Genomic DNA, 232900 nt, shown 5'->3' on the forward strand with positions numbered 1-232900 from the left:
TGATTTATGCTTCATATTGTTATCCAATGATGTGTTGCCATCTTATGATGTCTGAGTAGATTTTTGTTGTCCTATCGGTAATTGGTGAATTGCTATGATTGGTTTAATTTGCTTGTGGTTATGTTGCTGTCCTTTGGTGCCCATCATATGAGCGCGTGTGTGGATCACATCATAGGGTTAGTTGTATGTTTATAGGACTATGTATTGGAGGGAAAGAGTGATAGAAGCTTCAACCTAGCATAGAAATTGATGCATATGGGATTGAAGGGGGACCAATATATCTTAATGCTATGGTTGGGTTTTACCTTAATGAACGTTAGTAGTTGCGGATGCTTGCTAATAGTTCCAATCATAAGTGCATAGAATTCCAAGTCAGGGATGACATGCTAGCAATGGCCTCTCCCACATAAAACTTGCTATCAGTCTAGTAACGTAGTCAATTGCTTAGGGATAATTACACAACTCCTACCACCACTTTTCCACACTCGCTATACTAACTTTATTGCTTCTTTACCTCAGACAGCCCCTAGTTTTTATTTACGTGCTCTTTATATTCTTTCAAACCTATCCAAAAACACCTACAAAGTACTTCTAGTTTCATACTTGTTCTAGGTAAAGCGAACGTCAAGCGTGCGTAGAGTTGTATCGGTGGTCGATAGAACTTGAGGGAATATTTGTTCTTCCTTTAGCTCCTCGTTGGATTCGACACTCTTACTTATCGAAAGAGGCTACAATTGATCCCCTATACTTGTGGGTTATCTAAACTCAACACAAATGATGGTAATAAAATAAAATTGTAAATATTTTTGCTTACGCACTTCATATTGTTTTTCAGAGTAGCCCCGCTCACAGGTCGAGTGGCGGATGAACTCGCAAACGTAGTATCCACAAAAATCATTCCCGCATTCCTGCCACAAGCACTTTACGAGAAATAGAGTTCAATCAAAATGATAATCAAGCATGATAGATGGTGGTATTGATGAAACTAGCTAGAGTCAATGGGAGATGCGCGAAACTAGCTATTAGTACTTACTCTCGGGTGTGTAAATCGCAGCTCCCCCGACAGTCCCTGAGCTATTGCGGTGAGCTCTTTCCAAACCCTACCAGACAAACAAAATAATTACTTGATATCAGTAAATGAACAAAGTTGCTGATATGGTGCGATTATGATCGATTGAACTTACTTCTGGAGCATTTCAGTCATGTCTGCATAGTCCTCGGGATCTTTTCGTCTCGAGTCTAAGACGGTTACTACTCCCCGCTCAAGCTTAATCTCTAGGAGAATAAAGTGGAAGCTGCGCACGCATGCATAACTCATCAATCACATTACTACAACCTCGAGTAATAAGCGAAACCGAATATGCACAAGACAGTAACACTCACTTGAAGTTGTAAGGAAAGAGTATTTTATCTTTGTTTTGATTTTTGAGCAACGATTGTAGCAAGTTGTCCTCGGTTTATGTGACATTCTTTTTAACCGCCCATTCATGTATGACATTTGGGTTAATGAACCCAATGTCATAGATTTGTGGTTTTCTGCATTCGACGATCTTCAATCTGCATAATATAGTGAGGATAATTATATATATACATGCAATGAAAGAGCTGAGCTATATACAGAGACTTAATTACAGAAGTAGTACTTACAGACAGTAGCAAGTCACGAGTGATTTGTCGAGGGCCTTTTGATTGTATAGATGGAATAACTTGTCAAATTCAACAGACAACACATCAATTCCAACAAGGTCGTGCTCCTATTTAATTCTCAGTGACAAAGTATCCTTCCCAGACTCCCTGCAGGTTTTCATGTACCATTCATGGAATCTTCGCATCATCATTTTTAGAGGAGGATGACCAGGTTTGACGAGAGGCTTCCCGTACTGGTATCTGAATTCGTCCACCTCCATTGTATCAAACTCTACATCATCGCCCAGGTAATCACCAGGATTGGTACCGGGCACCATCCCCGGCAGATTAGCCATGATATCGCTAGACACCTTGAGCGGGGGGCACGATTGGTACGCCTGTTCGCCGAGCTGGGGAGTTTTTCCCACTTCTTTGTTCTGCTAAGCTTTTATCACTGGAAGTAGTTCTCGACCGCCGCACGTCTTCATATGTTCTTTTAAGAGTGCGGAAATAGTTGGAATCCGGCGGATGCGGTGGTGGTCGCTTCAGGGCATCGATAGTGTGCTTCGCTTTCACCGGATCTATCGTCTCCTTTGGAGGTGGAGGTTTCTTTGCAAAAAATTCCCTCACTTGGGCTTCACAGATCTCCGCATTATCCTTCCCGGTCCTCTCGTATGGTAACTTTTCCGGAGTCTTGAGAGATGGACCGTATCTGAATTGCTGCCTCCCGCCTCTACTTGTACTACTAGCTACCGGAGCGGCGGTGTCTCTCTTCCGTTGTTGCTTACGAGGCAGAGAAGGAGGCGGAGTGCTCCGACGCGCTGGAGGAGCCGGAGCGGCGGCGTCTATCTTCCGCCGTTGCTGATGAGGTGGAGAAGGAGGTGGAGTGCTCGGACGCGCCGGAGCAGGCGAAGGAGGAGGCGGAGTGGCCTCACGCGCCGGAGGAGGTGGAGAAGGAGGCGGAGTGACCTGATCACTCGCCGGAGGGGGAGGAGGAGGCGAGGCGTCCAGTTTGGAAACTTGATGTACTCCTTCCGCCATAGACATGTAGTCCTCAGAGCATGAACCAGCTAATTCTCCCCTTCAACTGTAGGGTGGTCAAGCTCGATCTCCTCAAATCCCTCCATTACTTCATCCACCATCACAACATCATAGCCATGTGGAATCAAACGGCAGTGAAAAGTTCTGTCGGGTTGAGGAGGTGCAACAGAGCCGACAGCCGGCTTCACAGTGAGTTTCTGCCATTTCGTCATAAGCTAGCAATGTTGAGCCTCCGTGATAATATCCACGGGGTAGCTAGGAGCCGTGAAGTCAGGCTGAACGAGCTCTGTGGAAGCCACGCTGCTTCTCCGATGAGATGGTGGGGTAGCTTCCGGGGTAGCTTCGTGCCGCTGAGATGGTTGGCCGGTAGCTCGCTAGCTCTCAACTTGTTCCTCTAGCTTTAGTACTCTTGCATTGAGCTTCTGCATTTCGCTCAGCTCCACTTTCCTCCTTCTCTCCCGGCTTTTGTAACCGCCTGCGCCGGGAAACCCAACCACCCACAGAACAGAGCCTGGTGTGCCTCGTGTTCGTCCAGGGTGCTCAGGATTCCCAAGGGCCTCAGTCCGCTCGTCCTTCTCTCTGTTGGGAATGAACGCCCCTTCCTACGCTGTGGTGATATACTTCTGAAGCTTCTTGACGGGTATTGCAAGTAGCTCATCCGTCCAATGGCACTCCCCTGTTTCAGGGTCCAAAGTTCCCCCAACCCTGAAGAACCAAGTCCTTGAACGGTCTGGCCAGTTCAATGTCTCTGGTTCGACCCCTTTAGCAAGCAGGTCCTTCTCAGCTTTGTCCGATAACAGCCGGGCTTTGAGGTAGCCACCTGACCCCGTGCGATGGTGAAACTTCTTCTTTGCAGCATTGTTCTTGTTTGTCTCTGATATTTTCTTACTCTTCTCCGATGTCTTGTAGGCCACAAATGCGGGCCAGTGATCTCTCATCTTCTCAAATCGGTCGGTGAATTCTGGAGTCTTCCTTTTGTCGACAAACTTAAATTTCAACTCATTCTTCCACCTCCTGAATAGATCTGCCATCTTCTTAAGAGCACATGCCTTGACCAGTGGCTCTATAACTGGCTTATTCGGATCCTCCTCTGGTGGTAGGGTGAAATTTGCCTTCAGCAAGGTCCAAAGATCATCTTTCTGTCTATCGGTGACATAAAAAACTTCAGGGTCGTCGTTCTTAGGCTTATTCCATAACTAGATGCTGATCGGGATGCTGTCCCTAACAATAGCTCTGCACTTAGCAGCAAATGATTCCTTGGTCTGCTTGGGTTCAATCGGTAGGCTATCGTCCTGGAGTGCTGTGATCGTGAACCTTTCATCCTGGCACAACCTTTTCTTCGGGCCTCGTCTCGTTACCGAAGTTTGGCTTGATCCGGAGGGCTATAAAAGAAGAAAGAAGAGTTAATATACATATAGAAAACAATTAATGCATTAATTAGTCAGCACAGGCTTAATTAATATATATACCTCGCCGGACTTTGCAATAGCTCCCTCCTCCGTTCGGTCACCGGAGCCATCATCATGGTCTCCTTCTTCCTCCGCCATTCGGTTACCGGAGCCGTCATGATCATGTACTTCCTCCTCCATTGTTCGATCAACGAAGCCTTCATCCTCTCCTTCCTGACATCGGCGTCGTTGGGAAACGACAAGACATCACCTCCGCCGAAGATTATATCCCCCAACAACTGTTCTTTTTCCAAGTCTCTTTGTTGATCCATAGTTTCTGCAAATATTACAACATGGCAATTAATATACAAACATGAGAGATGGATATATTAGTCGCAAACATAGAGCTAGCTAGCTAAACATAGACCAGGAATCATATTAGTGGCCCCGACGCTTCTACGGTTTGGGGTGGCCTCGACAACGCTTCTAGGGTTTGGGGTGGCCTCGACAACGCTCTTTTAACTTGGTAAATTTGGGTGGCCTCGACGCTTCTAGGGTTTGGGGTGGCCTCGGCAACGCTTCTAGGGTTTGGGGTGGCCTCGACACTTCTAGGGTTTGGTCGGGCGAGAGGGGGTTGATCGATGTCCCCCAGAGTTTTCTATGAACAAAAAAAATACTACCTTTCACATGACATGTCCGGCGACCGGACCGGACCACCTCTCTCATGAATGTTCGACGTCTGGACCGCCTCTCGCATGAATGTCAAACAAGGGATTCTCTTAACCTTTAAGGGATTTAACAAAATGGCGGCATTCTGGATGTGCAGAAAATGGTCCATATTTTTCCTAATCTCATCTACCCTTCTATATTTCACGTTGTCTAGTGTCAAAGGATTCAAGAAAACCATGGCTTCATCATTAGCCGGAAGTAACAGGCGCATAATGGTACGTAGCTCTCCAAAATTATTTTGGAACAGAGTCCCGGATAGGATAATTAGCTTTTTGGTACGAAGTTCAGCAAGAGCCTTCCGAATATCGCTATTTGGAAGGCCTTTGCTGAAATCCGTACCAAAAAGCGAATTATTCTATCTGGAACTCCGTTCCAAAACAACTTTGAAGAGCTTCGTAGCATCATACACCGGTTACTTCCGGCTAATGATGAAGCCATGGATTTCTTCAATACTTTGACAACTTTGACAGACAACGTGACATATAGAAGAATATATATATATATATATATATATATATATATGAGATCAGAAAAAATTTGGATCAACTTGTGCACATCCATAATGGGGGCATTCTTGATAAATCTATGTCAAAAGTCAAACTTTGACATATGATCAAATATTGTTGCATATGGCAAAATTCAAACTTTAACATATGATCAAACTTTGACATGTGATCAAATGTTGCATATGTCAAAATTCAAACTTTGACATATGATCAAACTTTGATATATGAACAAATGTTGCATATGTCAAAAATTCAAACTTTGACATATGATCAAACTTTGATATATGTCCACCGCGATATAAAATGATACATAGACTTGTTCGGGCGAGAGGTGCCCGGGTTGATCGACGTCCCCCCTCATGTCAAAGTTACCAGAGTTTTCTTCTAGTGGTTTGGGTGGCCTCGAGAGTTTGTCGGGTAGGGGCGGGAGGGGGTAGGAGATCGACAATGTTTTTTTAGGGTTTGTGGGGCCTCGAGAGTTGGTCGCCTGGTATATCGAGAGGGGGGTGAACATTTTACCTTAGTAATTTAGAAAAAAATGTTATCAGGGAGGGGGTATATCGACCCCCTCATGTCGAAGTTATCGGGGAGGGGGTATATCGACAACGACATACATACATATATGAATGTCCGACGTCCCCGCCGATCTCATAGGTGGCATTTTTTTTATTTTTTCAGTTTTTTGTTTTGTTTTTCCTTTATTTATTTTCTTTTGTTTCTACTTACTGTTTTTCAGTGATTCTTTTTTGCTTTTAGGTCACAAAAATTATAAACTTTTTGTTAGTGCCATTTGCTTTCAAATTTGAATAGTTTAGATCTGAATTCTTTTAAATTTGTGTGAATCACTAGTTTCTGAATAACTTTACTATAAAAATAGATTTTTTAGTGATTATTTTTCCTGCTATTTAATATTACGGTGTTTTATCATTATATTCAATTTGCTAATTTTTAGGTTATTTTAAATGTCTGTTTTAATCAAAAATAGATTTGGTTATTTTATTTGCTATTAAAGTTTCTAACAAAAAAATTCTTTATGAAAATTCTTTTTGCTATTAATGTTTTGAACAAAAAATACTTGGATAATTTTAGTTGCATAAATTTTATATAATTTTAGTTTCAAAAATACTAGAGGTTTATAAAAGCTTTTTAGTTAATTCCTTTTGCTATTAGAGTTTTATAAAAGCTTTTTAGTTGATTCTTTTTGCTATTGAAGAATATTATAGTTTTGTTTTAGTTGATCATAACAGAATATTTTAATTGATTATTTTTAGTTCATTCTTTTTGCCATTAGTGCATTCTTTGCACTTCAAATGAACTCTGAAAAGGTTGAAAGTTGGCATGGTATCATCATTTCACCCACATAGCATGTGCTAAAAAGTCGAGAGGGTTATGGTAAAACTGGATGCACTTCGTGTACAAAATGGACAATCTCTTTCGATCTTTCGAAGTATCAGGGCTTCGGACGAAAACTCATCTGTTACAAAGGGATTTCATTTTTTGAACTTATTTGAACTCTAGACTTTTTGTGTGTTCAAAATGCACCATTCAAAGCCACATCATCAATTCTCAACCCTTTCTGACTTCATTTGGTATTTTTCATGCATTTACTGATTTTTTTGAGCTAAATGACCCTGAAATTGAAAAGCACTACAAATGAACTATGAAAAGGTTGAAAGTTGGCATGGTATCGTCATTTCACCCACATAGCATGTTATGAAAAGTTGAGAGGGTTACGGCAAAAATTGGATGCACTTTGTGTACAAAACGGACAATCTCTTTCAAAGTATCAGGGTTTCATACGAAAACTCATCTGTTACAAAAGGCATTTCATTTCTTCACATGTAATTGCAGTGATATTCTAGATCAAAGGCATCATCATAATAGTTGTGGAGAGAAAGTCTTCACTTTTTCTTGGCTTGTGTCCTTTGCTTATTGCGCCGTAACCATGGATAATCTTCATCGTTTAACAGGGTGCTTGGGTCAGCCTTGACTTTGAAGGGTGGAATTTCATGAAACTTTTCATAATCTTCAAACACGTCTATCTTGCCCTCCAATCCCACGATGTCTCTTTCTCCTGAAAGAACTATGTGGCGCTTTGGCTCATCGTATGATGTATTCGCTTCCTTATCTTTTCTTTTTCTCGGTTTGGTAGACATGTCCTTCACATAGAAAACCTATGCCACATCATTGGCTAGGACGAATGGTTCGTCTGTGTACCCAAGATTGTTCCGATCCACTTTTGTCATTCCGTACTGTGGGTCTACCTGCACCCCGCCTCCTGACCGATTGACCCATTTGCACTAAAATAAAGGGACCTTAAAATCATGTCCATAGTCAAGTTCCCATATGTCCACTATGTAACCATAATATGTGTCCTTTCCCCTCTTGGTTGCCTCATCAAAGCGGACACCGATGTTTTGTTTGGTGCTCTTTTGATCTTTGGCGATCATGTAAAATGTATTCCCATTTATCTCGTACCCTTTGTAAGTCAATACAGTCGAAGATGGTCCCCTGGCCAACAAGTATAGCTCATCAGAAATAGTGTTGTCACCCATGAGATGTGTTTGCAACCAACTGCCGAAAGTCCTGATGGGTTCACATGTAATCCAGTCGTCACACAACTCCGGGTGTTCGGAGCATAGAATATTCTTGTGTTCATCGACATATGGGGTCACCAAGGTAGAATTATGTAGAACTGTGTAGTGTGCTTGAGACCAAGAATGCCTGTCCCTACATATTATTGAGTCCGCTCCTAGCGTGCCTTTTCCAACCAGTCTCCCCTCATACCGCGATTGAGGGAGACCAATCTTCTTATGGTCAAGAATGACGTCAACACAAAACCCAATGACTTGCTCTGTTTGATGGCCCATGGAGATGCTTCCTTCTGGCCTAGTGCGGTTACGAACATATTTCTTTAAGACTCCCATGAACCTCTCAAAGGGGAACATATTGTGTAGAAATACAGGGCCCAGAACGACAATCTCGTCGACTAGATGAACTAGGATGTGCGTCATGATAGTGAGGAAGGATGGTGGGGACACCAGCTCGAAACTAACAAGACATTGCGCCACATCACTCCTTAACCTTGGTAGGATTTCTGGATCGATCACCTTCTGAGAGATTGCATTGAGGAATGCACATAGCTTCACAATGGCTAATTGAACGTTTTCTAGTAGAAGCCCCCTTAATGCAACCAAAAGCAGTTGCATCATAATCACGTGGCAGTCATGAGACTTTAGGTTCTGGAACTTTTTCTCTGGGATACTTATTATTCCCTTTATATTGGCCGAGAAGCCAGACGGGACCTTCATACTGAGCAGGGATTCAAAGAAGATTTCCTTCTTTTCTTTGGTAAGAGCGTAGCTGGCAAGACCTTCATACTGCTTTGGAGGCATGCCGTCTTTTTCGTGCACACGTTGCTGGTCCTCTCGTGCCTCCGGTGTATCTTTTGTCTTCCCATACACGCCCGAGAAGCCTAGCAGGTTCACGCAAAGATTCTTCCTCACGTGCATCACGTCGATTGCAGAGCTGACCTCTAGGTCTTTCCAGTAGGGTAGGTCCCAAAATATAGATTTCTTCTTCCACATGGGTGCGCGCCCTCAGCGTCATTCGGAACAGATAGTCCGCTGGCACCCTTTCCAAAGATTACTTGTAAATCATTAACCATAGCAAGTATGTGATCACCGGTACGGACGGAGGGCTTCTTCCGGTGATCTGCCTCGCCTTTGAAATGCTTTCCTTTCTTTCGACATTGATGGTTGGTCGGAAGAAATTGACGATGCCCCAAGTACACATTCTTCCTGCATTTGTCCAAATATATACTTTCGGTGTCATCTAAACGGTGCGTGCATGCATGGTATCCCGTGTTTGTCTGCCCTGAAAGGTTACTGAGAGCAGGCCAATCATTGATGGTTTCAAACAGCAATGCATGTAGGTCAAATTCCTGCTGTTTGTGCTCATCCCACACACGTACACCGTTTCCATTCTGCAGCTGTAAAAGTTCTTCAACTAATGGCCTTAGGTACACATCAATGTCGTTGCCGGGTTGCTTAGGGCCTTGGATGAGAACTGGCATCATAATGAACTTCTGCTTCATTCACAGCCAAGGAGGAAGGTTATAGATACATAGAGTCACGGGCCAGGTGATGTGATTGCTGCTCTGCTCCCCAAAAGGATTAATGTCATCCGCGCTTAAACCAAACCATACGTTCCTTACGTCACCTGCAAAGGCCCCCCACTTTCTCTCGATTTTTCTCCACTGCGGCCCCTCAGCGGATGCTCTCAACTTCCCGTCTTTCTTACGGTCCTCTCTGTGCCATCACATCAACTTGGCATGCTCTTTATTTCTGAACAGACGTTTCAACCATGGTATTATAGGAGCATACCACATCACCTTGGCAGGAACCCTCTTCCTGGGGCGCTCGCCGTCAACATCACCAGGGTCATCTCGTCTGATCTTATACCGCAATGCACCGCATACCGGTCATGCGTTCAAATCCTCGTACGCACCACGGTAGAGGATGCAGTCATTAGGGCATGCATGTATCTTCTGCACCTCCAATCCTAGAGGGCATACAACCTTCTTTGCTGCGTATGTACTGTCGAGCAATTCGTTATCCTTTGGAAGCTTCTTCAATATTTTCAGTAGCTTCTCAAATCCTTTGTCAGGTACAACATTCGATGCCTTCCACTGCAGCAATTCCAGTGTGGTACCGAGCTTTGTGTTGCCATCTTCGCAATTGGGATACAACCCTTTTTTGTGATCCTCTAACATGCAATCAAACTTCAACTTCTCCTTTTCACTTTCGCATTGTCTCTTTGCATCAACAATGATCCGGCGAAGATCATCATCGGGCACATCATCTGGTTCCTCTTGATTTTCAGCTTCCCCCGTTGCAGCATCACCATATTCAGGGGGCACATAGTTGTCATCATCCTCTTCTTCTTCATTGTCTTCCATCATAACCCCTCTTTCTCCATGCTTGGTCCAAATATTATAGTGTGGCATGAAACCCTTATAAAGCAGGAGGGTGTGAAGGATTTTTCGGTCAGAGTAAGACTTCGTATTCCCACATATAAGGCATGGACAACACATAAAACCATCTGCTTGTTTGCCTCAGCCACTTCGAGAAAATTATGCACGCCCTTAATGTACTTGGAGGTGCGTCTGTCACCGTACATCCATTGCCGGTTCATCTGCATGCATTATATATAATTAAGTGTGTCAAAAACCATTACAGAACATCATGAATACAGAAGTGACCAAATTAATAGAAGTTCATCATCATATTAAAACCAAAGTACATACATGGTTCTCATTGAACAACATGTAGCTCTCCAGAGCATCTAATTAAACCATACATTGAAACTATCTAAAACATTTCAATGCAACAACAAATGCGATCATAATCGTAACTAAGGTAACAATTGGCCCAACGGCATAATGATACCAAGCCTCAGTATGAATGGCATATTTTCTGATCTTTCTAATCTTCAAGCGCATTGTATCCATCTTGATCTTGTGATCATCGACGACATCCGCAACATGCAACTCCAATATGATCTTCTCCTCCTCAATTTTTTTAAATTTTTCCGTCAAGTAATTGTTTTCTTCTTCAACTAAATTTAATCTCTCGAAAATAGGGTCGGTTGGAATTTCCGGTTCACATACCTCCTAGATAAAAAAATCTATGTCACGTTGGTCTGCATAATTGTCATAAACACTCAATGAAACAAATAGTTATAAAAGATAATATATATACCACATCCGAATCATAAACAGGACGAGGGCCGACGGAGGCGGGTACCAAAACCATCACACTATAAAATAACAAAGAATAATAAAAGTAAGAGAATTACACAAGTATATATCTAAATCATACAAGTAAAAACTTTTTTCTTTTAGAAAGAAGATAAGATCAAGAGGCTCACCACGATGGTGCCAGCGCGGGCGATCAACGGCAGTGAGGACGGGGACGGGACAGGACGGACCGCCAAACCTATATAAATCTTGAGGAAAATGGAGCTTGGACAAGGAGCTTCGAGAGGAGAAAGCATAAGTGTGGGTCGGGCATTTCATCGAACACCTCATGCGCATAGGAGGTGAGATAGAGCACCACAAAGCTCTCCCACGGCCGTCCAAAAAATTAGAGGTGGTGACCTCACAAAGTAAGAGAATTACACAAGTATATATCTAAATCATACAAGTAAAAACTTTTTTCTTTTAGAAAGAAGATAAGATCAAGAGGCTCACCACGATGGTGCCAGCGCGGGCGATCAACGGCAGTGAGGACGGGGACGGGACAGGACGGACCGCCAAACCTATATAAATCTTGAGGAAAATGGAGCTTGGACAAGGAGCTTCGAGAGGAGAAAGCATAAGTGTGGGTCGGGCATTTCATCGAACACCTCATGCGCATAGGAGGTGAGATAGAGCACCACAAAGCTCTCCCATGGCCGGCCAAAAAATTAGAGCACTCCACTGCTCTGCTCGCGGGCAAGGGGTATATATAGGCATCTCTTTGGTCCCAGTTCGTGGCTAGAACCGGGACTAAAGGACCCCATTTGGTCCCGGTTCCATCCACCAACCGGGACCAATGGTTGTGGGCCAGGAGCGACGCCCATTGGTCCCTGTTTGTGTCAGGAACTGGGACCGATGCCCCCATAGGCCCTGTTTTCTACTTGTGACCTCACTTGGTTGATGTCTCTTGGTTACTTCTTTCTTCCAAAATCCATGTGAATCTAAAGCCGTTAGTTTGTCACCATATCTGTGGTTCTAGTTTTGTTAGCCCTCCATTTCTCCCAAAGAGGGAATAAGCAAGACAGGTCCTGTACGTCCAGAAAGATTCATGTGTCGTCCATGACCGTGGACACAGCTATTCGAATAGTTTTACACTCTGCAGAGGTTGTACACTTTACCCACACGACACAATCTCGTCTTGATGCCACCCGTGGCCGCTGGTATAGTACACCATTTGGTATACCGGTAGGGAGATTGTGACGAGGTCTTTGGACTAGATCCCCCAAAGATGTGACATGCCCTTCGGGTCTGGCACACGGAACTAAGAGTACGTCCTCAAACCAGTGCCCCCATCTGTGCCGAGGATACTCCTCGTAGGGCATCTATCCCATCTACGGTATGGTGACATCGACACCTAAGGCTGACTAAATTACTTGACCAAGCTAGTGCCCATATAGCATGCGGCTGTACTGTTATCACAATCTTCAAATCCAAGACTTATTAGGCCTTATGCGGCATGGACGACCGATTGCCCCCTTCGACTCGTGAAGGTCAGCCAATCGCTCCTTCAATCCTTGATTCAGCTGTCGCCCGCACCAATATTCAGATGGTAAGTTTCACCCAGAGTAGAAGAGGATAGAGAAGGTCAACAAGGCCAACTGGCCTAACTCAGCGTTAAGTTTCAATTGTCAATGACTCAGAGATCATTCAACAAAGCACCTATAGGGTGATAAGCATGGCTAAGCATTTCTACTCTACCGGAAGTATATACTTCTACTCAGGTGTCAAATGAATAGGCGACAAGCAGATCAAGGTAATGTGTCCATCGACGCGCTAACTACGAGAATTAAAATAGCATGCATATAGTAACCATAAAACACCTTGCAATTTTGTAAACATAGGATAAGTATGATCAAGAAGGAGGCATGCCTTCGTTGTTGAGTCCTTCAGTAACCTGGTTCTGTCCATGTCCAACATCGTCATCACTCCCTACTCGTCGCAGCGATAGCAAATGAAAATTAAATAAATACCAAAGCAAAAGTAAATCCAAATAACCTCCAAAACAAATCAAGATTATACGGATGGCAAGATATTGATCAAGATGAGATTCTGAAATGAAGTAGCACGGTAGCAAGGTGAGATATGATTCAGTGAAGTGACAGGTTGGGTTGACACGGCTAAGGAAGGCTTGCCAGTGGGACTAAAGTTTCTATACGAATTATGCTACTAGACCCTAGTAGTGCCCACTACACATCGCGACTAACAATGTAGGAAACTACCATATAGCAAACACAATGACATCATAGCACACGGAATGGAACCATCTTATGCATTTAACCACACAATTACAACATGACATGATGAAGGTAAAAGTTAACCACAAATAAATATTTAGATGGAATCAAAAGACAATAGTTCCATAAGACAAACAAACAAGCATCACAAACATACTAGTTAAGCAATCAAACATCATTTAAGAACATGAATTGAATTGACCTAGGTCTAGACCTAAATCATTATTAAAAGAAACAGGACCAAGTACATAACATCCGATAAATTCATTTGTCAAACGATTAGCAAGAAACTATACAACACATGGAACAAAAGGATGAACAACTATCCTAGACATGATATGATTAAGAGTGATAATCAACCACAAATAAATATTTAGATAACTCTAAATATTTATAATGGTCAAACATTAACTAAAGGACATGAATCCACCCAGCATCTAATAGTAAGCATTCCACAACAAAAGCCAAACTAACACTAAGGTAAAGGTAATCAAACCATTAATAGTAAGATGCACATCATACAAGGCATGTGAATGGAGAATAACTAGAGGTCTTAACAAATAACACAAGCATCAGACATATGAGTGACCGTGAGGAGATACTAAACTAGGACATGGTCTTAACAATAGCTAATACTAATGACCACTAGCAATTATAATATAACCACATGCTTAAAATATCAAAGCATGATGCACACACTAAGGGTATGATCAAGCACAACTCTACTAACATGAAAGGTACACTATCCTATGCATGTGATGAACTGTGGCGACAAGTATGAATCAGTCATAATAATACCTTGATACAAGTTAAGCAAATATAAGCAACACACAAATAACTATAACACACGGAGTATAATAAGCGAGCATGACTTGCTGTCTAGTCTTAGGCATACCACAAACACAGTTAAGTTAAACTAAATATAACGAACGCTAGGCATACAATAATGCATTACCATGATAAACTAATATTAAGTCTAAACATGGATGATCATCACACGAGATACCACAAAAGGATACCAATACAATACAATACAAGTCGTAACTATAACAAAACTTAATTTATAGAGGTAAATACACCGTTGGTGCTTGAACTTGTCACGGATGTTCACTTTAGTGCCTAAACTTGAAAAATACATTGAACTAGTTCCATAACTTGGCATGAGCGTGCAAATACAGTTCAAATCTCTTCAGCATACGCACACGATGCTGACAAGGCATTCCGGCATGGCATGGGGCCCGCTGTCAGCTACGGAATGGCAGGGCGTGCGGCCTATTTTTTGGAAAACCCCTTAAAACTATTTTCTTAGAAATAGGACCTCACAGATAAAGGGCTGAAATAAAACTGAAAGCTAGACTGGTAGGGAATCGAACTAGTGAACTACTGTTAGCTCGCGGCTAACTAGTCGACCGCAGCACAGTTGTATAGTCAAAACTGGATTCATGACCATTATGTACACTAGGCGAAACAACATAAATTAAAGGAATTTAATAATCCAGCAAAAAATAGTGTCGGGTCTGTGATCCAAACATCCGACAAAATGTTATGTATCAGCCTTGGATACCACTTCTACCAAAAAGGTCTCATGTTTCTAAAGTATAATTAATATTTATGACTATATAACAAACTATAGGAGATATTCCCTAGAGGCAGTAATAACAGTTATTTTGTATCTCCAATGTTTGGAATGAATGTTTAGCTTCCATGCTATAACTGCAATGATTCCCGAGTCTGCAATATCCACGAGGCTCGGAGGGAAACTCATGTGCACGTGTGGTATACTAAACGGTAAAATGTATTCCTAGTCTTGCCTCTAAGACTGGCTCATGTATTGCATGATGATCCTATTTTCTTGATCATGGGCATGTCTATGCTGGCAATTCTGAGGGCGCGATGTTGGTAGAACACTTGTGTTGAATCGACCCAAATTGATGTTATGCTATGAGATTCTTTTCGTCACAAGTTTATGGTTAATAACACAGAGATAGTTAATGTTTGCATAATTCCTTAGACCATGAGAGTATCGAGTTCCTTCGTACTTGCTTTGTGAACTTTGGGGTTTGTTAAACGTCATCCGTAACTGGGTGGCTATTACGGCGGCTTACGGGTTCACGGAAAAGTATGGCAAGTAATGAGATAGCTCAAGATTGGGATTTTCTCCTCCGACGATGGAGAGATATTCTCAGGCCCTCTCGCTGTTACGGTATCCATAATCGTCTGGCCAGACACCTTGTGATTTGATCACTAGGATGCCGGAACACGGAAACGAGAAAAGAGAACAAAACCGGTAACGAGGTAACTTGCATGGTGGACAAATTGTTCGTCCACGGGAATGCAATAAATCTCACCTCGGGTGTTTGTGACATATCGTGAAGCAATAGGAATAGCTCACTACAACTGGAGGTTCACTCGAATATTCATTCGTGTGGGTATAGGGGTCAATATGGGTGTCCACGGCTCCGATGTTGATCATTGATCGGAAGGGGTTCCGGGTCATGTCTATACTTCAGCGAACCTATAGGGTCACACGCTTAAGGGTCATCTATCTGCTGAATACTAGATAGGGAGTATGAGAGAAAATCACCGAAAAAGTTTCGGACACCGGAAAGGTTTCGGACAGCGGAATCATACCGCAGAGAGAGGTCATCGGATAAGTTTCGATGGTACCGAAAAGTTGTTTCGGGATATACCATTAAGTCAGATTGGTTTCGGCAAATGCCTGATAATTCTTGGAGGGTGCCAGAATCATTCTGGAAGCTTTTTGGAATTTTCTGAGATAAAAACCGGAAATGTTCCGGAGCTGCCGGAACCACTTCAGATGCGTTTCGCAGATGAAAATCACTAAAACCGGAATTGTTTCGGAACGTGTTGAGGATATAGACCTTAGATTCACCCGCCAGGAGGGGCCGGGTTACTCTTAATGGTCATCACCAGAAGCCCGGTGCCAAGCTTGAAGACGGTGGGCCAAGGATGGGCTTAAGACCCGGATATGGCTTAAGGCCCGTAGTTACAATCATTATTATGGTAGAACTTGTAGTGTAAGGCAAGAATAGTTGAGAGTCCGAGCCGGACACTCTTATGAGCCGGCCGGGACTCTGAGAGCTGCTGGGCGTCGGCCTCCCTATATAAAGGGACGACCCAGCAGCGGTTTAGGGACGAGAAAGATCTCATCGAGAGCCAGGCATAGCAGTCAAGCTCCCTGGTCATCGAAACCCTAATCAATACCACCTCAACTGGACGTAGGCTTTTACCTTCACCGTAAGGGGCCGAACCAGTATAAAACCCGCGTGTTCCTTGTCCCATTAACCCCTTCAAGCTTCCTAGCGGCGATGGCTCCACGACTAAGTCCTAGCTTGAGGACATCTGCCGTGACAATTCCACGACAGTTGGTGCCCACCGTGGGGCCAGCGCACGATGGATTTGAGTTCTTGAAGGGCAGCTTCGAAGGGCTCAAGGGATACGCTGTGGGCCGGATGACCAAGAGTCATCGCGGCAAGCTCTACATCGACGATGCAAACTGGGGCCCCGACGCCGGCTCAATTGAGTACGGGTACCGGGTCCCCTTCGGCGGAATTCATGTTTTCATTGGCAAGATTGGTGAGCCGGGCCCTGAGCCGGATCTCTGCGCTGATCTCATCGAGACGGCTCAGCGTGCACGACCCGCCCGGGCCCGGCCTGCCTTAAGGCATGCTTTTGTGGGATGTATCCATGGAGGGCTCTCTAATCGATCTGGATCTGGTGAAGAGACGGCCGCCGGCTCGGACGGCGAGTCGTCCACCGATGATTCAAACTCGTTGTATCAACTTCAAGATGGCAGGCTCATGGGTTGTTCCGATGGTGACAGTATTCCGGACCCGTTTGAGCCGCCAAGCCGGGTTGGAATCTTCATGGCCGGTGCGCAGCCTGTTCAGAACCCTGCTGCTAGAGCGGGAAACTCGGTGCCCTCTCCGGCTCAGGTGCTAATGGATCTCACGGACAAGATGACGGCCCTGTTAACCGCCACGGTTGACCCGGCAGATCAAGCTCAGCATGATGCGGAGGTGGCACAGTTAAAGTTGGATCTAGTGAAAGCTAAGGAGGATCTGGCAGCAGAAGGGATCAGGATGGCGGCGGAGAGGGCGGCTCTCGATGCCCAAACCCAGTTGATTCAAGCGCAGTCCTTCCGGCTCACGATGGATCAAAACGCGTCCAATGAAGTCCTGAGAAGGAGGCATCAAAAGGCCCAATCTCGACTCCCTCCAGTTTACGATCCACCAAACCTCTTCAACACGCCAGGTGCAGGGTCTAGTAACCCGCCAGGGGTCATAGTGCCTGGGTCTGGGACCCCTATTCAGCCGCAAGTAATGGGGCCTCCCCAGGTGCACCCTGCCCCGCCTCAGTACGTGCCAATACCACCGGGTCATTATAATAACCCGCTGGAGAACATGGTCGCCGCGGCAGCACGGCTGGCGGCTCTCCCAGTTGACGGCGACTCTGCGACAGCTATTGAAACCCGCCGGGTCAGGGAACTCCTCCAGACAGCACTGGCGCAGCAAGAGGCGTACTCCTACAGCCGGGACAGGATCCACTCGACCCCTCGTCCAGGCCGGAGCCCGAGTTACAGCAGACACATGGTCTCAGCGACCGGCTCAAGTAACGTCCGACGCCATGACCCGCCCCCTGGCCATGGCCCGGCTCATAATGGAGCCTTTCACGCAGCAGACCAAGACAGAGCGCGGCAACAGGCGGAGCAGGTGCCTCAGTTGACGGCTTACCAGACTCCCCCGACTTATCCGACGACATCCGTCGATGTGGGTATCCCTACCAGAACTGGGGGTGTCCCTTGCTTAGTGCCAGCTATCCGCAATGAACGTCTACCCAAGGACTTCAAAGGCCCTAGGAAGGTGCCCAATTACACGGCTGACTTACAACCCGCAGCCTGGATCGAGAGTTACGAGATGGCCATGGAACTGCTGGAGGTCAATGAGGCGGCAATGGCCAAGTACTTCACCATGATGTTGGATGGGACTGCCCGCACTTGGTTGAAAGGGCTACCACCGAATTCCATCGGGTCTTGGGCTGAGCTGAAAGCCCGGTTCATCCAAAACTTCAAGGATACCTGTAGGCAGTCTATGTCAATTGTGGATTTGACTAACTGTAAGCAGCAGGAGGGTGAATCCACGACGCATTGGGTTCGCCGGGTCAAAGAGATCATACATTCATCAGATAAGATGGATGCCGGTTCTGCAGTCTTAATGTTGGAGCAGAATTGTCGTTTCATGCCCCTGAAAATGAAACTCGGGCGGCTTAAGCACGACTGCAATGATATGGGTACACTAATGGCGGCTCTTGTCAAGTACGCCGATTCTGATGGTACCAAGGACCCCCCTTCAGATGATGAAAGGGCAGGGAAGGGAAAGAAGAATGGCAATGGCAAGGGTCCTCAGCACAACCCGGGGAACCAAGGAGGCGGCAAGCGCAAGGCCGATGGCAGCCTAGAGTTTGTAGCCAATGCCAGCTCACAAGGTACTAACCAGCGACGCAAGGGGAGGCCCCCTCCCCGAGCCAGCAGGTCAGGCCCGACGCTGGAGCAGCTGTTGAATGAGCCTTGTCCAAGGCATGGCTCTAGAGAGAAGCCAGCTACCCATCTATGGAAGGATTGTGCAATCTTGAAGGCCTTTAAAAATTACAACGGCCCGGGCGGCGGCTCAGGCGCCGGCGGCTTTCATGGCCCGGGCGGCGGCTCAAATTCTAATCCTCAGAACGGTCAAGGGGGCTTTAATCAGCAGTCTGGCCAGGGTCATCAACAGCAGCAGGGGGGTTATCAGACCAATCCCAAGCAGCTTAGCGGTGGACAGTATCATGTGTTTACCACCAGTCTGTGTAAGCGAGATCAGAAGCTTCATAAGAGGGCTGTGAATGCTGTTGAACCGGCGGTTCCACGCTACTTACGGTGGTCTGAGCAGCCTATAGTGTGGAGTAGGGAGGATCACCCTCCCCGGGTGGATAATCCGGGTCACTTGGCCTTGGTGGTGGCTCCTCAGGTGGGAGGATATAAGTTCACTAAGGTACTCATGGATGGAGGCAGCAGCATCAACATCCTTTATTATGAGACGTTCCGTCGTATGGGGTTGATTGATAAGAACCTCAGCCAGTCAAACACTATTTTCCACGGTGTGGTACCTGGTAAGTCGGCTTATCCAGTCGGCAAGATCGAATTGGAAGTGGCCTTTGGAGATGAGCACAACTACAAGGTGGAAAAATTGACCTTTGAGGTGGTCAAGAAAAGAAGTCCGTACCATGCCATATTTGGGCGGCCGGCTTACGCCAAGTTCATGGCACGGCCGTGTTACATGTATTTACAGCTCAAGATGCCGGGTCATAATGGGACCATTACGGTTCATGGAAGCCGGAAGGTGGCCCTGGAGTGTGAGGAAGGCGATGCAGCTTATGCAGAATCTGTTTGTGCAACAGAAGAGTTAAAATTTTACAAAGACAACGTTGACCCAACAGATATGACCTCTCTGAAAAAGCCGACTACGGAGCATGAGCCGGCAATGAAATTCAAGTCGGCTGATGAGACTAAACTTGTTGATTTCGTTCCAGGAGATTCATCTCAGCAATTTAGCATCAGTGCCAATCTGGATCCAAAATAGGAAAGCGCGCTCATCGAGTTCATCCGTGAGAATAGGGACATCTTCGCATGGAAACCTTCTGACATGCCAGGTGTACCTAGAGAACTCGCTGAGCACACTCTCAATGTTGATCCGAAATTTAAGCCGGTCAAGCAGTTCCTTCGGCGGTTCAATGAGGAGAGGCGGAAAGCTATTGGCGAAGAGGTGGCCCGGCTCTTGGCGGCCGGGTTTGTTGTTGAAGTCTTTCACCCATAATGGTTAGCTAACCCGGTCCTCGTACTCAAGAAGAACGGCACTTGGCGGATGTGTGTGGACTACACGGACTTAAATAAGGCGTGTCCGGCTGATCCTTTTGCCCTTCCCCGTATTGATCAAATTATTGATGCTACGGCAGGTTGTGCGCGCTTAAGTTTCTTGGATGCTTATTCCAGATACCATCAGATTAAAATGGTAGTTAAGGACCAGGAGAAGACGACATTCATCACTACCTTTGGAGCCTTCTGCTATGTGTCTATGCCCTTTGGACTCAAGTGTGCACAGGCGACTTATCAGCGTTGTGTGCAGAACTGTCTTCATAACCAGATTGGGCGCAATGTTCATGCTTATGTGGACGATATTGTGGTTAAGTCCATAAAGGAGGAAACCCTGATAGATGATTTAAGGGCAACCTTTGATAATCTCCGGGTTTACAAGATGATGCTTAACCCGGCCAAGTGTGTTTTTGGTATTCCTGCAGGCAAACTCTTGGGTTTCTTGGTTTCTGACAGAGGCATTGAAGCTAACCCGGAGAAGATCAAGGCCATCACCTCCCTGGCTAAGCCGGCGTGTGTAAATGACGTTCAGCGCTTGGCGGGTCGCGTCGCTGCTTTGAGCCGGTTTATAAGATGTTTGGGTGAGAAGGCTATGCCATTATACCAGTTGATGAAGAAAACGGATAACTTTGTCTGGAATGATGCAACAATACTGCTTTTGAGGATTTGAAGAAGCAGCTGGCCGAGCCCCCAGTCCTTGCTGCTCCAGTTGACAAGGAGCCTCTATTGCTGTATGTGGCTGCTAACACACGAGCCGTCAGTGTGGCTGTGGTGGTGGAGCACAAGTAAGAGGGTAAGGAGCATCCGGTTCAGCGGCCGGTTTATTATGTCAGCGAAGTGCTCATCGAGTCCAAGCAGCGGTATCCGCATTGGCAGAAGCTTGTTTATGGTGTGTTCATGGCAAGCCGGAAGCTTAAGCATTATTTCCAGGGTCATCCTATCACTGTGGTCAGTTCTGCCCCTCCTGGTGATATCATTCAAAACAGAGAGGCCACAGGGAGAGTGGCTAAGTGGGCTATAGAGCTCGGACCCCATGGTCTGAAATACGTGCCACGCACTGTTGTTAAATCTCAGGCCTTGGTGGATTTCATCAATGATTGGACGGAGTCACAAGTGCCCGAGCAAAAGCCGGACAACACATATTGGACTATTCACTTTGATGGGTCCAGGCAATTGGAGGGCTCGGGGGCTGGAGTCGTATTGGCTTCCCCTAAGGGTGATAAGTTCCATTATGTGCTACAATTGATGTTTCCTTGTACCAACAACGCAGCTGAGTACGAGGCCTTGCTCCATGGTCTTCGGATGGCTAAGGAGATGAGCTTGAGCCGGGTAAGGTGTTTCGGCGACTCAGACTTGGTGGCTCAACAAGTATCAGGCAAGTGGGACTCTAAGGACCCTCTCATGGTGGCTTATCGCCGCGAAGTTGATGCCATTGCTGGGCACTTTCAGGGTTACCAAGTAGAGCACATCGATCGCAGGAAAAACGAGGCGGCTGATGCTTTAAGCCCGCTGGGCTCTCAGCGAAAACCGGTGCCGCCTAATACTTTCCTGGACGTCCTGTATAACCCTTCTGTTAAGTTGCCTATAGAGGAAGACTTGGTTGTCCCTGACCCGGAGGCAAGACTGGTGGCAGCTCTCCACATCATACCGGACTGGACAGTACCTTATTTGGCTTACATGACCCGGGGAGAGTTGCCTGAGGATGAAACTTTGGCCAGACAAATAACCCGGCGGGCTAAGTCAATGATTGTTATCAATGGCGAGTTGCATCACTGCAGTGTTACAGGAGCGTTTCAGCGTTGTGTCTCCCTTGAGGAAGGTCAAGAGATCTTGCATGAGATTCATGAAGGGGATTGTGGCCATCACGCCGGCTCAAAGTCTCTTGTGGCCAAGGCTTTTCGCCATGGTTTTTATTGGCTGACAGCTCATGCTGATGCGGAGGACTTGGTCAGTAAATGTGATGGTTGCCAAAGGTTCTCTCGACGGGCTCATGTGCCGGCTCAGGAGCTGAGGATGATCCCAATTACTTGGCCCTTTGCGGTCTGGGGGCTTGATATGGTTGGGCCTTTTAAAAGGTCCAAGGATAAGAAGACCCACCTCTTGGTGGCAGTTGAAAATTCACAAAGTGGGTGGAAGCTGAACTAGTTAGCAAGTGTGATGCAGCCACGGCGGTTCAATTTATGAAAAAGGTGATTTTTCGCTTTGGCTTTCCGCACAGCATTATAACTGACAATGGCACCAATCTATCCAAAGGCGCCATGGAAGAGTTTTGTCAACGGGAGCATATCCGACTTGATGTTTCTTCAGTGGCTCATCCTCAATCCAATGGTCAAGCTGAGAGAGCTAATCAGGAGATTCTGAAGGGCATCAAGCCCCGGCTTTTGGTCCCTTTGCAACGGACGCCGGGTTGTTGGGTGGAGGAGTTGCCCTCCGTGTTATGGAGCATCAACACTACTCCTAACAGGTCTACAGGTTTTACGCCTTTCTTCATGGTTTATGGGGCAGAAGTAGTCCTCCCCAGTGACATCCGTCATGACTCGCCTCGAGTGGCGGCTTATGTTGAGGCGGATAATGAGCAAGCGCGCCAAGATGCTCTTGACTTGTTGGACGAACAGTGTGATGTGGCAGCAGCTCGCTCAGTGATTTACCAACAAGACCTGCGCCGTTATCATAGTCGCCGGGTTAAATCCCGGGTCTTCCAGGAAGGTGATCTTGTGCTCCGGCTCATCCAAGATCAAACAGATGCGCACAAGCTGTCCCCGCCTTGGGAAGGGCCCTTTGTGGTCAGCAAGAATTTGCACAACGGGTCATATTACCTCATTGACATTCGGGAGCACAAAGATTCACGTAAGTCGGAGGAAGAGACCCATCGGCCGTGGAACATAGCTCAGCTTCGGCCATACTACACTTGAGCCACCGGCTCTCATAATGTACATATTTCTCTCAGCCATGTATATATTATGATAAGAAATAAAGCAGGACCTCTGTCCTTTTTTCTCCTCCAAACGTGCACGTGTTGTTTTCATTGCAAGATTAACATGATAACTTGAAGGAGGATCCGGCTTATGATCGTATTCGAATCTAGCCGTAAGTAATAAGGTCACTTGGGGGCTTCCTGTTCAAACATGGGTCGTATTCGAACTAAAGAGAACATAGCTGTCGATACCCATTTGATTGGCAAAGTGCCGAGCTCATTGGGGAGTTTTCTTTGATCATATTTGAATCATAGTTTAAACCTCTTTGGGAGCCGACGTGGATCGTATTCGAATCAGCGTCGTTAAACAATTCTTAAAATCACTTGGGGGCTTCCTGCTCAAACATGGGTCGTATTCGAACCAAAGAGAACATAGCTGTCGATACCCTTTTGATTGGCATCGCCACACCCACTGGGGGCTATATGATCGTATTCGAATCCTAGCATAACCCCTTTGGGACGGGTCTCTGGTCGTATTCGAACTGGAAGCCCCTGAGTTTTTCTGATTTATAGCGAGTTTCGTCTGATTATTTCAAAGTGTGTACAGCTGGGTTTCACTTTGCCGGTTTAACTTTGCTTTACAGGGTTAATCGAATACACCAGCGTCATTAAGACTGGTAAACCGGAGTTCAGGTACCAATCTTATTACCCGGGTTATCTAAGCCGGAAGTGTGCTTGCAGGCTGGTAAGTGTGTTGTTACGGTTATATCAAGGACATAACTGAGGACCAGTCCTTTTTGATTCATATTCCGGGTTATATGTTTAAAACTATGCTTCTCAGTGCGGTAAGCCGCCTAGAGACTTGTGATTTGTCCTTTTATGTAGGATAGTTAAGGGCAATTATTTTGAGCTTAAGGAAAATGAATAATCGATTATGACCCAGAGAAATATAGAGGAGACAACTTCAATGGACTTCAGCATTCAACGTGTGCACGATTGCACGGCACATTTAAAGTATTGATCCTACTCTATTACAAGACTCATCGAGTCCAAAAGGGTGGAGCATTGTTTTATAAGCCGCCTGCGGAGTTAAGAGGCTTGCTGGGTTGACGTTTCCGGCTCATCCCTCTCTTCTCCCCCGGCTGTTCCCAAGACCTGGAAAGTTGATGACTTCCAGTCGATGCCGCTTAGAGCTTCGAATTGAGCTTCCTCGTCAATTAACCCGGCCGGGTCAATCTCCGGGGCGAAGGTGTGCTGACGTGCCGGCGGGATTAAGCTGAGGGCTTCATAGCGTGGGGTCGGGATCCTCTGATTTTCCGCATTGTAACCCGGCTGGTACTTGGTCAGATCTGTGTCGTTTCCAATGAGGGTGGCCACCGGGCGCACGATCTTCACGCAGGCGGCAAAGTCCCTTTGGTCGAAGGTTGTGCCGTCTTCCTTCAAACTTGGATAGCCGAGGGCGATGTCCGCCGGGTATAACTCTGGAAGGAAAGCTTTGGCCCGGCTCAGCGCGGCGATACCTCCGGCTCTTGCAGAGGCTCGTCGCAGCTCTTGGATACGTTGAGGCAGAACGGCGAGCCGGCGCAGCACTTCCGCCAGGTGAGTCGGCACCTCGTTGGATAGGGCCACCACAGCCAAGGCGCGCTGTGACCCGGTGTAGAGTTGCTCCACCAGGGTGTACACGGCTTTCAGCTTGGTTACCACACTCTGGTTGAGGTTGGCGCTTCTGGGACCTGTTTAACAGAATAAGATAAGCCGTTGACAAGGAGGAGTTATGAGATATAAAGATTCTAAACTTGATAAAAGCCGGTGAAATGACTTACCGAAGATTGCGGCAACCATCTGGGACACTTGGCGCTTTAAGCCGGAGAGTTCGGCGGCCTTCTCTGAGAGAGCCTTCTCCGCCTATTCGGCCCGGTTCACCAGAGTGGCCTTCTCTTCGGCCCAGGCTCTCCGTTCAGCATCAAAGTCTGTCTTCAACTTTTCTTGCGCAGCAATGCTGGACACAAATTTGGCGTTTGCTTGCCGGGTCTCCGTCTCTTGCGTCTTCAGACGGGTCTTGAGATCAGAGATGTCAGCTTCAAATTTCTTGCCAGCAGCCTGCATAATTTCCGGGTCATAAGATGAACAGTTACTATACAATCTTAAAAGTCCCAAGCACTTTCCAAGCAAAGGTACTTGGCACTTGGGGGCTAATGCATATTGAACGTTTCTATCTACAAATTGCCGGTTCAATTGAGTAAGCCGGAACTTAAGTCTACAGCATATTCCATCATAATTCGTAGACTTGGGGGCTAGAGCATGGTAAAGGTAAATATGCAGTAAGTAAGAAGACAGAAGAATAATACCTCAGACTTCTGCTGAATCTGGTTCACCATGGCAATCTCAGCATCCCGGCTCTTGTGCACTTAGCTGATGTAGCCGGAGACGAGCTCTCCAATGCTCAGGTTGGTGTAGTCGGTGAGGTCCAGACTAACCCGGCGGGGCTGAAGCAGCTCCCCCTTGGCAGAACACTTGGCCAGTGCAGTAGGTCTCCCCGGCTCAACAAATTCCGTCCGGGTGATTACCGCATCCGGGTCATCTGCTGGTTGAGCCGAGCTGGAGGCCTCCGGGTTAACAGAAGCTTCTGCTATGGGCTTGTTGGTTGGAGCAGCAGCCTCAGGAGCAGAGGCAGCTGGCGGTTCTTGTGCGGCTACCTCCGGCTCAGGCAGGTCCGGCTCATCGGCCGGCTTGTTCTTCTTCGCCCTTTTGCTGAGTTTTGCTTGGGCACTGAAAAGACAGAAAGGTTAAGCATAAAAGTGTAAGTAAAGACAAAGTACAACATAAAGATGATCATTATTACCCGGGCACAGTCTCGAAAGCCGGCAGGTTCGACTGCATAGAGTCGCTTGAAGAGGGGGAAGTCTCCTGATAATTTGAGTCAGAAGAATTGAGCGGCTAACGTATAACACCTGCCAAATGATGAAAACGGTACAAGTTGGAGATAACCTCAGTTCGGCGCTTCTTCGATGCGTCAGGTAACCCGGAGGAGAGGTCGGCGTCCTTGTTGGTCCGGGTGTGACGCCGGCTCTCATGAACCTGACGCTTCAAAATAAATTGAGGATATTGATAAGCTAAAGGATGTGAAAAGCTTACTTTCCGGGTTACCCTTCGGACTTTCAGCCTTGGCAAGGGCTCCGAGTCGGAGGAAAGTGACATTACCTCTTCAACTACCGGGTTACTTGCGTCGGTGTCATCCTGTTGATAAATAGTATTGATAAGGTGGACAGAAATAGATAACAGATATAACAAGAGTTTACAGGTTCAGGGGTTACCTCTGACTCGGAGCTATCGCTTAATTGCATTAGCTCTGAAGCAGTAGGCCTACTTCCCTTCTTACGGGGAGCGGCTTTCTTGGCGGCTTTCTTCGCCTTTCTGGCCTTCTTGGCCGCCTCATGGTCATATTTGACCATCCAAAACTTGTCATCAGCCTGAAAAGTACAAGGATGATTTCTTGAAGATTCAGATGACGGTTATCTACACAAGAAGATAAAATGTTCGGATCAGCGGCTTACCGCTGGGGCTAGGTTGGTCTTGCAGAAGGGGGCTAACCCGGTCCTCCCGCAGTCTGCCAGGCTCTCGTTCAAAAGAGCCTTGGTCATATCCTCAGCAACATCTTCAGGGAGATCGTTGCCGCTGTGTCTCTGGGGGTCATCCTTTCGGCCGTGTATTCGCACATTAAGCCGGGGCGGCGGCTCAATGGGATTACCCGCCACAAGATCCAGACCCGGACCAGATCGATTCCGTTGAGACCATTGCCCAAGAGAAACTTGATCTTGTTGATGGTGGGGAGCAGAGGTTGGCGCTCTGCCTGAGTTAACTTGTCAGACAGAGGGTGAGTCGGCTCCAGACGTGAGGGGCGAAAGCCAGGCAACGGACTCTCATCAGCCGGCGACGTGTCTTGGCAATAGAACCACGTCAGGTTCCAGTCCTTTGGGTGACTCGGTGGCTCGGCGTAAGGGAAAAGACAGTCTCTCAGTCTCTGAATGGAGATGCCGCCTAGCTCCAAACTTGGCCCATTGGCGCACTCATTCTGACGGTTCAGGTAGAAGAGCTCTCTGAAGAGCAGCAGGCTGGGCTCCTCTCCAAGGTAGACCTCGCAGAACACTTGGAAGTTGCAGATGTTGGACACCGAGTTGGGTCCTATATCTTGTGGCCGCAGGTCAAAGAAGTTCAGCACGCCTCTAAAAAACTTTGAGCCGGGCGGTGCGAAGCCCCGGCTCATGTGATCCGCAAAAATGACCACCTCCCCGTCCTTGGGCTGTGGTCTCTCCTCTGACGGGTCAGGGGCACGGTAGGACATGGCATCCTTCTTGGGCAGGTAGCCTGATTTGACAAAATCTGCTAATGTCTCGTTGGTGACATTGGACCTCATCCAATTGCAAGTGATGGAGGCTTTAGGAGCTTTGGGAGGCATGGTGAAAGTCGGCAGCCTATGATAAAAGGAAACGTCCGGTTTAACTATAAGCCGGAGGAAATTTACAGTTCAATGTTAAAGTGGCGGCTTATGAAGGGGACTAATGACATATATCTAAGTGCACCGGGCTATTTAAGCCGCCTGAAGTATTGAGAGTAATTCGATTGTCTACGGCCCTATCACAGATGAGCCGGAAAATTCTATGGCGCATGGCCTCCTTTGAGTCAGAAGATTCTACGGCGCGTGGTTTCTTTAAACCGGAAATGTAACCCGCCATGACTCAACGAGTGCAGTTTTCACTAAGTGTGGTGAAAACAAGTTTCACACATTGCGGTAAATAATTTGGATCAAGTGGTCGGCAGAAAAAGAAAATTTCTAGACCTAAAAACAGACGCAAGGGAAGTTCTTGAGCTCGAATGGGGCCCTTATGCAGTAAAAAGAGGCATACTTGCATTTGAAATGAGTACTAAAATAGCCGCCGCACTAGTTCTATACTATACTAAGATCAAAAAGAGGCAGTAAAAATCAAATCTACTGAGGGCCGCGATGAACTATGAAGAACAAAGGAAGAACTACAGAGCCCTAGTGCAGATCTGCCCTATGGAGTAGCGAGGACTCACCGGTGCTGAAGAGATGCGGAGGTTGCCGCCGTTTGTCTGGACCGAGTCAGGGTGATGCAGCGGCCAAGGTTGACGAAGACCGGGGGCACGGCGGCGGCGGCGGAGTTCGAGCTCGAGCGGAGGAACAGTGGCGCGAGGAGGAAGAAGAGTGGCTGAAGGCCCGTCGGGCCGGGCTATTTATAAGGGCGAGCTCATAAGTGGGCGCGAGAAACGAGGAGACCGCGGCGTGGTTATCTCCCCATGAAACGCCTCGATTTTCGGGATGACAGTAAAGATAAGATCCGTTGCGGATCTGGTGGAGTAAAAAACGATCTTAATGGAAGATGACGTCACGGCGGATTACCCGGAGTCCGGAGGATGACGTCACGCCGGGTTATGGCCTTCACAAAATTATAAGCCGGAGATTTTCTGTCGAAAGGATTGAAGATTGACATGAGCCGGCTCAAATCAATCTGGGGCCTAATGTCGAGGATATAGACCATAGAGTCACCCGCCAGGAGGGGCCGGGTTACTCTTAATGGTCATCACCAGAAGCCCGGTGCCAAGCTTGAAGACGGTGGGCCAAGGATGGGCTTAAGACCCGGATATGGCTTAAGGCCCATAGTTACAATCATTATTATGGTAGAACTTGTAGTGTAAGGCAAGAATAGTTGAGAGTCCGAGCCGGACACTCTTATGAGCCGGCCGGGACTCTGAGAGCTGCTGGGCGTCGGCCTCCCTATATAAAGGGACGACCCATCAGCGTTTTAGGGACGAGAAAGATCCCATCGAGAGCCAGGCATAGCAGTCAAGCTCCCTGGTCATCGAAACCCTAATCAATACCACCTCAACTGGACGTAGGCTTTTACCTTCACCGTAAGGGGCCGAACCAGTATAAAACCCTCGTGTTCCTTGTCCCATTAACTCCTTCAAGCTTCCTAGCGGCGATGGCTCCACGACTAGGTCCTAGCTTGAGGACATCTACCATGACAATTCCACGACAAAACGCGTTGAAAATTATTATGGTGGGTACTGGAAATGTTCTAAGCCCACATAAATATTTTCAGTTCGAACGAACGCTGAAAAATGTCGTCGTGAATAGTGAAAGTGCTTTTTGGATATTTTATGGTGAGTCACCTTTTGGGATATTTCCAAAAGGCTTCTAGAAGGGCTTGGGGGCCAAGCATGCTCCTCATGGGGGCCCCCCAAGGGGGTTGGCCGGCCACATGTGTGGGGCTCCATGGAGCTCCACTTCCTCCCCATTATGCCCTTCATGTGTGACATTTGCATGGGCATTTTGGGTTTTTGTGAGCCATCCCTACCCCTTGGCTTTCCTATAAATAGAGGAGTGGGCAGCCCAAAGCTCATCCCTTGCTCTCATACACATGCCATGCATTATCTGGCTTCTTCTCTCCCTCCCACGAAAAGAGTTTCGTAGAGCCGTAAGGCTGTCTGGGTTCCGGCAGGAACTAGTTCTGGACGGCGAAGCCCTGCCGGATAGCTGACACCGTATGTGTGCAACCCCGTAGAGAGATTGTAGTTTCGATCTTTTGCCCGAGGGGCTGTTCGAGTGTCCTCCCGAAGGGCTGTCCGAGTCTCCGTCTGAGTTTCGAGGGTCCTCCCGAAGGGCTGTCCGCGACATTGTCCGGGGGACTGTCCGACCGCCTCCCGAAGGGCTGTCCGGAGAGGGAGTACATCCTCGCGGTTGGGAGGTTGTAAATCCTAGCTGCGGGGATCTGCACCAACGATCTACACCGACTCTTCTTCCGTTGCGCTTCGAGTCGGTACGGATCAGATCAAACCTTGTATGCAGTCTCCATAGTGGTCCTGGGCGTGCTCGCTATACCGAAAATTTTCGTTTTCTGTCGCGTTCCCCTACACAAACATGATTTCAAAAAAAAAATTACATGTCATTTTAAAAATAATTCATGTGTTATTTTAAAACAGATACATACAATTTAAATATTTACAAATTATAAAAATGTCTATTTTATTCAAATATTATTCATGTGAGGATCTGAGGGCGCACTAGGTTCGCTTTTTTTTAAACACACAAACTTTTATATATTATATAAACATTTTAAAACAACACTGTTTTTTCTTAAAGTATGAACACTTTAATGTACTACATAAATATTTTATTTATAACGTGGAAATGTTTAGAATTATATGGGTATCTATTTAAATATACAAAACTTTCTTAAATTACTTTAATATTTCATTAAAAATTTGAGCACTTTTAAAAATTGTAAAATTAATTTCATTTAATATTTAATTTTTTTATTTTTAAAATTATTTGTGGAGATATTTTATTAAATCATATGAATTTTTAATGTACTTTAATTTAATTATATATATATCATTTATAACACACAATTATAATTTACATAGTTTTACAAAAACTAGAAAAAACTGAAATGTTGAAAATGGTCCATTTTACCCACACGAGCGCATTATGTTATATAAAGAGAAATTTATCCTTTGTAAAATTACATGTTCTTGGTTGGAGTGGTATTTGTGGCCGCTATATAGTATTAGGGTGCAGGTTCAAATAATTGACCCGGCAATATTTTTGATTGAATAAATTAATTTGTTTACATTGTTCAACCTGTTGTATAAAAAGCGTGTGAATATATATATGACAACAAATTTCACCTTGTCTACTGGTTAGCCACTCCCACATGAAGGTACAGGTAACAGGTTCGATCCCTCACCACAAGCGTGTGAATATATATTTGTTTCTCACCGAGGTCTTTATGTAAGGAGAAAACAATTCCAGGGGTTTTTCCACATAAACCAGGACACTTGGGGTGCCTCGTCAGGGCCGTGGAAGTATACATATAAGATGTGAACCGTATTTGCACGTCCATGCCAAGTTATGGAACCAGTTCAATGTATTTTTCAAGTTCAGGCACTAAAGTGCATATTCGTGGCAAGTTCAAGCACCAGTGGTGTAATTACCTCTAATTTATACGAGTTAATCGAATGTCAAACATGGCATTAACACACAACTCTAGAATTTTAGTTATGACACGTAAGCACGTTGAGTAAGCATACTAGCATGTAAGCAAGTAATAATAGATCATGGCATCAAACAATGAACATGTATTCTACCAGAACAATAGCAAGATGATATGCATTTCTATCTAGTATAACTTACTATTGCAATGACAAATGATAAACAACTATAAATGATCTATAACATGAACTGATACAACACACTATGTAATCTAGTTATACAACCATTACAACATGGCATATTGATTAATCAACAACCTACTACGATATATCTACCAAGTAAAGTCTAATCACATGTATGAACATAAGGTACAAACTACCAATGATACAACACATGGTAGGCATACAACCAAATATGTATTTTACTTTGAGTAAGTACTACATGGCTCGTCAATCAACTAAGCATGCACCATCCTAGGTAAATAAAACAACTTGGATAAATAACAAGAAGCAATAGAGTAAGTTATATGCAACAAGCATGACCTATATGTAGTAATTCAAATCTACAACATGACATACAGAAACCAACACCATGTAATCTTGGAATACAAACATCTACAAAATAAGATGGACTATGCAATAATATGTTGTGCGACAAAGAACTACAATGGATTTGTTCTCAAAAAACAAAACGTTCCATTTGACCTCAATCATAAAGAGAATATACAACAACATATACTAAAATATATATATAAATACCTATAGTAGACATGGCATAATTTCAAGCAAAACAAACATGCGACATGGATGAAAATGAATATGTAAACAATACCTAAGATACAGCCATGCTAAACAAAATTTAAAATAATCTAAGACGTTAAGTATTTCTCAATTAAAGAAATGAAGCAAAAAACAATAGTTCTACAAGGTTCTAAGCACAGAGAATATCACCAGAAATCTATACACATTCTCAATACAGAACAACAAACAGTACCAAATATTACTTCTACTAATAATAATAATATTACACTAACAATGATCCAAATCTAATTAAAATAATAACACCCGCCAAGCATGTAAAAACAATAATAACGCGGTACACCAATCAACTCCTACACATGGCAATAAATCGCATAAACTTGTAAATAGGCATGACATACGACTATGTACCACACGAAAGAAAGATGTCACACGAAAAAAAACATGTTCAACAATTATAAAAAAACTATAATTGGTAAACAAATAAATCAAGCAAGTCACATCACACGCCAAAATTATGTGGTGAACACCATGCACTCCTAGGCATAACACGAACATAACAAATATTAGACAAAATAGAAAAGTTATCTAACTCATAACCCTAGCGTACTTTAGGCATTAACGACTATTTAAATCTACACTAAAACCAGATTGACCAAATAAGTACTCTAGTAAATCATATGTAACTCCTAGGATTATGAAATAATTAGGAGCGAATCCTAGGTACACATCACACAAGTGAAAAATAAATAGGGTAAGAAACATGCACGTAGTGCAATTCCATTGTGAACTAAACGAACTCCTAATGATATGTACGCAAAATCTAAAACCACGAACGGGTTCCTCTAACCACTTACAACGTTTCATCTATTGGGATCAAGATCAAACGAAGAACCAAAATGATGGAAATATGTTTGTAATATTTGGTCCTTGCGATGGATAGCATCAACGCGCCCAATGAAAAAAATAGGAGGAACTATGATGTCTAGGAGATACCGCGAGTGATGTTGAGAAGGCGTGCAAGTGGAATTTGATAGAGGCTGACCGAGTTTGATGGAAAGCTGTGATGAACTCGACAAACAGTGTAGACGAACATGTGAAATTGTTCGCGTGTGGTCGAGGGATCGCGGTCTTTCTTCTCTGAATGGAGCTGCGGCATGGAGCAGAATATTTTGGCGCAAGGACTCGAACAGGGATCGCCTAAATCACCGGGATAGAGCACCGGCGTCCATGGAGCTGCTGTAGTTTGAGGAGAGTTCTTCAAAGAATTAGGAACAAAGAGGGAGGGGTTGCTAGGGGATTGGAAGAGGAGTTGGAGGCGTACATGTAGATACTCACAAATTTGGAAACGGTGAAGAACTAAACGATTTAGAGGAGGGGCTGTTTCTCCTGTAGGTTTCCTTTTCCTCTTGTTTGTGTACCTGTAGGTGTGCGTGGGTGGACAAAGAGATGAAGCGCTTGAGGCATGGCGCTGGGAGATGAAGTAGAGAGAAACAGGCACAAGGAGGAGTCAAGGAGATAGAATTAAAGGAGAAGGGCAGGAGGCAGCGTTCATGCGTGGACGTTTCACTTCCTGTAACGTGAGAACGTACACATGAAGGATAGCAGAGGCGTCGCCTTGTGTGGGTGTTGGGCCAGATCAGCCAGACCATTAGGAAGGAAAGTAAGAAAAAAAAACATTGGCCCATTCGGTGGAAAAAAATAGAGAGCAAAGATACACGCACATTGAGTCTAGGGAATTCTCTCCATAATGTGACAGAGAAAAAGAAATTATTTACTTTCTAGGGAAGTCTCGAAATTGAATAAAGACTCAAATAAAATCAAACGAACTTCAAACATCCAAAGAAGGAGAACACACATAATTAATATGCTAAAGACAAGAACATAAAATCCAACTAAAAGAATAGAAGGCATCTAAATTTTAATTTAGGTTCACATTAGATGAAATTAAATCAACTAAATTTAAAAAAAATCAATTTAAGCTTTGTTAGCAAATAAAACAAACAAAATTTTCTCGCCCTGAATTTCGAAAAACTTTTTCTTAAACATTCCGAGAATCGGGATGTTACAATTTGGTTTATGATGTTCTATGCCTCCTGCATGTGCTCAATTTGTGTGAAGCCTGTTAACACGTGACTTTTGATGATGGTACAGGTAGGTTTGCACATGTTGTTATTTAAGATATGGCGTATTGTACCATGGGCAACTTGAGTTACTGGCACTTCTCCATTCTAAACAGATACACCTTGCCTAGAATTTTAGAATGGGTTATTGCCTGATAGTCCGGCAATTGGATTTACTAGTGTTGTGGAACAACAATGGACCACTGAAATCATTGTGTGTTTGCGCATCAAACAGATTCGCATGTTGTACTATTTTTTAATCTTTGTACTGCTTGATATGTTGCTCATGGTGGTACATGTGCATGCACCTATAGCCAGTTAGTATGTGGCTTGATGTATAGAAGCCATGCTTTAGTATTTGCTGATCACCCATGTTAGTACTATGCCTAAACCTTTATGTCTGTCTGCCTTATAGTCTTGAAAATTATTGTTTTCCCCCATAATGCTATGTGATCCAATAATAAATTACTAGATTGGAATATTTGTTGTTCTGATTGCTCTTGTGCAAATGTCACAACCTTCTTCAAATCTATCTATCTATCTATCTATCTATCTATACCTCTATACCTATACCTATACCTATACCTACCTATACTAATTAGGCACTTCCAAGAATTTCCCACATTAATTAGAATTTACGGACCGTTAATCTGGTGAGACCAAATTATAACGGTGTAGATCAACCCATATAATTCAGAATTTTTTTAGATCCCACGTTAATACTCATGATTAAAAAAATATCTTAACTGTTTGATTTATCCTATGGTTTAAATTACTCTTACGATGGAAAAGAGAGCTAACCTGACCCAACCTTCGCGTACCAAACAACTTTTCAAGCGTCTTAAAAAAAGAACTTTTCAAGTCTCCACGTCTCTCTCCAAAAAAAAAAAAAAAAAAAGCTCCAAGTCTCCACGTTAGTCCAATGTAGGAAGCTAGATCTGAGCGCTCCTCCTTCCTAGCGTCGTTCTGTTGAAAAAAAGGACTCCCTCATCGATCCACTCCATGCCGCCACCGATATCCTTTTGCCAGCGTGACACCCCTGACCTACTCAACGCCCTGCTCTACCCCATGTGCCATCTCCTCCGCGCGCCGCCAGTGCCAGTTAAGCTTACTGTCACTAACCCCACGTCTCCTCGATCTTCCTTGGCACTGAAACACTCTTTTCTCGAAGAGATTCCTGCATCAATTCCGCGTGTAGAGATGAGTTGAGCAAATTTGATCTGTCTCCAGCTATGCTACACGATCCATAGTTGACTCGTGTGTCTCTGTGCTCTCAATGTTCGTGTCCTCTCTAGAAATTGATTCGTCCATCGCTAGAGTATGCAGGTAGTAAGGTAATATCCAATCCAGTCAGAAGCTCTTGCCCCATCTCGATTTTCTTGATCGCGGCAGAGCATTAGTCTGTCCCCAATGGCCATCACATCAAACAGATAAACAGGTTAAACTTCTGCGCATCCATTAGCTTTCCAACTAATTTGCATGCTCTAGATTTGCAATTCCATATGATGTCCACAAAACACATCTTGGTCTGAGGTTTTTTTCTGCTTTAGTTCCTTTCTACAGGTTGCTTTTCCTGCCGATATATTGGTTTCTACAGGTTCTATTGCTCGATGCCTTCATGTGATATAGTGGACGGCTGTTTGGGACACCTAGGTGCCCAGGCTCCTTGCTTCTCTATCTTCGGATTACTTTAAGATGTGTGCCATTGTGTTGGGTATAGACACTAACGGGTATACCGTTTGCAGTATTAAAGGCGGAGAGTTATTGCAATTTACTAATTAATTTCAATTGTTAATTAGCGGCCACTTACTCTAATTTGGACGGAGGTATTAATTAGCATGCACACACCAAATACTTGCTTAGAAAACAAGAAACTGCCTAATTTATTCATGAATGTACGTGTGAAACAAGAAAAAATTTCTGTAGTAATTAATGCATAGAAGGAAATTATTAAAAATTGCCTAATGTTTTTTGTGCATAATAGTAGTATTACTAACATGCCTTTTATACAGATTTAGGTGTGCGTATAGTGGATATTGTGATTTTCTGCCTCCGCTATGGTATAAGAAAAAACTTGTTTCTCCTTGTACTCTACCTAGTTGTTTTTAGGGTATATACCCAGAAATTATGTGAGGATAATATGTATTTTTTTGTACCATTCATCAGTATCATCACATTTGATACATCTCTATCGTGGTATGTTGTATAGGTATTCATTTATATGAACATAGCATATCATTTGTCGAGGTATTTAGTTTACGTATTTGTATCCACTTATAAAATGGTAATGACATTTACGGGTATGTACCAATAAATTTCACGTTGAGGTATTCACACAAAAATCTTGAGATGCACTGTTATTTAAAAAAAACTTAAGTATCCACTTACAAATATATCGAACTACGTATGTAGGTTTCTAATACCTAGAATAAATTATAGGGTATATACGTGCATGCAAATTATTTGGAATAAATTATAGGGTATATATGTCTGCATGTATCTAATACCTAGAATAAATCATAGGATATATACGTGCATGCAAATTATTTGGAATAAATTGTAGGGTATATAAAAATACCTTCAATGAATCGTAGGGTATGTACATGTGTAGGTATATGTTCCAATATGTAGAATAAATCATGCAGGAATCATCTACAATTAATGATCGTGGAGGATACAAGTGCATACACATAGAAAAGGAAAGCAAATTATTTGGAAGGGTAGTAGTGATTATTTCTAAGCAGGAAATGCATTAGCGGGTTGGACCCGAACAAGGTATATATATATATATATATATATATATATATATATATATATATATATATATATATATATATATATATATATATATATATATATATATATAGTGTTACTATTCATCATCCAGGGTGCAAAATAAGTTATTCTTCACCCGAGGTAATCTTACGATCGCTTAAATTACGTTTAGAATATAAATAGTTACATGCATATTGATTCAATATGTAAAATTTGGTATAAAAAAACAAAAATATAGGTTATAAGACCAGAAAAATCACATTTTATGTATGTTTTACACTATCTTTTTACATTCGTAATTTTATGTAACATAAATTATTTTTTCGGCAAGTACACTTTTTCTTACGCTCTCTTTTTATGTATGAAATAAGACAAAATTTATGTCTCTTTTTATTCCAATATCTCGCTTTACTACCTTTTTATGATGCATTCATGAGTGGTACAATGACTTTTCTAGAGTGCGGATTTCGTCTGATTCACTTTGCCGGCTGTCTCATCTGTTACCCGAACAACACCGGAACCCTAGAATTCGTGGCAGCGAGAGCACGGAATACAAGCACAAAAAACTATCTCCACCAAGACGAGAAGATACAAGTCCTTACAGCCAAGTGATAATTAAACAACGTGGAGTAATGCTGGCCATAGTATGCCATTCCTTTTCACGGGCTAATTGAGAGCACAAGAAGAAACAACAATTTCTGGACATGAAAAGTTGTTCCCAATCTCTCTTTGTTCTTCACCAGGGCCCCTATGCCCGTCCATTGTTCACATTCAAAGTGAATAGACCATGTCTATATATAGCATGACCTGCTATATTGAGTAGTACGCATGCATGGGGATGGGATCGTCAACGCCGGAGACTGTCATCCTGTTGTGCTGCGGTATCAAGGTGAGGTTCAAAGGAATCAATGCAAGAAGGCCAAGACCGTATGCATGTGATACTGCACTAATTTCTCCTATATACAATCTGTATATTTTCATCTAATACCTGCTTTTTCTTAACTAAAGGAGGGACCATGCAGATTGATTTTTTAGATCGTTGCCGAGACATATTACGTAGAAATTTGTGATAGACCACTCCACAGAGCTCCCTCGCGGAGCCACGATCATGGTCTTTGATCATTCTCCTCAGTCGATCTATGGTTCCCGACTTGCAGACAATGGAGAGAAGGAGAAAATTTCAACGCCAAAGGATACAGCAACACGAGCAACCACGTCACTGGGATCATGAATGTTGAGATGTATCGGATGGGCTCCTGCAGTCCAGCGTAGTACCAGGTGAAGCAATTTTCCGAAGTGCCCCGAGCAAAGATGTAGTTAGCACTTTATTAACTGACGATTGTTGCTTTGTTCACCGTTATGCTTAATCATTACCCTTGCACATAATTCTCAATCCACTGCGATCCATTGACAAGTTTATATAATGCATAACATATATGTTCTACGCTCAGTGCCCCAACAGGAGTTCTATTTTTTGTACCCTTGCAAATGTTGACCCACCCAGAGTGTTGCTCTTAAATAATGTTGCCTATGCAAGCATGGTATGTGTGGTCTACTGCTATTTCGCACATGAAATTTGCAACCCATTTAAAAGCATATATGTTAGCCTACTAATCGGTATGTTTTGTATGCTCAGTATATTAATTTATTATTTGGGAACGATCTGTGGGCACATGAGTATGTATCAAGTTAGTCCGATAAAACTAAGTTGTGAACAAAAATTAGTTGCAAAGCCAGGCCTGACTTCAAATAAGCTTTAGGGCCTTTTTTAGACTCCGGGGCCTTTTTTCTCTACTAAAGTTGTAGAAGTATCTCTACATACCACTGACACAAGTTACAACACCTTGGGTTATATGTAAAAAAAATAGTTAGCTTATCTGTGTCTAAATCATCTGTAATTAACCTGTGTTATAATGTGAAAAAATAATGAATAGAGAAGTGAAAACTACTATGAATTCATATTACGTCTGTTTTATCTTTATATTTTGCAAGTAGTAATTTGATATTTAATTAGTAGTACTCTGGCGGTTTAGTGTTTCATGTTATACAGTGGAGTAAATATTGGAGCGTATTGCTCTCCCAACAAAAAAATAATCTTTGATGGAGTTCTATATTTTTTAGACTACATTAGATGTAGTACGTAGTAATAGATATGGACTCACATATATAAAAAAAAAAGATATGGACTCCTTATCTCTAACAACTCTTCTCCTTCCTCTATGTCGGCAAGGAAAGAAATCTACAAAAATAAAACTCTCCCGAAACCGCTGCACTTCGGCATGTCATCAGCGTACCTTCGGGTGAACCATACAGGAAGCCATCTGCCTTGGCGCGTGCTCAAGCGGTTCTCAATTTCAATCTTTAAACCATGGTGTAATTAAGATTATGAAAAGGTACGATCCATACAAGGATGTGCAGCTTACACAGATCTCATTTTCTCTATGAGCGTTGAATTATGTGAAAATCTAGAATAAAATTTTGGTCCCATAGATGATGAGTACCAATGCCAGTTGATTTGTATCAAATAATAAGGACACCTCCACCAGTTAGCTATGAAGCGAACCTACTGCAGCAAATGCGGCTGTTCGCCGTGCTGCAGAGTGCAGACCATCATATCTCCATAACTGTCCTTTGATTATCTACTTTGTTGTTTTAGGTTGATAGTAACATTGGGATCGTCACTCACAAGGTTTGATGCGTGTACGTACATTGCAGGTTCAGGTGAGAAAGTAGACACAGATGTCCAGATGTCCTTTTGGTTAGCTTCGGTTCCTCCCACTTCTTAGTGATTAGCTCCCTTTTGTCCAAATTTATCTATGTCTGCTAAGGTGTTAGTTAATTGATAACCCTTGATGTGTTTCCATCTATGATGGTTTTAAAATCTGCACATAATAAAGAATCGCCTGTATCGGAACTTGCTGTTATGGTCGATGACTGTTCTAATGGAAGCGCAGAAAGAAGCCTCTTGATGCAAGATATGAAGAATATGATGGCCATGAAAGGGAGAAAAGCAGGGAAGTAAAACGTCCTCGGTTTCCGGTAGTTAATGGTGAAAGCATATTTACTTTCAGCAAAGCGCAGGAGCTATGGCACGGTCCATGAAGCGGTTGTTGGGACATTATTTTTACAACATACAGGCACATACGCAAGTAGCAGTTAACGTGAGACTGAGAAAAGAGTTCATCCTCAGCCCCCGAGGGCTGCGCCTCCTCCGCCGCCCCTGCCTACGGCTGCGCCTCCGCCGCCACCTAGGGCCGAGCCGCCGCCGCCCCAACGGCCGTGGCCGAGGCAGATGGCAGGTAGTCGCGGTGGGTCAGGCCAAGGCATGAACGGTCGCGGGGCGGGTGCTTCTGCGGGGGACGATCGCAATCCTCCGCGTGGTCAGTGGGGCGATGATGGATTTGATGCTTATGGTTCTGGTCTGCATCGGGGTTCTTCGTCTACCGGAGGTGGCCGTGGCTATGCTTGGGTGGACAACGGCAATGCCAATAGGGGTTTCCAAGGACCGCCCGACGATTTTGTGGAGGGTGCGGTTGGCCCTTATAACCGTTCTTTCCGGGGTCGTTTCCGCGGAGGCCGTGGCGGGAACCGGCGTCATCCTCCGCCGAAGCAGCCGACTACTGCTGCTGAGCAGCATGCGATCTCGCTGGAGGTGGCTGCCGGTGGATCGGCTCTACCGCAGGTGGCGGTGGAGACGATTCAAGCCCTGGCTGCAGTCACGTTGCCGGAGCCCATGCAGACTGGAGATTCTGCTTCTGAGCAAGGTACGGAGAAGTCCGAGGTTGAAAAGGTGTCCAAGTGGGCGGCTAAAAAGAAGAAGCTAATCTGTTTCCGTTGCGGTGAACCGGGACAATTTTTGGTTGAATGCACTGCGGAGTTATGTGACTTGTGCCGGAAACCTAAACATACAGCTGCTGAGTGTCCTCTTATGTTGGGGCCTAAACCTTCTTCAGATATACGGGGTTTGCTGCTTAGAGTTGATGTTCTTCGAGTCTCCCAGTGTGGAACCCTTGGCACCCGCGGTGGAGACCTCCTTCCCCGGTGTGGTGAAGGTGGTTCATGGACCTTTGACCGAGGCACAGATCATTCAGCAGTTGCGGGAGCTGGCTCCGGGTAATTTTCAGTGGTCGTTGCTCGAGCTCACAGATACATCTTACAAAGTAGATTTCCCGTCTAAGGAGGATCAGCTGAGAATCCTCAAGTTCGGTATGAGCAGGGTCACGGGTACTAGTTTTGTGCTGAAGTTTGATAGTGGAAAAAGAAGGAGCTGCAGGGAACGCCGTTAACTCAGATTTGGGTTTGTTTCTCTGGGGCGCCATCTGAGCCCCTGGACAGCTTTTTGGTTACGTGGAGCCTAGTTTCTTTGATTGGCAAGACTGAGCAGGTGGATATGCAGTTCACACGTGCTCACGGGGTGGTGCGTTTACTTGTCAGTGTTGCTAACATTGAGTTCCTGCCGGATGTGGTGCCTTGGACGCATGAAGGCGTTCTGTATCATTTGTATGTTGAGTATGAGGATCCTAACCTTTTCAGTGAGTTTGAGGATGATAATCCTATGGACACCTCCGAGGGAGGAGGTGCTTCGGGGAACCAGGATGATAGTGCTAAGAGTAATGATGATAAGGCCAAGGGGCCTTCGGGTCCGTCTGATTCTGGTGACACTACTCCTGATAGGTCAACTGGCACGGTCCCGACGAGTACTTTGCAGCTTGGTTCCTTGGGGGCTTTCTCGGCTCCGCCTAGGCTTTGGTGTGACTGAGTTGATCCAGTGAGCCCCGTGGTAAGTCCGTGTGTGTTGAAGCCTGTTGAGGTGGGAGGTGCCGAGTGGCAGGAGGCCCCTCCCTCTTCTCCCACTCCTTCTCCGATTATGGAGGAGGTGGCTGCGACGGTGGTCTCGGCTGGAGGTGGCGGGCAGGTGGCCCTGCGATCCGCGTCGCCATCATCGTCGGCGCCGAGGACAAGCTCGGGGGTTTCGCTCCATCCCATGAGGCCGGCTGTGTGCGGAGGGGTGTGTGTGTAGGAGGCCACCGCACCCCTTCCTGCCAGGACGCTTCCTGCCACGGAGGGCGGGTCGGGTGGCGTGGCCGTTATGACGCCCCAATCCCCGGATCGCTCCCCTAGGCTGGCCTCGCCGGTCTCGGGTCCGTCTGCCGTTCCGGCTTTCGGCGGGACTCCCGTGGACAGGCCGCGGGAGATGTCGTCGTCTTTTGGTGCTGCGCCGGAGGTCCCAGCACGGGTCACCGCTGTTGGGGGACGGGCAGGAGGCCCTTCCCCTAGCAGAGCTTCGCGCGAGGAGGTCATCGCCTTTGGTGGGATTCCGGATCCTGTCTCCGAGGGGAGGCGGATCAGCGGGAGGCTGCAGGAGCAGCCGGACGTTGATGATATGTAGCTAAGGTGTGCTATGAGGGCGGCCAAGCTGCGTGACGTCGAGATCTCCACCGATATGTCTGTTAATAAATCAAATTCAATTTTGCATTTTATCAATGATGAGATTGTTCATAATGCAAATCAACTAGGAGTTTCACTTGGTAGTAATGATATGGAGATCTCTAGGTCAGTTAATGACATTCTTGATTTAGAAGCAGAGAGGGCGTTGGAAATGATTCGTAACATAGCTGCCGTTAAACCTATGAATGAGTCGGACATTGTTGCGCTTGGGGTCAGGATGCTTGATGGTTTGTGTGCCGATCTTGACCCTGCGTTACCGGAGACGGAGGAGGAGGAGGGTTTTGCTTATCCTGAGACCCCTAACCATGTAGATGAGTCGTTGGTGATTGCGGCTGAGCCCGAATGTGGTGACCGAACTGAAGATCGCGTTAAGCCTAAATGAACTTGGAAACGGAAGGTTTATCCAGTGTCGGCTGTGCGTAGAAGTGCTAGGATCCGTACCTCTAAAAAATTTCATGATGAAATATGAGAGGCATTTTCTGGAATAGCAGAGGTCTTAAAGACTTGGCTAAAAGAAGGTTTCTAGCGGATGCTTCTCTTGAACATCATTTGGATTTTATTGCTTTGTCAGAGACTGGAAGAGACAACTTCACTTCCCAATTTCTTAGCACTTTATCGGGGGGGGGGGGGGATTAGATTTTGACTGGCATTGCCTCCCTCTGTGAGGAAGATCCGGTGGGGTTTTACTTGGGGTTAAGTGTGATACTTTAGAAGTTCGGAGTGTAGTTCTGGGAGAGTTCGCGGTAAAGTTTCGGGTCAGAACTAAGGCCGATGGTTTTGATTGGGCTTTGCTGGCGGTTTACGGCGCCGCGCAACCAGACCTCAAACCAGACTTCTTGGCCAATCTGGTCTATGTGTGTGGTAACGAGCAGCTCCCTATCCTAGTGGGGGGTGATTTCAACATAATTCGAAGAAGGGAGGAAAAGAATAATGAGAATTTTGACTGCAGATGGTCGTTTATGTTCAATACCATCATTGAGAGCTTGGATCTCAGAGAGATAGAACTCTCGGGTAGGAAATTCACTTGGGCTAACTCGTTAGCAATCCCGACTTTTCAGAAGCTAGACCGTGTCTTAGCCAGCGTCGAATGGGAACAGAAGTTTCCCCTGGTAACAGTGCAGGCGCTGACACGAGGTCTCTCGGATCACACGCCGTTACTAGTTGACTCGGGGGCTCAAACCCATGCGGGTAACAAGAATATTTTCTCGTTTGAACTTGCATGGTTTGAAAGAGAAGGGTTCCTCGAGCTGTTAGCTAGAGAGTGGGCTAAAGACTCAGGAGGAAGGTCACCTATTGAAAGATGGGAATGCAAGATTCGTCATCTACGAAGGTTCCTTCGTGCATGGGCTAAGCATACGCATGGGATTTATAAGGCTGAGAAGGAACAACTCCTTCTAGTTATTTAGACCCTTGAAGTAAAAGCTGAAACTTCTATTTTAGATACCAGCGAGCTGGAAACTAAGATGGAGGCTGACCTGCAGCTGAAAGATCTCCTCCGCGAGGAGGAATTGAAGTGGGCGCTGCGAGCTAAGGTTCGCAAAATCGTCCAAGGAGAGGATAACACTCAATTCTTTCATATGATTGCTAATGGAAAGCATCGTAAGAAGAGGATTTTCCAATTAGAACAAGATGAAGGGACGATAGTTGGTCAAGAAAATCTGAAAGTTTACATTACCAACTATTATAAGCAGTTGTTTGGACCTCCGGAAGAGAATTTTGTATCCTTAGATGAGTCAAGGGTTGAGGATGTTCCTCAACTTGAGACTGACGAGAATGAGATTTTGACTGCTCCCTTTACGGAGAAAGAGGTGTTTGAGGCCATCGCACAAATGAAAAATAATAAGGCTCCAGGACCGGATGGGTTTCCGGCGGAGTTTTATAAAAAATGTTGGCACTTTATTAAGGGGGCCTATTCCGATGTTCCATGAGCTTTTTGCTGGACAGCTTCAATTGTTTAAGCTGAATTTTGGAACGATAACTCTACTTCCTAAGAAGACAGAGGCAGTTCGCATTGAGCAGTTCAGGCCTATATGTCTTCTTAATGTTAGTTTCAAAATCTTCACCAAGGTTGGGACGAACAGACTTAAGAAGATTGCGCATTCTGTGGTGCAACCGTCCGAGACTGCTTTCATGCCAAATAGAAATATCCTTGAAGGGGTTGTCATCTTGCATGAAACGCTCCATGAGATTCACTCAAAAAAACTAGATGGCGTTGTTTTTAAAGTGGATTTTGAAAAGGCATACGATAAAGTTAAATGGCCATTCCTTCAACAGGCCCTCCGTATGAAAGGATTTGATCCGGCCTGGAGAAACCAGATTGAATCCTTTACGCAAAAAGGGAGTGTAGGGATAGGTCACTACTTCCAGACACACAAAGGGTTAAGGCAAGGAGATCCAATGTTACCGATCCTATTCAACATAGTGGTAGATATGCTGACCATTTTAATAGGACGGGCTAAGGATGCGGGGCAGGTAGGTGGCCTTGTTCCGCATTTAGTTGATGGCGGTATCTCCATCCTTCAGTATGCTGATGATACTATCTTCATGGAGCACGACTTGGCGAAAGCGAGAAACATGAAGCTCGTGTTATGCTTATTTGAACAATTGACCGGGTTAAAAATTAACTTCCACAAGAGCGAATTGTTCTGTTTTGGAAGAGCTAATGATGACCAGGAGGCTTATAAACAATTGTTCGGATGTGAATTGGGAACGTTACCGTTCACGTATTTAGGTATACCCATTCATCATCGTAAGCTGACTAACAAAGAGTGGAAATGCATTGAGGATCGTTTTGAGAAGAAACTGAGCTGTTGGAAATGGAAGCTCATGTCATATGGAGGGCGATTAATTTTGATTAATTCGGTCCTCACAAGTATGCCTATGTTTCTCCTCTCCTTTTTCGAGGTCCCGGTGGGAGTCAGGAAGAGGCTAGATTTCTATCGATCACGATTCTTTTGGCAGAGTGATGAGCTTAAACGAAAGTATAGGCTGGCTAAATGGGATATATTCTGTAGGCCGAAGGATCAAGGGGGTCTAGGTATTGAAAATCTGGAAGTCTAAAACAGATGTATCCTTAGCAAGTGGCTGTTCAAACTTTCGTCCGAGACGGAGGCTACTTGGGCTCAGATTTTGCGAAATAAGTATCTTCACTCTAAAACCTTGTCCCAGGTGACAGTGAGGCCGACTGACTCACCATTTTGGAAAGGCTTGATGAGAGTCAAACCACTCTTTTTCAACAGGACAAGGTTCTTAGTCGAAAATGGAGCTACTACGAGGTTCTGGGAGGATACGTGGCTTGGGGAGACTCCCCTTGCGCTTCAATATCCTACTTTGTATAACGTTGTTCAACGTAGAGAAGCCTACATTGCAACCGTTCTACAATCCACTCCCCTCAATATTAGCTTTCGGAGGACGCTAGTGGGAAATCGTTGGGAGGCCTGGCTTCATCTTGTAAGACGATTGATGGATGTCCAGTTGTCTCAGCAGCCAGATCAGTTGTATTGGAAACTAACTAAGAACGGCGTGTTCTCGGTCAAATCCATGTATCTGGATGTTATTAACTCTAGCGTGATTCCTTCCTCAAAGAACGTTTGGAAAGTGAAGGTACCTTTGAGAATCAAAGTGTTTATGTGGTTTGTGCATAAACAAGTTATTTTTACTAAGGATAATCTGGCAAAACGCAACTGGGTGGGTTCTGCAAGATGTAGTTTTTGCGACCATAACGAAACAATCAAACACCTCTTTCTTGATTGTCCGCTGGCCAAGATTCTATGGCAGTCGATTCATATTGCTTTTAATATTAATCCGCCCACTTCTATCAACACGTTATTTGGAACGTGGCTCGATGGGATTGATTCATATACTGCGAGGCACATTCGTGTAGGCGTCTATGCTTTATTATGGGCAGTCTGAAACTGCAGAAATGATTTGGTTTTTAACAGAACAACGAACATTCACTTTTTGCAGGTTATCTTCAGGGCCACTGCGTTGATCCGTATGTGGTCGCTACTCACTCTGACGGAGGCCAGGTAGCGTTTGGTTACTGCGTCTACCCAATGGGAGATGGTAGCTCGGGATATTTTCAACCGGTTTGGATGGCGGTCATGTAATAGGATAGGCATGTAGTGCTCCTATTTCTATTTGCCAGCCAGTTGTGGCTTTGTCTTTTTTGTTTAGCTCTTGTGAGCATTTGTTTACTTCTTACTTCGAGACTTGGAGACTTGTTGCTGGATATTTTTATTAATAAGATGAGCCGTATGCATCTTTCTGATGCAGAGGCTGGGGTAAACCCCCTTTTCGAAAAAAAATATGAGATGCTCAATTCAGATTTGAATCAATTTTATCTGGTAGATATGCAAAAAGATAATTCTGCCAGGCAAGTACAACTGATCGAGCAAATGCAAACGCTTACAGATAATAAAGGACAGTGTATCATGTCAGACCCAGAATAAAAGCGTGGTGTGCACTATTTATCAATTCTTCATAGTAATTTTCCACAGTCCCAAAGCTTCAAATTTCATATCTTATGTCTCGGACATTTGGTGAAGGACTGCTAAGAAGAGTCTGACCTTAATTCTGCACCGCTTTTCAGCACGGGTTATTCTGCCCTACCTTTAAGGAGTCAAGGTAGGTAAGGTTAACCAAATCAAAATCGCTTATGACCTTAATTCTGCACCACCTACAAGGTATACTAAAAGATTCCTATGTCTAAATCCTTAACAATATATCTTACATATATCCATTCTGGAATATTAAGAGAACATTATTAACACGAAACATATTTCACTAGAGTTGAAATAACATCCAGGGCCCTGTTCGATTTACCGAATGATTTACAGTTTTAATTTATTTTTAAATGGTATTATGTTTCAATAAAGCTTTTTCGGTATTTCGAGTGGCATTTTCAACCATTGTTTGGTACCATGTCTCGACCATCGTATCCAACCATGTAGGGCTGAACAGTACGTCCTTTCTGTTCTTGCCTGCCTTTTATTATTGACTATGCTCTTTGTAGATCATGCAAATATAATGGGCCCTAAGCTTACTTACAGATACTATATTACTTATTTAGGACTATCATAGCATTTTTTGCTGATCAAGCTATGAAGAGAGAGAATGTTTATTCCAATGTGTCACTTTCTTTTACAAATAAATAATTTAGAATTTTGTGTGGTTTTGAATAAATATAAAACTGTTTTTTTATCAAATCTGCAATAGTCAAGATACAAATACGCATCTGTAATAATGCCGACTTTGAGCAACCAATGTTATATATATGCTAACATTATGGTGGAGTTTTTTATAGAAAAATATTGTGGGGTCCTTTTTTGGTTGAGTCGAATATTGGTACGTCTCATTAATTTATTAGAAACATATTTTTTGTATTACTATATTTGACTCCTTTTACTGGACAGAATGCATGATTTTGAACCATCCCGCGCCTCCAGACATACCGATTTTAAATCATGGAAATTTAGTTTTAAAGATAACTCAAAGCTTAAATTGGTAAGAAGTAAAATTCCTAAGATTAATTATAACTGTAGAGAATAAAGACACAACTAAACATGCAGGGACACATGTGTTCAAGGTACTGAATTTCAGCTCTCTTAATTACAACCCTCATGAAGAAGAAATGTGAACACGATCGGTTTCAGATTTTCGGTATAAAACTAAAATATGAGGTGTTTAACTAGAATACAATTTTGTGTACAAGTATTCTATTAATAGAAATAAAAGAGTTTTGTTGGTTAACAGAACTAAAATAGAGCCGCCACTATAATGTTTATAAATACCAAAATAATTTATGGTGGTAATTTTCCAATTTGCATGTATTTTTTTACCTCTATATGATGCAAGCAATAGAACGTAAAACTATCATAAATAGACATACCATATAAAAATATATTGTATGCCAGCCCGTGCGAATGCACGGGTTGACGACTAGTATTACTAATTATATTTCACGGAAGTAATTGTTGATCTTGTGTTTAGTCAATCTACATGTGTATGCTCATCACCTGCCAGGGAAGGCTCTATCTCGACCAACTGGCTCGAAGGGAGACGACATGTACAAACATTTTGAAGTGAAAGCAAGTTTTTTTGTGTGCTAGTTTGTAAGATCGTGTGCTAGGCTAGTTTTTGTTTGCAGTTGCCTTTGAGTATTTAGCAGCCTGAAAGCTTTATGCTGGGCATATTGTAAGTTCAGGGGACCGCATATGAAATTTCTGATGATGTAAAGTTGAAACTGTACTATTTTGGTTGTAATGTGACTTTTTTAATATTGGCAACTGGATATTGCTAAATGAACTAATATAAAAATTGGCTAGGTAATATTTGTTTGGCCCATGAAAATTTGAACAAAAAATGGAAAAATGCGAAAAGGCTGTATTGTGTCTCACATAAATGGGCTGATTGTTTGGGCTTGGCCCATTTAGGCACATGACGGGGGACTAGGCCCAAAAATATTGTGACCATTTCATTTATGCCACATCAGATCCTACATGGCATCCATGTCATCAAGATTGACATGTCATCACACATGCCATGTGTATGCCGCCACATTAGCTCGCCTGGTTAGATCTTACATGGATCTGATACATGGGTTTCGACCAAAGTTTTGGTCATTAATTCAATGACCAAACGTTTTGGTCGTTGAGAGCTATTGACCAAATCATCAAGAAGGTCATGTTTATTCGTTCTTGACGATCAACTGTTGACCTTCTCAATTTGGTCATAAAAGGTCATAAAACAACAACAATGACGATACAACAACCAAAATGGTGAGCCCTAATCGACCGTATTTCTTGTAGTATGGGCAGAGCAACCACCACTGATAATAGTTTTATCAGTGGCTCACACCTGCACACGACCACCACTAGTAAAGTAGCCTACCAGAGGCGGGTTTATACGTCCGCCTCTGATGGTGTCGCCCAGGTAAATTATAAAAAATAACGCTACCGCGTCAACATTTTGCTACCATTGGCAGCGTTTTGCACACAATAAATAGATATTATATTTATACCCATAAAATATTGGAATAGCTCCAATATTACAATGATACCAATCGTTACGTGCATGCATGCATGTTGCTACCTTATCCGTTAGTTAGTACTCATTATGACTAAACAACACATAATTTAACCATTGAACATGTTCATCATGGCTAGACAACACAAAAGAAGTTCGATAGTCAAAAGGGCTTATGACTCAAAAGGTCATTGACAGCTACTAGCTAGTCCTCTCTATTCAGAATTTTTGTGAATAATAGGAAAATATCTGCATGTCCATGGTGGAGAAGATACATTAACCTAGATCCAATTTCTAGGTTGCACTCAGTATTCGCTTCCAGCAATTATCTAGGACGCATCCATCTGGTGGAGTTGCAGTTGAGTAGGTGTCACCGAAATTTGCCTTTTATCATGGAACATAGGTGTCATATCACCAAGCACATCCATCACATTAGTGACAACACATCTTTGGAGCTTCTATTGCAAGAACACAATAATAACATAGTAAGCACTATATTTAAATTATGAAGAGTATATAAAAATATGAAACTGGATATAATTCTTACCAGGTATTTGTTCTGAATGTTGGTCTTGTTCAAGGCGTGCACTAGTGGCATGTATGGTGCATCATTTGTCTGGCATTATAAGTGTCCATACGACACTCAATACCATCTACAATGGAGATGAGGTACCTTTTCTCCTCACTAGTAGAAAACAGGGCTTTGGTCCAAGCCAGATAAGAGCATTAATCCCGGTTCTATTATGAACCGGGACCAATGGGTGCATTAGTCCCGGTTTTTGAGGCCAGGGCGCCGGCCGGGCCTCGGCAGGCACAAGTTTCGGTTCGTCTGACCCCTTTAGTCCCGGTTCCAGATACCAACCGGGACTAAAGGGCCTCCCTCCTGGCGCAACCCTTTTAGTCCCGGTTCGTGGCTGCAACCGGGATTAATGGTTTCTCTTCTGTCCCGGTTCTAGCCACCAACCGGGATTAAAGAGGTCACTGGTACGCGTCGGTGCTATTGTAACGCCCACGATGCGGCTATATCTCCCACGTGTCGAGGCACGACTTAGAGGCATAACCGCATTGTGGTTTTGTCGCAAGAAGGGTCATCTTCACACAATCCCATGTAATGAACAAGAATGGGATAAAGAGTTGGCTTACAATCGCCACTTCACATAATACATGAATATAATTCATACATCATCCAAAAATACACACATAGACGGACTACGGTCAAGATCCAAATGAAAATAAGATAACCCCAAATGCTAGATCCCCGATCGTCCCAACTGGGCTCCACTACTGATCATCAGGAAAAGACACATAGTAACGACCACGTTCCTCATCGAACTCCCACTTGAGATCGATCCCATCATCTGCACTGGCATCGTCGGCACCTGCAACTGTTTTGGTAGAATATGTGAGTCACGAGGACTCAGCAATCTCACCCCGCGAGATCAAGACTGTTTAAGCTTATAGGAAAGGATGGTGTAATGAGGTGGAGCTACAGCAGGCATTAAGCATATATGGTGGCTAGCATACGCAAAAGAGAGCGAGAAGAGAAGCAACGGAACGGTCGTTATCTAGTAATGACCAAGAAGTGATCCTGAACTCCTACTTACGTCATTCATAACTCAAACCGTGTTCACTTCCTGGACTCCGCCAAGAAGAGACCATCACGGCTACACACACAGTTGATGTATTTTAATTGGGTCAAGTGACAAGTTCTCTACAACCGGACATTAACAAATTCCCATCTGCCTCATAACCGCGGGCATGGCTTTCGAAAGATAATACCCTGCAGGGGTGTCCCAACTTAGCCCATCATAAGCTCTCACGGTCAACGAAGGATAAACCTTCTCCCGGAAAGACCCGATCAGTCTCGGAATCCCGGTTTACAAGACATTTCGACAATGGTAAAACAAGACCAGCAAAGCCGCCCGATGCGCCGACAAATCCCGATAGCAGCTGCACATATCTCGTTCTCAGGGCACACCGGATAAGTCAAGCTACGAGTAAAACCAGACCTCGAGTTTCCCCGAGGTGGCCCCGCAGGCTGCTCGGTTCGGACCAACACTCGAAGGAGCACTGGCCGGGGGGGGGGGGGGTAAAATAAAGATGACCCTCGGGCTCGCGAAAACCCGGGGGAAAAGGCTTAGGTCGCAAATGGTAAAACCAAGGTTGGGCCTTGCTGGAGGAGTTTTATTCAAGGCGAACTGTCAAGGGGGTCCCATAAATCACCCAACCGCGTAAGGAACGCAAACTCAAGGAACATAATACCGGTATGACAGAAACTAGGGCGGCAAGAGTGGAACAAAACACCAGGCATAAGGCCGAGCCTTCCACCCTTTACCAAATATATATAGGTGCATTAATATAAATAAGAGATATTGTGATATCCCAACATAACCATGTTCCGACATGGAACAAACTTCAACTTCACCTGCAGCTAACAACGCTATAAGAAGGGCTGAGCAAAAGCGGTAACTTAGCCAAACAACCGTTTGCTAGGAAAGGATGGTTAGAGGCTGACATGGCAATATGGGAGGCATGATATAGCAAGTGGTAGGTAGCGCAGCATGGCAATAGAACGAACAACTAGCAAAGCAAAGATAGAAGTGATTTCGAGGGGTGGTCATCTTGCCTGCAAGGTTCTCAGAGTTGTCGAAAGCTTGATCCTAATAAGCGTACTCAATAGGTTCCTCGTTCACGAACTCGTCTCCCGGCTCTATCCAAGACAAGAAGACAAGCAACGGAACCACAATCAATCACGAGAAATGCACAAGCAACATGATGCAAGACATGTATGATATGCAATAAATGATATGCGGTGCGTATGCGTGCTCCGGGAGGAAAATGATGAACAAGGTAGTAGCTTGGCAAACCAAGCATGCCACTGGAAAGATGAGATGATTTCGGTTGAAATCGATATAAAGATCACCGGAAACGGATGCATGGTTTGCAAATGGCAATCAAAACAAGAATGACACGAATCTGCGATTAACAGCAAGATAGCACTTAGAATGCAACAAGTAACAATGCTACGGCACTCCAACATAGCAACAAATCATATGACAGTAATCTACAGGAGATGCTTGACAAAAGATGAACACTGAGCTACGGCTAGATCACAACATAACAAGCTCAAACAAGCATGGCAAAAGTGCAAAAGGTAACAGGTTCACAGACTTGGTGAAATTACTGGACATGTCTGAAACAGCATCAGGTAGCAATGTTCAGAGCATGAAATCAACATGCTACAGGAAATTAACATAGCAAATCAAGGCATGGCAGTATTCTACTAAATGCATATGACAAAAGTCCCTTACTGACCATAAGCCAAAAAGGACCAGAAGATATAATGGCAACCATGTAAACATAACAATAATATGAGGGCATCTTTGTGAGCTTGATGCACTCACCACAAAGAAATGCATGACAAAACAAGCATACCTACAGCCAGATAGCATGTTTATGAAGCTATCCATTGCAATAGAAACTACATAGCATGAATGGATCAACTACAACAAGCTTGGCAAAATTGAATAACACGTAAACAATCTGCCAGAAATATTTTATAGCAAAAGTAGAGCAAGATTGAGTCATTCTATGTCACTCCATAATTTCAAACAAGGGAAGGAATGGATCAATTACAATAATAGCTACAAAACATCCTTAGTGAACATCTCCAAAATATGCATGGATCTCTCTGTAGCATCAAGTTTTCATGGCAACAAAATAACAGCAGACAAGGACTTAGAGAAATCACCAAGTCCCTGAAATCAGAAACATTACGGAGCCTAGTTTGCATGCTTGTGCTAGTCACCACAGAGATCACAAAAATACATGGCATACACCACTGGAAAGATGGCATGGCATACAACAAAACACATGTAGAGCTCATGCCCATAAGATGCACAGATTAAATGATACAAAAATAACAAATCTCCAAGTTCTGCTAAGAACCAGCAGATAACAGCAACTAGCACTCTTGCACCAGAGATTTGGGCATCAAGATGGCCTGTAATGAACATGGTGCAATTGAACAAAATGTAGAGCATCACGAGACGAACATTTCGATATATTACACGCGCGAAACGGAGCTACATACAGAGAGTTATGATGCAATGAACATGGCAATATGCTGTAAGAATAAATGACTTAGGAATATCGGGGGAGGGGGAGAAAGTCAACGCGCGTAGACTACCAGATCGGATCGGCCTCGGGCTCGTCGTGGCTGGGCTGCCGGAGCCGGGGAAGAGGAGGAGGCGGCCGGCCAAGGGAGGAGAGGCGGAGGAGGAGCGGCCGGAGGTCGGGCGGCGCCGGCGGCCGGCGTCGAGGGCGGCGGGGCGCGGGTGCCCGCGGGCGGCGGCGGCGGTGCGGCGACGAGGGGCGCCGGCGGCCGGGTGGCGGCGCGGCGACGCGGCGAGGCGGTGGGGCAGGCGCGGGGCGGGCGCGGCGGCGCGGCGGGGCGTCGCGGGCCGGCGGGGGCGGCGTACGGGCCCGGCGGGCCGCGGGCGGCGCGGGGCCACGTGGCGCGTCCCGATTGGGCGCGGGCGGCGGCGGAGATTTGTCCGGCCGGCGGCGGACGTGTCCGTCGGCGCGGAGGGATAGGTCTAGGGTTTGATCCGCGAACGTTTTTCGGGAGAGATGCCTATTTATAGGTAGAGGGAGCTAGGAGAGTCCAAATGAGGTGCAGTTTTCGCCCACAGGATAATGATCGAACGACCTACAGCATGGAAGAGAGTTTGGTGGGTTTTGGGCTGTTTAGAGAGGGGGTTTTGCTGCAACACACAGAAGGCATCTGCGGTTACCCGGTTAACCGTTGGAGTACCAAACGACCTCCAAATGGAACGAAACTTGACCGGTGGTATACCAAGGCCACTCGACAAGCCTCGGTCCATTTCAAAAACGTTTGACACCTGCTCACGAAAGAAAACAAGAGGGGTGCGCCGGATTGCAAAACGGACAACGGGGAAAATGCTCGGATGCATGAGACGAACACGTATGCAAATGCAATGCACATGATGACATGGTATGAAATGCATGACATGAACAAAATGCAAAACGAAAGACAAAACCCGACCACGGAGGGAATATCATAACACATAGCCGAAAATGGCAAGAGTTGGAGTTACAAATATGGAATGTTACATCCGGGGTGTTACAACACTCCACCACTATGAGAGGATCTCGTCCCGAGATTTAGGACTGAAAAAACTCCGGATATTCGGAACGGAGATGGTCCTCGCGTTCCCAGGTGGCTTCCCGGTCAGAATGGTGCGACCACTTCACTTTCAGGAATTTGATTGACTTGTTGCGAGTCTTGCGCTCAGTTTCTTCAAGAATAGCAATGGGGTGCTCATGATAAGACAAAACTTCTTGGAGGTCAATCTCTTCGAAGTTGATAGTGCGCTCAGGAGTCTTGAAGCACTTGCGGAGTTGTGACACGTGGAACACATCGTGCACCTTCGCGAAGTTGGAAGGAAGCTCAAGTTGATAGGCGAGGTCGCCTCTTTTGCCAATGATCTTGAAAGGACCCACGTATCTAGGGGCAAGCTTCCCTTTGATACCGAAGCGACGAGTGCCTTTCATTGGAGAGATGCGGAGGTAGACATGGTCTCCGATCTCGAAAGCCACATGACGGTGCTTACTATCATAGTAACTCTTCTGGCGAGATTGCGCGGCTTTGAGATTATCACGGATGACTTTACACATTTCATCAGCTTCAGTGATTAAGTCATTGCCAAGAAGTTGGCGTTCACCAGTCTCTGACCAATTGAGAGGAGTACGGCACTTTCTGCCATAGAGAATGTCGAATGGGGCCTTGCCCGAACTCACTTGGAAGCTGTTGTTGTAGGAGAATTCAGCATATGGAAGACAATCTTCCCATTTCATGCCAAAGGAAATGACACAAGCCCTGAGCATATCTTCAAGAATTTGATTGACTCGCTCGACTTGGCCACTAGTTTGAGGATGGAAAGCTGTGCTGAAGCGAATGTTTGTGCCCATGGCCTTCTGGAAGGAGTCCCAGAAATTAGAGGTGAAGATGCTTCCACGATCTGAAGAAATCAATTGTGGAATGCCGTGCAAAGAGACAATTCTGGAGGTGTATAGCTCTGCCAACTGAGCTGCTGTGATGGATTCTTTGATTGGAAGGAAATGAGCCACTTTTGAAAGCTTATCAGTGACAACGAAGATAGCATCATTTCCACGCTTGGACTTTGGAAATCCAGTCACGAAGTCCATTTCGATATGATCAAACTTCCACTCTGGGATAGCAAGAGGTTGGAGGTGACCAGCTGGTCGTTGGTGTTCTGCTTTCACTCTTCGACAGACATCACATTCATTCACGAATTGAGCAATTTCTCGCTTCATTCGAGTCCACCAATACGACTGCTTGAGGTCATGGTACATCTTCGTACTTCCCGGATGAATGGAGAGAAGAGAATTGTGCGCCTCGTTCATTATGACTTTCCTTAGATCACATTTAGGAATCACAATCCGGTCCTCGAAGAATAAAGTGTCTCTGTCATCAATGCGATAGCACTTGTATTTGGAAAGACCCTTGTCGATACCACGTTTCACCTTCTTCACCATGGCATCAAGAAGTTGTGCCTCACGAATTTGATCTTCCAAAGTAGGAGAGACTATGAGGTTGGCAAGAAAGCCTTGAGGAACAACTTGGAGATTCAGCTTGCGGAAAGCTTCACAAAGATCCGGTTGGAAAGGCTTGAGGATTAAGCTGTTGCAATAAGCCTTCCTGCTTAAAGCATCTGCAATGACATTGGCTTTGCCTGGAGTATACTCAATACTCGGATTGTACTCTTGAATCATTTCGACCCATCGAGTCTGCCTGAGGTTGAGGTTGGGCTGAGTGAAGATATACTTGAGACTCTTGTGATCGGTGAAAATGTCCACTTGTCTTCCCAACAAGAGATGTCTCCATGTTATCAATGCATGGACAACTGCCGCCAACTCAAGATCATGAGTGGGGTAGTTCTTCTCATTTGGCTTCAACTTACGAGAGGTATAGGGCACGACTTTATTCTCTTGCATTAACACAGCACCGAGACCTTGGAGAGAAGCATCACAGAAAACTTCAAATGGCTTGGATTCATCAGGAGGAGTCAAGACAGGAGCTGTGACCAGTTTCTCTTTGAGAGTGTTGAAAGCAACGTCACACTCAGGAGACCAGACATACTTCACATGCTTCTGGAGGAGGTTGGAAAGAGGCTTTGCAATCTTAGAGAAATTCTCAACGAATCTTCGGCAATAGCTTGCAAGACCAAGAAAACTGCGGAGCTGCTTGACATTCTGAGGAGGTTCCCAATTCACAATTGCGGACACCTTCTCGGGGTTAACAGCGATGCCCTTGGCAGAGATGATGTGACCAAGGAAAAGAAATTCATCGAGCCAAAACTCACATTTTGAGAACTTCGCATAGAATTGATACTCTCTGAGCTTGTCGAGCACCAATCGCAAATGTTTGGCATGATCCTTCTTATTCTTGGAGAAGACCAAGATATCATCGAGATACACCAGAACAAATTTATTGGTATAGGGGTTGAAGATGAAATTCGTCATTCGAGAGAATACTGGAGGAGCATTGACAAGGCCGAAAGACACGACAGTATATTCATAAGAACCAAAGCTTGTTCTGAATGCTGTCTTGGGAATATCTTCTTCACGAATGCGAATCTGATGATAACCCATACGAAGGTCAAGCTTGGAGAATACTTTAGCACCTTTGAGTTGCTCGAATAGCTCATTGATGTTGGGAAGTGGATACTTGTTCTTGATTGTCTTCTTGTTCAATGGACGGTAGTCGACACAAAGTCGGTCCGTGCCATCCTTCTTCTTTACAAAAAGAACACCACACCCCCATGGAGATGAACTCGGTCTGATCAAACCCAGACGCTCTTGTTCATCGAGCTGTTTCTTCAATTCCTTCAGCTCGTTAGGTCCAAGCTTGTATGGATGCTTGCAAACGGGTTCAGTGTCCGGCTCAAGATCGATAATGAACTCAACTGGCCGGTGAGGAGGCATACCCGGAAGCTCTTCTGGAAAGACATCTTGATACTCACAAACGACTGGAATATGAGAGATGGCATTCAATTCGCCCTTCTCATTGAGAGAAAATAACCGCATGGTTTCATCACGAGCGGCATAAATGATAACATCCTCAGAAGAGTGTGTCAATTGAATTTCCCTGGCAGCACAATCAAGTTGAGCCTTGTGCTTAGAAAGCCAGTCCATCCCTAGTATAAGATCAATATCCGAGTCACCAAGAACCATTGGAGAAGACAGAAATTTATAGTTGCCCATCTTGATGGAAACATCCGGAACCACCAAACTAGAACTCAAATGTTTACCCGGAGAAACGACATCCATGGGTTTACTCAGATGAGAACAAGTGAATTCATGCTTGGCAAAAAACGGTCTTGACATGAAACAAAGCGATGCACCAGTATCAAATAAAACTTTTGCAGGAATATCATTAACTGGAAGATTACCCATTATCACATCAGTAGATTCCTTCGCTTGAGCTACATTCATCATGTTCACCTTTGCAGACTTTGGATTATGCTTGACCACTACATTGCTGGAAGATCTGACAGGAGGAGGAGGAGGCAGGCGCCTTTGGTTGAAGCACTTGTTAGCATAGTGACCTTTCTGCTGACACTTGTTGCAAGTCACCTCTGAGAGTGGACGATGATAAGGAGCATTGGACTTTGGAGCTTGATTCTGAGACTTGTTCTGATAGCCAGAGTTGGAAGAGTTGGAAGAACCATGGCCACCTTTGTTCTTCTGCTGGTAAGGCTGACGAAACGGAGGAGGAGGAGGCAACCAGAACTTTTGTTGCTTAGCAGCCACAAGTGAGGAAGAAGAAGATTGAACTGCATCTCTGACTCCCTTCTTAGAAGCCTCACACTTGAGCTGAGCAGCCTCTTGCTTCAGTGCCATGTTATAGAATTGATCAAACTGAGTAGGCTCAACAAGAACGAGAGCTAACTGCAGATCCTCTCTAAGGCCACCTCTAAAGTGATAGATCATGCTCTTTTCATCAGGAACATCTTGTTTAGCGAAGCGAGCAAGTTTCTGGAACTGGATGTTGAATTGATACACAGACATGTTGCCTTGCTTGAGATTGCGGAACTCCTCACGCTTGCTCTCAACAACACTTTGTGGAATGTGGTGCGCTTTGAAATCCCGACAGAAGTCAGTCCAAGTGATCACACGACCTCCTCTGGAATCTTTGTATTGCTGAAACCAATCAGCAGCTTGGTCCTTGAGCTGAAAAGAAGCGAACTTGACATAGTGCTCAGGCCTGACATTGCTACATTCAAAATGCTTGTTGATGTCCACGAGCCAATCATCGGCATCCGTGGCCTCGGCACAGTAGCTGAAAGACTTGGGCTGATTTGCGAGAAACTGGTTGTGTGGTGGAATTAACACGGCAGATGTCCTTAGTGAGGACTTAGTCGTGAGGCCAGCGCATCTATGTAGTAGCTTGAGAGGGGTTGATTGGGATGAGAGACGCAGGGCGGATCAACGCACAAGACAAGGGTTTAGACAGCTTCGGGCCCCGGGAAACATCATCCGGTAACAACCCTACATGCTGTTTGAGGCTAGGTCTCATTATGATTACGGGAGAGTCGCCGGGAACCGGCTCTCGGTGTCTAGCCCTAGAGATTGTTTCTTGTTGCTTGTCCCTCTTTGGGGTGCCCTGCCCCTCCTTATATAAGTTAGAGGGGCGGGTTACATGTGGAGTCCTAGTAGGACTAGGACTAGTCTATCTTATCTTACAAGTTAATTACAAGTTCGGGTCTTGCTTCCTTGTAAAGGAAATATTCGTCATCCCTTTCCTTTTAAGCCAGCCCATCATAAACGTGAGCCGGCCTTCTGGGCCTTGGGCCTAGTCTTCTATCTGACCCGCCGTCGGGGTCATCCGTGAGTCGTCTGGCAGTGAGTCGTCTGACAGTGAGCCGCCAGACCCGTGAGTCGCCAATTTCCGGCGGGTCACGGTGAAGCGCCAAGTCCGGCCGGGTCATACTTCCGGCCGGGTCATACCGCGGGGTATATCCCCGACATTAGCCCCCAGTTTAATTTGGATTTATCCATGTGAAACTAATCTGCAATATAAACACAAGAACAAATTTGACAGGTTGTGTTCCGGGTTAAATATTCTTTGTAAGCCGGCACTTGGTCATCCTTAAGTCCTTGTCATCTTCCTTCTTGATATGTATCCATAATCTCATAGCAAATCTCTTTAGCAGATATGTTCAAAATTTGCCAATGCAAAAAATCCAGATACTTCCTTTGAAAATCCGGGTCAACAGGCCAGCTTCAGAGTCAATTTGCTGACATTGGTCTCTTGTTGAGAAATATTGTAAGAGATAATCCACTTGAGTCGGCTTTCAATGCTCTGACATGACAAAAATATTGGTCTTCAAATATTCAACTTATATTCAGCTGGCTTAAAGATATAAAACTTGCCGGTTTTATGAGTACCAAAATTGCCGGGTTATAAAAGCTGATACTTCCGGGTCATGATTGTTGCCAACGCCGGTTCATGATTATTGACGACGCCTGGTTGTAGACACAGGGTCATAATGATTGGTGACGCTGTGTCGGGGATATACCCCGCGGTCTGACCCGGCCGGACTTGGCGCTTCATCGTAACCCAACAGAGGATTGGCGACTCATGAGCCTGGCGACTTAATGATGGCCCCGACGGCGGGTCAGACAGAAGAGTAGGCCCAAGGCCCAGAAGGCCGGCTCATGTTATGGTGGGCCGGCTTAAGGAGAAAGGGATGACGAATATTTCCTTTACGAGGGAGCAAGACCCGGACTTGTATTCAACTTGTAAGAAAAGATAGACTAGTCCTAGTCCTACTAGGACTCCGCATGTAACCCGCCCCTCTAACTTATATAAGGAGGGGCAGGGCACCCCAAGAGGGACGAGCAACAAGAAATAGTCTTTAGGGCTAAACACCGAGAGCCGGACCGGCGACTCTCCCGTGATCATAATGAGACCTAGCCCCAAACAGCACGTAGGGTTGTTACCGGATGATGTTTCCCGGGGCCCGAAGCTGTCTAAACCCGGTCTTGTGTGTTGATCCGCCCTGCGTCTCTCATCCCAACTAACCCCTCTCAAGCTACTACATAGATGCGCTGGCCTCACGACTAAGTCCTCATGCTAAGGACATCTGCCGTGACAATTCCACGACAGTTGGCGCCCACCGTGGGGCGGGGCGCACGGTGGTGTTGAGTTCTTGGAGGGATCTTTTCTAGGGTTTCGAGAAGTTCGTGAATCCTTGGATGAAGAGAACCGGTTTGGAAGACGCGCAATTTGTGAGATTTGCGTTCAAGGAAAAAATTAGGGTTACTGTGCGCACCGCCGCATCGCTTGTTCCGCCGAGTCCAAGACAAGGACTGCAGCATAGATGATTTACCTACGGCGTTGCAAGTAATCAAGACAGACAGAAGCTCTGCTGCCCTCGCGTCCTATATGCAGTACTGGAGATAGATCTCGCCGGGAAAGCACGCAAATCATCCGAGGCTACAGCCTAATCCGCTGAGCTCTACTACTGTCCCACGTCCATAAGTCTCTGGCTGCGGGAATCAACCATCCACTGCTACTTTTTTTTTCTTTTTCTTTGGCATGAAGAATAGTCAGATCCAAACAAACAACTAGTACTTGCACCAGTACGTGACCAAGACTAGTACTAATTGAGTACTAGTACATCATTACATCTACAGGCGCGAAGGCACCTGCCAGATCACGGATAAAGTCATAAAGGCAATCCATTACTAGTACCAAATCAATATGGTGCTTGATGCTCGTGCTAGTATTCAGGTTATCACAATCAGAATCACCAGCGGACGTCCGTGGCCGGTTTTTTCGGCGGCCTCCGTGTCAGACCATCTGACGGACTCTGCGCCTATGGGGTGTTTTCGTATTTTCTCCGCGGCGTCCATATTCATCGAAACCGGGTCCTGGAAGGAAAAGGGAACAACTCCATCGGAGGCTCGAGCCATCGTCCATTTCAGTTCGCCTCGAGCACCGGCAGACTCCACCATTTACACTCGCATCCTTGCCTTCGAATAACCGGTTGCTCTTTCCCCGGTGGGCTGTCGCCGCCTTGACCTCAATATGCCAAGTCCCGGACCGGCCACCGAGCCTTGCTACTATGCCTCCTGCTGGCTCGTTGCACCGCTGACTCCTGCTGCGCATATACCAGACTGCCCTGCCGCCACTTATGCGCTTCCACGCCGCGCGGCTCTGCTCGACCTGAGTCGCCACGTGAGTCGCCTGCCGCTGTCGCTCTTTGCTGGGTCGTCCGTGAGCTGCTGCGAGCAGTCGCCTCTGCTCCAAGCCGCCCATGCCTCTGTTAGGGCCGCCGCTTTATCGATTTATTTCTTCGGCAAGGGAGCTTTGACAGGATTTCACCGCCGATTTACCACTGCTTCCATGAGCATGGCCAGCTTCGCGCTGCCTTGCGCCTCCTCATCTCGCCGCTATAAGCCGCTCCGCCTCACCTCCGTTTTACTCCCTCTGTCCCATAATATAAGAGCGTTTTTTACACTACACTAGTGTCAAAAATGATCTTATATTATGGGACGGAGGGAGTAAGTTGCTACTGCGGGGTGGGCCACGAGCCGCCCTTTCCTCGGCGTCGCCGGTCCTCGTCCGCGGCCACGGCCCTGGACAGCCGCCTCCCCCTCCGGGTTGGGCTGGCCCTATCGCCACAACTCGCCATCGGATCAAGGGTGGCCCCGAATCACTTCAGCGTGAGTCACCGTTTTGCCGAGTCGCCTCAGCCCCTGTTTCAAGCGTCTGCGTATTACCTTTTGGTTCTGAGGCCGCGGTGGAGAAAGTGGTTACTGACCACGTGATGACCAAAGTCAGACAGAAAAGGACAAAAGTATTTCACGGAGAATCAAAAATAGCACGTCCATACTGCTGGTGCTGTCGTACATGATTTTGGATATGCGTACGGGTCATCTGTCTTCGTCTGAAGAAATCAGGTGATATCCGTCGAGTCTGTTTTAATAACACATATTAATTTTTATGTAAACAATTACTCTGGCCTGTAATATCTTTACGCAGGACGACTATTAAAAAAAAGGAGTGGTGTTATACCACGGATGCATGTTCGGCTGTGCTGCGCGGCCTCACGGACAGGCGTGTCGCAGTACACGGTCCGGTTTACATCAACACGCCCGCTGACTCGCCCATCCGCGCCAGCTTACAACGCCGTGGCCGACTTACTCGTCCGCACCGGCTTACAACGTCGCGGCCGACTTTCCCGCGTCCGTGCCGTTTTCAACACCACGGCCGACTCTTTCATCCGTGCAGGTTTACAATGCCGCGACCGAATCTCCCGTCGGCACCGGCTTACAAACGTCGCGGCCGACTCACCCGTCTGCACCGGTTTACCACGCCGCGGCCGGTTCACCCAGCAGTTTATCTTTGTCTTGGTCTACAATATTGTTGATGCAGGACAATTGTTCACTATATCAAAACGATGTGGTTAACTCGCTCATCCGCACTGGCTTACAACGCCACGGCCGGCTCATCTGTCTATGCCGCCTGTGATGCTACGGTTGTCTTTACCGTCCGTCTCTTGCGGCCTGGTCTACATCAACCCGCCGGGCCGTATCTGTCTGCATGAGTTGTTATTGAATATGAGCAAGTCACTGCTTGGGAAGCCCGGTTTTCTTCCAACAACTTGGAGGAAACTTATCATGTGTTATCAGCCGCCGTCTGCACTAGACGGCTCAATGGGCAGGCGCACAAGTCGCCGCCCCTACGGTTTGGTTAACTTCAAAACATCTAGTTGGAAGGGACCATTGGCCGAGTTCCTGACACGGCTCATATGGGATCCTTTATAACCTGCCGCAGTCACTTCAACCTTCTGTGGATTCACATCGCACTATCAACACCAAAGATATACACCTTATGCTATGGTCAATATGGAGAATCTCAAAGCCAACTCCTCGAGTCGTCTTGAGACTCGGGGGCTACAATGATATGACTCGGCAACATTGGTCAGTTTCAATGCATTCAAGAATTCCGGGTCATTGGAGGGAAAAATAACCCGGTCCCGGAGGTACCGCCATATGGGTGAAAAGTTTAAAGGCCGTTAGAAAATTTCCGGCTTAAAAAGAAGGATTCCGGTTTAGATCCGGCTCAAGAGACTTGACATCTCCCACAAAGCACTGAAGCTCTTAAAATATCTGGTTTAAAATCCGGTTCAAGGGAAATTTATCCGCCACAAAGTTTTGAAACTCTCAAATCCGGTTCAAAATCCGGTTCAAGGTAAATTTGTTTATCATAAAGCTTTGAAACTCTCAATATCCGGTTTTTTCCGGTTCAAAAGAATTTATCTCTCGCAAAAAGTTCGAGTTTTCAGGAAAAATTAAAGGGACCAAAGAGAGTTTGTTTCAAAGCACAACTCAAATATAGGTACCCTGCTTTAATGACCATTGGGAGCTGATCATATTCGAATTTAGCTTAACCCTTTTTGTGTGACTCTGATCATATTCGAATCAGAGTCGTTAAATATTCTCATGATCACTAGGGGGCTTCCTGTTCAAACATAGGTCGTATTCGAACCAAAGAGAACATAGCTGTCGATACCCTTTTGATCGGCACACTGCCAAGCTCATTGGGGAGTTTCTTGGTCATATTTGAACCATAGCTCAACCCCCTTTGAGAACCGACGTGGATCGTATTCGAATCAGCGTCGATAAACAACTCTCAAGGTCATTTGGGGGCTTCCTGTTCAAACATAGGTCGTATTCGAACCAAAGAGAACATAGCTGTCGGTACCCCCTTGATCGGCAACGCCAAAGCCACTGGGGGCTATATGATCGTATTCGAATCTTAGCTTAACCCCTTTGGGACGGTTTTCTGATCGTATTCGAATCAGAAGCCTCAAAATTTTTGAAGTCTCTTTTTGCAAATATTTTTTTGGGATTTTATTTGAAAGCTCCTTTGAACACATCTAAAGTGTATATGAGTGGTTTCTATTTAAACCCGGCTTGATTTTTGATGATAAGTCGCCGGCTTATGACAATCATCATCTATGTAGAAGCATTGGCTTCTAAGGATTGGGTTATCACTCTTACTGCACAGGTCATGTAAACCGGCAGTACAAATTCAATATCACAATGGTTATATGTGAGATATTATGACCCGCCCTGCGGTAAACCGTCAAGGGATTTTGTGATCTACTTGTGTGTAGGATAAGACTACATTTGGGTGGTTACCATCCTGGCTTTTGACGTTAAGTCGCCAGGGCATATGTTGTTTAATCTCTGTGCAGGATTTACAGAGCTATGACTTACATAAATGATTAAGTTCAAGACCATCATCGAAGATTGAAATTGGTGTCTCAAAAGGGTTATCAATTCTTGATTTTCTCAAAGGCTCTAAGCCGCCGGGTTGTAAAGTTCCGGCTTACAATGGAGGCGAATTAAATTGCCATCGGCCAAGAGCCGTCGGGTATTCAAACTCCGGATTTACTTATCAACAGATGAGGTATTCAAAGTCGCTTTGGCGCACTGGCTATTATTTTATCGATGGATATGATTTATTCTACAATGGAAAGAATAGTCCCAAGTCGCTGCTTACGACCCGGCACTTGGGGGCTACATTATTTAAATTGAGATCACATCAAATATGCAAGTCCCATGTCACTGCCAGCATGCACCATGGCACTTGGGGGCTAATGCAAAGTCATTTTTTGCTCAACTTATTGAAGACCCGACTCATCACATTCTAAATGAGCCGGCCCTTGGGGGCTACCAATTGCTCCTGTCAAAAATTCAAGGTACACAAGCCTCAGTCCATTACATTGAAAGATCCACTACTCAGTTGGTAGAGTACAAAGCTCTTAACCTTATGGACGTGGGTTCAAGCCCCATGGTGGAGATTACATCATATGATGTTATTATCAATGAATTATATACAAAGTCCCAGCTCAGTAATATCTTATTGAGCCGGCCCTTGGGGGCTACACGTTGTTGCTCCAGTTTACATGATCATATTTACAAAGTCCCTGCTAATTATTGCATAATGACCCGGCCCTTGGGGGCTACACTGGTTGAAATTTTTATGAGCATAAGGCAATTACAAGTCCCAGGTTGCTGCAAGCATGACAATCCGATACTTGGGGGCTACAGGTGATATGCATATAAGAGAGGAATAACTTCAAGTTCTCAGTTTTGAGCAAATCTGGTATTATTATTATCGGAGAAATCTACAAAGTTTATGACCCGGCATCAGCTACATGACCCAGCATCATTTGTTTATAACCCGACAATTTTGGCAGTCATAAATCGGCAAGATCTACATCTTTAAGCCGGCTGAATATCAGTTGAATATTTCAAGACCAATATTTTTGTCAAGTCAGAGCATTGAAGGCCGACTCAAATGGATTATTTCTTATAATATTTCTCTACAAGAGCCAATGTCAGCAAATTGGTTATGAAGCTGGCCTATTGACCTGGATTTTTTAGAAGAAGTGCCTGGATTTTTTGCATTGGCGAGGTTTGGACATATCTGTTAAAAGAGATTTGCTATAAGATCTTGAGTATGCATCCAGGAGGAAAATGACAAGGACTTAAAGATGATTAGGTGCCGGTTCAGGAAAATATTTAACCCGGAGCACAACCTACCAAGTTTGTTCTTGTGTTTATTTTACAGGATCAGTTTAACATGGATGAATCCAAATTAAACTGGGGGCTAATGTCGGGGATATACCCCGCGGTCTGACCCGGCCGGACTTGGCGCTTCATCGTAACCCAACGGAGGATTGGCGACTCATGAGCCTGGCGACTTAATGATGGCCCCGACGGCGGGTCAAACAGAAGAGTAGGCCCAAGGCCTAGAAGGCCGGCTCATGTTATGGTGGGTCGGCTTAAGGAGAAAGGGATGACGAATATTTCCTTTACGAGGGAGCAAGACCCGGACTTGTATTCAACTTGTAAGAAAAGATAAACTAGTCCTAGTCCTACTAGGACTCCGCATGTAACCCGCCCCTCTAACTTATATAAGGAGGGGCAGGGCACCCCAAGAGGGACGAGCAACAAGAAATAGTCTTTAGGGCTAAACACCGAGAGCCGGACCGGCGACTCTCCCGTGATCATAATGAGACCTAGCCCCAAACAGCACGTAGGGTTGTTACCGGATGATGTTTCCCGGGGCCCAAAGCTGTCTAAACCCTTGTCTTGTGTGATGATCCGCCCTGCGTCTCTCATCCCAACTAACCCCTCTCAAGCTACTACATAGATGCGCTGGCCTCACGACTAAGTCCTCACGCTAAGGACATCTGCCGTGACAATTCCACGACACGCCGGGTCAATCTGGTTTGCTCAAAACAAAGAATTTGAAAATATTTCTCCCTTATATCCATATTACATGTAGCCCCCAAGGGCCGGTTTAATCAGCATGAATAAGCCGGGACTTATCACCATGGCTTTAAATAAAATCCAGTTGTGTAGCCCCCATGAGTCGGCTATAGTCATAGTAGTGTAGCCGGGTCATCCTAGAATTGTCTTCAGCAGAGAGCAATATACATTAGCCCCCAAGTGTCGGGTCATTATGTAATAATGAGCAGGGTCTTTGTAAATATGATGATGTAAATTTGAGCAGTAAAGTGTAGCCCCCAAGGGCCGGCTCATTACGATGTGATGATTCGAGTCTTCAATGAAGTGAGCAAAAAACGACTTTGCATTAGCCCCCAAGTGCCATGGTGCATGCTGGTAGTGACATGGGACTTGCATATTTGATGTAATCTCAACTTGAATAATGTAGCCCCCAAGTGCCGGGTCGTAAGCCTGCAGCGACTCGGGACTATTCCTTCCATTGTAGAATAAATCATATACATTGATAAAATAATAGCCATTGCGCCACAACGACTTTGAATACCTCATCTATTGATAATTAACTCCGGAGTTTAAATACCCGGCGGCTCTTGGCCGATGGCGATTTAATACGCCTCCATTGTAAGCCGGAATTTGTACAACCCGGCGGCTTTATAGCCTTTGAGAAAATCAAGAATTGATAAACCTTTTGAGACACCAATTTCCATCTTTGATGATGGGCTTGAATTTAATCATTTATGTAAGTCATAGCTCTGTAAATCTTGCAGAGTTTAAACAACATATGCCCTGGCGACTTAACGTCAAAAACCAGGGCGGGTAACTACCCAAATGTAGTCTTATCCTGCACACAAGTAGATCACAAGAAACCTTGGCGGTTTTCCGCAGGGCGGGTCATAATACCTTACATATGACCACTGATGTGCAAAAAAGGAGTCACAGATAAGCCTGTTATGAATCATAACTTTGAAACATAACTATAATATCATACTTGTGATATTGAATTTGCATTGTCAGTTTATATGACCTGCATAATAAGGGTGATAACCCAATCTTTGATACGCGCATGATTCCAATGGTGCAATTCAAAACATACCGGCGGCTTAAAGTCCATAGCCAGGGCCAGTTTAAACATAATCATGTATAAACAATATCATACCTGTGATATTGAATTGTACTGCCGGCTTATGACACCTGTGCAGTAAGTATGATAACCCAATCCTTAGAAGCCAATGCTTCCACATAGATGATGATTGTCATAAGCCGGCGACTTATCATAAAAAATCAAGCCGGGTTTAAATAGAAACCACTCATATACACTTTAGATGTGTTCAAAAGAGCTTCAAATAAAATCCCAAAAGTTATTTGCAAAAAGAAACTTCAAAAAATCTTGAGGCTTCTGATTCGAATACGATCAGAAAACTGTCCCAAAGGGGTTAAGCTAAGATGCGAATACGATCATATAGCCCCCAGTGGCTTTGGCGTTGCCGATCAAGAGGGTACCGACAGCTATGTTCTCTTTGGTTCGAATACGACCTATGTTTGAACAGGAAGCCCCCAAATGACCTTGAGAGTTGTTTAACGACGCTGATTCGAATACGATCCACGTCGGTTCCCAAAGGGGGTTGAGCTATGGTTCAAATATGACCAAGAAACTCCCCAATGAGCTCGGCAGTGTGCCGATCAAAAGGGTATCGACAGCTATGTTCTCTTTGGTTCGAATACGACCTATGTTTGAACAGGAAGCCCCCTAGTGATCATGAGAATATTTAACGACTCTGATTCGAATACGATCAGGGTCACACCAAAAGGGTTAGGCTAAATTCAAATACGATCACCTCCCAATGGTCATGAAAGTAGGGTACCTATATTTGAATTGTGCTTTGTAACAGACTCTCTTTGGTCCCTTTAATTTTTCCTTAGAACTCGAACTTTGCGAGAGACAACCTCTTTTTGAACCAGAATTTTGTAAACCGGATATTGAGAGCTTCAGAGCTTTATAAGATATAAATTTACCTTGAGCCGGATGTTTGAACCGGATTTGAAAGCTTCAAAACTTTGCGGGAGAGAGATATCTCTTGAACCGGATTTTAAACCAGAATCTTTATTTTGAACTGGCAATTTTCTGACGGCCTTTAAATTTTCATCAATATGGTAGCAGCCTCTGGAACCGAGTTATCATTCCCTCCAACGACCCGGGGTTCCCGAGTCAAGTCACTGTAGCCCCCGAGTCTCAAGATGACTCAAGGAGTTGGCTTGAGATTCTCCATGTTTAACCGTGATATAAACCGGCATAACTTGTATATCATTGGTGTTGATAGCACGATGTGTATCCACAGAAGGTTGAGGTGACTGCAGCGTGTTATAAATGATCATGTATGAGCCGTGTCAGCAACTTGGCCAATGGTTCCTTCCAACTGGCTGTTTGAAGTTCAACCAAACTGTAGTGACGGCGACTTGTGCGCATGTCCATTGAGCCATCCGGTGCAGACGGCGGTTGATAGTATATGATAATTTGCCTCCATTTTGTTGAAAGAAAACCGGGCTTCCCAAGCAGTGACTTGCTCATATTCAATAATCCGCTCATGCAGACAGGTGCAGTCCTGGTGTGTCGATGTAGACCCGGCCGCAATAGACAGATGGAAAAGACGACCGCCGCGTCAGAGGCAGCTCAAATAGATGAGCCGGCCGTGGCGTTGTAAGCCGGTGCGGATGAGCGAGTTAACCACATCGTTTTGATGTAGTGAACAATTGTCCTGCATCAACACTATTGCAGACCAAGACAAAGATAAACTGCTCTTTGATAAAAAAATAATATGTACCAATAAAATATATTTTAGATGGATATCACCTGATGTGCCAGGCCGGAAATAATCCGCCATGATATCACCTGAGTGTAGCGAAGTGAGGCTGATTGTTGCCTTGACCTTGATTTCCTTGATTGCCTTGCCCTTGGGTGCGTTCTTGCAAGAGTTGCAGAATCATCTGAGCATTGGCGTTGGTGGCTGCCATGATAGCTTGCCATGCCTCCGGAGGCGGAGTTGGTGGCGGAGGGTTCGCTTGACTCCCTTCATTACGATCCGGATTCTGACGCGTTGGTGGAGCCATCCTAAAGAGGGTGACATCCGTTAGCATCTTGATAGACAAATAGACAAGTAGAATCAACGGATAGAAATTGCAACATATAGTCTTCACAATAAACATTCGAACGAAGATGAATGAATGAATTCCGTAGTAAATCATCACACTTCCATAAGTTGAGAAGCCACTTGAAAAAGATATGGAATCAACATATGCCTTAGAAGAACCTCGAATACCACAATTCAAGACAAAACAAAGTATTGGCTTGTAGAATAAGCCGGAACAAACATATGATAGAGATTTCGTCCGAAGTTTTCATGGTGGGGCCCACACGGGCTCGATCGTACAGCTACATCATGTACAAGGCTGTGCACATGACATACGAAGCGTCCCCGAGTCGGCATAGCCAAGGACTCTTTAAGACACTACGAGACCACTGTAAAACCAACCGTGTACAGGCGGACCACTAGACGTCGAACCCCAATCTCATATCATGCGTCTGTCGGAAAGATATCCTAAGAGCTACTTGAATTCCCACTTATAAACTCCCGAAACTTTCTGGTTATGCAATCTGGTGTTGGGGATACAGGGGACACAAAATATATCACCCAAACTAGCAATCCCTAGATCCAGCTGTATCCATCCGTCAACACATAACCAAGAAACCTTCGGAAATCGTTTACCTCAACCTTCGAAAAGCATCCGTTATACGAGTTATGGCAATACTCCCGAACTCCCGCCCCAGTAATGGGTGGCGTCGAGGTGATCTCACCAACAACTGCATAAAAGAGATTTCGATGTCGGCGAAACTCAGGTATTCCAGAACTGCAACGATAAAATTGTGACGACAACACCTCGGAGCTCAACTCCCCGGGACACTGCCACAACCCCTAAATGTCAGGAGGCACCAAGAACAATGTTCTCGTCACAAAACCATCGGAACGATTCCAAGATACCCGCGTGATCCTAAATTTTTTTAGTGAAATTTGAGGAGAGAAGAGTCAAAACTTCTATGTCAGGAGACCTCACCAGAGCGACGAAGGGACTGAGGAGTAAAAAGAATCCTACTCTCCGATATATATAATCCTAAGACACAAAACATTTTTTTTCTAGACTCAACAACGCCAGCGATTCGATCAAGCAGGGGGCTCCTAAGTCGGGGATGGCTCTGATTACCAACTTGTAACGCCCACGATGCGGCTATATCTCCCACGTGTCGAGGCACGACTTAGAGGCATAACCGCATTGTGGTTTTGTCGCAAGAAGGGTCATCTTCACACAATCCCATGTAATGAACAAGAATGGGATAAAGATTTGGCTTACAATCGCCACTTCACACAATACATGAATATAATTCATACATCATCCAAAAATACACACATAAACCGACTACGGTCAAGATCCAAATGAAAATAAGATAACCCCAAATGCTAGATCCCCGATCGTCCCAACTGGGCTCCACTACTGATCATCAGGAAAGACACATAGTAACGACCACGTTCCTCATCGAACTCCCACTTGAGATCGATCCCATCATCTGCACTGGCATCGTCGGCACCTGCAACTGTTTTGGTAGAATCTGTGAGTCACGAGGACTCAGCAATCTCACCCCGTGAGATCAAGACTATTTAAGCTTATAGGAAAGGATGGTGTAATGAGTTGGAGCTACAGCAGGCATTAAGCATATATGGTGGCTAGCATACGCAAAAGTGAGCGAGAAGAGAAGCAACGGAACGGTCGTTATCTAGTAATGACCAAGAAGTGATCCTGAACTCCTACTTACGTCATTCATAACTCAAACCGTGTTCACTTCCCGGACTCCGCCGAGAAGAGACCATCACGGCTACACACACAGTTGATGTATTTTAATTGGGTCAAGTGACAAGTTCTCTACAACCGGACATTAACAAATTCCCATCTGCCTCATAACCGCGGGCACGGCTTTCGAAAGATAATACCCTGCAGGGGTGTCCCAACTTAGCCCATCATAAGCTCTCACGGTCAACGAAGGATAAACCTTCTCCCGGAAAGACCCGATCAGTCTTGGAATCCTGGTTTACAAGACATTTCGACAATGGTAAAGAAAGACCAGCAAAGCCGCCCGATGCGCCGACAAATCCCGATAGGAGCTGCACATATCTCGTTCTCAGGGCACACCGGATAAGTCAAGCTACGAGTAAAACCAGACCTCGAGTTTCCCCGAGGTGGCCCCGCAGGCTGCTCGGTTCGGACCAACACTCGAAGGAGCACTGGCCCGGGGGGGGTAAAATAAAGATGACCCTCGGGCTCGCGAAAACCCGGGGGAAAAGGCTTAGGTCGCAAATGGTAAAACCAAGGTTGGGCCTTGCTGCAGGAGTTTTATTCAAGGCGAAGTGTCAAGGGGGTCCCATAAATCACCCAACCGCATAAGGAACACAAACTCAAGGAACATAATACCGGTATGACAGAAACTAGAGCGGCAAGAGTGGAACAAAACACCAGGCATAAGGCCGAGCCTTCCGCCCTTTACCAAATATTTATAGTTGCATTAATATAAATAAGAGATATTGTGATATCCCAACATAACCATGTTCCGACATGGAACAAACTTCAACTTCACCTGCAGCTAACAACGCTATAAGAAGGGCTGAGCAAAAGCGATAACTTAGCCAAACAACGGTTTGCTAGGAAAGGATGGTTAGAGGCTGACATGGCAATATGGGAGGCATGATATAGCAAGTGGTAGGTAGTGCAGCATGGCAATAGAACGAACAACTAGCAAAGCAAAGATAGAAGTGATTTCGAGGGGTGGTCATCTTGCCTGCAAGGTTCTCAGAGTTGTCGAAAGCTTGATCCTCGTAAGCGTACTTAACAGGTCCCTCGTTCACGAACTCGTCTCCCGGCTCTACCCAAGACAAGAACACAAGCAACGGAACCACAATCAATCACGAGAAATGCACAAGCAACATGATGGAAGACATGTATGATATGCAATAAATGATATGCGGTGCGTATGCGTGCTCCGGAAGGAAAATGATGAACAAGGCAGTAACTTGGCAAACCAAGCATGCCACTGGAAAGATGAGATGCTTTCGGTTGAAATCGATATAAAGATCACCAGAAACGGATGCACGGTTTGCAAATGGCAAGCAAAACAAGAATGACACGAATCTACGATTAACAGCAAGATAGCACTTAGAATGCAACAAGTAACAATGCTACAGCACTCCAACATAGCAACAAAGCATATGACAGTAATCTACAGGAGATTCTTGACAAAAGATGAACACTGAGCTACGGCTAGATCACAACATAACAAGCTCAAACAAGCATGGCAAAAGTGCAAAAGATAACAGGTTCACAGACATGGTGAAATTACTGGACATGTATGAAACAGCATCAGGTAGCAATGTTCAGAGCACGAAATCAACATGCTACAGGAACTGAACATAGCAAATCAAGGCATGGCAGTATTCTACTAAATGCTTATGACAAAAGTCCCTTACTGTCGGGGATATACCCCGCGGTATGACCCGGCCGGAAGTATGACCCGGCCGGACCTGGCGCTTCATCGTGACCCGCCGGAGGATTGGCGACTCATAGGTCTGGCGGTTCACTGGTGTGACGACTCACGAGCCTGGCGACTTAATGATGGCCCCGACGGCGGGTCAGACAGAAGAGTAGGCCCAAAGCCCAGAAGGCCGGCTCATGTTATGGTGGGCCGGTTTATGAAGAAAGGCATAAAGAATATTCTCCTACCAAGGAAGCGAGACTCGTACTTGTATTCAACTTGTAAGAAAAGATAGACTAGTCCTAGTCCTACTAGGACTCCACATGTAACCCGCCCCTCTAACTTATATAAGGAGGGGCAGGGCACCCCAAAGAGGGACAGGCAACAAGAAACAATATCTAGGGTTAGACACAAAGAGCCGGCCAAGCCAGCGACTCTCCCGTGATCATAATGAGACCTAGCCTCAAACAGCATGTAGGGTTGTTACCGGGTGATGTTTCCCGGGGCCCGAAGCTGTCTAAATCCTTGTCTTGTGTTGCGTCTCTCGATTCCGCTCAACCCCTCTCAAGCTACCACATAGATGTGTTGGCCTCGCGACTAAGTCCTGACACTAAGGACATCTGCCGTGACAATTCCACGACAGTTGGCGCCCACCGTGGGGCCTGCGCACGGTGGTGTTGAGTTCTTGAAGGGATTTCTCTCAGGGATCGTAAAGCTCGCGATATATCAGATGAAAAAGCTAGCACAGAAAGCCCGCAGGATAACCCGGCGTGAGACATCCTTGGACAGAGCCGGCACGTTCATCGGTCTATGTTCAGAATTATGATTAAACTTTGAGGTTGTCAGATGCAAGTTTCAAGGTTGAGAGATTCGGGCTTAGTGCGCCGCCGTTGCATCGTCTCAATCCACCGAGTCCGAGATGAGGTCTTTTACACGAGGTGATTTATCTGCCATGTTTATACTCCAAGGCCGACGGAAATTTTTCTATAGCTGCTGTATGCCGGATCGGATCAGTTAACACACGCGTGAGGAGACAAGGGTCGCATGCTAACCGTCAAGACACCGCAGAAGCTCACATGATCAATAATTCGGAGTCGGACAAATCTAGGGCAGAGCCAGCTGTCGGGTTAATTATTACACTGGTCATCGTTCGTGTTCATCTGTGCGAGCGATCAAATTGTAAAGACGCCGAGACCGGTGTTTTCTGCTGCAGTTTATTCCGCCGGCACGCCAAAGTTCCAACCTGTGACTGCTGTCAAGTCGGAACTGTCAAATCGTGCGTCCTCGGGTTGTCCAAGAAAAGGGTTCTGATTTTCCTCTATTGGATTGCCAATCCTACCAGTCACCGTATATTTCTAGTATAACATTAATCCAAGCAAGGCCAAACTGCCTATACTCAAGACTCCAGCATTGTAGCAAGTCACGAGGGTATCCTAACCTACTGGTGCTGCTACTCATTACTTGAAGAGAATCAAAGACGGTCCGGATTGGGGCTGACAAAAATAACAGAGTGGGAGTTACGAGCGGGAGAGAGACCCAGATGTGGGATTGACCAGAACCACCACGACCCGGAAGCAGAGACGGACGAGGACTACTCCACCGCCCGTGCCCCCGCTGCGCCTCCGGAACGGGCCTCCTGCCGCCGTTACGCCGCACCAGCTCGCTCCGAGTCGCCGCTGGCCGGCGGGTCGCCTGACTCTCGCTCTGCCTCGCCACCGCGTACTCCCGGCGCGTTTCCGTCGCGCTTTGGGTCCACCCCGCGCTGAACCGCCGCTACCTCGTCACTCCGCCCCCGTATCAGTTCACTGCCGCTGCTCGGCCACGCGCTGTTAAGTCCCCGCTACACCACGCCGGTGAGCCCCGCGTCCGCCTCAAGTTGCGGCCTTGCCTCTTCCAAACCGCCCGTTCCCGCCATTAGGGACGCGTTGCTCGCCGTGCCTGAACCGCCGGCGCCCCTCGGTCGGCCTGCTACTGCTGTGACCCGCCGTTGCTGAGACCCGCTGTGGCTGTGGAAAAATTGCAAACAATGTTGAAACGGAGCAAGTGTTATTTGATGAGGAAGTTGGTTCCTCGACGGGGAGGATGAGTGTAATGAGCTGTATATTTTAGTCAAGAAAGTACAAGATGAAGCAGAGAAAACAAAGGAAGTCAGGTTCAAAGACCGAAGATTTGGGCACCCAAATTTATGTATGCAGATCAAGACAAACAGGACTGGCAGCAGGCCAGCCATGATCCCACGTTCCCACAGTTAATTTTCCCAAAGGCATTGTTGATTGTGGTGCACAGTGGGATGCTCCAAGAATTCCTCACGTGGAGACCTCAATCATCCTACGCATTTGAAGACAAGAGGACCAGTATTACTACTCCTCTCAACATGGCACGATTTTTCAGATCAAATCTTTTGATAAAAGCCAAAGCAGCATTATCCAGTATCCAGCACCAGCATCTGTGTTCATCCTACAAAAACAATCAGGTGCTATTTTTCTAAAACTCTTACTTGGTATAATTAAATATCATCAAAAGATTTTTTTCAAGGTATGCTATTGTATACACAGGTCGATTAACTCATGGCCACGTTATGAACTGGCCTCGTGCGCCGGCGTCGGAGGCGATGTATGCATCTGCACCGCGCGTGCCGGGTGTTTAAGGACCGGGAGAATAACCCGGAGGGTTTCTGCTTGGATCGCCGGCACCATATTGAGTCGCCGACCTGCCTAAACCGTCTCTGTTGCGATGAACGGATCATCCGTTGTCCGAACAAAAAACATCAGGTGATATCCGTCCGGTTTGTTTTCATAGCACATATTAATTTTTGTGTGAACAATTACTTTGGCGGGTGATATTTTTTGATACAGCACGATTGTTCACTACATCAACACAACGTGGTTGACTTGCCCATCCACGCGGCTTACCGTGCCGGCGATCGATTCGCCCATCCGGACCGGCTTACAACACCACGGTCGGCTCATCTGTCTGTGCCACCTCTGATGCAACGGTCGTCTTTACCATCCGTCTCTCGCGGGTTGGTCTATATAAACACACTGGGCCGCACCTGTATGCATGAGCTGTTTATTGAATATGAGCGAGTCACTGCTTGGGAAGCCCGGTTTTCTTCCAACAAATTGGAGGCGAATTATCATGTATTATCAGCCGCTGTCTGCACTGGATGGTTCAATGGGCAGGCGCACAAGTCGATGCCACTACAGTTTGGTCAACTTCAAAACATCCAGTTGGAAGGAACCATTGGCCGAGTTGCTGACACGGCTCATACGGGATCATTCATAACCCGCGGTAGTCACTTCAACCTTCTATGGAATCACATCGCGCTATCAATACCAATGATATACACCTTATGCTATGAACACTATGGAGAATCTCAAAGCCAACTCCTCGAGTCATCTTAAGACTCGGGGGCTACAATGATATGACTCGACAGCATTGGTCGGTTTCAATGCATTCAAAAACTCCGGGTCATTGGAGGGAAAAATAACCCGGTCCCGGAGGCTACCGCCATATTGGTAAAAAGTTTAAAGGCCGTCAGAAAATTTCCGGCTTAAAAAGAAGGATTCCGGTTTATATCCGGCTCAAGAGACTTGACATCTCCCACAAAGCACAGAAGCTCTTAAAATAGCCGGTTTAAGATCCGGTTCAAGGGAAATTTATCTGCCACAAAGTTTTGAAGCTCTCAAATCCGGTTCAAAATCCGGTTCTAGGTAAATTTGTTTATCGTAAAACTTTGAAACTCTCAATATCCGGTTTTTTCCGGTTCAAAAAGAATTTATCTCTCGCAAAAGTTCGAGTTCTCAGGAAAAATTAAAGGGACCAAAGAGAGTCTGTTACAAAGCACAACTCAAATATAGGTACCCTGCTTTAATGACCATTGGGAGCTGATAGTATTCGAATTTAGCTTAACCCTTTTGGTGTGACCCTGATCGTATTCGAATCAGAGTCGTTAAATATTCTCATGATCACTAGGGGGCTTCCTGTTCAAACATAGGTCGTATTCGAACCAAAGAGAACATAGTTGTCGATACCCTTTTGATCGGCACACAGCCGAGCTCATTGGGGAGTTTCCTGGTCATATTTGAACCATAGCTCAACCCCCTTTGAGAACCGACGTGGATCGTATTCGAATCAGCGTCGATAAACAACTCTCAAGGTCATTTGGGGGCTTCCTGTTCAAACATAGGTCGTATTCGAACCAAAGGGAACATAGCTATCGGTACCCTCTTGATCGGCAACGCCAAAGCCACTGGGGGCTATATGATCGTATTCGAATCTTAGCTTAACCCCTTTGGAACGGTTTTCTGATCGTATTCGAATCAGAAGCCTCAAAAAATTTTGAAGTCTCTCTTTTGCAAACAATTTTTGGATTTTATTTAAAGCTCTTTTTCATATCTAAAGTGTATATGAGTGGTTGTTATTTAACCCGGCTTGATTTTCAATGATAAATCGCCAGCTTATGACAATCATCATCTATGTGGAAGCATTGGCTTCTAAGGATTGGGTTATCACCCTTACTGCACAGGTCATATAAACCGGCAGTAGAAATTCAATATCACAGTGGTTATATGTAAGATATTATGACCCGCCCTGCGGTAAACCGCCAAGGGATTTTGTGATCTACTTGTGTGCAGGATAAGACTACATTTGGGTGGTTACCCGTCCTGGCTTTTGACGTTAAGTCGCCAGGGCATATGTTGTTTAATCTCTGTGCAGGATTTACAGAGCTATGACTTACATAAATGATTAAGTTCAAGCCCATCATCAAAGATTGAAATTGGTGACTCAAAAGGGTTATCAATTCTTGATTTTCTCAAAGGCTATAAGCCGCCGGGTTATAAAAATTCCGGTTTACAATGGAGGCGTATTAAATTGCCATCGGCCAAGAGCCGCCGGGTATTTAAACTCCGGGTTTACTTATCAACAGATGAGGTATTCAAAGTGGCTTTGGCGCAATGGCTATTATTTTATCAATGGATATAATTTATTCTATAATGGAAGGAATAGTCCCGAGTCGCTGCAGGCTTACGACCCGGCACTTGGGGGCTACATTATTTACATTAAGATCACATCAAATATGCAAGTCCCATGTCACTGCCAGCATGCACCATGGCACTTGGGGGCTAATGTAAGGACATTTTTTGCTCAACTTATTGAAGACCCGACTCATCACATCGTAATGAGCCGGCCCTTGGGGGCTACCAATTGCTCCTGTTAAAATTCAAGATACACAAGCCTTATTACATTATATTGAAGGATCCACTACTCAGTTGGTAAAGCACAGAGCTATTAACCTTGTGGACGTGGGTTCAAGCCCCATGGTGGAGATTACATCATATACTGTTATTATCAATGATCATATTTACAAAGTCCCTGCTCATTATTGCATAATGACCCTGCCCTTGGGGGCTACAGGTATTATATTATTATCGAAGAAATATTTTCAAATTCTTTGTTTTGAGCAAACCAGATTGACCCGGCGTCACCAATCATTATGACCCTGTGACTACAACCCGGCGTCATCAATAAACATGAACCGGCGTTGGCAACAATTATGACCCGGCATCATCAGTCTTTTATAACCCGGAGATTTTGGAAATTATAACTCGGCAAGTCTATATCTTTAAGCCGGTTGAAAACCAGATGAGTATTTTAAGACCTATATTTTAAGCCGGCGCCTTGGAAGCTGACTCAAGTGGATTATTTCTTACAATATTTCTCTACAAGAGACCAATGCCAGCAAATTGACTCTGAAGCTGGCCTATTGACCCGGATTTTTCAAAAGAAGTGCTCGATTTTTTGCATTGGCAAGGTTTGGACATATCTGTTAAAAGAGATTTGCTATAAGATCTTGAGTATGCATCCAGGAGGAAATGACGAGGACTTAAAGATGATCAGGTGCCGGTTCACGAAAATATTTAACCCGGAACACAACCTATCAAGTTTGTTCTTGTGTTTATTTTACAGGATCAGTTTAACATGGACAAATCCAAATTAAACTGGGGGCTAATGTCGGGGATATACCCCGCGGTATGACCCGGCCGGAAGTATGACCCGGCCGGACCTGGCGCTTCATCGTGACCCGCCAGAGGATTGGCGACTCATAGGTCTGGCGGTTCACTGGTGTGACGACTCACGAGCCTGGCGACTTAATGATGGCCCCGACGGCGGGTCAGACAGAAGAGTAGGCCCAAAGCCCAGAAGGCCGGCTCATGTTATGGTGGGCCGGTTTATGAAGAAAGGCATAAAGAATATTCTCCTACCAAGGAAGCGACACCCGGACTTGTATTCAACTTGTAAGAAAAGATAGACTAGTCCTAGTCCTACTAGGACTCCACATGTAACCCGCCCCTCTAACTTATATAAGGAGGGGCAGGGCACCCCAAAGAGGGACAGGCAAGAAGAAACAATATCTAGGGTTAGACACAAAGAGCCGGCCAAGCCGACGACTCTCCCGTGATCATAATGAGACCTAGCCTCAAACAGCATGTAGGGTTGTTACCGGGTGATGTTTCCAGGGGCCCGAAGCTGTCTAAATCCTTGTCTTGTGTTGCGTCTCTCGATTCCGCTCAACCCCTCTCAAGCTACCACATAGATGCGTTGGCCTCGCGACTAAGTCCTGACACTAAGGACATCTGCCGTGACAATTCCACGACACTTACTGACCATAAGCCAAAAAGGACCAGAAGATATGATGGCAACCATGTAAACATAGCAAGTTTCGTTATCAGGTTTCAGACTTAGCAGAAAACAGAGCATGGCAGAAACAATAATATGAGGGCATCTTTGTGAGCTTGATGCACTCACCACAAAGCAATGCATGACAAAACAAGCATACCTACAGCCAGATAGCATGTTTATGAAGCTATCCATGGCGCAAGTACATAGCATGAATGGATCAACTACAACAAGCTTGGCAAAATTGAATAACACGTAAACAATCTGCCAGAAATATTTTATAGCAAAAGTAGAACAAGATTGAGTCATGCTATGGCACTCCATAATTGCAAACAAGGGCAGGAATGGATCAATTACAATAATAGCTACAAAACATCCTTACTGAACATCTCCAAAATATGCATGGATCTCTCTGTAGCATCAAGTTTTCATGGCAATAAAATAACAGCAGACAAGGACTTGGAGAAATCGGACTTAGAGAAATCAGCAAGTCCCTGAAATCAGAAACATTACGGAGCCTAGTTTGCATGCTTGTGCTAGTCACCACAGAGATCACAAAAATACATGGCATACACCACTGGAAAGATGGCATGGCATACAACAAAACACATGTAGAGCTCATGCCCATAAGATGCACAGATTAAATGATACAAAAATAACAAATCTCCAAGTTCTGCTAAGAACCAGCAGATAACAGCAACTAGCACTCTTGCACCAGAGATTTGGGCATCAAGATGGCCTCTAATGAACATGGTGCAATTGAACAAAATGTAGAGCATCACGAGAAGAACATTTTGATATATTACACGCGCGAAACGGAGCTACATGCAGAGAGTTACGATGCAATGAACATGGCAATATGCTGTAAGAATAAATGACGGGAATATCGGGGGAGGGGGAGAAAGTCAACGCGCGTAGACTACCAGATCGGATCGGCCTCGGGCTCGTCGTGGCTGGGCTGCCGGAGCCGGGGAAGAGGAGGAGGCGGCCGGCCGAAGGAAGGAGAGGCGGAGGAGGAGCGGCCGGAGATCGGGCGGCGCCGGCGGCCGGCGTCGAGGGCGGCGGGGCGCGGGTGCCCGCGGGCGGCGGCGGCGGTGCGGCGACGAGGGGCGCTGGCGCGGCGACGCGGCGAGGCGGCGGGGCAGGCGCGGGGCGGGCGCGGCGGCGCGGCGGGGCAGGCACGGGCGGCGCGGCGTCGCGGGCCGGCGGGGGCGGCGTACGGGCCCGGCGGGCCGCGGGCGGCGCGGGGCCACGTGGCGCGTCCCGATTGGGCGCAGGCGGCGGCAGAGATTTGTCCGGCCGGCGGCGGACGTGTCCGTCGGCGCGGAGGGATAGGTCTAGGGTTTGATCTGCGAACGTTTTTCGGGAGAGATGCCTATTTATAGGTAGAGGGAGCTAGGAGAGTGCAAATGAGGTGCGGTTTTCGCCCACACGATCGTGATCGAACGACCTACAGCATGGAAGAGATTTTGGTGGGTTTTAGGCTGTTTAGAGAGAGGGGGTTTTGCTGCAACACACAGAAGGCATCTGCGGTTACCCGGTTAACCGTTGGAGTACCAAACGACCTCCAAATGGAACGAAACTTGACCGGTGGTCTACCGGTGGTGTACCAAGGCCACTCGACAAGCCTCGGTCCATTCCGAAAACGTTTGACACCCGCTCACGAAAGAAAATAAGAGGGTTGCGCCGGATTGCAAAACGGACAACGGGGAAATGCTCGGATGCATGAGACGAACACGTATGCAAATGCAATGCACATGATGACATGGTATGAAATGCATGACATGAACAAAATGCAAAACGAAAGACAAAACCCGACCATGGAGGGAATATCATAACACATAGCCGAAAATGGCAAGAGTTGGAGTTACAAATATGGAAAGTTACATCCGGGGTGTTACAACACTGCACCACTACGAGAGGATCTCGTCCCGAGATCTAGGACTGAAAGAACTCCGGATATTCGGAACGGAGATGGTCCTCGCGTTCCCAGATGGCTTCCCGGTCGGAATGGTACGACCAATTCACTTTCAGGAATTTGATTGACTTGTTGCGAGTCTTGCGCTCAGTTTCTTCTAGAATAGCAACGGGGTGCTCATGATAAGACAAAACTTCTTGGAGGTCAATCTCTTCGAAGTTGATAGTGCGCTCAGGAGTCTTGAAGCACTTGCGGAGCTGTGACACGTGGAACACATCATGCACGTTCGCGAAGTTGGAAGGAAGCTCAAGTTGATAGGCGAGGTCGCCTCTTTTGCCAATGATCTTGAAAGGACCCATGTAGCTAGGGGCAAGCTTCCCTTTGACACCGAAGCGACGAGTGCCTTTCATTGGAGAGATGCGGAGGTAGACATGGTCTCCGATCTCGAAAGCCACAACACGGTGCTTACTATCATAGTAACTCTTCTGGCGCGATTGCGCGGCTTTGAGATTATCACGGATGACTTTACACATTTCTTCAGCTTCAGTGATTAAGTCATTGCCAAGAAGTTGGCGTTCACCAGTCTCTGACCAATTGAGAGGAGTACGACACTTTCTGCCATAGAGAATCTCGAATGGGGCCTTGCCCGAACTCGCTTGGAAGCTGTTGTTGTAGGAGAATTCAGCATATGGAAGACAATCTTCCCATTTCATGCCAAAGGAAATGACACAAGCCCTGAGCATATCTTCAAGAATTTGATTGACTCGCTCGATTTGGCCACTAATTTGAGGATGGAAAGCTGTGCTGAAGCGAATGTTCATGCCCATGGCCTTCTGGAAGGAGTCCCAGAACTTAGAGGTGAAGATGCTTCCACGATCTGAAGAAATCAATTGTGGAATGCCGTGTAAAGAGACAATTCTGGAGGTGTATAGCTCTGCCAACTGAGCTGCTGTGATGGATTCTTTGATTGGAAGGAAATGAGCCACTTTAGAAAGCTTGTCAATGACAACGAAGATAGCATCATTTCACCGCTTGGACTTTGGAAATCCAGTCATGAAGTTCATTTCGATATGATCAAACTTCCACTCTGGGATAGCAAGAGGTTGGAGGAGACCAGCTGGTCGTTGGTGTTCTGCTTTCACTCTTCGACAGACATCACATTCATTCACGAATTGAGCAATTTCTCGCTTCATTCGAGTCCACCAATACGACTGCTTGAGGTCATGGTACATCTTCGTACTTCCCGGATGAATGGAGAGAAGAGAATTGTGCGCCTCGTTCATTATGACTATCCTTAGATCACCTTTAGGAATCACAATCCGGTCCTCGAAGAATAAAGTGTCTCTGTCATCAATGCGATAGCACTTGTATTTGGAAAGACCCTTGTCGATACCACGTTTCACCTTCTTCACCATGGCATCAAGAAGTTGTGCCTCACGAATTTGATCTTCCAAAGTAGGAGAGACTATGAGGTTGGCAAGAAAGCCTTGAGGAACAACTTGGAGATTCAGCTTGCGTAAAGCTTCACAAAGATCCGGTTGGAAAGGCTTGAGGATTAAGCTGTTGCAATAAGCCTTCCTGCTTAAAGCATCTGCAATGACATTGGCTTTGCCTGGAGTATACTCAATACTCGGATTGTACTCTTGAATCATTTCGACCCATCGAGTCTACATGAGGTTGAGGTTGGGCTGAGTGAAGATATACTTGAGACTCTTGTGATCGGTGAAAATGTCCACTTGTCTTCCCAACAAGAGATGTCTCCATGTTATCAATGCATGGACAACTGCCGCCAACTCAAGATCGTGAGTGCGGTAGTTCTTCTCATTTGGCTTCAACTGATGAGAGGTATAGGCCACGACTTTCTTCTCTTGCATTAACACAGCACCGAGACCTTGGAGAGAAGCATCACAGAAAACTTCAAATGGCTTGGATTCATCAGGAGGAGTCAAGACAGGAGCTGTGACCAGTTTCTCTTTGAGAGTGTTGAAAGCAACGTCACACTCAGGAGACCAGACAAACTTCACATGCTTCTGGAGGAGGTTGGAAAGAGGCTTTGCAATCTTAGAGAAATTCTCAACGAATCTTCGGCAATAGCTTGCAAGACCAAGAAAACTGCGGAGCTGCTTGACATTCTGAGGAGGTTCCCAATTCACAATTGCGGACACCTTCTCAGGGTTAACAGCGATGCCCTTGGCAGAGATGACGTGACCAAGGAAAAGAACTTCATCGAGCCAAAACTCACATTTTGAGAACTTCGCATAGAATTGATACTCTCTGAGCTTGTCGAGCACCAATCGCAAATGTTTGGCATGATCCTTCTTATTCTTGGAGAAGACCAAGATATCATCGAGATACACCAGAACGAATTCATTGGTATAGGGGTTGAAGATGAAATTCATCATCCGAGAGAATACTGGAGGAGCATTGGCAAGGCCGAAAGACACGACAGTATATTCATAAGAACCAAAGCTTCTTCTGAATGCTGTCTTGGGAATATCTTCTTCACGAATGCGAATCTGATGATAACCCATACGAAGGTCAAGCTTGGAGAATACTTTAGAACCTTTGAGTTGCTCGAATAGCTCATTGATGTTGGGAAGTGGATACTTGTTCTTGATTGTCTTCTTGTTCAATGGACGGTAGTCGACACAAAGTCGGTCTGTGCCATCCTTCTTCTTTACAAAAAGAACACCACACCCCCATGGAGATGAACTCGGTCTGATCAAACCCAGACGCTCTTGTTCATCGAGCTGTTTCTTCAATTCCTTCAGCTCGTTAGGTCCAAGCTTGTATGGACGCTTGCAAACGGGTTCAGTGTCCGGCTCAAGATCGATAATGAACTCAACTGGCCGGTGAGGAGGCATACCCGGAAGCTCTTCTGGAAAGACATCTTGATACTCACAAACGACTGGAATATGAGAGATGGCATTCAATTCGCCCTTCTCATTGAGAGAAAATAACCGCATGGTTTCATCACGAGCGGCATAAATGATAACATCCTCAGAAGAGTGTGTCAATTGAATTTCCCTGGCAGCACAATCAAGTTGAGCCTTGTGCTTAGAAAGCCAGTCCATCCCGAGTATAAGATCAATATCCGAGTCACCAAGAACCATTGGAGAAGACAGAAATTTATAGTTGCCCATCTTGATGGAAACATCCGGAACCACCAAACTAGAACTCAAACGTTTACCCGGAGAAACGACATCCATGGGTTTACTCAGATGAGAACAAGTGAATTCATGCTTGGCAAAAAAGGGTCTTGACATGAAACAAAGCGATGCACCAGTATCAAATAAAACTTTTGCAGGAATATCACTAACTGGAAGATTACCCATTATCACATCAGTAGATTCCTCCGCTTGAGCTGCATTCATCATGTTCACCTTTGCAGACTTTGGATTATGCTTGACCACTGCATTGCTGGAAGATCTGACAGGAGGAGGAGGAGGCAGGCGCCTTTGGTTGAAGCACTTGTTAGCATAGTGACCTTTCTGCTGACACTTGTTGCAAGTCACCTCTGAGAGTGGACGATGATAAGGAGCACTGGACTTTGGAGCTTGATTCTGAGACTTGTTCCGATAGCCAGAGTTGGAAGAGTTGGAAGAACCATGGCCACCTTTGTTCTTCTGCTGGTAAGGCTGACGAAATGGAGGAGGAGGAGGCAACCAGAACTTCTGTTGCCTAGCAGCCACAAGTGAGGAAGAAGAAGATTGAACTGCGTCTCTGACTCTCTTCTTAGAAGCCTCACACTTGGGCTGAGCAGCCTCTTGCTTCAGTGCCATGTTATAGAATTGATCAAACTGAGTAGGCTCAACAAGAACGAGAGCTAACTGTAGATCTTCTCTAAGGCCACCTCTGAAGTGATAGATCATGCTCTTTTCATCAGGAACGTCTTGTTTAGCGAAGCGAGCAAGTTTCTGGAACTGGATGTTGAATTGATACACAGACATGTTGCCTTGCTTGAGATTGCGGAACTCCTCACGCTTGCTCTCAACAACACTTTGTGGAATGTGGTGCGCTTTGAAATCCCGACAGAAGCCAGTCCAAGTGATCACACGACCTCCTCTGGAATCTTTGTATTGCTGAAACCAATCAGCAACTTGGTCCTTGAGCTGAAAAGAAGCGAACTTGACATAGTCCTCAGGCCTGACATTGCTACATTCAAAATGCTTGTTGATGTCCACGAGCCAATCATCGGCATCCGTGGCCTCGGCACAGTAGCTGAAAGACTTGTGCTGATTTGCGAGAAACTGGTTGAGTGTAGCGAAGTGAGGCTGATTGTTGCCTTGACCTTGATTTCCTTGATTGCCTTGCCCTTGGGTGCGTTCTTGCAAAAGTTGCAGAATCATCTAAGCATTGGCGTTGGTGGCTGCCATGATAGCTTGCCATGCCTCCGGAGGCGGAGGTGGTGGCGGAGGGTTCGCTTGACTCCCTTCATTACAATCCGGATTCTGACGCGTTGGCGGAGCCATCCTGAAGAGGGTGACATCCGTTAGCATCTTGATAGACAAATGGACAAGTAGAATCAACGGATAGAAATTGCAACATATAGTCTTCACAATAAACATTCGAACGAAGATGAACGAATGAATTCCGTAGTAAATCATCACACTTCCATAAGTTGAGAAGCCACTTGAAAAAGATATGGAATCAACATATGCCTTAGAAGCAACTCGAATACCACAATTCAAGACAAAACAAAGTATTGGCTTGCAGAATAAGCCGGAACAAACATATGATAGAGATTTCGTCCGAAGTTTTCGTGGTGGGGCCCACACGGGCTCGATCGTACAGCAACATCATGTACAAGGCTGTGCACATGACATACGAAGCGTCCCCAAGTCGGCATAGCCAAGGACTCTTTAAGACACTACGAGACCACTGTAAAACCAACCGTGTACAGGCGGACCACTAGACGTCGAACCCCAATCTCATATCATGCGTCTGTCGGAAAGATATCCTAAGAGCTACTTGAATTCCCACTTATAAACTCCCGAAACTTTCTGGTTATGCAATCTGGTGTTGGGGATACAGGGGACACAAAATATATCACCCAAACTAGCAATCCCTAGATCCAGCTATATCAATCCGTCAACACATAACCAAGAAACCTTCGGAAATCGTTTACCTCAACCTTCGAAAAGCATCCGTTATACGAGTTATGGCAATACTCCCGAACTCCTGCCCCAGTACTGGGTGGCGTCGAGGTGATCTCACCAACAACTGCATAAAAGAGATTTCGATGTCGGCGAAACTCAGGTATTCCAGAACTGCAACGATAAAATTGTGACGACAACACCTCGGAGCTCAACTCCCCGGGACACTGCCACAACCCCTAAATGTCAGGAGGCACCAAGAACAATGTTCTCGTCACAAAACCATCGGAACGATTCCAAGATACCCGCGTGATCCTAAAAAAAATTTAGTGAAATTTGAGGAGAGAAGAGTCAAAACTTCTACGTCAGGAGACCTCACCAGAGCGACGAAGGGACTGAGGAGTAAAAAGAATCCTACTCTCCGATATATATAATCCTAAGACACAAAACATTTTTGTTCTAGACTCAACAACGCCAGCGATTCGATCAAGCATGGGGCTCCTAAGTCGGGGATGGCTCTGATTACCAACTTGTAACGCCCACGATGCGGCTATATCTCCCACGTGTCGAGGCACGACTTAGAGGCATAACCGCATTGTGGTTTTGTCGCAAGAAGGGTCATCTTCACACAATCCCATGTAATGAACAAGAATGGGATAAAGATTTGGCTTACAATCGCCACTTCACACAATACATGAATATAATTCATACATCATCCAAAAATACACACATACACCGACTACGGTCAAGATCCAAATGAAAATAAGATAACCCCAAATGCTAGATCCCCGATCGTCCCAACTGGGCTCCACTACTGATCATCAGGAAAAGACACATAGTAACGACCACGTTCCTCATCGAACTCCCACTTGAGATCGATCCCATCATCTGCACTGGCATCGTCGGCACCTGCAACTGTTTTGGTAGAATCTGTGAGTCACGAGGACTCAGCAATCTCACCCCGCGAGATCAAGACTATTTAAGCTTATAGGAAAGGATGGTGTAATGAGGTGGAGCTGCAGCAGGCATTAAGCATATATGGTGGCTAGCATACGCAAAAGAGAGCGAGAAGAGAAGCAACGGAACGGTCGTTATCTAGTAATGACCAAGAAGTGATCCTGAACTCCTACTTACGTCATTCATAACTCAAACCGTGTTCACTTCCCGGACTCCGCCGAGAAGAGACCATCACGGCTACACACACAGTTGATGTATTTTAATTGGGTCAAGTGACAAGTTCTCTACAACCGGACATTAACAAATTCCCATCTGCCTCATAACCGCGGGCACGGCTTTCGAAAGATAATACCCTGCAGGGGTGTGCCAACTTAGCCCATCATAAGCTCTCACGGTCAACGAAGGATAAACCTTCTCCCGGAAAGACCCGATCAGTCTTGGAATCCCGGTTTACAAGACATTTCGACAATGGTAAAACAAGACCAGCAAAGCCGCCCGATGCGCCGACAAATCCCGATAGCAGCTGCACATATCTCGTTCTCAGGGCACACCGGATAAGTCAAGCTACGAGTAAAACCAGACCTCGAGTTTCCCCGAGGTGGCCCCGCAGGCTGCTCGGTTCGGACCAACACTCGAAGGAGCACTGGCCCGGGGGGGGGGGGTAACATAAAGATGACCCTCGGGCTCGCGAAAACCCGGGGGAAAAGGCTTAGGTCGCAAATGGTAAAACCAAGGTTGGGCCTTGCTGCAGGAGTTTTATTCAAGGCGAACTGTCAAGGGGGTCCCATAAATCACCCAACCGCATAAGGAACGCAAACTCAAGGAACATAATACCGGTATGACAGAAACTAGAGCGGCAAGAGTGGAACAAAACACCAGGCATAAGGCCGAGCCTTCCACCCTTTACCAAATATTTATAGGTGCATTAATATAAATAAGAGATATTGTGATATCGCAACATAACCATGTTCCGACATGGAACAAACTTCAACTTCACCTGCAGCTAACAACGCTATAAGAAGGGCTGAGCAAAAGCGGTAACTTAGCCAATCCACGGTTTGCTAGGAAAGGATGGTTAGAGGCTGACATGGCAATATGGGAGGCATGATATAGCAAGTGGTAGGTAGTGCAGCATGGCAATAGAACGAACAACTAGCAAAGCAAAGATAGAAGTGATTTCGAGGGGTGGTCATCTTGCCTGCAAGGTTCTCAGAGTTGTCGAAAGCTTGATCCTCGTAAGCGTACTCAACAGGTTCCTCGTTCACGAACTCGTCTCCCGGCTCTACCCAAGACAAGAACACAAGCAACGGAACCACAATCAATCACGAGAAATGCACAAGCAACATGATGCAAGACATGTATGATATGCAATAAATGATATGCGGTGCGTATGCGTGCTCCGGAAGGAAAATGATGAACAAGGCAGTAACTTGGAAAACCAAGCATGCCACTGGACAGATGAGATGATTTCGGTTGAAATCGATATAAAGATCACCGGAAACGGATGCACGGTTTGCAAATGGCAAGCAAAACAAGAATGACACGAATCTACGATTAACAGCAAGATAGCACTTAGAATGCAACAAGTAACAATGCTACAGCACTCCAACATAGCAACAAAGCATATGACAGTAATCTACAGGAGATGCTTGACAAAAGATGAACACTGAGCTACGGCTAGATCACAACATAACAAGCTCAAACAAGCATGGCAAAAGTGCAAAAGATAACAGGTTCACAGACTTGGTGAAATTACTGGACATGTCTGAAACAGCATCAGGTAGCAATGTTCAGAGCACGAAATCAACATGCTACAGGAACTTAACATAGCAAATCAAGGCATGGCAGTATTCTACTAAATGCTTATGACAAAAGTCCCTTACTGTCGGGGATATACCCCGCGGTATGACCCGGCCGGAAGTATGACCCGGCCGGACCTGGCGCTTCATCGTGACCCGCCGGAGGATTGGCGACTCATAGGTCTGGCGGTTCACTGGTGTGACGACTCACGAGCCTGGCGACTTAATGATGGCCCCGACGGCTGGTCAGACAGAAGAGTAGGCCCAAAGCCCAGAAGGCCGGCTCATGTTATGGTGCGCCGGTTTATGAAGAAAGGCATAAAGAATATTCTCCTACCAAGGAAGCGAGACCCGGACTTGTATTCAACTTGTAAGAAAAGATAGACTAGTCCTAGTCCTACTAGGACTCCACATGTAACCCGCCCCTCTAACTTATATCAGGAGGGGCAGGGCACCCCAAAGAGGGACAGGCAACAAGAAACAATATCTAGGGTTAGACACAAAGAGCCGGCCAAGCCAGCGACTCTCCCGTGATCATAATGAGACCTAGCCACAAACAGCATGTAGGGTTGTTACCGGGTGATGTTTCCCGGGGCCCGAAGCTGTCTAAATCCTTGTCTTGTGTTGCATCTCTCGATTCCGCTCAACCCCTCTCAAGCTACCACATAGATGTGTTGGCCTCGCGACTAAGTCCTGACACTAAGGACATCTGCCGTGACAATTCCACGATAGTTGGCGCCCACCGTGGGGCCTGCGCACGGTGGTGTTGAGTTCTTGAAGGGATTTCTCTCAGGGATCGTAAAGCTCGCGATATATCAGATGAAAAAGCTAGCACAGAAAGCCCGCAGGATAACCCGGCGTGAGACATCCTTGGACAGAGCCGGCACGTTCATCGGTCTATGTTCAGAATTATGATTAAACTTTGAGGTTGTCAGATGCAAGTTTCAAGGTTGAGAGATTCGGGCTTACTGCGCCGCCGTTGCATCGTCTCAATCCACCGAGTCTGAGATGAGGTCTTTTACACGAGGTGATTTATCTGCCATGTTTATACTCCAAGGCCGACGGAAATTTTTCCATAGCTGTTGTATGCCAGATCGGATCAGTTAACACACGCATGAGGAGACAAGGGTCGCATGCTAACCGTCAAGACACCGCAGAAGCTCACATGATCAATAATTCGGAGTCGGACAAACCTAGGGCAGAGCCAGCAGTCGGGTTAATTATTACACTGGTCAACCTTTTGGGCTGGGTTTGGGTTCAAAGAAAATCAACCATCGTTCGTGTTCATCTGTGCGAGCGATCAAATTGTAAAGACGCCGAGACCGGTGTTTTCTGCTGCAGTTTATTCCGCCGGCACGCCAAAGTTCCAACCTGTGACTGCTGTCAAGTCGGAACTGTCAAATCGTGCGTCCTCGGGTTGTCCAAGAAAAGGGTTCTGATTTTCCTCTATTGGATTGCCAATCCTACCAGTCACCGTATATTTCTAGTATAACATTAATCCAAGCAAGGCCAAACTGCCTATACTCAAGACTCCAGCATTGTAGCAAGTCACGAGGGTATCCTAACCTACTGGTGCTGCTACTCATTACTTGAAGAGAATCAAAGACGGTCTGGATTGGGGCTGACAAAAATAACAGTGTGGGAGTTACGAGCGGGAGGGAGACCCAGATGTGGGATTGACCAGAACCACCACGACCCGGAAGCAGAGACGGACGAGGACTACTCCAGCGCCCATGCCCCCGCTGCGCCTCCGGAACGGGCCTCCTGCCGCCGTTACGCCGCACCAGCTCGCTCCGAGTCGCCGCTGGCCGGCGGGTCGCCTGACTCTCGCTCCGCCTCGCCACCGCATACGCCCGGCGCGTTTCCGTCGCGCTTTGGGTCCACCCCGCGCTGAACCGCCGCTACCTCGTCACTCCGCCCCCGCATCAGTTCACTGCCGCTGCTCGGCCACGCGCTGTTAAGTCGCCGCTACACCACGCCGGTGAGCCCCGCGTCCGCCTCAAGTTGCGGCCTTGCCTCTTCCAAACCGCCCGTTCCCGCCATTAGGGACGCGTTGCTCGCCGTGCCTGAACCGCCGGCGCCCCTCAGTCGGCCTGCTACTGCTGTGACCCGCCGTTGCTGAGACCCGCTGTGGCTGTGGAAAAATTGCAAACAATGTTGAAACGGAGCAAGTGTTATTTGATGAGGAAGTTGGTTCCTCGACGGGGAGGATGAGTGTAATGAGCTGTATATTTTAGTCAAGAAAGTACAAGATGAAGCAGAGAAAACAAAGGAAGTCAGGTTCAAAGACCGAAGACTTGGACACCCAAATTTATGTATGCAGATCAAAACAAACAGGACTGGCAGCAGGCCAGCCATGATCCCACGTTCCCACAGTTAATTTTCCCAAAGGCATTGTTGATTGTGGTGCACAGTGGGATGCTCCAAGAATTCCTCACGTGGAGACCTCAATCATCCTACGCATTTGAAGACAAGAGGACCAGTATTACTACTCCTCTCAACATGGCACGATTTTTCAGATCAAATCTTTTGATAAAAGCCAAAGCAGCATTATCCAGTATCCAGCACCAGCATCTGTGTTCATCCTACAAAAACAATCAGGTGCTATTTTTCTAAAACTCTTACTTGGTATAATTAAATATCATCAAAAGATTTTTTTTCAAGGTATGCTATTGTATACACAGGTCGATTAACTCATGGCCACGTTATGAACTGGCCTCGTGCGCCGGCGTCGGAGGCGATGTATGCATCTGCACCGCCTGTGCCGGGTGTTTAAGGACCGGGAGAATAACCCGGAGGGTTTCTGCTTGGATCGCCGGGACCATATTGAGTCGCCGACCTGCCTAAACCGTCTCTGTTGCGATGAACGGATCATCCGTTGTCCGAACAAAAAACATCAGGTGATATCCGTCCGGTTTGTTTTCATAGCACATATTAATTTTTGTGTGAACAATTACTTTGGCGGGTGATACTTTTTGATACAGGATGATTGTTCACTACATCAACACAACGTGGTTGACTTGCCCATCCACGCGGCTTACCGTGCCGGCGATCGATTCGCCCATCCGGACCGGCTTACAACACCACGGTCGGCTCATCTGTCTGTGCCGCCTCTGATGCAACGGTCGTCTTTACCATCCGTCTCTCGCGGGTTGGTCTATATAAACACACTGGGCCGCACCTGTATGCATGAGCTGTTTATTGAATATGAGCGAGTCACTGCTTGGGAAGCCCGGTTTTCTTCCAACAAATTGGAGGCGAATTATCATGTATTATCAGCCGTTGTCTGCACTGGATGGTTCAATGGGCAGGCGCACAAGTCGATGCCACTACAGTTTGGTTAACTTCAAAACAACCAGTTTGAAGGAACCATTGGCCGAGTTGCTGACACGGCTCATACGGGATCATTCATAACCCGCCGTAGTCACTTCAACCTTCTATGGAATCACATCGCGCTATCAATACCAATGATATACACCTTATGCTATGAACACTATGGAGAATCTCAAAGCCAACTCCTCGAGTCGTCTTAAGACTCGGGGGCTACAATGATATGACTCGGCAGCATTGGTCATTTTCAATGCATTCAAGAACTCCGGGTCATTGGAGGGAAAAATAACCCGGTCCCGGAGGCTACCGCCATATTGGTAAAAAGTTTAAAGGCCGTCAGAAAATTTCCGGCTTAAAAAGAAGGATTCCGGTTTATATCCGGCTCAAGAGACTTGACATCTCCCACAAAGCACAGAAGCTCTTAAAATAGCCGGTTTAAGATCCGGTTCAAGGGAAATTTATCTGCCACAAAGTTTTGAAGCTCTCAAATCCGGTTCAAAATCTGGTTCTAGGTAAATTTGTTTATCATAAAACTTTGAAACTCTCAATATCCGGTTTTTTCCGGTTCAAAAAGAATTTATCTCTCGCAAAAGTTCGAGTTCTCAGGAAAAATTAAAGGGACCAAAGAGAGTCTGTTACAAAGCACAACTCAAATATAGGTACCCTGCTTTAATGACCATTGGGAGCTGATCGTATTCGAATTTAGCTTAACCCTTTTGGTGTGACCCTGATCGTATTCGAATCAGAGTCGTTAAATATTCTCATGATCACTAGGGGGCTTCCTGTTCAAACATAGGTCGTATTCGAACCAAAGAGAACATAGTTGTCGATACCCTTTTGATCGGCACACAGCCGAGCTCATTGGGGAGTTTCCTGGTCATATTTGAACCATAGCTCAACCCCCTTTGAGAACCGACGTGGATCGTATTCGAATCAGCGTCGATAAACAACTCTCAAGGTCATTTGGGGGCTTCCTGTTCAAACATAGGTCGTATTCGAACCAAAGAGAACATAGCTGTCGGTACCCTCTTGATCGGCAACGCCAAAGCCACTGGGGGCTATATGATCGTATTCGAATCTTAGCTTAACCCCTTTGGAACGGTTTTCTGATCGTATTCGAATCAGAAGCCTCAAAAAAATTTGAAGTCTCTCTTTTGCAAACAATTTTTGGATTTTATTTAAAGCTCTTTTTCATATCTAAAGTGTATATGAGTGGTTATTATTTAACCCGGCTTGATTTTCAATGATAAATCGCCAGCTTATGACAATCATCATCTATGTGGAAGCATTGGCTTCTAAGGATTGGGTTATCACCCTTACTGCACAGGTCATATAAACCGGCAGTAGAAATTCAATATCACAGTGGTTATATGTAAGATATTATGACCCGCCCTGCGGTAAACCGCCAAGGGATTTTGTGATCTACTTGTGTGCAGGATAAGACTACATTTGGGTGGTTACCCGTCCTGGCTTTTGACGTTAAGTCGCCAGGGCATATGTTGTTTAATCTCTGTGCAGGATTTACAGAGCTATGACTTACATAAATGATTAAGTTCAAGCCCATCATCAAAGATTGAAATTGGTGACTCAAAAGGGTTATCAATTCTTGATTTTCTCAAAGGCTATAAGCCGCCGGGTTATAAAAATTCCGGTTTACAATGGAGGCGTATTAAATTGCCATCGGCCAAGAGCCGCCGGGTATTTAAACTCCGGGTTCACTTATCAACAGATGAGGTATTCAAAGTGGCTTTGGCGCAATGGCTATTATTTTATCAATGGATATAATTTATTCTATAATGGAAGGAATAGTCCCGAGTCGCTGCAGGCTTACGACCCGGCACTTGGGGGCTACATTATTTACATTAAGATCACATCAAATATGCAAGTCCCATGTCACTGCCAGCATGCACCATGGCACTTGGGGGCTAATGTAAGGACATTTTTTGCTCAACTTATTGAAGACCCGACTCATCACATCGTAATGAGCCGGCCCTTGGGGGCTACCAATTGCTCCTGTTAAAATTCAAGATACACAAGCCTTATTACATTATATTGAAGGATCCACTACTCAGTTGGTAAAGCACAGAGCTATTAACCTTGTGGACGTGGGTTCAAGCCCCGTGGTGGAGATTACATCATATACTGTTATTATCAATGATCATATTTACAAAGTCCCTGCTCATTATTGCATAATGACCCTGCCCTTGGGGGCTACAGGTATTATATTATTATCGAAGAAATATTTTCAAATTCTTTGTTTTGAGCAAACCAGATTGACCCGGCGTCACCAATCATTATGACCCTGTGACTACAACCCGGCGTCATCAATAAACATGAACCGGCGTTGGCAACAATTATGACCCGGCATCATCAGTCTTTTATAACCCGGAGATTTTGGAAATTATAACTCGGCAAGATCTATATCTTTAAGCCGGTTGAAAACCAGATGAGCATTTTAAGACCTATATTTTAAGCCGGCGCTTTGGAAGCTGACTCAAGTGGATTATTTCTTACAATATTTCTCTACAAGAGACCAATGCCAGCAAATTGACTCTGAAGCTGGCCTATTGACCCGGATTTTTCAAAAGAAGTGCTCAGATTTTTTGCATTGGCAAGGTTTGGACATATCTGTTAAAAGAGATTTGCTATAAGATCTTGAGTATGCATCCAGGAGGAAATGACAAGGACTTCAAGATGATCAGGTGCCGGTTCACGAAAATATTTAACCCAGAACACAACCTATCAAGTTTGTTCTTGTGTTTATTTTACAGGATCAGTTTAACATGGACAAATCCAAATTAAACTGGGGGCTAATGTCGGGGATATACCCCGCGGAATGACCCGGCCGGAAGTATGACCCGGCCGGACCTGGCGCTTCATCGTGACCCGCCACAGGATTGGCGACTCATAGGTCTGGCGGTTCACTGGTGTGACGACTCACGAGCCTGGCGACTTAATGATGGCCCCGACGGCGGGTCAGACAGAAGAGTAGGCCCAAAGCCCAGAAGGCCGGCTCATGTTATGGTGGGCCGGTTTATGAAGAAAGGCATAAAGAATATTCTCCTACCAAGGAAGCGACACCCGGACTTGTATTCAACTTGTAAGAAAAGATAGACTAGTCCTAGTCCTACTAGGACTCCACATGTAACCCGCCCCTCTAACTTATATAAGGAGGGGCAGGGCACCCCAAAGAGGGACAGGAAACAAGAAACAATATCTAGGGTTAGACACAAAGAGCCGGCCAAGCCGGCGACTCTCCCGTGATCATAATGAGACCTAGCCTCAAACAGCATGTAGGGTTATTACCGGGTGATGTTTCCCGGGGCCCGAAGCTGTCTAAATCCTTGTCTTGTGTTGCGTCTCTCGATTCCGCTCAACCCCTCTCAAGCTACCACATAGATGCGTTGGCCTCGCGACTAAGTCCTGACACTAAGGACATCTGCCGTGACAATTCCACGACACTTACTGATCATAAGCCAAAAAGGACCAGAAGATATGATGGCAACCATGTAAACATAGCAAGTTTCGTTATCAGGTTTCGGACTTAGCAGAAAACAGAGCATGACAGAAACAATAATATGAGGGCATCTTTGTGAGCTTGATGCACTCACCACAAAGCAATGCATGACAAAACAAGCATACCTACAGCAACATGGCATGTTTATGAAGCTATCCATGGCAAGAGCAAGTACATAGCATGAATGGATCAACTACAACAAGCTTGGCAAAATTGAATAACACGTAAACAATCTGCCAGAAATATTTTATAGCAAAAGTAGAACAAGATTGAGTCATGCTATGGCACTCCATAATTGCAAACAATGGCAGGAATGGATCAATTACAATAATAGCTACAAAACATCCTTACTGAACATCTCCAAAATATGCATGGATCTCTCTGTAGCATCAAGTTTTCATGGCAACAAAATATGCATGGATCTCTCTGTAGCATCAAGTTTTAGAGAAATCAGTAAGTCCCTGAAATCAGAAACATTACGGAGCCTAGTTTGCATGCTTGTTCTAGTCACCACAAAGATCACAAAAATACATGGCATACACCACTGGAAAGATGGCATGGCATACAACAAAACACATGTAGAGCTCATGCCCATAAGATGCACAGATTAAATGATACACAAATAACAAATCTCCAAGTTCTGCTAAGAACCAGCAGATAACAGCAACTAGCACTCTTGCACCAGAGATTTGGGCATCAAGATGGCCTCTAATGAACATGGTGCAATTTAACAAAATGTAGAGCATCACGAGACGAACATTTCAATATATTACACGCGCGAAACGGAGCTACATGCAAAGAGTTATGATGCAATAAACATGGCAATATGCTGTAAGAATAAATGACTTGGGAATATCGGGGGAGGGGGAGAAAGTCAACGCGCGTAGACTACCAGATCGGATCGGTCTCGGGCTCGTCGTGGCTGGGCTGCCGAAGCCGGGGAAGAGGAGGAGGCGGCCGGCCGAAGGGAGGAGAGGCGGAGGAGGAGCGGCCGGAGGTCGGGCGGCGCCGGAGGCCGGCGTCGAGGGCGGCGGGGCGCGGGTGCCCGCGGGCGGCGGCGGCGGTGCGGCGACGAGGGGTGCCGGCGGCCGGGCGGGGGCGCGGCGACGCGGCGAGGCGGCGGGGCAGGCGCGGGGCGGGCGCGGCGGCGCGGCGGGGCAGGCACGGGCGGCGGGGCGTCGCGGGCCGGCGGGGGCGGCGTACGGGCCCGGCGGGCCGTGGGCGGCGCGGGGCCACGTGGCGCATCCCGATTGGGCGCAGGCGGCGGCAGAGATTTGTCCGGCCGGCGGCGGACGTGTCCGTCGGCGCGGAGGGATAGGTCTAGGGTTTGATCTGCGAACGTTTTTCAGGAGAGATGCCTATTTATAGGTAGAGGGAGCTAGGAGAGTCCAAATGAGGTGCGGTTTTCGCCCACACGATCGTGATCGAACGACCTACAGCATGGAAGAGAGTTTGGTGGGTTTTGGGCTGTTTAGAGAGAGGGGGTTTTGCTGCAACACACAGAAGGCATCTGCGATTACCCGGTTAACCGTTGGAGTACCAAACGACCTCCAAATGGAACGAAACTTGACCGGTGGTCTACCGGTGGTATACCAAGGCCACTCGACAAGCCTCGGTCCATTCCGAAAACGTTTGACACCCGCTCACGAAAGAAAATAAGAGGGTTGCGCCGGATTGCAAAACGGACAATGGGGAAATGCTCGGATGCATGAGACGAACACGTATGCAAATGCAATGCACATGATGACATGGTATGAAATGCATGACATGAACAAAATGCAAAACGAAAGACAAAACCCGACCACGGAGGGAATATCATAACACATAGCCGAAAATGGCAAGAGTTGGAGTTACAAATATGGAAAGTTACATCCGGGGTGTTACAACACTGCACCACTACGAGAGGATCTCGTCCCGAGATCTAGGACTGAAAGAACTCCGGATATTCGGAACGGAGATGGTCCTCGCGTTCCCAGATGGCTTCCCGGTCGGAATGGTACGACCAATTCACTTTCAGGAATTTGATTGACTTGTTGCGAGTCTTGCGCTCAGTTTCTTCTAGAATAGCAACGGGGTGCTCATGATAAGACAAAACTTCTTGGAGGTCAATCTCTTCGAAGTTGATAGTGCGCTCAGGAGTCTTGAAGCACTTGCGGAGCTGTGACACGTGGAACACATCGTGCACGTTCGCGAAGTTGGAAGGAAGCTCAAGTTGATAGGCGAGGTCGCCTCTTTTGCCAATGATCTTGAAAGGACCCATGTAGCTAGGGGCAAGCTTCCCTTTGATACCGAAGCGACGAGTGCCTTTCATTGGAGATGCGGAGGTAGACATGGTCTCCAATCTCGAAAGCCACATCATGGTGCTTACTATCATAGTAACTCTTCTGGCGCAATTGCGCGGCTTTGAGATTATCACGGATGACTTTACACATTTCTTCAGCGTCAGTGATTAAGTCATTGCCAAGAAGTTGGCGTTCACCAGTCTCTGACCAATTGAGAGGAGTACGACACTTTCTGCCATAGAGAATCTCGAATGGGGCCTTGCCCGAACTCGCTTGGAAGCTGTTGTTGTAGGAGAATTCAGCATATGGAAGACAATCTTCCCATTTCATGCCAAAGGAAATGACACAAGCCCTGAGCATATCTTCAAGAATTTGATTGACTCGCTCGATTTGGCCACTAGTTTGAGGATGGAAAGCTGTGCTGAAGCGAATGTTCGTGCCCATGGCCTTCTAGAAGGAGTCCCAGAACTTAGAGGTGAAGATGCTTCCACGATCTGAAGAAATCAATTGTGGAATGCCGTGTAAAGAGACAATTCTGGAGGTGTATAGCTCTGCCAACTGAGCTGCTGTGATGGATTCTTTGATTGGAAGGAAATGAGCCACTTTAGAAAGCTTGTCAATGACAACGAAGATAGCATCATTTCCACGCTTGGACTTTGGAAATCCAGTCAAGAAGTCCATTTCGATATGATCAAACTTCCACTCTAGGATAGCAAGAGGTTGGAGGAGACCAGCTGGTCGTTGGTGTTCTGCTTTCACTCTTCGACAGACATCACATTCATTCACGAATTGAGCAATTTCTCGCTTCATTCGAGTCCACCAATACGACTGCTTGAGGTCATGGTACATCTTCGTACTTCCCGGATGAATGGAGAGAAGAGAATTGTGCGCCTCGTTCATTATGACTATCCTTAGATAACCTTTAGGAATCACAATCCGGTCCTCGAAGAATAAAGTGTCTCTGTCATCAATGCGATAGCACTTGTATTTGGAAAGACCCTTGTCGATACCACGTTTCACCTTCTTCACCATGGCATCAAGAAGTTGTGGCTCATGAATTTGATCTTCCAAAGTAGGAGAGACTATGAGGTTGGCAAGAAAGCCTTGAGGAACAACTTGGAGATTCAGCTTGCGTAAAGCTTCACAAAGATCCGGTTGGAAAGGCTTGAGGATTAAGCTGTTGCAATAAGCCTTCCTGCTTAAAGCATCTGCAATGACATTGGCTTTGCCTGGAGTATACTCAATACTCGGATTGTACTCTTGAATCATTTCGACCCATCGAGTCTACCTGAGCTTGAGGTTGGGCTGAGTGAAGATATACTTGAGACTCTTGTGATCGGTGAAAATGTCCACTTGTCTTCCCAACAAGAGATGTCTCCATGTTATCAATGCATGGACAACTGCCGCCAACTCAAGATCGTGAGTGCGGTAGTTCTTCTCATTTGGCTTCAACTGATGAGAGGTATAGGCCACGACTTTCTTCTCTTGCATTAACACAGCACCGAGACCTTGGAGAGAAGCATCACAGAAAACTTCAAATGGCTTGGATTCATCAGGAGGAGTCAAGACAGGAGCTGTGACCAGTTTCTCTTTGAGAGTGTTGAAAGCAACGTCACACTCAGGAGACCAGACATACTTCACATGCTTCTGGAGGAGGTTGGAAAGAGGCTTTGCAATCTTAGAGAAATTCTCAACGAATCTTCGGCAATAGCTTGCAAGACCAAGAAAACTGCGGAGCTGCTTGACATTCTGAGGAGGTTCCCAATTCACAATTGCGGACACCTTCTCGGGGTTAACAGCGATGCCCTTGGCAGAGATGATGTGACCAAGGAAAAGAACTTCATCGAGCCAAAACTCACATTTTGAGAACTTCGCATAGAATTGATACTCTCTGAGCTTGTCGAGCACCAATCGCAAATGTTTGGCATGATCCTTCTTATTCTTGGAGAAGACCAAGATATCATCGAGATACACCAGAACGAATTCATTGGTATAGGGGTTGAAGATGAAATTCATCATCCGAGAGAATACTGGAGGAGCATTGGCAAGGCCGAAAGACACGACAGTATATTCATAAGAACCAAAGCTTCTTCTGAATGCTGTCTTGGGAATATCTTCTTCACGAATGCGAATCTGATGATAACCCATACGAAGGTCAAGCTTGGAGAATACTTTAGAACCTTTGAGTTGCTCGAATAGCTCATTGATGTTGGGAAGTGGATACTTGTTCTTGATTGTCTTCTTGTTCAATGGACGGTAGTCGACACAAAGTCGGTCTGTGCCATCCTTCTTCTTTACAAAAAGAACACCACACCCCCATGGAGATGAACTCGGTGTGATCAAACCCAGACGCTCTTGTTCATCGAGCTGTTTCTTCAATTCCTTCAGCTCGTTAGGTCCAAGCTTGTATGGACGCTTGCAAACGGGTTCAGTGTCCGGCTCAAGATCGATAATGAACTCAACTGGCCGGTGAGGAGGCATACCCGGAAGCTCTTCTGGAAAGACATCTTGATACTCACAAACGACTGGAATATGAGAGATGGCATTCAATTCGCCCTTCTCATTGAGAGAAAATAACCGCATGGTTTCATCACGAGCGGCATAAATGATAACATCCTCAGAAGAGTGTGTCAATTGAATTTCCCTGGCAGCACAATCAAGTTGAGCCTTGTGCTTAGAAAGCCAGTCCATCCCGAGTATAAGATCAATATCCGAGTCACCAAGAACCATTGGAGAAGACAGAAATTTATAGTTGCCCATCTTGATGGAAACATCCGGAACCACCAAACTAGAACTCAAACGTTTACCCGGAGAAACGACATCCATGGGTTTACTCAGATGAGAACAAGTGAATTCATGCTTGGCAAAAAAGGGTCTTGACATGAAACAAAGCGATGCACCAGTATCAAATAAAACTTTTGCAGGAATATCACTAACTGGAAGATTACCCATTATCACATCAGTAGATTCCTCCGCTTGAGCTGCATTCATCATGTTCACCTTTGCAGACTTTGGATTATGCTTGACCACTGCATTGCTGGAAGATCTGACAGGAGGAGGAGGAGGCAGGCGCCTTTGGTTGAAGCACTTGTTAGCATAGTGACCTTTCTGCTGACACTTGTTGCAAGTCACCTCTGAGAGTGGACGATGATAAGGAGCACTGGACTTTGGAGCTTGATTCTGAGACTTGTTCCGATAGCCAGAGTTGGAAGAGTTGGAAGAACCATGGCCACCTTTGTTCTTCTGCTGGTAAGGCTGACGAAATGGAGGAGGAGGAGGCAACCAGAACTTCTGTTGCCTAGCAGCCACAAGTGAGGAAGAAGAAGATTGAACTGCGTCTCTGACTCTCTTCTTAGAAGCCTCACACTTGGGCTGAGCAGCCTCTTGCTTCAGTGCCATGTTATAGAATTGATCAAACTGAGTAGGCTCAACAAGAACGAGAGCTAACTGTAGATCTTCTCTAAGGCCACCTCTGAAGTGATAGATCATGCTCTTTTCATCAGGAACGTCTTGTTTAGCGAAGCGAGCAAGTTTCTGGAACTGGATGTTGAATTGATACACAGACATGTTGCCTTGCTTGAGATTGCGGAACTCCTCACGCTTGCTCTCAACAACACTTTGTGGAATGTGGTGCGCTTTGAAATCCCGACAGAAGTCAGTCCAAGTGATCACACGATCTCCTCTGGAATCTTTGTATTGCTGAAACCAATCAGCAGCTTGGTCCTTGAGCTGAAAAGAAGCAAACTTGACATAGTCCTCAGGCCTGACATTGCTACATTCAAAATGCTTGTTGATGTCCACGAGCCAATCATCGGCATCCATGGCCTCGGCACAGTAGCTGAAAGACCTGGGCTGATTTGCGAGAAACTGGTTGAGTGTAGCGAAGTGAGGCTGATTGTTGCCTTGACCTTGATTTCCTTGATTGCCTTGCCCTTGGGTGCGTTCTTGCAAGAGTTGCAGAATCATCTGAGCATTGGCGTTGGTGGCTGCCATGATAGCTTGCCATGCCTCCGGAGGCGGAGGTGGTGGCGGAGGGTTCGCTTGACTCCCTTCATTACGATCCGGATTCTGACGCGTTGGCGGAGCCATCCTGAAGAGGGTGACATCCGTTAGCATCTTGATAGACAAATAGACAAGTAGAATCAACGGATAGAAATTGCAACATATAGTCTTCACAATAAACATTCGAACGAAGATGAACGAATGAATTCCGTAGTAAATCATCACACTTCCATAAGTTGAGAAGCCACTTGAAAAAGATATGGAATCAACATATGCCTTAGAAGCAACTCGAATACCATAATTCAAGACAAAACATAGTATTGGCTTGCAGAATAAGCCGGAACAAACATATCATAGAGATTTCGTCCGAAGTTTTCGTGGTGGGGCCCACACGGGCTCGATCGTACAGCAACATCATGTACAAGGCTGTGCACATGACATACGAAGCGTCCCCGAGTCGGCATAGCCAAGGACTCTTTAAGACACTACGAGACCACTGTAAAACCAACCGTGTACAGGCGGACCACTAGACGTCGAACCCCAATCTCATATCATGCGTCTGTCCGAAAGATATCCTAAGAGCTACTTGAATTCCCACTTATAAACTCCCGAAACTTTCTGGTTATGCAATCTGGTGTTGGGGATACAGGGGACACAAAATATATCACCCAAACTAGCAATCCCTAGATCCAGCTGTATCCATCCGTCAACACATAACCAAGAAACCTTCGGAAATCGTTTACCTCAACCTTCGAAAAGCATCCGTTATACGAGTTATGGCAATACTCCCGAACTCCCGCCCCAGTACTGGGTGGCGTCGAGGTGATCTCACCAACAACTGCATAAAAGAGATTTCGATGTCGGCGAAACTCAGGTATTCCAAAACTGCAACGATAAAATTGTGACGACAACACCTCGGAGCTCAACTCCCCGGGACACTGCCACAACCCCTAAATGTCAGGAGGCACCAAGAACAATGTTCTCGTCACAAAACCATCGGAAATATTCCAAGATACCCGCGTGATCCTAAAAAAATTTAGTGAAATTTGAGGAGAGAAGAGTCAAAACTTCTACGTCAGGAGACCTCACCAGAGCGACGAAGGGACTGAGGAGTAAAAAGAATCCTACTCTCCGATATATATAATCCTAAGACACAAAACATTTTTGTTCTAGACTCAACAACGCCAGCGATTCGATCAAGCAGGGGGCTCCTAAGTCGGGGATGGCTCTGATTACCAACTTGTAACGCCCACGATGCAGCTATATCTCCCACGTGTCGAGGCACGACTTAGAGGCATAACCGCATTGTGGTTTTGTCGCAAGAAGGGTCATCTTCACACAATCCCATGTAATGAACAAGAATGGGATAAAGATTTGGCTTACAATCGCCACTTCACACAATACATGAATATAATTCATACATCATCCAAAAATACACACATACACCGACTACGGTCAAGATCCAAATGAAAATAAGATAACCCCAAATGCTAGATCCCCGATCGTCCCAACTGGGCTCCACTACTGATCATCAGGAAAAGACACATAGTAACGACCACGTTCCTCATCGAACTCCCACTTGAGATCGATCCCATCATCTGCACTGGCATCGTCGGCACCTGCAACTGTTTTGGTAGAATCTGTGAGTCACGAGGACTCAGCAATCTCACCCCGCGAGATAAAGACTATTTAAGCTTATAGGAAAGGATGGTGTAATGAGGTGGAGCTGCAGCAGGCATTAAGCATATATGGTGGCTAGCATACGCAAAAGAGAGCGAGAAGAGAAGCAACGGAACAGTCGTTATCTAGTAATGACCAAGAAGTGATCCTGAACTCCTACTTACGTCATTCATAACTCAAACCATGTTCGCTTCCCGGACTCCGCTGAGAAGAGACCATCAGGGCTACACACACAGTTGATGTATTTTAATTGGGTCAAGTGACAAGTTCTCTACAACCGGACATTAACCAATTCCCATCTGCCTCATAACCGCGGGCACGGCTTTCGAAAGATAATACCCTGCAGGGGTGTCCCAACTTAGCCCATCATAAGCTCTCACAGTCAACGAAGGATAAACCTTCTCCCGGAAAGACCCGATCAGTCTTGGAATCCCGGTTTACAAGACATTTCGACAATGGTAAAACAAGACCAGCAAAGCCGCCCGATGCGCCGACAAATCCCGATAGGAGCTGCACATATCTCGTTCTCAGGGCACACCGGATAAGTCAAGCTACGAGTAAACCCAGACCTCGAGTTTCCCCGAGGTGGCCCCGCAGGCTGCTCGGTTCGGACCAACACTCGAAGGAGCACTGGCCCAGGGGGGGGGGTAAAATAAAGATGACCCTCGGGCTCGCGAAAACCCGGGGGAAAAGGCTTAGGTCGCAAATGGTAAAACCAAGGTTGGGCCTTGCTGCAGGAGTTTTATTCAAGGCGAACTGTCAAGGGGGTCCCATAAATCACCCAACCGCATAAGGAACGCAAACTCAAGGAACATAATACCGGTATGACAGAAACTAGAGCGGCAAGAGTGGAACCGAGCTGGAGGCCTCCGGGTGATTACCACGTCCGGGTCGTCTGCTGGTGGAGCCGAGCTGGAGGCCTCCGGGTTAACAGAAGCTTCGGTGGTTGCCTTCGTAGTCGGGGCAGTGGCCTCAGGTGCCGTGTCCATTGGAGTGGTGGCGTCGGGGGCGGAGGCAGCTGGCGGTTCTTGAGCCGTCACCTCCGGTTCAGATAAATCCGGCACTCCGGCTGACTTGGTCTTCTTCGCTCTCTTGGTGAGCTTTGCCTGGGCGCTGAAAGGACAGAAACATTCAGCACAAAGAAAGTAAGTACAGACAAGTATAATATGAGATGGTTGTCATTACCCGGGCGCGGTCTTGAAAGTCGGAAGACTCGACTGCATAGAGTCGCCCGAAGAAGGGGAGGTCTCCTGATAATTGGAGTTAGAAGAATTGAGTGGCTGACGGATAACACCCGCCAATGGATGAAAAGGGTACAAGTGGGAAAAAACCTCAGTTCGGCGCTTCCTTGTGGCGTCGGGTAACCCGACGGAGAGGTCGGTGTCCTTGTTGGTCCGGGTGTGACGCCGGCTTTCATGAACCTGTCGCTTCAAAATAAATTGAGGGTCTTGATAAGCTAAAGGATGTGAAAAGCTTACTTTCCGGGTTACCCTTCGGACTTTCAGCTGTGGCAAGGGCTCCGAGTCGGAGGAAAGTGACGTTACCTCTTCAACCACCGGGTTACTGGCGCCAGTGTCATCCTTTCAATGAGCAAGTGTTGATAAGGCGGACAGCAACAAACAACAAATACAGCAAGGACTTAAAGGCTTAGGGGTTACCTCTGACTCGGAGCTGTCGCTTAATTGCATTAGCTCCGAAGCAGTAGGCCTGCTTCCTTTTTTGCGAGGGGCGGCTTTCTTCGCCTTCCTGGCCTTCTTGGCCGCCTCATGGTCATATTTGACCCGCCAGAACTTATCATCAGCCTGAAAAATACAATGATGAATTCTTGAAACGGTTCAGATGAAGGTTATATGCAGAAGAAGATAAAAAGTTAAAGTCAGCGGCTTACCGCTGGGGCTGGGTTGGTCTTGCAGAAGGGGGCTAACCTGGTCCTTCCGCAGTCTGCCAGGCTCTCGTTTAAAAGAGCCTTGGTCATCTCTTCTGCAACGTCTTCTGGAAGATCATTGCGGCTGTGTCTCTGAGGGTCATCCTTTCGTCCTGTGTACTCACACATTAAGCCGAGCGGCGGCTCAATGGGATCACCCGCCATGAGATCCAAACCCGGACCAGGTCGATTCCGTCCAGACCATTGCCCAGGAGAGCCTTCATCTTGCTGATAGTGGGGAGCAGAGGCTGGCGCTCCGCTTGAGTCAGCTTGTCCGACAGTGGGTGAGCCGGCTCCAGATGTGTTGGGCGAAAGCCGGGCAGCGGGCTTTCATCAGCCGGGGATGTATCTTGGCAGTAGAACCAAGTCATGTTCCAGTCCTTTGGGTCGCTCGGCGGCTCTGCGTAAGGGAAAAGGTAGTCCCTACGACGCTGGATGGAGATACCACCTAACTCCAGACTTGGCCCATTGGCGCACTCATTCTGACGGTTTAAGTAAAAAAGCTCTCTGAAGAGCAGCAGACTAGGTTCTTCTCCAAGGTAAACCTCGCAGAAGACTTGAAAATTGCATATGTTGGACACTGAGTTGGGTCCTATATCTTGAGGCCGCAAGTCGAAGAAGTTGAGCACGTCCCTAAAAAACTTTGAGCCGGGCGGTGCGAAGCCCCGGCTCATGTGATCCGCAAAAATCACTACCTCCCCATCCTTTGGCTGTGGCCTCTCTTCTGACGGGTCAGGGGCACGGTAGGACATGATGTCTTTCTTGGGCAGATATCCTAACTTAACAAAATCAGCTAGGGTCTCGTTGGTGACATTGGATCTCATCCAGTTGCAAGTAATGGGAGCTTTGGGAGGCATGGTGAAAGTCGGCAGTCTATGACAAAAAGGAAAAAACGTCCGGGTTAATTATAAGCCGGATACGATGAGTACACAGGGCAAAAGGATGACCCTCAGAGGCATAGCCGCAATGATCTTCCAGAAGACGTTGCAGAGGAGGAGACCAAGGCTCTTTTAAACAAGAGCCTGGCAGACTGCGGAAGGACCGGGTTAGCCCCCTTCTGCAAGACCAATCCAGCCCCAGCGGTAAGCCGCTGACTTTAACTTTTTATCTTCGTCTGCATATAACCTTCATCTGAACCGTTTTAATAATTCATCATTGTATTTTTCAGGCTGATGATAAGTTCTGGCGGGTCAAATATGACCATGAGGCGGCCAAGAAAGCCAGGAAGGCGAAGAAAGCCGCCAAGAAAGCCGCCCCTCGCAAAAAGGGAAGCTGGCCTACTGCTTCGGAGCTGATGCAATTAAGCGACAGCTCCAAGTCAGAGGTAACTCCTGAGCATTTAAGTCCTTACTATATTCACTGTTTGTTGCTGTCCGCCTTATCAATACTTGCTCATTGACAGGATGACACTGGCGCAAGTAACCCGGTGGTTGAAGAGGTAATGTCACTTTCCTCCGACTCGGAGCCCTTGCCACAGCTGAAAGTCCGAAGGGTAATCCGGAAAGTAAGCTTTTCACATCCTTTAGCTTACCAAGACCCTCAATTTATTTTGAAGCGACAGGTTCATGAAAGCCGGCGTCACACCCGGACCAACAAGGACACCGATCTCTCCGCCGGGTTACCCGACACAACAAGGAAGCGTCGAACTGAGGTTTTTTCTCACTTGTACCCTTTTCACCCGTTGGCGGGTGTTATCCGTCAGCCACTCAACTCTTCTGACTCCAATTATCAGGAGACCTCCCCTTCCTCGGGCAACTCCATGCAGTCGAATCTGCCGGCTTTCAAGACCGCGCCCGGGTAATAATAACCATCTCATGTTGTTCTAATATTCACTCATATTTTTTTTACTAACCTTTGTTGTTCTTTCAGTGCCCAAGCAAAGCTCACCAAGAGGGTGAAGAAAACCAAGTCAGCCGGAGTGCCGGATTTGCCTGAGCCGGCGGAGACAGTCCAAGAGCCGCCAGCTGCCTCTGCCCCCGAAGCCACCACTCCAATGGACACGGCACCTGAAGCCACTGCTCCGACTACCAAGGCGACAACCGAAGCTTCTGTTAACCCGGAGGCCTCCAGCTCAGCTCCACCAGCAGACGACCCAGATGTGGTAATCACCCGGACGGAGTTCGTTGAGCCGGGGAGACCTACCGTGCTGGCCAAGTGCTCCGCCAAGGGGGAGTTGCTGCAGCCCCACCGGGTGAACCTGGATCTCTCCGACTACACTAACTTGAGCATTGGAGAGCTCGTCTCTGGCTACATCAGCCAGGTGCACAAGAGCCGGGACACGGAGGTCGCCATGGTAAACCAGATCCAACAAAAATCTGAGGTATCCTTCTGCTGTCTTCTTACTTATTGCATAGTTACCTTTGCCATGCTAGCCCCCAAGTCGACGACTTATGATTGAATATGTTATAGACTTAGGTTCCGGCTTACTCAATTGAGCTGGCAGTATGTAGATAGATACGTTCAATATGCATTAGCCCCCAAGTGCCAAGTATCTTTGCTTGGAAAACGCTTGGGACTTATATAGTAACTGTCAATAACCCGGAAATTGATACAGGCTGTGAGCAAGAAGCTAGAGGCGGACCTTGCAGATCTCAAGAGCCGGCTGAAGATGCAGGAAATGGAGACCCGGATGGCAAACGCCAAGTTTGTATCCAGCATCGCCACTCAAGAAAAGTTGAAGACCGAGTTTGATGCTGAGCGAAAAGCCTGGGCCGAAGAGAAGGTCGCACTGGTGACCTGGGCGGAACAGGCGGAGAAGGCTCTCTCTGAGAAGACCGCCGAGCTCTCCGGCCTAAAGCGCCAGGTTTCCCAAATGGTGGCCACCATCTTCGGTAAGTCGCCTCGCCGGCTTTCATCAATGTTAGAATGTTTATATCTCATTATTCATCCTTGCCACCGGCTTATCTGATTCTGTTAAACATGCCCCAGAAGTGCCAACCTCAACCAGAGTGTGGTCACCAAGCTAAAGGCCGTGTATACCCTGGTGGAACAGCTCTACACCGGGTCACAGCGTGCCTTAGCTGTGGTGGCCCTATCCAACGAGGTGCCGACTCACCTGGCCGAAGTCCTGCGCCGGCTCGCCGTCCTAGCTCAGCGGATCCAAGAGCTGCGACGGGCCTCCGCGAGAGCCGGAGCAATCGCCGCGCTGAGCCGGGCCAAGGCATTCCTGCCGGAGCTAGACCCGGCAGACATCGCCCTGGGTTATCCAAGCCTGAAGGAAGACGGCTCAGCTTTCGATCAGAAGGATTTCGCAGCCTGCGTGAAGGCGGTACGCCCGGTGGCCACCCTTATCGGGAACGACACGGACCTGACCAAGTACCAGCCAGGTTATGATGCGGAGAATCAGGGGATTCCAACCCCTCGCTACGAAGCTCTCAACCTGATCCCTCCGGCTCGTCAGCACACCTTCGCCCCGGAGATTGACCCGGCCGGGTTAATTGACGAGGAAGCCCAATTCGAAGCTCTCAGCGGCATCGACTGGAAGTCATCAACCTTCCAGGTCTTGGGATCAGCCGGAGGAGAAGACAGGAACGAGCCGGAGACTTCAACTCAGCGGGCATCATGACTCGGTTGGCGGTTTACCAAACAATGCTCCACCCTCTTTAGACTTGATGAATTTTGTAATAGAGTAGGTGCAACAGTTCATCTCTGCCGTGCCATCGTGCACGTATTGAATGCAAAAAGTCGTCTGAAGTTGTCTTTTTGATATTTCTCCGGGTTATAATCATCCCTTTGTTTTTCTCAACCTCAAAGAGGTGCCCTTAAGTATCCTGCATAAGAAGGCAAATCACAAATCTCGAGGCGGCGGCCCGTAAGCATACTTCCGATTTAGATAACCCGGGTAACAAGGTTGGTATCTTAGCTCCGAGTTACCTGTCGTAATGACACCCATGGTGTTCAACGAACACTGTAAACCAAAGTTAAGCCGGCAAAGTGAGACCCGGCCGTACACACGTTGACATAACCAGAGTAAACTTTTGATAAAGCAGAGGAACTTAGGGGCTTCCGGTTCGAATTCGACCAGAGACCCGTGCCAAAGGGGTTAAGCTAAGATTCGGATACGATCACATAGCCCCCAGTGGGTGTGGCGATGCCAATCAAGAGGGTACCGACAGCTATGTTCTCTTTGGTTCGAATACGACCCATGTTTGAACAGGAAGCCCCCAAGTGATTTTAAGAATTGTTTAACGACGCTGATTCGAATACGATCCACGTCGGTTCCCAGAGGGGTTTAACCTATGATTCAAATATGACCAAAGGTAACCTCCCAATGAGCTCGGCACTTTGCCAATCAAATGGGTATCGACAGCTATGTTCTCTTTGGTTCGAATACGACCCATGTTTGAACAGGAAGCCCCCAAGTGACCTTACTTTTTATGGCTAGATTCGAATACGATCATAAGCCGGATCCTCCTTTAAGTCATCATGTAATCTTGTAATAAAAACAACATGCGCATATTTGGAGTAGAAAAAAGGACAGAGGTCCTGCTTTATTGCTTATCATAATATATACATGGCTGAGAGAAATATGTACACCACGAGAGCCGGTGGCTCAAGTGTAGTAAGGCCGAAGCTGAGCTATGTTCCACAGCCGACGGGTCTCCTCCTCCGACTTACGTGAATCTTTGTGCTCCCGAATGTCAATGAGGTAATATGACCCGTTGTGCAAGTTCTTGCTGACCACAAAGGGCCCTTCCCAAGGTGGGGATAACTTGTGAGCATCTGTTTGATCCTGGATGAGCCGGAGCACGAGGTCGCCTTCCTGGAAGACCCGGGATTTGACCCGGCGGCTATGATAACGGCGCAGGTCTTGTTGGTAAATCACTGAACGGGCTGCCGCCACATCACGCTGTTCATCCAACAAGTCAAGAGCATCTTGGCGCGCCTGTTCATTATCCGTCTCCACATAAGCCGCCACGCGAGGTGAGTCATGACCGATGTCACTGGGGAGGACTGCTTCTGCTCCATAAACCATGAAGAAAGGCGTGAAGCCTGTAGAGCTGTTAGGAGTAGTGTTGATGCTCCATAACACGGAGGGCAATTCCTCCACCCAACAACCCGGCGTCCGTTGCAAAGGGACCAAAAGCCGGGGCTTGATGCCCTTCAGAATCTCCTGATTAGCTCTCTCAGCTTGACCATTGGATTGAGTATGAGCCACTGAAGAAACATCAATTCGGATATGCTCTCGTTGACAAAACTCTTCCATGGCGCCTTTGGAGAGATTGGTGCCATTGTCAGTTATAATGTTGTGCGGAAAACCAAAGCGGAAAATCACCTTTTTCATAAATTGAACCGCCGTGGCTGCATCGCACTTGCTAACTGGCTCAGCTTCCACCCACTTTGTGAATTTATCAACTGCCACCAAGAGGTGGGTCTTCTTATCCTTGGACCTTTTAAAAGGCCCAACCATATCAAGCCCCCAGACCGCAAAGGGCCAAGTGATTGGGATCATCCTCAACTCCTGAGCCGGCACATGAGCCCGTCATGAAAACCTCTGGCAACCATCACATTTGCTGACCAAGTCCTCTGCATCAGCATGAGCCGTCAGCCAATAAAAACCATGACAGAAAGCCTTGGCCACAAGGGACTTTGAGCCGGCATGATGGCCACAATCCCCTTCATGGATCTCACGCAAAATCTCTTGACCCTCCTCAGGGGAGACACAACGCTGAAACGCTCCCGTGACACTGCGATGATGCAATTCGCCATCGATAACGATCATTGACTTAGCCCGCCGGGTTATTTGCCTGGCCAAAGTCTCATCCTCACGCAACTCGCCCCGGGTCATATAAGCCAAATATGGCATTGTCCAGTCTGGTATGACATGAAGAGCCGCCACCAGTCGTGCCTCCGGGTCAGGGACAGCCAAATCTTCCTCCGTAGGCAACTTAACCGAAGGGTTATACAGGACGTCCAGGAAAGTCTTAGGCGGCACCGGCTTTCGCTGAGAGCCTAGCCGGCTTAGAGCATCAGCCGCCTCGTTCTTCCTGCGATCAATGTGCTCTACTTGGTAGCCCTGAAAGTGCCCAGCAATTGCATCAACCTCGCGGCGATAAGCCGCCATCAGAGGATCTTTAGAATCCCACTTGCCTGATACTTGTTGAGCCACCAAGTCTGAGTCACCAAAGCACCTTACCCGGCTCAAGCTCATCTCCTTAGCCATCCGAAGACCGTGGAGCAAAGCCTCGTACTCAGCCGCGTTGTTAGTGCAAGGAAACATCAACTGTAGCACATAATGGAACTTGTCACCTTTAGGGGACGCCAATACAACGCCAGCCCCCGAGCCCTCCAACTGCCTGGACCCATCGAAGTGAATAGTCCAATATGTGTTATCCGGCTTTTGCTCAGGCACTTGTGACTCTGTCCAATCATTGATGAAATCCACCAAGGCCTGAGATTTAACAGCAGTGCGTGGCACATATTTGAGACCATGAGGTCCAAGTTCTATAGCCCACTTAGCAATTCTCCCTGTGGCCTCTCTGTTTTGAATGATATCACCAAGGGGGGCAGAACTGACCACAGTGATGGGATGACCCTGAAAATAATGCTTAAGTTTCCGGCTCGCCATGAACACACCATATACCAGCTTCTGCCAATGCGGGTACCGCTGCTTGGACTCAATGAGCACTTCGCTGACATAATAAACCGGCCGCTGAACCGGATGCTCCTTACCCTCCTCCTTGCGCTCCACCACAATAGCCACACTGACGGCTCGTGCGTTTGCCGCCACATACAGCAGTAAGGGCTCCTTATCAACCGGAGCAGCAAGGACTGGGGGCTCTGCCAGCTGCTTCTTCAAATCCTCAAAGGCGGTATTAGCTGCATCATTCCAGACAAAATTATCAGTTTTCTTCATCAACTGATATAAGGGCATGGCCTTCTCACCCAAACGGCTTATAAACCGGCTTAAAGCAGCGATGCGACCCGCCAAGCGCTGAACATCATTTATACACGCCGGCTTAGCCAGGGAGGTGATGACCTTGATCTTCTCCGGGTTAGCCTCAATGCCTCTGTCAAAAACCAAGAAGCCCAAGAGTTTGCCTGCAGGAACACCAAAGACACACTTGGCCGGGTTAAGCATCATCTTATAGACCCGGAGATTATCAAAGGTTTCCCTTAAATCATCTATCAGGGTTTCCTCTTTTATGGACTTAACCACAATATCGTCCACGTAAGCGTGAACATTGCGCCCAATCTGTTTATGAAGACAGTTCTGTACACAACGCTGGTAAGTCGCCTCTGCACATTTGAGTCCAAAGGGCATAGACACATAGCAGAAGGCTCCAAAGGGAGTGATAAACGCCGTCTTCTCCTGGTCCTTAACTGCCATCTTAATCTGATGATAACCGGAATAAGCATCCAAGAAACTTAAACATGCACAACCTGCCGTAGCATCAATGATTTGATCAATACGGGGGAGGGCAAAAGGGTCAGCCGGACACGCCTTGTTCAAGTCCGTGTAGTCCACACACATCCGCCAGGTGCCGTTCTTCTTGAGTACGAGCACCGGGTTAGCTAACCACTCTGGGTGAAAGACTTCAACGATAAACCCGGCCGCCAAGAGCCGGGCCACCTCTTCACCAATAGCTTTCCGCCTCTCTTCATTAAACCGCCGAAGGAACTGTCTGACCGGCTTAAATTTCGGATCAACATTGAGAGTATGCTCAGCGAGTTCTCTAGGTACACCTGGCATGTCAGAAGGTTTCCATGCGAAGATGTCCCTATTCTCACGGATGAACTCGATGAGCGCGCTTTCCTATTTTGGATCCAGATTTGCACTGATGCTAAACTGCTGGGATGAGTCACCTGGAACAAAATCAACAAGTTTAGTCTCATCCGCCGATTTAAATTTCATCGCCGGCTCATTCTCCGTAGTCGGCTTTTTCAGAGGGGTCATATCTGTTGGGTCAACATCGTCTTTGTAAAACTCCAACTCCTCTGTAGCACAAACAGACTCTGCATAAGCCGCGTCGCCTTCCTCACACTCTAGAGCCACCTTCCGGCTGCCGTGAACCGTAATGGTCCCATTATGACCCGGCATCTTGAGCTGTAAGTAGACATAACATGGCCGTGCCATGAACTTGGCGTAAGCCAGCCGTCCAAATATAGCATGGTATGGACTCCTTATCTTGACCACCTCAAAGGTCAACTTCTCCACCCTGTAGTTGTTCTCATCACCAAAAGCCACTTCCAATTCGATCTTGCCGACTGGATAAGCCGACTTACCAGGTACCACACCATGGAAGATAGTGTTTGACTGGCTGAGGTTCTTATCAACCAACCCCATACGGCGAAAAGTCTCATAATAGAGGATGTTGAAGTTGCTGCCTCCAGCCATGAGTACCTTTGTGAACTTATAACCTCCCACTTGAGGAGCCAGCACTAAGGCCAAGTGGCCCGGGTTATCCGCCCGGGGAGGGTGATCTTCCCTACTCCACACTATAGGTTGCTCAGACCACCGCAAGTAGCGTGGGACCGCCGGCTCAACAGCATTCACAGCCCTCTTGTGAAGCTTCTGATCTCGCTTGCACAAACTAGTGGTAAACACATGATACTGTCCACCGCTAAGCTGCTTTGGATTGGCCTGATAACCCCCCTGCTACTGTTGATGACCCTGGCCAGACTGTTGATTAAAGCCCCCTTGACCGTTCTGAGGACCAGAATTTGAGCCGCCCCCCGGGCCATGAAAGCCGCCGGCGCCTGAGCCGCCGGCACCTGAGCCGCCGCCCGGGCCATTGTAGTTTTTAAAGGCCTTCATGATTGCACAATCCTTCCATAGATGAGTCGCTGGCTTCTCTCTAGAGCCGTGCCTCGGACAAGGCTCATTCAACAGCTGCTCCAGTGAAGGTCCTGACCCGCCGCCTCGGGGAGGGGGCCTCCCCTTGCGTCGCTGGTTATTGCCTTGCGCGCTGGCGTTGGCCACAAACTCTAGGCTGCCATCTGCCTTGCGCTTGCCTCCTCCTTGGTTCCCCGGGTTAAACTGAGGACCCTTGCCGTTGTCGTTCTTCTTTCCCTTCCCTGTCCTTTCATCATCTGAAGGGGGATCCTTGGTACCATCAGAATCGGCGTACTTGACAAGAGCTGCCATTAGTGTACCCATATCAGTGCAGTCGCGCTTAAGCCGCCCGAGTTTCATCTTCAGGGGCACAAAACGACAATTCTGCTCCAGCATTAAAACTGCTGAGCCGGCATCCATTTTGTCTGATGAGTGTATGATCTCCTTAGCCCGGCGAACCCAATGTGTCGTGGACTCACCCTCCTGCTGCTTACAGTTAGTCAAATCAACAATTGACATAGACTGCCTACAGGTATCTTTGAAGTTTTGGATGAACCGTGCTTTCAGCTCAGCCCAAGACCCAATGGAATTCGGTGGTAGCCCTTTCAACCAAGTGCGGGCAGTCCCATCTAACATCATGGTGAAATACTTGGCCATGGCCGCCTCACTGACCTCCAGCAGCTCCATAGCCATCTCATAACTCTCAATCCAGGCTGCGGGTTGTAAGTCAGCCGTGTAGTTAGGCACCTTCCTAGGGCCCTTGAAGTCCTTAGGTAGACGTTCATTACGGATAGCTGACACTAAACAAGGGACACCCCCGGTCCTGGTAGGGATACCCACATCGACGGAAGCCGTCGGATAAGCCGGGGGGGTCTGGTAAGCCGTCAGTTGAGGCACTTGCTCCGCCTCTTGCCGTGCTTTGTCCTGCTCTGCTGCATAAAAGGCTCCAATATGAGTCGGACCATCGCCAGGGGGCGGGTCATGGCGTCGGACGTTACTTGAGCCGGTTGCTGAGGCCATGTGCCGGCTGTAACTCGGGCTCTAGCCTAGACGAGGGGTCGAGTGGATCCTGTCCCGGCTGTAGGAATACGCCTCTTGCTGCGCCAGTGCTGTCTGAAGGAGTTCCCTGACCCGGCGGGTTTCAATAGCCATCGGAGAGTCACCGTCAATTGGGAGAGCTGCCAGCCGTGCTGCCGCCGCGACCATGTTCTCCAGCGGGTTATTATAATGACCCGGGGGTATTGGCACGTACTGAGGCGGGGCAGGGGGCACCTGGGGAGGCCCCATCACTTGTGGCTGAATAAGGGGTCCAGACCCGGGCGCTATGACCCCTGGCGGGTTACTAGACCCTGCACCTGGCGTGTTGAAGAGGTTGTGTGGATCGTAAACCGGAGGGAGTCGAGATTGGGCCTTTTGATGCCTCCTTCTCATGACCTCATTGGCCGCGTTCTGATCCATCGTGAGTTGGAAGGACTGCGCCTGGATCAGCTGGGTTTGGGCATCGAGAGCCGCCCTCTCCGCAGCCAGCCTGATCCCTTCTGCTGCAAGATTCTCTTTAGCTTTCACTAGATCCAATTTTAACTGTGCCACCTCCGCATCATGCCGAGCTTGATCCGCCGGGTCAACCGTGGCGGTTAACAGGGCCGTCATCTTGTCCGTGAGATCCATTAGCACCTGAGCCGGAGAAGGCACCGGGTTTCCTGCTCCAGCGGCGGGGTTCTGAATAGGCTGCGCGCCAGCCATAAAAACTCCAACCTGACTTGGCGGCTCAAAGAGGTCCGGAATACTGTCACCATCGGAACAACCCATGAGCCTGCCATCTTCAAGTTGGTACAACGAGTTTGACTCATCGGTGGCCGACTCGCCGTCAGAGTCGGCGGCCGTCTCATCACCAGATCCAGATCGATCGAGGGTCCTCCATGGATACACCCCACAAAAGCATGCTTTAAGGCAGGCCGGGCCCGGGCGGGTCGTGCGCGCTGAGCCGTTTCGATGAGATCGGCGCAGAGATCCGGCTCAGGGCCCGGCTCACCAATCTTGCCAATGAAAACATTAATTCCGCCGAAGGGGACCCGGTACCCATACTCAATTGAGCCGGCATCGGGGCCCCAGTTTGCATCATTGATGTAGAGCTTGCCGCGACGACTCTTGGTCATCCGGCCCACAGCGTATCCCTTGAGCCCTTCGAAGCTGCCCTTCAAGAACTCAAATCCACCGTGCGCTGGCCCCACGGTGGGCGCCAACTGTCATGGAATTGTCACGGCAGATGTCCTCGAGCTAGGACTTAGTCGTGGAGCCATCGCAACTAGGAAGCTTGAAGGGGTTATGTGGGACAAGGAACACGAGGGTTTATACTGGTTCGGCCCCTTACGGTGAAGGTAAAAGCCTACGTCCAGTTGCGGTGGTATTGATTAGGGTTATGATCACCAGGGAGCTAAACTGCTATGCCCGGTTCTTGACAAGATTGTTGTTGTCCCTAAACCGCTGCCGGGTCGTCCCTTTATACAGGGAGGCTGACGCCCAGCAGCCCTTAGAGTCCCGGCCGGCTCATAAGAGTGTCTGGCTTGGACTCTCAACTATACTTGCCTTACACTACAAGTTCTACCATAATAATGATTGTAACTACGGGCCTTAAGCCATATCCGGGTCTTAGCCCATCTCTAGCCCATCGTCTTCAAGCTTGGCTCCGGGCTTCTGGCAACGACCATACGAGTAACCCGGCCCCTCCTGGCGGGTGACTCTAAGGTCTATATCCTCAACAAGTTCGTTGTTGTCTTGGATAAAGTGTAAACAAATAGTTTAATTGCCATCTTTGGACCCATTTTACTAACAATCTTTATCATCTTCCTCACTTGATGCTAGTTCATCGAGATCTTATTGCCCCATATGCAGAAAGGGTCGAAGCGCGGATCTTTACCAATGACATATGTACCTAAAAGCACCAAGTTAATATTTGAAGCTAAACAGCAATTGCACAATGATGTAGTACAACACTCTTTTATAATATCTTATAACATCCAATATACTCACATATTAGATGAATTAACATCTTATATTATGGGCCGGAAGGAGTTTATTGTTGGAAATATGCCCTAGAGGCAATAATAAATGGTTATTATTATATTTCTTTGTTCATGGTAATTGTCTATTATTCATGCTAAAATTGTATTGTCCAGAAATCGTAATACATGTGTGAATGCATAGACCACAACGTGTCCCTAGTAAGCCTCTAGTTGACTAGCTCGTTGATCAACAGATAGTCAAGGTTTCCTGACTATGGACATTGGATGTCATTGATAACGGGATCACATCATTAGGAGAATGATGTGATGGACAAGACCCAATCCTAAGCATAGCATAAAAGATCGTGTAGTTTCGTTTGCTAGAGCTTTTCCAATGTCAAGTATCTTTTCCTTAGACCATGAGATCGTGCAACTCCCAGATACCGTAGGAATACTTTGGGTGTGCCAAACGTCACAACGTAACTGGGTGACTATAAAGGTGCACTACGGGTATCTCAGAAAGTGTCTGTTGGGTTGGCACGGATCGAGACTGGGATTTGTCACTCCGTGTGACGGAGAGGTATCACTGGGCCCACTCGGTAATGCATCATCATAATGAGCTCAATGTGACTAAGGCGTTAGTCACGGGATCATGCATTGAGGTACGAGTAAAGAGACTTGCCGGTAACGAGATTGAACAAGGTATTGGGATACCGACGATCGAATCTCGGGCAAGTAACATACCGATTGACAAAGGGAATTGCATACGGGATTGATTGAATCCTCGACACCGTCGTTCATCCGATGAGATCATCGTGGAACATGTGGGAGCCAACATGGGTATCCAGATCCCGCTGTTGGTTATTGACCGGAGAGGCGTCTCGATCATGTCTGCATGTCTCCCGAACCCGTAGGGTCTACACACTTAAGGTTCGGTGACGCTAGGGTTGTAGAGATATGTGTATGCGGAAACCCGAAAGTTGTTGGAGTCCCGGATGAGATCCCGGACGTCACGAGAGGTTCCGGAATGGTCCAGAGGTGAAGAATTATATATAGGAAGTCAAGTTTCGGCCACCGGGAAAGTTTCGGGGGTTACCGGTATTGTACCGGGACCACCGGAAGGGTCCCGGGGGTCCACCGGGTGGGGCCTCCTATCCCGGAGGGCCCCGTGGGCTGAAGTGGGAAGGGAACCAGCCCCTAGTGGGCTGGGTGCCCCCCATGGGCCTTTCCCCATGCGCCTAGGGTTGGGAACCCTAGGGTGGGGGGGCTTCCCACTTGCCTTGGGGGGCAAGGCACCCCCCTTGGCCGCCGCCCCACCCTAGATGGGATCCTTGGCCGGCGCCCCCCCCTCCCAGGGGGCCTATATAAAGGGGGAGGGAGGGAAGCAACAACACAGCCTTGGGCGCCTCCCTCCTCCCCTACTACACCTCTCCGTCTCGCAGAAGCTCGGCGAAGCCCTGCCGAGACCCGCTACATCCACCACCACGCCGTCGTGCTGCTGGATCTCCATCAACCTCTCCTTCCCCCTTGCTGGATCAAGAAGGAGGAGACATCGCTGCACCATACGTGTGTTGAACGCGGAGGTGCCGTCCGTTCGGCACTCGGTCATCGGTGATTTGGATCACGGCGAGTACGACTCCGTCATCCACGTTCATTGGAACACTTCCGCTCGCGATCTACAAGGGTATGTAGATGCACTCCTTTCCCCTCGTTGCTAGTATACTCCATAGATGCATCTTGGTGAGCGTAGGAAAAATTTTAAAATTATGCTACGATTCCCAACAGTGGCATCATGAGCCAGGCCTATGCGTAGTTACTATGCACGAGTAGAACACAAAGCAGTTGTGGGCGTTGAGTTTGCCAATTCTTCTTGCCGCTACTAGTATTTTCTTGTTTCGGCGGCATTGTAGGATGAAGCGGCCCGGACCGACCTTACACGTACGCTTACGTGAGACAGGTTCCACCGATTGACATGCACTAGTTGCATAAGGTGGCTAGCGGGTGTCTGTCTCTCCTACTTTAGTCGGAACGGATTCGATGAAAAGGGTCCTTATGAAGGGTAAATAGAAATTGGCAAATCACGTTGTGGTCATACGTAGGTAAGAAAACGTTCTTGCTAGAAACCTACAAACCACGTAAAAACTTGCAACAACAATTAGAGGACGTCTAACTTGTTTTTGCAGCAAGTGCTATGTGATGTGATATGGCCAGAAGATGTGATGAATGATATATGTGATTTATGAGATTGATCATATTCTTGTAATAGGAATCACGACTTGCATGTCGATGAGTATGACAACCGGCAGGAGCCATAGGAGTTGTCTTTATTATTTTGTATGACCTGCGTGTCATTGAATAACGCCATGTAATTTACTTTACTTTGTTGCTAAACGCGTTAGCCATAGAAGTAGAAGTAATCGTTGGCATGACGACTTCATGAAGACACAATGATGGAGATCATGGTGTCATGCCGGTGACGAAGATGATCATGGTGCCCCGAAGATGGAGATCAAAGGAGCATAATGATATTGGCCATATCATGTCACTATTTGATTGCATGTGATGTTCATCATGTTTTTGCATCTTATTTGCTTAGAACGACGGTAGTAAGTAAGATGATCCCTTATAATAATTTCAAGAAAGTGTTCACCCTAACTGTGCACCGTTGCGAAGGTTCGTTGTTTCGAAGCACCATGTGATGATCGGGTGTGATAGATTCTAACGTTCGGATACAACGGGTGTTGACGAGCCTAGCATGTACAGACATGGCCTCGGAACACACGCAATACACTTAGGTTGACTTGACGAGCCTAGCATGTACAGACATGGCCTCGGAACACGGAGGACCGAAAGGTCGAGCATGAGTCGTATAGAAGATTCGATCAACATGGAGATGTTCACCGATCTTGACTAGTCCGTCTCACGTGATGATCGGACACGGCCTAGTTAAATTCGGATCATGTATCACTTAGATGACTAGAGGGATGTCTATCTGAGTGGGAGTTCATTAAATAATTTGATTAGATGAACTTAATTATCATGAACTTAGTCTAAAATCTTTACACTATGTCTTGTAGATCAAATGGCCAACGTTGTCCTCAATTTCAACGCGTTCCTAGAGAAAACCAAGCTGAAAGATGATGGCAGCAACTATACGGACTGGGTCCGGAACCTGAGGATCATCCTCATAGTAGCCAAGAAAGATTATGTCCTAGAAGCACCGCTAGGTGAAGCACCAATCCCACAAAACCAAGACGTTATGAACGCTTGGCAGCAGCGTTCTGATGATTACTCCCTCGTTCAGTGCGGCATGCTTTACAGCCTAGAACCGGGTCTCCAAAAGCGTTTTGGGAAACATGGAGCATATGAGATGTTCGAGGAGCTGAAATTGGTTTTCCAAGCTCATGCCCGGGTCGAGAGATATGATGTCTCCGACAAGTTCTTCAGCTGTAAAATGGAGGAGAACAGTTCTGTTAGTGAGCACATACTCAGAATGTCTGGGTTGCATAACCGCTTGTCTCAGCTGGGAGTCAATCTCCCGGATGACGCGGTCATTGACAGAATCCTCCAGTCGCTTCCACCAAGCTACAAGAGCTTTGTGATGAACTTCAATATGCAGGGGATGGAAAAGACCATTCCTGAGGTATATTCAATGCTGAAATCAGCTGAGATAGAGATCAGAAAAGAACATCAAGTGTTGATGGTGAATAAAACCACTAAGTTCAAGAAGGGCAAGGGTAAGAAGAACTTCAAGAAGGATGGCAAGGGAGTTGCCGCGCCCGGTAAACCAGTTACCGGGAAGAAGTCAAAGAATGGACCCAAGCCTGAAACTGAGTGCTTTTATTGCAAGGGAAGTGGTCACTGGAAGCGGAATTGCCCCAAATACTTAGCGGACAAGAAGAAGGCCGGCAACACCAAAGGTATATGTGATATACATGTAATTGATGTGTACCTTACCAGTACTCGTAGTAGCTCCTGGGTATTTGATACCGGTGCGGTTGCTCATATTTGTAACTCAAAACAGGAACTACGGAATAAACGGAGACTGGCGAAGGACGAGGTGACGATGCGCGTCGGGAATGGTTCCAAGGTCGATGTGATCGCCGTTGGCACGCTGCCTCCACATTTACCTACGGGATTAGTTTTAAACCTCAATAATTGTTATTTAGTGCCAGCTTTGAGCATGAACATTGTATCTGGATCTCGTTTAATTCGATATGGCTACTCATTTAAATTTGAGAATAATGGTTGTTCTATTTATATGAGAGATATGTTTTATGGTCATGCCCCGCTGGTCAATGGTTTATTCTTGATGAATCTCGAACGTAATGTTACACATATTCATAGTGTGAATACCAAAAGATGTAAAGTTGATAACGATAGTCCCACATACTTGTGGCACTGCCGCCTTGGTCACATTGGTGTCAAGAGCATGAAGAAGCTCCATGCAGATGGACTTTTGGAGTCTCTTGATTACGAATCATTTGACACGTGCGAACCATGCCTCATGGGTAAGATGACCAAGACTCCGTTCTCCGGAACAATGGAGCGAGCAACCAACTTATTGGAAATCATACATACCGATGTGTGTGGTCCAATGAGTGTTGAGGCTCGCGGAGGATATCGTTATGTTCTCACTCTCACTGATGATTTAAGTAGATATGGGTATGTCTACCTAATGAAACACAAGTCTGAAACCTTTGAAAAGTTCAAGGAATTTCAGAGTGAAGTTGAGAATCAACGTGACAGGAAAATAAAATTCTTACAATCAGATCGTGGTGGAGAATATTTAAGTCACGAATTTGGTACACACTTAAGGAAATGTGGAATAGTTTCACAACTCACGCCGCCTGGAACACCTCAGAGAAATGGTGTGTCCGAACGTCGTAATCGCACTCTATTGGATATGGTGCGATCTATGATGTCTCTTACCGATTTACCGCTCTCATTTTGGGGTTATGCTTTAGGGACTGCCGCATTCACTTTAAATAGGGCTCCGTCGAAATCCGTTGAGACGACACCGTATGAATTATGGTTTGGGAAGAAACCTAAGCTGTCGTTTCTAAAAGTTTGGGGATGCGATGCTTATGTCAAGAAACTTCAACCTGAAAAGCTCGAACCCAAGTCGGAAAAATGCGTCTTCATAGGATACCCCAAGGAAACTATTGGGTATACCTTCTACCTCAGATCCGAAGGCAAGATCTTCGTTGCAAAGAACGGGTCCTTTCTAGAGAAGGAGTTTCTCTCGAAAGAATTGAGTGGGAGGAAAGTGGAACTTGATGAGGTGATAGTCACCCCTTCCGAACCGGAAAGTAGCGCAGCGCGGGAAAATGTTCCTGTGGTGCCTACACCGACTGGGGAGGAAGTTAATGATGATGATCATGAAGCTTCGGATCAAGTTACCGAACGTCGTAGGTCCACAAGGACACGTTCCGCACCAGAGTGGTACGGCAACCCTGTCCTGGAAATCATGTTGTTAGACAACGGTGAACCTTCGAACTATGAAGAAGCGATGGCGGGCCCGGATTCCGACAAATGGCTAGAAGCCATGAAATCCGAGATAGAATCCATGTATGAAAACAAAGTATGGACTTTGACTGACTTGCCCGATGAGCGGCGAGCCATAGAAAACAAATGGATCTTTAAGAAGAAGACGGACGCGGATGGTAATGTGACCATCTACAAAGCTCGACTTGTCGCTAAGGGTTATCGACAAGTTCAAGGGGTTGACTACGATGAGACTTTCTCACCCGTAGCGAAGCTGAAGTCCGTCCGAATCATGTTAGCAATTGCCGCATACTATGATTATGAGATATGGCAGATGGACGTCAAAACGGCATTCCTTAACGGCTTCCTTAAGGAAGAGTTGTATATGATGCAGCCGGAAGGTTTTGTCGATCCTAAGAATGCTAACAAAGTATGCAAGCTCCAGCGCTCAATCTATGGGCTGGTGCAAGCATCTCGGAGTTGGAACATTCGCTTTGATGAGATGATCAAAGCGTTTGGGTTTACACAGACTTATGGAGAAGCCTGTGTTTACAAGAAAGTGAGTGGGAGCTCTGTAGCATTTCTCATATTATATGTGGATGACTTATTATTGATGGGAAATGATATAGAATTCTTGGAAAGTATAAAGGCCTATTTGAATAAGTGTTTTTCAATGAAGGGCCTTGGAGAAGCTGCTTATATATTAGGCATCAAGATCTATAGAGATAGATCAAGACGCCTCATTGGTCTTTCACAGAGTACATACCTTGACAAGATATTGAAGAAGTTCAATACGGATCAGTCCAAGAAGGGGTTCTTGCCTGTATTGCAAGGTGTGCAATTGAGCACGGCTCAATGCCCGACCACGGCAGAAGATATAGAAAAGATGAGTGTCATCCCCTATGCCTCGGCCATAGGGTCTATTATGTATGCCATGCTGTGTACCAGACCTGATGTAAGTTTGGTAGGAAGGTACCAAAGTAATCCCGGCATGGAACACTGGACAGCGGTCAAGAATATCCTGAAGTACCTGAAGAGGACTAAGGATATGTTTCTCGTTTATGGAGGTGACGAAGAGCTCATCGTAAAGGGTTACGTCGACGCTAGCTTCGACACAGATCTGGATGACTCGAAGTCACAGACCGGATACGTGTATATTTTGAATGGAGGAGCAGTAAGCTGGTGCAGTTGCAAGCAAAGCGTCGTGGCGGGATCTACATGTGAAGCGGAGTACATGGCAGCCTCGGAGGCAGCACAGGAAGCAGTCTGGATGAAGGAGTTCATTACCGACCTAGGGGTGATTCCCAATGCGTCGGGCCCGATGACTCTCTTCTGTGACAACACTGGAGCTATTGCCCTTGCGAAGGAGCCCAGGTTTCACAGGAAGACCAGGCATATCAAGCGTCGCTTCAACTCCATTCGTGAAAGTGTTCAAAATGGAGACATAGATATTTGTAAAGTACATACGGACCTGAATGTAGCAGATCCGTTGACTAAACCTCTCCCTAGAGCAAAACATGATCAACACCAAGACGCAATGGGTGTTCGATTCATCACAATGTAACTAGATTATTGACTCTAGTGCAAGTGGGAGACTGTTGGAAATATGCCCTAGAGGCAATAATAAATGGTTATTATTATATTTCTTTGTTCATGGTAATTGTCTATTATTCATGCTAAAATTGTATTGTCCGGAAATCGTAATACATGTGTGAATGCATAGACCACAACGTGTCCCTAGTAAGCCTCTAGTTGACTAGCTCGTTGATCAACAGATAGTCAAGGTTTCCTGACTATGGACATTGGATGTCATTGATAACGGGATCACATCATTACGAGAATGATGTGATGGACAAGACCCAATCCTAAGCATACCATAAAAGATCGTGTAGTTTCGTTTGCTAGAGCTTTTCCAATGTCAAGTATCTTTTCCTTAGACCATGAGATCGTGCAACTCCCGGATACCGTAGGAATACTTTGGGTGTGCCAAACGTCACAACGTAACTAGGTGACTATAAAGGTGCACTACGGGTATCTCCGAAAGTGTCTGTTGGGTTGGCACGGATCGAGACTGGGATTTGTCACTCCGTGTGACGGAGAGGTATCTCTGGGCCCACTCGGTAATGCATCATCATAATGAGCTCAATGTGACTAAGGCGTTAGTCACGGGATCATGCATTGAGGTACGAGTAAAGAGACTTGCCGGTAACGAGATTGAACAAGGTATTGGGATACCGACGATCGAATCTCGGGCAAGTAACATACCGATTGACAAAGGGAATTGCATACGGGATTGATTGAATCCTCGACACCGTGGTTCATCCAATGAGATCATCGTGGAACATGTGGGAGCCAACATGGGTATCCAGATCCCGCTGTTGGTTATTGACCGGAGAGGCGTCTCGGTCATGTCTGCATGTCTCCCGAACCCGTAGGGTCTACACACTTAAGGTTCGGTGACGCTAGGGTTGTAGAGATATGTGTATGCGGAAACCTGAAAGTTGTTCGGAGTCCCGGATGAGATCCCGGACGTCGCGAGAGGTTCCGGAATGGTCCGAGGTGAAGAATTATATATAGGAAGTCAAGTTTCGGCCACCGGGAAAGTTTCGGGGGTTACCGGTATTGTACCGGGACCACCGGAAGGGTCCCGGGGGTCCACCGGGTGGGGCCACCTATCCCGGAGGGCCCCGTGGGCTGAAGTGGGAAGGGAACCAGCCCCTAGTGGGCTGGGCGCCCCCCATGTGCCTTTCCCCATGCGCCTATGGTTGGGAACCCTAGGGTGGGGGGGCTTCCCACTTGCCTTGGGGGGCAAGGCACCCCCCTTGGCCGCCGCCCCACCCTAGATGGGATCCTTGGCCGGCGCCCCCCCCCCCTCCCAGGGGGCCTATATAAAGGGGGGGAGGGAGGGCAGCAACAATACAGCCTTGGGCACCTCCCTCCTCCCCTGCTACACCTCTCCGTCTCGCAGAAGCTCGGCGAAGCCCTGCCGAGACCCGCTACATCCACCACCACGCCGTCGTGCTGCTGGATCTCCATCAACCTCTCCTTCCCCCTTGCTGGATCAAGAAGGAGGAGATTTTGCTGCACCGTACGTGTGTTGAACGCAGAGGTGCCGTCCGTTCGGCACTCGGTCATCGGTGATTTGGATCACGGCGAGTACGACTCCGTCATCCACGTTCATTGGAACGCTTCCGCTCGCGATCTACAAGGGTATGTAGATGCACTCCTTTCCCCTCGTTTCTAGTATACTCCATAGATGCATCTTGGTGAGCGTAGGAAAATTTTTAAAATTATGCTACGATTCCCAACATTTATTGCATTCTTACAAATTATCGACTGATTAACTGCTGCTGTATCCATGGGTTACAGTTAGTTGGAGCTAGTTCGGGCTCAAATAGCCCTAAAGTATATCTAAACATGAGGGCTAGTTTGAGCTAGTTGCATCTATAACCCACCAAAAAAACTATCCAACCCAAGAGGTGCTAATTGGAGCTAGTTCTCCTAGTGCATTTATTGTCAATCTAACCCTGCTATCCAAACAACTCTTTGGATGGAGTTAGGTCAGGGTTAGTCATGAGTTAGAAACTAACTCTAACCTCTAGCTAAGTTGTGTATCCAAATAGGGCTGTGTTGTTGTTGTTGCTGCTGCTCTTCTACGTATATCTAGACATCATCAGAACATTAATGTAACACTCTTCCTTGTTGCTATGTAGCCTAGGATTGCATATTTAGACATTAAGTACAGTGCATGTCGCTATGTAGCCTCAGATATATTACATATGACCCTAGTTAACCTAATGATAAATGGGTTGCAGATATATTTTGTAAAAAGTCTGATTCACCGATTAGTCGCTTATCAGCCCCCGGCCTATATGGTACCAGCTACCGATATCCTGAACAATGAGCATATATAAGCCATGGGATGAAACTAACCTCAATGGAAAACATCAGTCGTTCCCAAAATTGTCCTATGTAGGTACATCGAGAAGCATGTTAAGCACAACAGGCTAAACATCAACCAAAATTATCCATGGCAGACAAAATAATCTCCAAAAGATAGCTTCAGTGTGCAGGTTTAAGCACGCTAGTAAAGCAATACAAGTGGAAAGGTGTGTTAACTGCAACAGGCCTAACATTTAACAACAAGCAAACATAGTCATTCAAACTAGTATTGTGCCGGTCTAAGTACACTGGTTATTGTTAAATAAAAACGGAAAGACGTGTTAACTACAAGATGCAGCAACCAAATGTAGTCATTCATGGTGGTATTGTTGAAACTGGTACTGATGAAATTGAACTGCACAGTTCATACTTGCACATATAAAACATCACGTTGTGAATAACTGGAATAAACAAGGCATACTACGAACAACCAAAGATAGCATTTAAAACTGGACATATGCTAACTACAAACAACTGAACAATCAAAAAACGTTAAAAGAGGCATATGCTAACTATAAAAGGCTTAACAGCAAGCAAATATATGCATTCCTATCGGTATGTTTAATACTGGATTGATGAAATGTACTGCACAGTAAATAATTGGACATATAGAGCATCACATTGTGAACAACTGAAATAAACAAGGCATACTGCAAACAACCAGATATAGCAATTAAAACTAGACATATTCTCACTACACTACAAAAGGCACTCGAGAAAACAAATCATGGGTTTCCCCTGTGAAGAGGCACGGCAAAACAAATCATGGGTTTCCTCACTTGTCACAAATGGGCTCGTTCCTGTTGGAAGAGCACGGACCCTGGATGCGCTCCATGTTGTCGCAGGTGGGCTCCTTCCCCTTGGAAGAGCACGGCTGTAGGGTGCCCTCCGTGATGTCGCCGATGGGTGCTTTCCCCTTGGAAGAGCAGATGGGCTCTTTCCCCTTGGAAGAGCCGGAGATGGTGCCCTCCTCGTGGTCGCCGTCGATGAGGTCTGACTTGGAGGCTGTGGATCCCAAGCCAGCGTCGCAGAGCATGTCCTTCAGAAATGACAAAAGGGGCTCGATGGCGATGTAGGATGGCAAATTGTTGACAGCAAGCAAGAGGAGATCAGCGGCGGGGCCATGGATGAGATCAACGGCGGTTCAACCCGAGGGGTTGGGTTGGGCCACTTAACCTGTGACATAGCCCACCTTAGGCCATCGCTGCCGATGACCTCGATGTCGTAGCCGGAGGCTGAGACATGACCACATACTCTAGCCCACTGCTTGAGTGCCTGCCGCCAGTAATGGTCGTCAGCTTCCTCGGCGACGTCGGGTGAAGAGACCGTGATACACCTCTTTTGGGCTAGTCGCTCCTCGAGATCCACGGGAAGCGTAGCCGGGCTTAGGCTGCGGCGCTCTGGAATGGGGGATGCAGATGGGGATCTGTGGGAAAGGGGGCGTTTGGAAGGCGTCATCTAAGAAACTCAGGGCGGCCTGGGTATGGCGATCGGTGGGTAGGCTGCACGGGCAAACCGGCATATGTTGACAATGGAGGCCTTGCGGCAGCGGTGGGGGGGGACCTTGCTAGGATTTCAAGCGATGGAGGGGTGTGTGTGTGCACACGCCCAGGAGATTTTGGTGTGTGTGTGTGTGTGTGTGTGTGGAGGGGGGCGGGGGTGTGTTTGAGGAAATGACGCGGGTACTGAAAATTTTACTACCCGGGAGTCAAACGCAGGAGTGAAATGTCGGGGCTATTGAAAATTTTGATGATGGTGCATCGCACACGGTCCGGAGATAACAACCGTGTGTTATGAAACAAAAAAAACCCTCGAGGCGGGCAGATATTTTTGAGGGATGCAGGCAGGACTGGGAACAAGAAACATCACACACGGTCGAAACTAAATAACCGTGTGATATCAAACAGAAAAAAGCTGCAGGCGGGTAGATATTTTTTGAGAGGGGAAGCCTCGTGGAGCCCAATGCACACGGTTAGTTCGAGTGAACCGTGTCTGTTGCGTCATCCAACTTGTCTAATGTTCATAAATTTGGTGAAAAATGACGCGGGAGCAGGTCAGAACACGAACACACTTGCATGTGGACCAAATTTATGTATGAAAAGGGTGGTTTGATTTTCAAATACCAAATGCAACTTCGATGTGGCACCTATCTCGCAAAGCGCACGATATTTCTTGCCCCCACCCCCCTCCTCGTGTCGGCACGAAGAAAATCCTAAGCTATGAATGCATGCCCCCTCCCCCCCAACCGAGGTTCACCTAGCAAAGTGCCAAGTAGCTAGCAGCCCCCCTCCCTCATGTCAGCACGAAGGGAATCCTAAGCTATGAATGCATGCCCCTCCCCCCCAACTGAGGTTCACCTAGCAAAGTGCGAAGTAGCTAGGAGCTCCCCCCCTCGTGTTGGCATGAAGGGAATCCTAAGCTATGAATGCATGCCCCCCCCCAACTGTGGTTCACCTAGCAAAGTGCGAAGTAGCAGCCCCCCCCCCCACACACACACACACACTTTTAGTCGGTGGGCCAGAGAGGCATATCTCACCAAGATGGATCATAAAACAGACCAAGAATAATCCACCTTGGTCGTACAACCTCTCTCTTGTTGTTGGTCAAAGTGATGGCCGTCCATGCGACCCCAGAGATGGGCTAGCTCGCCAATAATCACGCAAGTAGCTAGTCCCCGAAGACAGCCACTGCATGCGTGTGGCCCAAACATATGTATGGAGAGGTGTGTTTTTGAGTACACAATGGAACAAGTTTGATGTGGCACCGTGATTTCAAACTATAAATCCCCACACTGAGTGAGGGTTAGGTTGACGAAGCATATGTATGTTTCACCACACTTCAAGCCAACGACGTGGATTCATGCATGCATGAATAGTATATGCGCTCAAACTTAATTAGGCTGAATCTCACCATGACCTATACTACGATAAAACGAACCAAATGAAGAATCCGCCATGGTAACCTATCTTGTTGTCGGTCAAGGTGATCATGGATGTCCATGCGGGCCCACGAATATATAGGCTTGTCGCCGATAACCACACGAGGGAGTGTACCGTTCGAAGGCAACCACTACATGCATATGTATGGAGGTGATACGTGCATGCATGTTTGAATACCATTTCACAATATTGATGTGGCGCGTGCATAAAAAATCGTACACTCCCCACACAGAGCGAGATCGGTTCATGACGTGTCGTTGTACTAGCCACTTCGACTCGATGGGAGGGATTCAATATACACATGCATGTGTGTCTCCTCAAACTGTATCATGCATGTCATCTCAGAGCCTCCATGACCTATATATATATCTGCGCTATTCTGTTTCGCATAACAGAATATTATTCTGCTACCCTACTTGAACGGATGGTTTCACACTGTTGTACTGATGATCTTCATCTCGTTGAACTGATCGTCTTTTCGTTGGAATGGGTCGTGTAATATATCGTCGGAAAGCTCTTGACATCTACATTACAAATATATATGATTTTTTGCAAAATCATCACGGTTTAAGAGCAGTTTTGAAAAAACCGTTTTTTTTTAAACCAAAAACGTGAATTGTATTTTGGACTCAGTTTCAAACGGTTTGTCGGAATTGAGCAAATAAGATGGCATTGGAAAGCTGGTAAAAATCCGCATCTTCCATATATCTACTGTTTTTTCAAATTATATACGATTTAAAAGTAATTTGAAAAACGGTGAAACTCTGGGCGAAACGTATTTTCGTCTTTTTTGCAATCGGTTTGTCGGATTGACGCAAATGATACGGCGTTGTAAAGCTATGGAAAATGCGCAACTGTTTCGTATATGTTGGTGTGGAACGACACCTATGGGATCACAAGAATCCCTACTACGGTTGCCGGGGCGCGGGGTTGCGAGAAGAGCAGGATTAGTAACTAGCACGAGGATCGTTTACCCAGGTTCGGGCCGCGAGGATGCGTAAAACCCTAGTCCTGCTTTGGTGGGTGTATTTCAGAGAGTTCTTAAGCTCTCGAACTAGCTGTGGCGAGTGTGTGGTTCGAAAGAGCCAAATCCTTCTCCAGTATGCCATGGGCCTCCTTTTATAGTCGAAAGGGGCTGCCACAGTGGCACACAGGAGGTGGAAAGGCGCACAGTGTTATGAGCTTATCACTCGTATTACAGGACAAGATGCATTTAATGCGTAGCTTAGGTGTCCCTTGCTTTATCGGGGACGGCCCGTCCGTCGCCGCTCCTCCTTGCTTCGACACGCGCCCTGTCTAGCGACGCATGCGGCGCCACGTAGGCAGGTAGGCACCTGAAGTGGCGCGGTGGTGGAGCCTCCACGAAGATCTGCATGCCGCCACGCAGGCACTTGATGAGTTGGCCTCGGAGCTGCATGTTCCCACGCAGGTGCCTGCCCAGCTGGTTGGGCTGGCAGCTGCATGTGAACGGTGGTGGAGACTTGGTTGGTGTGGGCCTGGTAGTGGCCCTGCTGGCGTCCTCGGTGAGGGCCTTGCCGGGTGGCCCGGCAAGGGTCTTGTCGTGGCGCGCTGTCGTCCCCGGCAAGGATTTTGCCGGGGGTCTGGTGGCCTTCCTCGGCCAGGATCCTGCCGAGGATCGTCGTCTTCTAATCCTCATCTAATCTTGAGTGTTCCTTGTCTTCACAAAGATCTGCATGCCACCATGAAGGTGCCTCCCGAGCCCTGGCCCAACGTGATGTTGGAGACCGTGGGCTCAAGGGTGGCTCACTCTGTTGGTGTGGGGCGAGCTGCCCCGGCAAGACCTTGCCGGGGGAACCTGCTTCATCCCTCTGCTCTTTGTGGTCTTGGCCTTGGCGTTGCTCTGGTTATCTTGGGCTTCGGTCTTACCTTGGCTCACCTCCCCTGTTCTGCTTGGTGTGACCGTGGGCGCGGCTCCGACTGCCCGTGCACAGGTAAAGGGGTACAAAAGTGCGCCCCTCCTTTTGTACACCGACAGGAGCCCCCGGGCCTAGGCCACACATAAGCGCGACACGTTGTTGGGCCGGGCCCAAAACGGTGCGCGGGCAAGCGGGGCGGTTTTTACCGCGGTAAAACTTTTCGCGCGCTGCACTTCCCACGGCCCGCGCGCGGCGCGACGTGGCATGGAGGGGTGCGCGTGATGTGGGCGGCATGCGTGGGGTAGTTCCCGCATGCATGCGTCACATCATGGTAAAGAGGCGGCTCGCGCCTTCCCCATAAAAAGAGGGAGGCGTGGAGGCACGGCTCATTTACCGCGCGGGGCCGGGTCGCGGTCTTCAAGGCGTCCACACCCCATGATCACGGGGTCGGGAGAGGTCGCCTCACCCGTCCCCTCGATTCTGCCCGTTCGACACGCGTCCTCCATGCGCTTGGGATGGCAAGCGGTGGAGGCGGGAAACCGGGCCGTTGCTGGTTGGGGCAGCGGGTCAGTCCTGATTCCCTACGCCTCTGGTGGCCGGATTGGCCTAGCGGGGCGGCCGAGCCCCGACCCCGTCCCTTTATAAGGAGGGGGAAGGGGGATGGCGTCCCGCACTCTTCTGTCATCTATATCCTCTCGCTTCTGCTTCTTCCTTTCACTCGCCATGGAGAAAGGGAATCCTGGTCCCTCGACGGTGGCGGCGATGGTCGCCGCTCGACAGCGCGTCCCTCCTCCTCCTGAGCCCGCGGTGGTGGAGCCGGACGCGAGGGGAAGGGGGAGGGGGCGAGGCCGTGGGCGAGGCTGGGGCAGAAGTCGTGGTGCCTGGGGAAGAGGAGGACGGGGCGGCGCGCCGGCTTCGCCCCCGATGGAAGGCCATGTTGGAGACCGGCCCCGCGAGTTCTTCATTAGGCTGCGTGGGCCTCCGCATCGCCGTATTCGTCTTCCCGCCCCGTTTGCTCGGGATATGGAGCATGACCCGCCCCAATCCCTCATATTGCACATGAGGGGTTGTGGGAATGGGGGCACGCGGGTCGACGTCGACTTCCCGGCTCCTCGGGTCATGTACCTCCGTCGTGGATGGAAAACGTTCGCTCGCATCCAGAGCCTGACGGTGGGGCTCGTCCTCTACTTTAAATTAATGGAGGGCGGCCTACTCTCCGTCAAGGTCTTCGGAGACTTCGGGACTCGCCTGAAGTGCTGCGTGGAGAGCTCCTCCGACGGAGATACCGACGATGAAAGCTCTTCCTCGAGCGAAAGTGAAGAGGAGGACAGCGGGGTAGATGACGGGGACGAGTCTGACTAGGCGTCAGGCGCCCCGCGCCTGGGCGGGTGCGGCAGCAGCAGCATCTGCACCTGGCCGCTCCTCCGGCAAAGTTTTGCCCGCGGTGGGGCCAGCTCCTTGAACTTCTCGGGGTCGTCTCCTTGGGCGGCTGGCGTTGGGAGGTTGCGGAAGAGGAAGAGGGCGGGCGGCAACACCGTCAACTCGGAGTACGCGGGCACCGACGCCTTCATCGCGTATTGGCGGTCCTGCCGCCTCGTCTTCCAGCTCCTTTCCCGGCACCGTCATCACCAGCCCACCCGTGGGCGGCCACCGAGGTGTTCTCTTGGTGCTTTCTGCTGCTCGTAGCTCGCCTAGGCGCCCCTTTTGCCCTTTTGCCTCCTTGACCTGCCTCCTGCGGAGAGGGACAAGAAAGGGGATCACGGGCATCTTATCTCTTTTTTAATCTGTAAGCCTTCGGGCCTTGTTAAATTTAAAGCTTGTAATCCCCCTTGCTCATGTTTTTCATTCTGTACGGACTGTACCTGTGTGGGATGCTTTTAATGCAAAAGGGATGTTTGCCGGGTTTTTCGTTCGTGGGTAAACCTCGCGACAAGGAGCGAATCCTTGTTACAATTTAAGATAAATGTTTTCACCCGGCAACAGGCCTTGCTGTCCCCCACTTCGCTCGACCATTCTCGCGCCCTTGGCGGAGGCAGGGATGAAGCGGGCTTAGGCTCCTCGTTCTACTTCCTTGCCACCGCGACTACAACCAAATCCGGGCCCAGGAGATAATCCTTGGGTATAGAAAAGGGGAGCACGGTGGCCTAGAAATAAAACGAGGTTTCACATATCCCAGTTCCGTTCCGAAATGCATGATAGAGGATGAAAGACTTATCTGGATCTGCAGCCCCCGGCAACCTTGTCTTGCCGCGGTGGGATCCTTGTGCTTGCAGCCCCCGGCAACTCTGGTTTGCCGGGGTCGGGACGCCGGTCCGTTTCCTTTCTTCCAGTAGCTCAGCAGAAGTGCTGATGTGCCCTGCGAACCAAAGGAGGACAGAAAAGAAACAGATAGACGCACACTCGACCTCTAGGCTAGGGGTTAGTCGCCGCTAAGCACTATCAACCCTAACCAATGAAGAGACTCGACCTAGCATGCATGCTATAACTTAGGGCGCCAGCGCTTCATTTATTTATGCTCGGGGTCTGCACCTGCCTTTGTACGAAGGGTTACATGCCTTGCCGGCAAGGCTTGTACAAAAGGTGGCTTGCCGGGAGGCCCGACAAGCCGCGCCTTACGGGTAAAACTTACGAAGATGCTCAATGTTCAAGGAGTTGCTCACTGGGACAGCATCTTCGGTCTCCAGGCGGACTGCGCCGGGCCTGGTGACTCGTATTACCCGATAAGGGCCTTCCCACTTTAGCGTCAACTTGTTGGAATTCTTGGCCGACTGAACGCACCGAAGAACAAGGTCGCCTTCCTCAAAGCTTTGGGCATGAACCTTGCGGCTATGGTAGCGGCGCAAGGCTTGCTGGTAGCGTGCTGCTCTCACAGCCGCCCGAAGACGATCTTCCTCAAGGAGCGTTGCGTCATCTTGGCGCAACTGCTCTTGCTCAAGCTCATCATAAGCGAGCACTCGAGGTGACCCGTATATGAGTTCCGTGGGGAGAACTGCTTCTGCCCTGTATACCAGGGCAAAAGGTGTCTGGCTGGTGGCTCGATTTGGCGTCGTCCTGATCGACCAAAGAACCGCCGGCAATTCATCAATCCAGCGCCTTCCGCTCTTGCGCAGCTTGTCAAAAGTCTTTGTTCTTAGGCCTCGCAACACTTCAGCATTTTCCCTCTCCGCTTGGCCGTTGCTCCGTGGGTGTGCCACGGAAGCAAAACAGACCTTGCTGCCGAGGTCTTGAATGTATTGCATGAAGGTGTGGCTTGTGAACTGCGTGCCGTTGTCGGTGATGACTCTGTTTAGCACACCAAAACGGCAGACCAGTCCCTTGAAAAACTAGACAGCTGACTGAGCAGTCACCTTTCTCACTGCATCCACCTCCGGCCACTTTGTGAACTTGTCGATTGCAACGTACAAGTACTCAAAGCCCCCAACAGCGCGGGGGAAAGGGCCCAGTATATCGAGCCCCAGACCAAGAATGGCCAGGAGAGAGGGATTGTTAGAAGGGCTTGAGCTGGTTGATGAAGCTTCTTTGAATGGAACCGACACGCCTCACACTTGGTTACTAGTGCCGTCGGATCCTGGAGGGCGGTGGGCCAGAAGAAACCTTGTCGGAACGCCTTTCCGGCAAGGGCCCTTGACCCTATGTGGGAGCCACATATGCCTCCATGTATCTCTGCCAACAGCTCCAGTCCTTCCTCCGGGGGGATACACTTCAATTTCACGCCGTTTGGCCTTCTCCTGTACAGGACGTCGTCGACGAACTGGTACAGGGTGGACCGGCGGGCTACCTTTTCCGCTTCCTCCTGCTCCTCAGGAAGTTCCCCTGTTTGGAGGAATCGGACAGTATGTTGTGCCAATGCCGGAGCCTGGGTCTCGACGGCAAGGACCAAAGGCATTTCCTCAGCCATGGGCGCGGCTGTCTCCATGGCCAGGGTTTGACGCCCTACCGGAGCCAGTTGCCCTTTGGTAGGCTCAGCGTCCGCGGCAGCACCCTTGCCGGCAACCCCAGGGGGCTCGGTAGGAAAGTACTTGCCGGGACCTGACTTCCTCTGCTTGTTCTGCCCCGTTGATGGTTCGACGGATGGTTGAGTTAACCGGAGCAAAAAGGTACCTGGTTCCACAGGTAGCTTGAATGCAGCACGCTTTGACTAGTAATCGGCGATGTCGTTCTCCATTCGGGGGACGTGCTCCGCTTGGATACCGTCAAAGCGTTCCTCCAGCTTCCTCACCTCATCTACGTAGGCCTCCATCAGTGGGCTCTGGTAATCCTTGTTGACCTCCCTAACAACAAGCTGCGAGTCACCCCTGACGATGAGCTTCTTAACCCCGAGGTCTGCCGCGATCCTGAAACCGGCGAGCAATCCATCATACTCAGCAATGTTGTTGGTGGACATCTCCCTGGGGAAGTGCATCTGGATCACGTACTTGAGGTGCTCTCTGGTGGGTGCGACGAGCAGCACACTGGCACCGGCGCCTTGCAGCGAGAAAGCCCCATCAAAGTAAATGATCCAGTCGCGGTCTACTTCCTTGTCGGGGAGAATGGTCTCGTGGATTTCTTCGTCAGGCGTTGAGGTCCATTCTGCAATGAACTCCGCCAAGACTCTGCTCTGGATTGTCGAGGTACTTTCAAACTTCAAACCGAACCTCGACAACTCCAAGGCCCATTCCACAATCCTTCCGGTTGCATCTGGGTTATGCAGTATCCGTTGCAACGGGAGGCGGGTGACGACAGTGATCTCGTGGGCTTGGAAGTAATGACGCAGCTTCCTCGAGGCCATAAGGAAGCCGAAGAACAATTTCTGCACACCGGAGTACCTCGATCTAGCTCCCTGCAAGAGGGAGCTGTCCACTCCATTGGGCCTGCCTTCTTCAAGATTTTGAAGAAAGGAAGGGCGCGCTCGGCGGACTTGGAGATGAATCGGCGCATGGCGGCGACGCAGCCGGTGAGCCGACGCACATCCTTGATCCGCTTGGGCGCCTCAATCTGCTCAATAGCCTTGATGTTGTCTGGGTTTGCCTCGATCCCGCGCTGCGACACAAAGAACCCGAGAAGCTTGCCGGACGAAACGCCGAAGACACACTTCTCAGGGTTCAACTTGAGGTTGATCTGGCACAGGTTGGCAAATGTCTCTTCCAGATCTTGCACAAGAGTTGCCCCGTCTTCGGTCTTGACCACTATGTCATCCATGTATGCTTCCATATTTCTATGGAGCTGGGGTTCAAAACCAATTTGGAGTGCTCTTGCAAACGTCAAGCCAGCACTCTTCAACCCGAAAGGCATCCGCAAAAAGCAATACGTACCACATGGGGTGATGAATGTTGTCTTCTCTTCATCTTCTCTTGTCATGAAGATTTGGTGGTAGCCCGAGTAGGCGTCGAGGAATGATAACAGATCACACCCGGCCGTGGAGTCAACAATCTGGTCGATGCGCGGCAACGGGAAGGGGTCCTTAGGACAAGCCTTATTGATATCTGTGTAGTCAATACATAGCCTCCACTTCCCATTTGCCTTGTGCACCACTACCGGATTGGCCAACCACGTCGGGTGGAGCACTCCTCTCACCAAACCTGCCGCTTCCAACTTCCTGATCTCCTCTATGATGAACTCCTGCCTCTGCAGAGCCTGCTTTCTGACCTTCTGCTTGACGGGCCACGCATGACGACAGACAGCTAGGTGGTGCTCAATCACCTCCCTGGGAACACCGGGGATGTCGGATGCTTACCACGCAAACACGTCGACATTCGCCCGCAGGAAGGTGACAAGCGCGCCTTCCTATTTGCTGTCGAGGGCGGAGCCTATGGTGAAGGCCCCTCCCGTGCCATCCTCCCTGGCGGACACCTTCTTGGTCTGCAGTGGCTCGGCTCTGGATTTCTTGCTCTTGCCGGTAGAGCTCTCTGGCACGTCCTCGATGGTAGCGTAGCACTCCGAAGAGGCGTTCTTGCCGGAGTGGGTGCAAGAGGTCCTTCCGGGCTTTTTCTTCCCTTCCGGGCCTTCAGCGGCAGGAGCAGGTGCCTTGACGGCAGCTGCTGCAACTGCTTCCTGGTAGAGTTGGTCGGCGCAGATCAGCGCGTCCTTCTTGTCGGAGGGGACGGAGATGATGGTCAATGGCCTGGGCATCTTTAGCATGTTGTAGGCGTAGTGTGATGGTGCCATGAACTTGGCTAGTGCCGAGCGGCCGAGGATCCCGTTGTAGGGCAAGGGGATCTCGGCCACGTCGAAGATGATCCTCTCCGTTCTGTAGTTCAACTCCCTTCCAAACGTCACGGGCAGTATGACCTTCCCCTTCGGCTGGCTCCTCCCCGGATTGACCCCTTGAAACGTACCCGTTTCCTCGAGGTCTCCATCAGGAATTTGCAGTCTTTTGATCACGACAAGTGAGATCAAGTTCAGGTCGGCCCCGCCGTCAACCAACATCTTGTTCACCTTGAGGTTGCGTATCGTTGGTGAGACCAACAATGGCAAACACCCGACCGTGGTTGTGCGGTCAGGGTGGTCCTCGGCGTCAAAGATGAGGGGCGTGCTGGACCACTTCAGCGGCTTCTGAGCGTCGAACGACGGTTCTGCTGCTGTAATCTCACACGCCCACTACTTGAGCTGGCAGTGAGAAGTATGCAGCGAGGCGCCACCATCGACGCACATGGCCTCCGTAGCCTTCTGGAACTCTTACTCACCGGACTCGTCATCCTTGTCGTGATCATCGTCTTCTTGTTTCTTGTCACGGCCCGGGCGGGCCTCTCTTGCTGGTTGTCCTTGCCAAGGTGGCTTCCTTGGCCGCCACGCTTCTTGCCGGATCCCTCAGCACCGTCCTGACCTTTCTCCTTGTCCCGCCTTTCATACTCGGCCTTTTGCTTTTCAGCAAGCAGCTCGACTTGTCGGCAGTTTTGGAGGTCGTGGCCCTAGGTGCGGTGGATCTTGCAGTACTGCTTGCCGGAGCCCCCTGGCTTGTTAGTGGCTGCTAAGGCCCGGCAGGCGGCCCACCCGGCAATCTCCTTGCCGGGGCCATCTGCCTTGACCTTCTTAGCAGCGGTGTCGTCAGACCCCTCGACGGCAAGTACGGCCTTGCCTTTGCGTTTCCTGTTGCGATGCCGGCCCTTCTTCATCGGGGTGGCGGCGTCTTCGTCGGTAGAGTCGGTTTCCGCACCGGCGTCTTCGCCGGGGTACTTCCTTCCCTCTTCAGCCCGGGCGCACCTATCGGCCAGAACGTAGAGCTCGGCCACATCCTTAACCTTGGTCATCGCCAGCTCTTCGCGCATCTTGCGGTTGCGCATGTTCTGATGGAACGCGCTGATCGCAGCGGCGGGATGAACGTCGGGGATGTTGTACTGCACCCGACTGAATCTCTGGATGTATTTGCGCAGGGTTTCCCCTTCCTTCTGGGGAATGATATGCAGATCACTGGCCTGGCCATGAGCTTGGTGGCCTCCTGTGAAGGCGCCAACGAACTCATGGCACAGATCCGACCAAGAACAAATGGAATCCGCTGGCAAGTCCATCAACCAAGACATAACATTAGGCTTCAGTGCCAGCGGGAAATAGTTGGCAAGCACCTTGTCGTCATGAGCTCCAGCAGCCTGCATCACGATGGTGTAGATGCTGAGGAATTCGGACGGATGGGTCTTGCCAGTGTACTTCTCGCCGGCGTCGGGCTTGAACGTGCGGTGGGACGGCCACTGGAACTGCCGCAGCTCACGGGTGAAGATCGGGCAGCCCACCTCGTAAGGTAGGCCGCCGGAGCACCCCGATGCTGGGTGGTCCATAGCGGGTCCTGCCCGCTTGTCCGACTGGTGGCGCGTTTCGCGCCGGCGGTCGATGGTGGTCTGAGCGTCTTCGTGAGCTCGTTCCCGAAGAACTTGGCGCTGGTCGCGGTGGGTCCGCGGGTCGGACGACGCTATAGAGATGTTATCACAAGCGTCGTCACGACGGGCCGACGCACGCGGCGGCTGGCGAGGAGGAGGAGAGTGCACCGTGGCCGCAACTCCCCCAGTGCTCCCAGCGCCAGCATGTGGTGGCTCGGTGGAGCGCCGACCCGAGGGCCCCACCGGCCGTGGATCGTCTTTGTTGCCGATGGCAACGAGGCTCCGGATGGTGGCCCTCCACTCGTCGAGCTTCTCTGCAGCAGGAGGGAAGTCAAGGAGCAGCTGCGTGCGCCCCAAAGCTTCTGCTGGCGTGGGCGGTGGCGACAGCTGCGTGGATCGTGGCGCGCTTCGACTTCTAACCACGTTAGAAGGAGCTCCGTTACGATCCAGCGGCTGCGTGCCATTTTCGCCAGCACTTCGGCGGGCATGCTGAACTCCTTCATCCCATGGACGACGCACACTGCTCTTCTCACGGCGGTGCCCAGGGTCACCGGCGTGGTGACGCTGCTCGTCGCGCACACCATGGGAAGAGCGCGCAGTGGTCGCTGACGTGGGCGTCTTGGAGGTCGTTGCGCCGCCCGGGGGTGGCACAACGATGCTCCTGGAGGGCCCCGCGCCGCCTGCGGGGGTCCAGCTCCGTCTTTGGATCTGGCGACGTGCGGCCGGTCGTCTGGCGCGCGAACGACGCCACTCGCCAGACTCTGACTGCCAGAGCGATGCTGGTGTTCGCAGAGCGTGGCCCTGGTCCTGTCCGCGACCGGCGCACTGCTCGCCCGCGCTGGCACGGGCCGTTCGGCTCCCAACGAGCCGATGACCATGGCCGTCTTCTTCTTGGGAGCCATGGCGACGAAGAACTGCTAAGCTAGCTACTAGACCAGATTCTCACAATTGCACCCCCTACCTGGTGCGCCAAAGATGTCGGTGTGGAACGACACCTATGGGATCACAAGAATCCCTACTACGGTTGCCGGGGCGCGGGGTTGCGATAAGAGCAGGATTAGTTACCAGCACGAGGATCATTTAGCCAGGTTCGGGCCGGGAGGATGCGTAAAACCCTAGTCCTGCTTTGGTGGGTGTATTTCAGAGAGTTCTTAAGCTCTCGAACTAGCTGTGGCGAGTGTGTGGTTCGAAAGAGCCGAATCCTTCTCCAGTATGCCATGGGCCTCCTTTTATAGTCGAAAGGGGCTGCCACAGTGGCACACAGGAGGTGGAAAGGCGCACAGTGCTATGAGCTTATCGCTCATATTACATGACAAGACGCATTTAATGCGTAGCTTAGGTGTCCCCTTGCTTTATCGGGGACGGGGGCGAGGCCCGTCCCGTCCGTCGCCGCTCCTCCTTGCTTCGACACGCACCCTGGCTAGCGACGCATGCGGCGCCACGTAGGCAGGTAGGCAGCTGAAGTGGCGCGGTGGTGGAGCCTCCACGAAGATCTGCATGCCGCCACGCAGGCGCTTGATGAGTTGGCTTGGGAGCTGCATGTTGCCACGCAGGTGCCCGCCCAGCTGGTTTGGCTGGCAGTTTCATGTGAACGGTGGTGGAGACTTGGTTGGTGCGGGCCTGGTAGTGGCTCTGGTGGCGTCCTCGGTGAGGGCCTTGCCGGGTGGCCCGGCAAGGGTCTTGTCGTGGCGCGCTGTCGTCCCCGGCAAGGATCTTGCCGGGGGTCTGGTGGCCTTCCTCGGCAAGGATCCTGCCGAGGATCGTCGTCTTCTAATCCTCATCTGATCTTGAGTGTTCCTTGTCTTCACAAAGATTTGCATGCCACCATGGAGGTGCCTCCCGAGCCCTGGCCCAACCTGATGTTGGAGACCGTGGGCTCAAGGGTGGCTCGCTCTGTTGGTGTGGGGCGAGCTGCCCCGGCAAGGGTCTTGCCGGGGGAACCTGCTTCGTCCCTCTGCTCTTTGTGGTCTTGACCTTGGCGTTGCTTTGGTTATCTTGCGCTTCGGTCTTATCTTGGCTCACCTCCCCTGATCTTCTTGGTGTGACCGTGGGCGCGGCTCCGACTGCCCGTGCAGAGGTAAAGGGGTACAAAAGTGCGCCCCTCCTTTTGTACACCGACAGTATAGAAATGTTTTTCTAATTCCTTACGGTTTAAAGACGAATTCGAATATGGTCAAATTTAATTTTAAACGCGAATTTTTTAAAAAGTTTGTCGAAATGGGGCAAATAATATACCATTGGATAGCTACCGAAAATGCGAAACTTAGTCATGTTGAACATTTTCTTTACTTCGCAACCGTTTAAGAGTAATTTTCAATACGGCATGACGGATCATGTTGTTCTCTCGTCTGAAAAACAGAGTAGTCATACTGATATATGTGTATGTTTGTACTGAGCTATTTTTTTAGAGTATTTTTGCATGGTTCCGTAAAAGGGTACTTATACTGATGCTTGCATGGGTTTGTACTAAGCATGTTTTTACTAACTAGACTTTGCTCTTTTTTTGGGTAATTTTTTTCTCGTAAATTTTCAATGGTTTACTGTATCCTAGCCCCGAACTTGCATGGTTTATATTGTTGAACTGAATGTTATTGTATTGTCGCCCCTGTACTTGCATGGTTTATATCATCGAACTGAATGATATTTTTTTGAAAAAGAAAATGTTTTTCTATTCTTTTTTTTTGAACTAAATATTTTTTTACAACGATGTTCTGGAGTTCTCTCATTTTACGACTTGAACTTTTACCATTTGAATTTCCGTGGGGTTTCTTTTATTTGAGCTTTTTCCCCAAACTTATCTAGGACGTCGTGTTGAACTTAGTATTTTTCATAGAGTAATTTTGAAAGGTTCCAGAAAAAGAGTACTTGAACGGATGTCAATATGGATTTGTACTGAGCGTGTTTTCACATACTAGACTTTACTCTGTTTTTTCTGTATGGTTTTTCTCGTAACTTTTCAACGGTTCACGGTATTATCGTCCCCGAACTTGCATGGTTTATATCGTTGAACTGAATGACAATTTTTTGAAAGAAAATATTTTGTGTGTTTTTTAACTAACATTTTTTTCAACGATGTTCTGGACTTCTCTCATTTTACGAACTTTTACCATTTGGATTTCCGTGGGGTTTCTTTTATTTGAGCTTTTTTCCCAACTTATCTAGGACGTCGTGTTGAACTTAGTATTTTTCATAGAGTAATTTTGAAAGGTTCCAGAAAAAGAGTACTTAAACGGATGTCCGTATGGATTTGTACTGAGCGTGTTTTCACAGACTAGACTTTACTATGTTTTTTCGGTATGGTTTTCCTCATAACTTTGCAACGATTTATTGTATCATAGTCCCGAACTTGCATGCTTTATATCGTTGAACTGAATGATATTCTTTCAGATAGAAATTTTTCGTGTGTTTATTTCTTTTAACTCATTTTTTTGCAATTATGTTTTGGACTTCTCTCGTTTTACAACATGAACTTTTATCATTTGAATTTCCATGGGGTTTCTTTTTGTTTGAGATTATTTCCCAGACTTATCTGGGACATCGTGTTGAACTTACAACATCCTCACCACAAGAAATAGAAGCAGCAACCGTAATATATTTTTGCACATACAAGCATACATAAATTTACAACATAGTATATCCTGATACATAGTTGGACGGATGCTCTGAGTTTTTAGAACTGATGAGGAACAAACATTAAAAACCAACTGGGATTTCTAGAGAAGTTCCATGCTATAATGAGAAAGTCCAACACAGCTCTCAGATAGTCACTCTGTAGATCTCCAAAACAAAAAGCATCCTGAGCTACCAAGCGGTAACACTCGAAGGCTACAGTTTCACATGTCTCAAATGTAGAAAGTGTCATTAAATGGCCACAACTTTGAGTGGCTAGTTGCAAGTAAAGTCATCTTATCAGTTGTTAATTGGTTAGCAGAAATTTTCAAGAAAAATGGAAGCAGAGGCGCTAGTGCTTTTGCGCACCCGGCGATGAGATCCTTGGCGCTTAACCTGGAAATGGGGTCGGAAAGGCTCACGCCACGCTCGGCAGCCGTCTGGCGCCCTACCTGGTGGCGCTGCCTTGTGGTTGGCCCAGCGCCTGGCTCACCGACAAGCTCCAGGGGCTAACCAATTAACCACTTCTAACCCAAAGACCCTGCAAAATCCTAACCAAGAAATCACTTTTTCACGCACAACACAAGGCAATGAATTGCACTCACTCATTCCCCAAATAAAAAAATTCAGAGGCAAACAACCTCTGTCGGTGCGTTGTTGAACGGCCTCGGTTGGCGGTGGTGAACATACTAGGGGTGGCTGTTGTGAACGGCCTGGGCGTTGTGGTTCCTCCAAATTGTATTATGTTGAAACCATCTTTGAACCTCCTACAAGAAAATAAATCACATCTTTTTCATCAAAGCAAACTCTTGAACTTGCTCCACGACAATCTTTGAACCTCCAACAAGAACAGAATATATATATCGTACATCATTTTTTTTCTCTTGTTCAATCATGCACCCAAAAAATTAATCACAACATAATATCAGTTGTTTGGATCCCAAACCTCCTGTATGTATGTATGTGTGTACATATATATATATATATATATATATATATATATATATATATATATATATATATATATATATATATATATATAATTTTTTGAACTGGTGTTCTTTCTGTCATTGAACTGTTGTAATTCATAGTTACATGCTACATCTAGGTGATACCACTGTACATACAAAGTTACTGAAGGTGAACTAAGTACGGATTCATTAAACTTTTAACCAAAATCACACAAGCATCACAAATGGTACCAACGATGGTTCAGAACCATCGAGAACACAAGTTCAGTAACATAGTCACTTCAGTAGCACACACAAGCAAACAAGGTTGAATTATCACACAAGTTCAGTAACATAGTCACTTCATTAGCATACAGTGGAGAACAATCTCTCCTCCGAAAACAAGAAAAATAGATGGAGAAGAAGGACGGACGACGAGCCAGCAGTGGCCAGAGGAAGAAGGCCACACAGGAGGAAGAACGTCCACCGAGAGCAGTGGGCAGCGCCACGGCGGTGTCCATGACGGTGGCAACCACATGAGCCGATTGTTCAGGTGCTTCCCAAGATCCCCTGCAACAGCGAAGTCACAGTACATTAGCACTCTAGAATGCATGTAGACATGTACGTGTTCAACATATTTTCAAAATTCAACTTGTACAAATTAGAGAGCTTCCACTGAATTCAGCAGCGCCAGCTTATACTCTCTATACTACAAAAAGCTCAGCATCTAGAAGAAATACATCAGTTCAAATATACTTACCATAGTAGTTTAGAGTGTCGTGAATATATAGAGTCCGGTCTAGCAGAGATAATGTTACCTATTTGTCCTGAACTGTCGGGCATGAAAACTGTAATGGCAGAACATATCTTTTGTCTAAATTCCCGAATGCAAACTTTCCTGCTTGTGAACACAACTAAATAATGCTGCAAGTATGTAACAGCAAGACATGAACTAGCCTCCACGCTGGTGTATGATTAGCATCACCATACAACAAAAGGAAGAACAACCCATCCATCTATCATTGTACAAATAAATACAGAAACACTAAAGCTTCTACCACTAGTAGAAAAAGGGTCATCTGTCCCGGTTGGTAAGGACCTTTTGTCCTGGTTTTTGAACCGGGACTAAAGGGTCGCTACTAATGCCCTAGCCTTTTAGTCCCGGTTCTTACACAAACCGGGACAGATGGGCCTCCACGTGGCCGGTGCGGCGAGCCCGGCAGGAGGGCCTTTGGTCCCGGTTGGTGGCACTAACCGGGACCAATAGGCATCCACGCGTCAGCATTTCAGGGCAGAGGTTTTTGTTTTTGTTTTTAAAGGGGGGGGGGGGGTTGGGGGTTTTGGGGGGTTAATTTAGGTGTTTCATATATTGTGTTAGCTAGCTAATTAATAGAGAGAAGTGTCCTCTCTTATCTCCGTGCTTGGTCGACGCTACGTACTATATACGTATAGAGAGGACTAGACATGCTAGCTAGTAAGCAAATGAAGGAAACAGAAGATCGTCATGAACATATGCATACAGAGAGAAGTGATATCGACCACCTCTCCTTCTCCGAGAGATTGGTCGAACAACAAGTTCTCGTATATCTATCCGACACTACCAGCTACATATATACAATAATTATCTCTTACAATATAATCTCCTAATTATATATGAACATAAGGTCCACATAGTATTCTCCGTTTTCAGCGATCACGTGGTCAAGGAAGAATGCCGCCAATTCCTATTGAATTGCTCGCATACGATCTGGTGCTAGGACTTCATCCCGCATCCGAGAAAGATCTAATTTGAAGAAGGGGGTCAATACATATATATATGAATAAATGAAACTCAACACAAATGATGGTAATAAAATAAAATTGTGAATATTATTGCTTACGCACTTCATATTGTTCGTCAGAGTAGCCCCGCTCACAGGTCGTGTGGCGTATGGACTCGCAAACGTAGTATCCACAGAAATCATTCCCTTGTTCCTGCCACAACCACTTTACAAGAAATATAGGTCAATCAAACAGATAAGCAAGCATGCTAAATGGTATTGATGAAACTAGCGCTTGAATCACTAGGAGATGCGCGGAACATGCTACTATAGTACTTACTTTCGGGTGTCTAAATTGCAGCTTCTTCGGCAGTCCCGGAGCTTTTTTGGTGAATTTTCTCCAAACCCTGCCAGACAAAGAAAACAATTACTTGATATCAGGAAATGAACAAAGTTGCTGATATGGTGGATAATGATCGATTTAACTTACTTCTCGAGCATTTGAGTCATGTCCGCATAGTCCTGGGGATCTTTTCGTCTCGAGTCTAAGATAGTTACTAATCCCTGCTCAAGCTTAATATCTAGGAGAATATAGTGGAAGCTGCGCACGCATGCATAAGTCATCAATTACATTACTATAACCTGGACTAATAAGGGAAACCGAATATGCACAAGACAGTAACACTCACTTGAAGTTGTACGGAAAGAGTATTATATCTTTGTTTTCATTTATTACCAACGATCGTAGCAAGTTGGCCTCGGTATTTTCGGCATGATATTTAACCTCAGTTGCATCTATGAGATTTGTGTTAATGAATCCAATATCACCGATTTGTCTTTTCTTCAATTCGGCGATCTTCAATCTGCATAATATAGTGAGGATAATTATAAATACATGCAATGAAAGAGCTGACCTATATAGAGAGACTTAATGACAGAAGTAGTACTACTTACAGACAGTAGCAAGTGACCGTTGATTTATCGAGGGCCTTTTGATTGAAAAACTGGAAGAACTCCTCAAATGGAACATTCAACAGTTCAATTCCAACGAGGTCATGCTCCTCTTTAACTCTCAGCGTCGAAGTATCCCTCCCCCCAGACTCTCTGCAGGTTTTCATGTACCAATCATGTAATCTTCGCATCATCGTTGTTAGAGATCTTTCATCTTTGACGAGAGGCTTCCCGTAATAGTATTTGTGTTCGTGCACCTCCAAGAAATCATAATTTACATCGTCGGGCAGGTAATCTCCAAGATTGCTATAACCGGGCACCATCCTCGGATCATTAGCGATGATGTTGCTAGACACCTTGAGCGGGGGGCACGATTGGTTCGCTTGTTCGCCGAGCTGGGCAATTTTTTCCCAGCTCGTCGTTCTTTTAACCTTTGATCACTGACAGTACTTCCTGACCGCTCCACTTCGACAAATGTCTTTGCAATAATGCGCTCATAGTTGCCTTTCGGCGGAGACTTTGATGGTTTTGTCAGGGCAGCCAGAGTGCGCTTCGCTTTCACCGGATCTACCTTCTCCTCCGGAGGTGGATGTTTCTTTGCTTTCACCCCTTCAAAGAAGTTCGTCACTTCGGCTTGCACGATCTTCGTGGTTTCCTCCTCGGTCCTCTCGTATGGTAACTTCTCTGGAGTCTTCAGAGAAGGACCAAATCTGTATTGCCCTCCCGCCTCTGGCTGTACTGCTAGACGCCGGCAGAGCAGATGGAGCGGCGGCGGCTGTCTTCTTTCCTTGCTTACGAGGCGGAGGAGAAGGACTACGATGTGCCGGAGCAGCCGGAGCGGCGGCGGGTCTCTTCCGCCCTTGCTGATGAGGCGGAGAAGGAGGAGGCTGGCTGCTCGGGCGCGCCGGCGCAGGCGGAGAAGGAGGCGGAGTGCCGCGCGCCGGAGAAGGAGGCTGAGTGCCCTGATCACTCACCGGAGGAGGAGGCGGAGTGCCGCCACGCGCCGAAGAAGGAGGCTGAGTGCCCTGATCACTCGCCGGAGGAGGAGGCGGAGTGCCCTTACTCGCCGGAGGCGTCCAGTTTGGAAGGTTGATGAGCTCCTTCCGCCATAGGCATGGAGTCTTCAGAGCAGAACCCAGCCGAGTCTCCCCTTCACCGGTAGGGTGGTCAAGCTGGAGGTCCTCAAATCCCTCCGTTATTTCATCCACCGTTACCCTAGCATATCCTTCTGGAATCGGACGACAGTGAAAAGTTGCGCCGGGTTCAGGAGGTCGAACAGAGCCGACAGCCGCCTTGACTTTGAAGTTCTCCCATTGCGTCATAAGGTGGCAATGTTGAGACTCCGTGATAGCATCCACGGGGTAGCTAGCAGGAGCCGTCAAGACATGCTCCGGCTGAAGCAGCTCGGTGGAAGCCACGCTGCTTCTCCGCTGAGATGGCGGGGTAGCTTCGGGGGTAGTTTCGGCAGGTCGATTACTGCGAGCTACGTCTCGTTCCTCTAGCGCTTGAACCCTTTCGTGCAGCTTCTGAATTTGGGTCTGCTCCACTTTTTTCCTCCTGTCCTGGCATTTGTAACCACCTGCGTCCGGAAAACCAGCCTTCCACGGAACGGAGCCGGGCGTGCCTCGTGTTCGTCCAGGGTGCTCAGGATTCCCGAGGGCCATTGTGAGCTCGTCGTTCTCTTTGTCTGGAACGAACGTCGCTTGCTGCGCTGCATCGATATAGTGCTGAAGCCTCTTGACAGGTATTCTCATTTGCTCATCCGTCCAAACGCACTTCCCTGATACAGGGTCCAAGGTTCCGCCAGCCCCGAAGAACCAAGTCGGGCAACGGTCTGGCCAGTTCATTATCTCTGGTTCGATCCCTTTATCAAGCAGATCATTCTCAGCCTTGGCCCACTTAGGCCGGGCTTTGAGGTAGCCACCTGACCCCGTGCGATGGTGAAGCTTCTTCTTCGCAGCATTTTTCTTGTTTGTCGCTGACAACTTCTTACTCTTTTCCGATGTCTTGTGGGCCACAAATGCGGGCCAGTGATCTCTGATCTTCTCATATTTGTCGATGAATTCTGGTGTCTCTTCTTTGTCGACAAACGTTTTCAGCTCATTCTTCCACCTCCTGAATAGGTCTGCCATCTTCTTAAGAGCATGAGACTTGATTAATTGCTCTTTAACTGGCTTCTCTGGATCCTCCTCTGACGGTAGGGTGAAATTTGGCTTCAGCTCAGTCCAAAGATCATCTTTGTGCATATCATTGACATAAGACACCTCAGGGTCTTCCTTCTTAGGCTTATACCATTGGTGGATGCTGATCGGGATCTTGTCCCTAACAAGAACCCCGCACTGAGCAGCAAATGCTTCCTTTGTCCGGATGGGTTCAATCGGTTGGCCGTCGCGCGCGATTGTTGTGATCTCAAACCTTTCATCCGAGCGCAACTTTCTCTTCGGGCCTCATCTCTTTACCGAAGTTGTGCTCAATCCAGAGGGCTAGAAAAAAAAGACGAGAGTTAATTAATACGTGTACATACCAAAACAATGAATGCATCAATTAGCTAGTCAGCACAGGCTTAACTAATATATTTACCTGGCCGGACTCTGTTCGGTCACCGGAGCCGTCACCACGGGCTCCTTCTTGCACCAGCATTGGGTCACCGGAGCCATCATAATCATGTCTTTCTTCCTCCACTCTTCGATCACCGTAGCCTGCTTCTTCACCCTGTTCTTCCAGACCATCATTGTCGTTAAGATACGACAAGACATCACCTCCGGCTAAGATTATGTCCCCCAACACCTCTTCTGCGTCCTCGTCTCGTCCGTGCTCCATTGTTTCTGCAAATATTACAACATGGCAATTATTACACAAACATGACAGCAGGTGGATATATTCGTCCAAACATAGACCTAGCTTATTCCGGGTTTGGGATGGCCTCGGCAACGCTTCAAGGGTAGGGGCGCGGCGGGAGGGGGTAGGAGACCGACATCGTTTTTTCTAGGGTTTGGGTGTCCTCGAGAGTTTTGGTCGAGCGAGAGGGCCGGGGGGTGCTCCCGTGGTATAAGTTATCACGGTCGAAGTTATCCGGGAGGGGGTTATATCGACAACGATGACATACATACATGGGAAAATAATGTTATCGGGGAGGGGGTAGGTCGAACCCCCCCCCCCCTCGTGTTGAAGTTATCGGGACACGGGGTATATCGACAACGACATATCCGATAAAAAATAAGAAGACGAAGAAGAAATAAAAAGAGGAGAAGAAGATATTAATAGAGGAGAAGATTGAAGAAAAAAAGAAGAAAAAAAAGAGGAGAAGAAGAAAGGAATAGAGGAGAAGAAGGGAAAATAGAATATTATATTTTCCCTTCTTCTCCTCTTCTTTTTCTAATTTTTTCTTCTTCTTATTTATTTCTCATCTTCTTCCTCTCCTCTTCTTCTCCTTTCTTCTTCTTCTTGTTTTCCTTTTTCCTCTCATTCTTTTTCTTCTTCATCTTTTCCTAGCTAGATATATAAAACTTTTCTAAAAATGTAACTTTTGCATATATAAAACTTTTTCTTCTGCCTTCTATTCCTTCTTCCTAAATATATAAAACTTTTCTAAAAATGAAACTAACCTAAAATGTACTAAATCAGAGAACATATATAGATAAAACTTTTCTAAAAATCTAACTTTTGCATATATGTATTTTTAAAACATCATTACAATTGAAAAAATACATACATACAAAAAACATGTAATAAATCCATACATACATATATGAACATACATCAAAAAAATACATATATCTAAAAAATACATACATACATATATGAAAATCTAAAAACATGTAAAAAAAATAGCACGCCGGCGGGGCCGGCAGAGGCGCGGTGCTCACAGAGGGAGGAGCACGCGGTGGGCGGCGTCGGGGCAAGCAGGGGCGCGGGGAGTGGCGCGGAGACGGCGTCGGGGCAGGAGCGGCGCGCGGCGGGGCAGGGGCGGCGCACGTCGGCGTAGGGGCGGCGCGCATCGGGGCAGGGACGGCGCGCGGCGACGACGTCGGGCGAGGGCGCGGGCGACGGCAACGGTGATGGCGGGGCGGGTCGGGGGCGCGGCAGGGGCGGCGCGCGTCGGGGCAGGGACGGCGCGCGGCGACGATGTCGGGCGACGGCGAGGGCGCGGGCGAGCTCGGGCAGCCTGGCGGCGTCGTCGGAGGGATCGAAGGACTGACGAAATTTTCACAAGTGCTGGCTTATATAGCAAACCCATTGGTACTAGTTGGTGGCACAAACCGGTACCAATGCCACCTTTAGTCCCGGTTGGTGTCACCAACCGGAACCAAAGGCCTCTTTTCAGTAGCCCACAGGGCGGGAAGCGGCGGCCTTTGGTCCCGATTGGTGGCACCAACCAGGACTAAAGGGGGGGCATTGGTACCGGTTGGTGCCACGAACCGGTACCAATGCACCCCTTTAGTATTGGTTGGTGCCACCAACCGGGACCAAAGGCCTTGTGCTGCTGCGCCCGCGTCGAAAGTTTAGTCCCACCTCACTAGTTGAGAGGGGCGCGCAGTGGTTTATAAGCCCCACTGCTGCTCCCCTCTCGAGCTCCTCTCCATTGCAGGTTTACGGGCCTAATTGTCACTGCTATGCCTGATGGGCCTACTAGGCCTTCTGCGGGCCTGAATCCTGGCCCATCGATGGGTTTCTAGTCGTATTCAGGCCGTGGTGGCCCAGTAGGTGGCATATTTTTTATTTTTTGCCTGTTTTTTGTTTTATTTTTTGCTTTATTTATTTTGTTTTGTTTTGTTTCTACTTAGAACAAAAAACTTATTTATTTTATTTTATTTTGTTTCTAATTACTTATTTATTTTGCTTTATGATAATTCTTTTTGCTATTAAAGTTTCTAACAAAAAAAAGTTCTTTATGAAAATTCTTTTTGCTTTCAATGATTTTGAATAGAAAATACTTCGATAATTTTAGTTGCATCAATTTTATATAATTTTAGTTTCAATAATTCTAGAGGTTGCTTATAATGTTTTGAACAGAAAATACTTTGATAATTTTAGTTTCATAAATTTTATTTATGTTATTAAAGTTTATTTTATTTTGTTTCTACTTATATATTTTATTAAAGTTTATATTATTTTGTTTGTAATTACTTATTTATTTTATTTGTTATTTTTCATGCAGCATTTTCATGCATTTATTGATTATTTTGAGCTATAAGACCCTAAAATTGAAAAGCATTTCAAATGAACTCTGAAAAGGTTGAAAGTTGGCATGGTATCATCATTTCATCCACATAGCATGTGCAAGAAAGTTGAGAGGGTTACGGCAAAAATTGGATGCACTTCGTGTACAAAACGGACAATCTCTTTCGAAGTATCAGGATTTCATACGGAAACTCGTCTGATACAAAGGGATTTTATTTTTTTAAACTTATTTGAACTCCTGACTTTTTGTGTGTTCAAAATGCACCATTCAAAGCCACATCATCAATTTTCAACCCTTTGTGACTTCATTTGTTATTTTCCATGCATTTATTGATTATTTTGAGCTATAAGACCCTGAAATTGAAAAGCATTTCAAATGAACTCAGAAAAGGTTGAAAGTTGGCATGGTATCATCATTTCATCCACATAGCATGTGCAAGAAAGTTGAGAGGGTTATGGCAAAAACTGGATGCACTTCGTGTACAAAACGGACAATGGTATCATACTCGTCTGTTACAAAGTTGGCATGGTATCATCATAATATTTGCGGGAGAAAGTCTTCACTTTTTCTTCGCTTGTGTCATTTGCTTATTGCGCCGTAACCATGGATAATCTTCATCGTTTATCAGGATGCTTGGGTCAGCCTTGACTTTGAAGGGAGGAATTTCATGAAACTTTTCATAATCTTCAGACATGTCTGTCTTGCCCTCCACTCCCACGATGTCCCTTTTTCCTGAAAGAACTATGTGGCGCTTTGGCTCATCGTATGATGTATTCACTTCCTTATCTTTTCTTTTTCTTGGTTTGGTAGACATGTCCTTCAGATAGATAACCTGTGCCACATCATTGGCTAGGACGAACGGTTCGTCAGTGTACCCAAGATTTTTTAGATCCACTGTTGTCATTCCGTACTGTCGGTATACCTGTACCCCGCCTCCTAACAGATTGACCCATTTGCACTTAAACAAAGGGACCTTAAAATCATGTCCGTAGTCAAGTTCCCATATGTCCACTATGTAACCATAATATGTGTCCTTTCCCCTCTCGGTTGCTGCATCAAAGCGAACACCGCTGTTTTGGTTGGTGCTCTTTTAATCTTGGGCGATCGTGTGAAATGTATTCCCATTTATCTCGTATCCTTTGTAAGTCAATACAGTCAAAGATGGTCCCCTGGACAACGAGTACAGCTCATCACAAACAGTGTTGTCACCTCTGAGACGTGTTTCCAACCAACTACTGAAAGTCCTGATGTGTTCACATGTAATCCAGTCGTCGCACTGCTCCGGGTGTTTGGAGCGCAGACTGTTCTTGTGTTCATCGACATACGGGGTCACCAAGGTAGAGTTCTGTAGAACTGTGTAGTGTGCTTGAGACCAAGAATGCCCGTCCCTGCATATTATTGAGTCCGCTCCTAGCGTGCCTTTTCTAGTCAGTCTCCCCTCATACCGCGATTTAGGGAGACCTATCTTCTTAAGGCCAGGAATGAAGTCAACACAAAACCCAATGACATCCTCTGTTTGATGGCGCATGGAGATGCTTCCTTCTGGCCTAGCGTGGTTACGGACATATTTCTTTAGGACTCCCATGAACCTCTCAAAGGGGAACATATTGTGTAGAAATACAGGCCCCAGAATGACAATCTCGTCGACTAGATGAACTAGGACGTGCGTCATGACATTTAAGAAGGATGGTGGGAACACCAGCTCGAAACTGACAAGACATTGCGCCACATCACTCCTTAGCCTTGGTATGATTTCTGGATCGATCACCTTCTGAGAGATTGCATTGAGGAAGGCACATAGCTTCACAATGGCTAATCGGACGTTTTCCGGTAGAAGCCCCCTCAATGCAACCGGAAGCAGTTGCGTCATAATCACGTGGCAGTCATGAGACTTTAGGTTCTGGAACTTTTTCTCTGGCATATTTATTATTCTCTTTATATTCGACGAGAAGCCAGTCGGGACCTTCATACTGAGCAGGCATTCAAAGAAGATTTCTTTCTCTTCTTTCATAAGAGCGTAGCTGGCAGGACCTTCATACTGCTTCGGAGGCATGTCGTCTTTTTCGTGCAAACATTGCAGGTCCTCCCGTGCCTCAAGTGTATCTTTTGTCTTCCCATACACGCCCAAGAAGCCTAGCAGGTTCACGCAAAGGTTCTTCGTCACGTGCATCACATCGATTGAAGAGCGGACCTCTAGGTCTTTCCAGTAGGGTAGGTCCCAAAATACAGATTTCTCCTTCCACATGGGTGCGTGTCCCTCGGCGTCATTCGGAACAGCTAGTCCGCCGGGACCCTTTCCAAAGATTACGTGTAAATCATTGACCATAGCAAGTACGTGATCACCAGTACGCATGGCGGGCTTCTTCCGGTGATCTGCCTCGCCTTTGAAATGCTTGCCTTTCTTTCGACATTGATGGTTGGTCGGAAGAAATCGACGATGGCCCAGGTACACATTCTTCCAGCATTTGTCCAGGTATATACTTTCAGTGTCATCTAAACAGTGCGTGCATGCGTGGTATCCCTTGTTTGTCTGTCCTGGAAGGTTACTGAGAGCGGGCCAATCGTTGATGGTTACAAACAGCAACGCGTGCAGGTTAAATTCCTCCTGTTTGTGCTCATCCCATGTACGTACACCGTTTCCATTCCACAGCTGTAAAAGGTCTTCAACTAATGGCCTTAGGTACACATCAATGTCGTTGCCGGGTTGCTTAGGGCCTTGGATGAGAACTGGCATCATAATGAACTTCCGCTTCATGCACATCCAAGGAGGAAGGTTATACATACATAGAGTCACGGGCCAGGTGCTGTGATTGCTGCTCTGCTCCCCGAAAGGATTAATGCCATCCGCGCTTAAACCAAACCATACGTTCCTTGGGTCACCTGCAAACTCAGCCCAGTATTTTCTCTCGATTTTTCTCCACTGCGACCCGTCAGCGGGTGCTCTCAACTTCCCGTCTTTCTTACGGTCCTCACTGTGCCATCGCATCAACTTTGCATGCTCTTCGTTTCTGAACAGACGTTTCAACCGTGGTATTATAGGAGCATACCACATCACCTTCGCAGGAACCCTCTTCCTGGGGGGCTCGCCGTCAACATCACCAGGGTCATCTCATCTGATCTTATACCGCAATGCACCGCATACCGGGCATGCGTTCAGATCCTTGTACGCACCGCGGTAGAGGATGCAGTCATTAGGGCATGCATGTATCTTCTGCACCTCCAATCCTAGAGGGCATACGACCTTCTTTGCTGCGTATGTACTGTCAGGCAATTCGTTATCCTTTGGAAGCTTCTTTTTCAATATTTTCAATAGCTTCTCAAATCCTTTGTCAGGCACAGCATTCTCTGCCTTCCACTGCGGCAATTCAAGTATGGTACCGAGCTTTGTGTTGCCATCTTCGCAATTGGGGTACAACCCTTTTTTGTGATCCTCTAACATGCGATCGAACTTCAGCTTCTCCTTTTGACTTTCGCATTGCGTCCTTGCATCGACAATGACCCGGCGGAGATCATCATCATCGGGCACTGGTTCCTCTTGATCTTCAGCAGCTTCCCCCATTGCAGCATCATTGGGCACATCGTCTGGTTCCTCTTGATCTTCAGCAGCTTCCCCCGTTGCAGCATCACCGTATTCAGGGGGCACATAGTTGTCATCGTCCTCTTCTTCTTCGCCGTCTTCCATCATAACCCCTATTTCTCCGTGCCTCGTCCAAACATTATATTGTGGCATGAAACCCTTGTAAAGCAGGTGGGTGTAAAGGATTTTCCGGTCAGAGTAAGACTTCGTATTCCCACATTTAGGGCATGGACAACACATAAAACCATTCTGCTTGTTTGCCTCAGCCACTTCGAGAAAATCATGCACGCCCTTAATGTACTCGGAGGTGTGTCTGTCACCGTACATCCATTGCCGGTTCATCTGCGTGCATTATATATAATTAAGTGTGTCAAAAACCATTACAGAACATCATGAATAGATAATTAAGTGACCAAATTAATAGAAGTTCATCATCACATTAAAACCAAAGTACATACATAGTTCTCATGTAACAACATATAGCTCTCCAGAGCATCTAATTAATTAAACCATACATTGAAACTATGTAAAACATTTCAATGCGAAAACAAATGCGATCATAATCACAACCAAGGTAACAATTGATCCAACGGCATAATGATACCAAGCCTCGGTATGAATGGCATATTTTCTAATCTTTCTAATCTTCAAGCGCATTGCATCCATCTTGATCTTGTGATCATCGACGACATCCACAACATGCAACTCCAATATCATCTTCTCCTCCTCAATTTTCTTATTTTTTCTTCAAGAAATTGTTTTCTTCTTCAACTAAATTTAACCTCTCGACAATAGGGTCGGTTGGAATTTCCGGTTCACATACCTCCTAGATAAATAAAATCTATGTCACGTTGGTCGGCATAATTTTCATAAACAATAAATGAACCAATAGTTATAAAGATAATATATACCGCATCCGAATCATAGACAGGACAAGGGCCGACGGGGGCGGATACCAAAACCATCGCACTATATAATAACAAGCAATAAAATAGTAAGAAAATTAGACAAGTATCTATCTAAAGTAAGAATTTTTTTTTCTTTCAGAAAGAAGATAAGAACAAGAGGCTCACCACGGTGGTGCCGGCGACGAGATTGGCGCGGGCGATCGACGGCGGTGAAGACGGGAATGGAACGTGACGGGCCGCTAAACCTAGACAAATCTCGAGGAAAATGGAGCTTTGAGGTCGAGCTTCGAGACGAGAAAGCTTAACTAGTGTGGCTCGGGCATTTCATCGAACACCTCATGTGCATAGGAGGTGAGGTAGAGCACCACAAAGCCCTCCCCTCGCCGGCCACAGAAAAACAGAGCACTGGAGTGCTCTGCTCGCGGGCGAGGGGTATATATAGGCACCTTATTGGTCCCGGTTCGTGGCATGAACCGGGACTAAAGGGCAGCCTGTGGTCCCGGTTCAAGCCACCAACCGGGACCAATGGTGGTGGGCCAGGAGCGAGGCCCATTGGTCCCGGTTCGTCCCACCAACCGAGACCAAAGGAGCCAGACGAACCGGGACCAATGCCCTCACGAGGCCCAGCAGGCCCTTGGCCTCACGAACCGGGACCAGTGCCCCCATGGGTCCCGGTTTTGGACTGAACCGGGACTAATGGGCTGACCCGGCCTGAACCAAAGCCCTCTTTTCTACTAGTGTACAGATTTTCTAGTTTTCCGCTCGTACATCAAAAGATTGGATCATACAATAGTATAGGAACGCATCATATGTATCAAGTGAGCTAGTAGTTCAAAATGCATCAATCGAATACCACATGCATCACGCTTGTGAACATATTCAGAAAAAGAACATTTTCCTTAAGAATCAGAGAAGCACACAGTATAAATCCATCGAGTAATTCCTACCGCCTTATTATAAGTCCATAACAAGTTTGTCAGCGGCATTCCAACGAATAGTTGTTGTGCATCTCTACTAACTAGAGGTAAAAGCAGCAATGACTTGAATTATAAGTCTCCAAATAAAGATACAACAGAAGGATAGAAGGAATTAACCACAAGCCAGTAGACGGGAAAATCTGCCGATGATGAAGCGAGCTAGCAATCATCCATCAAGATGCTCTTTTTTGTCTCACTAAGATTGATAGGGGAGGAGCTGTACTTGTTGCAACATCACTACTTGAACTGGTGTGAGTACCATACCTGGACGGATGGGGCAGGAGGGAGACGGTCGGGCGCTTCGCAGGATGTAGGCAAGAGCAGGGGCATCCAGAGGACGTGCTTGGAGCGCCGTGCGCTGATGGATGGTGGTTGGAGGAGCGTGGCTGCCGGGTGGTGCGGCGGTTCGGACGACGGCATCCAGGCTTGTCTGCCGGCGGCTGTGGAAGATGAGTGGAGCGGGCCAGCGGCGCAGTGGAAGCCAAGGGGAGCAAGCCGTCTCTAGCAATTTTGAAGCACAAGGTAGCTACAAATAAACGATGAATAGAGCAAAGCTAGTAGTCCAGTGTATTGAGACATTGTAGCAAACACAATGGCGTGCCTCCATCGAACTAGTACTGAAGACGAACTAGTACTGAAGAATTTCCTCTCTTACCGAGTGTTGGTGTCAGGAACCCGATCCTAAGTCACACCGATCTAGCATGTAACACATCATATCACTTTGTGGCCTCACGCACGGTACCACGGGTGCCACCTTACCTGGATCGGGACCGTTTGCGCCTTTTGGCTCACGTATATGATAGTGTTGCTAGCATCCATATGACAAAGAACCCGGGCCGACATGACTAGTCGTAAACCCAAAGTGGCACTAACTTACATGGACAGGCATACATGACCCAGCAACGAACGTGTCGTTCATCAGCGAGTGAATCCGGGCTGTAGCAGCTGGGCTAATAGGACTCCGGAGAATCCGGGCTGTAGCAGGCTAACAGGACTCCGGTAGACACCGCGTGACATTTCCCTGAAGGGACAGACACAGGAACGAAGGACACATGGCAGCTAGCCTAAGTGTTCCGGAGCAGTAGCAAGCTACCATGGCTCAGTGGAAGCACTAGGAGACATTTCCCGATAAGAGAGGCTACCAAGGATAAACAACTAGGTTGTCGGATCCCACACATACCAAGCATTTCAAATCGTACACACAATATGCTCGATATGTGCAAATACAACATGGCATCACAACAAAACTCTACAACTCAAAGTATTTATTCATTAGGCTCCGAGGATCCAAGTATTACAAACATGGGTCTCATGACCAAACATACAGAGCATACAAGCAACAAGCGGAAGCATAAACATGTCTGAGTACAGACAACTACAAATGAAAAAGGCTGAGAAGTCTGACTATCTACAAGACCCTCCCAAGGGTACAAGATCGTAGCTGAGGTAACAAGCTAAACATCGAAGTCCACGCGGAACTACTAGTAAGACTGAAGTCTCTTTGCAAAAACATAAATTAAGCAAACGTGAGTACAAATATACCCAGCAAGACTTACATCAGAACTAGCTACATATGCATCAGTATCAACAAAGGGGGGTGGTGGAGTTTAACTGCAGCAAGCCAGCTTTGACTCAGTGGCTATCCTGTACTACGACTGCAAGTAACTCTTTTGAGGTGGCGCACACGAGTCCACATATTCACCATATCAATACACCACTATGGATCCGCTCCCGTCTCCCTACGAGAACGCCATCCATAGCACTCACGCTTATCTTACGCATTTTAGAGTATCCACTTTCACTTGTCTATGAACTGTACAGGCAACCCAGAAGTTCTTTACCGCGGACGCGGCTATTCAAATAGATGATGTTAACCCTGCAGGGGTGTACTTCTTCACACACGCTCTCGCCACTTACCACCATGTACACGTCGTGTATCTCGCTAACCTTCAAGCGGAAGCCTGGCGAGGGAGTCGTCCACGACCTGACTAACCACACAAGTCTCTAGTCCAGGTTTATTGCCTATTCGGGTTCCATCCGCAAGGAGATCCGGCTGGGGTGTCGCTCACGGCCCCAAACGATGTGTACAGGGTTCCCAAGCCCACCAAACGGGCGACGCTTGGTATACCCGGCCACGGTGCCTAGACTGTCCCAAGCCCACCTATACCGGGTGCCACTTGGTAGACTACTAACACTACCTACAAACACCAGAAACAAGTTGCATCTCATGGACAGAGATCGAGGCGGTTAATAAGCCGAGAGGGGCACTTAAGCATTCCAATGCGTGGTAGTAACTATTCATGGATCACAAACACAGAACTCAGTTGCTGAGGACGGTTTCAATGAGACAACCTACCATGTAATCCTACATGGCCTCTCATCGCTACCTTTACCAAATCGTGTTCACACACTTAGCTCTCAATAGTAGGACATGTTCACCACGTTCCAATTCATCCCCAATGAATCAGACCTGACTCAACTCTAAGCAGTAGCAGGCATGACAACAAGTATGAATGAGTAGGCACATCAGGGCTCAAACAACTCCTACTCATGCTAGTGGGTTTCATCTATTTACAGTGGCAATGACAGGTCATGCAGAGGAAAGGGGTTCAACTACCGCAGGAAGTAACAATTGAAACGTTGTTGTCCTAATGCAGTAAAAGAGAGCAGGAGCGAGAGAGTGGGATTGTATCGGAATGAACAAGGGGGTTTTGCTTGCCTGACACTTCCGAAGATAGTATAGCTCTTCATCGGTGTCATCGATCACATCGTCGAAGCAACGTCTACTGAGAGGGGACAATTACCGACAACAGAGAGAAAACACAATCAATGCAATGCAACAATATGATGCATGAATGTGACATGGCAATATGCTGTAGATTGAGCTAAATGCAACTATCAACAAGTTAAATGAAGTTGGTTTGAACCCTAGGTTCAAATTCAAACTCCACATGTGGTTATTTAAATGCATTTAATTGATTTAACCAATTCAGCAACTTTAAGTTGTTCCAACATGCATGAAAATGGTACAGGTGGAAAGATTGGATTTTTCTGATCATTTTTCATATATAAATTATTTCATTTGGAGTTACGGTTTAATTACTATGAATTTTTCAAGTTTAGGACATTTTCTGGAATTTCCTGGATCAAATTTAATCTAGAAAATGATTTACTGCGTCAGCCTGACGTTAGTGTGACGTCACCAGGTCGACAGCGTCAGGCCAGGTCAAACCTGACGTTGGGACCCACATGTCATAGGCTCTGTACTACCAAAGAGTTAGTTTTGTTAAACTAAATTAGCCTGGGGTTAGTTTAGTGCATGGGGCCCGGTGTCAGTGGGTGTGGGTTCAATTAGTGGCGCCATTAGCCGCTAATGACGTTGCCACATCGGCACGGCCGGAGTTAAGCCGCCGGCGACCTTCCCGCGCGACGGAGTCCACACGGGACGGCGCTACAGGAGGCGGCTGGGTGAGAGAAAGGTACCGGGAGGAGGCCCTCACTCATGTGCGTCCAACGAAGCAGGTGGAGGTCGCGGGGTGGTCGGAGCTCGCCGGAGCAGAGCTCGTGGCGGCGGCCGGAGTTCGGGCAACGATGGGTTCGTCGTTGCGGTGCAGTAGGGGGGCGCTGGTGTGTGCTACGTGCTCCTGGTGAGGTACAGAGCACGGAAACGTGCTCGGCTTCGAGCCTAAGTGGCTGCGGTGACGGTAGTGACATGGCTGGCGGCGGAAGCTTTCGGCTCCGTGGAAGAGCACGCTAGGGGACGCGTTCGGCAGAGAGAAGAGAGGGGAAAGATGGTGGGGCTCACGTAGATCACAAAGCTATGCTTGGGGTAGCCGGGGGCGTGCTGAGGACGATGAATTGGCGAGGGGGATCGACGGCGCCCGAGGTTGAAGATGAGGTCGGGGACAGCACGGCAGGCCATCCTAGCTTGCGCTTGTTGAGGGGGAAGCTTCACGGCATCGAGGCGGACAGCGGGGATAGCACGGGGAGGCGCGGGGATGGTTGTGGCCACGAGAACTACGGCGGCGCGTCCATGGTTGCTTCATCCATGGATGGAGGGGAGTGAGGGAGAAGCGAGGGGGAGGACTGGAGAGGCCGGCTCGACCCAAATGTCGGTGGCGGGGTCATTCGAGGTGTCACGTTGGCAAGGGAGGGCAGGCAGGCAGCTCACGTGGCGCGCGGAGCGCACGCGCGCGTCGGGCACGCGCCCTGTCCGACTGGCGGGAGGACGACGATGACTGGCACAGGCCAGTGGGCTGGGCCGCACAACAGTTGGGCCGTCTGGTAAGTTTCCTTTCTCTCTCTCTCTCTCTCTCTCTCTCTCTCTCTCTCTCTCTTCCTATTTGTTTTCTGCTTAGTTTTTTTATTTAAACTTGCCACTGTTTAAAATTAGAACAATTCAAAACAGTGCCAAATATCCTCTAAGTATAACTTACGTGGCTCATTGGACATTTCCAAATGCACATAAATTATCACAGAGCATTTAAAAATATATCCATATATATATTTGAATATATTTTCAAATTCAAATAGAATATTGTTTTAAATTCAGAGACCAAATAATTCCTTTAAAATGTTCCAAAATTTTGGTTTGGTATATAACCCTTGCCAAAATTCTCAAAACTATTTTTAGGGAATTTTGGATTCACTGAATGCAATTTAAAGGGTTCTTGCCCTTCTTTTAAAAGATTTTTAGGCTTTCAGATTCCCTCAATTCAAGTTTCTTCAATTTAAACATGATGCATGCTCACGGATGCAACTACTACACTCAGATATTCTAGGGTTGTGACAATTGGGAAACAAAACCAGAGACGGTGTTGTTTGCCAGCGCATGTGCAGCACAATGACATCGCGTGAGAAGCAGCACCGGTCGGATCCAGCAATTTCTGTCGAGGGACCGAGCTTGTGGGCGAGGACAGCAGCAGGGAGCGGCAATACATGGGTGGAGGAGCGGGAAGGTCAAGTTCGAGGCAGCGAGAGGAGCACCTCAAAGAGACGTGGGGGCTGGGAGGAACGACAGAAGGAGGGAGGCCTGCTGCACTGACCGAAGATGAGATGAGAGCGGAGATGTGTCGCGGAGTCGAGGGCAGTGCTAGTCTCGCCGGACCATAGGCGCAACGGTGGCGGGTGGGGATCGGAGGCGCCGGGGCTGGGGGTTGCTGTGGATGGGGCACGCCGGCGCTGGAGGTCGCAGGGGATGGGCGCGCTGGGGCTAGGGGTCGCCGGGGATGCGACGCGCCGGGGATGGGGCCCGCCGGGGTTGCGGGTGATACGTCCATTTTGCATCATGCTTTTATATTGATATTTATTGCATTATGGGCTGTTATTACACATTATGTCACAATACTTATGCCTATTCTCTCTTATTTTACAAGGTTTACATAAAGAGGGAGAATGCCGGCAGCTGGAATTCTGGGCTGGAAAAGGAGCAAATATTAGAGACCTATTCTGCACAACTCCAAAAGTCCTGAAACTCCACAGAAGTTATTTTTGGAAATAATAAAAATATTGAGCAAAGAAAATATCAGAGGGGGCCCACACGCTGGCCACGAGGGTGGGGGGCGCGCCCTACCCCCCTGGGCGCGCCCCCTGCCTCGTGGGCCCCCTGGTGGCCCTCCGGTGCCCATCTTTTGCTATATGAAGTCTTTCGTCCGAGAAAAAATCATAAGCAAGCTTTCGGGACGAGACTCCGCCGCCACGAGGCGGAACCTTGGCGGAACCAATCTAGGGCTCTGGCGGAGCTGTTCTGCCGGGGACACTTCCCTCCGGGAGGGGGAAATCATCGTCATCACCAACGATCCTCTCATCGGGAGGGGGTCAATCTCCATCAACATCTTCACCAGCACCATCTCCTCTCAAACCCTAGTTCATCTCTTGTATCCAATCTTTGTCCCAAAGCCTCAGATTGGTACCTGTGGGTTACTAGTAGTGTTGATTACTCCTTGTAGTTGATGCTAGTTGGTTTACTTGGTGGAAGATCATATGTTCAGATCCATTATGCATATTAATACCCCTCTGATTATGAACATGAATATGCTTTGTGAGTAGTTACGTTTGTTCCTGAGGACATGGGAGAAGTCTTGCTATTAGTAGCCATGTGAATTTGGTATTCGTTCGATATTTTGATGAGATGTATGTTGTCTCTCCTCTAGTGGTGTCATGTGAACGTCGACTGCATGACACTTGTGGCACCCCGGCTCAGAGAAACCGGAACGCCCCGTATTCCAGCCCAGAGATCGAGGAGAAGTCTCTGGAATACGGCACTGCTTGACATAGAACAAATCAACTCTTATTACAAGAATAATAATTACACGGGTCTGATGTTACAATGATCACATCAGCATGGCGACACTACGCCTGCGATACTACACTTGCTCTATGCTAGCAGCAGAACTACTCGTAGCAGCGGAAAACTTCTAGCAGCGGAATAACGACGAAGGTGGTGAACTCCACTTCGCAGGGACTCTGGCTGGGACACCATCTAGCTCGCACGCACGGCAACCTCGACAAGCAATAAAGCAATCATGGCATCACCTGCAATCTGGCATGACACGCCAGGTCAGTACATTGAATGTACTTGCAAGCTCACAACAACCAAAAACATCAAGGCAAGACAATAACATAGCATTAAGCAGGTTAATTAATTAACAACTACCATGATGAAGCAACTACTAAGCATGGTATGAACTGATACAATATTGATAAATCACCATCTCAGATCTCCATAACCATATCTCTCTTGGCTAACCGGCCAAGCAATATAACATCTCGATCACCTCGTGATCAAAACCAAACGGTGATCTTTCCGGCGATCACTACCATGACCAACACTTGGTCTCAAACGGTGATCTTTACGGTGATCACTACCATGACCAACACTTGGTCTCCAACCTAATCATCAACATCCTGCCAATCTGTACTGCTCAACATATCAACATATATATATATATATATCACCTATAAGTCATTCCGTCATGTGAGTGTTGATCGAACGGTGGGACCTAGTACGAACCCATGCCCATGACCGAGGGCGCGGCTATCAATAGATTAAACACACACACTCTGCAGAGGTAGCGCACTTTACCCACACCACGGAACCCATGGCCTCGCACTCCCATTCGGGTGGACCAACGGCGTTCTGACAAAACCGATCTACTGCTATGACCCTCTCCCGGCCACTCCGACTCACTCCCCACTGAGCTAGTCCTGGGTGGCCCCGTGTCTACCAAAGACACGACGACCACCGTCGTGGCCAAAACGTCCCTCACGGGGACCGGATCCATAACAACAACAACGGGCACACAAGGTTATGTCTGCTTACCGGGCCAGGGTACGCACGCCCATAAACTTCCCTCGTTGGAGGCACCGGCGAGAGGCACGACAATAGACCACATTAGGGCCTTCCCATAAAAGGCAAATGTGGTTGCACTGGAAAAAGCCCGGTTCGGTGGCACCTGACCAAATTAATGACGGAATTTAACCCCAAAATATAATAGTAATGACTGATACTCCGATATCATCTATCAACCTATAATCCAAGTCATAGCAATATCCAACAAATAATCCAAGCATAATCTCATCATCTCAAAATACTCCAAGGGTAGTGTTAAGGATATAACCCTTAGAGTCACCCGCCAGGAGGGACCGGGTTATTCATAATGGTCATCACGCGAAGCCCAGCACCGAGCTTGAAGACGGCGTATCAATGATGGGCCTAAGACCCAGAGATTGCTTAAGGCCCGTAGTGATAAACCGCCGTATGGCAAGACTTGTAGTGTAAGGCAATAATAGTTGAGAGTCCGAGCCGGACACTCTTATGAACCAGCCAGGACTCTGAGAGCCGCTGGGCGTCAACCTCTCTATATAAAGGGACGACCCGGCGGTGGTTTAGGGACAGGTAAGATCACTTCGAGAGCCAGGCATAGCAATTAAGCTCCCTGGTCATCGAAACCATAATCAATACCACCTCAACTGGACGTAGGCTTTTACCTTCACCGTAAGGGGCCGAACCAGTATAACCCCCGTGTTCCTTGTCCCGTTTAACCCCTTTAAGCTTCCTATCTGCGATGGCTCCACGACTAAGTCCTAGCTCAAGGACATCTGCCGTGACAATTCCACGACAGTTGGCGCCCACCGTGGGGCCAGCGCACGGTGGATTTGAGTTCTTGAAGGGCAGCTTCGAAGGGCTCAAGGGATACGCTGTGGGCCGGATGACCAAGAGTCGTCGCGGCAAGCTCTACATCGACAATGCAAACTGGGGCCCCGACGCCGGCTCAGTTGAGTACGGGTACCGGGTCCCCTTTGGCGGAATTCATGTCTTCATTGGCAAGATTGGTGAGCCGGGCCCTGCGCCGGATCTCTGCGTCGATCTCATCGAGACGGCTCAGCGCGCACGACCCGCCCGGGCTCTACCTGCCTTGAAGCACGCTTTTGTGGGATGTGTTCATGGAGGACTCTCTGAAGGGTCTGGATCTGGTGATGAGACGGCTGCCGGCTCTGACGGCGAGTCGTCCACGGATGAGTCAAACTCGTTGTATCAACTTCAAGATGGCAGGCTCAGGGGTTGTTCCGACGGCGACAGTATTCCGGACCCCTTTGAACCGCCGAGTCGGGTTGGCATCTTCATGGCCGGCGCGCAACCTGTTAGAACCCCGCCTCCGGGTCAGGAAGCCCGGTGCCCTCATCGGCTCAGGTGCTGATGGATCTTAGAGATAAGATGACGGTCCTGTTGACCGCTACGGTAGCTCCGGAGGATCAAGTTCAACATGACGCGGAGGTGGCACAGTTAAAGTTGGATCTAGCGAAGGCCAAAGAGGATCTGGCGGCGGAGGGGATCAGGATGGCTGCAGAGAGGGCGGCTCTCGACGCCCAGACTCAGCTGATTCAGGCACAGTCCTTCCGACTCACGATGGATCAAAACGCATCCAATGAGGTCATGAGAAGGAGGCATCAAAAGGCCCAATCTCGACTCCCTCCGGTTTACAATCCTCGAAATCTCATCAACACGCCGGGTGCAGGGTCTAGTAACCCGCCGGAGATCATAGTGCCCGGGGCTGGGACACCAATTCAGCCCCAAGTGATGGGACCTCCCCGGGTGAACCCTGCCCCGCCTCAGTACGTGCCAATACCACCGGGTCATTATGCCAACCCGCTGGAAAACATGGTCGCCGCGGCGGCACAGCTAGCGGCTCTCCCAATTGATGGCGACTCTCCAACGGCGGTTGAAACCCGCCGGGTCAGAGAACTCCTTCAGACAGCTCTGGCGCAGCAAGAGGCGTACTCGTATAGCCGGGACAGGATCCATTCAACCCCGCGTCCAGGCCGGAGCCCGAGTTATAGCAGACACATGGTCTCAGCGACCGGCTCAAGTAATGTCCGACGCCGTGACTTGCCACCTGGCCACGGCCCGGCTCATAACGGGGCCTTTCACGCGGCAGGACCAAGACAGAGCACGGCAAGAGGCGGAGCAGGTGCCTCAGGTGACGGCTTACCAGACACCCCCGGCTTATCCGACGGCTTCCGTCGACGTGGGTATCTGTCGTGGAATTGTCACGGCAGATGTCCTCAAGCTAGGACTTAGTCGTGGAGCCATCGCCGCTAGGAAGCTTGAAGGGGTTAACGGGACAAGGAACACGAGGGTTTATACTGGTTCGTCCCCTTACGGTGAAGGTAAAAGCCTACATCCAGTTGAGGTGGTATTGATTAGGGTTTCGATGACCAGGGAGCTTAATTGCTATGCCCGGCTCTCGATGAGATCTTTCTTGTCCCTAAACTGCTGCCGGGTCGTCCCTTTATATAGGGAGGCTGACGCCCAGCAGCTCTCAGAGTCCCGGCCGGCTCATAAGAGTGTCCGGCTCGGACTCCCAACTATTCTTGCCTTACACTACAAGTTCTACCATAATGATGATTGTAACTACGGGCCTTAAGCCATATCCGGGTCTTAAGCCCATCTTTGGCCCACCGTCTTCAAGCTTGGCGCCGGGCTTCTGGCGATGACCATTAGGAGTAACCCGGCCCCTTCTGGCGGGTGAGTCTAAGGTCTATATCCTCAACATTAGGCCCCAGATTGATTTGAGCCGGCTCATGTCAATCTTCAATTCTTTCGACAGAAAATCTCCGGCTTACAATTGTGTGAAAGGCCATAACCCGGCGTGACGTCATCCTCTGGACTCCGGGTAATCTGCCGTGACGTCATCTTCCATTAAGTCCATTTTTTACTCCACCAGATCCGCAACGGATCTTATCTTTTACTGCCATCCCGAAAATCGAGGCGCCTCTCAGGCGAGATAACCGCGTCGTGGCCTCCTCGTTTCTCGCGCCCACTTATGAGTCTGGCCTTATAAATAGCCTGGCCCGTTGCGCCTCCAGCAGCTCGTCTTCCTCCTCGCGCCACTGCTTCTTCGCTCGAGCTCTGTTGCTGTCGCCGCCGTGGGTCTCCTCCTCCTCACCAACTCCGGCCGCTGCATCAACCTGTTGTGTCCAGAGAAAACGGCGGCGACCTCCGCGACTCACCAGCACCTGTAAGTTCTGGCTGCCCCGTAGAACAGATCTGCAGTAAGGTCCATCCTGTTCTTCCGTGTTCTTCGCCGCCGCCCACGAGTTCTTGGTAGTTTTCCTTTTTACTGCCTCTTCTTGATCTTAGGATAGTATAGAACCAATGCGGCGGCTGTTTAGTACTCATTTCAAATGCAAGTAGACCTCTTTTTACTGCATAAAGGCTCCGTTCGAGCCCAAGAACTTCCCTTGCGTCTGTTTTTAGGTCTAGAAACTTTCCTTTTAGCCAACCATTTTGATCCAAATTATTTACTGCAATGTGTGAAACCTGTTTTCACCACACTTAGTAAAAAACTGCACCTGTTGAGTCTTGGTGGTTTACATTTCCGGTTTAAAGAAGCCACGCGCCGTAGAACCTTCCGGCTCAAAGGAGGCCATGCGCCATAGAATTTCCCGGCTCATCTGTGATAAGGCCGTAGACAACCGAATTACTCTCAATACCTCCAGCGGCTTAGATAACCCGGTGCACTTAGATATATGTCATTAGGCCCCTCCATAAGCCGCCACTTTAAATACTGAACTTTAAATTTCCTCCGGCTTATAATTAAACCGGGCATGTTTCCTTTTATCATAGGCTTCCAACTTTCACCATGCCTCCCAAAGCTCCTAAAGCACCCATCACTTGCAATTGGATGAGGTCCAATGTCACCGACGAGACTTTAGCGGATTTTGTCAAGTCAGGCTACCTGCCTAAGAAGGACGTCATGTCCTACCGTGCCCCTGACCCGTCAGAGGAGAGACCACAGCCAAAAGACGGGGAGGTAGTGGTTTTTGCGGATCACATGAGCCGGGGCTTCGCACCGCCCGGCTCAAAGTTCTTCAGGGATGTACTGAATTTCCTTGACCTGCGGCCACAAGATATAGGACCCAACTCGGTGTCCAACATATGCAATTTCCAAGTGTTCTGCGAGGTTTATCTTGGAGAAGAGCCCAGCCTGCTACTCTTCAGAGAGCTCTTCTACCTGAACCGCCAGAACGAGTGCGCCAACGGGCCAAGTTTGGAACTTGGCGGAATCTCCATTCAGCGACGGAGAGACTGCCTTTTCCCTTATGCCGAGCCGCCGAGTCACCCAAAGGACTGGAACCAGACGTGGTTCTATTGCCAAGACACGTCGCCGGCTGACGAGAGCCCGCTGCCCGGCTTTCGCCCTTCACGTCTGGAGCCAACTCACCCTCTGTCTGACAAGTTAACTCAGGCGGAGCGCCAACCTCTTCTCCCCACCATCAACAAGATCAAGGCTCTCCTGGGCAATGGTCTCAACGGAATCGATCTAGTCCGGGTCTGGATCTCGTGGCGGGTGATCCCATTGAGCCGCCGCCCCGGCTTAATGTGTGAGTACACGGGCCGAAAGGATGACCCCCTGAGACATAGCCGCAACGATCTTCCTGAAGACGTTGTTGAGGACATGACCAAGGCTCTTTTGAACGAGAGCTTGGCAGACTGCGGGAGGACCGGGTTAGCCCCCTTCTGCAAGACCAACCCAGCCCCAGCAGTAAGCCGCTGATCTGAACATCTTATCTTCTTCTGTAGATAACCTTCATCTGAATCTTTAAGAAATCATTATTGTATTTTCAGGCTGATGACAAATTCTGGAAGGTCAAATATGACCATGAGGCGGCCAAGAAGGCCAGGAAAGCAAAGAAAGCCGCCAAGAGAGCCGCCCCTCGCAAGAAGGGAAGTAGGCCTACTGCTTCAGAGCTGATGCAACTAAGCGACAGCTCCGAGTCAGAGGTAACCCCTGAGCCTGTAAGCTCTTGTTATATTTGTTGTTTATTTCTGTCCACCTTATCAATACTTGTTCATCAATAGGATGACACCGGAGCAAGTAACCCGGTGGTTGAAGAGGTAATGATACTTTCCTCCGACTCGGAGCCCTTGCCAAGGCTGAAAATCCGAAGGGTAACCCGGAAAGTAAGCTTTTCACATCCTTTAGCTTATCAAGATCCTCAATTTATTTTGAAGCGACAGGTTCATGAGAGCCGGCGGCACACCCGGACCAACAAGGACACTAACCTCTCCTCCGGGTTACCTGACGCATCGAGGAAACGCCGAACTGAAGTTATCTCCAACTTGTACCCTTTTCATCCTTTGGCGGGTGTTATACGTCAACCGCTCAATTCTTCTGACTCAAATTATCAGGAAACTTCCCCCTCTTCTGGCGACTCTATGCAGTCGAACCTGCCGGCTTTCAAGACCGTGCCCGGGTAACGATGATCTTCTCATGTTGTACTTATCTTTATTTACACTTTTGTGCTTAACCTTTTTGTCTTTTCAGTGCCCAGGCAAAACTCAGCAAAAGGGCAAAGAAGAACAAGCCGGTCAGAGAGCCGGACTTGCCTGAACCGGAGGTAGCTGCTCAAGAACCGCCAGCTGCCCCTGCTCCTGAAGCCACTGCTCCAAACGACAAGCCAATTGCAGAGACTTTTGCTAACCCGGAGGCCTCCAGCTCGGCTCAACCAGCAGATGAACCGGATGTGGTAATCACCCGGACGGAATTTGTTGAGCCGGGGAGACCTACTGCGCTGGCCAAGTGCTCCGCTGAGGAGTTGTTAGGGCGCCACCGGGTCAATCTGGACCTCACCGACTATGGCAATCTGAGCATCGGAGAGATCATCTCCGGCTATATCAGCCAGGTGCACAAGAGCCGGGACTTAGAGATTGCCATGGTGAACCAGATTCAACAGAAGTCTGAGGTATCACTCTTCTTTCTTCTTACTTACTGCATAGTTATCTTGTTATTCTTACCATGCTCTAGCCCCCAAGTCTACTACTTATGATAGAATATGTTGTAGACTTAAGTTCCGGCTTACTCGTTTGAACCGGTAACTTGTAAATAGAATCGTTCGATATGCATTAGCCCCCAAGTGCCAAGTGTCTTTGCTTGGAAAGTGCTTGGGACTTTTAAAATTGCATAGTAACTGTTCATCCTATGACCCGGAAATTATGCAGGCTGCTGGCAAGAAGTTTGAAGCTGACATCTCCGATCTCAAGACCCGTCTGAAGACACAAGAAACTGAGACCCGGAAAGCAAATGCCAAATTTGTGTCCAGTATTGCTGCGCAAGAAAAACTGAAGACGGATTTTGACGCTGAACGGAAAGCTTGGGCCGAAGAAAAGGCGACTCTGGTGAACCGGGCCGAACAGGCGGAGAAGGCTCTGACAGAAGACCGCCGAACTCTCCGGCTTAAAGCGCCAAGTGTCCCAGATGGTTGCCGCAATCTTCGGTAAGTCATTTCACCGGCTTTCATCAAGTTTATAATCTTTATATCTCATAACTCATCCTTGTCGGCGGCTTATCTGATTCTGTTAAACAGGTCCCAGAAGCGCCAACCTCAACCAAAGTGTGGTAACCAAGTTAAAGGCCGTGTACACCCTGGTGGAGCAACTCTACACCGGGTCACAGCGTGCTTTGGCTGTGGTGGCCCTATCCAATGAGGTGCCGACTCACCTGGCGGAAGTTCTTCGCCGGCTCGCCGTTCTTCCTCAACGCATCCAAGAGCTGCGACGGGCCTCTGCAAGAGCCGGAGCCATAGCTGCTCTAAGCCGGGCGAAGGCGTTCCTTCCAGAACTAGACCCGGCGGACATAGCTCTGGGCTACCCCAGTTTGAAGGAAGACGGCACCGCCTTCGACCAAAAGGACTTCGCAGCCTGCGTGAAGATCGTACGCCCGGTGGCCACTCTGATTGGCAATGATACAGATCTGACTAAGTACCAGCCGGGTTACGATGCAGAGAATCAGAGGATCCCCACTCCGCGCTATGAAGCCCTCAGCTTAGTCCCGCCGACTCGTAAGCACACCTTCGCCCCGGAGATTGACCCGGTCGGGTTAATTGACGAGGAAGCTCAATTTGAAGCTCTGAGCGGCATTGACTGGAAGTCGTCAACTTTCCAGGTCTTGGGAACAGCCGGAGAAGAGGAGAGGGATGAGCCGGAGACTTCAACCCAGCAAGCGTCGTAACTCTATAGACGGTTTATGTGAAACAATGCTTCACCCTTTTGGACTCAATGAGTCTTGTAATAGAATAGGATCAACACTTTAACTGTGCCGTGCCATCGTGCACGTGTTGAATGCTGAATTCTTATGAAAGTTGCTTCCTTATATGTCTCCGGGTTATAGCTGATCAGTCATGCTCCTTAAACTTAAATAGTTGTCTTTAACTATCCTGCATAGAAAGACAAATCACAAGTCTCGAGGCGGCTTACCGCACGGAGAATCATAGTCTTATGCATATAACCCGGAATATGATTCACCAAAGACTGCTCCCCAATTATTTCCTTGATATAACCGTAACAACACACTTACCAGCCTGCAAGCACACTTCCGGCTTAGATAACCCGGGCAATAAGGTTGGTACCTCAATTCCAGTTTACCAGTCTTAATGACGCCGGTTGTATTCGACTAGCACTGTAAATTAAAGTTAAGCCGGCAAAAGTGAGACCCGCCGTGCATACTTGAAATAATCAGAAGAACTTGCTATAAATCAGAAAAACGTAGGGGCTTCCGGTTCGAATACGACCAGAGACCCGTCCCAAAGGGGTTATGCTAGGATTCGAATGCGATCATATAGCCCCCAGTGGGTGTGGCGATGCCAATCAAGAGGGTATCGACAGCTATGTTCTCTTTGGTTCGAATACGACCCATGTTTGAACAGGAAGCCCCCAAGTGACTTTAAGAATTGTTTAACGACGCTGATTCGAATACGATCCACGTCGGTTCTCAAAGAGGTTAAACTATGATTCAAATATGATCAAAGAAAACTCCCCAATGAGCTCGGCACTTTGCCAATCAAATGGGTATCGACAGCTATGTTCTCTTTGGTTCGAATACGACCTATGTTTGAACAGGAAGCCCCCAAGTGACCCGTCGGGGAGTCGCCGTCAATTGGGAGGGCCGCCAGCCGTGCTGCTGCGGCAACCATGTTCTCCAGCGGGTTAGCACAATGACCCGGTGGAATTGGCACATACTGAGGCGGGGCAGGGCTCACCCGGGAAGGCCCCATCTCTTGCGGCTGAATAGGGTTCCCAGACCCGGGCACTATGATCCCTGGCGGGTTACTAGACCCTGCACCTGGCGTGTTGAAGAGGTTTCGAGGATCGTAAACCGGAGGGAGTCGAGATTGGGCCTTTCGATGCCTCCTTCTCATGACCTCATTGGACGCGTTCTGATCCATCGTGAGCCGGAAGGACTGCGCCTGGATCAACTGAGTTTGGGCGTCGAGAGCCGCCCTCTCCGCAGCCATCCTAATCCCTTCCGCTGCCAGATCCTCCTTAGCTTTCACTAGATCTAACTTTAATTGCGCCACCTCCGCCGGGTCAACCGCGGCGGTCAACAGGGCCGTCATCTTGTCCGTGAGATCCATCAGCACCTGAGCCGGCGAGGGCACCGGGTTTCCCGCTCCAGCAGCAGGGTTCTGAACAGGCTGCGCACCGGCCATGAAGATTCCAACCCGGCTTGGCGGCTCAAACGGGTCCGGAATACTGTCACCATCGGAACAACCCATGAGCCTGCCATCTTGAAGTTGATACAACGAGTTTGACTCATCGGTGGACGACTCGCCATCAGAGCCAGCGGCCGTCTCATCACCAGATCCAGATCGATCAGAGAGCCCTCCATGGATACATCCCACAAAAGCATGCTTTAAGGCAGGCAGGGCCCGGGCGAGTCGTGCACGCTGAGCCGTCTCGATGAGATCGGCGCAGAGATCCGGCTCGAGGCCCGGCTCACCAATCTTGCCAATGAAAACATGAATTCCGTCGAAGGGGACCCGGTACCCGTACTCAATTGAGCCGGCGTCGGGGCCCCAGTTTGCATCGTCGATGTAGAGCTTGCCGCGACGACTCTTGGTCATCCGGCCCACAGCGTATCCCTTGAGCCCTTCGAAGCTGCCCTTCAAGAACTCAAATCCACCGTGCGCTGGCCCCACGGTGGGCGCCAACTGTCGTGGAATTGTCACGGCAGATGTCCTCAAGCTAGGACTTAGTCGTGGAGCCATCGCCGCTAGGAAGCTTGAAGGGGTTAACGGGACAAGGAACACGAGGGTTTATACTGGTTCGGCCCCTTATGGTGAAGGTAAAAGCCTACGTCCAGTTGAGGTGGTATTGATTAGGGTTTCGATGACCATGGAGCTTAATTGCTATGCCGGCTCTCGATGAGATCTTTCTTGTCCCTAAACTGCTGCCGGGTCATCCCTTTATATAGGGAGGCTGACGCCCAGCAGCTCTCAGAGTCCCGGCCGGCTCATAAGAGTGTCCGGCTCGGACTCCCAACTATTCTTGCCTTACACTACAAGTTCTACCATAATGATGATTGTAACTACGGGCCTTAAGCCATATCCGGGTCTTAAGCCCATCTTTGGCCCACCGTCTTCAAGCTTGGCGCCGGGCTTCTGGCGATGACCATTAGGAGTAACCGGCCCCTTCTGGCGGGTGACTCTAAGGTCTATATCCTCAACAGTATCCCTACGAGGACTGGAGGTGTCCCTTGTTTACTGCCGGCTCTCCGCAATGAACGTCTACCCAAGGACTTCAAAGGGCCTAGGAAGGTGCCTAATTACACGGCTGATTTACAACCCGGAGCCTGGATCGAGAGTTACGAGATGGCCATGGAATTGCTGGAGGTCAGCGAAGCGGCGATGGCCAAATACTTCACCATGATGTTAGATGGGACTGCCCGCACTTGGTTGAAAGGGCTGCCACCGAATTCTATCGGGTCTTGGGCTGAGCTGAAAGCCCGGTTCATCCAAAACTTCAAAGATACCTGTAGGCAGTCTATGTCAATTGTGGATTTGACTAACTGTAAACAGCAGGAGGGTGAGTCTACGACACATTGGGTTCGCCGGGTCAAAGAGATAATACATTCATCTGATAAGATGGATGCCGGCTCTGCAGTCTTGATGTTGGAGCAGAATTGTCGTTTCCTGCCCCTGAAGATGAAACTCGGGCGGCTCAAGCGCGACTGCAATGATATGGGTACGCTGATGGCGGCTCTCGTCAAGTACGCCGACTCTGATAGTACCAAGGACCCCTCTTCAGATGATGAAAGGACAGGGAAGGGAAAAAGGAACGGCAATGGCAAGGGTCCTCAGCATAACCCGGCAAACCAAGGAGGTAACAAGCGTAAGGCTGATGGCAGCATGGAGTTTGTGGCCAATGCCAGCTCACAGGGTAACAACCAGCGACGTAAAGGGAGGCCACCTCCCCGAGCTGGCGGTTCAGGCCCAACGCTTGAGCAGTTGTTAAATGAGCCTTGTCCAAGGCATGGCTCCAGGGAGAAGCCAGCTACTCATCTATGGAAAGATTGTGCAATCATGAAGGCCTTTAAGAACTCCAATGCCTTTAATAGCAACAATGGCTCGGGCGGCGGCTCAGGCGCCGGCGGCTTTCATGGCCCGGGCGGCGGCTCAAATTCCAATCCTCAGAATGTTCAAGGGGGCTTTAATCAGCAGTCCGGCCAGGGTCATCAACAGCAACAGGGGGATACCAGACCAATCCAAAGCAGCTCAATGGTGGACAGTACCATGTGTTCACCACCAGTCTGTGTAAGCGAGATCAGAAGCTTCACAAGAGGGCTGTGAATGCTGTTGAGCCGGCGGTTCCACGCTATTTAAGATGGTCTGAGCAGCCTATTGTGTGGAGTAGGGAGGATCACCCTCCCCGGGTTGATAATCCGGGTCACTTGGCCCTGGTGGTGGCTCCTCAGGTGGGAGGATATAAGTTCACTAAGGTGCTCATGGACGGAGGCAGCAGCATCAACATCCTCTATTATGAGACCTTCCGTCGTATGGGGTTGATTGACAAGAACCTCAGCCAGTCCAATACTGTTTTCCATGGTGTGGTGCCTGGTAAGTCGGCTTATCCAATTGGTAAGATCGAATTGGAAGTGGCCTTTGGAGATGAATACAACTACAGGGTGGAAAAATTGACCTTTGAGGTGGTCAAGATAAGAAGTCCGTACCATGCCATATTTGGGCGGCCGGCTTATGCCAAGTTCATGGCACGGCCGTGTTACATATACTTGCAGCTCAAGATGCCGGGTCACAATGGGACTATTACGGTTCACGGCAGCCGAAAGATAGCCTTGGAATGTGAGGAACGCGACGCGGCTTATGCAGAGTCTGTTTGTGCAACGGAGGAGTTGAAATTTTATAAAGACAATGTTGACCCAACAGATATGACATCTCTGAAGAAACCGACCACGGAGCATGAGCCGGCGATGAAATTTAAGTCAGCTGATGAGACTAAACTTGTTGATTTCGTTCCAGGTGACTCATCTCAGCAGTTTAGCATCAGTGCCAATTTGGATCCGAAATAGGAAAGCGTGCTCATCGAGTTCATCCGTGAGAACAGGGACATCTTTGCATGGAAACCTTCTGACATGCCAGGTGTACCTAGAGAACTCGCTGAGCACACTCTCAATGTTGATCCGAAATTTAAGTCGGTCAGGCAATTCCTTCGGCGGTTTAATGAAGAGAGGCGGAAAGCCATTGGTGAGGAGGTGGCCCGGCTCTTGGCGGCCGGGTTTATTGTCGAAGTCTTTCATCCAGAATGGTTAGCTAACCCAGTGCTCGTGCTCAAGAAGAATGGCACCTGGCGGATGTGTGTGGACTACACGGACTTAAACAAGGCGTGTCCGGCTGACCCTTTTGCTCTCCCCCGTATTGATCAAATCATTGATGCTACGGCGGGTTGTGAACGCTTAAGTTTCTTGGATGCTTATTCTGGATACCATCAGATTAAAATGGCAGTTAAGGACCAGGAGCAGACGGCGTTCATCACTCCCTTTGGAGCCTTCTGTTATGTGTCTATGCCTTTCGGACTCAAGAGTGCACAGGCGACTTACCAGCGTTGTGTGCAGAATTGTCTTCATAACCAGATTGGGCGCAATGTTCATGCCTATGTGGATGATATCGTGGTTAAATCCAGGGAAAAAGAGACTCTGGTCGATGACCTTAGAGAAACCTTTGATAATCTCCGGGTTTACAAGATGATGCTTAACCCGGCCAAGTGTGTTTTTGGTGTTCCTGCAGGCAAGCTCTTGGGTTTCCTGGTTTCTAACAGAGGCATTGAAGCTAACCCGGAAAAAATCAAGGCAATCACCTCTCTGGCTAAGCCGGTGTGTCTAAACGACGTCCAGCGTCTAGCAGGCCGCATTGCTGCTTTGAGCCGGTTTATAAGCCGCTTGGGTGAAAAGGCCATGCCACTGTACCAGTTGATGAAGAAAACTGATGACTTCGTCTGGAATGATGTTGCTAATACTGCTTTTGAGGATTTGAAGAGACAGCTGGTGGAGCCCCCAGTCCTTGCTGCTCCGGTTGACAAGGAGCCCTTACTACTGTATGTAGCTGCTAACACACGAGCCGTCAGTGTGGCTGTGGTGGTGGAACGCAAGGAAGAGGGTAAGGAATATCCGGTTCAGCGGCCGGTTTATTACGTCAGTGAAGTGCTCATCGAGTCCAAACAGCGGTATCCGCATTGGCAGAAGCTTGTTTATGGTGTGTTCATGGCAAGCCGGAAGCTTAAGCATTATTTCCAAGGTCACCCCATCACTGTGGTTAGTTCTTCTCCCCTCGGAGATATCATCCAAAACAGAAAAGCCACAGGGAGAGTGGCTAAGTGGGCTATAGAACTTGGGCCTCATGGTCTGAAATACGTACCACGCACGGCTGTTAAGTCTCAAGCTTTGGTGGATTTCATCAATGATTGGACAGAGCTACAGGTGCCCGAAGAAAAGCCGGATAATACATATTGGACTATTCACTTCGATGGGTCCAGGCAATTGGAGGACTCAGAGGCTGGAGTTGTATTGGCTTCACCTAAAGGTGACAAGTTTCATTATGTGCTACAAATGATGTTTCCTTGCACCAACAATGCGGCTGAGTACGAGGCCTTGCTCCATGGTCTTCGGATGGCTAAGGAGATGAGCTTGAGCCGGGTAAGGTGCTTCGGCGACTCAGACTTAGTGGCTCAACAAGTATCAGGCAAGTGGGATTCCAAGGACCCTCTCATGGCGGCTTATCGCCGGGAAGTTGATGCCATTGCTGGACACTTTCAGGGTTACCAAGTAGAGCACATCGATCGCAGGAAGAACGAGGCGGCTGATGCATTAAGCCGGCTGGGCTCTCAGCGAAAACCGGTGCCGCCTAATACTTTCTTGGACATCTTGCATAACCCTTCTGTTAAGGTACCTACAGAGGGAGACTTGGCTGTCCCTGACCCGGAGGCGCAGTTGGTGGCGGCTCTCCACATCACCCCGGACTGGATGGTGCCATACTTGGCTTACATGACCCGGGGAGATTTGCCAGAAGATGAAACTTTGGCCAGACAAATAACCCGGCGGTCTAAGTCAATGGTTGTTATCAATGGTGAGCTGCATCGCCGCAGTGTTACGGGAGCGTTCCAGCGTTGTGTTTCCCCTGAGGAGGGTCAAGAAATCTTACGTGAGATTCACGAAGGGGATTGTGGCCATCATGCCGGCTCAAAATCCCTTGTGGCCAAGGCTTTCCGTCATGGTTTTTATTGGCTGACGGCTCATGCTGATGCGGAGGACTTGGTCAGTAAATGTGATGGTTGCCAGAGGTTCTCGCGACGGGCTCATTTGCCGACTCAGGAGCTGAGGATGATTCCAATTACTTGGCCATTTGCGGTCTGGGGGCTTGATATGGTTGGGCCTTTTAAAAGGTCCAAGGATAAGAAGACCCACCTTTTGGTGGTAGTTGACAAATTCACAAAGTGGGTTGAAGCAGAACCAGTTAGCAAGTGTGATGCAGCCACGGCGGTTCAGTTCATGAAAAGGGTGATATTTCGCTTTGGCTTTCCACACAACATTATAACTGATAATGGTACCAATCTTTCTAAAGGCGCCATGGAGGAGTTTTGTCAACGGGAGCATATTCGACTTGATGTTTCATCAGTGGCTCATCCTCAATCCAATGGTCAAGCTGAGAGAGCTAATCAGGAGATCTTGAAGGGCATTAAGCCCCGGCTTTTAGTCCCTTTGCAACGGACGCCGGGTTGTTGGGTGGAGGAGCTACCCTCCGTGTTATGGAGCATCAATACTACTCCTAACAGGTCTACGGGTTACACGCCTTTCTTCATGGTTTATGGAGCGGAAGCAGTCCTCCCCAGTGACATCCGTCATGACTCGCCTTGAGTGGCGGCTTATGTTGAGGCGGATAATGAACATGCGCGCCAAGATGCCCTTGACTTGTGTAACACCCCGCATGTAACTTGCCATATTTGTAACTCCGACTCTTGCCATTTCCGGCTATGTGATATGATTTTCCCTCCGTTGTCGGGTTTTGTCTTTCGTTTTGTATTTTGTCATGTCATGCATTTTCATATCATGTCATCATGTGCATTGCATTCGCATACATGTTCGTCTCATGCATCCGAGCATTTTCCCCGTTGTCCGTTTTCCAATCCGGCGCTCCTATCTCCTCCGGTGCACCCCTCTTGTTTTCTTTCGTGTGCGTGTGTCAAACTTTCTCGGAATGGACCGAGTCTTGTCATGTGGTCTTAATATACCACCCGGAGTCTACCGGTCAAGTTTTGTTTCATTCGGAGGTCGTTTGGTACTCCATCGGTTAACCGGGCCTCCGCAATGTCCATTTGAGTATCCAGCAAAAAACCCCTCTAAAACCAGCCCAAAATCCACCAAACTCTCTTCAATGCTCTAGGTCGTTCGATCACGATCGTGTGGGCGAAAACCGCACCTCATTTGGAGTCTCCTAGCTCCCTCTACCTATTTATAAGTGGGCATCTCGAAAAACGAAATCTCAGACGAAACCCTAACCCTCTCCCTCCGCGCCGCGCCGGACGTGTCCGCTCCGGTCGGACAACGTCCGCCGCGCGCCCGGCCAACCGGAGCGCGCCACGTCACCCGCACCGCCGCCGAGGCCCGCCGGCCCGTCCCCGGCCCTCCGGCCCGTCTCCTCCCGCGCCTGCCCCCGCCGCCGCCGCCACCGGCCGCCGCCGCCGCCGCCATCGCCGCCGGCCGGCCCAGCCGTCTCCGCCGCCGCCCGACGCGGGCCCGCCGCCGCCCGCCGCCGGCCTTCCCTCCGGCCACCGACGCCGCTGACCGCCGCCCTCCGGGCCCCTCCTCCTCCGTCGGCGACCGCCGCCGCCGGTCCCTGCCTCGCCGCCGTCGGGCTCGAGCACGAGCTCGGGAGCCGGCCCGATCCGATCTGGTAGAAACCCCCCCCCCCCTCCCCCGTTGACTTTCTCTCGCCCTAATATTTTCCAAGTCCCATAATCTTATCAGTATCTTGCTCTGTTCCCGATGCGATAACTTTGTGCATGTAGCTCCGATTCGCGCGTATAATATGTTAAATTGTTCGTCTCGCGATGCTCTTCATTTTGTTCAATGGCACCATGTTTATTAGAGGTCATCTTGATGCCCAGATCTTCATTGGAAGAGGGCTAGTTGCTGTTAATCTCTGGTTCTTATCAGAACTTGGAGATTTGTCATTTTTGTATCATTTATTCTGTGCATCTTTTGAGCATGAGATCTACATGTGTTTTGAATTATGCCATGCCATCTTTCTAGTGGTGTAGCCCATGTATTTTTGTGATCTTTGTGGTGACTAGCACAAGCATGCAAAGTAGGCCCCGTAATATTTCTGATTTCAGAGACTTGGTGTTTTCTCCAAGTCTGTCTGCTGTAATTTTGTTGCCATGTAAACTTGAAGCTACAGAGAGATCCATGCATATTTCGGAGATGTTCAGTAAGGATGTTTTGTAGCTATAGTTGTAATTGATCCATTCCTGCAATTGTTTGCAATTTTAGAGTATCATAGCATGACTCAATCTTGCTCTACTTATGCTATAAAATATTTCTGGCAGATTCTTAACATGACATGCATTTTTGCCAAGCTTATTGTAGTTGATCCATACATGCTATGCAATTATTCTTTCCATGGATAGATTCATAAACATGCCATTTTGCTGTAGGTATCCTTGGTTTGTCATGCATTGCTCTGTAGTGAGTACATCAAGCTCACAAAGAGGCCTACATATTAATATTTCTGCCATGCTCTGTTTTCTGCCAAGTCTGAAACCTGATAACGAAACTTGCTATGTTTACATGCTTGCCATCATATCTTCTGGTCCGTTTTGGCTTATAGTCAGTAAGGGACTTTTGTTATGTGCATTTAGTAGAACACTACCATGCCTTGTTTTGCTATGTTAAGTTTCTGTAGCATGTTGATTTCGTTCTCTGAACATTGCTACCTGATGATGATTTCTGCCATGTCCAGTTTTTCACCAAGTCTGTGAACCTGTAATCTTTTGCACTTTTGCCATGCTTGTTTGAGTTTGATACGTTGTGATCTAGCCGTAGCTCAGTGTTCATCTTTTGTCAAGCATCGCCTGTAGATTACTACCATGTGCTTTGTTGCTATGTTGGGGTGTTGTAGCATTGTTACTTGTTGTATTTTAAGTGCTATCTTGCTGTTTATCGCAGATTAGTGTCTTGTTTTGCTTGTCATTTGCAAACCGTGCATCCGATTCCGGTGATCTTTATATCGATTTCGACTGAAATCATCTCACCTTTCCAGTGGCATGTTTGGTTTGCTAAGTTACTGCCATGTTCATCATTTTCCTTCCGGAGCACGCATACGCATCGCATATCATATCTTGCATATCATACATGTCTTGCATCATGTTGCTTGCGCATTTCTCGTTGTTGATTGTGGTTCCGTTTGTTTGTGTTCTTGTCTTGGGTAGAGCCGGGAGACGAGTTCGTGAACGAGGAACCTGTCGAGTACGCTTACGAGGATCAAGCTTTCGACAACTCTGAGAATCTTGCAGGCAAGATGACCACCCCTCGAAATCACTTCTATCTTTGCTATGCTAGTTGTTCGCTCTATTGCCATGCTCCGCTACCTATCACTTGCTGTATCATGTCTCCTATTTTAGCCTTGTCAGCCCTAACCATCCTTTCCTAGCAAACCGTTGTTTGGCTATGTTACCGCTTTTGCTCCGCCCCTCTTATAGCGTTGCTAGTTGCAGGTGAAGTCGAAGTTTGTTCCATGTCGGAACATGGATATGTTGGGATATCACAATATCTCTTATTTAATTAATGCATCTATATATTTTGGTAAAGGGTGGAAGGCTCGGCCTTATGCCTGGTGTTCTGTTCCACTCTTGCCGCCCTAGTTACTGTTATACCGGGATTATGTTCCTTGAGTTTGCGTTCCTTACGCGGTCGGGTGATTTATGGGACCCCCTTGACAGTTCGCCTTGAATAAAACTCCTCCAGCAAGGCCCAACCTTGATTTTACCATTTGCGACCTATACCTTTTTCCCCCGGGTTTTCTAGAGCCCGAGGGTCATCTTTATTTTAAACCCCCGGGCCAGTGTTCCTCTGAGTGCTGGTCCAAACTAGAGCCACTTGCAGCGCCACCTTGGGGAAACTCGAGGATTGGTTTTAGCTGTACGTAGTGTTCATCCGGTGTGCCCTGAGAACGAGATATGTGCAGCTCCTATCGGGATTTGTCGGCACATTCGGGCGGCTTTGCTGGTCTTGTTTTACCATTGTCGAGATGTCTTGTAAACCGGGATTCCGAGACTGATCGGATCTTTCCGGGAGAAGGTTTATCCTTTGTTGACCGTGAGAGCTTATGATGGGCTAAGTTGGGACACCCCTGCAGGGTAACATCTTTCGAAAGCCGTGCCCGCGGTTATGAGGCAGATGGGATTTTGTTAATGTCCGGTTGTAGATAACTTGTCACTTGACCCAATTAAAATACACCAAGTGCGTGTGTAGCCGTGATGGTCTCTTCTCGGCGGAGTCCGGGAAGTGAACACGGTCTGTGTTATGTATGACGTAAGTACGTGTTCAGGACCTCTTCTTGGTCATTGCTAGATGACGACCGCTCCATTTCTTCTCTTCTCGCGCTCGTTTGCGTAAGTTAGCCACCATATATGCTTTTGCCGCTGCAGCTCCACCTCTTTGCACCATTCCCCCATTTAAGCTTAAATAGTCTTGATCTCGCGGGTGTGAGATTGCTGAGTCCCCGTGACTCACAGATGATTCCAACAACAGTTGCAGGTGCCGACGATGCCAGTGCAGACGATGGCGTCGATCTCAAGTGGGAGTTCGACGAGGAACGTGGTCGTTACTATGTGTCTTTTCCTGATGATCAGTAGTGGAGCCCAGTTGGGACGATCGGGGATCTAGCATTTGGGGTTGTCTTATTTTCATCTGGATTTTGACCGTAGTCGGTCTATATGATTGTATTTTGGATGATGTATGACTGATATTTATGTATTGTGTGAAGTGGCGATTGTAAGCCAACTCTTTATCCCATTCTTGTTCATTACATGGGATTGTGTGAAGATGACCCTTCTTGCGACAAAACCACTATGCGGTTATGCCTCTAAGTCGTGCCTCGACACGTGGGAGATATAGCCGCATCGTGGGCGTTACAACTTGTTGGACGAACAGCGTGACGTGGCAGCAGCTCGCTCAGCGATTTACCAACAAGACTTGCGTCGTTATCACAGTCGCTGGGTTAAGTCCCGGGTCTTCCAGGATGGTGACCTGGTGCTCCGGCTCATCCAAGATCAAACAGATGCACACAAGCTATCCCCGCCTTGGGAAGGGCCCTTTGTGGTCAGCAAGAACTTGCACAACGGGTCATACTACCTTATTGACGTTCGGGAGCATAAAGATTCACGCAAGTCGGAGGAAGAGACCCGTCGGCCGTGGAACATAGCTCAGCTTCGGCCTTATTACACCTGAGCCACCGGCTCTCATAATGTACATATCTCTATAGCCATGTATATATTATGTTAAATAATAAAGCAGGACCTCTGTCCTTTTCTCCTCCAAAGGTAAACGTGTTATTTCCATTACAACGTCACATGGTCACTTGGAGGTGGATCCGGCTTATGATTGTATTCGAATCTAGCCGTAAGCAGTATAATCACCTGGGGGCTTCCTGTTCAAACATAGGTCGTATTCGAACCAAAGAGAACATAGCTGTCGATACCCATTTGGTTGGCAAAGTGTCGAGCTCATTGGGGAATTTTCTTTGATCATATTTGAATCATAGCTCAACCCCCTTTGGGAACCGACGTGGATCGTATTCGAATCAGCGTCGTTAAACAACTCTTAAGGTCATTTGGGGGCTTCCTGTTCAAACATGGGTCGTATTCAAACCAAAGAGAACATAGCTGTCGGTACCCTCTTGATCGGCATCGCCAAAGCCACTGGGGGCTATATGATCGTATTCGAATCTTAGCTTAACCCCTTTGGATGGTTCTCTGGTCGTATTCGAACCGGAAGCCCCTAAGTTTTGATCTTCTGATTTACAACAAGTTCTTTTGGTCACATCAACAGTGTGCAAGGGCGGTTTTTGGCTCCGCCGGCTTAACTTTGGTAACACGCAATAAGCCTTATCGATACCGGTGAACCGGCATTGAGATTTTAACCATACTATTCGGGTTACATGAACCGGAAGTATGCTTGAAGGTTTGTAAGTATGCTGTTATGGTTACATCAGAGATATAATTGAGGGCCAGTCTTTGGTGACTTTGTTCATATTCCGGGTTATATATATAAGGTTTATGATTCTCAGTGAGGTAAGCCGCCTAGAGACTTGTGATTTGTTTTTTATGCAGAATGGTTCAATACAGCTATTCGAGCTTAAGGAAAATAACTGATCAATTATAACCCAGAGGAATAAGAAAAAGCAGTTTCCATGGAGCTAAGCATTCAACACATGCACGATGGCACGACAAAATTAAGTATTTGTCCTACTCTATTACAAGACTCCCCGAGTCCAAAAGATGAGGCATTGTTTTAAGATGTAGTCATGAGCCGCCTACAAGTCAAGATGCTTGTTGAGTTGAAGCTTCCGGCTCATCCCTCTCCGCTCCTCCGGCTGTTCCCATGACCTGGAAGGTTGACGATTTCCAGTCAATGCCGCTCAAAGCTTCAAATTGAGCCTCCTCGTCAATTAACCCGGCCGGGTCAATTTCTGGGGCAAAGGTGTGCTTACGAGTCGGCGGGACCAAGCTGATGGCTTCATAACGCGGAGTAGGGATCCTCTGATTCTCTGCGTCATAGCCCGGCTGGTACTTGGTAAGGTCGGTGTCATTCCCAATCAGTGTGGCCACCGAGCGCACGATCTTCACACAGGCAGCAAAGTCTTTTTGGTCGAAGGGGGTGTCGTCTTCCTTCAAGCTGGGGTATCCAAGTGCGATGTCAGCCGGGTCTAGCTCTGGAAGGAAAGCCTTGGCCCGGCTCAGAGCAGCTATGGCTCCGGCTCTTGCCGAGGCCTGTCGCAGCTCTTGGAAACACTGAGGAAGAACGGCAAGCCGCCGAAGTACGTCCGCCAGGTGAGTCGGAACCTCATTGGACAGGGCCACAACGGCCAAGGCGCGCTGTGACCCGGTGTAGAGTTGCTCCACCAAAGTGTACACGGCCTTCAGCTTGGTCAGCACATTTTGATTGAGGTTGGCGCTTCTGGGACCTGTTTTACAACGTCAGGTAAGCCGCTAGCAATGATGGGACTTATGAGACATAGAGAATGTAAACTTGTTGAAAGTTTGCAGAATGACTTACCGAAGATTGCGGCGACCATCTGTGATACATGGCGCTTTAAGCCGGAGAGTTCGGCGGTTCTCTCTGTCAGAGCCGCCTCCGCCTGTTCGGCCCGGCTGACCAGAGCAGCCTTCTCTTCGGCCCAAGTCTTCCTTTTGGTTTCAAACTTCTTCTTTAGCTTCTCTTGAGCAGCAACACTGGACTCAAATTTAGCGTTGGCCTTCCGGGTCTCAGTTTCCTGAGTCTTCAGGCGGTTCTTCAGCTCAGAGATATCAGCCTCAAATTTCTTGCAAGCAGCCTGTACAATTTCCGGGTTATAGTATGACTAATAATTATACAACTTTAAAGTCCCAAGCACTTTCCAAGCAAAGACACTTGGCACTTGGGGGCTAATGTATGCTGAAAGGTTCTATCTACAAATTGCCGGTTCATGAAAGTAAGCCGGAAGTTAAGTCTACAACATATTCTATCATAAGTAGTAGACTTGGGGGCTAGTATGGTAAAGATGACTATGCAGTAAGCAAGAGAGTGGTACCTCAGATTTCTGCTGTATCTGCTTCACCATGTCGATCTCCAGGTCCCGGCTATTGTGCACCTGATTGACATAGCCGGAGATGATATCTCCAATGCTCAAGTTAGCGTAGTTGGTGATGTCCAGCTTGGCCCTGCGGCGTTCTAGCAACTCTTCCTTGGCAGAGCACTTAGCCAGCGTAGTGGATCTCCCCGGCTCGACAAATTCCGTCCGGGTGATTACCACGTCCGGGTCATCGGCCGGCTGAGCTGGGTTGGAGATCTCCGGGTTAGCAGTAGTATCTGTGATTGGCTCGTCGGTTGGAGCGGTGGCTTCAGGAGCAGAGGCAGCTGGCGGCTCTTGAGCTGAAACCTCCGGCTCAGTCAAGACCGGCTCGTCGACCGGTTTATTCTTCTTCGCCCTCTTGCTGAGCTTTGCCTGGGCACTGAAAGGACAAAAGGTTAGTACAGAAGCATGAGTAAAGATAAGTACAACATAAGATGATCATTGTTACCCGGGTGCGGTCTTGAAAGCCGGCAGATTCGATTGCATAGAATCACCAGAGGAAGGTGAAGTTTCCTGATAATTTGAATCAGAAGAATTGAGCGGTTGACGAGTAACGCCTGCCAAAGGGTGAAAAGGATATAAGTTGGAGATAACCTCGGTCCGGCGCTTCCTTGATGCTTCAGGTAAGCCGGAGGAGAGGTCTGCATCCTTGCTGATCCGGGTGTGCCGCTGGCTCTCATGAATCTGTTGCTTCAAAAGAAATTGAGGATCTTGATAAGCTAAAGGATGTGAAAATCTTACTTTTCGGGTCACTCTTCGGACTTTCGGCTTTGGCAAGGGCTCCGAGTCGGAGGAAAGTATAGTTACCTCTTCAGTCACCGGGTTACTTGCTCCGGTATCATCCTGCGGATAATCAAGTCAGTGAGATAGCTAAAAATAGATGAAAAGCAGAGTAAGAGCCTGAGGAATCAAGGGTTACCTCTGACTCGGAGCTATCACTTAGCTGAAGCAGCTCTGAGGCAGTAGGCCTGCTTCCCTTCTTGCGAGGGGCGGCTCTCCTGGCGGCTTTCTTAGCCTTCCTGGCTTTTTTGGCCACCTCATGGTCATATTTGACCTTCCAGAATTTTTCATTAGCCTGAAACATACAACAAAGATTTCTTAAAGTTCAGATGGAAAATATTCAAAGGAAAACCAAGGTGTTCAGGTCAGTGGCTTACCGCCGGAGCCGGGTTAGCTTGGCAGAAGGGGTTCAAGCCGGTCCTCCCACAGTCGGCTAAGCTCTCATTCAGGAGAGACTTGGTCATGTCGTCCACAACGTCCTCAGGAAGATCATTGGGGCTGTGCCGCAGAGGGTCATCCTTCCGGCCCGTGTAAGCACACATTAAGCCGGGGCGGCGGCTCAAAGGGATCACCCGCCAGGAGATCCAAACCCGGACCAGATCAATGTCGTTGAGGCTGTTTCCCAGGAGAGCCTTGATCTTATTGATGGTGGGGATCAGAGGTTGACGCTCCGCCTGAGATAGTTTGTCTGGCAGAGGGTGATTTGGCTCCAGACGCAGGGCGCGAAAGCCGGGCAGAGGGCTCTCGTCAGCCGGAGAAGTGTCCTGGCAATAAAACCATGTCTGGTTCCAGTCCTTTGGATGGCTTGGCGGCTCAGCGTAAGGAAAGAGGCAATCTCTCCGGCGTTGAATGGAGATTCCACCAAGTTCCAGGCTCGGCCCGTTGGCGCATTCATTCTGACGGTTCAGATAAAATAGCTCTCTAAAGAGCAGCAGGCTGGGCTCTTCTCCAAGATAGACTTCGCAGAATACTTGGAAGTTGCATATATTTGACACGGAATTGGGTCCTATGTCTTGTGGCCACAGATCAAAGAAGTTTAGAACCTCTCTAAAGAATTTTGAGCCGGGCGGTGCGAAGCCCCGGCTCATGTGATCAGCAAATATCACCACCTCACCATCTCTAGGTTGAGGTCTTTCCTCCGACGGGTCAGGGGCACGATAAGACATGATTTCCTTCTTGGGCAAGTAACCCATCTTTACGAAATCAGCTAAAGTGTCGTCGGTGACATTGGATCTCATCCAGTTGCACGTGATGGGTGCCTTGGGAGCTTTAGGAGGCATTTTGGAAGATGAAGCCTATGACAAAAGGAAAATGTCCGGTTCAATTATAAGCCGGCAGACGTCTACAGTTTAATACTCAATGGCGGCTTATGAGAGGGGCCTAATGACATATGGTTAAGTGCATCGGGTTATATAAGCCGCTGCAGGTATCGTGAGTAAATTCAAATTGTCTACAGCTTTATCATAAATGAGCCGGAAATTTCACAGCGCGTGGCTTCTTTTAAGCCGGAAATGTGAGCCGCCGTAACTAAACAGATGTAATTTTTGACTAAGTATGGCGAAAACAAGTTTCATAGATCGCAGTAATTATTTTGGATCAAAACGGTCGGCTAAAGAGAAAATTTTCTAGACCTAGAACTGACGCAGAAGAAGTTCATGGATTCAGAGTGGGATCTTATTTCAAACAAAGGGGATCTACTAGTGGAAAAATGGATGTGCAACAACTACCGCAGGAGCTCTGTACTACTCTTGGATCAAACATGACTACAGTGGAAGAACTACAGAGGATTCGAGAAGAATAGCGAAGAACAGAGGAAGAACAGTGGAACCCTAATGCGGATCTACGGTGGAGAGGTGCAGGGACTTACAGGTGCGGAGTTACGGCGGGGGTTCGTCGCGTTTCTCTGGTCACGTCAAGTTGATGTAGCGGCCTGAGTTGGTGAAGACGAGGAAACCCGCGGCGGCGGCAGCGGAGCTCGGGCGGCAGCACAGTGGCGAGAGGAGGAAGAATATGGAGGCGACGAGTGACTGGAGGCTCATGGGCCGGGCTATTTATAAAGTGAGGCTCATAAGTGGGCGCGAGAAACGAGGAGGTCACGGCGTGATTATCTCACCACAAAAATGCCTCGATTTTTGGGATGGCAATTAAAGAAAGATCCGTTGCGGATATGGTGGAATAAAAAATGGACTTAATGGAAGATGACGTCATGGCGGGTTACCAAGAATCCAGAAGATGATGTCACGGCGGGTTATAATCTTCGCACGACCATAAGCCGGAAGATCTTTTCTCTCAGAAGAGTTGAAGATTGACATGAACCGGTTCAAATCAATCTGGGGCCTAATGTTGAGGATATAACCCTTAGAGTCACCCGCCAGGAGGGACCGGGTTATTCATAATGGTCATCACGCGAAGCCCAACACCGAGCTTGAAGACGGCGTATCAATGATGGGCCTAAGACCCGGAGATTGCTTAAGGCCCGTAGTGATAAACCGCCGTATGGCAAGACTTGTAGTGTAAGGCAAGAATAGTTGAGAGTCCGAGCCGGACACTCTTATGAACCGGCTGGGACTCTGAGAGCCGCTGGGCGTCAACCTCTCTATATAAAGGGACGACCCGGCGGCGGTTTAGGGACAGGTAAGATCACTTCGAGAGCCAGTCATAGCAATTAAGCTCCCTGGTCATCGAAACCATAATCAATACCACCTCAACTGGATGTAGGCTTTTACCTTCACCGTAAGGGGCCGAACCAGTATAACCCCCGTGTTCCTTGTCCCGTTTAACCCCTTTAAGCTTCCTAGCTGCGATGGCTCCACGACTAAGTCCTAGCTCAAGGACATCTGCCGTGACAATTCCGCGACAGGTAGCACAACACTACTGTCATGATGAATCCGAAAACAATAATCCTACTACTCCAATAACAAGAATAAAGCTATTCGGCTAAGATCCTCATGTAAACATCATCTCCGAAAATAATACTCCAAGTAACCGAACATCAACTAGCATCATGAAAATAAGCATACTAACCACTAATAATCCAAAGGCAGCATGATATCCAAAGTAATACTCCAAAATATAATAACAGATACCATCATGGAAATAATCATAATACCAACCACTAATACTCCAAAATAATACCAGATGCCATCATGAAAAATAAACATAATAGCCACTAAGAATCCAAAGGCACATGTCATCCACATAATCATCAAAATATTAATCCTAGAACTCCAAGCAATATCATGGCAATATCAAGATCAAACAATACTCCGAGAAATGCCATGAACAAATCATACATAGTTAACACAATATTTTAAACAAGTTTTAATAAAGAAACCATTTCACTGCATTGCAATCATGCAAATGGAGGGTGTAGCTTGCCTGGGGTGGAAGAAATCACCGGGAGAAAGTGCGAGAAACTCGCGGAAAGGAACGCCGGAAAACGTACTCTCTCGGAGGGGCTGAATAAGGGCAGGGGCAAAATGGTCATTTTCAGAATGTCAAAACATGGTGAAAATGGTTCCATCAGAACGGGCTCGATGAAACGAAGACGTGGGCTTTGTAATCACCTAATTTGGGGTTGCGAGCAAAAAGTTATAGCCCGACGAAGTTCAGGGACCAATCTGTAAAAATAACCCTACAAACAGGCCCCTGAGCTGAAAAACAGAAAGCGCAGTCTCAGAAATACGCTTTCACAGCAGAGAAAACGTATTTCTAACCGTAGTTAAATGAAAATACGCTTTCTTATAAGGAAAACGCATTTGCCACCGAACTAAGACAGAAATACGCTTTCACTAAACGGAAACGTATTAGCTGAAATGCGTTTCCACTTATCTGACTAGGCAGAGACGGGACCGGTCTTGGAGTCGCTGACGTGCGGGTCCCATGGGCAGTGGGGCCCGTCACTTATCCGGCTAGGCAGGCGGGGTCAACGCCTACCCGCCGACATGTGGGGTCGCGTGGAGATGGGGCCCTCCTGGCCTGGCTCCTTCTTCCTGCTCTTGCTCGCTCGCGATGCAGAGACGAGACCGGCGGCCCGGCGCGGACTCCCGGCGACTCCGGCCACCTCTCGCGGCGTGCGACCTACCGGAGTGATCAGCGCGACGAGGCGGGTCCATCCAGGCAAGACGCAGCCGCGGGGAAGGGCTCGGCTGAGCGGGCGGCCAGCCGCCACGGACAGCGATCTACGGTCGGCGGCGAGCTCATGGCAGAAGGCCACCGGAGGGGAGGGAGAGCACGGGGGCGAAGTATAGGTGGAGTATGAGTCTACTGGTGGTGGAAAAAGAGGGGGGCACTGGATAGCTCGTATTTAAGCCGAGCTTCGCGGTGGCCATGGCGGCAGAGGGAGGGCAGGAGAGCTTCTCGAGCTCGTTTGGGTGGTCGGGGAGGCCTAGAGGGAAGAGGTGAGGAGGCTGGTGCGGTCGAGGGAGCTCGGGGTGGCTTATATAGCCGAGGGGAGGGGGAGCCGCGCTGGCGGCGCCGCGGACGCGTGCCCACGCGCATGAGCTCGGAGGCAGGCGACGAGGGAGGCACAGTGGAGGCTCTCACGGGGCAGAGGAGGCCAACGGAGCCGCAGGGAGGAAGACGACGGCGAGGAACCAAGCCAAAACGCCACTGTGCTCTCGTGGGCATTCGGCGGCGAGCGTCGGTGAGGGGTTTTACTGAGAGGGAGAGAGGTCTAGGAGGACGGCAACGACGCAGTAAAACTCTTGGACATGCTCACGCGCGCGAAGCCGACGAGAGGAGGAGCTGCCGACGCACAAACGGCCACTGGACACGGCCATTGCCCACAGAGCGCGTGCACTGTGGTGCCATTAACGCGGTCACCGCGCGCACTGGCAGGTATCGAGGGAGAGGGCCTTGACCATGTTGTCTAGTGGGTAGTTCATCCAGGGTAGGTCTCAACTACTGTGGTAGCTTGGTTAAAAGTGCTATGGTTAACTGGTAAGAACCCTCTGAAGTTTACTGCAGTAAACTTGGGTGAGCACTAGTGATCAACAGGAAGGGTTTTGGATCCAATGGAGTTGTCTGCGAGGTTGAGGTAAAGAAGGACTTTCATCCTGGTAACTTGGAGAAGAATTGGATCAAGATAAATCATAGTTGCTTTGCAACTGACCAAAATGGTCCAGAAACTTGATCAGGAAGGTGCACTCACATGGAGTGTCAAATTGAGCTCAAATTGGGCAAGGCAGAGTCATTTGATCCTATGAAGATGCTCAAAAACTCTCAAACCAATTGGCCAGGCCAAACTGGTACTTGCTTCACAAACATCTCCTTTGGACAGAAACTTGCAAAAATTCTAGAGGAATAATGGCTTGATGAACCATGCCCAAAATGGGTGGAGGTAGGTTATATGGATAATAGAAGGCTTAGAAAAATTGGCAGCCATAATGGAGCAAGATAAAATATACTTGCTTCACAAACTGAAATTTTGGGCAGAATCAAAGAATTGAAGATGAGCTGACATGGAGGCATGACATGAGCTCTACTTTGGTGGAGGGCTATGATATGATGATATTAGGGATCATGCAAGATAGCAACTCATTTGGATATGCCTAGCTTGCACCTCCTTCACAAAGCTTCTTTCTAGATAGAAACTTTGGAAAATCATAATTAAATAATTACTATGCAAATGAGGCTGCATTTTGGCATGTGACAATGATATGGGCAGGAAAAGGTGTCCAAGGAGTTTGAGGTCAATTGGGAAAAGGAAAATAGCACTTGCTTCACAATGTGCCATTTAGGGCAGAATAGGAAATGAATTATTTGAGCATGATGATAAACATGACAAATGAAATATTTTGCCATATTTGAGAAAGATATGACCCAAACATTTTATGAGAATTATTTGGGAATTTTAGGAGTGATGGAAATAAAGGTTGCTTCACAACCTAGGGCAGACAGGGTTATTCCTTTAATAGAAAAAGGAATATTCCTGAGAAAAAGAAATTAGGGTTTGGTCAAGCAGTGGAGTGACATGATCTTGGCAAGGTTTTGAGAATGATGAGCAACTTGGGAGGGGAAATGAGGATGATTTCCCAGGTGACAAGGCCACAGAACCACTCCAAAAAGAAAAACAGAGCAAAAACCAATAAATCAAAAAGAACAAGAAAATGGCCAAAATCCAGGCTGTTACAACACATCACCATTGTTTGGGCCTAGAGCAAGGCATTGGGAAGTAATAAGTAGATGATGGGTTTCTAGAGTGACAGAAGCTTAAACCCTAGTTTATGCGTTGCTTCGTAAGGGGCTGATTTGGATCCATATGTTTCATGTTATGGTTAGGTTTACCTTAATACTTCTTTTGTAGTTGCGGATGCTTGCAATAGGAGTTAATCACAAGTGGGATGTTTGTCCAAGTAAGGACAGCACCCAAGCACAGGTCCACCCACATATCAAATTATCAAAGTACCGAACGCGAATCATATGAACGTGATGAAAACTAGCTTGACGATAATTCCCATGTGTCCTCGGGAGCGCTTTTCTCTATATAAGAGTTTGTCCAGGCTTGTCCTTTGTTACAAAAAGGATTGGGCCATCCTGCTGCACTTTATTTACACTTGTTACTTGTTACCCGTTACAAATTACCTTACTACAAAACTATCTGTTACCTATAATTTCAGTGCTTGCAGAGAATACCTTGCTGAAAACCGCTTATCATTTCCTTCTGCTCCTCGTTGGGTTCGACACTCTTACTTATCGAAAGGACTATGATAGATCCCCTACACTTGTGGGTCAGCAAGACTCTTTTCTGGCGCCGTTGCTGGGGAGTGAAGCGCCTTTGGTAGGTGGAATTTGGTAAGGAAAAATTTATATAGTGTGCTGAAATTTACTGTCACTTGTTATTATGGAAAGTAATCCTTTGAGGGGCTTGTTCGAGGTATCTTCACCTCGACCAGTAGAGCAAAGAGTTGCTCCTCAACCTACTGAACCTACTGAAAATGAAAATTTTTACTTCGAAATTCCTTCGGGTATGATAGAGAAACTGCTGGCTAATCCTTTTGCAGGAGATGGAACTTTACATCCCGATTTACACTTAATCTATGTGGATGAAGTTTGTGGATTATTTAAGCTTCCAGGTATGCCCGATGATGTTATCAAGAAGAAGGTCTTCCCTTTATCTTTGAAGGGAGATGCATTGACATGGTATAGGCTATGTGATGATATGGGATCATGGGACTACAAACGGTTGAAATTGGAATTCCATCAGAAGTTTTATCCTATGCATCTTGTTCATCGTGATCGTAATTATATATATAATTTTTGGCCTCGCGAAGGATAAAGCATCGCTCAAGCTTGGGGGAGGCTTAAGTCAATGTTATATTCATGCCCCAATCATGAGCTCTCAAAAGAAATGATTATTCAAAAAAATTATGCTCGGCTTTCTGATAACAATCGCTCCATGCTCGATACTTCTTGTACTGGTTCTTTTATGATGAAGACTGTTGAATTCAAGTGGGATTTATTGGAAAGAATTAAACGCAACTCTGAAGATTGGGATCTCGACGAAGGTAAGGAGTCAGGTATAACACCTAAGTTTGATTGTGTTAAATCTTTTATGGACACCGATGTTTTCCATAAATTTAGCACTAAATATGGACTTGACTCTGAGATAGTAGCTTCTTTCTGTGAATCCTTTGCTACTCATGTTGATCTCCCTAAGGAGAAGTGGTTTAAATATAATCCTCCCGTTGAAGTAAAAGTAGTTGCACCTATTAAAGTTGCAGAAAAGACTATCACTTATAATGATCTTGTTGTTCCTACTGCTTATGTTGAGAAACCACCTTTCCCTGTTAGATTAAAGGATCATGCTAAAGCTTCAACTGTAGTCAACAAAAGTAATATTAGGACACACAAACCTCCTGAGCAAGTTAAAGTTGAACCTAATATTGCTATGGTTAAAGACCTCTTGGCTGATAATATTGATGGGCATGTTATTTACTTCTGTGATGAGACTGCTAGAATTGCTAAACCTGGTGCTAAAGATAAACATAGACCTGTGGTAGGCATGCCTGTTATTTCTGTTAAAATAGGAGATCATTGTTATCATGGCTTATGTGATATGGGTGCTAGTGCTAGTGCAATACCTATTTCTTTATATCAAGAAATTATGCATGATATTGCACCTGCTGAGTTAGAAGAAATTGATTTCACCATTAAGCTTGCCAATAGAGATACTATTTCACCAATTGGGATTGTTAGAGATGTTGAGGTCTTGTGTGGGAAAGCTAAATATCCTGCTGATTTCCTTGTTCTTGGTTACCCTCAAGATAGCTTTTGTCCCATTATATTTGGTAGACCCTTCTTGAACACTGTTAATGCTAAGATAGACTACGAAAAGGATGTTGTTACTATTGGTTTGGATGATATGTCTCATGAGTTTAATTTCTCTAAATTTCGTAGACAACCTCGTGATGAGGAATTTCCTAGTAAGGATGAAATTATTGGTCTTGCTTCTATTGCCGTGCCTCCTAATGATCCTTTAGAACAATATTTGCTAGACCATGAGAATGATATGTTTATGAATGAAAGAAGGGAAATAGATGAAGTATTCTTTAAACAGGGACCTATTCTGAAACACAATTTGCCTGTTGAAATCCTAGGGGATCCTCCTCCACCCAAGGGTGATCCCGTGTTTGAGCTTAAGCCGTTGCCTGATACTCTTAAATATGCTTATCTTGATGAAAAGAAGATATATCCTGTTATTATTAGTGCTAACCTTTCAGAGCATGAAGAAGAGAAATTATTGAAAACTCTGAAAGAAGCACCGTGCTGCTATGGGATATACTCTTGACGATCTTAAGGGCATTAGTCCCATCCTATGTCAGCACAAAATAAACTTGGAGAAAGACGCCAAACCAGTTATTTATCACCAACGATGGCTGAATCCTAAGATGAAAGAAGTGGTAAGAAAGGAAATATTAAAGCTCCTTGAGGCAGGTATAATCTATCCCATTGCTAATAGTTAGTGGGTAAGTCCTGTCCATTGTGTCCCTAAGAAGGGAGGTATTACTGTCGTTCCTAATGATAAAGATGAATTGATTCCGCAAAGAATTATTACAGGTTATAGGATCGTAATTGATTTCTGCAAACTAAATAAAGCTACTAAAAAAGATCATTACCCTTTGCCTTTTATTGATCAAATGGTAGAAAGATTATCCAAACATACACATTTTTGCTTTCTAGATGGTTACTCTGGTTTCTCTCAAATACCTGTGTCAGCTGATGATCAAGCAAAGACCACTTTTACTTGCCCTTTCGGTACTTTTGCTTATAGACGTATGCCTTTTGGTTTATGTAATGCACCTGCTACCTTCCAAAGATGCATGATGGCTATATTCTCTGACTTTTGTGAAAAGATTTGTGAGGTTTTCATGGATGATTTCTCCGTATACGGATCCTCTTTTGATGATTGCTTGAGCAACCTTGATCGAGTTTTGCAGAGATGTGAAGAAACTAACCTTGTCTTGAATTGGGAGAAGTGCCACTTTATGGTTAATGAAGGCATTGTCTTGGGGCATAAAATTTCTGAAAGAGGTATTGAAGTGGATAAAGCTAAAGTTGATGCTATTGAAAAGATGTCATGTCCCAAGGACATCAAAGGTATAAGAAGTTTCCTTGGTCATGCCGGTTTTTATAGGAGGTTCATTAAGGACTTCCTAAAAATTTCTCAGCCTCTGACTAATCTATTACAAAAAGATATACCTTTCGTTTTTTATGATGATTGTGTAGAAGCATTTGAAATACTTAAGAAAGCATTGATTTCTGCACCTATCGTTCAGCCACCTAATTGGAATTTACCCTTTGAAATTATGTGTGATGCTAGCGATTATGATGTAGGTGTTGTTCTAGGGCAAAGAGTTGATAAGAAATTAAATGTTATTCAATATGCTAGTAAAACTCTAGACAATGCCCAGAGAAATTATGCTACCACTGAAAAAGAATTTTTAGCAGTTGTTTTTGCTTGTGATAAGTTCAGACCCTATATTGTTGATTCTAAAGTAACTATTCACACTGATCATGCTGCTATTAAATATCTTATGGAAAAGAAAGATGCTAAATCTAGACTTATTAGATGGATTCTCTTGCTACAAGAATTTGATTTGCATATTATTGATAGAAAGGGAGCTGAGAACCCCGTTGCAGACAACTTGTCTAGGTTAGAGAATGTTCTTGATGACCCACTACCTATTGATGATAGCTTTCCTGATGAACAATTAGCTGTCATAAGTGCTTCTTGTACTGCTCCATGGTATGCTGATTATACTAATTACATTGTTGCTAAATTTATACCACCTAATTTCACATACCAGCAAAAGAAAAAGTTTTTCTATGATTTAAGACATTACTTCTGGGATGACCCACATCTTTATAAAGGAGTAGATGGTGTTATTAGACGTTGTATACCTGAGCATGAACAGGAACAGATCCTACGCAAGTGTCACTCCGAAGCTTATGGAGGACACCACGCTGGAGATAGAACTGCGCATAAGGTATTGCAATCCGGTTTTTATTGGCCTACTCTCTTCAAGGATGCTCGTAAGTTTGTCTTATCTTGTGATGAATGTCAAAGAATTGGTAATATTAGTAGACGTCAAGAAATGCCTATGAATTATTCACTTGTTATTGAACCATTTGATGTTTGGGGTTTTGATTACATGGGACCTTTTCCTTCCTTTAATGGGTATACACATATTTAGTTGCTGTTGATTACGTTACTAAGTGGGTAGAAGCTATTCCAACTAGTAGTGCTGATCATAACACTTCTATTAAGATGCTTAAAGAAGTTATTTTTCCAAGGTTTGGAGTCCCTAGATATTTAATGACTGATGGTGGTTCACATTTTATTCATGATGCTTTTCGTAAAATGCATACTAAGTATGATGTTAATCATAGAATTGCATCTCCTTATCACCCACATCCTGTGGTCAAGTAGAATTGAGTAATAGAGAGCTCAGATTAATTTTGCAAAAGATTGTTAATAGATCCAGAAAGAATTGGTCCAAGAAACTTGACGATGCATTATGGCCTATAGAACTGCATATAAAAATCCTATGGGTATGTCTCCGTATAAAATGGTTTATGGAAAAGCATGTCACTTACCTCTCGAACTAGAACATAAGGCATATTGGGCTATTAAAGAGCTCAATTATGATTTCAAACTTGCCGGTGATAAGAGGCTATTTGACATTAGCTCACTTGATGAATGGAGAACCCAAGCCTATGAGAATGCCAAGTTGTTTAAAGAAAAAGTTAAAAGATGGCATGACAAAAGAATACAAAAACATGAGTTTAATGTAGGTGATTATGTATTGTTATACAACTCTCGTTCAAGATTTTTTGCAGGAAAACTTCCCTCTAAATGGGAAGGTCCTTACGTTATCGAGGAGGTCTATCGTTCTGATGCCATAAAAATCAACAACTTCGAAGGCACAAATCCGAAGGTGGTGAACGGTCAAAGAATTAAACATTATATCTCAGGTAATCCTATGAATGTTGAAACTAATATTATCGAAACCGTAACCCCGGAGGAATACATAAGGGACACTTTCCAGAACGTTTCAGACTCCGAAAAGGAATAGGTATGTGGTACGGTAAGTAAACCGACTCCAAAACAGTTCTAATGGCAATTTTTCTCCGTTTTGAAATATTTAAAAAAATAGGAAAATAAGAAGCAATCCGGGAAGGACACAAGGCTTCCACGAGGGTGGGAGGCGTGCCCTACCCCCCCTGGGCGCGCCCCCCTGCCTCGTGGGCACCTCGTGCGCTCTCTGGACTCCGTTTTATTGCACGATACTTCTTTTGGTCGGTGAAAATTCATTATATAATCCCCCGAAGGTTTTGACCACCGTACCACGCAAACATCCTCTATTCTTATTTCGAGCTGTTTTCTGTCAGGGTTGTCAAGGCCAGGCATCATGTCGTCCCCCTCCTCCAACAATGGTGACAACGATGCTTGGCTAATGAAGATAGAGCTGAAGAAGGAAGAACCCATGAAGATCAACAAGAATGAAGGGATCAAGAAGGCCACGAAGGACCAAGCTCCAGCAGCAGAAGACATCCTTCAACTTGATCACAATCTTCTTACCCCAACTAAGATCGAAGCTTTCAAGATGATTGAGTTAGCTCGTATACAAAACAAGTATCTCACACTGAAAATATTTTGGTGAAGGAGCAAGACTCCCCCCATCCGCTTCTCGAAACCCTGGAGCGGCGCGGGGGGCGGCGCCTCCAGCGGTTCGCCCTGTCCTTCCACATCGGCAAGCTCAAGGCCGAGCACTTCCGCCGCTGGCTGGACTATGCCGCCGCCTGCGCCGTCGAGGACCTGCACGTCCACCTCGCAAACCGCGTCTTCAACATCTTCGAGTACCGGCTCCCGCTGGGCGACCCCCACCTCGCGCGCCTCTCGCTCCGCGCCGTGACCGTCGACCTCCCCGGGTCCTTCTCCGCCGACTCCCACCCCTTCTCCGCCCTGGAGGTCATCCACCTCCACTGCGTCCGCATCTCCGACCGCACGGTCAACCGCCTGGTCGCCGCGTGCCCCCTCCTCCATACCCTCGATCTGCGCTACTGCGAAAGCCTCTTCTCCGTCATCGTCGCGACGGCCGGGGCACACCTGAGGAGCCTCACCCTTGCAGAGTGTGGTTCGGAAGCCGAAGTTTTTTTTGCCGGCGATGCGTCCGGCCTGCGCTCATTCCACTACAGCGGCGCCTACATTCCCGCTTACAGCATCCCGGCCACCGCCAATCTTGCTGACCTTTACATCTGCTTCGGAGGACCTAACCGCTGGAGGCAATTGTCAGGACCTTATTGCGAGCTGCGCACAAACTGGCTTCAACTACTAACCAGTCTGTCCAACCTCACTGTGCTTACCCTCTGCAGCAGTGCCCTACGGGTTGGTCGCTCTCTGCATTTCATGCTACCCGGTTGATCCCAATACGGCAATACTCTGTTAATGTCTTACTGATAACCTTCTTCATTGCTATGCTTTGCAGAGACTGTCTGCCAAAGCTCGTGCCAGATTAGTTGCCACAAGTGCCGCACCATGCAAATTGCTGAATTTGAGAGAGCTTCAGCTACTGATGTTCGCAATGGAGATCGACAACATAAACGACATTTACACTTTCCTTGTGACCTGCTGTGGTCCTCGATTGGAGAGGTTATTTGTGCAGGTGAATAAATTGCCTTTGACTTTTGTTTGCCTGCTGTAGGCCTCGAATGGAGAGGTTATTTGTGCAGCTTCGATTTTGAATACGGTTGACAAATGCATTCAGTTAGTACTCATTGTATTGTTGCTTGGTTTTGATGTGCTCACTTATTTTGAATGCTTACTACACCCTCTTGCAGCTTCCGACAAGTAGTTGTCAATATAGGCCAGAGGATGAACCATCAGGATCAGAATCTGAGGAAAATGAGTCAGTGGAAGAGCTATCAGAGCAAGAGGCAACGGAGGAAGATGAGCTAGATGAAGACTTGTCAGAAGGAGAAACACTGGAGAAAGATGGGCTAGAGGAAGAGTTGTCAGAGGGAGATGCCCTGGAGGAAGATGAGCTAGAGGAAGAGCTGTCAGAGGGAATTGAACTCGAGGAAGAGTTGTCAGAAGGAGAGCCACCTGAAGAAAATCAATCACAGAAACATGGATCGATGGAAGAGATACCTGATGGAGGGCAATCAGAGGAAGAGACACTAGAGGAGGGCGATGGCTTTGAGAACCTTCTGTTGGTCAACATGATGAATTTCAAGGGGCGCCACCATGAGATGCAGCTAGTAAGCCTTTTCTTGAAGAAGTCTACTAGTCTCAACCAACTGATACTGTTTACTCCCAAGATTAATCACCCAGAATGGCTTCAGAAGGATCATATGAATACTTCACATATTCTTGAAAGAAAACTATCGCCTCTCAGAAAGGTGTCACCGAACGTTCAGATAGTACTCAGTGAGCCTGATGATAGTGCAATTCAGCAGTTGCACGAGGCTTTTGTCAAGGTTTAATGATTTGTTTGTTGTAGAGTTATGACCAGATTATGCGAAATATCAGAAACAAGCAACTATTAGGCAAGGCAAAGAACAAGCTAATCTGCAAGGTAGGCAGGATGCTGTGTTCTGTAGTGCATCAAGGATCATTGAGTATGTTGTCTGGGCCTTATACTTTGCAGCTTAACTCCTTAAGACTTACCAAAAATTTGATGGGTCTACATTAACCTGTTGCCTTGTTGGTGACAGGAAAGTATTACAAAAACACTGTAGAAGGCTGAGACTTGTTATGCTCTATCTTTGTGCTTCTCAATTTGCATTTAGTACAAGAGTGCTTTAATCAGCCGGGTATGGTAGTGAGTTTTGCAATTTTTTAAGATTTTCCTTATTTATCGTTACTATTGCCACATATTATTACTGGTTAAAAGTTCTTTTCCTGGCGTCAAGAGAAAAACTAAAACATGTACAGTAATATGGAGTCAAAAGATCTTATTTATCATGTTTCTGAATCAACGTTGTTACCTTGTTGCTGCCTGCTTTGAACAAACTTATCAGAATTCAGCGCAACAGCGGGCAAGAAAGTCTTACGAATACAGGAGTAGTGTAGTTGGCTGAGACTTGCTATGCTCTAATATTTTTTGCTCCCCTCAATCTTCATTTAGTACAGCATTACTATGATCAGCTGGCACAGCAGCAACACTTTTACAATGTCATGTTTTCCCACTTTTCCCTTGTTTACTGTCTTACCATCTTCATTGCTGATTCAAGAGTTTACTCCCTTTTAGGCATGATCATTAAAGGATTCTTGTCCTGAAGGCAAGAGAAAACACCAGATCATGTACACTAATAACCCGGATGGTGGCAGTTGAGGCCAAATTCTTCTTCTATATATCTGTTGTCAGTTGCTGACATCTCTGATGCATCTGAAAACATCTGAATATTTGTCCCTGTCTACTGTAAATCCATTGTGGTCTGCCACTTAACTTAACCGGTTCGGATGAGCGCTGGAATTTGTTGAGATCTGATCATCAGAGCACCATGCCTTAAAACACATCTTGTGCAGAACAAGAGCGAAGAGGTAGTTGTTCCTTGTGCAGAACAGGAACAATGCCATTTCCTTATATTTGCCTCATCTATCACTTGGCAGCTCGCCTCAGATCAGAGGGCCGAGTGCATGACACACCTTGAAACATATATCTCGATTTACAAACCGTGGATGCTTATATCTCGGTTTACACACCGTTCACGGATAACCAAGATGGGAAGGAATAGAAATGGAGAAGCAGAACACGAATGTGCTTATTAGTGCTAATCAGTTTGGCTATTACAATCAGTTCAGTTGGGTCCCCAGCAGACGATGTGGTACGCCTTGTGCAGCTTCTCCTCCTCGGATCGCCTGGGCCGCGCAGCCCTGCCGACGGCCGCCGCGCTGCCGCTCCCGGCGTGCTGGGAGGAGGAGGATAGGGACGCCGGGACGGCGCGGTGGTAGAGCGAGCGGAGCGCGTAGTCCCAGCGGCACAGCCCCGCCTGGTCCTTGAGCGCCTCCACGGCCGCCATGCTCGTCGCCGCCACCAGCGACGCCCCCTTCTTGGCCGCCGACGAGCTCATCTCTGTCTTGTGATTCCGATGGATGTGTCGATCTCTCGCGCGCAGAGGTTGCGTTGTTTGATTCTTATTATGTGCTTTGGTTGAGTCGAGGCGACGCTGTGTACCGACGAGCAGGGGCGGGGCGTTTATACGGATTCAACGGGCATGGGGATGCAGGGGAAACAGGGGGCTCTGGCTGCTGGTTTCTGGCGAGTAGGCACAGACTACCACCCAGATTCCCAAAAACCGGGGGTTGGACCGGTGGGTTCCCTTGCTACTACTGGCAGCCGACAAAGGCGAGGCCAACTCAACGCGTACGCACGGTGCCACCCACTGATTTCCCGACTTCCCGCTTGGCGTCGCTCCTCGGTTCGGGGCTGTCATGTCTTTTTTTTTTTCTTTGAACTAGCAAAGGGGTCCATGTATTGTAACGGGGGAAACGAATACTACGCGCTTTTAATAATTTATAAAAAAAGTCTATAATCTGAGTATTTGTAGCTACGGCCTAAACAAAGATGTTCTTTGTCTGCAAAAGCGCAAGTTTAAGATTGCACATGTCTTCTATTTAATCACGACTTGCATGTAGATTTAATAGGTACAAAGAAACGGGCAAGTGATCTTCAATTTCATTTCCAATCCTGATTTTGCTGAGATGTTTATCCACAATCCGGATCAAAACCGATATGAAAGAAAGACGGATAATCCACTATTGATTAAGATTCCACCCTAGATAGTAATTTTTTTAATGGTTAACAGGTAAAATAACATCATATTCAGATTCTATATATTTTTCTAATCAAGCTCCATATACAATATGTTAAATTTGGAGTTACTGTTAGAAGGGGGAGAGAGGATTGGTGGAATTGTTGATTATTGCTTGAGTCTCGTGGCCATATATATAGGAGTACATTATCTACTTGGAGTACAAGACAAACTGGAATATTTCCTAGTCCATCCTATATTTCCAAACTAATCACGATACTCAACTTCTCCCCGCAGTCACAACGGTAGCGACGCAGACGGTGAGACTGAAGAAGAATCCGAAGGCAAGCCGACAGACACCACCCCCCCCCCCCCCCCCCACACACACACACACACAATCGTAACAGTCGACGCATCGCGGAAGTCGTGGCTGGAGTGAAAACCGACGAGCTTGCTCAAGTAAGACGGTAGCCCTTTTTGACGTTTGTCGAAATAGCCGAGAGCATAGGGTGGTGTAGCCGTGGTCGAGGTAGCCGTGCGAAGAATGCCGTGGTCGATGTCGATTCGGGGTAGCCGGTGTCGAGGAAGTCGCCGTGGAGCCGCGGGCGCAAGGAGGCGCCCAGTTAGTCATAGGCGCAGTAGTGTCGAAGTAGTAGTGCGCCAGGGAGAAGACGTTGTTGACGACGCGTCGCGCCGGAGTTGCCAAGCCCGGGGACACATCGTAGACGAAGGCACACACCGGTGTTGCCAGCACCGGGCATGCGTAGACGGATGAAGACGAAGTTGACGAAGCGCCGCACCAGGCTTGCTAGGCCCGGGGACACGTCGTAGAAGAAGGCACGCATCGATGTTGGCAGCACCGGGCATGCGTAGATCAGGGACCTGCACGAGCTGTGCGCCATGTCGGAGAAGTCGGTGGGGCCAGCAGAGAAGAACTCGACGACAATTGTGGCGTCCATCGGTACGGGGCCGAAGTCACCAATGGTGGTCGGAGTAGACGAAGTGGTCGGGCTAGATGACGGCGACGCTGGCGACGGGCTGGTGCTTGGATGAAGACGAAGGGGGTTGACGGGCGGCGGTGGCGGCGACCGAAGAAGAGCGGCGGTGGCGGCCTGACGGCGGCGGCGACTAGGTTAATAGTGCGGCGGCAGTGGTCGAAGTAGGCGAGAAACCCGACAGTGTGACGAAGACCGGCGCGGACGATGGCGTTCCCGCGCCAAGGGAGGCGGCGCGGCGCATACCACGAGAGGTCGACGCGTGGGGACGGCGGTGGACTGCGAGCCGCAGCGCTCCGGCCCGAAGGGAAGACGCAGCGGCGGCGGACAGGTCGGGGCGACGGCGGGAGACCTCGGGGCGGCGACGGGGACTGCGGGCCGCGGCGCTCCAGCCCGAAGGGGCAACGCAGCGGCGGAGTGCGGGTCGGTGCAACCGCGGGGATGGCATCTGGGCGGCGGCAGGGATCGCGTATCGCGGCATTACGGCCTGAAGGGGCGACACAGCGACAACGCGCGAGTCGATGTAGCTGCGAGGAGAATCACCGAGGGGCGGCGTTGCGGCCCGACAAGCAACGCAGCAGCAGCCCGTTGCTCGATCGGTGGAGATATGCAGATACTCGATGACGGTGTTTACGGGATCCAGCGAAAAGACGCATATACGGTTGATCATACCATAGTCACGACGGGCAAAATCGAGAAAACGAAGATGTCGACGAGGTATCCACAACACGCGTGGCGCAACTCGGACGTGGCAGGAGTACGACCTGGCAGACACACATGCTGTGCAGGGACGCGTCCAGGACATTGCATCGTGCATGCAAGGAGCTGCTGCACGTGAGCACTTCATCGAAGCTAGCCTGGAGACGAAGCATGAGGCCACCCTCGTCGTTGTCGTTGAAGTCGCGAGAGACGCGCCGGGACGAATGAGGCGGAGGCCGGTGCAGTGTCAGCCAAGGTTGAAGTAGAGGCGCACGAAGAATCGACGACCGGCGGCAGGCGACGCAATCCGATTTTAAATTGGTAAACTAAAGAAAAATAACACCGATCAATCAATCGGCATCAGAGAAAACCTGGAGCAAGGGTTGAGGAAAAAGACTCTCTACGGCAGCTAATCAACAGAATCGGTGGACGAACACTAGGTACGGGCCGCGCGGGCCCCGGCGGCGGTCATGGAGGCCGAACGCCCCGGAGACAGCGCACGGGTGCAGAAGCGGCGGCAGCTAGGGTTTAGGATCAAGGTAAGCCTGATACCATGTTAGAAGGGAGAGGGAGGATTGGTGGAATTAATTATTGATTATTGCTTGAGCATCATGACCATACATATAGGAGTACATGATCTATTTGAAGTACAAGACAAGGCGGAATATTTCCTAATCTATCCTATGTTTCCAAACTAATCACAATACAACCGTTACAATTTAGAAGATATGAGTATTTCAAAAAACATTTGATATGTACTGCGGGTTTAATGTCTGAAATATCAGAGGGTTTTCTATAAAATAGTATGACGGATTAAGAATACCTATATAGATTGTTGATTGTTTTTTTCTCGAATACATTGTTGATTGTTTTCTTTTTGAGATAACTACCGTGTAACGTGCGCTTTGCTCTGCCGTTCTTCGGTTTTGAAACTATAATTATATCTTTCTTCTACTATAAGGGTTATTATTATTGCCAATTCACACTTTGTTCATACCACAAAGGCGGTCGAGCAAATATGAACCCCACAGACGCTATTATAAGGTTGGCCATGTAGGTCTTTTTTTTTTGAGAATTTGGCCACGTAGATCTGACCTTCCGGTTTTCGTCTGTTGAACTACCAAAAAAGGGTAAATCAATGTGATCATGACATTGTAGGTGCTTGCGATGGGACGGATGCGATTTCCTGACCTCAGCTGTCCATTTCTTATTCATTCAGGGTGCCCCTAGTGGACTTGGCGGTGCTCCTTTCTCAAACCAGAACAACTCTGAACGTTGGGCGGAACAGATCTACTCGTTCTTTTATTCCAGTCAGTAAGAGGGATCTTGAACTAAGAAATAGACCTAGCAGCTAAAAGAGGGTATCCTGAGCAATTGCAAGAATGGCGGATGGAAGACCGTAGATTTTTCACTTTCGCTGAAGAGTTGAACTCTGGCTGAAAGGACTTGACACATTGCCAAGGCGATTTTATTAGCCAGCTGTGGGATAGAGAGGGTTTTCGGTTTGAATCAAGATAGGGTCAGGGGCACGTCGGAGCGGTAGCTGCTTAGTCTCTTCCGAGAGTCCAATCTCTTTGTACTGTGCTTGCTTTTGTGTCTTTGAATAAAAAAGAAAGAAGGGGGTCAATTTAGGCTCCTTCCCTTCACTGCATAGCTGCCCTATCAGGTACTACGAGCCCTCTGCGGCGAGTATTGCTTGTTTCCCAGATCCGGTATCAGGACCTATCGATAGATGGGATGGACCCACTCATTTGACTCTTATGAATAGATAGTTAGATACTATTGCTAAAGGAAAGTAAAGCAGATAGTGGTTTGTCTTTGGTGCTTGAGTTGTCCTCCCAGCGGTGTGGTCACCGGTTTCGGACTAATAATTACCATGATGAATTTCTCTTACTGCTTGGTTCCGCATTGGATTTGGGAAACTTTTGTTTAGAAAGTGGTGTCACGACCGTGGGGATCAAATGGATGGTTGATAAAACTCCAAAATAGCTTTTTCTTTTGACTCAATCCTCTTTTTCTCCTTAGCATTCGGAAAAGACAAGAAAATTTCAGGGTAGGAGCGGACTCACTCTTGTCTTGCTTCATCTAAGGAGTGATAAGTGCCAGGAGTCTGCCTCTAGGATCAATACATGTCCTAGTTACGTGTCGGTAATTGGGCACTGGATCCCTTCGGACCTGGAGAACGTGTGACACTGGGTCGGGGTTTGGTGAACCAACAGGTCGTTCCTTTAGTTGAAGTAGAAATAAATGAATTCCAAAGATCTTGGGCAAATCCAAAGAGCGTCCGCTCATCAGAGAATATTTCTAGGTTCCAATATACCCACCCACTATATAAGATGCACTATTTCCTGGTCTTGTCCTAAACCCAACTCGACACTTTTAGACCTGGCCTGGATCCCTCCCTTCTCTGACAATATATGCAACCTTCGCTGGTCCGAGTCGACGGCACTAGACAATACTTGGGAGGACCTCATCGACCTGAAGACTCGTTTTCCTTATGCACTTATAAAAATAAAAAATACTAAAACTTCTTAAAGATAAAGTTAGCTTGATATGCTTAACTATAGGATATTAAAAAATAAAATTATAGAATCAAGCTCATTTACAACTCACTCTGATCAAATAGCACTCAGGTATAGGATTTCCAGCGGAAAGGTAGCCTTGCTCAGAAGGTTCTGTTCGTTTTTTTCTTCCTCTATCAGTTTTCTTCATGCTTTTATGTTTCTGTTCTTTTTTTCTTTGTTTTTAAATTCCTAAATATCTTTCAAACTTATGAATATTTTTTGAAATTTGGGAACATAATTTTTTAATATTTATTCAACTTCAAAAAGTTTTTCATAATTGTGAACATTTCTAGAAAAATCCATGATGATTTTCTCACTTTACAAACATTGTTCAAATTTATGAATGTTTTTAAAAATTTGTTAACATTTATGGAAATTCCTCAAAAGGTAAAATTCTTGAATACTTTTATATAATTTGGAAAGTGTTTTAATAGCATGTCGGTTCTCATACTATCATGTGGCGCTCATGACCCGACCAAACCCTTACAGGCGGGGTGCACTTCGAGAAAAGAACTTTGGAGGTCCTTTAGACCTCTATTCATAGGGAGGTTAGTACTTCCTCCGTTTCTTTTTAGTCTGCATATAAGATCTGGTCAAAGTCAAACTTTATAAAGTTTGACCAACTTTGTAGAAAAAAATATCACCATCTATAATACTAAAGCCATATGGTACGAAAATTAATTTCATGATGCATCTAACAATATTGATTTCATATTGTGAATCTTCATATTTTTTTCTACAAACTTATTCAAAGTTAACAAAGTTTGACTTTAACTAAATCTTATATGCAGACTAAAAAGAAACGGAGGGAATACTTGCAATAGCATCTCCAATAGCTGCACTATAATAGGGCAGAACCACTTTCTAGAGTATTTGGGGTTAAAAACATTGTTCCAACAGTTGCCCTTGATGTAAAATTTGCTCCAAATTTTATGTGTGTGCAACTCCTTAGATGCTCTATACACATGGACGGAGGGAGTAGTCATGTGAAGGGGAAATTCCTATTCACCGCTCGCTGCGGCAAGATGTCGGGCAATCGCACAGGAGCGGTGATGCTAGCGACGAATATGGGCCGGCTCACTTCCTTATGTGCGGTCAACCGGTTTTGGGAACCTTCTAGAAGGTTCCCTGAACTGGTTTTTTTTCTGTGTTGTTTCTGTTTCGGTTTTTTGGCTCTTTTTTATTATTTTTTGTTTTTTCCTTTTCCTTTTTCTTTGTTTTTCTTTTTTCTGTTTCTTCTATTTTCTTTTTCTTTCCTTTTCCTTTATTTTTCAAGTTTTATTTCCTTCTCAAAACTGTTCGGACATTTTAAAAATGGTTGCATTTAAAAAATGTTTCCTTTTCTTTTGTTCGAAATTTGACAACTTTTCAGATTTGCTCAGGATGTCAAAATAATGTTTCCATTTAAAAAATTGTTCAAATTTTTTAGAAATTTTTTTGTATTTTCAAATTTTGTTTAGGAGTTTCAAAAAATGTACCCATTTCAAAATTTGTTCCTGAACTTCAATAAAATTACATATTTTCAATTGTTGTCTGGTAGTTTCAAAAATTGTTCGCAAATATCAAATAATGTTCGTGCTTAAAATTTTGTTTGGTAGTTTTAAAAAATGTTCGCAAGTTTTAAAAAATGTTCGTATTTCCAAAAAAAATTCATGAGTTCAAAAAAATGTTCACATATTCAAAAAAATGTTCTTGTCTCATTTTTTTTTCAGGAATTCGATAAATGTTGGTACTTTTTGAAAATATACATTAAAAAAACTTTCGACTCAGTAACTAATTCAGATTCGCTACAATAGTTACTTTCGGTTTGCTACAATGTATACTCCGGTTCCATATACGTATATGCTTAGTTCTTTAAGGGATGCACTGCTTTTTAAACTGTGCTCGAGTGGCAAGTACTTCGTGATAGTAAAGCAGTTGGTCTCCCTGGTACGTGCACGTTTACTATTTCATGCAAAGCTTTTTGCCCCGCGGTAGAACTAGATGGGCCGGCCTAGTCAGGTCCCTGCCCGTGCGTCAGGCCGCCAATTTGACACAAAGCGCGTCAAATAGGGGCTCCCATGTGAACGTGCACCCTAACGGTCAAACACCGTGAAGGTTTGCTTGCATGTCAGGCTGCAAGTGAGACAGCATGCGGGCCTTCCACATGCGTCACACAGGTCCACATAATTACGTGGGATTATGTGGGCTGCCCACTTAACAACAAATCTTGTTCGCGGTTGCCGCAAGTCCACTTAACCTATCTCTCAAGCCCAGAGGCTGCAAGTGAGACAGCATGCGGGCCTCCCACATGCGTCACACATGTCCACATAATTACGTGGGATTATGTGGGCTGCCCACTTAACAACAAATCTTGTTCGCGGTTGCCGCAAGCCCAGTTAACCTATCTCTCAAGCCCAGTTAAGCTATCTCTCGTCCGTGCTGCCGCATGCTCATAACAACTTGCTACAGGGCACCCACCCTAAAAAAAAACTTGCTACAGGGCACATGCTACATGCCCACACTAACATGCTACCCGCGGGCATCCTATACAGCAAGGACATCAGTCCACGTCTGCATGGATGCATTGGATTTCTCGGAATTATATAAATCAGATTTTGTTTACCTTGTTCTTCCGACTCATTTGACTCCCGAGGGTTACAAGGGGTACATATTTCATGGTATTAAAATGCAGAAATTCCACAAGAGATTGTTGTTTCTCTAAACTCCTTTCAGGGAAGATGTAAGAACTCAAGAATTACACAAAAATTCCACAAGAGATGGTTCAGTCCCCACGTTTCATACATGGCCTTAATCTGATAACTAGTACCTTTGATTATTGTCCTTCCTACTCTTACAGGCTGGCCTTGAGGGTTCATGTATGCGCCTCTTCTAGCAGGTCTTGGCAGCGGCTGGAATGCTGTCATTGGTAAGAGAGGAGGATAAAGTGGTAGACGGCAACAACATTGTGGCGGGAATCGGGTGAGGCAAACAAAGACGCGGTGGATGGCGGCGCCAGCGCGGCCATAGTGGAGGTAGACGGCCGCGCAAGGCCGATCATGGCAGATCGAGTGTGGCAGCATGCCCTATCCTTACAACGGCGGTGTGGTGTCAGGTAGATATGCGGTATTTTCTTTGGTAGGTAGATATGCGAGTTTGATGTGGACACCGTGGGATAAGCCCACATAATCTGTAAGAGGAATAAAGAGTGATTGGTGGAATTGATTCTTGTATTGCTTGAGCCTCATGAGCATATATATAAGAGTTATTGATCAATTTGGAGTATAAGACAACCCAGAATAAATCTTAGTCTATCTCATATTCCCTAACTAATCATGATACTCAACATAATCCACATATTTGGCCATTCCACCGCTGGCGTCCATGAATGAAAATTAAGCGGGCTACTAAGTGGTAACCATGGGTGGCCCACGTCCACGATCAACCTGAGTTACATGCGCCCACATATATAAAAGAAGGAGCCGGAAGGCTCGGAATTGTGCACTACTTAGTCTACTAGTAGAATGCCCGTGTGTAGTCACGGCCCTTTGTTGTATATAAATCTTAGTGAACTTTTTATCCATTCCAACGACATCGCCTCAACATACTTGTCGAATGGATTCTTTTTAAACGTTGACATAATCCATCCCCTCTCTTTCATATTCCGCAATATATATATATATATATATATATATATATATATATATATATATATATATATATATAGAAACACACCTTCTGTATTATCCTATGTATAAGTTCCTGCAGCCATCGGTGTTCTTGCAGGTTTTCGCAACAACAGTCTTGTTGCAAGAATACATAGAAGAAACTGGCGATGGTCCTATTGCAATGGAGGTTTTGCAACAAGAGTCTTATTACACAAAAATAGTGAAGAAATTTTGCATCAAGGATCTTGTTGCAGAAAAATAAAGAAGAAAAAGTTTTGCAACAGGGGTCTTGTTGCAGTAAATTAGAGAAGAAGAGATTTTTGTAACATGGCTCTTGTTGCAGAAAGTTAGAGAAGAAGAGGTTTCATAACAAAAGCATTGTTGCAGGAAACTAGAGAAGAAGAACGGACGACACGCCTTGTACAAGCAGACGGCTCGTGAGGCGGATCCGCCGGCCGACGCGTAGCACGGCCCTTTTCATATTATTTTTAATTTTACATTTGCTTCCATCAGTTTTAGATTTTTTTTAGCAATCTTTATGCATTTCTTTTAGCACGTTTCCCTAGGAACGTGCGGATATCATCTAGTATAATTTGTTTCACGAGCAAAATTGTCATGTTGCTCTCCTGGATTACACTTATCCGGAAATTGCCTGTGTTTCCAACAGTGCCTTCGAGTCCGAAGCGTGAACTAATTTCCCCATTGATTAACATTGAAACGGCAACTATAAAATATATAGTAGCATCAATAATGTAGTAGTTGCACTGTACATTACACTGTAGCTTTGGGTAACTCAATATATCACTTGTACAAACTAACTCTATAAATCTAGTCACCTTAATTTATCTATTTCGGGTGAGCAGCAAATCATATATGTCATCCATCAAAATTTATTACTCGTGGTTGGTCGATGATCATCTCTCACCGTGGTGGTCAATGTATGATCTCATCATCATCAGCAGCAGCAGCTGGGCAGGGGTGTAGGTTGACGGCAGCTCTGTAGCCGAGAGAACAAGTCAATCCCAGCAGCAACAGCCAGTGGAGTACGGCGGCGACAAGCCAACCTGCCACAACGCCGAGCAGGTCACATGGCACAATAAGGACACCGGGGCAAATGGTGATGAGCTGGAGTAGAAACTCCGGCATCCATTGTGGTTGTGGATGGCCCATCCAGAAGAACACGTGCATGGTGCAGCCCATGACCGAGAGGTAGAAGACGGTCATGAGCAGGTCGACCTCGACCCTCTCCACGGCGCCTTCCAAGTCCTTCCCGTGGAGGAGCAATGCCATCGGCCCCGTGCAGCCAGCCGTCATGAGAAGCGCCAAGACGGCCATCAGGTGGCCCACCTCGTCGGGGCAGGGGTGACGGGCAGGCAGCGCGGCACCCCGCTCGGCGCCGGTGCGAAGCCGGTGCAGGGCGAGCGCGTAGCCGACGTGGGCGGCGGCGTACACGGTGGCCAGGTGGAGGGCAATGACGGCGCCTCGCGGGCCGACGTGAGCTGCGGCGGCGGCAAGGAGGAGGCCGTAGGAGAGGCGCATCAGATCGGTGTAGAACGGCCAGCTGCGCGGCTGCGCCAGATGCAGAGGAGGAAGAGGAACATGTACGCGCAGATGGTGACGGCGATGATCCACACCTGGGCTATGGGGTGCCCGCCGGCGCGCGCCAGCAGGACGACGGGGACGGCTACGGCTAGCGCCCCCGTAGAAGCCAGCAGCGCCACCGCGCCGATGAGCTGCGTACGGAGGCCGGGGTCCAGCTGCCTGAACGGTTCCAGCCACGTAGAGGGCATCCTTATCCTCATGTCGACGGCGGCCATGGAGGTCTAGACCGACAGATCGTACGTACGCGTCGTAGCTTCTTCTTCCGTATTTTATTTTATCTTGCAGGGATTCTAAAAAGATTTGCTATTTCACATCTAGATGTGAAATAGCTATCTCACATCTAACTGCTAAACCGTTCGATGCAAGCTTTAAGATGCGTGAGATTTGTTTTCTTAAAACCGATACATGCGTTGTTTTTTTAGCGCACGCCCGAACGGTGCGTGCGTTTAGAGCATCTCCAACAGCCGCGTCAAAACGCACGCGCGGGGACGTTTCGGCGCGCTCCAGCGATGGCAGGAAAGTCGCGCGCGCGGGGAAAAGGCGGCAACTCGCGCGCTATTTTCGGCGCACCGCTTCCGGCGCGCCTTTAAATTGCGGCGCTCGGCACGCGTCCATACCACGCACTTCTCTTCCTCTTCCGTTGCCACGCGCGCCTCCACCGCTTCCTCGTTTGCTTCCGCTGCCACGCGCGCCACCGCTCCAGCGCCCCGCCACCGACGCGCCACCATGCTGCCGCGCCGCCGAGGAGCGTCGGGCTACCGCGGCGCCCGCCAGCGCCCCAACGACGGGTTCTACTCCGAGATACGGTCCGGCGAACTCCGGCTCGACCTCGGCACCTTCGAGACGGCGCACGAGGCCGCCCGCGCGTACGACGCGGCGGCGTGGCGCCTAGGCAGGCCACGCCCGCAGATGAACTTCCACGACGTCCACACGCTCCAGCAGGCGCTGGACGTCGCCCCGCCGCCTCGTCTTCGCACGGCACAAGACCGTGCGGAGCACGCTGAGTGGCAGCGCCGCCTCCTCGTCGCCCATGAGGACGAGCGGGTCATGGCGGAGTGGCGCCAGTGCCACCCGGAGGACGTCACCTACGAGCAAGCCTACCGGGCAAGGCGCCGCGAGGAGGAGACGCAAAGGCGCCACGATGAGCGGTTGGACAGGCGTCGGCGGAAGGCCCTGACGTTATCGCAGTGCGAAATCGTTGAGAATGGTGGGCAGACGATCTTTACATCTGATGATGATCGTTGGGACAACATGTGGCTCGATACCTCGGACCAGACCAGCGAGGATGGCGATGATGATGATGACGACGACGACTGGGAGTATGCTGTAGTTGCGTATGTAGTTGCACTATCTAGTATTTTTTTTATGTCGCTGCACTATCTAATAGTTTTTATCTATCTATGCTATGGAACTATGTAAAATATATATGTATCGTTTTTTCTATCTATGAGTTTTATTTATTGTTTTATTAAAAAAATGTACGCAGTGTTTAGCGCGCGCTGCATTTTAGCGCGCCCGCTGGAGCTACACGCGCGCGCTCAATTTTGACGTGGCTGCTGGAGCCAGCGCTGCCGGCCGCGTCAAATCAGGCGAACGGCGCACGGCAAATGCATTTTTTGTACGCGGCGCGTTGCGCGGCTGTTGGATGCTCTTAGCACCAGTCGATCCTGCGGGGTTGTCCGATGTGCTGGGCAGATGCATCTCCGTATGGGCTGCAGTTTTTTTCAGTCATATGGGCCGATGTGTTCTTCTCCACTTAAAGTAGGTTTGGAATATCACGTTTCTTCTTTTTTGCTGGGTTGTTGTCTTCACTGGCCACGTGTTTAGGACTAAATAATTGTCTCACTTGTGTGCTAACTTTTCATCTGTAATGACTTGTATGTCCACTTTTATTTTATTTTTTTGTTTGTTTTGGTCCAACTATGTAGTTAGAGGAGAGAGCGTAACTAGAATTTTATTTTTGTGTATTTTTAGTTACTTTTTGCAAAAAAGTCACTCAGCTTTGTGGTTTGGGATGTTTGACGAACATTGTTTAATTTTTGCCAACATTTTTTAGAATTTGTGAATACTTTTAATATTGCTGACTTTTTTTATTTTAACCGTTTTTTGTCTATGTACATTTTTATTGATAACTTTTTTGTGAATACACACCTTAGTTGAAAGTCCACCATCAAATCGAAACTAAGGACTGATTTTTTTGTCCCCATTGCAAAATCAACCATCGACTTGTAACTGAAGTTGTCCTTGTTTTATCTCAGTTGCAAGACAATCATCGATTCGCAACTGGGCTCTTGATTTTTTTTAGCTGCGGTTGTAAGTCAACCATCGACTCACAACTAGGTCAAACTCTTTTTCCGTCCCAGTTGTAAATTCACTATGGGCTTACAACTGGACCCTTGATCTTTTTTTGCCCCAGTTACAAGTCCACCATAACTCGGCCCACCCTTGTTTTACCCTAGTTGCAACACAACCATCGATTCGCAACTAGGCCCTTTTTTGTCGCAGTTGCAAGTCGATCATCAATTTGCAACTGGGCCTGACCCTTCATCTCATTTGCAAGTTTACATTGACATACAACTAGGTTTTTGATCTTTTTTTGCCATAGTTGCGGGTCCACCCATGACTCGCAACTGGCCCCGGCCCTTTTTTGTGTTCAAGTTACAAGTTCATCATTAACATGCAACTCAGTGCATGATCCTTTTTTGCCCCAGTTGCAAGTCCACCCATGACTCGCAACTGGGTCCGACATTTTTTGATCCAATTGCAAGTCCACTATCGACTTGGAACTGGTCGATGTTTGTTTGTTTCGTATCTTTTTATTGGCCTGTTTGGCTTCACTTTTGTTGGCCCATTATGGCGGCGCGCTGACAACCTGTTTCTAAGCATTGTTTCTAGGACGCGACGTAGATTGGAAGAGACGAGAAAAGGGAAGCTCTATCACGGTCGTTACCTTCCCGGTTCATTTCGACATTGTCTCCCATTTCTTTTTAAGTTTTATCAAGACGAGATTTAGCAATGTTTTCACCGAAGTTGTTGTTTGTTGGATCTTGTTGCTGTAATTTTCATGCAAACTCTTGGTCTTGCGTCGTCGGCCGATGTATTTCCTATGTCGCCTTGTTCCCATTTTGTTCATTTGTCGGCCTGTTGTACGTATGTTATTTTGTTGATCATTTTTCTGCTTGCATTCTTGTGTGCCCATTTTATCTAGCATGTGTTGTAGAATTCGAAGAGAAAGGTTGTGTCACTTGTTCAAGTTGAAAGTCGACCCTCGACTCATAACTAAGCTCATAATTTGTTTTTCATCTCAATTGCAAGTCCACCCACGGCTCGTAACTCGACGCATAATTTGTAGTTGTCCTCATTGCAAGTCCACGTTGTACTCGCAATTGGTATAGTAGTTTTGTGTACCTGTTCTAGTCGCAAGTCAACGCTTGACTCGCAACAGGAGCCATAGTTTTTTTTATCGGAGTTGCAAGCCCATCATTGATTCGAAAGTGGGCTTGTTGTTTGATTTTCATCCCAGTTGCAAGTCCATCCTCGACTTGTAACTCAACATGTAGTTTATAGTTGTCCTACTTGCAAGTGCACCCTCTGCTCGCAACCGGTGTCTCAGTTTTGTGTAGTTGTTCCAGTCGCTAGTGCACCCTTGACTTGCAACTACGCCTGTAATTTGTTTCATCATAGCTCCAAGCCCACCCTTGACTCACAACTAGCCCTGTATTTTGTCTTTTATCTCATATGCAAGTTCACTCTTGACTCCTAACTGGGCACGTAATTATTTCATTCTAATTGCAAGTCGACTCTTGACTCGCAACTAGCCTTGTAATTTTGTACTTGTCCTAGGTGCAAGTCCACCCTCGACACGCAACTGGGCTCGTAGTTGTCCGAGTTGCAAGCCCACCCTCGACTTGCAACTAGAGCATATGTTTTGTATGTCACTGTGACGCCCCCGATTTGACTGTACACTAATCATGCACGCAAATGTGTACGATCAAGATCAGGGACTCACGGGAAGATATCACAACACAACTCTACAACATAAATAAGTCATACAAGCATCATAATACAAGCCAGGGGCCTCGAGGGCTCGAATACAATTGCTCGATCATAGACGAGTCAGCGGAAGCAACAATATCTGAGTACAGACTTAAGTTAAACAAGTTTGCCTTAAGAAGGCTAGCACAAAAGTAGCAACGATCGAAAAGGCAAGGCCTCCTGCCTGGGACCTCCTAACTACTCCTCGAAGCCGAACTCCATGTAGAATCATCCTCGGGATCTCTAGCTCCTGGACTTCAGCATCTGGTTGCGACAATCCGGTATAGAAAGGGGAAAAGAGGGAGAAAAGCAACCGTGAGTACTCATCCAAAGTACTCGCAAGCAAGGAGCTACACTACATATGCATGGGTATATGTGTAAAGGGGCATATCAGTGGACTGAACTGCAGAATGCCAGAATAAGAGGGGGGTAGCTAATCCTGTCGATGACTACGCTTCTGGCCATCTCCATCTTGCAGCATGTAGAAGAGAGTAGATTGAAGTCCTCCAAGTAGCATCGTATAGCATAATCCTACCCGGCGATCCCCTCCTCGTCGCCCTGTTAGAGAGCGATCACCGGGTCATATCTGGCACTTGGAAGGGTGTGTTTTATTAAGTATCCAGTTCTAGTTGTCATAAGGTCAAGGTACAACTCCGGGTCGTCCTTTTACCGAGAGACACGGCTATTCGAATAGATAAACTTCCCTGCAGGGGTGCACCACATAACCCAACACGCTCGATCCCATTTGGCCGGACACACTTTTCTGGGTCATGCCCGGCCTCGTAAGATCAACGCGTCGCAGCCCCACCTAGGCTCAACCGAGAGGTCAACACGCCGGTCTAACCCTATGCGCGCAGGAGTATGGGCCCATCGCCCTATGCACACCTGCACGTTGCGAGGGCGGCCGGAAGCAGACCTAGCCTAGTGGCGTTCTAGTCCAATCTGGCGCGCGCCGCTCCGTCGGTGACGTAAAAAAGAGCTTCGGCTGATACCACGACGCCGGGATACCCATAACTACTCCCGCGTAGATGGCTAGTGCGTATAGACCAAATGGCCAGACTCAGATCAAATACCAAGATCTCGTTAAGCGTTTTAAGTATCCGCGAACGCCGACCAGGGCCAGGCCCACCTCTCACCTAGGCGGTCTCAACCTGCCCTGTCGCTCCGCCACAAAGATCCACTTGCGGGTACTCCTACGAGCCGACCCGACTTTAGTCATCACATGTGTCATGTGTATAGTATATAAGTATATACCCGTGATCACCGCCCAGGTGATCACGGCCCGATAGTATAGCACACCAGACGGACAAGAATGTAGGGCCACTGATGGAAAACTAGCATCCTATACTAAGCATGTAGGATTGCAGGTAAAGGTAACAACAGTAGTAGCAAGGATAGGCTATGCATCAGAATAGGATATCGGAAAGCAGTAACATGCTACACTACTCTAATGCAAGCAGTATAGAGAAGAATAGGCGATATCTGGTGATCAAGGGGGGGGGCTTGCCTGGTTGCTCTGGCAAGTAGGAGGGGTCGTCACTGACGTAGTCGACCACAGGGGCATCAACATCGTCACGGGGTCTACCGAAGAGAAGTGGGGGGGAGAAATAGTAAATACATAGCAAGCAAGTGATAAACAGGACAACAGGCAGAGCTAGACGTGTTCTAATGCGGTATGAGGTGATACCAGTGAAGGGGGGAAACATCCGGGAAAGTATCCCCGGTGTTTCACGTTTTCGGACAGATGAACCGGAGGGCAAATTTTGCAGGTTCACTATGCTAGGGACGCGTGGCGGACGAACGGATTGCGTATTCGGATTCGTCTCGTCGTTCTGAGCAACTTTCATGTACAAAGTTTTTCCATCCAAGCTACGGTTTATTTTATATTAATTTTAAAAGATTTAAATCATTTTAGGATTTATTTAATTATTTAAATTCAACATTATCCAGAACAGTGCATGCTGACGTCAGCATGACGACAGCAGTCAACAGAGGCGTTGACTAGCCAACTGACATGTGGGTCCTGTTCGTCATTGACTGTTTAGTCTAATTAGGGTTTAGTTAAACTAACTAGTTAATTAGATTAATTAAACAGGATTAATTAACTTAATTCATTAATTAATTAATTATTTTTATTATTATTATTTTTAAATTCTTTTTTTAAACATTTTGGATTGGGGCCCCATTGTCATAGGGCCACTGGGCCTTAGCGGGCGCGGGCGGCGGGCACTGCCCAAGCGGGCGCGGGCGGGCGCCCGACCGATGGCCTCGCGCGTGGACAACGGGGAGGAGGCACGGGAGCCGTGGCCCGGGCACGACCACCGGCCACCGCTGGGGCTCCGGCACGGTGGAGGGAGCCGCAGGAGTAGGGCCGCGGCCAAGTGCAGAGGAGGGGGGGCGCTTGCGGGGGAGCAGGGGGAACGGAGGCGAGGGCGCCGTCGACGGGGCGAGCGGCGAGCGGTGGTGCTCGCGCGGGGACAGAGGGGAGAGGGAACCGGCGCGGGGGTGAGGCAATGGTGCGGGGTGAGGCCACGGTGAGCGCGGGCCGCTGTGAGCGCGGCCGGGGCGCGTCTTGAGGCCGGACGGGGCAGGTGCGGGCGGAGGCGTCGAGGGCGCACGCTGGATCAGCCGCAAGCAACGGCGGCCGGAGTTGCAGACGACGCGGGAGCGCGCGGGGGGGGGGGGCGAGGGCGCGGGTGGCGAGGCTGCGTGGGGCGGAGCGGAGCACGGTCGCGCGGCAGGGAGAGAGGAGGTCGGGGCCTCACCGCAGGTTGTAGGGAACGGGGCAGTGTTTGCTGGGGAGGATGACGGCGACGACGAGCGTGGCGGAGACGGGATGCAGGCCGGCGAGGGAGCGCTCTGGCGAGGACGGCGTCGTGGTGGTGGCGACGTAGCTCGAGGGGGGGCCAGCGGGGAAGAAGCGATGGGGCGGCGCCGGCGAGGTCCAGCGAGCGCCTGGCGTCGCCGGGGCGGCGGGGTAGGTAGCGGGGCGCCGCGGTCGTTGCCCCGATCCAGATGGGATCGGGGAGTGGGGGAGCGAGGGAGTGGGGGGTTAGGGTTTCTGTCAGGGTGGGGATAAGGGGAGTGGGGTGGCTGGTTGGGCCTGGTGGGCCGGTCGGGTGGCCGTGCGGCCTGGAGGCCTGCTGGGCCGGTTGGTCCAGCGTGGTGGGGGGGTTTGTTTCCTTTTTCTTTTTTTATTTATCTTTTCTTTTTTGGTTCTATTTAATTTTGTTTTATAAATTATAAATATTGCACTATAATTAGTGGTTTAAAATATGTCACTACCACAAAAGTTTGGCAACTTTAATTAAATTAGTTAGAATATTTTTCTATTAAAAAGGTATTTAAATAATAGTTTAAGCCTCTGATTTAATTGCTTTAGTGTATTCAAATTCTTTATAAAAAATGATTTCTCCAACAATATTACTTATGAATTATTTGCCATAGTTTGTTCTTTTTAGTTTTGATTTTTGAAAACTTTAAATTTTGACTTTGATTTAAATCTGAATATGAACCGGCTTTGACTCGAGTGAGATTAGCAACAGTAATGATGGTGACCTGGCATCATTAGCAGGGGATTACTGTAGCTTAATTATCCGGGCGTCACAATTCTCCTCCACTACAAGAAATCTCGTCCCGAGATTTAAGAGGTAGAGCAAGGGGGAAAGGTCTGGTTACGATATTCTAATGAATCTTCTCGGTCTTGGGTGCCCTTCTCGAAAAAGTTGAATCCTATTGTTGATGTCTTCATTTCTCTGCTTTAGGTCATCATGATGAAGTCTTCATCCTTTCTTCTGGGGTCTCATCGTACTTACGAAAAATAAATGATAAGGGGTATCTTCAGAAGAATTGACCTCTACAAGGTCACGTATGTGGTAGAGAACATCAGGCAGGGTGGCGAATAGTAACTCTCGAATTGGAACTTAAGAAATTATCGAGAGCAAGGTAAGGAGGTGCAAAATAGAAGTTTCAAGCGCTTAGACAATCGCTCGTTGCCTAAAACGAAGTGTGAAAGGGGTTCAGAGCAATGGGAATGAGTATTGCGTCTGATACCATAATAGATCACTAGGCAGGTGGCCCGTGAATTACATACGAAGTCAAGCGCGAGGAATAACTTTGACAATAGGTTGTACAGGAGAGTCAGGTTTCGATCCTGTGGAACTGTGGGTTATGGGCCCACCATGTGGGTTTAAAATAGGAAAGGCGCTGACATCTTGCACGGTTATGCTAGCAAGGCATGGCAGGGAATAGCCTGTCGGTTATGTCGGCAACAACGTCAGTACCAAGGGCGAGGGACGAAAAGAACCATTTTCCTACTCGTTGAAACGAGGCGGACCAAAAGGCAAGGTTCTCGTCCATCGGTGATTACCGGAATGTCATCAACAATAGTAACAGGGTCTTACTGACAGAGTGGTACAACAAGGTGCTTCCCTAAGCAGGAGAATATTACTGCTTAGATCATATAGAACTCAAGAAGGGTTAAACAAAAGAATGGAAAGGAAAATATCATTATCAGATTAAACAGAACAATGGAAAGGAAAATGTGTTTAAACACATATTTCAAGGGTTTATTCTTCCCAAGGGTAAGTAGAGCATGATATCCATGTCGGGATATAACGTAGAAAACCCTTTAGGAAAGAGGAGAGAAATTTCATGCCATTACCCATACAACGGTGTTTGGATAATTGAGCAGGAAACAATTAGCTTTGGGCTTCAAATGTTTTTATCAAAGATCGGAGTACCACAGACATGCTTCGAGATAGCATTGACATGGTCAATAGGTAAGATCAGGCCATGGATACACAAAGGATCCATCAGGAACAACTTATAGAGTAAGTCTTACAATTTCCTCATGGAAGAATAGCTAACCTTGCTAAAAAGGAAAACTTATAACAATAGGTCCTCCCGCCAGGTGTGCTGGGTATCATCACCTTACTGGGTCATAATAGACCAATGTTATAACTCTTGGAATTACGTTCCAACCATCATTTCTGACCGAGATTCAGATCTGATTGGTGTCAGGATAACTCAGACTCAGGATGCCTGAGGAGAAAGGTGCAACACAAATTGTCGAAACGACATCGAAGATTCTCGGGAGATGAACTATGGAAGCGAGTTCCGAACAAGGGTTCATAATGAAATCAAGGAGAGGTGAGGAGGTGACTGATTGACTCAGCGACAATCCATTGAGATTTCCAAAAGATGGATTCCCACAACTATGTGAACAAGGAGATAGCATTAGCTAGATCGAATGACTTAATGATGTATGCTCGAGGAAAACATACACAATTAAACATTGGTCGAAAGGTGCACCCGAATATGGGCTTAGGTAGCATGATCAAGGTTAGAATGGTGATTCGATAACCAATACACAAGGAATGGACTATCGTTCATTAACTTACAAGCAATAGGGTTGCTGGAAGTTTTGAATTTTACACATCACAGTTCATTTGTGGGTACTTTGGTTAAAATCAACATGGGGACCAAGAACTGAATGTAGACGGCAAGATGTATTACTATATCAAGAATTCTAAAGAGGTGGTGAAATTCTCACGACATTCTTGATATAAAATTTGGTAATACTCCAAAGTAAAGAGGAACAAATGCTGGATAGCAAGGATCTCAAGGTATAACACATAACACGAACAAGTTTGTGTTGGAGGGAAGGCAGTAAAGTGGCCGATGATAACACAAATCATCAAGGGAAAGGATGGTCTTTCTCATCATGAATTCAATCGATATTCCGGAAGGACTCAGAGTGCTCATGATGATCACGACACATTTGTCGAGAGATTCCATGAAGATGCAATCACTCGGCGATGACATCAAGTCAAAGGAATGATGAAGCGAAAGGTTATTGGAACCCTGGGTACGACACAAACTCGGAATCAAGCTTGTTGTTCAAGGCGAAATGATATGACGAGGAAAGTCGGCGTAAGCTTAGCTCATCGTCGAAAATCGTGCTTCGGAAAGAAGGACCAGATAACACAGTTAAAAAGTTGCATGATAATGATATAGCCAAACAGGCTAGGGATGGCGTGATCGGGTACAAACTCATACTTAAAGAAGAATACTAAGAGTTGTTGAACCGTAGTGCGGACTCGGTTCAGTTATCGGTGTCTTTGCGTGATTAATAACTCAGGGCCCGTGGAAAATTGGAATCGGTGAGAATGTAGCACTTGATGAAGAACTCATAAGAATTTATGCAGTTCCATGTTAATCTCGAGATACCAGGGGGTGATACTCGACGACAGATCAAGGTAGAGGTTGGACTAGGGTATTGCCCTGCAGAAGACAAGTGCTCAACTTGTACGAGAAATGGTATTTAAAGAAGAACATGGTCGGAACCACGATTGCAAAAGGCCAGATCCCAGATATAAGATGAACTTATACCAAGGGAATAATTAATTTAAGAGAAGCTTTTAATGATACGATCTACATCATGTCCATGGGCATGAACACAAAGTTCAAGGTCGACTCCCACTTCTTCAATGCATAACCTTCCATTCGCCTCTCGTATTTTGATAATGACATTAGTTGTCGAAAGTTTTACCTGGTGCAATACCAGATAAGTATGTCCCGCGAAATCTTTCGGGTTCGCACAGATTAAGGAAGGCATAGGTTCAACCCATCGGGGCATCGTAGAAAGATATACTACAAACTTCAGGAGTAAATAACACAAGCTCAAAAGTAGAGCATGGTTGACAAAGCAGAGGATACAATTTACCAAAGGCATTATGTATCCGAGGAAAAGCTCACCAGCTTATTTAATATGGAGGACATTGTCGGATAAAATCCGACAAAAGGGTCTGGTGGTCCACAAGGGATCTGATGTGAGCATCAGTACTCTACCAGAGGAAGAAGAATGCAAGGAGATCAGACTATAGAAACAACTGACTAACTCACAAGCTCAAATGCAAAGGAATTATGAATTCCAAGACAAGGGATCAGAAGCAATGCTCTGATTAGGGATGGATAAGTTGAATAGCCTTAGGGGTACAATCGATGACGATTTGATTGGTCGAGATCCAGCCCATGTTAAAGATGTCTGAGCCGGAAGGATGAATTCTAGGATCTGATTGAGGATTGCGAGCATTCGCAACATATTGAATCAATGGACTCAAAAAGATAATGACAAAGGGTGCCAATAAGATTTCGAGACTTATGGGATTAATCATAATGCTAGTAAGCAAGAATTTCAAGTGCAACAGGCTACTGAGGATTTTCGGAAGATCGAATGGTATTTTGAACACTTTTGTGAAATACTTGAATCAACTGGGGATGAGAGGATACTCGGTAAGTGCGAGAATTATCCGTAGGGGTATTCAGGTGACAAAGAACAGCAAGGCAGTAAGCTCAAAGGATTCTCGTAACAACAGAGGGAATTACGGGGTATCTTGTAGTAACAAGATCAACCGGGAAACATTGTATGAATAGCGAGTATACGTGGTTATCCATAGGAGTTTACCGATGAAAGGGAATTGCAAAAGCGATGAACACAAGTTCTCGGGTTATCAGCGGGGAGTATCTTCAGGGTCATCACGTGCAGCAGACGATCATCAGTAATAAGGGGCTCTCCGGGTGAAAGTGATAATGAGATCCTAATGTTAGATTTAGCAAAATTCATTTAACCCGAATAGAAGAGATGTCAGAGTCCCAGAGTATAGGTTGAGGAATAAAAGATCCTACTACCACCCAATGGCGACATGGGCCCGTAAGCCACACAGCCATGTTAGTAAAACAGTTTTCACTGACTAGACTCGACTTCGGACAAGGAGTTGGAAAGGGGGATTCCTACATGCAGTCGGCTCTGATACCAACTTGTGACGCCCCCGATTTGACCGTACACTAATCATGCACGCAAATGTGTACGATCAAGATCAGGGACTCACGGGAAGATATCACAACACAACTCTACAACATAAATAAGTCATACAAGCATCATAATACAAGCCAGGGGCCTCGAGGGCTCGAATACAATTGCTCGATCATAGACGAGTCAGCGGAAGCAACAATATCTGAGTACAGACTTAAGTTAAACAAGTTTGCCTTAAGAAGGCTAGCACAAAAGTAGCAACGATCGAAAAGGCAAGGCCTCCTGCCTGGGACCTCCTAACTACTCCTCGAAGCCGAACTCCATGTAGAATCATCCTCGGGATCTCTAGCTCCTGGACTCCAGCATCTGGTTGCGACAATCCGGTATAGAAAGGGGAAAAGAGGGAGAAAAGCAACCGTGAGTACTCATCCAAAGTACTCGCAAGCAAGGAGCTACACTACATATGCATGGGTATATGTGTAAAGGGGCATATCAGTGGACTGAACTGCAGAATGCCAGAATAAGAGGGAGGTAGCTAATCCTGTCGATGACTACGCTTCTGGCCATCTCCATCTTGCAGCATGTAGAAGAGAGTAGATTGAAGTCCTCCAAGTAGCATCGTATAGCATAATCCTACCCGGCGATCCCCTCCTCATCGCCCTGTTAGAGAGCGATCACCGGGTCATATCTGGCACTTGGAAGGGTGTGTTTTATTAAGTATCCAGTTCTAGTTGTCATAAGGTCAAGGTACAACTCCGGCTCGTCCTTTTACCGAGAGACACGGCTATTCGAATAGATAAACTTCCCTGCAGGGGTGCACCACATAACCCAACACGCTCGATCCCATTTGGCCGGACACACTTTTCTGGGTCATGCCCGGCCTCGTAAGATCAACGCGTCGCAGCCCCACCTAGGCTCAACCGAGAGGTCAACACGCCGGTCTAACCCTATGCGCGCAGGGGTCTGGGCCCATCACCCTATGCACACCTGCACGTTGCGAGGGCGGCCGGAAGCAGACCTAGCCTAGTGGCGTTCCAGTCCAATCCAGCGCGCGCCGCTCCGTCGCTGACGTCAAAAAGAGCTTCGGCTGATACCACGACGCCGGGATACCCATAACTACTCCCGCGTAGATGGCTAGTGCGTATAGACCAAATGGCCAGACTCAGATCAAATACCAAGATCTCGTTAAGCGTGTTAAGTATCCGCGAACGCCGACCAGGGCCAGGCCCACCCCTCACCTAGGCGGTCTCAACCTTCCCTGTCGCTCCGCCACAAAGATCCACTTGCGGGTACTCCTACGAGCCGACCCGACTTTAGTCATCACATGTGTCATGTGTATAGTATATAAGTATATACCCGTGATCACCGCCCAGGTGATCACGGCCCGATAGTATAGCACAACAGACGGACAAGAATGTAGGGCCACTGATGGAAAACTAGCATCCTATACTAAGCATGTAGGATTGCAGGTAAAGGTAACAACAGTAGTAGCAAGGATAGGCTATGCATTAGAATAGGATATCGGAAAGCAGTAACATGCTACACTACTCTAATGCAAGCAGTATAGAGAAGAATAGGCGATATCTGGTGATCAAGGGGGGGGGTTTGCCTGGTTGCTCTGGCAAGTAGGAGGGGTCGTCAGTGACGTAGTCGACCACAGGGGCATCAGCATCGTCACGGGGTCTACCGAAGAGAAGAGGGGGGGGGGGGAGAAACAGCAAATACATAGCAAGCAAGTGCATAACAGGACAACAGGCAGAGCTAGACGTGTTCTAACGCGGTATGAGGTGATACCGGTGAAGGGGGGAAACATCCGGGAAAGTATCCCCGGTGTTTCACGTTTTCGGACAGATGAACCAGAGGGGAAATGTTGCAAGTTCACTATGCTAGGGACGCGTGGCGGACGAACGGACTGCGTATTCGGATTCGTCTCGTCGTTCTGAGCAACTTTCATGTACAAAGTTTTTCCATCCGAGCTACGGTTTATTTTATATTAATTTTAAAAGATTTAAATCATTTTTAGGATTTATTTAATTATTTAAATTCAACATTATCCAGAACAGTGCATGCTGACGTCAGCATGACGTCAGCAGTCAACAGAGGCGTTGACTAGCCAACTGACATGTGGGTCCCGTTCGTCATTGACTGTTTAGTCTAATTAGGGTTTAGTTAAACTAACTAGTTAATTAGATTAATTAAACAGGATTAATTAACTTAATTCATTAATTAATTAATTAATTATTTTTATTATTATTATTTTTAAATTCTTTTTTTTAACGTTTTGGAATGGGGCCCCATTGTCATAGGGCCACTGGGCCTTAGCGGGCGCGGGCGCGGGCGGCGGGCACTGCCCAAGCGGGCGCGGGCGGGCGCCCGACCGATGGCCTCGCCCGTGGACAACGGGGAGGAGGCATGGGAGCCGTGGCCCGGGCACGACCACCGGCCACCGCTGGGGCTCTGGCGCGGTGGAGGGAGCCGCAGGAGCAGGGCCGCGGCCAAGTTCAAAGGAGGGGGGCGCTTGCGGGGGAGCAGGGGGGAACGGAGGCGAGGGCGCCGTCGACGGGGCGAGCGGCGAGCGGTGGTGCTCGCGCGGGGATAGAGGGGAGAGGGAACCGGCGCGGGAGTGAGGCAATGGTGCGGGGCGAGGCCACGGTGAGCGCGGGCCGCCGTGAGCGCGGCCGGGGCGCGTCTTGAGGCCGGACGGGGCAGGTGCGGGCGGAGGCATCGAGGGCGCGCGCTGGAGCAGCCGCAAGCAACGGCGGCCAGAGTTGCAGACGACGCGGGAGCGCGGGGGGGGGGGGAGGGCGCGGGTGGCGAGGCTGCGTGGGGCGGAGCGGAGCACGGTCGCGCGGCAGGGAGAGAGGAGGTCTGGGCCTCACCGCAGGTTGTAGGGAACGGGGCAGTGTTTGCTGGGGAGGATGACGGCGACGACGAGCGTGGCGGAGACGGGATGCAGGCCGGCGAGGGAGCGCTCTGGCGAGGACGGCGTCGTGGTGGTGGCGACGTAGCTCGAGGGGGGGCCAGCGGGGAAGAAGCGATGGGGCGGCGCCGGCGAGGTCCAGCGAGCGCCTGGCGTCGCCGGGGCGGCGGGGTAGGTAGCGGGGCGCCGCGGTCGTTGCCCCGATCCAGATGGGATCGGGGAGTGGGGGAGCGAGGGAGTGGGGAGGTGGGGATTAGGGTTTCTGTCGGGGTGGGGATAAGAGGAATGGGGTGGCCGGTTGGGCCTGGTGGGCCGGTCGGGTGGCCGTGCGGCCTGGAGGCCTGCTGGGCCGGTTGGTCCAGCGTGGTGGGGGGTTGTTTCCTTTTTCTTTTTTTATTTATCTTTTCTTTTTTTTGGTTCTATTTAATTTTGTTTTATAAATTATAAATATTGCACTATAATTAGTGGTTTAAAATATGTCACTACCACAAAAGTTTGGCAACTTTAATTAAATTAGTTAGAATATTTTTCTATTAAAAAGGTATTTAAATAATAGTTTAATCCTCTGATTTAATTGCTTTAGTGTATTCAAATTCTTTATAAAAAAATGATTTCTCCAACAATATTACTTATGAATTATTTGTCATAGTTTGTACTTTTTAGTTTTGATTTTTGAAAACTTTAAATTTTGACTTTGATTTAAATCTGAATATGAACCGGCTTTGACTCGAGTGAGATTAGCAACAGTAGTGATGGTGACCTGGCATCATTAGCAGGGGATTACTGTAGCTTAATTATCCGGGCGTCACAGTCACCTCAGTTGCAAGTCCACTCTTAAGTCGCAACTAGGCACATAGCTTGTTTCAGCTCAGTTGTAAGTCAATCCTTGACTCGCAATTGGACTCGTGGTTTTGTAGTTAACCCACTTACAAGTCCATCCTTTCCTCGCAACCGGACTCGTACTTGTCTGAGTTGCAAGCCCACCCCTCCTCAACAAGCAGTTGGGGGCCCGACCAATTTTTTGTCTCAATTGCAAGTCTATCCTTGACATGCAACTAGTGTCGACCCATTTTTGGCTCAGTTACATCTCCCCTCTCGACACGGAATCGAGCATAAGGCGGCCCCTTTTTGTCTTAGTTGCAATTCCAGCCTCAATACGCAACGGGGGGGGGGGGGGGGGGCGACATATTCTTATTACATTTTCAAATTTATCCCCAAAACGCAACCGGGGGTGGCGTTTTATCCTAGTTGCAACTCCATCCTCGATATACAACCGAGGGCCATATTTTTGTCCCAGTTGCAAGTCCATCATCAACACGTAATTGGACCCAACCCATTTTGCTCGATGTCACAAGTCAACCCTCGACACGTAACTGGAGGTGGAGGCGATCCCTTTTTTCTCAGTTGCAAGTCCATCCTACATACGCAATTGGGGGTCCGACCCATTTTTGTCCTAGTTGCAAGTCTATCCTTCATACGCAATTGGCCCCGAACCATTTTGTCCTAGTTGCAAATCCAACCTCGAAGCAACTAGGGGTGGCTTTTTGTCCGAGTTGCAACTCCACTCTCGATACGCAACTGAGGGCCCTAATCATTTTGCCTTAATTGCAAGTGCATGCTCGACACACAATTAGACCTGACCCATTTTTGTCCCGGTTGAAAGTCCACAGTGACATGCGACGATCCCTTTTTGTCTTAGTTGCAACTCCACCCACGAGATGCAACTGGGGGCCTGATCCATTTTTGTCCCAGTTGCAACTCAATCCTCGACTTGCAACCCGGCCCATTCTCGTCCCAGTTGTAAGTTCACCCTTGACACGCAACTGGGGGTGGGGACGGTCCCTTTTTGTCCAAGTTGCAAGTTCACCCTTGATATGCAACTGGTGGGCTTGACAAATTTTTGTCGCAGTTGCAAGTCCATCCTCTTTGTTTTTCTTTTTTCCTTTCAATTTTTACTTTTTTATTTTTGATTTTAAAACTCATGATTTTTTAATGCCAGTTGCACGACCATCATTGAACATGCAAGTAGAAGTGTCTTCCTCACCTTTCAACTTCATGTGTCGCCCCTGCCCCGCAACTGCGTGTCTTCAACATAAGTGCAACAAGCATGTCTTTATCATTTTTTTAATACATGATTATAAATTTTTACGTGTGTTCGTAACACTCTTTCCAAATACACGTTGTGCCTTTTTTGTATATATATGGAATTTTTTATACACTCTAATTTTTTTCAAATGCATGATTAATTGTTTTTCCAATATATGTTTTTGAACATTTTTTCCATTATCTGTTAAACATTTTTCAAATAAACATTGAACATTCGTATGAATAATATGAAACATTTTTTATACTACACAAACATTTTTTACATTTGTATAAACATTTTAACTGTCACGTACATATCTATTTTAACTGTCATGTACATTTTTTTAACTGTCACGTACATATTTTTGAATGGTAGGAAACATTCTTTTTGAATTAAACAAAGATGTTTATGCTGTATAACATTTTTCTCTAAAATTTCACATACATTTTTTGAAACGCATGAGCATTTATTAAATGTCACAAACATTTTTTGGGAATGTCATCAACATTTGTTTAAATTATGCTAACAAAAAATTTACACCGTGTTAACAATTTTCGAATTTGTGGTGAACATTTTTAAAACATGTGGACATTTTTATAAAAGTTAAATGAACATAAAAAAGTAATGTTTTCATGAATCTCTAAACTATACACGAAATGGTTTCTACAAGAAACAACATTCTTCTGAAAAGGACGAGACATCAAACGGACAAAAGAAAAGAAAAAGACAAGAACGAAGGACAGCCTAGCTTAACTGAATGAAGCTACGTAAACTGAAGTGAACCTAAACTAAACTGAACGGAGGCCCAAGACACTCGCGAGGTGAGCTTCCGCCTCGCTGCAAGCACCCGCCCAACCGCAAAAAGGAAAAACACAAAGGAAAGGAAAAACAAAGAAAAAAACTGATAAAAATCAACTTAGATGTGACAAGGGTGGTTTGTCAGCAAGTGGGGACAGATTAGAGGGTGAGGTATTATCTCACATCTAGATGTGTCATAAACAGACCCTTTATTTATACGTCGTTCAAGTAAAGATGGAAGGGGTTTTTCTTACCTTGTGTGGTAAAAAAAGAGAAGGAAATAAGCTTCGCCCACTCCTATCGGCAGTGGTTACCGCTTCGTTCGCTGCTCCTGGAACCGCTTCAAAGCGGTGATCGGGAGGCGATTCTTGCCTTCTTCTCTCGACACCGGCAATGCCGTGGGTCGTCGTACTCTCCGTCTGCCGCCCCGGTGGTGGGAGCGGGCGGGGACCCCGGCAGTTTCTCTCCGGTGGGAAAATTGAATACGCATAGTTTGCTTTAAGAGGTGTTGTATCAATGGTGGAGACAGCGCCATGTCGAAATAAATCTGCTTCCGCTCTTCTCTCATCTCGGTGGCACTCTAATGGGTAGCGCCGGGGAACAGGTGGCTTGGTCATCTCGTCGATCTTCAGATCTGGTGAGATTTGTGTTTGATGGTCGGCACACGACACTCTCCCAGGTGGTGTTGGTGTCAACCGTCTCGGTTGTGTTTGGTGTCTTGCAATGGGGTGCGTGGATGGCGGCAAGCAGAGGTGTTCCTCTTCTTCGATCACATCGGATGAGGTTGACGACGCTGGGATCTAGCGGACACGGGGAAGAACCCCAGCCGACGTGCCACAAAGCCTCGGTTCCATCGTTTGCAGCGGTCCGCTTCATCGGCTCGAAAAGCACCATCGTATGCGAAGGTGCTCCTCCAGATCGGCCTATGATGGCAGTTCCCTTCTTTCTTTTGCGTTGCCTCGGTGGCGATGGAGGACGATGTTGGGCGACGTTTCGGTGTGACACAAGATTCTATTGCAGTGAAATTTTAGTTTTACTTATGTCTCTTGTAATGACCACATGTATATTATTTGTAATCTGTTTGTTTAATCAAATATATCTAGTTATTTCAAAAAAAAGAAGGAAATAAGTAAGTAAAGTGTTTCTAGTCGGGCGCCGGCTGAAACTTCAGCCGTTCTATCTAGGACGACTGAACGTTCCCTTTTTTTTCTTCCCCGCAAAAAAAAACGCTCCCTTTTTCACCTGGCCCACACAGCGCCCCACTTCCTCTCCCTCATCTTCTTCCTCATGCATCGTTCCTGCTAGTGGCAAGGGCGAAGTGGCGCTTCCTTGCAGACCGGGGTTCGACACCCGTCGGGAGCAAATTTCTGCGATCTCATCTGGGTGGGCTCCTTCTATAAAAAATGACATGAGTGCTAGTGTCCATGGATTTCTTTTTTTAATCCTCTCGCGCGCGCCGTGGTCATGTACGCACCGCCCTGGACCACCACCTCCTCCTCCCCTTCGCCCATCCTCTCTCTCACCCCTCCTCCCCCCTCTCCCTCACCCTTTCTCCCCGGACGGACAAGCTGCAACCATGGGAACCGGCGTTGTTGGAACCAGCCATCATTTTTGCTAGAACCAGCTTGGAAACGAAATGGTTGATGAATCGGTGGTGGAAACTGGGGTGGGAGGCCACGTTGACCCCACCTCCGCCGACAGTGGTGCTGCTAAGTAGCTCGTGATCTCCTCTTCCATGAGATAGTACAACAACGAGAAGGACCCAGCGCCACTGTCGGCGGAGGTGGGGTCAACGTGGCCTCCGGCGAAGACATGGGCGGGGGCAACCACGTGATCGAAGATGTTGACAGG

At 47.5% G+C, this 232900-nt stretch overlaps 3 protein-coding genes across 3 annotated transcripts; 2 read left to right on the plus strand and 1 right to left on the minus strand.

The window, feature by feature from the left end:
• The first annotated feature begins 42234 nt into the window (after positions 1-42234).
• On the plus strand, positions 42235-202976 carry LOC109776024 (uncharacterized). Its single transcript, XM_073504428.1, has 5 exons — positions 42235-42508; positions 43722-43813; positions 199797-200519; positions 200620-200796; positions 200972-202976. Exons 1-5 carry the CDS (start codon positions 42235-42237, stop codon positions 201614-201616), a joined length of 1911 nt encoding a protein of 636 aa, XP_073360529.1. The 3' UTR covers positions 201617-202976.
• On the minus strand, positions 202678-203316 carry LOC109776025 (uncharacterized). Its single transcript, XM_020334716.4, has one exon. It carries the CDS (start codon positions 203204-203206, stop codon positions 202934-202936), a length of 273 nt encoding a protein of 90 aa, XP_020190305.1. The 5' UTR covers positions 203207-203316; the 3' UTR covers positions 202678-202933.
• A 10804-nt stretch (positions 203317-214120) lies between these two features.
• Positions 214121-214887, plus strand: LOC109776023 (uncharacterized). Its single transcript, XM_020334713.2, has 2 exons — positions 214121-214728; positions 214881-214887. Exons 1-2 carry the CDS (start codon positions 214121-214123, stop codon positions 214885-214887), a joined length of 615 nt encoding a protein of 204 aa, XP_020190302.2.
• The last annotated feature ends 18013 nt before the right edge of the window (positions 214888-232900 follow it).

Source organism: Aegilops tauschii, chromosome 7, assembly GCF_002575655.3.
Source record: "Aegilops tauschii subsp. strangulata cultivar AL8/78 chromosome 7, Aet v6.0, whole genome shotgun sequence".
Taxonomy (NCBI): domain Eukaryota; kingdom Viridiplantae; phylum Streptophyta; class Magnoliopsida; order Poales; family Poaceae; genus Aegilops; species Aegilops tauschii.

Bases quoted from the DNA above. Each gene is read 5' to 3' on its own strand.
- LOC109776024 (XM_073504428.1), top strand. From the start codon at position 42,235: ATGAGGGCGGCCAAGCTGCGTGACGTCGAGATCTCCACCGATATGTCT. The intron at 43,814-199,796 runs GTTCGCAAAATC...ATTTTGGTGAAG, and splicing joins AGTGGGCGCTGCGAGCTAAG to GAGCAAGACTCCCCCCATCC. The intron at 200,797-200,971 runs GTGAATAAATTG...ACCCTCTTGCAG, and splicing joins TGGAGAGGTTATTTGTGCAG to CTTCCGACAAGTAGTTGTCA.
- LOC109776025 (XM_020334716.4), bottom strand. From the start codon at position 203,206: ATGAGCTCGTCGGCGGCCAAGAAGGGGGCGTCGCTGGTGGCGGCGACG.
- LOC109776023 (XM_020334713.2), top strand. From the start codon at position 214,121: ATGCTGCCGCGCCGCCGAGGAGCGTCGGGCTACCGCGGCGCCCGCCAG.